The sequence below is a fragment of the Pongo pygmaeus genome, chromosome 22 (assembly GCF_028885625.2).
Source record: "Pongo pygmaeus isolate AG05252 chromosome 22, NHGRI_mPonPyg2-v2.0_pri, whole genome shotgun sequence".
In the NCBI taxonomy this organism is placed as follows: Eukaryota; Metazoa; Chordata; class Mammalia; order Primates; family Hominidae; genus Pongo; species Pongo pygmaeus.
This window is the reverse complement of record NC_072395.2, coordinates 28,144,910-28,433,267: the sequence shown is the minus strand read 5'-3', so window position 1 is coordinate 28,433,267 and position 288,358 is coordinate 28,144,910. Positions and strand designations below refer to the sequence as shown.

Sequence of the window (288,358 nt, the reverse complement as noted above, 5' to 3'; positions counted from 1 at the left end):
CCTAATCACCCTTACCCTGCTCAATGCCAATATCCCATCCCACAGCAAGCTTTAAAAGGATTAAAGCCTGTTATCACTCGCCTGCTACAGCATGGCCTTTTAAAGCCTGTAAACTCCCTTTACAATTCCCCTATTTTACTGTTCTAAACCCAGACAAGGCTTACAGGTTAGTTCAGGATCTGTGCCTTATCAACCAAATTGTTTTGCCTATCCACCCCATGGTGCCAAACCCACATACTCTCCCATCCTCAATACCTCCCTCCACAACCCATTATTCTGTTCTGGATCTCAAACATGCTTTCTTTATTATTCCTCTGCACCCTTCATCCCAGCCTCTCTTTGCTTTCACTTGGACTGACCCTGACACCCATCAGGCTCAGCGAATTACCTGGGCTGTACGGCCACAAGGCTTCACAGACAGCTCCTATTACTTCAGTCAAGCCCAAATTTCTTCCTCATCTGTTACCTATCTCAGCATAATTCTCATAAAAACACATGTGCTCTCCCTGCTGATCGTGTCCCACTGATCTCTCAAACCCCAACACCTTCTACAAAACAACAACTCCTTTCCTTCCTAGGCATGGTTGGATACTTTCGACTTTAGATACCTGATTTTGCCATCCTAACAAAACCATTATATAAACTCACAAAAAGAAACCTAGCTGACCCCATAGATCCTAAATCCTTTCCCCACTTCTCTTTCCATTCCTTGAAGACAGCTTTAGAGACTGCCCCCACCCTAGCTCTCCCTGACTCATCCCAACCCTTTTCATTACACACAGCCAAAGTGCAGGGCTATGCAGTCGGAATTCTTACACAAGGACTGGGACCGTGCCCTGTAGGCTTTTTATCAAACAACTTGACCTTACTGTTTTAGCCTAGCCCTCAAGTCTGCGTGCAGCAGCCGCCACTGCCCTAATACTTTTAGAGTCCCTCAAAATCTCAAACTATGCTCAACTCACTCTCTACAGTTCTCATGACTTCCAAAATCTATTTTCTTCCTCACACCTGACGCATATACTTTCTGCTCCCCAGCTCCTTCAGCTGTACTCACTCTTTGTTGAGTCTCCCACAATTAACATTGCTCCTGGCCCAGACTTCAATCCGGCCTCCCACATTATTCCTGATACCACACCTGACCCCCATGACTGTATCTCTCTGATACATCTGACATTCACCCAATTTTCCCATATTTCCTTCTTTCCTGTTCCTCATCCTGATCACACTTGGTTTATTAATGGCAGTTCCACCAGGCCTAATCGCCACACACCAGCAAAGGCAGGCTATGCTATAGTACAAGCCACTAGCCCACCTCTTAAAGCCTCTCATTTCCTTCCCATTGTGGAAATCTATCCTCAAGGAAATAACTTCTCAGTGTTCTATCTGCTATTCTACTACTCTTCAGGGATTATTCAGGCCCCCTCCCTTCCCTACACATCAAGCTCGGGGATTTGCTCCTGCCCAGGACTGGCAAATTGGCTTTACTCAACATGCCTCGAGTCAGGAAACTAAAATACCTCTTGGTCTAGGTAGACACTTTCACTGGATAGGTAGAGGCCTTTCCTACAGGGTCTGAGAAGGCCACCACGGTCATTTCTTCCCTTCTGTCAGACATAATTCTTCAGTTTGGCCTTCCCACCTCTATACAGTCCGATAGCAGACAGGCCTTTATTAGTCAAATCACCCAAGCAGTTTCTCAGGCTCTTAGTATTCACTGAACTAATGGTCTTTTAAAAATACACCTCACCAAGCTCAGCCATCAACTTAAAAAGGTCTGGACAATACTTTTACCACTTGCCCTTCTCAGAATTCAGGCATGTCCTCAGAATGCTACAAGGTACAACCCATTTGAGCTCCTGTATAGATGCTCCTTTTTATTAGGCCCCAGTCTCATTCCAGATACCAGACCAACCTGGACTGAGCACCCCCCAAAAAAACCTTGTCATCCCTACTATCTTCTGTCGAGTCATACTCCTATTCACCTTTCTCAACTACTCATAAATGCCCTGCTCTTGTTTACGCTGCCAGTTTACACTGTTTCTCCAAGCCATCACAGCTGATATCTCCTGGTGCTATCCCCAAACCGCCACTCTTAACTCCCTCTTAAAGTAAATAAATAATCTTTGCTGGCAGTGCTGGCTGAACCTCCTTAGGCACTCTCTAATTGGATGTCCTAGGTCCTCCCAATTCTTAGTCCTTTAATACCTGTTTTTGTCATTGTCTTATTCCATTCTTTTTTCAATTCATACAAAACAATATCCAGGCCATCATCAATAATTCTATATGACAAATGTTTCTTCTAACAACCCCACAATATCACCCCTTACCACAAAATCTTCCTTCAGCTTAATCTCTCCCACTCTAGGTTCCCACGCCACCCCTAATCCCGCTCGAAGCAGCCCTGAGAAACATTGCCCATTATCTCTCCATACCACACCCAAAACTTTTCGCCACCCCAACACTTCAACACTATTTTGATTTTTCTTATTAATATAAGAAGACAGGAATGTCAGGCCTCTGATCCCAAGCTAAGCCATCATATCCCCTGTGACCTGCACGTATACATCCAGATGGCCTGAAGTAATTGAAGAATCACAAAAGAAGTGAAATTTAAATGGCCTGTTCCTGCCTTAACTGATGACATTCCACCACAAAACAAGTGAAAATGGCCGGTCCTTGCCTTAACTGATGACATTACCTTGTGAAATTCCTTCTTCTGGCTCATCCTGGCTCAAAAAGCTCCCCCACTGAGCACCTTGTGATCCCCACTCCTGCCCGCCAGAGAACAACCCCCCTTTGACTGTAATTTTCCTTTACCTACCCAAATCCTATAAAATGGCCCCACCCCTGTCTCCCTTCGCTGACTCTCTTTTCGGACTCAGCCCGCCTGCACCCAGGTGAAATAAACAGCCTTGTTGCTCACACAAAGCCTGTTTGGTGGTCTCTTCACATGGACGTGAGTGAAAAAAAAGAACTCTTTAAGAGATTAAAAGAACAACTCTCAACTTTTAGTCTGCTTCTTCACTAGGTAAGTCCCCATCCCCCTGCAACAATCCTGGAGCTTTTCCTCCTAACCTGTGAGCAGCCATGTTGGACAATAATAGTAGGGTAATGATTTTCATAATGTTTTCCCCTTAGACATCATAGAACATGAAATGTCAAAAAAAATGCTCATGGCACACAGCAATGGAATTTTAAGACCCATCTTGTATACTTTTGCTTTTAAGATTCAAGGTGATGTTACAAAATCTTAATGATGGGACACCAGTATGAGAATTAGATTAAACAATGGAATAAAATTATCAGTGCTTATCAAAGGACACAAGAGTTCTTATTATCCCAACTCGCAGACAATCCAAGAATTACATGTCTTTAAAGACTACTTTTAGTGTCGTTATTTTGAGCATGTCTATTATTCTGGAAATAATTCAAACTAAATATTGAAATTTTATCATGAAGCTTTGAAGATTGATTTTCTCCATTGTGTCCTATAACTGCCCTTTCGCCCCTTTCCAACTCACCTGGAGAACACCTCTCACACCGCCATTGTAATCAGGCCCCAATAATTTCTGCTAACTTGCTGACTCACAGCCCCCTTGCATATGCATAACAACTTTGCTTCAAAAGTATCTTTTTCACTATGCTAAACTTGAAAAAACATAGCCTGACTATTTCAATCAAACACATCATTAAGCCAGAATATGAATGAGATTTTTAATAGATAATGAAAAATGTGGGTGACCAATAAAAAGCCACAGACATCCAAATACACATAAGAATTACAAAAAGTTGTGCTCTGATGGAAGAGTAAGATGAATAGAAACCTCAATCACTAAAGTATTCCACATACTCTCAATTCTAGGAGGAGTATAGTTCAATGCAAATCTTTCTACAACCACTTCAAAGAGCCTCTAAATTTTTTCCTTGTGCTGGAATGCTCTAATGATGGCTAAAAAAACCAAGTCGCAGTGTACTTAATCACCTCCGTGGTCAAAAAGGGAATAAAATAAAGCAGACCTCAAATGTCCCCAGGGCTTCTTTTGGCACCTTTTGTTCAATTTGGGCAAGTTTCTTCAAGAATAGGCCAAATGTAGAATTAATCATCATTTTCTTAGTCTGTGAAATACATTGTTCATGCTAATCTATCTTGTAACTAGGGCTGGGTGCATGGCTTTCCTTCCTTCTGCTCTAAGCTCCCAGTCGTTTATCTGTCTGTCCTCACTCAGGTGTCACGGTAAAGTGCTTCCTTCAGTCCTTGCTAAGCCAGGCACCCCGTGTTCTGTTGTTGTGGGGAGAGATCACTAATAGAGATATGGCCTGGACAAAAGCATTTTTGCCTTAATCAAGATAAATATTGTAATGAGAACATTAAAGCACACACATTGCTGGCAATCTGCTAGAGCTGGGAGACTGTAGTGGATTTTATTGTTGTTGTAATGGTTTCTACCATAATGAAACTTAATACATTACCAGGAAAAAGCCTTGCCCTGTGGTAGGGAGCTGCTTATATTTCGAAACACGTTAGCGTGAAGCTACAGCCAGATCTAATAATAGAAATGAACTTACCTAAAGATGTATTGATTTTTATATTAGGTCATGTTGAGAATTTACAAAGAACATCTAGTCCATGAAACAAAAATCCTCCTGAGAACAGCATTGATTACAAGAAGTGTAATATTAGAAAAGTGGAAATCCTCTCCTCCTGGAATGGTGCACATTCATATAATGGATTAAGTGTACTACGTAGTTTAGAAAAGGTCATCTTTCAGATAAATGATAAATTTGATAAAATTCAACAGATTTAATCATCCTTTGAGACTTGATCAAAACAACAATGAAGAAATGAATGTAAGAAAATATCCATCTCACTCATATAATTTGCTTATTGAAAGTAGGGTTAATTTATTCTAACTTCTAAACTTACAAACATTATTTCTATTATCATGTACCTGTTCAATAAAATTTCTCACAAAATAAATTCCTATCTGTTTAGTACATACTCCAATTATTAGATGGCTTCAAAAATCAGCAAATTCTCTCTTAGACAAAATACCTGATAAAAGAAGAGACAGAGAATTAAGACAGTATCTCATTATATGCTTTATAAAACCCAGAGATCCTCTTTTAGATACAAAAGCATAAAGAGGGAGGGTTCATTTTTTAGGCTCACATTTGACAATGGAAATCAGCATTCATTCAATAAACTTATTTTATATATGCGTGCATGTACACAAAAGAACTTTGCAAACATTTCTTCAGAGTAGTGTATTTTAGTACATTTCTGTGTTTTCATTATTCTAATGTGTGTTGGTCACACACTTTTTATCATATTCTTAATGTATTTTGTTTTCAAATATTAGGTTACAGTGTTTATTTCTTTGAGAGTATGTCTCTCAAGTATTTTTTAATCTATAAGGATTTCTGGTACTCCTTATTCTTTTTTTCCGAATGTTAAATTGGTGTAAGATCTGACTCACCTTTTTCTATTGCTCTGTTTTAAGTAAAACAAGTTTTCACGTCCTTTTAGAAAAGAGTGATGAGCCCTTTCAGCATTTCCAACTTTGTGGCTCTAAAGCGCCCTCTGTGGAGTCCTACTTTCTGAGACCTGCTTCCTCTGCTTCCCTTTTTCATTTCTACAGAGTTCAAGCAAACTACAACCTGTGGACTAAATATGAACTTTGGGCCTGTTTTGCATTGCTCACAAGCTAAGAATATTTTTTAGGCTTTTCAAGAGTTGAAAATAAAAAAGAAGGAAAGAAGACAGAGAGGGAAAAAAGAGATACAGGAGACCACATGTGGACCCCAATAGAGCTTGCAAATTTACTTTATGGACCTTTACTGAAAAGGTTTGCCAACTCCTGACTCCTGGACCAACATTTTCCTTTGAGCTTGCTGTCACTATCCCAGTCAGTTTGAATTCTAGTCCTAAAAGTGTCTCCTATTTCAAAGCTTTGACCTGAAAGACAGCGTCTGTTTTATAGTATAAGAGTTTCTGTTTTACAGTATGAGAGTTCTTAGGATCCATATCTTACTGTGGTCTCCACGAACCAACCAGCAAATTAGATCATGAGAGAGCCCTTCCAGCTTTGAGTGCTATTCTCAGAACACTGCCATACTTTCTAGTTGGTTTTCTTCCTCTGTATTTGCATAATAGAAACACTTAGGAAGAATCAAAATGTAAGCTACTGCCTCCATCGTCCCAAAATGTCAACTTGATGTCTTTCTTTTAAACTGAAGGATGAAGAAGACTTGGAAAGATGGAGAACATTTCTGCATTCTCATTATATAAACTAGAATGTAGTTTTTTTAAAGGAGCAAGTCTATGTTCAATAAATGCTTAGTAGCTTGATTTATTGCTTCTTTCTCTCTCATCTGCAAATATTCAATTACTTTTTAAATATGTTAATAAAACTGAGCAAATAATTACATTTCAATTTATATACCAATCTACAGTACAAAGAAATTCCCCTCAGAGAAAGTAGAGTACTTCTAATGGGTTAATTCTATGTCTCCTTTGATTAATAAAGCAGCCCATAGAGAATTTAAGGCATTTTACTTTCTTTGTTTCAGAATTACTTCTCATGTATGAAGCATAATGAGAACCTCCATAATTAAATATATTCTATGAGAATTGATCCACAAATAACTCTTCAAAATTTCAAGTAAAATATACAAAATAACTCTGAGGAGACCCCTGAGAACAATCAAGATCAGAAAGAAACTACTGGAAAGCATTTAACTCTTTCTTGAAAGAACCAGGGAATTATGATGGTTCAGAGAAGAGACCATTACTTCCAGGGTGATTGTCTAGAGAGAGTGGCATTTTAGGCAGCTTTTGAAAATGAAAAGCTTTGACTTTTGATTATTTGACATGTTTGTATAGGACATTCTAATACATAAGGCCATGTTAATAAATGTTCACAAATCAGATAAAAGAACAGCTTGCAAGTTCAGACACTCTATTTTATACAATTATTCTTTGGCCAAGGCTTCTGCAATTTGATTTTATGTAAGTTAAAAACAATGAATTTTATATTCAGTCACAACTAAACCTCAATATATTAACATTATTAAAACCAAAGAATCAAGTCTTAATCACCAGCATATCCAAGAAATTCCTCCTGATTTACTATTTAGACATAAAAAAGAAACAAAAGCATACAAAGACATGAAACTTACCCAGGCTACAATTCATGCACCACTTCTCCAGGGACAAGAAACTGAACTGTTATTGAGCATCTTCCATTTTATCAAGCTTATGAGAAAATAATTAATGTGAATCATTGTTTCATGTATATGTCTACTCCATGCAAAAAACTATTCTAGATACTGTAGAAAATGTTTCCCTTCTTAAAGAAGTTTGCATAGTAGTAAGGGAAACACACGTTAGCTCAGGGAGGCATGAATGAGATCTCTGCATTTATCAGTCCAATGTCATAAATACCCCTGGCTATTCAGAAAGACAAAACATTTTCTCTTCCCCCTGTCCGACTTGCATTCCTTTCTTCAGAATTCCCATAGTAGTACTGTTCATCTATTACAGCACTTCTTAAACTATATTATAATTATATATTTGACTTGCTTTGATAACATAGCAATATATTACAGGCAAAGAATCGGCCATCACCATGTTTTGCCTCTCAGAACTTTGGAAGTACATGAATTCCATCATTCAATAAATTATTTAATTATTTAATTATTTAATTATTTATTTATTTATTTATTTATTCATTTATTTATTTTTATTTTCTTTTTTTTGAGACGGAGGAGACAGAATCTCACTCTGTCACCCAGGCTGGAGTGCAGTGGCGCGATCTCAGCTCACTGCAACCTCTGTCTCCTGAGTTCAAGCGATTCTGCCTCAGCCTCCTGAGTAGCTGGGATTACAGGGGTGCACCACCGCACCCAGCTAATTTTTGTTTTTTTAGTGTAGACAGGGTTTCACCATGTTGGCCAGGCTGGTCTCAAACTCCTGACCTCGTGATCCACCCACCTCGGCCTCCCAAAGTGCTGGGATTACAGGTGTGAGCCACTGTGCCCGGCCAATAAATACTTTATTAAAGAAGGAATAATGAAATGAATGCTAACTTTAAAATAAATAATTTTCACACTTTAAAAAGAAGACAAAAATTTAAAGCAACCTTGGTAAATAATCTTAAAATATGACATTTGATTAGTTGTCATAGTAGGTGGAGGGAAGTAAGAGGAAGCAGTTGACTAGTACCAACAGGCAAATAAATAAATAAATACAAACAGATAAAATCAATAGTTTTTATAAGTCCTTATTTAACAAAAGAGAACCATCATAACCATAGAAATTACAGAGCTATAGAGTAGAATGGCACCCTAAAAGATCAATTCTTTTATCTTCTCAATCTGACCTTAACGGTCCTCTTTTAAGGCATTTTAAACATCGAAATTATTTTTAAACATATATACTGCCAAAGGTGACCTATAGTTTATTTTGGTATTATACTTTAAAGTTCAATTACATATTTGTTTTTTTTTTTCATAGTCTCGCCATTTCCCCATTAGAGAAATAAGAATCTTTCATATATGGGAATTTTTTTTAATAAAGGTCCCATGTCCTCCTTAAAATTAAAAATAATCATAACAAAGTTTATGAATTTTTCCCACTTCTTCTATTTGATCATTTCTATAGCGCAAAGATAGGTGGATGCAGAAGCTATAGTCAAATATGCCAATTCTAAATCCTGTGTTCTTCCATCCACTTTTCAACAAATCCACTTCTCTCAAAGCAATCCCAGCTACAACAGATGAGGCCCGTGGGCCCATTCTGTACAAAGTTCATTCAGCGGTGATTAATGCCCTACTTATTTTATTAAAAACTCTCCTGAAAGACCCACATAGTTTACTCTTTCAATCTTAGCCAAATTTTAGTGAATAAAAATAATTCATATTCAATTGTTGTAAAGACTCACCACCTCTTGGAAAGAGATTTCTGTATTCAGCCTGTGCTTTCCTTCAAAACTGCACTACCTGTTAATAGTATTATCATTAAATGAGGAGTCAGTCAGCTCAGTTCCTGCATTTGTAAGAGGGGCTTTCGAACTAAATGATTTGTTAGTTTGTTTCCAGCAATAGAAATTCTTGATCACATTATTTTTTCTCCATAGAATCAGAATCTCTCAGAAAAATATTTATTAATTTAAAATTTTAAATATATTAAAGAAATATTGTTCTATTCCAGAAGTAACAGCTCCTAAGATTTAGCTTATAAGATAAAAGTACATGGAAACATTTTAGCAATGTGTTGAATAACACTGAATTCTTATTAATCTAACCTATTATTGTCTAGATAATAGTTGTAGTTATGTAAGTGATTATGATAGCTTTTATAATGCTGATTATTAAGGATAATTATGTTATTGTTGTTAAAACAAACCGATGCCAATATATTAACGAAGGGTTAAATAAGAATATTATATAGGCGGGCAGATCGCGAGGTCAGGATATCGAGATCATCCTGGCTAACACGGTGAAACCCCGTCTCTACTAAAAATACAAAAAATTAGCCGGGTGTGGTGGCGGGCGCCTGTAGTCCCAGCTACTCGGGTGGCTGAGGCAGGAGAATGGCATGAACCTGGGAGGCAGAGCTTGCAGTGAGCCAAGATTGTGCCACTGCACTCCAGCCTGGGCAACAGAGCGAGACTCCATCTCAAAAAAAAAAAAATTATATCAATGGATGGTATTTACATGTTTGTAGAAAGGGTAAGAGTACCACAGGAATCTGCAAAAAGATAAAAAGATGAGATGTCTGATGGGAGATGTTTATTAGTATTTCTCATCAAGTAACAGGCCTCCAGAGATAGAGTGACCTGCTCAGATCCCAGCCTCTGCAGAATCAGATAAGGAACCTTGAACACACCGGAAAGTGACTCTCCATCTAGGTTGTTATAAGACATCTAAATGGACAGTGTGTCTTCTAAAACAGCACATAGTATATATGACGGGTTCACAGCATTTCCACATATGACAGACTTGTACATGCCTCCTATATTATAAAAAGACAGTACTTAAAATCTACAATGTCCAAGGGAGCATCCTATTGGCACCTACCTGAGGTGACTTTACTATTTTATCCAGACTGCAGAGTCTACTTTGTTAAACTAACTCAAAACTAAATGAGACACCATGTGGACGGTGCTGCTGGCAGGGGTTGGGCAGGCGGATAATCTGGAATTTGGAGATAAATAATTCTCTTTACATTGCAATTTTTTGTCCTGAGGTGATTTCCTCAAACTTTTCTCTTTGAGGTTGCATGCTGTAAAAAACAAAAAAGAAAACAATAATAAAGTTTTATTTTCTTTAATTTGGCACACTCCATGTACCATTAAAGATGTTGGCTTTTCAAGATGCTTGTATTTAGTAAAATTGGATGCTATCTGTAGTATTATTATGTTTCTATCTGAGTAAAATATAATAATAACTAAAAATTTTACAGGTAAAATATGCAATGAAAAATTACATTCAATTATATTTCTAAATGTAAAAATGAAGATGGAACCCCCTAAAAATATCTATTTTCAAAGAATGATCTTCCATTTTTTGAATTGAAATGATCAAGTGAGGAAACTGGTTTCATACAAACTAGTTTTTGGCCTGTTAAGATGATGATATAGCAGCTCATAGTTTTCTAGGTAGTAAGACTTCACATATCCATGTAGAACTCAGAAATCTGGCACTATGAAATTCCAGAATCACAGCAATCCCAGGAGACAAAAAACAGAAATGCAGGCACTGCATATACTTTTAAAAAGAAACCTGACTTCTCACATTCTTTACAGAGAAGGTCTTAAACTTTTGCAGGATGATGATTTACACCTCCTTTAATATGAAGCTAGTGAGGTTGATTAGGTGATTGAAGCAATTACTCCTGCTAAAATAATAACATGCTGAATGCTGATAAAATGTCAAAGGACACTGACCAAAACAGTGACTATCATAATTTTCTGATTCTAAAAAAGCAGGCTTAATAAAGTTTGTTTCATCCTTTGCTTCAGTTAACTGTATCTATTGCTCACAGATCACGAAGTTAAATATTCTGTCATTTACTGATGAAAAGAGGAAGTTCAACTAAGTTCAAATGAGGAATTTATTCAAGAAGGAAGTTCAGGGTCAGAGTAGATTCAGCTAAATGCCTCATATTTTTATATCTAAAACAAAGTATAATAACTGATTACAAATATTAGCATAAAAATAAAAGTGACATTGTTTTCATGAACATACATAGAAAGAAAGAAATATAAAACATGGGGGAAAAAAGTTACCTACTTTCTAAAAGAAATCAAAATGATGCTGTGTTAGTCAAGGTTTTCTTAGAGGGACAGAACTAATAGGATAGATACATAGATAGATAGACAGATAAGACACATTAGATAGATAGATAAGGGAGTTTATTAAGTATTAAGGATCATAAACACACAATAGGCTGTCTACAAGCTGAGAAGCAAAAAGAGCCAGTCTGAGTCCCAAAACTGAAGAATTTGGAGTCCGATGTTCGAGGACAGGAAGCATCCAGCACAGGAGAAAGGGGTAGGCTGGGAGACTAGGCCCATCTCTCCTTTCCACGTTTTTCTGCCTGTTTTATATTCGCTGGCAGCTGATTAGATTGTGCCCAACAGATTAAGGGTGGGTCTGCCTTCCCCAGCCCACTGACTCAAATGTTAATCTCTTTTGGCAACACCCTCACAGACACACCCAGGATCAATACTTTGTATCCTTCAATCTAATCGAATTGACACTCAGTATTAACCATCACAGATGGTTTCCAGTATTACCTGGGGAATACTAGAATCTTTTAGAGCTGGAATATAAGCTTACTTATCAAATCCTCTCTTGAAATTTTAATTATTTATTACATTTCGTGTTTCAAATGAACATCAAGAAGTTATTTTAAGTAAATGTGAATCCCAAAGTGAATTAAAATATAAATTCCAAAGTGAATAAAAATAAACTCCTATAGCACAGTAACCTATTTTTCTAAATTAAGAACTCTCAAAAGCAGAATTTTAAATCATTTGCCCCAATATCTTCAAACATAGAAAAATACTATATTAAAACATCCTTCTTTCAAACTGTTTTCTGTCAAGTTATGATATAATCCATGTCATCATTTACTTGCCAATGTTGGGCAAATATTTAACACTAAAATTATTTTGTAGCATGCCATTTTCATCCCAAATATAATTCTTATTCCTGAGGACTTTATCATATAATAGAAGACAACCTTCTTCAGCAACATATACTTTTGACACAAACCTACTCCCTCACATCTGGCATATCCTATCTCTGCCTTTCCAGATATTATAGATGCATTCTCTTGCAATTATGCTTCCTTGCCTTTTTCATCTAAAATAAAACCCTCCTGCATGTTGAAGTACTTGGCATAAACTCTCTTTTTACCTTAGTTGAATGTTGGCTCTCCCCTGAATACACCATTTTCTCTACAAAAAGTTCTATAGGTATAAAAGCTTCTATAGTCAAGTAATCTAGGTTCTGTTCTATCCCTACACAAGAAGTATATATAGACTTGGAAAGGAAAAAGTAAAGGGAATTGATCATGCCATTATTCAAACTGTAGGCACACTCCTCACCACTTGTAATTCACAATGTGGTGGATGATGATGATGATGATGATGATGATGATGATGATGATAACTGAACAAAGAGAAAAGGAGATACTTTTCTTCTACATGACCTTAATATTGCTTCAACCATCATTCCCCCCCAAAAAGAATACATAGTAGTTCCCAATGATAGATGAAGCTGTTCTTCATTGAAATCTGTACAGAGTCCAAGTGTGAGAGTCCGATTAGCAAAAACAACCTGAGCCAGATAACTGACTATCATGTACCACACACTCTCCAGGAATCCCAATCATGTCCTGAGACAATGATGATATCCCACTTCCCCTTCAGTGTCTTATAAATCATTGCCTTTTTCCTGTTGTTTGTGTTCTATTTCAAATACCTGCTACACTAATCATAGCCATTGTGTTTGTCTTAGCAAAAACATCGATAATCTGTAGCAAAATGCACAGCATTTTATATCTGCATGATGATCTAAAAGATTAGTTCATACCAATTAAAGCATTTATTTTCCCTTTTCATGGAACAAATATATAGATTCAAATACAGATGGTTATGTAACTTGCAAAGACTATCAGTGAATGAATAAAGGGAAGAATTTCTCATCTTTCTGACACTTAACTCACATGTAGCCCACTCATGTCATAACTAAAGCAATCTTTGGGATAGTGAACTGGCTGGAGAAGAACCAGACTTGAAATATAACAAACTCAGGAGAGGAAACCCAAGACAGGAAGCTGGAGGCAGTGTGGTGTCAGCTAATGCCATAGTCAATCATCTGCTAGGTTCAGTTTTAGCCAGGTCAGCTACATGGAGGAAAAATGTGAAGCAGAAACTTGCTTATTATAGAGGTGCAAGTTGACTAAAACCAGAGTAATGCTACTCAATAATTACTACATTTTCCCCCAACTTCTCCCCAACCAGACACACATGCACTCACATCTAATAGCAAATGGCTATCTGGCATGAAGGTCTTTGGCCACAAGACAAAAGGGAGAGTCCAACAAATGTAGCCTGGGAAAGAGCTCTAAAAACACTCTGAAAATCTTCACTTTGCTTCCCTAGGTCTCAATGATGTCTTCCCCAAAGGATTAATTAAGGTTCTCCTTTCAGATCCAAGAACCCTTCTAGGTTACCAAGAAATATTCTCTTTTTCTCTGACCAAAAACAAATCTTTTAAAGTATTTAAAACTAGGAAAAGGGAAAAAAGGTTATTTTCAATCTTTGTAAATGTCTATTTGCATTCACATTTTGTTTCTCTTCTCTAAAGTTCTTTGTAACATGTGCTAAAAGTAAACCAACTGCAAAAAATATATATATATTTAATCTATAGAACAAAAGAAAAGCCGATTGAGGAATGTTGCCCGCTTCCACCTCTGAAACACTAGTAAGCTACTGACTCTTGTTATATATTTTCAGCTATGTCACTGCATTTACAAGAGGAGAAATGGGACATGTTCTAAAGGCAGAAGGATTTAGACTAGACATTTGTATTTATACAGCACTATTGATAAACCATTAGGCTTCTTTATAAAAATGACTTACATTAAGTCAGTGCCAGAAATTGTCGTCATCAAGGATTGCATGCAGCTACCTCTTGTCCCTAAATTGCCCCTGTTACACATTTGCTTTCTTTGTCTTTTTGTTTTATTTTAACAAGTTAGTTTTGACTTGTCCTCTGCCTAAGTTAGTTTTGACTTGTCCTCTGCCTAAAACTCCATGATCACCCCATCGTCTTTCACCACCTGAAGACCGAAGCCCTGCCCTGAACCCACCCAGCAAAGGAGACCTACACCTACAGACAAATCAATTCTATGAATGATAATCACTGTCCACTTGGCTCTCTGTATCCCCTGCTTTCTGGTTTACTCACTATGGACTTAACTGGAAATGACTTTTTTCTGCCTTGTAAATTAGACTGTAACAGTCCTCAAAAATTGAGCCCCCCAATTCACCACCCCCTTACCGTCAACTGCAACTTAGTCATGTCTCCTATGTCGGTTCTTCCCCAGAGAGTAGGTTCTGTGCTACCACCTAGCTCCCTTCTACTGTATCCTGCTTTAGAAAAAAAAAAAAAAAAAATCATTATTTGAGCATGAGTCATCCCAAGACATGGCATTGTGGTAGGCAAAAATTCTAAAGATGTCTCCCACAAGATCCCCATCCTCTAGTTATTCAAAATGAATCTAGGCACTGTTAGCAGATACAATGAAGGTTACTGTAAGAATACAGAAATCTGAAGTGTTTTTCCTATTATCATTCACTCATTCAATACTTCTGACACCAATGCGCGGGGGCAAGGGGCAGGGGGCCTTCCCACATACACCAAGCAATTCCACAGATGAATCTCCAGCATACACTAGCTGGGTGTCCTCTAAATCAATTCTGACACTATCTACCTGGAAGCAACATGAGATCCCACAGGTTGAGGGCTCAGTCCCATAAGACTGCCGCTACCTTTCATACCAATCACAAGCCTCAGGTTGTTTTACCTTTGCTTCTGATGAACTAGCTTCCCACAACTGCTTTCTTGAATTCTATTAATATACTACAGCAACTGACAGTACTCTGGGACACACATACACTGGCTTATTGTAAATAACATTTCAAATAATATTGTAATATTATAATATGCTATTGCAATATTATATAATATAAAATTACAATAATATCAAATAGAATATGACAAAGAATACAGATGAACAGCCAGATGGAAGGGATGCATAAGGTGAGGCATTTGGGAAGAGGCACGGAGCTTCCATGCCCTCCGTGGGTGCACCACCCTCCCAAATCCTCCAAATGCGCAGCTATCCCCAAGCCATCAGAACTCAGTCCTTTGGAGTTTTTAATGGAAGTTTCATTACGTAGGTGCGATTGATTAAACCACTGACCATTAGTGATCAATTTTTCCTTTATCTTCTCTTCCAACCTGGAGGTTGGGGATGAGATTAAAGTTCCAACCCCATAGTCATGGCTTGGTCTTTCTTATGACCAGCCCCAGTCATGAGGCAATCTAGATCGCCCCAGCCACCTGGCAACTCATTAGCATAAAAAGGACACTCTTACCACTCTGGAGATTCTAAGGATTTTAGGAGCTGTATGCCAGGAAATAGGACAAAGACCAAATATATATTTCACAACATCACAGTTACTAATCACCTTAAATAGGGAGCTTATCCTGGATTGTCTGGGTAGGCTCAATGAAATTCTATGGTCCTTTAAAATCAGAAAAGAAAGGCAGAGAATCAGTTTTAAGAGACAGAGCAATGGGGAAAGAGGAAGAAAAGAGAAAGTCAGAACAAATCTAATCCCAAGAAGGATTTGATTTCACGTTGTTGCTGGCTCTGAGATACAGGAGCCCTCATGCAAGGGCCTGAGAAGGGCCTCTAGGAGATAAAAGCAAGCCCCAGCTGACAACCAGCCAGGAAATGGAGACCTTAGTCCTAAAACCAGGGAACTAGACTCTGTCAACAAACTGAAAGAACCTAGAAGCCAGTTCTTCCCCAGATAACAGCACAGACCACTGACACCTTGATCCCAGCCTTGTGAGAGCTGGAACAAAGAAATCTGTTAAGCAATCCTGGCCATGTGGCCTACAGAACTGTGAGATCATCAATTTGTGTTGTCACTAATGTGGTAATTTGTTATGGCGGCAATAGGAAACTATTACAGATAAAATCTACTCGTATAATTTTTTTGTGAAAAAGAACTATTTCTTATAATTCTTGCCACTATTATACTACTAGAAGCTTTTTTAAAATCAAGCATGTTTTAATTCATTAGACATTTATTGAGAATCTCCTATATCCAAAGGTCTTCAGCAGATAGAGTACCCTGTCTATGAATCTATCCTGTGTGAAAGATAAACTGGCCTCTATAGGATAAAGTGTAAACAACTTAACAGAGCATACACAGTGTTCAATCATCTGGCTTCTGCCTATCCTTCTCCACTTGCCCTCTAAGACCCAGCTAGACATAAAACCAGCTGCTTTTTAAGCCCTTGATTTTTAAGCCACTGAAACTTGGGACTTGCAGTTTCATACCTCAAGTATGGTTTTTTCCTCTGTCTAAAACACAGCATCCCTAGATATCCAGATGACTCTCTCATTCCCCTCTTCTAGTCTTTGCCATATTTTGCTCTGTAAAAGACCCCTACTCTTGAGCACTCTATTGAACATTGAGAACTACCATCATTTTTGCATTCTTAATCACCCTTGTTTCTGCACAATTTCTGTTCCGTAACATTTAGCAACTTCTAATGTTGCTAAATTCTAATGTTGCAACTTCTATATTTTTTATTTACTATACTTGATGAATGTATTATATTTGTTAGGTGTTATCATTCTATTTCCCTATTAAACATAATCTTCACAAGAAAGTGAGTTTTACTGATTTTGTTCACAGTCAATGAAAGTGAGTTTCATTGATTTTGTCTGAATCCCCAGCACTCAGAACAGTGCCTGGCTCAGAGTAAATAGATACATTATCAATATCAGTAAAGCATTGAACGAATCTTATCAAGACCACATATTTTTTCAAAAGTTATTCATAAGATAGAGTCTGATAGAACACAGTAGGTGTCTCTGTAAAGTGGAGGCCTAAAAAGTCCACAATTTACCTTGCTCAGCTCAGGAAGTGGGCCTAGGATTTTGAAATTATCAAGTGTCTCTTATATCCAATCTTCTTCTTGGACTGGTCTGGAAATACAGAAAGTATTGCTCAATAGGTATTGGTGAAATGAGGTCAATCTTGTATTTATAAAATCTTACCAAAAATCAACACTTTTCAAATTCCTAAAAGAAAATAGGACAGTTTATAAGCCTCACTCATAAATTCCTTTCCCCAACTCTCCCTTTATGTTTTGAAAAGTCATAAAAATTATGCTTAATTGAATGAAATATTTATTACTTTTCTACTGCCATTCCATTGGCTACCACTTCCTTTCTGAAAAAACTTTCAATTCATGACTTAACATTTTTTGTCTTTTTTTCTGAAACAATTTTTACCTTGGTGTTCATACACCAGAAATGCAGAGATGAAAAGTAGTAAAAATTAGAGAAAACCTTCTCATTGTTACAAATACAAGTTGTTCACTTTGAGATTATTATTTAACATTTTCTAATTGCTGACTGATTATTCTAAGTTGCACCAAGAAGAAAACAGTTTGCAAATAGCTGTTAAGCACTTACAAAGCCACACGTTGCTCCTCTAACATGTGCCAAGGCCACAAATTGATATTTATAAAACTTCAAAAGTGTAAGGACTTTTTCTGGAATATGTGGCTGAAAAGTACTAACACTGTCTGCGACAAGGAGCTAGTGTGCTTACCGGTAAAGAAATTCTAGGTCATGCTGGCATTGAACAACATGCTTAAACTTGTCCATTTAGTAGTCTACAGTTTGCCAACTTTATAAAGGAAAGGTTTATTAAGGAAAAAATTTCAGCTGCTCCTTCTTTAGCCTTCTGTATCTTGTCCAAAGCAGTTTTGCCAAAGCCAAAAGTTTAAGGGCTGGGCTCAATTTCTCCATTTTAAATAGAGACCACAAATAAAACTGTCAACCAGTAAGAATAAATGTAGTGAGCTTTTTGCTCAAACTGGTAAACTTCACTTGGTTAGCAATGCCAGAGCAAATACGTCCATAGGGCCCATTCAATGACTGACAAATTTTGACTTGATCCCAACAACAGCAAGTGGAAAAAAATCAGTCCTCAAATCACCTCATTGTGGTTTTGCATGTTTTAAGTTATGCCTGCTGCTGCAACCTAAATAACAGCTATTTCAGACATGTTTTCATCCTAAAAATCCTAAAATGAATCTAATCACATAATTTCCCATCTAACAGCACAATAAGCAAACATAACCAATTTTCCTATAAAAAGCTGGAAGCACAGCAGATAAGCAAAGATAGTTTGAAATCCAACATATTTAGGCATGAGGAAAGAAAAACAGCAATTTATTTCAAAAATGCATGAAAAATCATTTAAAAAAGCTTCAAATTCACCCAACAAATTTCATTTCTAAAGGTAATCTTGACAGTCTGAAAAATGAATATTAGATACTTCAAAGGATACTCATAGTAGAACAATTGCTGTGATTACAAAGGCATCTGATTTTTTGCCTAAGATAGTAGTTGTCAACCCTGAGCATGAGAATTATCTCTGCCACATAGGCCCTAAAACAGACCAATTAAACTAGCGTTTCTGGGAGTGAGTTCCAGATGGTTCTAAAGTCCAGAGCTGTAAATTGAGGTCTACAAGAAAAGGGAAGGTAATGAGAATTGTGAGACAATGTTTTCTACACTTGCCTGATAATAATCAGTGTCTCTCAGAATGCTTCCTAACACATGCCTGATCTACTGATGCATCAATCTCAGAGAAAAGCCATAGAAATGTATTGTTAAACCGAAAATTTTAAAATAACTGTAATGGATTATTTACAACACAAAAGATAAATGCTTGAGGTGATGGATACATCATTTACTCTGATGTGATTATTACACATTGTATGCGTGTATCAAAACATCCCATATACCCCATAAATATATATACCTACTATGTGCCTACAAAAATTATTTTAAAGAAAAGAAACTCAATAACACTTATCATCAGGAACCTGATCTGGGAGGATAATGTCACTATATAAAGGCTTTAGCAAAGATCTGTGGAAAACACCTGGGGAAAAAAAAATGCCATTTAACATGAACTTCAAGGTTTAAGGTCTGCATTAACCAAGGTAAATTGTAGGACAATCTGAAGTCTCTCCTAAAATTCTCAATGCATCAGTAGAAATCCAAAAAAGGTCAAGAAGACAAGCGAGTGGTCAGAGACACAGGGGCTACTCAATGTTGGAGGATGGGGCAGAGATTTTTTTTTTTTTTTTTTTTTTTTTTGAGACAGTTTCGCTCTTGTTGCCCAGGCTGGAGTGCAATGGTGTGATCTCAGCTCACTGCAACCTCCTGCCTCCTGGATTCAAGCAATTCTCCTGCCTCAGCCTCCAGAGTAGCTAGGATTACAGGCACCCGCCACCACGCCCAGCTAATTTTTGTATTTTTAGTAAAGATGGGATTTCACCATATTGACCAGGCTAGTCTCAAACTCCCGACCTCAGGTGATCCACCCACCTCGGCCTCTCAAAGTGCTGAGGTTACAGGTGTGAGCCACTGCAACTGGCCAGGGCAGAGATTTTATGGGAAGAACTAGTTTGGAGCAACTTTTCTTGTGTCTTCTTCTCTTCTTCCTTTACAGTCACTCTCTTCACATCAAATGGCGATTTCTGTTCACTGTCTTTCGTTGTGTTGACCAGGGCCTGAAGCATCTCTTCAATAGCAGTTACCTCCGATCTCACAAAGCCTGATGATACACATGGTTTGTCTGGTTAATATTATATAAAACATAGTCCTTCTAAGTATCACTTTAAACGGCTTCATTTTATTCAATGCGTTTCCTCTGGACTGTTTTACTATTTCCTTTTTGTAACTTTGGGTATAAAAGTATTCTTTTAGCATTCTTCTAACATACCATAACACAAAGAGGGCAAAGGCAGGCTTTTCCACTGTGCCATTAAATGGCCTGCATAATTTGCCCCGTGAGTTCCCAGGACATTAGTGGTAATGCCCAGTGGAGCAACGAAGCCTGGTGGGCACAGCAACATTCCATCACAATCTGGTGGGATATGGTAGCACCAGTAGGATATGGTGACACCAAGGACTACGTGGCAGGGAACACAAAAGAACGTACTGGGAACTAATGAAGTAACAACTAGACTAGTCTCAGACATAACTCTGTTACCATTTGAACAGGACTTGAAGTTCTATCCAGAAGGTGAAGGCAAAAGCCGGAAAAATCAGAGAGGTTACCACACTCACATCTGCAGCCACAAGTAAACGAGGTTTGAAGATACCTGAATTTAATGAAAGTTTGATTTTTGATTTCTAAGAAGGATAAAAAATAACACATACACTACAATTCCAGTTTTGTCAGAGGAGCTTAGGTGCCGATCTTTAAACTTTAATAATATAGAAGACATGGTTGATAGTGGTTGTCTCTAGGTAATAGGATTATAAGTGATTTTTAGGGATTTTTATTTTGCCTAATTTCATTGTCTAAATATTCTACAATGAATATTTATTTTTACAATAAGACACAATATTAAAGTTAGAAAAAGTTTGTGATTGTTCAAAATTAATTACTAGGTATTTGTGGTTTCATAAAGCCTCATCATCTAAGGTAATTTTCTGGTTTAAGCCTTTCTCATAGAAACAGCTTGTTAAGGAAATAAGCATGCATTTATGGGACTCAAGTTATACCCCCACCTAATATGATAGAGCAATAACTAAGTATTCGTGATCAGAATACAAGAAAAAGGGTAGCTTTTTCATTGTTATTGTTAAGTAGAAACATTTTTCTATAATAATTATCCACTATATGGGTTAGTATTTTTTCACAGTAAATTTATTTTATTAATCTAGCCTGTTTTATGATGTATGCTATTGTCAACATCATTTACTGTGAATAAACACAAGATTCAAGCTCATTAGTTTTGGGATCCAAATCTTAGTCCCACCTCAACTGGCCAACACATTCACCATCATAGGGAAGGGAAGGGAATATGTCGAGAACATTTGTTTTAGTTGAAAATCATACCTTTTAAAAGCAGAGTAAAAAATCCATGGTTCTATTCAATATTTCTTTTTCAAAAACAAAAGAAAACAAAATTTCATAAGATGTTCCACCACAATCAATCTTCGCATATTAAATATAATGGATTACCCTTTCGAGTTTAGTTAAAAACAGCTCATGTATTTCAATGAATAATTATTAACAAGAGTTCAAAATACTCAACAACTTGTTACATGTAAGAGTCACATGCAGCCGGGCGCGGTGGCTCACGCCTGTAATCCCAGCACTTTGGGAGGCCGAGGCGGGTGGATCACGAGGTCAGGAGATCGAGACCATCCTGGCTCACACGGTTGAAACCCCGTCTCTACTAAAAATACAAAAAAATTAGCCGGGCAAGGTGGCGGGCGCCTGTAGTTCCAGCTACTCTGGAGGCTGAGTCAGGAGAATGATGTGAACCCAGGAGGCGGAGCTTGCAGTGAGCCGAGATGGCGCCACTGCACTCCAGCCTGGACAACAGAGCGAGATTCCGTCTCAAAAAAAAAAAAAAAGAATCACATGTAAGAAATGCCATATCTTGGAAATTTTCATTATAATATATATTTTCTCTTCATCAAGCAAACACTGAAGTTTTTATAGTATTCACAACCCAAAGTGATTTAAGGGAGAAAAATAAGGTGCCTGAATCACAGTACCATCAACAGAAACTATCTGTCATGACGCTCAAACCCTAAGTCAGGTGTTGGGTGGCAGAATGATGAGGTAGAGAATTTACCTGCATAGCATCATAAATTAATAATTATAATTTTTTTCTTCTTTCTTTCTGATAGGGTAAACTCTGAAAGGGTGTGCCTTCATTTCAGAGCCAGTAGGATAGCAGTGTTCACTGACTTTATTGCCTGGCAAAAATTTAATGTAGCTAATTTTATTATATAGAGACATATATAAAGACACAAATAAAATGTTACCATTCAAAGCAATAAACCTAAAATATATAGCATACATTTCATTATTCTGGTGATGAATGTCTATTTTATATATACATTAGCAGAATATTTTTCTGGCCTCATTAATTCCGAAGAGGAGTTTTCAAGATGGCAGTCAAGATTATCCCCACTCTCTGACAGCAAAAACTATCTTCATCATCATTGTCACATTCCTTATCATCATGATAATATTCACTATCATGATCATCCTAGATACAGCAAATAATCTATAACCAGGAGCCACCATTTGGAATCTTGCCATCGGCTTAAGCCACAGCCATGGCACTCTCCTGCCATGTAAAGTTAGCATTTTAAGGACTAATCTCCAAAATTAAACATAAAATTAAAGTGGAAATCAGCTAAGATGTTTAAATTATTTTATGAATTTATCTTAAATCATAAGACTACAATAAAAGACATATATTTTACATATGTGCTTTTTTTATTGCTTATTGAGAAGAAAAATCAGTCTGCAGCTCCTTCTGAGTATCTGTGAATATTGTCATTATTGGTCTACTATTACTAAGTAGCTGCTCATCTGAAAACAACTTAAAACTATGGAGTTGGACATATAAAATGTTGGCAGTAAGATAAGTATCACATCTAGCATTGAGAATAAAAATGGGTAAGTATAACAACAGAGAAAAAAATGTGAAGCGATTTGCTGGAACTCAGTCACAAGCAATACAAAATAGGTGGAAAATAACTGTTGCCAACAGAACTGAATGTTCTGTAGCTATAAGAAATTTTATTGAGCTGTAATTTTAAGCAAAGCCTGTGGCAAAATATGTGCCCAGGAGGCATGTTCCAAAAGAGATGGGCACTTGAATAGTGACTATAGTGACAGGTATTTGGAGAAGAAGTACAGCTGAAATCCAAAACATAACACTCATCTATGAAAATCAGCCTTTATAACCTGATCTTAACATACACATTATACTTACCTCTCAAACCATGCTCATCACTAAAAAAATAGAATATATGTGTGTGTGTGTGTGTGTGTGTGTGTGTGTGTGTGTGTGTATCAGGATATATTTAAGGGGCTAGGCTACAGCTGTGTTGAACATTGCTTAAACACTAATATTAAACTGATCTTTGTTATAAGAACTCACGGGGAAGAGTCAACCAAGAACATACAGACAGAGGATCAATTGAATTATAGTAAATGACTAAAACACAAAATAGTGAGATAATTAAACAACAGTCAATAAAAAGGAACTAGACTTCCTTTTGATTCAGGGATACTAAATGAAAACCCAGAATCCATAAGCGAAAACAGATAAAGAACAGAATACTCCCCACGTGCTAGCAAAGTTCAGGAGGTAAAACAGAGAGAGAGAGAGAGACAGAGACATCCAAAAGGAAGATCTGCTTACTGATATCAGCAAATAAACAGCTTACTTGAAATTCCTATAAATTGTAAGCTATTGTTCTGTAATATTTCGTTTCTTTACTGTTTTGAGGCTTAATTTTATTAAATTTATATAGATGTGCGATTATCACCACAAACCAGTTTTGGAACCATTCTATTAACCCAAAATTGTCCCTCATACCAGAATACAATTAATCCATGCTCTTGCCTTAGCTCCAGGCAGCAACCGATCTGATTCTGTCTCTATAGTTTTGCTTTTTCTGGAATTTCAGAAAAATGAAATTACACAGTATGTAGTCTTTTGTGCTCGGCTTCTTTCACTAAGCATATTGTTTTTGAGGTTGTTGTATGTATCAGTAATTCATTCGTTTTTATTGGCAAATAATGAAATACCACTGTATTGATATATTACATTTTATTTATCCATACAATAGTTGTTGGACACTTGGATTTTTTTATTTGAGGGATAGTATGAATAAATGCTGCTATAATATTGAAGGAAGCTAGAATATGAAAAATAGTTGAGCTGAAGACAAGATGCAGGGGGATCTCTTAGCCTTCCCTCTGTTAGCCTAAATGTTGGGCAGAAAGTTACAATGATAAAAGGTCTTTCTATTCTCTCCCCCTTTCCTACCTAAGGACAGAATGTAAATTTTCCTTTACTGCAGACAATGCTTATAGGCTCAGAGAGGGGCACCAGAGGAATCTGCAAACAGACTTTACTTCATTAGTTTCCCCATAAATCCATTTACCCCCACTTTCCAATCTTTGGAAGCCTGGGACTGCTTTTCTTTCCTTACTTAATGTTTTCATATCTTCTTTGGTAAAATATCTACTCAAATATTATTGGGTGTTTCATTATATTATTGAGCTGTAAAAGTTCAGATATAATTTTTCCAAAACTGTCACTTTTCTTATTCCTTCCTTAATGGTATAATTTAAAGATCAAAAGTTTTTAATTTTGTTCAAGACCAAGCTATCAAATTTTTTATTATGAATTATATTCTTGATGTTATATCTAGGAAGTCTTTGGTTAACTCAAGGTCATGAAGATTTTCTCCTGTGTTTTATTCTAAAGGTAGAATAGTTTTAGCTATGGTATTTAAGTCTGTGGTACAACACCATATATTAAAAAGACCAGACTTTCCCAGTTTAATTGTCTTGGCATATTTGTCAAAAATCAATTGATACACATAATACTGTTAAGATGGAAATGCTCTAAAAGTTCATCTACAGATTCAACACAATCCCTATCAATATCCCAGCTATTTTTCTTTTTATAATTTGACAAGCTGATAATAAAATTCATGTGGAACTGCATGGAATCCAGAATATACAAAATAATCTTGAAAAAGAACAGAGTTGGAAAAAATCACATTTTCTAATTTTAAAACTTTCTACAAAGCTACCCTAATCATAACACTACAGTACTGGCTTCAAGATTCACATATAAGTCAATGGAATTAAATTGAGAATAAAGAAATCAACTCTTACATTTATGGTCAGTTGATTCCAACAAGGATGTCAATAACATTCAATAGAGAAAGGAAAGTATTTTCAACAAATGGTGCTGGGACACCTGGATATCCACATGCAAGATAAATAGAGTTGAAATTTTTTTACACCATACATAAAAAATAACTTAAAACAGACCATAGACCTAGGTTTAAAAATAAAAACTATAAAACTCTTAGAAGAAGGCATAGGATGCATCATGATTTTGGATTAGTCAAAACCTAATTGGAGATACAATGCCAAAAGCCCAAGAGATAGAGGACAAATCAGATAAACTGGACTTTATAACAATTAAAACCTTTTGTGCTGCACACTACATCATTAAGAAAGTAAAAAGACAACCTACAGAATGAAATATTTGCAAATCATATATATGATAAGAGAATTAAGTTCAACATATATAAAGAAGTTTTATAACTCAATAATAAAAAGACAAATACCCCAAGCAAAAAATGGGCAAAGGATTAAACAGATAATTTTCCAAAGAAGATACGCTAATGACCAATAAGCACATGAAAAAATGCTAAACATAATAAGCCATTAGATATATGCAAATCAAAAGCATAATGAGATACATTTCACACTAACTAGAATAGCTATTAATATAATAAAAAAGATAATAATATTTATTAAGATGTGGAGAAACAGGAACACTCAGAAACTGCTAGTTGGAATGTAAAATGGTACAGCCAATTGTGTGGAAGTTCCTTGAAATGTAAAATATAGAGTTCCCATATGACCCAGTAATTTTACTCATGGTATATATCCAAGAGAAATAAAAACATGTCCACACAAATGTTCACAGCAGAATTATTTGTAAGAGCCAAAATACAGAAACAACTCAATGTCTGTCAACTTACAAATGGATAAAAAGATATGGTTTATCCATGATGTATTAGTCAGGGTTCTTTAGAGGAACAGAACTAATAGGACATATATATATATGTCCTATTATATATATATATTATATATATATATGAGTTTATTAAGTATTAACTCACATGATCATAACGTCCCACAATAGGCCATCTGCAAGCTGAGGAGCAAGGAGATCCAGTTCAAGTCCCAAAACTGAAGAACTTGGAGTCCTACATTCAAGGGCAGGAAGCATCCAGCACAGGAGAAAGATGTAGGCTGGCAGACTAGGCCAGTCTAGTCTTTTCAAGTTTTTCTACCTGTTTTATATTCTAGCCACATTGGCAGCTGATTAGATGGTGCCCACCCAGATTAAGGGTGGGTCTGCCTTTTTCCCAGCTCACTGACACAAATGTTAATCTCCTTTGGCAACACTCTCACAGACATACCCAGGATCAATACTTTGCATCCTTCAATCCAATCAAGTTGACACTCAGTATTAACCACCACACATGCAATGGAATATTATTCAGTCATTAAAATGGGAAATATTGTAAAACATGGATGAACCTTGAAAACATTATGCTAAGTTAAAGCAGCTAGTGACAAGGACTGCATATTGTTTGATTCTGTTCATATTACATTTCCAAAACAGACAAACTAGAGAAAGATAGTATGTGAGTGGTTACCTAGGTCTGAGGGGATTGGGGGTAGGGAATGGGAAATGACTACTGGTCAGTTCAGGGTTTCTTTGGGGGACAATAAAAATGTTCTAAAATTGACTGTGATGATGGTGAACAACTCTATGACTATACAAAAATATATGTAATTGTACACTTTAAAGGGGTAAATTTTATATTATATGAATTATATCTCCTTGAAACTGTTCTTTAAAAAGTAAAAAAAAATCAGTGGGCTCAAGTTGATCCATAGGTTAAGGTAATTTCTATCAAAATCTCAGTAATGTCTTTTGTAGACATTGACAAGCTTATTCTAAAATTTGTATGGGGCCAGGCATGGCAGCTCACACCTGTAATTCCAAGGCTTTGGGAGGCTGAGGCAGTCGAATCACCTGAGGTCAGGAGTTCAAGATCAGGCTGGCCAACATGGCAAAACCTGGTCTCTACTAAAAATACAAGTATTAGCCAGGCATGGTGGTGGGCACATGTAATTCTAGCTACTCAGAAGGCTGAGACAGAAGAATCACTTAAACCCAGGAGGTGGAGGTTGCAGTGAACCAAGATTACTCCATGGCACTCCAACCAGTGTGAAGCAAGACTCCATCTCAAAAAATATATATATATATATCGAAAGGCACATGCAGCCTAGAATAGCTAAAACAACAATAAGAAAGGAATAAAATATGATGATGAAGTCTACCTGATATTAATGCCTACTGTATAGCTATAGTAATCAAGAGAGTGTATGATATTGGTTGAGAGATAAAGAGGAATACAAAGGAGAATCCACAAATAGACTCACACAAATATGCCCAACTGACTTTATGAAAAGATGCAAAAACAATTCAATGGAGGAAGCATTTTTGACAACGGTGCTAGAACATTGGGCAGCCATAGGAAAAAAAATTAAACCTTATCTTTAATCTCACACCTTATACAAAAATTAAGTCAAAATGGATCAGGAACTTAAATGTAACATTATAAAACTTTCATAAAATAAAAGAAAATCTTTAGGATCCAGAATTAGACAAAGAGTTCTTAGACTTGATACCAAAAGAATGATCCATAAATAGAAAAATTAAGAAATTGGGGTGGCTGACTAGAAGCAGCTAATGTGTACAGCTCTCATGGAGAGGAACAGAAGGGGCAAGTAAGTAAAATACAGAATCTTGAACCGAAACATTCAGGTACTCACATTGGGACTAATCAAGGAAACAACTACACCTACAGAGAGTGGAGAAAAGCAAGGCAGGACAATGGTCCACCTGAGAGTGACACAAAGCCAAGGGGACCTCCCCCACCCAGGGAGGTGGTGGGTGAATGTGTATCCCCAGGAACCCATGTTTCTCCAATGGATCTTTGCAACTGTCAGGTCTGGAGAGCCCCTCATGAACCCAAGCCTTCAGTCAGACACACAGAGCTACATGGAGTCTCAGCAGAGCAGCCACTCAGGCATGTGAAGAGACCCAGGAGCTTTAGATACTCTGGTTTTCCATGCTTCCCAACTAAACTGGTGGCAACTTCACCAAAGCAGGATAGTAGACCCCCATACACACTCCCAAGATAGAGGCTGAATCCAGGGGGCTGAGCAGCAACAGCCTGCAGGGCCCACTTCCATGGGACCTCACAGGGTAAGACCCATTGGCTTGGAATTCCAGCCAGGCACCAGAATCATTCCCAAGACACATAATCATCAGATTCTCTCCAAGGTCAAAATGGAAGAAAAAATGTTAAAGGCAGCTAGAGAGAAAGTACACGTCACCTACAAAGGGAAGTCCATCAGACTAACACTGGACCTCTCAGCTGAAACCCTACAAGCCAGAAGAGACGGGGGGCCAATATTCAACATTCTTAAAATAAATTCCAACCCAGAATTTTATATCCAGCCAAACTAAGCTTCATAAGCAAATGAGAAGTAAGATCATTTTCAGGCAAGCAAATGCTGAGGGACCTTGTTACCACCAGACCCACCTTATGAGAACTCCTGAAGGAAGCACTAAATACAGAAAGGGAAGACCATTACCAGCCACTACAAAAACACACTGAAGTACACTGACCAGTGACACTATAAAGAAACCACATAAACAAGTCTCCAAAATAAAGAGCTAATATCATGATGACAGGATCAAATCCACACATATCAATAGTTACCTTAAATGTAAATGGGCTAAATGCCCCCAGTTAAAAGACACAGAGTGGCAAGTTGGAGAAAGAACCAAGACCCATTGATATGCTGTCTTCAAGAGACCTATCTCATATGCCGTGACACACATAGGCTCAAAATTTAAAAAATGGAGAAAAATCTACCAAGCGAATGGAAAATTTAAAAAGCAGGGGTTGAAATCCTAGTTTCTGTGAAAACAGACTTTAAACCAACAAAATAAGAAAAGATAAAGAAGGGCATTACATAATGGTAAAGAGTTCAATTTAACAACAAAATAAATCTAACTACTCTAAATATATATTCACCCAAAATGGGAGCACCCAGATTCACAAAGCAAGGTCATAGAGAACTTCAAAGAAATATAGATTCCCACACAATAATAGTGGGAGACATGAACATATGCAGAAGATTGAAACTGGACCCCTTATTTACACCATATACAAAAATAAACTCAAGATGGTTTAAAAGACATAAAGGTAAATCCCAAAGCTATAAAAACCCTGCCAGATAACCTTGGCAATACCATTCTGCATAGGAATCAGCAATGATTTCATGACGAATACACAAAAAGAAATTGCCACAACAGAAAAAATTGACAAATGAGATCTAATTAAATTACAGAGCTTCTTCAGAGCAAAGAAAACTCTCAAGAGAGTGGACAGACAACATACAGAATGGGAAAAAGTTTTTGCAAACTGCATCTGACAAAGGTCTAATACCCGGCCTCTATTGGAAACTTAAACAAATTTACAAGAAAAAACAAACAAACAACCCCATTAAAAAGTGGACAAAGGACATGAACAGACACTTTTCAAAAGAAGACAAAATGTGCAATCAGCAATCATATGAAAAAAAGCTCAGCTTCACTGATCATTAGAGAAATGCACAGCAAAACCACAATGAGATACTATCTCACATCAGTCAGAATGACTATTTTTAATAAAGCAAGTTCTTAGAAACCTACAAAGAGGCTTAGACTCCCACACAACAATAGTGGGAGACTTTAACACCCCACTGTCAATATTAGATCAAGGAGACAGAAAATTGACAAGGTTATTCAGGACTTGAACACAGCTTTGAACCAAGTGGACCTAATAGACATCTACAGAACTCTCCACCCCAAATCAACAGAATATACATTCTTTTCAGCACCACATCGCACTTATTCTAAAACTGACCACATAATTGAAAGTAAAACACTCCTCAGCAAATATAAAAGAACAGAAAACAAACATCATCTCAAACCACAGTGAGATCAAATTGGAACTCAGGATTAAGAAACTCAAAACTGCACAAATACATGGAAACCGAACAAGCTGCTCTTGAATGGCTACCGGGTAAATAATGAAATTAAGGCAGAAATAAATAAGTTCTTTGAAACCAATGAGAAAAAAGACATAATGTGCCAGAATCTCTGGTACACAGCTAAAGCAGTGTTCAGGAGGAAATTTATAGTACTAAATGCCCACAGGAGAAAGCAGGAAAGATCTAAAATTGACCCCCTAACATCACAACTAAAAGAACTAGAGAAGAAATAACTAGAGAAGGAAGAGCAAACACATTCAAAAGCTGGCAGAAGACAAGAAAAAACCAAGATCAGAGCAGAACTGAAAGAGATAGAGACACAAAAAACCCTTCAAAAAAAATCAATGAAGCCAGGAGCTGGTTTTTTGAAAAGATCAACAAAATAGATAGACCCCTAGCCAGACTAACAAAGAAGAAAAGAGAGAAGAATCAAATAGACACAATAAGAAATGCTGAAGGGGACATAACCACTGACCTCACAGAAACACAAACCACCATCAGAGAATACTATAAACACCTCTATGAAAATAAACTAGAAAATCTAGAAGAAATGGATAAATTCCTGGACACATACACCATCCCAAGACTAAACAAGGAAGAAATTGAATCCCTGAATAGACAAATAACAAGTTCTGAAATTGAGGCAGTAATTAATAGCCTACCAACGAAAAAATGCCCAGGGCCAGATTGATTCACAGCCAAATTCTACCAGAGGTACAAAGAGGAACTGGTACCATTCCTTCTGAAACTATTCCAAACAATAGAAAAAGAGAGACTCCTCTCTAACTCATTTTATGAGGCCAGCATCATCCTGATACCCAACTGGGCAGAGACACAACAAAAAAAGAAAATTTCAAGCCAATATCTCTGATGAACATAGATGCAAAAATTCTCAATAAAATACTGGCAAACCAAACCCAGCAGCACATCAAAAAGCTTATCCACCACTATCAAGTTGGCTTCATCCCTGCGATGCAAGGGTGGTTTGACATATGCAAATCCCTGGGATGCAAGGCTGGTTCAACATATGCAAATTGAAACTGGACCCCTTAGAGACCTAAACAGAACCAATGACAAAAACCTTATGATTATCTCAATAGATGCAAAAAAGGCCTTCGAGAAAATTCAAGACCCCTTCATGCTAAAAACACTCAATAAACTAGGTATTCATGGAACATATCTCAAAATAATAAGAGCTATCTATGACAAACTCACAGCCAATATCATACTGAATGGGCAAAAGTTGGAAGGATTCCCTTTGAAAAGCAGCACAAGACAAGGATGCCCTCTCTCACCACTCCCATTCAACATAGTAATGGAAGTTCTGGCCAGGGCAATCAGGCAAGAGAAAGAAGTGAAGGTATTCAAATAGGAGGAGAGGGAGTCAAATTATCTCTGTTTGCAGATGACATGATTGTATAGTTAAAAAACCCCATTGTCTCAGCCCAAAAACTCATTAAGCTGATAATCAATTTCAGCAAAGTCTCAGAATATAAAATCAATGTGCAAAAATCACAAGAATTCCTATACGCCAATAATAGACAAACAGAGCCAAATCATGAGTGAACTCCCATTGACAATCGCTACAAAGAGAATAAAATACCTAGGAATCCAACTTACAAGGGATGTGAAGGACCTCTTCAAGGAGAACTACAAACCACTGCTAAAGGAAATAAGAGGGGACACAAGCAAATGGAAAAACATTCCATGCTCAAGGATAGGAAGAATCAATATCATGAAAATGGCCATACTGCCCAAAGTAATTTATAGATTCAATGCTATCCCCATTAAGCTACCATTGACTTTCTTCACAGAATTAGAAAAACTACTTTAAATTTCATATGGAGCCAAAAAATAGCCCATATAGCCAAGACAATTCTAAGCAAAAAGAACAAAGCAGGAGGCAACACACTACCTGACTTCAAACTATACTACAAAGCTACAGTAACCAAAACAGCACGGTACTGGTACCAAAACAGATATATAGACCAATGGAACAGAACAGAGGCCTCAGAAATAATGCCACACATCTACAACCATTTGATCTTTGACAAACCTGACAAAAACAAGCAATGGGGAAAGGATTCCCTATTTAATAAATGGTTTGCGGAAAACTGGCTAGCCATATTCAGAAAGCTGAAACTGGACCCCTTTCTTACACCTTATACAAAAACTAACTCAAGATGGATTAAAGCCTTAAATGTAAGATGTAAAACCATAAAAACTCTAGAAGAAAACCTAGGCAATACCATTCAGGACATAGGCATGGGCAAAGACTTCATTACTAAAACACCAAAAGCAATGGCAACAAAAGACAAATGAGATCTAATTAAACTAAAGAGCTTCTGCACAGCAAAAATACTGTCACTAGAGTGAACAGGCAACCTACAGAATGGGAGAACATTTTTGCAGTAGAAAAATGTGATACATGTACACTATGGAATATTATGCAGGCACAAAAGAGAACAGTCATTTCTTTTGCAGAAACATGGTTGGAGCTGGAGGCCATTGTCCTTAGCAAACTAACACAGGAACAGAAAACCAAATACTGAATGTTTTAACTTATAAGTGGGAGCTAAATGATGAGAACGCATGGATGCATAGTGGAGAACAACACACAGTGGCGTCTATTGGAGGGTGAAGGGTGAAAGGAGGAAGAAGATCACGAGAAATAACTAACGTGTACTGGGCTTAATACCTGGGTGATGAAATAAACTGTGCAACAAATCGCCATGACACAACTTTACCTATGTAACAAACTTGCACATGTATCCCTGAACTTAAAAATGAAAGATAAAAACAAAATTAGACCAAATTGTAATTAAAAACATGTTCTATGTTAAGAAACTTTGTTAGAACGAAAAGACAAGCTACAGATTGGGCAAACGTATTTGCAAACTGCTTATCCAATAAAGGTTTAGTATCTAGGATATATAAACAACTCTCAAACTCAACAGTAACAAAACAATCCAATTAGAAAACAGATAACAGATATGAATATATAGATACATATGTATATCCCATGTAGAGAAAGCAAATAAGTATAGGAAAACATCATTAGCAATTAGGGAAATAAAAATTAAAACCAAAGTGAAATATCAGTACACATCTCTCAGAATGACTAAAATAAAAAATGGTGACATCAAATGTTAACAAGCATGCAAAGAAGCAGGATCACTCATACATTGCTGATGGGAATGTAAAAAACATACAAACACTGTTTAAAACAGTTTGGCAGTTGTTAATGGAACTAAACCTGTAACCAACATAGGATCCAGGAATTGTACTTTTGGGCATTTATCTGAGTAAAGGATAGTACAAAAAGCTGACTTAGAGGAATAATGATAATGGGACAGAGGCTGCCTTTGTCAACCAAACCCATTCTTCCTTTATTCTTTAACTTTAGTTCAGTCTAAATAGTTTTCATTTCAATGATTTAGACAAAAATAGATGGATACAAGAGTGGGGAAGAAGAGGAGTGAAGTTTATCTTAAATTGTAAAGTGAATTTCAGAAAATGTCTGCTTTGCACAGCACTTAAATTCTGATAGTTCAGCAAATAAAATATTACATATGGAAAAAAATTGAATTGCAATGCCATGAATGTGTATAAAGATGTTATTGTTTATAAAATCAATACTTTCTGCTAGAATTTTCTTTGAAAACATGCATGAGTTTACAGTTATAGGACTTCAATTGCCTAAGATATTTATTGCGCATGAGTCTTTAGTTACTGAAATTTGCTAGTATCCATATAAAATATGACTTTATTAGTTACTACAATTATCTGGTATATTCTAATCTTATTAGCAGGGATTCTACTAGGAAGACATATTTTAATGATATTTTTCTGGAAAGGAAATCTTTTGGGACACAGTGCTGCTTTCTAAATTGCTACCCACACATGAGAGACCCCTAGTTTTAAAATCCAATAGGCAACGTTATGGTAAGTGACTCATATTTGGTTGAGATAACATTTCTTTCTTTGATGTTTCTTCATTTATGTTGTTCCTGAGCTTTAGTTTCAGAACAACACACATTTCCTTTGCATGTTTTTGTAGTATTCATTCTAAATAGGTTAGTTCTGTAAACAAGTTCTAGTGCCTTTACTGGTTTTATAAAAATATTTTTCTAACAATACAGTTTGAGGGTTGAAAATAATTGTGGAGAAATTTTAATGTGCTCTTCCATTTATTTATGAAAAGAACCTTTTTTTAATAATTGAGACAAAAGAAAACGGGGTAACCACTAATCACCCCCTTATCCATTTGTTATCTCCTTTATCTGCATAGATATTTATTAATTACTTGTGATTACATGTTTTCTTTTTCACCACATTCTGAATGCCATAAGAGACACATTAACACACACTCTTTTCTCTTACACACCCTTTTCTCTTTGCAAACTGATCATGTAAAGCTGATGACTCTTTATGTTTAGTAAACGCCACAAGATTTGCTCATCTTTGAACACTTGGAGTGGAAGGAGTTACTTTCAAGTGTGTTTTCAAAGGCAGCAGGGCTGAAAGGGCTGACCAGCAGCCTGGTGAGGAAAGCACTAAGTATCCCACTGTCATCTTGACCCTGATGACCCCTTCATTTCACTTCCCTAAGCTGCAAAAACACAGAGAGCTGTGTTACCCTTGCTTACCCGGCGACATGAAAAGGAAATTTTGCAACAAAAACAAGTTGGAGGTCAGACGTGGCAGTGAAGTCTTGTGGAAAGAGGTGATTTGAGAATCGGAGGACCCGTTTTCCACTAATCAGGACTATGTAACTACAAACAAGTCACACTTTCATTTCTTTATTACAAAATAGCCATAATGACTATAAAAAGTGTGCATGTTTTAAAAAAGGAATACTTCTAAGAGTCCTCTAAAATCTAAATAAAGACTGAATTAATTTAATGTATTACTATAATTACCAAATAACAGAATAAAAAGGACTGACTTCAAAACTTGTTTTTTAAAATTTGAATAAAAGCTAAATAATCTTTTATTTATTGTCAAGGCAAGTTTCTTTTAGTCAAAGAAGTTTTTAGGTTTTGCTAAAACAAACAAATAAAACACACACACACACAGAAACAGATTACCAAAAACACAAATAAAGAACTTCTTAAAGTACATTTGATCTTAGACATCGAATACGTTTTTAAAAAAAGATTGTGATAACACATTGAAGGAATAAAAACCCAGTGGATTTAATTCTGTCAAATGGTTTTAAAAAGAGAGAAAATGTTTACTCAGATATGACTGGAACTTCACAAAAGACAAACATAGAACATGATATCAAGCCAAATGATATCAAGTTATACCCTATGAATTAAGTTTTGTGAAAAGAGAGAAGGGCCTTGGGAAAATTTGTTTATCATGGAAATAAAGACATGCAAACTGTTTTGTTCATGCTGAGTTCCTGCCATGAGTATTTAAAGTTTGCAGTAAAGTGTTGAAACTGTGAGATTTAAATAAGAGATGAAACCTTTTAAATATGCCACTAAAGAAAATGTAACACTTATTTTTAACTCTAAAATATTTATTAAGTAGTATTAAACTCCTTTGTTATTTTCAAACTCATATTTTTGATGGCTCTTTAACAAATTAGCTATTTAAAACATATAGCCTCATATGTGCTGACAGTTCCAACAGATAACACATAAATTCCAGCAGATAAGGTTAGAAATATAGCACAAACACTTTCAAATTACCTTCCTCTTTTCTTGATCAAAGACTATAAATTGTCATATACTTACTGACCATTCCTTCTCAATATTGATAATATAATCAGAACTAGTTTCTTGTTTTATTTTCATAAATACTTAAGGAAGACATTGAGGCTTTAACATTTTTAATTTGGATGATATTTACATCGTACAAGTATATGACACAAAAGCGTTTTCAGGTAGAGTTTAAGTAACTTGAAATCAAAGCTGAGCTGAAAGGGAAGTGGCTCTCAGTTTCGCCCACACTATCTAAAGCCTGATATTATTCTCTTTTCCTAGCTGAACTCTTTACTCTTTCATAGAAAATGGAACTATGCAGAAATTGCATTTAAAATTGTGTATTGCAACTTTATAAAGGGAGGATAGGACAGAAAACCACTATGGAAAGAAAAAACTATAGCAGAGAATCGGAATGCAAAAACCCAGAAAAAAAACTCAGTACTTAAACATTATAATACATCTTTTACCACAGTAATTATATAAACTAAAATTGGAATCTAATTTTTGCCTAGTTATACCTTATAATATAAGACACAATCATAATTGAATTTATGCCATGGTTAAGTGCTTTCTACCTTACACTACATCATCTACACTATTGCAAAGCACTTCTTCCCAATGTTAACTGTATGTGAAAGGAATAAAAGTCTTCAGCAATCTAGGCATGCAGTTTTCTCAATTGAGTGAGTTAAATGGTACCTGGAAAAGGGTTTGATAAGGTGCCAAACTGTGAGATATAAAAAGATGGCTTCTATCTGTGAGGTTTTTTTATGCCATTGAATTAATAAAGACTTTAAAGAATGAATCAGACTTTAAAACCCATCTATTCATGGATCTGTAGAGACAAAAGTCATGGTTATTTCTAACCAAAAATAGCTAAAGCATTATTTCTATTACTTTTCTATTACACTTACTGGTGTCAAGAAAGGAAGGAAACTCATATTTCTGACATCTGCCAGATTACAAGGACTTTCAAATGTTTCTCACTGAGTCCTTTAAACAATCTTATGAACAAGGTTTTGTTATTTTTATTTTACAAATGAAGAAACAGATACATAAGCAATTTTCCTAAGTAAATCACAGGGCAGTTATTCAAATTCATTTAGTTTAAGAAAATTTTATGGCAAAAATCCTGAGAAAGTGTGATGGAATTAAAATTATAAAATTTTTATGTAATTTTTTCAAAATCTGTGAGTCATTTTCAGAATATAAACCACACTGCCTAAATAAGGGTCAATAGTTGATTTACTCTTCATAATCAATACATGTAACAAAGGACTAATATCCAGAATCTACAACAAACTCAAACAAATCAATAAGAATAAAACAATCCCATCAAAAAGTGGGATAAGGACATGAATAGACAATTCTCAAAAGAAGATAAACTAATGGTCAACAAACATTTGAAAAAATGTTCAGCTTCACTAATGATCAGGGAGATGCACACCAAAACCACAATGTGATACCACTGTACTCCTGCAAAAAACAGCCATAATCAAAAAATTATTGTACTCCTGCAAGAATGGCCATAATAAAAAAATAGAAAAATAGGAGATGTTGGTGTGGGTGCAGTGATCAGGGAACACTTCTACACTGCTGGTGGGATTGTAAGCTAGTATAGCCACCACAGAAAACAGTGTGGAGATTTCTTAAAGAACTAAAAATAAAACTACCATTTGATCCAGCAATCCCACTACTGGGTATCTACCCAGAGGAAAAGAAACCATTATTTGAAAAATATACTTGCACACTCATGTTTATAGCAACACAATTCACAAATGCAAAATCGTGGAACCAACCCAAGTGCCCATTGATCAAGGAGTGGGTAAAGAAACTGTGGAATACTACTCAGCCATAAAAAGGAATGAATTAATAACATTTGCAATGACCTGGATGAGATTGGAGACTATTATTCTGAGTGAAGTAACTCAAGAATGGAAAACCAAAGATCATATGTTCTCAATGATATGTGGGAGGTAAGCTATGAGGACACAAAGGCATAAAAATGATATAATGGACTTCGGGAACTTGGGGGGAAGAGTGGAAGGGGGACAAGGGATAAAAGACAACAAATATGATGCAGTGTATACTGCCTGGATGATGGGTGCACCAGAATCTCATAAATCTCCACTGAAGAACTTACTCATGTAACCAAATACTCCCGTACCCCAATAACTTATGGAAAATAAAATAGTTGATTTACCAAGCAATCGGTCTATTTCAGAGTCACCTCAATACAAGGAAAAACTGACCATCAAATATGGATAACTACCTTTTGAAATGATGGTCTATGTTGTTCTATGTATAATTGACACTAATGCAATCTACGTGAGTTTTTCATCAGAGGCTCTGTGTGCCCTGAATATTGTTTTTAGATTGTTAACTGTTTTATTATCATATTGATTGTGATCTAAAAATCATCAGTTGCATAAGCACCAATACTACTTTCTGGTCTGTATTTCTTTATATGGAAGCTCTAATGATACCACCTTACTTGTGTAAGCTCATGAGAAAACAGATACTCATATAATACTTAACTGATGCATTCACACAAAGTAAAAGCCAAATTATATCAAGTTATACCATATGAATTAAGTTTTCTGAAAAGAGAGAAGGGCCTTGGGAGAATCTGTTTATCATGGAAATGAAGACATGTTAAATATTTTTTAATATACTGTAGGAGTTAGAATTATACTCTCATAACAAGCAACATTTTAGTTTCAGAAAAAGAAATCATCTGTCACTTTTAAGTTAATTTTATATGAATATCATCGGCTTTGTCATATTGTTTCCATTTAATTTCCAGCTAAATTTTGGATTTTATAATTATAGAAGAACTGTAAGAATGTATGCCTCCCTTGATTACTGTACATAAATAGCATCATGAAAACAACATTATAAATCATAAATCAATTCTCAGAGATTGTGAATGTATTTCTTTCTTTAAAGAGATGTAACTATTTTTAAAGAAAGATTAGTCACATTGATCTAAACTATATTCTTCCAGGACTGTGAACCTGGTAATTGGCTGCATTTTAATCAAAAGAAACTTCTTTGGTAAATATTTTTGCCTAGAGATCACCTATTATTGTACAACCTGGGAGCTAAGAATGGCATTTCCATTAAATGGTTTTACATTAAGACTATTAGACTTTTGGTGAGAACATTTGCTCAAAGAGTGAAGAACACTGAGAGCAATATCAATTCTGAGTTTAAAAACAATGTAAATGATTTTGAGTGACTTTGGCTCTTGATGAATGGGCAAAGATTACGAACACTGTCCAGTCCTTGTTCACTGAATGAGTCATGCTGACTTTGAGGTGACTAAAGAATAGCCTCTACAAATAGTCTACGTGGAACAAACACTGGCAATAATACTTTCAAATAATTTGAGAAAACATTAACTTGGTACAAACTGAAGTGGAATCTGCAAATTTTACCCACTAACATTGGTAAAAATATATGTGGAGAAAGAAAATTTTACAAAGCTTGTGAAAATGTATAGTACTTAAAGACTCTGGATGTGTACTGTGTTAGTCAACAGCTAGTAATCTGCAGAAGATATTGAAGTCAGTCCTATGTTATTGACTAGTAGTTTCAATTGTGAACTTCATTTGCTTTCATAGCCCTCATCGGTTCTGTGAATTTTTGTCACAAACAGGAACCGAATATCCCGATTTCCTTACCACACCTCAGTTTGATAATTTCATATTGGTAAAGTTTTATTGTGAATTTTTGAGGTGAGGATTGAGATTGAAATATTTCTAAATGAGGAGGACCACCCATAACCACCATTAGCAAACACTGGATGCTTTGGAGAGTAGCTTTTGCTGCAGACTTCATAGTGTGTCTTAATGAATTCAATCTAAAATTACAGTGTTTATATGAAACACTTATAGTGTGGTACAATTATTTTAATAACGACTAACTTTGTTTGAATCACGAATAATGTCCAGCTGTTTTTTACATTTACCAAAAGCAAAAAAAAAAAAAAAAAATGAGACCTCCATGCACACAAAAATTTGCAACATGTATAACTTCCAAACTGAATCTACATTTCCAGGAGTGTTTTTCTGACCTTAAATATCTGTGCAAAGGGAATTTCCATACTTCCAACTCCAGTTGTACAATTGAGGAATTTCCATATCATCTTCAATTAGAAGTAATTATAATGACATGCTAAAAGGTAAATATTAAGAGAAGAATCTAATAGAATTTTTTGAATGCATTCCAAATGATGAATATGCTCAATTAAAATAATATGTTTGTGGATTGACATCTGTATTTGGTAGTAACTATCTGTGTGAAAGATCTTTCCAAAGATGAAATACATAAAATGTCATTACATATCTGCATTAACAGATGAACATTTGCAATCAATTTTCAAGACAGAAACACTAACATCAAAACTCAGTTAGGTGAAGTGGTGACTCTCCTAACAAAAAAACTCAATTCCTCCCATTAGTAAACCTACATTACAAAATTGTTTGCTAAATCATTATTATATTTTAAATTTCATCAATGAAATAATTTATAAATATTTTCATTTAGTGTTATATAAGTGCTTTTATAATATCCTAGATTTTTTCCCTTGGCCTATAAGTCTAAAATATTTATGATCTGGCCTTTTACAGAAAGTTTGGTGACCACTGTTTTTGTCTCTTTGTGTTGTTTTTCTGGCCTGTATTATATCCATATTGAAAACTTTAGAAATATGTGATTAATATTATTCCATTTTTATTCTCAAGCAAATTGTCATAGCATGATATTCATCTTTCAAAATAGAGTCTGGTGACCCATAGACCTATCTAAACTTATTTCAGAGCTGAAGAAGAAGGATCATGGATTGAGCTGCTCGAAACCAAATAAGTGAAAGACTTACTATGGATTTTGTTTGTTTCAGAAAGAGTGGTAGGAAAAAAAAAGAACTGGGAAAAGTGAATAAAAGTAGTCTAATGATATTATGAATTTAAAGAAATTTGCCTGGGTGCATGAAGGAAAGGATAAACGTTTAAAAAGAAACGGTACGATAGTAAAGGGATTTAAATCAAATTGTTAACAATAAGGAAGTTAGAATACTGACAGTATGACTTTGAAAGGCTTTAGAGCTTACATAGTTTGAAAATAAAATCTATAATAACAAATATTCTAGAATTTGTTTTAAACCTGTTTAACCACTGACTGAAACCTCACTTTAATGATCAGTCCTTCGTAATCAGCACAAAACAAGCTGCTAATGTTAAAGATAACTTACTCCTGCCTCTGTCATCAGTATATCCCAAAACAAACCCTTCAAAAATCTCTGTCTAAGCTCAACAATTTACTTTCTTCATCAAAATTATTATTGAGCATTATGGTTCTCCTTTAATTAAGCAATAATTATAGCTGATTATTTTTGGATAGTAATATTAAGTGACAATCTTATTTGACAGTCTTGAAGGTATCACTGGATTTTTTGGAAAGTGTTACCTTCTTTATTCCTACTGCTAAAATCAAAATGTGAGAGGAGAAAGATAATCTAAAGAAAACAATGTTAAACAAAAAAGATCCTGGAATTGCTGCATATGAATATCCAGAGGACAAATGATGATAAAATGAAGAAAAGGCTTCCAGGTAAAGACCAAAGCTAGGACACCCTCAATAAAATATGGTCAGAAGACAAGGCCAAAGTATACCTGCAAAATTCTTTATTAAGACCTTAGGAAGACTAAGGATTATGACTTGAAGAACCATTCAGTCAGATAACAGGGAGTCTAAAAATCTTAAGGGCATTGTCCTTCAGCAATCTCACCAGAAGCTCAAGGTAGAGAATGGCCTAATTCAAAGAGATTTTTGGATGTGGCTTTTATCTAATGAACAAAGTATTTAAGATGTTTATTGACAGAAACACTGCTTATGTGGACTGAAAGACACAGAAACAGTACAAAGCGAATAGAGGCTTTTGGACTCCCAGACTTCTACAAGCAGAAAGCAGGCAGAAAAAACTACTCTGCTGCAAATATGAGAAACCTTTTATTGCATAGGAAGGATGATTCTGAAGGCCAACCAAGAGCCAAGAATGTGGATCTAAGAGCTATGGCATATTATTCGCAGGCCTCGAGTCTTAAGTAGCAGTCAACTACTGCCATGCTGGATTTTAGAAATTCTATACCTAGTAACCCCTATATGCCTCCAATTTCACCCTTTTTTGAACAGGAGGATCAATAGCAAATATTCTGTGCCTTTCCAGCCATAGAATGTTTGGTACGTTTGGCTCACATAACTTCTCTTTAGTTCAGATAAAGAGGAACTGTACGAGAGGAGCTGTCCTTAAGGACTAACATCTTAAGGGACACATCCACACTTAGATCTGATTTACATAATGAGATTCTGGACTTTGAGCTAATGTTGCAATGGATGAAACATTTGAGAGGCTTTAGCAGGGCACAACTGTACTTTGCGTATGGTGAGGATGTGGCTCTTTGGGAACCAAAAGATAGTTGTTTGTAGCCAACCTCCAATATGACTTCTAAAGGTCTCATTCTCTGGTACTTACATTCTTATGTAGGACTCGTCCACATTTTATAGAGCTAAACAGAGAAACAAAATAGCCGCTGATATTTCATTCTAAGAAGAAAATAAAAACACATCAACCTAGAATTCTCTATACAAAAGTATATTTCAAAAATAAATACAAAAAATAAATACCCAATGGGTAAAGGGTAATTACCCTTCAATTACCAATTGAAACCCCTTACCATTGGGTTTCAAATGCTGGGGTGGGTGAGACGAGCAGGGCCTCTGGCCCCCGTGTCATAATCTGTACTTGCATCTCCTGCGATCTGCTGAGAAATCCACCATTCATTTTGGTCTGTAGATTTCTGTCCAAACAGGTCACTGCTAAGTCATTAGTCCCCCATTCACAAGGTTTCTTCAGGTACACTCTGTCTGTGCTGACTCCCATGAGATCATCCTCCCGTTCCTCATCACACAGCCAGAAACTTACAAGACGAGGCTATCTATAATCTCTTGCTGTTTCCTTACTCCTCTTAGTTTCAGGGCATATTTGTACTTCTCAGGTATCATGCTGGGATGTGAGGAAAGTGTGTTATCTTAAGTTTGGCAGAGATCGTTGTCCAAATCGTTTAGCAGAGATAGTTGTCCATCTAAATCTATTTTGTCTTTTTCCTGGACAAAGATATCACATTTCCTTGTTGGGAGGTGTAGACAGGTAACTGAGTTTTAGCCAATGAGATATGAGCAGAAATAATTGGTACCACTTCCAGACCTGGCCCCCACACCTCCACCCACACTACTCTGTGTTATTTCCCCTTCTGTTGTCATGACACACACAAGAAAAGCCCTCGAGGTTGCAGAGAAACAAGCTGTACAAGCTGGAAAGGACCTTGCTTCCTGAATGATTTAGAAAGCCATCTTCTGGAACACCCAATAGGACTGATGCTGATCAAGAAATAAACTTCTCTTTTTTGTCTAACCATTACTAGATTGGGTCTGTTATTATGGGCTAGTATACAGTACAAGTAATATACAGACCCATCTGATTAAGTATGTTAAACAATGGTTTCTATTCTGTAAGACTGATGCCTGCATGGGCTGTACACAGGCAAGGAGGTAAGGCACTCCTTCTGTTACAATCCCCTAAACCTATCTGGAGTGTCCGAATGATCCCTCATGCAGGAGAGGCGAAGTTTCCCTTCTCTAAGGGACTCCCATTATTTATTCACTTGTTGCTTCACCATCTTACTCATCTCTTTTCTTCAGCTCCAGGAAACTTTTTTACTTTGATAGACAGGCAGAAAGTTTTGTGTTACTCATAAAATACTCCTTAAAAAAAAACATGTGGAAGAGACTAAAATGCCAGTAATTTAATGTTTGGGAAATAAGTAAGGACATAAGTAATACTGTAGTTGATTAATTGGGTGAAAAGCAAAGAGTACAAAGAAAAGCAATGATGAGGGAATCTCTCTCATCTTTTAATATTTCATAATATTACCCCATGACATTTACAGTTGTTTGTCAACTGGACCAAATATCCAAGAACTGTGTTATCTCTTAGGGTCTCAGTAAGCAGCTTGAGTCCTATCTAGTATTTTAGGGACTGTGATACTTGAAAATGACCATTATTTTTTATAATGAGGCATTTAGTCAATGCACAAATGCTACTGAATACCTATGTGTGAGTCACTGATACAGGTGTTAAAATGTAATGAGATACCAGTTATCTCTATTTTCTTCCAAAATGCAAATACTCAATGGAGTTAACCCTCGTCCTTCAAGCATGACCCATACTGAGATGGTAAAACTAGACAGAGACCATTGCAAGGTTCTGAAATTGTTCACAAATGTTCTCATGAAGTTACTGATGTGCCCCTACTCATATGTGAAAAGATAAGTGTAGTTCTCCTTGCATTGCTACTAGAAATAAATTAATATCATGAGGCTTTCAAGTCCAGATCTTGACTTAAGACACTTTCCCTCATCTCAGCACACCTTGCAGAGAGTATTCACAAGGTTTTGTGATATAGGACACAGATAGTGAATGAAATTGCCTCGAACTCTTTCAGGGCCTGCCTCACTTTTTAAAGTGGAGCAAAAAAGCACATATTGAAACTATAGACTTGGCACATGGTTGAATAAACTATAGTTTCCTGATTGAATACGCAGAGTAAATTCCAACACTGATCCAGGGTAGTATGTTGGGTGTTAAGTTTTGTAAAATAAGTATTTACTGGTTTCTCTGTCATGATTTTATCTTGTTTTTAAACATCAATCTTATTTCCCAAAGTTTCACTCCAGCTGGGTAAATTGAGAGAGCACGAAATGAATATCAGGTATGATTCTAATGTAACAAATATGGGAGTTGTGACTTCGATGCCAGAACATTGGACAGTTAAAGGATAGGGGATTTTTAGATTTCTTGAAAATGTCCTTCTAAAAACAACTTAATTTTCACGGATTGGAATTTTTTTTTTTTTTCTTTTTTTGGAGATAGAGTCTTGCTCTGATGCTCAGGCTGGAGTTCAATGGCATGATCTCAGCTCACTGCAACCTCCGCCTCCCAGGCTCAAGCAATTCTCCTGCCTCAGCCTTCGGAGTAGCTGGGATTACAGGTGTGCACCACTATGCCTGGGTAATTTTTGTATTTTTAGTAGAGACAAGGTTTTGCCATGTTGGCCAGGCTGGTCTCAAACTCCTGACCCCAGGTGATCCTCCCACCTCAGCCTCCCAAAGTGCTGGGATTAAAGGCATAAGCCACCACACCTGGCTGGATTGGGATATTTTGAGGTTACAAGCAGTGGGCTAACACAAAATCTCAGAGCTCGGCCGGGCGCGGTGGCTCACGCCTGTAATCCCAGCACTTTGGAAGGCTGAGGTGGGTGGATCATGAGGTCAGGAGATCAAGACCGTCCTGACTAACACGGTGAAACCCCATCTCTACTAAAAATACAAAAAAAAAGGTAGCCAGGCGAGGTGGCGCGCTCCTGTAGTCCCAGCTACTCAGGAGGCTGAGAAAGGAGAATCACTTGATCCTGGGAGGCGGAGGTTGCAGTGAGCCAAGATCACGCCACTGTGCTCTAGCCTGGGTGACACAGTGAGACTCCGTCTCAAAAAAAAAAAAAAAAAAATCTCAGAGCTCACAAGTCTGGTCAAACCACAAAATTCTGCCTTGAATGAAATTTCTGGTGACACCAAGCTTTACATTGCTTTTGCCTGAAACCATAATGAGAGAAGCCAAGTTTGCGCATGGGTAGAGAAAAAAGAAAATAAACAAATGAAGTTTGTTTATCACACAACCATAAAAGCAGGCAGTCACACTGCGTGCCAGATCCACCCAGGACTTATGCAAAAATCCTGGAGAAAGATTCGGTGAGCCACAATCAATCGTTCAGCCAGTTTGTCCCCAAAGATTTGGGCATTCATGTCCTATCATCCTGTTCCCGGACCAAGCTGAGGGTCGGGCTGCTGTTTCTCAGGGCCCAATAACAAGATGCAGATGAACTGGGGAGGAAGAGTTTTTATTTCTGTAACCAGTTACAGGGAGAAGGCCTGGAAATGATTGCCAGACCAACTCAAAATTACAAAGCTTTTCAGAGCTTACATACCTTCTAAGCTATATGTCTATGTGTAAGTGTGCATTCATCTAAAGATGTAAGTGATTAACTTCTTTTCATCTATAACTAAGGTCTGAGGCCTGAAGACCTGCTTCTAGAGCCTCAGTAAATTTGATCTAAATGGGTCCAGGTGCTGGGGTGATTACCTTTATCTTGTCTCCTGCTAAATCACGGAGGTTTGGGGAGTTTCTTCAGACCCCCAGTAAAACTTGTTTAAACCTAAATGGGTACTGTTAGGAATTCCTTCATTATTTTGTCACACTTTAAGGCCCAGAAAAGGCCTGGGAAAAACTCTTAATGGGCTTTTGTTACATTCCAGCCTTTGTATAAGGGCACTGGCTTTTTTAGCTTTTAATATTTAACTTAACCACTCAGTCAGTGCTGAAACAGTTGTCACGGAGACCTGCGTTGGTGAAACCTGGCCTGCCACAATCCTGGGGAAAGCATGGGGTAAGTCTGCATATTTGAGGACAGTGTGGCCATGGTTGGAAAATACTGTTGTGGGAACATGCTGTTATCATTGCCAAAGTGCAGCTTCACCAGATTCAGTCAAATCTATGGCCATCCCCCTCCCCCTTTTTTGTTTTGTTTTTGCCTTTTTTGGTACCTTTTTTCCATCCTATTCCCATATAGATAAAGCTTTATTTTCTTTTATTATTTCTACTATGGATCACTGAAAACTCTTTCTCAGTTTAGAAATATGGAGAGGCACTTTTCCTTATTTCTCCCCCTAAGTAAAGCTAAATATCTTTAACACCATATATAAATCAAAATAAGAAGGCTCTCAAAGGCAGAGAGAGGACAGACTAGCTAAGGACTATGGACCCAAAGAATGGTGCTATGGTGAGACACCTGAATCTCATATATTATATAGATCTGCCTCATATTTTCCAGATTGGAAACTGAAGATGCCAGCAATCAGGAAATGCTAATGGTCACAAACAGTAGAGCTCTACGAAAGCCTGTTTTTCTCCACCAAAAGGATAAGAAAAAAGGAAACTAAAAAATAACAGCTCACATCCAAACAAACAGGCCAGAAAAAACGGTGGTCTCACACCCTCTCAGATCAACAAAGGTGGAGTAGGAAGACTAGATTTCCACTCTGACCCAGCTGCTCAGGCACCCTGCACACTCCACTCCTGCTGGGTGGTCAGAGAAGGCTGAGTGGGAATTTGGGAAGTTCATCTAAATCAAACATAAGAAATCCCACCCCACTCTGCAGGTGTCAGCAAAGAGCACATGGGGAGCCTGGACTTACACTCTCATGCTGTGGCACTAAAGCACCTTCCCCCTCCACCCTTTAGTGGCATCAGAGGAGGCCTAGTGGAGAGTCCAAACTCTCCCTGCTGCCCACCGAAGGGTGAGGCCACTTCTACTCCTGCCTTGTGGTGTCAGTGGAAGCTGTGAAGAAAGCAGTAAGAAGGCATTCCAGCCAGGCAGGTGTCAGCAAAGGTTGAATAGGAAGCCTAAATTCTCACCCCTACTCAGAAGTAATGAGGTACCCCCTCCCTGCCACCTCCCTCCAGCATGGTGTCTACAGAGGCCTAGTGGGGAACCTGGATTTGGTTTTCACGTGGCAGTGATAAAGAGATCCTGCCACATTCCCTGCCAGCCTCAGAGGAGCCTGTGGAACAGAGTTATATAAGATCCAGTCTCACAACGTACCACACAAAATGTCCAGGATACAGTCACAAATGAATCCTTTTACCAAGAACCAGAAAAATCTCAACTTGAATGATATAAAAAACAATCAATAGATGCCAAGAACAAACTGGCACAGATGGAGTTATCTGACAAAGAATTTAATAGTCGTTATTATGTATCAGATTTACTATAAACGTTGGTGAAGTGGGACAGCTCAATATAGCTAATGAATTATAATTCCCATTTAATGAAATGTATTTATGCAAATGGTCACCCAGCACCAACCACTAAGAAGTTAATGACAGCAGGCCAGATGCAGTGGCTCACACCTGTAATCCCAGCACTTTGGGAGGCCGAGTTAGGTGAATCACTTGGGATCAGGAGTTAGAAGACTAGCCTGGCCAACATAGTGAAACCCTGTCTCCACTATAAATACAAAAATTAGCCAAGCATGGTGGTGCACGCTCGTAATCCCAGCTACTCGGGCAGCTGAAGTGGGAGAATCATTTGAACCTGTGAGGCGGAAGTTGCAGGGAGCCAAGATAGCACCAATGCACTCCAGCCTGGGCAACAGAGTGAGACTACATCTCAAAAAAACAAAAAAGTTAATGACAGCAATTAATAATGGCTTTTTACAACATGAGACTGGAATATAGGTTAAAAACTTAAGAATTAGGGTCAAAAATGTATGTGTTCTACTTCATGTATACGAATTATTGTCAACTGTGTTATGGATTGGGGTTCATTTGTCCACATTCATTTGCATATTTTCTTTCACCATCCCTTACAATCCCTGTACATACATCCCATAATCATTTACAAGTGCCTATATACCTAATTGCTTGTAAATCAGGATTATTCAAATATTGTCGAACATAATTATGAATATTATTTGTGAGAATGGGACCCTTAAAGACAAGTGCCCATTAAACTTTAAGTTAAATAGTTAATTAATTTTCTAGTTGCTCTGAACTACCTTTCTTCCTTAATGAGTTCTTAGTATCTAGTTCCTTGAAAAACAAGCCCAAAAAGGTTTTATTGAAATTGATCGTCTTTAATATACCATCTCACTTTAAATACCGTTTCTTTTCTCTCTCTTTTTTAGTCAATTTTTATTGAGTCTTTATTTATGAGATAATGGCATGATTCAAAAGCAATACAAGCCTTTTTATAAAATATTTTTCCCTGCGAGATAAGACTATAAAAGTTCTTGTAAACCTTTCTCTCTTAAAAGCAAGAATTGAAAGACTCCACTGAGATTTTGAAACCATTGAATATCTGAAATTGCGTGGCCATTTGCCTTAACATGATTTTTTCATCTGGTTTTTATTTTCAAGAGAAAAAAAATTGTGGATGACTAACTTTTCCATTAAATCAAATGTAAAAGGATAAATGTGTCACTTTCCACCTTTATTGGTTTTATTTGAAGGTATCTGAATCTCAGGGATGAATGTTGTTAGGCAAAAAGGATTTTCTAATTTTAATATTTAAATAAAGGAAGACAGGAAGCTTTTTTCTCTTAAATGGCAGTTCTAACATTCTTGTATTTGTAAGAAATTATTGTCTTATAAAGCAATTAAAACTGACTATGTTATGAATAAGAGTTCTTGAAAATTAACCAAAACACAGAAAATGAAACTTTTCTACCCTGGACTCTGTAGTATTACCGAGTTATATGAGGTAGAGTACACAAATTATAATTCTTTCCAAATTAGTAAACCTCAAAAACGTAGGAAGCAGAAAATTACTTGCAAGCAAAATGAAACCAGTATTTACAGTAATTAAGAGATGAGGAATTTGGGAGGGGACTAATTTTTAGAGGGGGTTCTATATTACTTAATTAAATAATAACTCTACTCCAGAAAACTTAAAAAGTAGTTTCTACAATACAGTTATAGAGTGGCCCATGCTCTACCCTGTGGTATCTGAAATATCCACTCTTTCAGCTACACAGTTTAGGCAGGTATATCAGATGCAAACACTTCAGCCTTACTCATGCTCTATTTTCTTTTCTGCTTAAATTACAAATTGGTTGTGCATGATTGGAAAACATTGTAATGATATTTGGAAACTCCCAAGCCTTTTAAAATTAAATTCGGGATATGCTGGAACCTTATGTTAGAAGGTAAACTCTAGAAATCTTAGCACAAAAATAAACTCAATTTTATAAAACATTCATTCTGATGATAGGATTTCATCATATTTCTGTGGAATACACACTGGGAAATAGCAAGCCATTACTTCAATTTAATTCCTCTTTGATTGGTTCTACAGCCACTGCAAAACAAACTCTGGACAATAAAGATTCAGAACATTACAAGTGTAGTATGAAATGACGGGATTTCTGCAGAAATGCCTAAGGGGTGACAGCTATCTGAAGTTCTAATAACATTCAGGCCCACTTGGGAAAGAGTTAGTTTTCCTCTAGATGACATCTAGAAGCTGTTATTTTATAGTAAACTCCTATAGTCACAGAGAGTTATGAATAGTATTTTGAATTAGTCTCTCTGATGAGCTCTGTGATATCACTTCAACAGCTTTTAAGAATGATTTTACAAAGAGAATTTTTTAAATGTTATAAAAGTTAAATAACATTAGAAAAAGTAGAGTCAAAACAGAAATACTTCTAGAGTAGATTTACATAGCACTTTACAATTTACAATGTATTGTAGATGCAACCTCAACACATGGTATGTTTATTTCTATCCAATCAGGTTAAATGGAATACAACTCCGTGTCTTAGATGATTCAGCAATACACCAAAATCAGCTTGGCTTGAGCCATGCAAATACTATCCCAACTCAATTTTTAAGAAACCACAGACATTCCCCCTAGGGAATGAACTGTTTATGACCAGGCAGTATCTTTTATTTAAAAAAAAAAATTCTCCAATAGAGCATATTCACAGGCTAAAACTGAGAATTCTGACACTTTCACTGCATAAATGCACTTAAATATTTCAAAGGAATATTCCAAAAACTAAACATTAACTAGATTCTTGTTTATGAAGTTTAAACAACTATATGAAGCCATATGTAAAATTTTCCTGTTTTCCCTTGTTGGATAAATCTGTGAATTCCAAGTCTTGCAAGACCCCTTGTTTTCACTTAGGAAAAAGAAAAAGCAATTCTACTTACTTTGTTCAGTTACCAGTTTATTGCCTTGCAGCTCCAAATCTATCCTCCATTGCTCTGCCTGTGATACTGGAGCTAAACCTTATAAATATTTCTCTTCTGTCAGATGCCCAATGTTCGTGCTGTCAGCAGATGGCTCTAGGAAACACTGAAGGAAAACAGGGCTTGTTTCCAGTGTTTTTCTCTGCTTGCTCCTGTGGTACACAGCATCTAGCAGGGCACAGAAAATGCAGTAGGGCCACCCTCCAGTGAGCTCTGCTGCATGGCACCTTTTCACGGGCAGCTTCCCCTGGCATTTCAGAGGGCAGCTTCCCTTCAAGCAGCTTACTAGCAAATTCCATGAAGCAACTGTCCCTTGTGGATAGTTTCCCAAGCACCCCAGAAGACAACTTCTTAGCAATTTCTGTTGGCAATATTCCTCAGAGAACTTTTCCACTAACCAATGGGCCATGGCCGTGACCCCAGCCTCTCAAATGGCAGAGAAGGGTTCTTACTCCAGATTTGTTTCTTCCTTTGACGCTCTTGCCTTAGGCCCACAGGTAATGGCTGTTTCCTATATCTACAATTCCACTATTGCTTAGAGTTCTTTTTTCACTTGGTTGGTAACATAGGTAGGTTACAGTTATTAATTTTTATATTAAACTTTCTCTGTTAAAATTACAATGTGGGTCTTGTATCCTAATTGATCCCAGAATGATATACATCTTCAAGCAGTTTTAAATTCAATAATAATTAATGGTACACATATAAATTTGTTTCAAAATAATGACATAAAAATGTAGGAAATTCAAAATATTACCTTAACAAAATAAGGTCCTACAATCTTTCTTTAAGTAGACATTATTTTTAAAGTATCCATTTATGGCCATATAAATATACCATCTTATACAATACATGTATCTAATCTCTACTGTTTGGAAGGAAATTTCGTGTACTGAAAATACTGTGAAATATCCACATAGGTATTGATAAATTAAAATGCCAAGTGAAAATGAGATCAATTTGTGTACTTTTAAATAGAAGTAGATTTGAATACATGTTAGATTACATAATTCAAAGCCAAATGAATTTACCAGAATGAAAAGCCATTCCTTATCATCAATATGGACATTTTAAAAAGCACATAGGTCAAAAGAACTAGACAATTTTCAGAGATATTAAGGTATTTCCATTACCTAAATAAATATGTAGGTCAACACTTCTTTTTATAAATTATCCATTGAACTGTGCTATTCCTTCCTCTCCTCCAAGTGGAAAATTCCCTCAAGATATCAGAACTTACTTTCATCACTTCCTGTAGATTTAAGATTATTTAGTTGCAAACAACAGACATTTATGATGTCTGTATTAGTCAGTTTTCACATTGCTATAAATGACTACCTGACACTGGGTAATTTATAAAGAAAAGAGGTTTAATTTACTCAGTTCCATAGGCTGTGCAGGAAGCACGGCTGGGGAGGCCTCAGGAAACTTACAATCATGGCATGGAGGAAGGGCAAAGGGGAAGCAAGCACGACTTCACATGGTGGCAGGACAGAGAGAGAAGGGAAAGTGCTACACACTTTTAAATAACCAGATCTCATGAGAACTCACTCACTATCACAGGAAGAGCAAGAGGGAAATCAACTCCCATGATACAATTGCCTCCCACCATGCCTCCTGTCCAACACTGAAGATCACAATTCAACATGAGATTTGGGTGGTGATATGGTTTGGCTGTGTCCCAACCCAAATCTCATCTTGAATTCCCACGTGTTGTGGGAACAACCTGGTGAGGTAATTGAATCATGAAGGCAGGTCTTTGCCATGCTGTTCTCGTGAGAGTGACTAAGTCTCATGAGATCTGATGGTTTTAAAAATGGAAGTTTCCCCGCACAAGCTCTTTTTTTTGCCTTCTGCCATCCACATAAGATGTGACTTGCTCCTCCTTGCCTTCCAACATGATTGTGAGGCCTCCCCAACCATGTGGAACTGCAAGTCTAATAAACCTCTTTCTTTTGTAAATTGCCCAGTCTCAGGTATGTTTTTATCAGCAGCATGAAACTGGATTAGTACAGTAAATTGGTACCAGTAGAGTGGGGTATTGCTGAAAAGGTACTTAAAAATGTGGAAGCAACTTTGGACCTGGGTAACAGGCAGAGGTTGGAACAATTTGGAGGGCTCAGAAGTAGACAGGAAAACATGGGAAAGTTTGAACTCCCTAGAGACTTGTTGAATGGCTTTGACCAAAATGTTGATAATGATACGGACAATGAAATATAGGCTGAGGTGGTCTCAGATGGAAATGAGGAACTTACTGGGAACCGGAGCAAAGGTGACTGTTGTTATGATTTAGCGAAGAGACTGGTGGCATTTTGCCCTTGCCCTAGAAATTTGTGGAACTTTGAACTTGAGAGAGATGATTTAGGGTATCTAGCAGAAGAAATGTCTAAGCAGCAAAGCATTCAAGATGTACCTTGGGTGCTTTTAAAGGCATTAACTTTTATAATAGAAGCAGAGCATAAAAGTTTGAAAAATTTGCAGCCTGACAATATGATAGAAAAGAAAATCTCATTTTCTGAGGAGAAATTCAAGCCATCTGCAGAAATTTGCATACGTGACAAGGAGCTGAATATTAATCCCCAAGACGATAAGGAAAATGTCTCCACAGCACATCAGAAGTCTCCATGGCAGCCCTTCCCATCACAGGCCCAGAGACCCAGGAGGAAAATAAGGTTTGAAAGGCCAGGCCCAGGGTCCCCATGTTGTGTGTAGTTTAGGGACTTGGTGCCCTGAATCCCAGCAGCTCTAGCCATGACTAAAAGGGGCCAAGTTACAGCTTGGGCCATGGCATCAGAGATTGGAAGCCCCAAGCCTTGGCAGCTTCCATGTGGTGTTGAGACTATGGGTGCACAGAAGTCAAGAATTGAGTTTGAGAACCTCCACCTAGAATTTAAAAGATGTATGGAAATGCCTGGATGCCCAGGCAGAAGTTTGCTGCAGGGGCGGGGCCCTCATGGAGAACTTCTGTTAGGGCAGTGCAGAAGGGAAATGTGGGATCAGAACCCCTACACAGAGTCCCTACTTGGGCACTACCTAGTGGAGCTGTGAGAAAAGGGCCACCATCCTCCAGACCCCAGAATGGTAGATCCACTGACAGCTTGCACTGTGCACCTGGAAAAGCCACAGACACTCAATGCCAGCCCGTGAAAGCAGCCAGGAAGGGGTGTATACCCTGCAAAGCCACAGGGGCAGAGCTGCCCAATTCCATGGGAGCCCACCTCTTGCATCAGCGTGACCTGGATGTGAGACATGGAGTCAAAGGATATCATTTTGGAGTTTTAAGATTTTACTGTCCTGCTGAATTTTGGACTTGCATGTGGCCTGCAGCCCTTTTGTTTTGGCTATTTTCTCCCATTTGGAATGGCTGTATTTACCCAATGCCTGTACCCTCATAATATCTAGGAAGTAACTAACTTGCTTTTGATTTTACAACCTCATAGGTGGAAGGGACTTTCTTCGTCTTGGATGAGACATTGGACTGTGGACTTTTGAGTTAATGCTGAAATGAGTTAAGACTTTGGGAAACAGTTGGGAAGGCATGATTGGTTTTGAAACGTGAGGACATGAGATTTGGGAGGGGCTGGGGCAGAATGATATGGTTTGGCTCTGTGTCCCCACCCAAATCTCATCTCGAATTCCCATGTGTTGTGGGAGGGACCTGGTAGGAGGTAATTAAATCATGGGGGCAGGTCTTTCCCATGCTGTTCTTTTGATAGTGAATAAGTCTTATGAGATCTGATGGTTTTAGAAATGGGAGTGTCCCTGAGCAAGCTTTCTTTTTTTTTGCCTGCTGTCATGCATGCAAGATGTGACTTGCTCCTCCTTGCCTTCTGCCATGATTCTGAGGCCTCCCCAGCCACGTGGAACTGTGAATCCAATTAAGCCTCTTCCTTTTGTAAATTGCCCAGTCTCAGGTGTGACTTTATCAGCAGCATGGAAATGGACTAATACAGGTGGAGACACAGAGCCAAACCATATCAATGTCCAACCTAAGCAAGTATAAAATTTGTTTTATTCATAGGTTCTGATGATTGGGGGAAACTTTTTAAGTAACATTTTTAAAGAAAAAAACTAGAAAAAAATTTATTTTGATGCCATTGGGCAGCTTACACGATTGGCAGGAAGCCTAGAGAACTTCAGGAAAAATCTGGATCAAGAGTTGTTCTAGAGTTCCAGGCAGCAGGCACAACTTGATCATCCTGCAAAAGATAACTGCAGAAAGTAATGAGATCCAAACACTCTCTGTCTTTATCCCTTCTCTGCTTGAAAGTCAAAGTCCTTGGAAGGTAAGCCCAATATCTGAAGCTTAGGTCATATGCCTATTCCTTGCTTAGAGAAGACAAGAGCACTGTAGTTTTAATCTAAAAAATTGGGAGAGTTAACTAACCCAATAGAAATCAGGATGATATTAGGTGGAGTGGGGTGAAAAGATACAGGGTGATCGAAAAATCTTGTCACCACGAAAATATTTTAGGTCAAGCCTCATTCCTTAAGCACCACTGATAACAGGTAAGGCACACAGAAGGAATACACACACAGTAATTGATTGTAATGGGTGAAAGTCTGATAAACATAGTCTCTTGTGTATCTATGTTAAAAGAGGACTGTGGAAACACCGAAGAAGATTCTGAAGAGGCAGACAGTCTTTGTATGTTCTCCAGTGCTTTTCTCACAGTGAACTAATATCAATCTTTATCTCATCAGACCAAAAGTATCAGAGATGATAATGTGGCATCCACTGCTAAAAAGTCCTTTTCCCTTTCCAAGAAGGAAAAAGAAGATCTACTGATTGCTTAACTGTCCTTAGGACCACTCAAAAACACGCTCAAATGATCATGAAGAGTCACTGTCAGTCAGTCATTTCCTATGGCTCTGTAACAAATGATCACAAACTTGTTGACTCCAAATAACAAAAATGTTTTCTCTCATAGTCTGGAGTCAGAAGTTCAACATCAGTTTCCTTGGCTGAAATCAAGGTGTTGGCAAGGCTGTGTTCCCTCCAGAGGCTCTGGAAGACCATTCCTTACCTTATCCAGTTTGGGTGGTAAATGGCATACTTTTGCTGCATCCAAATCCTGTAATCTCTGCATCCATCTTCACATGGCCTTCTCCTTTTCTGTCTTCTCTTCTGTCTCAAATTTCTTTCTGCCTTTCACTTTTAAGGGTACTTGTGATTGCATCTAAAGTTCACTCAGCTAATCCAGGCTAATCTCCAATGTCAAGATCCTTAATCACATCTGTAGAGTTGCTTTTTACTTATGGGGTAACATTTATAGGTCCCAGGAATTAGGACGTCATATCATTGGGTGACCATTATTCAGCCTACTACACTGAACATCATCCAGAGAGCTTGGACTGTTTTTCTGGATATAAGAAGGGAATGAGAATTTGCATTATTTTCCTTGAGTAGAGGGTAAATGTGTTCTATGGCTGAAAATAAAAGGATTGACTATGGAGCAGCTGCCCAACCAGGTTGTACACTTCCCTAGCCCCATTAGCTCCCAGAGGTAGCCATGTGACTAGTGTTTGTGTAATGAAAGGTGAGTGAAAATGATTGGTGTATGTCACATTGGGCCAAATAATTTAAGAGGCTAGTGTGCCTTCCCAACAGTCTCTTTTCCCTTCTGCTGGTTGGATTAATAATATGAAAAGGAAATCACAGAGACACAACAAAATGGATGAAACTGTCAACCCAAATAACAACCAGAAATAAAGACTTTCTTTAAAAAATAATATTTGGGAAAAGGCATCGCAACAGAAATAAGGGTCCCATGATAAACTATGTGTACATTCAAGGAAGTGAAAACTATGGATGACAGAGACTTAGAATAGCCATAGTTAAAAATCTGATGAAAGTTAAGCAGTAGACAAGGAAATTTGGTTATTTTGTGGCATTCAATATAATAACCAGAATTATGACTAATGACATACTAGATTTTTAAGAATATTATATAATTTTATGATCTTCATATCAATAACATACCTATAAATGTAATTGAAAGATCTAACATCACTTATCATTTGACTTTCTCTTACAATTACTAAATAAACCTTATCACTTAATATCTGTACAAGATGAGAGCTATGTCCGTTGATCCTCTCTAGGGGCCTAACTGAAATATTCCAAAGTAATTTTAAGGCAGAAAGACTTAATTTAGTTATTTTAATACATAGAAACCCTGTCAAAGATTACAAAAGGTTTAAAACACCCCATCAAGAGAATATAACAGGTATCTGTAAAATTATAGCCATTTTTTTTACCCAGAGTGATAATGAAATACTTTAAAAGCAATACAGAAAGTTATACAGATGTTTAAAAAAAAGACTTAAACTTTTTAAAGCTCAGTTTTCTTAACTAATCAAAAAACCCAACAAAGAGAACATGAAACATAGGAAATTATCTGATAAAACTGCAAAGTCTTTGTTTTTTAGGCCATTTACCACAAAGATTAAAAAAAGTTTCTCCAGTGTTATTGTTTCCCTTCCTGGGAAGCTAATTTAAATAAGTTAGAAGTCAAAGCTGATTAAAAGGTACTTGAATTTCATCACACAGGAAAAGCACGCATTCAAGATTATGAGTGTATACCATATTATATGGGAAAAAACAAGTAACACCTTAAGCAGAGAAAGTCGTTGTTCTTAGTAAAATAAGAGGAAATTTCCTGGTTACATAGAATGACCCAGAATTTCATATCCAGCCAAACTAAGCTTCATAAGTGAAGGAGAAATAAAATCCTTTACAGACAAGCAAACGCTGAGAGATTTTATCACCACCAGGCCTGCCTTACAAGAGCTCCTGAAGGAAGCACTAAACATGGAAAGTAACAACTGGTACCAGCCACTACAAAAACATGCCAAATTGTAAAGACCATCGATGCTATGAAGAAACTGCATCAACTAACTGGCAAAATAACCAGCTAATATCATAATGACAGGATCAAATTCACACATAACAATATTAACCTTAAATGTAAATGGGCTAAATGCCCCAATTAAAAGACCCAGACTGACAAATTGGATAAACAGTCAAGACCCATCAGTGTGTTGTATTCAGGAGACCCATCTCACGTGCAGAGACACATATAGGCTCAAGATAAAGGGATGGAGGAACATCTACCAAGCAAATGGAAAGAAAAAAAAAAAACAAGGGTTGCAATCCTAGTCTCTGATAAAACAGACTTTAAACCCACAAAGATCAAAAGAGATAAAGAAGACCATTACATAATGGTAAAGGGATCAATTCAACAAGAAGAGCTAACTATCCTAAATACATATGCACCAAATACAGGAGCCTACAGATTCATAAAGCAAGTCCTTAGAGACCTACAAAGAGGCTTAGACTCCCACACAATAATAATGTGAGACCTTAACACCTCACTGTCAATATTACACAGACCAATGAAACAGAAAGTTAACAAGGATATCCAGGATTTGAACTCAGCTCTGCACCAAGCAGATCTAATAGACATCTACAGAACTCTCCACCCCAAATCAACAGAATATACATTCTTCTCAGCACCACACTGCACTTATTCTAAAATTGACCACATAATTGGAAGTAAAACACTCTTCAGCAAATGTAAAAGAACAGAAATCACAACAAACTGTCTCTCAGACCACAGTGCAATCGAATTAGAACTCAGGATTCAGAAATTCACTCAAAACCTCACAACTACATGGAAACTGAACAACCTGCTCCTGAATGACTACTGGGTAAATAATAAAATGAAAGCAGAAATAAATAAGTTATTTGAAACAAATGAGAACAAAGACACAACGTACTAGAATCTCTGGGACACATTTAAAACAAAGTGTAGAGGGAAATTTATAGCACTGAATGCCCACAAGAGAAAGCAAAAAAGATCTAAAATCCACACCCTAACATCACAATTAAAAGAACTAGAGAAGCAAGAGCAAACAAATTCAAAAGCTAGCAGAAGGCAAAAAATAACCAAGATCAGAGCAGAACTGAAGGAGATAGAGACACAAAAAAAAACCTTCAAAAAAAATCAACGAATCCAGGAGCTGGTTTTTTGAAAAGATCAACAAAATAGACCACTAGCAAGACTAATAAAGAAGAAAAGAGAGAAGAATCAAATAGGCATAATAAAAAATGATAAAGGGGATATCACCACCGATACAGACATACAAACTACCATCAGAGAATACTATAAACACCTCTATGAAAGAAACTAGAAAATCTAGAAAAAAATGGATAAATTCCTGGACACATACATCCTCCCAAGACTAAATCAGGAAGAAGTTGAAACTCTGAATAGACCAATAACAGGTTCTGAAATTGAGGCAATAATTAATAGCTTACCAATCAAAAAAAGTCCAGGACCAGACGGATTCACAGCCAAATTCTACAAGAGGCACAAAGAGGAGCTGGTACCATTCCTTCTGAAACTATTCCAATCAATAGAAAAAGAGAGAACCCTCTCTAACTCATTTTATGAGGCCAGCATCATCCCGATACCAAAGCCTGGCAGAGAAACAACAACAAAAAAGAATTTTAGACCAATATCCCTGATGAACATTGATGTGAAAATCCTCAGTAAAATACTGGCAAGCAGAATCCAGCAGCATATCAAAAAGCTTATCCACTATGATCAAGTTGGCTTCATCTCTGGAATGCAAGTCTTGTTTAACATAAGCAAATCAATAAATGTAATCCATTGCATAAACAGAACCAATGACAAAAACCACATGATTATCTCAATAGATGCAGAAAAGACCTTCGACAAAATTCAACAGCTCTTCATACTAAAAACTCTCAATAAACTAGGTATTGATGGAATGTATCTCAAAATAATAAGAGCTATTTATGAGAGACCCACAGCCAATATCATACTGAATGGGCAAAACTGGAAGCACTCCCTTTGAAAACCGGCACAAGACAAGGATGCCCTCTCTCACCACTCCTATTCAACGTATTAATGGAAGCTCTGGCCAGGGCAATCAGGCAAGAGAAAGAAATGAAGCATATTCAGGTAGGAAAAGAAGAAGTCAAATTGTCCCTGTTTGCAGATGACATGATTGTATATTTAGAAAACCCCATCGTCTCAGCCCCAAATCTCCTTAAGCTGATAAGCAACTTCAGCAAAGTCTCAGAATACAAAACCAATGTGCAAAAATCACAAGCATTCCTATACGCCAATAACAGACAAACAGAGAACCAAATTATGAGTGAACTCCCATTCACAACTGCTACAAAGAGAATAAAATACCTAGGAATCCAACTTAAAAGGGATGTGAAGGACATCTTCAAGGAGAACTACAAACCACTGCTCAATGAAATAAAAGAGGACACAAACAAATGGAAGAACATTCCATGCTCATGGATAGGAAGCCTCAATATCATGAAAATGGCCATACTGCCCAAGGCAATTTATAGATTCAATGCCATCCCCATCAAGCTACCAATGACTTTCTTCACAGAATTGGAAAAAACTACTCTAAAATGCATATGGAACCAAAAAAGAGGCTGCATTGCCAAGACAATCCTAAGCAAAAAGAACAAAGCTGGAGGCATCATGCTACCTGACTTCAAACTATACTACAAGGCTACAGTAAAAAAAAAAACAGCATGGTACTGGTACCAAAACAGATATATGGACCAATGGAACAGAACAGAGGCCTCAGAAATAACACCACATATCTACAACCATCTGATCTTTGACAAACCTGACAAAAACAAGCAGGGGGGAAAGGATTCCTTATTTAATAAATGGTGTTGGGAAAACAGGCTAGCCATATGTAGAAAGCTGAAACTGGATCCCTTCCTTATACCTTATAGAAAAATTAATTCAAGATAAATTAAAGACTTAAATGCAAGACCTAAATCCATAAAAACCCTAGAAGAAAACCTAAGCAATACCATTCAGGACATAGGCATGGTCAAAGACTTCATGACTAAAACACCAAAAGCAATGGCAACAAAAGCCAAAATAGACAAGTAAAATCTAATTAAACTAAAGACCTTCTGCACAGCAAAAGAAACTATCATCACAGTGAACAGGCAACCTAGAGAATGGGAGAAAATTTTTGCAGTCTACCCACTTGGCAAAGGGCTAATATCCAGAATCCACAAAGAACTTAAACAAATTTACAAGAAAAAAATCAAACAACCCCATCAAAAAGTGGGCAAATGATATGAACAGACACTTCTCAAAAGAAGACATTTATGCAGCCAACAGACACATGAAAAAATGCTCATCATCACAGGTCATCAGAAAAATGCAAATCAAAACCACGAGACACCATCTCACACCAGTTAGAATGGTGATCATTAAAAAGTCAGGTAACAACAGATGCTGGAGAGGATATGGAGAAATAGGAACTCTTTTACACTGTTGATGGGAGTGTAAATTAGTTCAACCATTGTGGAAGACAGTGTGGCGATTCCTCAAGGATCTAGAACTAGAAATACCATTTGACCCAGCCATCCCATTACTGGGTATATACCCAAAGGATTACAAATCATTTTACTATAAAGACACATGCACATGTATGTTTATTGCAGACTATTCACAATAGCAAAGACGACTTGGAACCAACCCAAATATCCATCAGTGATAGGCTGGATTGAGAAAATGTGGCACATATACACCATGGAATACTATGCAGCCATAAAGAAGGATGAGTTCATGTCCTTTGCAGGGACGCAGATGAAGCTGGAAACCATCATTCTCAGCAAACTATCACAAGGACAGAAAACCAAATACCACACGTTCTCAATCATAGGTGGGAATTGAACAATGAGAACACATGGATACAGGGCGGGGAATATCACACACCTGGGCCTGTCGGAGGGATGGAGGGCTGGCAGAGGGATGGCATTAGGAGAAATACCTAATGTAAATGATGAGTTGATGGGTGCAGCAAGCCAACATTGCACATGTATACCTATGTAACAAACCTGCACGTTGTGCACATGTACCCTAGAACTTAAAGTATAATAAAAAAATAAAAGCACAAAAAAAAAAGAATGATTCAGACAAGAAAAGTTAAATATGCAGAATTAAGTTTTACTTGGGGAAAACATTTCTCTAAATTGTAAAGCTGCCATGCAGGGGATGGTTGAAAATTTAAAAAAACAGGCCTGGCACGGTCACTTATGCCTGTAATCCCAACACTTTGGGAGGCCAAGGCAGATCACTGGAGGTCAGGAGTTTGACACCAGCCTGACCAACATGGTGAAACTCCATCTCTACTAAAAATACCAAAATTATCTGGGCTTGGTGGCACACGCCTGTAATCCCAGCTACTTGGGAGGCTGAGGCAGAAGAATCACTTCAACCTGGGAGGCAAAGGTCGCAGTGAGCTGAGATCATGCCATTGCACTCCAGCCTTGGTGGCAAAAGCAAAACTCCATCTCAAAAAAAAAAAAAAAAGAAAATTTAAAGAAACAGATCTCAAATCAAATCAAAACCTTTCGTAAATTTTATTACAAGCAAATAAATATTTTATGAAATCTTTGTTGTTCTAACTTAGAGACCAAATGTTTAGTTTTAAATCAGCATGTACATTTACCAAAGCTTAATCTTTAAAAAGACAAATAATTTTTTAAATTATAGTCAGATTGATCACATGCAAAATTTTGTTTGCAAATTTATTTTTCACAAACTTTTTTATTACTTAGACACTTCACAGCATGCTTAGACCTTTTGTTGTGTCCTGTATTTTATTTTTCTTAAAATAACCAGTCATTTTAGTTAGGGACAAAAATTTATCATAGAAGATTTTTTTCATGCAAAAATTTTCAACCTTTTTTATTCTTTATCAAAAACAAATCTTTTTACGTATAGCTATTTAAACATCTCTCTCACTTATTTACTGTTTTTTTATTGTTTTTATTTTTTCCTAATTCCATAGTTTGCAACAAGCTTTAGGGACTGCTGAATTTAAATACAATTATTTTTCAATAAAAAACATATATTTGTCTTTTTATAATTTTTTAAACAAAAACATTTTAGTTTTTGTTACATTTTGTATACAGAATTATATATTAATTATAATTTTTAATTCTCAGTAATTCTAATTTTAGTAAAAACATAAGAACAAAGAAATTTGAATTGCTTATTACATGTCAATAATTTATATATCAGAACCACTTTATAACTTTAGAAACATGTTTATTATAACATACTTTTCATGTTAATTGACCCAAATATAGCCTTTTATAACATTTAAGAAGCCAAGGACATAGTTATATTTATGTTCAGTAATTTATATTTTAACATTTTATTGATTTGAAAATGACCCAGACATTTAATGAGTATCTAACATTTAATTTAACATAAATTTAAGATATTTAATTACATAAAAAGTTATTTATAAATGTTTAACCAATTTAATATCTAATTTTTTATTTTTATTAACTATACCTAGATTACTTATAAAAACTGAGATATTAAACAAAATTAGTCATAATTTTAAGCACTTTGACAGCCTGTGAATATCAAGTGTTTACCTTAAATATATGGCTATTTTGTCAACTCAGAAGACACAGTTGTTTTAACTAAACCAACAATATTAATATTATTTCACAAAGTTTATTCTGTTTTTAGGCTAGGTTTATAGTTAAACCAGTTAAATCATTTATATCTAACAGAGACAAATATAAAACTGTCTGGCCATAAAAACCAGGCAAAAACATATGCTGCCAATTTTGAAGACATTTCTATTTTTATTTTATTATCAAATTTAAAACCACATTATTATCAAAGATTTATTAAGTCGCAGGAACTAAAAGTCATTCTGGTTAACAACTACTTATTTCGTGAGTACTTATTTATCTGGGCCAATGTGAATAAAATTTCTTAAAGGATTTCTAACCAACTTTGCTAGATTTTGCCTTGTAGACACAACTTAAAACGTGCATAAACACATACATAAATACACACACAAATAAAGATAGCTTTCATTATAGAATTTTAGTCATGAGACAGTATAACCTGGTAATACAACTTCACTAGTTTATAAAAGGACACTTGGATCCAAGTTAAATTTCTGACAAAATGAGACTTGTTCACATGACAAAATCTTATTTGTTCCAATAGCTAATCTGATGAAAGCTGTGGGCCAAAATTTTGAATAAAGTATAGCAGTTTGAAATAAGCTTCTTTTACCCCTTTTTCCATTTTTAGTTTTTAAAAAGTTTAGAGTTAAATATTCAAATATTTACATTTTAGCTAAGATTGGCTGAATTGTAGAATAAAAAGAAATTGCAAATAGCCTTGAATTTTTTAGTAACAAATTGCTATTTTGTTTGCAAGTCTGGTTTGCTTGACTAGTCAAAGCAGGTGGGGAAGCATTTTAGAGATACCTTATATTACTGCTCAAGATATTGGGCTGAATATTTTGACTTGTCTTTTGTGATAGTCCTTGTTAGGCATTTGTGCGTAAGAACACTCACTCCATGGCCTGCCCTGGCTCTATTTCTCAGAGTTTTTAACACCAGAGACTTCATTTGAGTCTAACAATTTTATAAAACAGTCCATCAATAATTACATGGAGAAAAGGTATCTGTAAATATATCCAAACAGGACAAACACAAAGAAACACATATCTAGAAACATTTTGGTGAAAATGGAAACATTGAAGAAGTATAATAGTTTTCCCTTATCCAGAGCTTTACTTTCCACAGTTTCAGTTACCCACAGCCAAAAACAGTCTGAAAATATTAAATAGAGAATTCCAGAAATAATTCATAAGATTCCAACTGTGTACTCTTCTGAGTAGCATGATGAAATTCATATCATCTGTGTCTCACTCAGAACATGAATCACCCCTTTGTCCAGGGTAACTATACTGCATCACCCACCTACTAGTCAACTAGCAGCCATCTTGCTTATCAGACTGACTGTCGTTTTATCGCAGTGCTTGTGTTCAAGTAACCTTACTTGGCTCAACCTTATTTGGCAAGATTAGTGACGCTGGGCCGGGCGCGGTGGCTCAGGCCTGTAATCCCAGCACTTTGGGAGGCCGAGGCGGGCGAATCACGAAGTCAGGAGATCGAGACCACGGTGAAACCCCATCTCTACTAAAAATACAAAAAATTAGCCAGGCGTGGTGGCGGGCGCCTGTAGTCCCAGCTACTCGGGAGGCTGAGGCAGGAGAATGGCGTGAACCCGGGAGGCAGAGATTGAGTGAGCCGAGATCGCGCCACTGCACTCCAGCCTGGGCGACAGAGCAAGACTCCATCTCAAAAAAAAAAAAAAAAAAAAAGATTAATGATACTGGCATTTTAGATATGAAAAGAGAAGCTGTAAGTGCTTCCTTCAAGTGAAAAGTGAAAGTTCTTAACGTAAAGGAAAAAAATTGTATGTTGAGGGCTCTAACATGTCTGGTTAAGAAAGAATCTTTTATCTGTGGATTGTGAAGAAAGAAAAGTCATACTATTTTTGCTCTCACATCTCAGACAAAAAACTACAACCACACTGCATGATAAGTGTTTAGTTATGGAAAAAGGAATTAAATTTGTAGGTGGAAGAAAAGATGAACAGAAGTGTGTTCTGATGGACAGCAACTGAGTGCTGTACTGTCTGCAGTTTAAGGCATTCACTTAGGGTCTTGGAACATATCCCCACCATGGATAACAAGGAACTACTGTAAAGAGGATCTTAAAATCATTACAAAAGACAGACCATCTACAAAGGCATAATAGGTAATTAATGATGGATTGATGATTGACAGATGACAGAATTTAGCCAAGTATGGTGGTGGACCTACTATGTCCCAGCTACTTGCGAGGCTGAGGCGGGAGAATCACTGAACACCAGAAGCAGAGGTTGCAGTAAGCCAAGATCACACCATTGGCGACACCCTGACTCAAAAAAAAAAAAGGAATTTCAAGAGTAACAAAGGAAGCAAGAGGAGAGTGGAAAGCTCTTAAAGTGTTGAGAGAAAATACGTATCCCAAGAATTGTGTATATAGCCAAACTCTATTTCTAGAACAAGAGTGAAGTAAAGGCATTTTCAGAAACCAAACCTTTGAAAGTTTATCATCTCAACTAAATGAACTTCAGAGGTACATCAGAAAAGAAAATTGATTACAGGAAGACAGCTGGGACATAAGAAATACTGAACAAATAAAATAACAAATGGGCCAGGCACTGTGACTCACACCTGTAATCCCAGCACTTTGGGAGGCCAAGGCAGGGAGATCACTTCAGCCCAGGAGTTTTCAGACCAGCCTGGGCAACATGGCAAAATCCAATCTTTACAAAAAAGCACTTTAAAAATTAGCCAGGCATGGTGGCGTGTGCCTATAGTCCCAGCTACTACGGAGGCTGAGGTGGGAGGGTCACCTGAGCCAAAGGAAATCAAGGCTGCAGTGAGCCGTGAACATACCAGTGAACATACCAGTTCACTCCAGCCTGAGTGACAGAGTGGGACCCTGTCTCAGGTAAAATAAAATACATATATAAATATAAAACAAGTTGCTTGTATAAGTTAATAACAGTAATATCTAATTTTGGATGTTAAAAAAATAAGGGAACTAAAATACTGCATGGCTAGAGTACATGTGTTGCAATACTGTTGTCTTTGAGGCAACTGCCAGTTATTAAAGGTAAGCATAGATTTTTAAGTTAGATTCTACCTCGGGCTACAATTAAGACTTGGTTGAGGATGTCAATTAAATGAGATGACCAAGAACACAGTCTTTTGTTATAAAATATATTTATTTTCATTCAACAAGCTAAGTAATCAATCAATCAAGCAAACAAGCTATGATAGCTGATAGGGATGGGATGTCCTACCTTATGCTATTATTTGGCCATTCTGTTTCCTTAGGTTGTTGTTTATTCTCAGCTGACCCTTTGTTCACAAGCATTCTCTATCCCATCCTGTGTTAGGCGGTCACAGTAACTTCACTTAACTATTTCCAGCAAGATCAGTGTACTCCAGAAAGAGGCAGAGACTATAATGTTGTTCTTGTCCAGAGAATGGCAGGCTAGGCATTACATGCCAACTAGAGATGGGAGCATATTTGATATGTCTTACATTCAATTTTTTTACTGTTGTTTTTGAGAGACTAGTTCTCACTATGTTGTCCAGGCTGGTCTTGAACTGTTGGCCTCAAGTGATTCTCCCACTTTGGCCTTCCAAAGTTTTGGGATTATAGGCACAGACCACTGCACTGCACCCAGTCTATCTTACATTCTATTGGTTCATATTTACATCAAACTTATTATTGCCTTTAGATTTAAAGTAAATATTTGTAGAACAGATGTTACATGTTTAGAAATTAAGTTTCTAACAGGTATTTATCAGGATCAACTTTTTTCGCAACTCTAGAGATTAACCAGTCAGAAAGATTCTACTAATGATGGAGGAAGATCCTATCAGAGCACTCACTTATCACGAAGCAACTGTAAAATTTAGACATAATACCAAAAGGCACTGAAGAAGGAATGAAAGCAGACAGGCTCAGATGAGGATACACCCTCCAGGCAGGGTAGTGGAGTGGTATACATTAAGCATCTCTATTTCCATGACTTTTTAGCCTAGGGTTAATTAGTCTTTGAGGCCACCCAGCAATGTGGGAAGTAATTGTGAAAAATCCCACTGTGTTTCTGCCTGGAGGAACCAGAAAACTGGTTCGAGAAAAATAATACCACTGAAGTGGGAAAAAAAAAAAAAAAAAAAAACCTGAAAGGGAAGAAGCCAGAGAAAAAACTCCATATCTACATCTCTAACTCCTCAACACATGATAAATGGCTCCCTCCTCTCGAGTTTTCTTCAGCACAATCTCCGGCCCTTCAGCTTCTGTGCTCTAATCTCTGTCTTCTCAACCTAACAAGGCCGCCACACTCTGCTTGTGTTCCTTTCTGTGAGTAAGGGCTTAGGTCTGTCCTGGTCGTGCCACAGACATACCCACGTCTATGGTCTTGTAGATCCCCCGGTATATATCAGAGGTTTTGATAAGCCCCATATGGAAATCTCATTCTCCAATTAGGTAGTTTTCTAATGCCTTCAAATTGATAAATGCACTTTATTTTGTACATCTGTGTCTTTGTTGTTGTTTTTCAGAGTATTACTCTGAAATAACTGATTATACCATTTCCAGAAATAAAAACTCCACTCAAAATTTTCCTTCGATGTTTTCTGGCCAGTCTCTTATTTGCCCTAACTAGTATTGCCAGCTCAGTCGGCTAGGTGTTAAATAACTGCTGCTGTTTTTGTTTTGTTTTGTTTTTTGTTTGTTGGTTTTCACAAATGCCCTGGACATAGTGTTAGCAGTGGAAGTTATCCGGGTTACCAGTGGCGAATACGTATGAGTCTGCAGCAACCTCAATTCTTGTCTTCTCAGAACAAAGATTTGACTGAGGGGCATAAGGCAGAAAAAGGACACCAAGGCAAGTTTTAGAGCAGGAGAGGAAGTTTATCAAAAAGCTTTAGGGCAGGAATGAAAAAAAAAGGACACTTGGAAGAGGTCCAGACAGGCATCTTGGAGGTCAAGTGCCCTGTTTGACCTTGAACCTAAGATTTTATACGGTGGCCTACTTCCGGTGTCTTTCACCGGCTTTCCCTTGATTTTTCCGTTAGGGTAAGCTGCCTGTGTGCACGGTTCCAGGCTTGCGCTTGGGAGGCGAGCATGCGCAGTGTGTCCTACTGCAACAGGACCTTTCCCACTGAACATGATCTGAATCAGTTCAATAAAGATAAACACTGTGAATTGGACTTTCCTTGTGAACTGACAGACAAGTCAAAAAGTAACAATTATCTGGAGATGAAGCTTTTGGGGAAGCACCAAATCCATTTTGACTCCATCAGTGGTTGCTAGACTGAAAGGATCTTTATCTCCATGGTTTTCAGAGCTACCATATAGTTGGGAGAGGGGACTGCAAATAAGGCAAATTAAAATCCCACAAAGCTTGCTCTTCTTACTTAGATTCAGTAATTTTTCTTGAATAAACATTCATCAGATTTTCACGAGCCTTTGGTTAATTTCCAGAGTTCTGAAGAAGTTGATTTTGATAATTTTTCCAGTGTTTTATGAAAAAAAAGATTTTCAGAGGTCCTTACGCTATCATTCCAGAAATGTTTCTTCTCCCATAGACTTTTTATTTTGCCCTTCATTCTTCCTTGCACCTCTGTCATTTAAGATCACTTTCCTGCACCCTGAAGATTAATATCCTTTAATACTTCCTTTGGTGTGAATCTTCTGATGACAAAATCTTTTTTCAGATATTTTTGTCTAAACTTGGCTTTCATTTCACTACCTTTTCAAATAATATATTTTCTTTATATTAAATTACGTACTTAATTTTTTTTCAGCAGTCTGAATATATCATTTCTGTCTTCTAGAGTTTATTGTGAGAAAGCAGCTACCTGTCTTATTTGGCTTCTGAGATACTCTGCCTTTTGTTCTCTGATTGCTTTTAAGATTTTCTCACGTTTGTTGTTCACTTTAGTTTATGTTGTACCGGGACGTGATTTTCTTTCTATATATGCTTAGTGTTTGTAGTGCCTTTCAAATCTGTCTTTATCTCTGTCATTAGTTTTAAAATGAATTTTTTGTTTGTTTGTTTGTTTTTTTGTTTTTTTGTTTTTTTGAGACGGACCCTCTCTCTCTGTCGCCCAGGCTGGAGTGCAGTAGCGCGATCTCGGCTCACTGCAAACCCCACCTCCCGGGTTCACGCCGTTCTCCTGCCTCAGCCTCCCAAGTAGTTGGGACTACAGGCGCCCGCCACCACGCCCGGCTAATTTTTTTGTATCTTCAGTAGAGACAGGGTTTCACCGTGTTAGCCAGGATGGTCTCAATCTCCTGACATCGTGATCCACCTACCTCGGCCTCCCAAAGTGCTGGGATTACAGGCGTGAGCCACCGCGCCCGGCCAAAAGATTCTTAACAATTACTTCTTCGAGTATTGTTTTTCATTTACTCTCACCTCTCTTCCTCTTTTGGTATTCCAATTAAATGTATGTTTGCCTTTTTTATTAAATCCCATGCTTTTTATAACCTTTCCTGTATTTTAAAAAAACTTATTGTGTCTGTTTTTGTTTCAATCAGAACATTTATTCTCAATTGTCTTGTAATCCACTATTGCTCACTGCAGCTGTGTCTACTCTACAATGAAATCCATTCACTATGGTTTTAGTAACTGTAATTTTTAGTTCCTCAAGGTCCATTTGATTCTTTATTTTACAGTGATCTGATAAAGTTTTTCTCTGGCCATTTAGTTCTTTGAACCTATTTATCACATTTATTTTAAAGTCGGCTTTTGATCTGGATCTCCAATGCATCTTTTTATAAATGACTGTCATTTTTAATTCAAAGTCATCCCTTCTCTTACACTAGTGTTTGTTGTCTGTTTTGCTTGAATGTGTAGGGTTTGAAAAGACCATACTGGGGTCTGGATGATGTATCTTTGCCCACGAGGATATAGTTTTATTTATATTTTTTAAATTTTAATTTTTGTGGCTACATAGTAGGTGTATATGTTTATGGGTTACATGAGATCTTTTGACACATGCATGCAACGTATAATAATGACATCAGGGTAAATGGGTTATCCACCACCTCAAGCATTTATCCTTTGTGTTACAAACAATCCAGTTATACACTTTTAATTATTTTAAAATATACAATTACATTATTTTTGACTATAGTCACCCCGTTGGGCTAGCAAATACTAGTTCTTATTTATTCTATTTTTTTTGTACACATTGACCCTCCCCACTTCACCAACCCCACCTTCCTTAATCCCCTTCCCAACATCTGGTAACCATCCTTCTACTCTTATCTCCATGAGTTCAATTTTCTTTTTATTTTTATCTCCCACAAATAAGTGAGAACATGTGAAGTTTTTCTTTCTGTGACTGGTTTATTTCATTTAGCATAATGACCTCCAGTTCCATCCATGTTGTTGCAAATGACAGGATCTCATTCTTTTTAAGTGGCCAAATAATACTCCATTATGTATATGTACCATATTTTCTTTATCCATTCATCTGTTGATGAGCATTTAGGTTGATTCCAAATCTTGGCTATTGTGAATAATACTGCCATAAATATGAGAGTGCAGATACCACATCCTCGCCAACTTTTGTTATTGTCTGATTTTTTGATACAAGCCATTTTAACTGAGGTGAGAAGACATCTCTCATTGCAGTTTTGATTTGCACTTTAGCTGATGATCAATGATGTTGAGCACATTTTTATATTTATTATTTCCATGTCTTCTTTTGAGCGATGTCTATTCAAATCTTTTGCCCATTTTTTGATTGGATTTTTAGACTTTTTTTCCTAAAGAGTTGTTTGAGCTTCTTATGGATTCTGGCTATTAATCCCTTTTCAGAAGGGTAGTTTGCAAGTATTTTCTTACATTCTGTAGGTTGTCTCTTCACTGTTGATTGCATCTTTCGCTGTGCAGAAGATTTTTAACTTGTGATCGTATTTGTATATTTTTGCTGTGGTTGCCTGTGCTTATGGGGTATTTCTCAAGAAGTTTTGCCCAAACCAATGTTCTGGAGAGTTTCCCTCATGTTTTCTTACAGTAATTACATAGTTTGAGATCTTAGATTTAAGTCTTTAATCCATTTTGATATTTATACATGGTGACAGATAGAGGTCTAGTTTCATTCTTCTTCATACAGATACCCAGTTTTTTCAGCACCATTTATTGAAGAGACTTTCCTTTCCCCAATGAATGTTCTTAGCACCTTTATCAAAAAAGATTTCACTGTAGATGTATAGATTTATCTCTGGGTTCTCTCTTATGTTCCATTGGTTTATGTGTCTGTTTTTATGCCAGTTCCATGCTGTTTGGTTACTATAGCTCTGTAATATAATTTAAGTCAGGTAATGTGATTCCTCCAGTTTTGTTCTTTTTGCTCAGGATAGCTTGGGCTATTCTGGGTCTTTCATGGCTCCATATAAATATTATGATTTTTTTCTTCTATTTCTTTGAATAACATCACTGGTATTTTGATAGGGATTGCTTTAAATCTGTAGATTCCTTTGGGTAATATGAACATTTAACAATATTGATTCTTCCAATCCATCAACATGGAGTATCTTTCCTTTTTTTGCGTCCTCTTCAATTTCTTGCATAATGTTTTATAGTTTTCATTGTAGAAATCTTTCACTACTTTGGTTAATTCCCAGGTATTTTATTTTAGTTGTAGCTATTGTAAATGAGATTATTTTCTTGAATTTTTTTTCAGATTGTTTGCTGCTGGCATATAGAAAAGCCACTGATTTTTGTATGGTGATTTTGTATCCTGCAACTTTACTGAATTTATCAGTTCTAATAGTTTTTTGGTGGAGTCTTCAGGATTTCCTAAATATAAGATCATATTATTTTCAAACAAGAATAGTTTGACTTCTTCCTTTCCAATTTTGATGTGCTTTAATTCATTCCCTTGTCTGATTGTTCTAGCTAGGACTTCCAGTACTATGTGTAATAACAGTGGTGAAAGTGGGCATCCTCATCTTGTTCCCAATCTTAGAGGATAGGTTTTTCAGTTTCAACCCATTCAATATAATAGCTATGAGTCTGTCATATATGCCTTTTATTATGCTGAGGTATGTTCCTTCTACAGCCAGTTGTTTGAGAGTTTTTTTAAATCATGAAGAGATGTTGAAGTTTATCAAATGCTTTTTCCACATCAATTGAAATGACCATATAGTTTTTGTTTTCTATTCTGTTGATATGATGTATCACATTAATTGATTTGCACGTGTTGAGCCATTCTTGCATCCCTTGGATAAATCCAATCTGGACATAATGAATTATCTATTTAATATGTTGTTAAATTTGGTTTGCTAGTATTTTACTGAGGATTTTTGCATCAATATTTATCAGTGATATTGGCCTATAGTTGTCTTTTTTGATGTTATTGTCTGGTTTTGGTATCAGGGTTATTACTGACCTTGTAGAATAAGTTTGGAAGTATTCCCTCCTCCTGTATTTTTTTGGAATAGCTTGAGTAGGATTGATTGTTCTTTAAATGTTTTGAAGGATTCAGCAGGGAAGCCACTGAATCCCACGCTTTTCTTTGCTGGGAGACTTTTTATTATGGCTTTTGTTTTTACTTGTTATTCGTCTCTTTAGATTTTGGATTTTCTTATGGTTCAATCTTGGTAGGTTGTATGTGTCTAGGAATTTGTCCATTTATTTTATATTTTCCAATTTATTGGCATAAGTTACTCATAGTAGCCGCTAATGATCCTTTAAATTTCTGTGTTATCAGTTGTAATGTCTCCTTGTATATCTCTGATTTTATTTATTTGAATCTGTTTTTCTTAGTCTAGCTAAAGGTTTGCCAATTTTGTTTACCTTTTTTAAAGCTTTTTTGTTTAATTCATCCTTTGTGTTTTTTTTTATTTCAAATTTATTTCTGCTCTGATCTTTATTATTTTTCTTCTACTCATTTTGGATTTGGTTTGCTGTTGCTTTTCTAGTTCTTCAAGATGGATCATTAAGTTGTTTATTTCAAGTTTCTCTTCTTTTTTGATGTAGGCACATATGTTTCCTTCTTAATTTCTTCAATTTCCTTCTTAATTTTTTCATTGACCCACTGATCATTCAGAAGCATATTGCTTAATTTCCACGTATTTGTGTAGTTTCCAAAATTTCTGTTGTTATTAATTTCTAATTCTATCCCATCATGGTCAGAGAAGATACTTGATGTTATTTCTTTTTTTAATGCTTTCAGACTTGTTTTGTCTAAATTATAAGAATTTATGAACACAAAGAAGAAAACAATAGACTCTGGGGTCTACTTGAGAGGGGAGGGTGGAAGGAGGGAGAGGAACAGAAAAGAGAACTATTGGATCCTGAGCTTAATACCTGGGTGATGTAATAATATGTACAACCCCCATGACACATGTTTATCGATGTAACAAACCTTCACATGTACCTCCAAACCCAAAATACAAATTTTTTGAAAAAGATTTGTTTTGTGACCTAATATATGGTCTATCCTTGAGAATAATATATGTGCCAAGGAGAAGAATGTGTGTTCTGCAGCCATTGGATAAAATATTCTGTAAATATCTATTAGGTCCATTTGGCCTACAGTACAGATTAAATCTGATGCATTTTTGCTGATTTTCTGTTTGGATTCTCTGTTCAGTGTTGACAGTGGAGTGTTGAAGTCTCCAGCTATTACTGTATTGGAGTCTATTGCTCTCTTTACCTCTACTCGCTTAATGTATCTGGGTGCTCCAGCATTAGGTACATATATATTTAAAATTGGGATATCCTCTTGCTGAATTGACCCATTTTTCATTATATAGTGACAGTCTTTGTCTCTCCTTATCACTTTTGTCTTGAAATCTAATTGTCTGAGAGAAGTATAGTGACTCCTGCTCTTTTTTGGTTTGCATTGTCATGGAATATCTTTTTCCATTCCTTTATTTTCAGTATATGTGTATCTTTAGAGGTGAAGTTTCTTGTAGGCAGTGGATCATGGGATCTTTTTTAAAAAAAATACATTTAGCCACTTTTGATTGGAAATTATTTATATTGAATGTTATTATTGATAAGTAAGGACTTACTCCTTCCATGTTGTTATTTGTTTTCTTGTTGCTTTGTGGTCTTCCCTTCCTTTTCTTCCTTCCTGTCTTCCTTTTAGTGAAGGTGATTTTCTCTAGTAGTATAATTTAATTTCTTGTTTGTGTGTGTGTGTGTGTGTGTATCCATTATGTGTTTTTTGATTTGAGATAAACATGAAGCTTGCAAATATTAATACTATTTTATAACCTATTATCTTAAGCTGGTAACAACTTAACACTGTTAAGTTTATGTTATGTAACAACGTAAACAAACAAGAAAAAGGAAAATAACTCTACAACTGAATTTCGTCTCCCCACTTTTAAACTTTTTGTTGTTTCTAATTATATCTTATTGTACTATGTTTTGGAAATTGTTGTAGTTATTATTTTTGATTGATTCATCTTTTGGTCTTTCTACTTAAGAGTGGTTTACACACCACAGTTACAGTGTTATAATATTCTGTGTTTTTCTGTGTACTTGCTGTTACCAGTGAATTTTGTACTTTCACATGATTTCTTGTTGCTCATTAATGTCTTTTTCTTTCTGAAGTACTCCCTTTAGCATTTCTTGTAGGCTAGGTCTAGTGTGGATGAAATCCCTCAGCTTTTGTTTGTCTGTGAAAGTCTTTATTTCTCCTGCATATTTACAGGATATTTTTGCTGGATATATTACTCTAAGGTAAGAGAATTTTTCCTTCAGCACTTTACAAATATCATGCTACTCTCTCCTGAAAAGTCTTCTGGCAGATGTACTGAAGCTCCTTTGAATCTTATTTGTTTCTTTTCTCTTGCTGCTTTTAGGATGCTTTCTTTTTCCCTGATCTTTCGAAGTCTGATTATTAAATTCCTTGAAGTAGTCTTCTTTGGGTTAAATCAGCTTGATTTTCTATAACTTTCTTGTACTTGGATATTGATATATTCCTCTAGGTTTGAAAAGCTCTCTACTATCCCTTTGAAAAAACTTTCTACCCTTATCTCTTTCTCTATCACCTCTTTAAGGCCAATAACTCTTAGATTTGCCCTTTTGAGGCTATTTCTAGATCCTGTAGGTGTGCTTCGTTGTTTTTCTTTTTTCTTTTGCTTCCTCTGTGTATTTTCAAATAGCTTCTCTTCAAGCTCACTTTATTCTGCTTAATCAATTCTGCTATTACAAGACTTTAATGCTTCTTCAGTATGCCAATTACATTTCTCAACTCCAGTATTTCTGCTTGATTCCTTTTAATTATTTCAATCTCTGTTGAATTTGATAGAATTCTGAATTCCTTCTCTGTGTGATCTTGAATTTCTTTGAGCTTCCTCAACACAGCTATTTTGAATTATCTGTCCAAAAAGTCACATATCTGTTTCTCCAGAATTGATCCGCGGTGCCTGGTTTAGTTCATCTGGCAAGGTTATGTTTTCCTGGACAGTCTTTATGGTTATGGATGCTCATCTGTGTCTGAGCATTGAAGAGTTAGGTATTTTGGGCTTGTTGTTTACCCATTTTTCTTGTGAAGGCTTTCCAGACATTCAAAAGGACTTGGGTGTTGTGACCTAATTCATATCTGCATTAGGGGGCACCCCAAGCCCAGTAATGCTGTGGTTCTTGCAGACTTGTAGATGTAGCACTTTGGTGGTCTTGGAAAAGATCTGGTAGAATTCTCTGAATTACTAGACAGCAACTCTTGTTCTCTTATTTTCTCACAAAGAGTCTTTCTCCATTCTGAGCCACCTGGAGGTAAGGTGACACAAGTGACAAGTGACAAGTGACCCCTGTGGCCACTACTATTGGGACTGCACTGGGTTAGACCTGAAGGCAGCACAGCACTGTGTCTCATGCAAGGTCCACTGTAACCACGACCTGGCTACCGCCTATGTTCACTCAAGTCCCTGGGGCTCTACAAATCAGGTGATGGCAAAGCCAGCCAGGCATGTGTCCTTCCCTTTAGGGCAGTGAGCTCCCCTAGGCCTCAGGCATGTTCAGAGGTGCCATCCAGAAGCCAGGGACTGGAGTCAAAAATCTGAGACATCTACCTGGAATTCTATTTTACTGCAGCTGAGCTGGCACTCAAATGATGAGATGCAGTTCTCACTCTTCCCTATCTTTTCACGGGCAGGTCCAAACATTCTGTCCAAAAGCCAAGGCCTAAATCAGAGATCTCCAAGAACCCATTTGGTGCACTACTCCCTTGTGGCCAAGCTGGTACCTGAAGCCACCAAGTCTCAGAGTCTCACCCAAGGCCCACAGCATACTACGTGGGTATTACTGCTGGTTATTCAGGGCCCAAGCATTCTTCAGTTAGTAGGTGATGAATCCTGCCAAGACTGGGCTCTTCCCGTCAAGGCAACAGACTCCCTTCTGATCTGTGTCTGGAAATGCCACCCAGGAGCTAGGGCCTGGAAATGAGGGTTGATGACTCTAACTAGTGCCCTATCCTATTGTGGCTGAGCTGGTAACCAAGATGCAGGAGAAAGCTCTCCTTACTACAGCCCCACATCCTTCTCCTCAAGTGGAAGGAAGGGGATTTTGGAGCCACAAGCTGTGCTGCCTGGGGTTTGGGGGGTGGTGGCACAAGCTCTCCCTTAGCCATCCTGGCTGGTGTCTCAGTAAGTTACATGTCCCCCTCCACCACCAAGTCCAGTGGTTCTGAGCCCAGTTCAGCACCTGGATTCGCCTAGACTGGACTGCCTTTCAAGTTAATTTAGGGCACCAGAGCACTTTAGCCTGTGGCAGCGAGTCTTGCCAGAACTCAAGTTCTGACCACCAGATGGGCAATTTCTCTCTGTCTAGGGCTGGTTTAAATATTTCCAACATGGGCGGGCATCAGCCAAGTTCAGCCTGGTTTCACTTTCTACTATGACAGGGTAGCACTGAGTTTAATGCAATGTCTCACAATTGCTGTGTGCTTCCTCTCCCAAATGCATAGATTCTCTCTCCATATCACAAGGCTGCTCATGGGGGATGGGAGAGTAGTGGCGTCAGTGATTAAAGACTGTCTTTCCTACCTTTCTTTCAGTGATATGAAGTTAAAACTAGGTAAAACTAGGTACTGTGAAGTGCTCACCTTATTCAGTGATATGAAGTTAAAACTATGTACTGTGAGTGCTCACCTTATTTTTGGTTCTTATGAAAGTGATTTTTTTGTGTGTGTAGTGATTAAATTTGGTGTTCCTGTAGGTGGGGGGACAACTGGTAGAGCCTTCTATTTGGCCATCTTGCTCTGCCTATCAGGATTTAGTTGGCATGCAACTCTACTAGGGGCAGTAACAAACCCAGCTCATATTAATCTGGCAGTCATATTAATACTGGCAGTCATTGAAATGAGTCAAATCTAAGCTTTAGTCCTTTTGAGGGCTGGCCTATTTTTGTTTACCTGTAGTTTTACAGCATAACCCTTCATGGTGCCAGCAAAATGTGTTTTCCAAGGCCTCTCATCATGAATGGGTACTAAATTCCAATTTTTGTTCTCTCCCAGTCCCCTGGCTGCATGAGTCGGTGGAAAGCATTGCTCAGCTTCCCCACCTCTGAACTGCCTCTTTAGAAATTAGTAAATGCATTCAAAAGAAAAGCAGTACCTGGTTACCTATCTGAGCTTCCATTCTTTTCTACATTCTAGCCCCGCAAATCCTTAATCTTCATTACTTAGGTAGTTTTCCAATGCCTTCAAATAGTTATTTGCACTTTCTTTTGTACATTTGCTAGTTTTTTGTTTGTTTTACAGGGAGTATTGCTCTAAAGCAACTGATTGTACCATTTCCAGAAATAAAAACTCCACTAAAAATTTTAGTTCTTGACTCGGTTTTTCAATCTAAATTGTAGGATACTCCCCAAGGAAGTCACTTCACACCAGAGGATACAATTGAAATTTTTATGGAATTCAAAGAAGAGAATGCCATGTCATAATGTTGGTTTTCTGATGCCACTACAGACAACCTTGATTAGAATCAACTGGGGTGCTTGCTAGAGATGTAGAATTTTAGGCTCTGACTTGGACCTATTGACATAATCTCTGTTAGTAATGCCCCCACAACTACATTCTACAAAGCTTCTCTTTCATTTTTAGGCAAAGAAAAAAGATTGAGGTCATTTGCACTAAGGGAAGAAACTAGAAAGAAGATATATTAGTTTTCTAGGGCTGTTACAGTGAAGTACCACAGTCTGGGTGGCATATATTTATTTTCTCACAATTTTGGAGGCTATAAGTCAAGATCATGGTGTCAGTGGGGTTGGTTTCTTCCAAGGTCTCTCTTCTTGGCTTGTAGGTTGGCTGTCTTCTCCTTGTGTTTTCACATGGTCTACTATCTCTGTGTCTCTGTGTAAATTTTCTCCCCTTATAATATGCCCATATTGTTTGTATAAGGGCTTATCCTAATGACCTCATTTTAACTTAATTATCTCTTTAAAGCTCTATCTCTGCATGTAGTCATATTGTAGTTACTGTACTAGCGGTTAAGACTTCAAACAATGAAAGGTTTTTCTTTGGCGGAGGGAGGACAATTCAGTTCATAATACCTGAGGTAATGAACCTTGACTCCCAGGAAGAAGTATCATTTTTTCCATACATGGAAGGCCATTAGAATTTAGAATTAAATTCAGTAGCTCCCAGTGAGCTTTCAGAAAATGGCCCTTCAAGCCACTGCACTCTACACTCAGTAATAAAGTGAAGAAAAACTTTCCTAAAGAATGTCAGCCTTATTGCTAGAGTCCCTGATATTGCCATATTTCCTGCGCTTTCAAAGGTCTAGGTGTTCAACATTTCCTTGAATTTAATGAGATGCCTCAGAATTCTAAAAAAACTTTTGAAAACTTATTACCTTAATTTTTTAACTTTTGGAAAAAAATAGAAAGAAAAAATGCTTTAAATTCTCTATCAGACTTTAAAAAATGAGTGAAATATTTATAATTTTTTCAAAACAATTTACATCATTCCATTAAAAATCAACCCATGGAGAGTATAGATCTTCAGATTCTTGACTACTGAAGTATCACAAGCATTAAATTAGCAAAATAATAGATTTCACACTGAAGTCACCTAATCTCTGGAGTTCAGGGAGAGTCAAGGAGAATTATTTAAACTTACATAGCATCACATTTATTCAATATGTATTTACCAAACACCACTATATATAGGCATTTCGGTGATTACAAAACAAAAAAGAAAAGAACCTACTAATTTGCGGGCCACACACTCAAAAGGCTTATGACCCGGCTGGGAAGACATTAAAAACATGGAATATTTCATGGAATGTTGAGAGTCATCCTTGTATAAAGGCCACACTACTATCTGAGTTGTAACTATCTGAGCACATATTGTATTGTGAAAGTAAACATAAAGATTACTAAAATGTAAGGTAGAAAAATTAGAACTACTTACAACTCAACTAGAAATAGCCAAAATTCCAAAAAGGTGAATTATTTATGATGTAGAGAGTTTTTGAAAAGGGTAGCCAAAAATGGAAAATATTTTGAGTGTAAATAAGGTTACAATAATTATAATGACAGATCCTGGTTTGACTTCCAAGACAAGTAGAGTTTTTTTTTCATATGTCTAAGATATGAGAGTAAAAAAAGATCATGAGAAAATATTTCTGTAAACATTTTGGCCATCTTGTTCTTTTGACTAGGTAGTATTGTATCATTCTAGAGAATAAAAGAATAAAATTGTCAGCACATATTTTCTAGTAAAAATGTGAATTGAAGAAACATATAAGGAATTAAGTTGTTTATAACAGTGTCATCTCATAATAAAACCAAAACACTTTTAAAATGAAAGTACATATACTTAAGTAAACACATTTGCACTTTCTTTTTCCACTTTATTAAATAAATTTTAAAAAATTCCCTAAATACAGTATTATGACACCACCTACTGGGAATTTAGAAGACAGCAATCAAGTTATCTAAGTATAACTATCCTTTTTTCAACTGCAAGCAAAAAATATCAATAAAGTGATCAAAAGAATGGCCAATATATACACACTGGTGACAGCATAGAGACATTTAACAAAATTATTAGTCAATTTTCATGTTAGGGAAGCCTCTAGGCTTAACCATTTATCTTTGCTATTTTGAGTACTATTAGGTGAACTAGTTTGGATTAATAAAATTAATAGACGTGTTTATTAAACAAAACACTCATTTACTAACCTATAATGAGAGACAGTTGCTTGCAAGATGAATTTCGTTCTGTTTTTGCATCGGTATACCTAAGAAACCTAATCACAGTAAATTGTTTGGGTAAGTGTATGGAAGAGGTTGGTCCTCCACAAGCCGAGATTAGATCAATCAGCATCTGTGGACAGAATCAGGAAAGTTAGGATTGGGTAGAGAGAGAAGTACAACTATGATGATCAATGGCACGGTCAACCCAGTGAAGGACTCTAGGGCATATGTGGCCCTGCATTGGGCCAAAGTGGCTTGACCACTTATTCATGCATCCATGGGCCCAAAGATGTGGGAGACCGCAGGAAAAGCATGCCCTCTAGTGACCCTCTGCAGCTGAGGTAGACCCTGAAGGACGTGCCAGCAGGACATGCTCCCTTGAAAGGGGATCTGGGAGATTTCTCTCCCAAACCAACTCAACATGAAATTGGAGAGAGGCTCTAAAGATAATTTAGGCCCCATTTTTGGGATGATTAATTTGATAAACATGATTATATTTATCATGCTATTTCTCTCAATTCTTTTAAAATTTTCTTCCTTCCCTATGCAAAACTGCCATCAAAATTGAGGCAGATACTTTTACACCATCCACACCTGAAATAATTTTTTTTGGTAAATTTCTACAAATGTTTATATTTACCTTTTGGTCACAGCTTATATATATCAAATAAAATAAAATACTATGTTCCTCAAAGCCAACACTTAACAATTAAACTCACAAAGAATTTAATTTTGTTACTGCCAGGTTCCTGGGATCACTACAAACCTGGAGCCATTGGAAAGTACTCATTTTGAGATGTTTCAGATTATCTATGCAATGTCAACTCTAGCCTCAAACCCACATAACCAAACACTCAGCTTGTATGAATTGCTCCCTTCATCCAGAGTAAATTATAAAAAAACGCAAGTTGTTTTCTTGTCTTTTTTGGGGCAGAAAGTTTTCTCCCTTTTTCCTGATAATTTTGCCTTTTGCATAGGCCCTCGGCTCTATGTTTTTTCCCCTGCTTACTCACCAGAATTATGTTTCATGGCCTAACGATCCAATTTATAGTGGGAGGACAAGTTGTTAAATTTTAAAATGTAAAATTGTGAAGAAAGTTATTTAGGATGAAATTAAAATTACAAAAATATGACAAATACCAACAAATATCATTAAATCCAGTAGTCTCTAATTTTATTCATTTTGGGCCACACCCCTTCATATATTAATAATTTTGTAAAATTTCCTATGGGGAGACTGGAAAAGTAATTTATTCCTCCTTTTAGATCAGTTGGTCAAAATGATTTCAGGTTTCCTTGATTCTTGGCCATTAAGAATATTGTTTCCTTCCTTCTTAGTCTAAGGAATGCATGAAACCTGTTTCAATATTAGTATTTTTTTCAATCCTGTGTCTTGTTAATGGGAGTGTTTTCCAGCTGTATGATGCATGCTTCTGGGAAAAGAAGTCCCCACTGAACTCTTGAAGCCACTCTGACAAGCCTTGGTCCCCACCATTCGGAAATAACCCTTGTCAAGATTGCCTACTCATCTATCCTCATTTTACTCTGAAGCACTTCACATAGGTGCCTACTTCTTACGTTTGGACGAATTCTCCTGAGAGACACAGACTTTCCTACTTCATTCAATATTAGTCTCTATTTCCTTTGCAGATTTTCCCTCCAACATAGAACCTTTCAGTGCTCCTCAGAACTCGTCGTAGGCCCTTCTCTTTGTTATCATTTCATTACATGGTATCATGAATTTCCTTGGCTATAAACGCATCTCAGAGCTGATGATTTATATTTGTATTTAACTTTATATCTCCAAGGGAGAATCCTACTCTACATCCGAAGTGTATAACTTCAATTGCAAACTTACAGATTACAAAATCGAATATTAGAAGCAAGTATAGCCACTCCCGAATGTCCCTTTCAAACCATACATCTTTCCTCCCTCCTACAAGTAATGATTAATCTAACTTACATGGCAATCCTTCTGTCTTTTTCATTTTACTATCCATGAGTGCATTCTTGTATGTTTTGGGTTTACCTAAGGTTTCTTGGAACATTAAATAAATTATACTATATGTGTTTTTGTCTTATTTCACTCAATACTATTTCACTCCTGTTGATACATGCACTGTGGTTTGCTCTTTATTGCAGTACAGTATTCCATTATATGAATATAGTGCAATATGTGCTTACTGTTGATGGATATTTGTTTCCAGTTTTTGCTAATATAAACTATGCTTCCAGGAACATTTTGTACATGTAAAATGATACGCATGTATCTAGATATCTTTAGAAAAAATACTTAGGAATTGCTGAATATACTCATAACTTCAGATTTTTAAAGTAATCCAAAGTGGTTGGACTGACACACACACCAGTATAATGAGTGTTCCCACTACTACAGATACATCTTCACCAACATTTGCTAGTGAGAATGGCTAAATGTTTTTTTCAATTTTACATGTGTTTGGTATTATCTCCTTGTGGCCTTAACTTGCACTTTCCTGGCTGCTAATAATACTGAACACCATTCCACGTTTATTAGTGTTTTTTGTTGTTGTTTTTTTTTTTTTTTGGTAAAGTGCTTGTTCAAGCCTTTTTTAATTATCACACGTTTGTATTGATTTAAATGTATGTGGTAGGTTTGTTTTTTTTTTTTTTTATCTGCTTTGTGGCTCCTCACATCTTCGAAACCTGCCAAACTCTTTCAAAAGTATTGTATTTAGCTGCATCCACTTGTATTTTATGGGTTATGAACATGCCTTGTCATCAATTCTTTTGAACATGATGTCTATGGGTTTTTCTTTAGCCTATTTGCTCCATTTTTTATGAAACTATCTGGGGACACTTCAGAAAGCATGTCATAATTACTTTTCCCAAGCCCCAAGTCCATTGTTTATGAAATTTTGTTATTAGTGCATTGTCATCTTGCCTTGCATGCTGCAAATATCTTCTCCCACTAACCTGCCATCTTTCCACCAACTTTAGGGAATCTTAATGGACAGAATATTTAATGTGGTTAAATTTGTCAAAAATTTCCACCATGTTTAATTGTGTGTGTGTGTGTGTGTGTGAAGAGACCCATTGTTATTCCAAGATTTAAAGATACTCTCCTATGGTATCTTCTATGAGAATTATAGATTTCTGAGATTTAATCATCATGGAACAGTCGGTATCTGAATAACTTTCCTGCCATTAATAATCAAAGTTGGATAAAAATATATGAAGCAACTCTTTTCAGTGTCTGGACAATGGATAGCACAAGGCTGCAATACTTGAGAGCAGTAAAGCACACCCGGTAAACTTTCTTCCTGGAGACATTTTCAAACTATGCGGCAAGGGAAGTACAACCCATGCATAAAGCAGTTGTCTTAGAGGGTGGTATTTCCAGACTAACGGAGATGCCTACCTTCCACACTGTCACCTTTAGTTTTAATTTTCCTGAGAAATTATCTAATTGCCAAGAAATCATATGACTACCATGAAAAATGATTTCCATCTATTTTTAAGATGATCAATAATTTAGTCTTTGCTAGTCCAAATTTCAAGTTATTCTATGTGTTATTCTTGAAGTGTGAGTACAGGGACAGATATAATCAGTATTTTATTTCCCTACAAGCCTCCAGAAGAAGGGCTAGACAAAAAATTTAGCCATTTTTCACTTAAAATATTTATGCTAACATAAATGTTACAGACATGTCACTTTTCAATTACGTTTTTAATTTCTGAACTGGTAAATATTAGCAGACATACCTGCCAACATAAAAGTTCTTTGAGGCCCTTACTAAATTGCGTGAAGAGGTTCTGAGATTTAAAAAATGAAAATATTCAATTAGAAAACATTTTTGTAAAGGGGGAGAAAAAAGGAGCACATTCATAAATACAAGAACATTAAAACACATTAAGATACCTGTCTAAAGAAAAATAAAAATAATCTAAAAACTCTACTGAGGGACATATGAACCTAATAGGACAAACAATATTCTTTATCAATATTAATATTGAAAAGGTGCCACAATTTCTCTATGTGAACTATGCAATGTCGTATGTATCTATGTATCCTGTATTATAATCAGAATACCAATAGAATCTGTATTTGAAGGAAGATTAAATAATTCTACAGTTTATCTGTAAAAGAGTATGGAATTAAGGGTGTATGTGTTGGGAAGTAATACTTGACCTATTAGGTATGAAACCTTGTATTAGTCATAAAACAAATATTTTAAATATATATTCAAACAAGAAGCAACAATAATTAAATCAGTGAAAGTAGCTGAAAAGACAAAATAGAACTGAATAGTATTTGTAAATATATCAAACATAAAAATGATTATCTAGTGGAAGTTACATTTTACATCAATGAGGAAGAGCGGGAATTATTTTATAAATGGTATTATGACAACCAGAAATGTTGACTCTTTATTTCACTACTTTAATGTAACTGTCAACTGCATTAAAGACTGATCTGTAAATGAAATCGTAAAAATATCAGGAGAAACATGAGTATTTTTATAACCCTGACCAGAGAAAATTCTAAACATTATACCTAAGGCAGAAATAGTAGAGCACCACTACGTAAGAATGGTTATAATGCAATAATAAAGAAATTAATTGTAATAATATTTGCAACGTGTGTAATAATGATTCCTAATATGAGCTACTGCCAAGTTATAGACATAAACACCCAAAAGAAAAAGTGTAAAGGATGTAAACAGGTACTTAACAAGAAATACAAATAGCCAATTAACATATTGGAATATGCTCTCACTAAAAAGTTTGAAATGCGAAGAATACACTTTTGGCTATCAATACAACAAATTAAAGGTCAGTAATATTCTGTTATTGAATGTATGAAAGAAGAGTCTCATGTACTATTGGTGGCAGTGTAAACTGTAACAGCTTTGGTGAAGGGCAGTTTGAAAAATGTAGCTCAAAATTTTCAATCTACATATTCAGTGACCCACACAAATTATACATTGAGAAATTTTAGTGGAAAGACAAAGTGCATAAAGTATATAGATAGAGACATATGTAGCAGCCTATACTCTATGTCCACAGATAAATAGTAATGGAGCATTCTCCTTATAATCAAATACTATACAGCAGAAGAGAAGTAGATGAACACACACTTTCTTGGAAACATCTGCATTTATAAACTTTTTATGATATTGTGATAGTTATGTGTGTACATGCATATGCACAGAAAGATGTCCACAGGCATGAACACAAAAATGTTAACAGTCCCTAACTCTGGATTTATAGATGAATTTGGGTGAATTATTACTTTTGTCTTATTATCTAAGTTTTATTTTATATACATACCACCTGACAAACTGTGTGGCATGTGGTAGGCACTCAACAAATGAATGGATGGACATGAACACCTGATTATAATATGCAGATTCATCCACTGTCAATTTTAAAAGTTAAGCACTATATAGCAGCACTACAGTCTCATTTAATAGAAAAGAGTAACAAGATTTCAATTCGATCTAGTACACTTATTCTTGAGGGCCCAGAGTGTCTCTACAAATTCCTGAGTATCTGGCGTTTTAGGGACGAATACCTTTAGATAAAAATGAGTCTTTGAAGGAAACCAGTGTGCTGGTTCTTCATCTATTGTTTCTCAGCTCCAATTCCACCCTTCTGTTCTCTGCTCTGTGTGCTGGGGCCGGGACTCTGTAAACTACACTTCCCTGACCCCTGTGACTGCTGCTTATTAGGTTCTGCCAGTAGGAAGTACTACAGGGAACTTGGAAGGAAGATGAAACAAGATCTAGTTCATCTCTGATGGCTAGTCCTATCAGCTTTGTAATAACGGCAGCAAATGCCAGCCTTCAACTACTTCGAAACTTCTAGAACTGTCGTTACTTTACCCCTCAGAATTACCATGAGCAGGTAGGTGGTGAGCCTCCTCAGGGGTCTGAGCACTAATGCCATGATGACCCTTTTTGGAGTTTTAAGGCTCTGGCAACCCCAATTTTTTCCCATTTGTTTTCTTACCCTTAGGACTAGTAGCTGCATCCTACAGTTGTGATCCCCAGGTTACTCTCTAATGCCTCTGTACTCACATCTCCTCTGTTGAAATATGTAGTGTTTTCTGCATCTATTCAGATAATCATGTGGTTTTTGTCTTTGGTTCTGTTTATATGCTGGATTACATTTATTGATTTGCGTATATTGAACCACCCTTGCATCCCAGGGCCTTTGACAAAATTCAACAACCCTTCATGCTAAAAACTCTCAATAAATTAGGTATTGATGGGACGTATCTCAAAATAATAAGAGCTATCTATGACAAACCTACAGCCAATATCATACTGAATGGGCAAAAACTGGAAGCATTCCCTTTGAAAACTGGCACAAGACAGGGATGCCCTCTCTCACCACTCCTATTCAACGTAGTGTTGGAAGTTCTGGCCAGAGCAATTAGGCAGGAGAAGCAAATAAAGGGTATTCAATTAGGAAAAGAGCAAGTCAAATTGTCCCTGTTTGCAGATGACATGATTGTATATCTAGAAAACCCCATTGTCTCAGCCCAAAATCTCCTTAAGCTGATAAGCAACTTCAGCAAAGTCTCAGGATACAAAATCAATGTACAAAAATCACAAGCATTCTTATACACCAATAACAGACAAACAGAGAGCCAAATCATGAATGAACTCCCATTCACAGTTGCTTCAAAGAGAATAAAATACTTAGGAATCCAACTTACAAGGGACGTGAAGGACCTCTTCAAGGAGAACTACAAACCACTGCTCAAGGAAATAAGAGGATACAAACAAATGGAAGAACATTCCATGCTCATGGGTAGGAAGAATCAATATCGTGAAAATGGCCATACTGCCCAAGGTAATTCATAGATTCAATGCCATCCCCATCAAGCTACCAATGACTTTCTTCACAGAATTGGAAAAAAGTACCTTAAAGTTCATATGGAACCAAAAAAGAGCCCGCATCGCCAAGTCAATCCTAAGCCAAAAGAACAAAGCTGGAGGCATCAGGCTACCTGACTTCAAACTATACTACAAGGCTACAGTAACCAAAACAGCATGGTACTGGTACCAAAACAGAGATAAAGATCAATGGAACAGAACAGAGCCCTCAGAAATAACGCCGCATATCTACAACTATCTGATCTTTGACAAACCTGAGAAAAACAAGCAATGGGGAAAGGATTCCCTATTTAATAAATGGTGCTGGGAAAACTGGCTAGCCATATGTAGAAAGCTGAAACTGGATCCCTTCCTTACACCTTATACAAAAATTAATTCAAGATGGATTAAAGACTTAAACGTTAGACCTAAAACCATAAAAACCCTAGAAGAAAACCTAGGCATTACCATTCAGGACATAGGCATGGGCAAGGACTTCATGTCTAAAACACCGAAAGCAATGGCAACAAAAGCCAAAATTGACAAATGGGATCTAATTAAACTCAAGAGCTTCTGCACAGCAAAGGAAACTACCATCAGAGTGAACAGGCAACCTACAAAATGGGAGAAAATTTTCACAACCTACTCATCTGACAAAGGGCTAATATCCAGAATCTACAATGAACTCAAACAAATTTGCAAGAAAAAAACAAACAACCCCATCAAAAAGTGGGTGAAGGATATGAACAGACACTTCTCAAAAGACGACATTTATGCAGCCAAAAGACACATGAAAAAATGCTCATCATCACTGGCCATCAGAGAAATGCAAATCAAAACCACGATGAGATACCATCTCACACCAGTTAGAATGGTGATCATTAAAAAGTCAGGAAACAACAGGTGCTGAAGAGGATGTGGAGAAATAGGAACACTTTTACACTGTTGGTGGGACTGTAAACTAGTTCAACCATTGTGGAAGTCAGTGTGGCCATTCCTCAGGGATCTAGAACTAGAAATACCATTTGACCCAGCCATCCCATTACTGGGTATATACCCAAAGCACTATAAATCATGCTGCTATGAAGACACATGCACATGTATGTTTATTGCGGCACTATTCACAATAGCAAAGACTTGGAACCAACCCAAATGTCCAACAATGATAGACTGGATTAAGAAAATGTGGCACATATACACCATGGAATACTATGCAGCCATAAAAAATGATGAGTTCATGTCCTTTGTAGGGACATGGATGAAACTGAAAATCATCATTCTCAGTAAACTATCGCAAGGACAAAAAACCAAACACCGCATGTTCTCACTCATAGATGGGAATTGAACAATGAGAACACATGGACACAGGAAGGGGAACATCACACTCTGGGGACTGTTGTGGGGTGGGGGGAGGGGGGAGGGATAGCATTAGGAGATATACCTAATGCTAAATGGCGAGTTAATGGGTGCAGCACACCAGCATGGCACATGTATACATATGTAACTAACCTGCACATTGTGCACACGTACCCTAAAACTTAAAGTATAATTAAAAAAAAAAAAAAAGAAAGAAATATGTAGTGTTGGCTTTCCTGATTGGACACATGCTGGTAGTGGTGCTCTCTGCAGAGTAGACATAGTAAAGTCATCAACTGCAGGATCATCAAGATAGACAGACATAAATGCTGAAGGCCAAGCTATTAAGGTTAGCATTTGGGAGGTGTCTGAATGTTAAAAGGATGTTAATACAGAAAAACATCCGCATCAGCAAAGGTCTGCTGGGGCAGCTCTGTTCAATGAAACTTCCTATGATAATCGAAATGTTCTAAAATGTTGTCCAATATAGTAGTCAACAGTCACATGTGGCTATGAGAATTTGAAATATAGCTAGTATTACTAATTAACAGACTGTTTAATTTTACTTAAATTTAAATGGCTAACGAAAACTGTACCAGTGCAGGTCTAGGGTGACTGGAGGGTCAGAGAACCCGCAAGACTGCACCTCAAAGTTGCTAGTTATTTTAACAGGTGCAAGGATTACAAATACAAGAGATACAATCTCCTGTAAGAGCTCAGTCCAGCAGTGGAAGACAGACGTGTAAAACAAACCACTTTAAAAGATTATTCTGTCAACAGTGTGAAGATGAATTTCAGGGGCAAGATCAAAGACAGTGCTACTCAGGGACAAACCTAACAGTCAAACTAAGAGATGATGGACCTCATCAGCCATAGTACTAAGGAGTATTAAAAAATCTGATGTGTTGACACTTGGTAATCAATGGGAGGTAAAAGTAGAATTGAGAATAATTCATTTTGGGATTACTACATCATTTCATCAAGGGAGTATGAGACAATCAGATTTGGGAAAAAGTGATGAATTCAGATGTGCCAAGTCGAAAGTGTCTGTGAAACATCCAGGTATATGTGCTGAAAAGACAACTGCAAGTATGTATTGGTTTAGAACTCACATGGGTATGATTAGAAAACAATGACTTGTGAATCACGGAGGCAGAAGAAGAAGACAAACTAGTAGACACAACCGGAAAAAGTGAAAAGCATGAGGAAGGGGCCAAGTACCAAACCTTGAGCACAACTTTAAGAAGTAGGAAGAAAAAAAAAACAAAACACTAGGAATGCAGGTAGAGGATGGAAGCCAAAGATCCTCAAAACCAGAACAGGAGTAAACAATACTGACAAACTATAAAAAGGGCTGACAATTATTGAATACTTACTGTGGCAGATAGATTCTAAACGTTTTATATCTGGAACCCATTTAATCTTTTAAAACATCCTCTAAGGTGCGTTATGTCATAATGCCCATTTTATAGATGAAGAATCTGAGGCATGGAAAAGTTAAATCACTCATTCAAGGTCAACACACAGCGAATAAACAGCAGAGCCAGAATCTGAATCCAGGCAGTTTGGTTCCAGAACCTGCACTGTTAACCATTCATGAGAAAAATCCAGTAGGGACTGAAAAATATTTTCATGCAGCTTTGGCTAGAGCACACGTCACAAGTGGGCATGGTCTATGGCTGAGGGATCATCAGCAATCTGAAGACCCCTGCCCTTTCATGTGACATACAGTACTGTAAAAAGCAAATTCCTCCGCCCTACTTTAGCTAGGCTCAATCACAGTCTCATAGTAGGGCCACAGGCAAATCTTAAATTAAAATTGGAAAAGCAACTATCTAAACTCCAGTTCTCACATTTAAAGCCCTGTAATATACATGAGAGATAACATCTGGACACTTCAAAGAAAAAAAAGTTCCTCATATGCTTTTGACGAACTAGGTTAGGAATATGGGTCTAGGTCAGGTGCAGTAGCTTGCACCTGTAATCGCAGGGGTATAGGAGGCAGAGGTGGGAGGATCACTTGAGTCCAGAAGTTTGAGACTAGCTTGAACAATATAGTGAGACCTCATCTCTACAAAAAATTAAAAAATTAGCCAAGCACAGTGGCTTGCACATGTAGTCCCAGCTACTTCAGAGGCTGAAGTGGGAGGATTGTCTGAGCCAGAGAGTTGGAGGTTGCAATGAGAGGAGACTGCACCACTGCACTCCAGCCTGGGCAACAGAGTGAGACCCTATCTCAAAAAACTAAAAATACACACAAAAACTCCACAAAATAAAAACAACAAAAGAATACTGGTCTAGCTCTACATTACTGAAAAAATAAGAGAGCTGTTTGCTACAGGGCAAACATGTTGTATGAGATAGTCTAGGGGGAAAAAGTGAGTTTTCCGGATTACTTCTGGAGAAGAACAAACACACTCCCAAAACAGTGGACACATGTTGAAATTTGTAAGCTCATTTTATAGTACATTCTGATTCTATTTATATTTTCTAAATAATATTGGGTTATCAGTATTTATCCCTTTATTACAAGCTGGTTAACAATTAATTAACTAAATTTATAGATAGGAGGCACAAAAGTTGAAAGGAGGATCATACCTAACATCTCCAGTTTTCTTGGTTAGGCAAAGAAAAGATCATCCAGCGTTACAGAAGCTGGCACTGAATAGGAGAGGCTGAGGATGGCAGTGAAGGTCTGAAATACCCACTGAGAACTGTACATGGAAGGAATAAGGATATCTGAAATTTTGGTGTGCATGTGTGCAGTTTCTCCAATCACGCCTCATTTATTTTTATTCTATTATTATCACTGCTATGTTATTTCATTTTATTATATTTTAAGTCACTCCTACAAAGCTAATTAGAAAAAGAAGAAACTGAAGGTTGGAAAGTACAAGGGGAAGACAGGGGAAAGGATGTGTAAAATAGATGAAATTTAATTTTTGTAAAAACAATGACCCTCTCCCCCCTTCCACCACCACCCCCTAAAAAAACCACCACCCTTTAGGTGTATATGCTGCATAAGGTTATCCAAACATGGAAAAGTATGTGGCTACAGTGGTTAGTGGTCATTAACTCTAGGCTGGGAGTGGTACGGAAGATGAAAAAGGGACATGTGATCAGTAAGAATAAAAACACTAGCAAAACAGAAACATATTCATGGTACAATGTCAGATGAAACTGATGAAATAAACAGGAGTAAACATGGAAATAGAAGTTTGTTCAGTAAGAACACTGAGCTGATTAGATGAATGCATTATAAGCAATTTCTAACTGGGATTGCTATACTTTCAATATAGTTTTTAGAAAAAGTAAAATAAAGCTTATGTAATAACGGAACTACAGATATTTGAGCTTTATCTTGAGGCTAAAGAGAAGACGTTAACAACCATACTCTTGTTTCTGGAAAGGAGGTATATAAACTGGGCTGTCACATACTATTTTTTACTAAATTATCCCCCGGATTCATAAATTGAAGCCCTAACCCCCTAACATGACTGTGTTTGGAGACAGGGCCCTTAAAGAGGTAATTAAGGTTAAGTGACTTCATAAGGATGGGGCTCAAATCCAATGTGACTGGGGTCCTTATAAGAACTGGAAGAGAGGCCAGGGATGCAGCACACAGAAAAGGCTAGGTGAGGACACAGAGAGAAGGTGCTGGTCTGCAGGCCAAGGAGAGAGGCCTTAGGGGAAATCAAATCCACCAACAGCTTGATCTTAGACTTCCAGTTTCCAGAACTAGAAGAAAAATTTCTGTTGTTTAAAGCACCAAGCCTGTGTTATTTTGTTACGGCATATCTTAGCAGACTAATATATATATATTTGATGAAGTTATATTTTGGATGGGGACAACAAATGGTATTTAATGTTATTTACAATGTAAATTTTTAAAAATTCAAACAAGAGTATTCCCATTCACCATCCACCTCCACTTCCCCAAGCATCCACATCTTTATTCGCTGGGAGAATGACAGGACCCAGAGGCATAACTCGACAAGTTTAAATCATAAAATAAAGATGCTGAACTTTTGGAGAATCAGATACCTACCTTATTCTCAATTAAATGTAAAACTAAGCAAAAAAAAAAAAAAAAAAAAAAAATTAGATACTTCCTTGAAATCCCAAGCGAAGGAAACACAAAAAAGCTTCCAACAAACAACAGAGCACAAGTGAATGAATAAACAGCATCAATTTACAGTGCACAAATGCTACCAATAGTTTCATTTAGTGCAGTGGCTCTGAAACTTAAACATCAAAATTATCTGAAGGACTTGTTACAACACAGGTTACGTGAAGAGTTTCTGAACTGGCAGCTCTGAGGTGGGACTCAAAAGTTTTCAATTCTAACATGTTCCCAAGCTGCTCAAGCTGCCTACTGATCTGGAGAACACACACTGAGAACTACTAAAGTGTATGGTCATTGTTGTATCGTAATGGATGTGAAACTATTAGAGAGGTCCCTACATGTTCATTCATGCGTACTGGTCTCCTGAGATGTCTGAAGTTCTATCTATATGAATTCTACCCTGAATTATTTCAAAACGTAACATTTTTGGGGTAGGAAGGAATAACATAGTAACCAAAATGAGAGTCATTTAAATCAAAGTGAAATCTGCTATGGACTACAGTTCTACGAGGTTCCAATTCTGAAGTTATTAGCTATAAGTTATATTTAACATGGTAAATTATATAAAGAAATTTCAAATACAACATACCAGCATCTCTGGGACACAGCTAAAGCAGTGTTAAGAGGGAAATTTATAGCACTAAATGACCATATCAAAAAGCTGGAAAGATCTCAACAACCTAACATCCCAACTAAAATAACTAGAAAACCAAGGGCAAACAAACCTCAAAGCTAGCAGAAGACAAAAAATAACCAATATCAGAGCTGAACTGAAGATAGAGACCCCCCCAAAAAAAAACCCTTCAAAAAAAAATCAAAATCAAACAATCCAGGAGCTAATCTTTTTTTTTTTTTTTGAGACGGAGTCTCGCTTTGTCACCCAGGCTGGAGTGCAGTGGCACGATCTTGGCTCACTGCAAGCTCTGCCTCCCGAGTTCATGCCATTCTCCCGCCTCAGCCTCCCGAGTAGCTGGGAATACAGGCACCCACCACCACGCCTGGCTAATTTTTTTTTTTTTTTTTTGCATTTTTAGTAGACACAGGGCTTCACTGTGTTATCCAGGATGGTCTCAATCTCCTGACCTCGTGATCTACCCGCCTTGGCCTCCCAAAGTGCTGGGATTACAGGCGTGAGCCATCGCGCCCAGACAGAAGCTGATTTTTTGAAAAAAATTAGTAAAATTGGAGACCACTAGACTAATGAAGAAAAGAGAGAAGATTCAAATAAACACAATCAGAAATAAGTGGGATCTTACCACTGACCCCACAGGAAGACAAACCAGATAATATTATGAACACCTCTATTCACATAAACTAGAAAATCTAGAAGAAATCATACATTCCTGGACATATACACCCTCCCAAGGATGAAACAGGAAGAAATTGAATCCCTGAACAGACCAATAATGAGTTCTGAAACTAAGGCAGTCATAACAGCCTACCAACCAAGGAAAGTCCAAGACCAGGCAGATTCACAGATGAATTCCACCAGAGGTACAAAGAAGAGTCAGTTGCTATCATTGCTCCTGAAACGATTTCAAAAAGCTGAAAAGGAGGGACTCCTCCCTAACTCATTCTATGGGGGCAGCATCAGCCTGATACCAAAACCTAGCAGACATACAACAACAACAACAACAACAAAAACTTCAGGCCTATATCCCTGATGAACATCGATGCAAAAATCCTAAACAAAATACTGGCAAACTGAATACAGCAGCACATCAAAAAGCTTATCCACCATGATCAAGTAGGCTTCATTCCTGGGATACAAGGTTGGTTCAACATACAAAAATCAATAAATGAGATTCATCACATAAACAGAACTAAAGACGAAAACCACATGATTACCTCAATAGATGTGGAAAAGACCTCTGATAAAATTCAACACCACTTCATCTTAAAAATTCTCAATAAACTAGGTATTAAATGAACACACTGCAAAATAATAAGAGCCACCTATGACAAACCCTCAGCCAGCATCACACTGAATGGGCAAAAGCTGAAAGCACTTCCCTTGAAAACCTGTAAAAGACAAGGCTGTCCTCTCTCACCACTCCTATTCACCATAGTACTGGAAGTTCTGACCAGAGCAATCAGGCAAGAGAAATAAATAAAGGTATTCAAATAGGAAGATGGAAATCAAACTATCTTTGTTTGCAGATGACATGATCCTGTAGCTAGAAAATCCCATCATCTCAGCCCAAAAGCTTCTTAAGCTGATAAGCAACTTCAGCAAAATCTCAGGATACAAAATCAATGTGCAATAAGTGCTAGCATTCCCATACACCAAAAACAGGCAAGCCAAGAGCCAAATCACAAGTGAACTCCCATTCGCAACTGCCACAAAAAGAATACAATACCTAGGAATACAGCTAATAAGGGACGTGAAGGAGCTCTTCAAGAACTATAAACCACTGCTCAAGGAAATCAGAGAGGACACAAACAAATGGAAAAAAAAATTCATGCTCATGGATAGGAAGAATCAATATCGTAGAAATGTCCATACTGCCCAAAGCAATTTATAGATTCAGTGCTATTCCCATTAAACTACCATTAACATTATTCACAGAATTAGAAAAAACTTTAAAAATTCATATGGAACCAAACCAAACAAAACGAAACAAAAAACCAAACCTGAGCAGCCAAGGCAATCCTAAGCAAAATGAACAAAGCTGGAGGCATCACACTACCCAAATTCAAACTACAGTACAAGGCAACAGTAACCAAAACAGCATGGTGCTGTTAAAAGAACAGTCACATAGAGACCAATGGAACAGAATAGAGAACTCAGAAATAAGACCACACACCTACCTACAGCCATCTGATCTTCTACAAACCTGACAAAAACAAATAATGGGAAAAATATTCCTTATTTAATAAATGGTGCTAGGAGAACTGACTAGCCATATGCAGAAAACTGAAACTGGACACCTTCCTTATACCATATACAAAAATCAACTCAAGATGGATTAAAGACTTAAATTTAAAACTCAAAACTATAAAAACACTAGAAGAAAACCTAGGCAATACCATTCAGGACATAGGAATGGGCAAAGATTGCATGACAAAGATGTCAAAAGCAATTGCAACAAAAGCAAAAACTGACACACGGGATGTGATTAAACTAAAGAACTTCTGCACGGCAAAACAAACTATCAACAGAGTAAAAAGACAACCTACAGAATGGGAGACAATTTTTACAATCTGTGCATATGACAAAGGTCTCATATCCAGCATCTATAAAGAACTTATGATATTGACAAGAAAAAAGAAAACCCATTAAAAAGTGGGCAAAGGACATGAACAGACACTTCTCAAAAGAAGACACACATGAGGCCAACAAGTATATGAAAAAAAGCTCAATATCACTGATCATTAGAGAAATGCAAATCAAAACCACAATGAGACACCACCTCACACCAGTCAGAATGGCTATTATTAAAAGTCATAAAAACAATAGATGGTAGCGAGGTTATGGAGAAAAAGGAACACTTTTACACTGTTGGTGGAAGTGTAAATTAGTTCGACCACTGTGAAAGACTGTGATGGTTCCTCAAAGAACTAAAGAGAGAAATACCATTTGAGCCAGCAAACCCATAACTGGATATATGCTCAAAGGAATGTAAATTGTTCTCTTATAAAAACACGCATGTGTATGTTCACTGCAGCACTATTCACAATAGCAAAGGCATGGAATCTAACCTAAATGCCCGTCAGTGATAGACTGGATAAAGAAAACGTACATATACGCCATGGAATACTATGCAGTCATAAAAAGAAATGAGATCATGTCCTTTGCAGGGACACAGATGAAGCTGGAGGTCATTATCCTGAGCAAACTAACATAGGAACAGAAAACCAACTACTGCATGTTCTCATAAGTGGGAGCTAAATGATAAGAACATATTGGACTCAGTGGTGGAAGGAACAACACACACTGGTGTCTGGCAGAGGGTGGGGGCTGGGAGGAGGAAGAGGACCAGTTAGAATAGCTAGTGGATGCTGGGGTTAATACCTGGGTGATGGGATGATCTGTACAGAAAACCACCATGACACACATGTACCTCTGTAAGAAACCTGCATGTCCTGCACATGGACCCCTGAACTTAAAAGTTGGAAATTAAAAAAGAAAAAAAAAAAGAAATTTCAATGATCTAAACCTTACAATTAGATTAAAAACCAATATTAAAATAAGTTGTTTCTGTAGGTCTTGAAAAAGGTCACTTCTTTAACTAAGTTATTTCAAATTCATTACTAGGAATAAATAATCTGGTTTTTAAGTATATAGTAAATACAATTATAATACTTACCTTCAGCACAAGAGTGACATGACTCTCTGGATGTGCCTTTGAAGGAATAATTTCCATATAGTGTTTGAGCACTTTGTGTCTCAGCAGTCAATTATACACAAACACAAACAACTTTACCACTGTGGTAGAATGTCGTAAAATATTAAGGATACTTTCTTTACAAAAGCTGTGATGACACATACGAAGTTTCTAAACTTTTAACAGGACTGGAAAACCAATGCAGAAATCTGCTCAGTAGACAACTTAAAATCTAAACCCAAACATATTTTGATAGATACAATATGCAAAATCTAACTTTACAACAGGAATAGTACTAATTCCTTGTCATTAACACCTTACTAGTACATTGATACCTTTACAAACAGCATCATATAATAGCATAACATTTCATCTTACTCCTCCATCCAGGATCTTTTGTGAGAGGCACTTATAAAGAACACTAGTTTTGGCGACGCTGTATGAAACATACACATAGTATAATGGTCTATTTTACTATGCTCACAAAACATCATTTATAAAGAAATTTTTATGAATTCAAAAATAGGTTGTTAGTAACATGATTACCTTTAAAGTATGGGTTTCGATTTTCATTCACAATATTAATTCATTAATCTTAAACAGTAGTTTCATCTACAAAATGTTCTACATCTTTTTCCTTTTTGAAAAGGAATAAAGGCAGTTAAGATACTCATAACTTCTAGTTAAACAACATCAATTTTGTTTCACAGTATTAATTAGTAGAGAACATTTTCAATTAAAGTGATATACAATTTACAAAAATAGAATGATTTATATATTGCAAAACATTGTCCTCCATTATGAAGAATATATATATACATGTGTGTATGTGTATATATGTGTATATATAAATATTTCTTTTAAGTTTTACAATAGCCCTTATTCAAGTACTTTGGGATTCTCTTGAAGTAATCAACTTGCTATATATTTTAAATACATTTAAAAAGTAAGATTAATCTAAGAAAAGGATAAAAGTTTCAGTGTAGTTTGACTTAAAAAAAATCAACCACTTACTTGAGTAAAAACCTGACTGAATTCAAAACAGGTTCAGGTGCCATACTAAGTTCAAGAACTTTGTTAAAAATATAGATTAAATTTAAGTGTCAAAGACTTAAACATTTTCCAATTTGCTAGCATTAGAGCAGAATTAAAAGACTGTATTAATCTATTAACTATCCAATCTTAACCCCCAGACAAAATTCATTTATATATTATTACTAATACACTAATATACAATATACCTGCTTACAAACACATAGGTAGCCATAAATAAAACTTTATTCTTTATTTCATTTACAAGCTACCAAATATTATGTATCGTACACAGTGCTGAACACTTAAATGGCTGTAGTCATGGAGGGATCCAGACTGAATGGAAAGCTTTTGAGAAAGAAAAGATAAAAGCAAAGTAATACTGTAACAGGAAGGTGGCAAAAGCATAGTTTTGCCATAATAAAATCAATTAGATTTGTGATTATACATCAGTTCCGGTTAAAACAATGTCTGAGCGCCATGCGATTTTCAGCTTTACTGTCTGCAGTCTGACTAAAGTCTGTATAGTCATTTTGTCTTTTGCAGTTATTAAAATAAAAAAACGTTAAAAACTATAGCAGCAACAAGCAAACCCTGTGACAGAAAGGCAAGGGTTAAGAACTAAAAAGAGTTTATACAGTGTGTTCAGGGAAAGTGTGCAGTTTATCTTCCATCAGCAGGAGTTCGACTGAGGGACAACATGATTCGGGCAAATCGCTCACAGAGTTCATGCGTGGAATATGAAGGTAACTTCGGTGGCTCATGGAAACTTTTAATCTCCATAGAACAATCAAGCAGTTTTGGCAAAAAATCTGTCAGCTTTTCTTGGAGGTGTGCTGCAAATACAAACAATTAAATCTAACTAAAGATAGAAATTATCACATGATCATTGTCAACATGATTTACTAATATTAACTTGCTCTAATAGGTAAGATAATTGCCATTTTGAGGAGACAAAAACATAAATGGCAACTGCAATGCACACAGCTTAGCTCAACAATATGGAAAAAGAGTAATCATGTGAATGTGAAAATATTAATACTTAATATTGTATTTAATATAAAAAATGGCAAGAATAAATAACATCTAATTCTAACTGCATTTAGTCCGGACATCTCAGGTGCCTACTACCATTGTTTAAACTTACGTTCCATTTCTTGACCAAGGTAGGAACACCATCGATTTCTCATATCTTCTACAGCTAGTATATCTTTTTCTTCCATTTCATCCACCAGTAATAATGGCAAAAATGGGACAATAAACTCATTCATGATAATCAGACCATTGTTTACTTCTCGATCCTCTCCAGATTCGAAGAGTTCTGCAGCTTGTTCATTTAATTTCTTAATGCAATGCAGAAAAAAAAAAGAATAGGTTTTTGTTTCCTTTTTAAATTAAGTATCTGTAAGTATTAATAAGGAAGACAACATAAATATGTTCACAAGCAGTATTAGAACAAACGGTATTCAGAGAAAACAATCTCAACCTATCTAGAACTGAAAATCTCTCTTTAGAAAAAGCTATGCGCATGGCAACGACAGAAACAAAAGCAATAGCAGTGGAAAAAACATTATTGTGTTTTTCAGTCATGTTTGGCTTATGTCGATCATCAACACAGGGGCCATTTTTTCTTCTCTATAGATAAACTTCCCCCAATTATAAAATTGTATAAGCACTCAAAATAGTTTTAAAAATAAAGAAATTCAGAATCCATATTAATTTTTGAAAAACTCATCTCCATAAATGGCAACTGAATATATACTATTGTATTCCTTGATACAGAAATATAAAGGTAATCAATTCACTTATCCCTTCAAAAACTTCCTACAGAGTCAACACCATGTGCCAGAAATTTTTGCAGATGCAGGGGCACTCAAGTGATTAATACAGAAAACTCTCATGGAGCTTACAATTTGGTACAAGGATTGGCAAATTTTTTCTGTGAAGGGCCAGACAAGGACTATTTTAGGCTTTGAAGGCCATAAAGTTTCTGTTGCAACTATTCAACTCTGCCATTGTAGTACAAAGACAATAATATCCAATATATAAATGAATGTGCATGGCTATGTTTCAATAAAACTTATCTATAAAAACAAGTGGTAGGTGGAGCACAAGCCATAGTGTGCTGATCACTGATCTAGTAGAACAGAGAAATCCATGTAATAAGAAACATAAGAGATAAATACAGGTATAAGACCTATAATATTTAAGGGTTCTTATTTAAAATCTTATGTTTACAGCATGATAAACGTGACTTTTAACCTGAACTTCAAATAAAAAAAGTTACATATTTAGATTTACACCACATAATTCTTATGCAATTTATTTTGATTTTGGAAAGAAGGTTGTGCTGTAAGTCCAACTTGGCCATGAATCAATTACCCAATTGATATGGTTAGGCTTTGTGTCTCCGCCCAAATCTTATCTTGAATTGTAATCCCCAGGTGTTGAGGAAGACCTGGTGGGAGGTGGTCAGATCACAGGGGCAGTTTCCCCAGTGCTGTTCTTGTGACAGGGAGTGAGTCTCATGAGATCTGATGGTTTCATAAGCATCCGGCATTTCCCCTGCTTGCACTTCTCTCTCCTGCCACCATGTGATGAAGGTCCTTGCTTCCCCTTCACCTTCCACCATCATTTTAAGTTTCCTGAGGCCTCCCCAACCATGTGGAACTGTTGAGTCAGTTAAACCTCTTTCCTTTATAAATTACCTAGTCTTGTGCAGTATCTTTATAGCAGTGTGAGAACGGACTAATACACCAATCGTGAACAGATTAGCTACATCTGTTAGCTTCACTTTCTTTACATTAATAATAGGGTATTATTATCTTCCAACCATAGGGGTTAAGAGAATAAAATGAGATAAATCTTCAAGTATTTACTACAATTATTGGAAGTATGCATTAAATGAGATATAAAATTTAATGACAAGTTTAATGTTAAGTTCACTGAATCAAAGAATGTCCTGGAAATCTCTTAAATATAACATGTTCAAAGCCAACCTTGTTCCTCCTATTAGACTCCCTAATATTAAACGAAAACTAGTAAGTTTGGTAGCTTTCTACTGTACTACATGAGTTGAGGCCCTCACTCTCCGTCCCTTGACTTTCCCCTCTAAGGTTCTTGACTTCAATCTACTTTCCTGTTCATCCTCTAGTATGCTATTATTATTACCAGAATTATTTTCCGAAAACAAACCTCATCATGCCAAACCTAATCAAACTTATACTGGTGCAAACTCATTTGAATGTCATATAAATTTCTTCATCATCTGACATCGACAAGTATTGTCAGCTTCATCACTTCTACCTTACCCCACTTCCTCATAACCTGGATAGCCACAGTGAATTTATCTTGATTTTCTGTTGTGTACTGGAATATTCTCCCTTCTCTATCATGAATAAAACTCCTATTTATCCATCAAGATCCAGATGAGGTTTACCTTATCTCTTAAGGTTCTTCCCAAATATTTCAGGCATATCATTGTGCATATTTCTCATAATGGCACTTATTCCAGAACAAACAATTATTTCTGTATGTCTCCTACCAGACTGAGTTTTCTGAGGACAGGAAGTACATCTTACTCATGTTTGTATCCCTCAGAACCTGACACTTTGTAAATATACAACATGAAAAAATCTGAAAGGAACACTAAAGTAATCTTGATGAGGTTTCATTTCAATTCCTACGTAAAACAAATAACCAAATGTGGCTGGGTTACTACAAAAAATGATGAGAAACATTATACCATTTTTTGAATGTTTCAGAGGAACCATCAGGTTTTGGTTGTATTTATGTTTAAAATCAGCTATATACTATTCTTGTACCTGAAAATTCAATTTTTTAAGTTAAACAAATTACTCTAATACATTCTATGCATATTCTTGTTTTTTTGTTTTTTTGAGATGGAGTCTTGCTCTGTCACCAGGTCGCCAGGATGGAGTGCAGTGGCACGATCTTGGCTCAATGCAACCTCCACTTCCCAGGTTCAAGCGATTCCCCTGCCTCAGCCTCCTGAGTAGTTGAGACTACAGGCGCACACCACCACATCCAGCTAATTCTTGTGTTTGTGTATTTTAGTCGAGATGGGGTTTCACCACGTTGGCCAGGATGGTCTCGATCTCCTAACTTTGTAATCCACCAGCCTCAGCCTCCCAAAGTGCTAGGATTACAGGCATGAGCTGCTGCGCCAGCCTGCATATTCTTATAGACTTACATAAAACATTTTTTAAGGCTTATCTATGCATCCCTTCCTCTCCCACCAAAAAAAAGGAGTGGTAGTGTGATGACAAAATCTAAATATAGAAATGTAAACAAACTGATGCTATTTTAAGAACATTTCTCATTTATCACCTATAGTAATTCGGATTCATAAAGAGAAAAGAATAAAATACTGAGTGTACTTTGCCATCTGTGCCATCTGAAGGGACTAGAACCAGTTTATAGACATCATCATGTTCTTATCCCATCAGAGTTTATGGAGTCAATCACTTATGTATGAGTCTGGAAAACTTGCCCAATGTCAGACAAAATGCTAAGATCATACTATATGCATTCAACTTACTAGTAAACATTCTCTCCTATAATGTGATATCAATTCTTCATCATGTCCTCTGTATAAGCCTTTAGACAAGAGTTCTTTGTTATTCTGATAAGCACAGATGAGGAACAGCAAGGAATCTATATAACTTGAAAATTAAAAAGAAACATATAACATTAGTATTTCACCTTTGTAGAAACAAAGTCAGCTATAACTATAAAACATTTTAAGTGTATGCTTAAGTTTTGATAATCTACATGATAAGAAAAATATCATCTGATGCAGTGTATGCTTGAGAACACCTTTTTAGCAACACCAATATCTGAAACCCAGACATAGTTATCTTAAAAGTAAAAAAATAGGAGCTATAAATTGAGAAAACATCTGGGAAAAGAGGCAATAACTGATAAAGTCAGATAGTTCTGTCTTCCTTGGTATTTATTTTCCTGATGTCTTCCATTTAAACTCAAAATTGAAGCTAATGTGAAAGCCAACAATCTACTTGTTTAACGCAATGTCACATTTGTATGAAGTAAATGATCACAAACATCATTTGGTTTGTTCAACGACAACTTAGACAAGTTCTTTTCTATGTGCAGACAGTTTTAGTTACTGAGAAAAATGTAAAAAAAAAAAATAGAAATAAGAATATCTAAAGGAAATAGAGGAAGTGGACAATGAAAGATTTCTTCTAAATCTGGGAAATCTAGTGGAATAAAGCAAAAACAAAAAGCCTCCAAACACAAAAAAGCTGATAGAGGCCGGGTGTGGCGGCTCACACCTGTAATCCCAGCACTTTGGGAGGCCAAGGCAGGCGGATCACCTGAGGTAGGGAGTTCGAGACCAGCCTGACCAACATGGAGAAAGCCCGCCTCTACTAAAAATATAAAATTAGCCGGGCATGGTGACACATGCCTGTAGTCCCAGCTACTCGACAGGCTGAGGCAGGAGAATACCGGGAGGTGGAGGGTGAGGTGAGGTGAGCTGAGATCACGCCATTGCACTCCAGCCTGGGCAACAAGAGCAAAACTCTATCTCAAAAAAAAAAAAAAAAAGTGATAGAATTAGGCATATGTGTTATATTAATAAAAGTCTAGATAGTATGAAATTCAAATTAGGTTTTAAAAAGGGAAGAAAAGGGGCCAGGCACAGTGGCTCATGCCTGTAATCCCAATACTCTGGAAGGTGGTGGTGAGAGGATCAGTTGAGGCCAGGAGTTCAAGACCTGCCTGGCCAACATAGTGAGACCCCCATCTCTACAAAAACATTAAAAAAAAATTAGCTGGACATCGTGGTACATGCCTGTAGTACCAGCTACTCAGGAGGCTGAGGAGGAAGGACTTCTTGACCTGAGAAGGTAAGAGGTTGTAGTGAGCCATGATCATACCACTGCATTCCAGCCTGGGCAACAGAGCAAGACCCCAACTCAAAAATACAAAACAAAACAAAAATGGAAGAAAAAAATATTTAATAAAGAATTACTTTTACCTCCAAACTATCCTTCTAACATGTCAAAAGAAAAACTATATCTAGCCAAGTATTTGTATAACTGAAATAAAAAATATTATTTTAAAATATTTCCTTTGTGTCCGTTTTTCAATAATTAACATATTTTTTCACAGATTAATATGGAAAAATATAATATTTAAAAAATGAAATATTGTAAAGAAACACAATTTTAAACTCTAGATTCTCCTGCCAATAATTACTGTTTATTACTTAATTCATGTACTTAGATACAAAATAAATCCATTGTACATCCCAAATGTTAAATGTAAAATTATTTAAAAATTAATGTATACATTCACAGCAAATCAAATTACACACCTGAAGGTGTCATGATAAATAAGTCTATTTTAAACATTTTTTGAAAATGGCTTTCTAGGAATTTGTTTTTGAGATTAAGTATAACATTTTATTTTGAAATGATATTAGGTTAATAAACATATTCTCAGCTAAAGATTTATGAAAAACGAAGGAAGTGATAATATTAAAAGTTGTTTTACAACATTAAGTTGTAGTAGTTCGTTAATTAATAAGTAACTAGCACATCTATCTTTTCCTTTATAGCTACTGAGTTTCCTGTTAAGATCTCTCCTGAATGACATTGACATCTGGCTTTCTAGACCTGAGTCACCTCTTTGAGAATTGCTCTGAAACCATGACCTTATTCCAATTCTCTACTGAGGTACGCAAAATGTTCCATATGTTATCAAATTTTAAAGTGCTTACGAATGTATATTCAAATAAATTTAGAATAAGATTTAGCAGTCCAATTACCATATTCTTATCTAAGATAAAATAGATCATGTAGCCTGGTACACTCTATAAAATTATGGTTCTTGCAACCATGATTTCACTTCACTGTTCTCAGGACTCACAAGGGTCCATCAGTAAGTATTTCATTCAAGGCTTTAAATGTTTACATTTTCATTAAAAACAATTTTGACAGAACCTTTTGGCAATATTTTACAAACAGCTAGCTACAATAACTGCTATATTTAAAGATTTAAAGTAAAAAAAAAAAGAAACAGAATGTCTTTCTTTTTTTTTTGAGACAGTGTCTCGCTCTGTCGCCCAGGCTGGAGTGCAGTGACACGATCTTGGCTCACCGTAACCTCCGCCTCCCGGGTTCAAGTGATTCTCCTGCCTCAGCCTCCTGAGTAGCTGGGATCACAGTCGCACACACACCAATATTTCTTCAAAAGATATTCCATAAGTAATATATGTCACCATTATTGATTTTCTAGTTAATCCTTCTTATTTGATAAGTATTTACTATACTAGAATATTAACTTTCTGAATAAGTATGTATTTGAAAACTGACAAGCAAATTATAATATTTAAACGTATTTCCAAGTTTTTTCTCAAATTCCTTTAATGTATGTTAACTGGGAACAACTAATACAGAAGCTATCCAGATAGATACAAAGTGACAGTTTCATCTTTTTAATTCTTATTGAGATAAATGAATACATTTTGTACTTACATGATTTCATCAAATTACACAAGAATACGAGGTCTCTATTTTAATTTTTCTTTTCCTAGTTAGCTGTGTGACCTTGACAAAGTTACTACATCTCTGTGAAGTCTGATTTCTTTATCTGTAACACTGAAATGCCTTTTTATATCTCCCTCTATTGAATTATATAATCATATTATTTTTCTCAAATCAGCACAAATATAAATTCTAATAGTACATTTGAATATTCCTATTAAAGAAATAAAATCTTGATTGACATAACTCATAAATTGGAGGTATCGATCAAAGTAAGTTTTCTACATCAATGACTAAAGTGAAATTATCTTATAAATAGCACAATGACTAGGACTTTAAATAATTTGTACTTAAGTACTTAAGATAAATTGTTAAGTAAAACATTAATTTTTCCTTTTGTGTGATAACTTTAAAAATTTTGATAACTATTAATATAAAAATGAAAGTACTGTCCTCTAGAATAGTACTGTCCAATAGAAATTTCTGTGATTATGGAAATGTTCTGTGCTGGCTAAAAATAGAGGCCACTAACCACATAAGCTACTGAACTACTGAAACGTGGCCGGTGTAACCGATGAACTGAACTTTGGTTTTAAAAGTTTTAGTTATTTAAGTTTTGTCAGGTGGCCACTATGTTGGACAGTATAGCTCCAGAATTAAACACTGATCTTCGTTTCTTTTTTTGAAAAAGAAGCGTCATTACCTAAGTGGGAGCTTCTTAAATTTCATAAAACAAAAAAGAAAGGAAAAATTCAATATCCCTTTTACTTGGCTGCAATATACACTGCATTGCAAATAAAGCATTTTCTCAAAAAACAATCACTAGTCAAGTTAATGTTAAACAACACGCATTAAGAAATATGTGGAGAAATACATGCAAGCTAGTAAATAATCTAAAATGTAAGTAAAGCAAAATGTATCCTTTCTTCTTAATAACAATTAAAATAATAGTATAATTAAATAAGTAGATATTCCTTTAAGACCATCTTTAATTTAAATGAAAATTAATCCAAAATTTGTTTAAAGTCACAGTACTCAAAAATTTTCTACAGCTACACTTTTTACAGAACCTGAAAGTTCACAAAGACAGACTGCAAAACACTACCTCTGACTTGATATCAAGATCAGACTCAGCTTCAAGGGTAGTGTTTGAGAGCTGATAAACACAGACACTAATGCCAACCTTACAGAGTTTTAAATGGAAAATGTATTTTATGTGGGGTATATGGGAAGTCTCTATATGAACTTTGCAATTTTTCTGTTAAATTTAAAACTGATCTAAAATAAAACATTTATTAAAAATACAGAGTGAATAAAATCTTTTCCATGGATGAGATCAAACCTGAATAGAATTAAGTGCAAAAATTATGCTCTTTTCACATTTGTCCACTTTGCCTTACCTTTCTCTTTGAAAATTTTCTAGCCCAATTATGAGATACATAGTTGTTTCCCTGAATTTCCTATAATCCTGATGCCACTCCTGTAGGTGAAAGAAAATATTAAAAATGTTCAGAGTAAGATTTAAAAAGTAGTATGAAACTGTACAAAAAATAATGCACTGTTTTGCTACTATTTGAATTAATAGAAATAAAGAGTTCAAAATGAAGATACATCAGAACTAAAACAAGACTTTCTGGCACACAAGACTATTTATTAATACAACATTAAATCTAAAAATTATTAGGCATGGATATGAAATTAAACAAAGATTTTACTAGCAGATAACAGAAATATAAAGGCAGGATAATCAATCAGGTCATCTCAAAAATTCATCAGTATAAAATCATATTACTGAACTATTATATCTACATCAACTGATGGAAGAAAATGAAATTATTACGCTGAGTATGAATGAAAGCTTGGACACCTGATACATAATTTTAAGAAACTAAAAAAAAGTTAGATTTATTTAACCTTTTAACTTCGCAAATGTGTGGTAAATTTGACTTTAAGTGTGTAGGCGAATAGTTTATTTACATGAGATATGGTAAAAGAATAGCTGCAGTTCACATTTCAATGCCCCTCCCCACCCCCAAAACAACTATAGGGCATGTAATAGGACTAAATAATTCTAAGGTGATACCAAAGTCAAGATTTTCTTAGCTTACTTTATAATAATTGACTCAAGAAAAATAACTGAAATTCAATGCAGGATAAATTGGAAAGAGAATACTGATAACAAAAGTGTTAAGGCTTTTATATAAACATTATAAACAAAAATAAGAAACACAGTCAAGTTATTAGCCAACAATATTCTCCTTGAATATAAACTTTTTTTTTTTTTTTTTTTTTTTTGGAGACAGGGTCTCAGTCAGTTGCCCAGTCTGCAGTGCAGTGGCACGATCACGGCCAACTGCAGACTTGACCTTCTGGGCTCCAGCAATCCTCCTACCTCTGTCTCCCAAGTAGCTTGAATTACAGGTGCATGTTCCCAGTTCCAGTTAATTATTTAATCTGTTTTGTATAGACAGGGTCTTGCTGTGTTGGTCAGGCAGGTCTCAAACTCCTGGCCTCAAACAACTCCCTGTGCCTTGATTTCCAAAAGTGCTGGGATTATAAGCATGAGCCACCACATCCAGTTTTAATTTTAATTTTCAAGACATAATTTTCATGCTATTAGTAGATCTTAATAACAAATAAAGGTAAAATTTGTCCTCCAAGTATGAAGTTAGCTTTTCTGGGGAAGGTATTCAAACTGTCATTCCTTGTTGTCATTAGAATAGCCTTAGAAGTTGTGAGTAGGCAAACTTTTTCTGTAAAAGGCCAGATAATGTTTTAGACTTTGCAAGCCTCATCTTCTTCAGTTACTCAACTCTGTAACTGCAGTGTGAACGCATCCACAGACAATATGTATACAAATGGCCATGTTCCAATAAAAGTTTATTTACAAAAACAGGTGGTAAGCTGGTCTGCAGGCTATGGTTTACTGAACCCTGAACTTAGAGCAAGACAAAGATATGAGGAATATGCAGAATCTAAAAACAAGTCATTTAAATACTTGTATGATTTAATGGCCCTGCAGTTAGAGTATGAGATTTATGAATAAAAACATAATGAGTCCAATCTGTTGAAGCAAACTGAAGGAAGCATTGCAGAATCAAGTCACAGTTAAAAATCAAGTCCCATGAACATGAATCTTGGGGACAAGGGAAGAGCTCTCAATCAATCTGAAGAGCACAGATTTGGAGTCATTATTAGCTAAAAGATGACTTGACTTGCTCCTCAGGGTCAAGAGAAAACAAATTTTGAATTTCTCTGGCTCTAGATTACATATCCTCGTCAAAAATATCTGGTCAGTGAGTGCCTCTTATGGATAAACGAATGTCTTTGGGCTTCTACCTATGTTGACTTCTAAACAGCTTTACATAGAAGTCTTTCACAATTGAAATGAATTTTTGCATATGGAATAAAGAAGAAATCAAATTTTATTTATTTCCCAGAACCATTTATTAAAAAGTCTCTCTACTGTTCAATAACTTGCTTGTCAGAGATGGGAGGTGGACTGGGATCTTTGCATTTCCATAACATTTTTCAGTTGGCTTATCAAGCTCCATAAAACATCTTGCTGGAATTTTCTTATGGCCTGCACTGAATTTATAAAGCATTTGGGGAAAAGTGATATCTATATATTAATAATATCAAGTTTTCCAAATACCATATGTATGCCTACTTATTTAGGTCTTTGTTAATGTCTCCCAATAAGTTTTCTAATTTTCCCCACAGAAGTCACATGCACCTTTTGTTAAATTTATTTCTATATACTCCATAGTTTCAGATACTATTGTAAATGGTCTCACTTTTATACTTTCTAATACTTTTACTGGCAAAAGGGAATAAAATTGATGTCTGACACAAGTTTGTATGCTGCAAAGCTATCTTACTAGTTCTAATAAATCAGTTGTAGATTTTATTTGAATTTCAAGGTAAAAAAACTACAAATAATGATGTCTTTGTTTCTTCTTTTCCAATATTTTACTTTTCGCTTGTTTTCGTTGCCTTGTTTTTGACAACAAAAATTTTAAGCTTTCAATGCTCACAATTCTATATATTTGCTGCAGTTTTATTATTTATTTTTGTTTTAGAGATACTCTTCAGTGATTTAAGGTAGTTACCTTATATGCCAAACTAGCTAAGGTTTTCATCAATAATGAGTGTTTTCTCTCTCTTTCCTCTTCCCTGTTTGTGCAGTGAATTACACTAATTGTTTAGGGAATCTAAAGTACTGTAATTAAGTTTGTAAATGGAACTAAATATTAAGCAAAGGCACCCAAAAAAAAACTTAAAATTTACTAGACTTATAAATTTAAAAAAAGACAATGCATAAGATTAAATTTAAAAATGTGAAGAAATACTAGGTGTATGAACTCATCAATTAAAATAAAGAATATTTTAAAGCCAAAGTTGAAAAAAAGAATTTTGTGCACAAAAAAATCCCACAAGCATATGTACAAGTACCTATGTAAGTGCTCTCTCACACACAACACTGTCTCATAATGACAAATATATATGGCATATAGAGACTAAAACAAATCTCTAACTGCCCCAAAATATATCTGATGAATCCAAGTGAAGGAAAAAATATAGCCCACAGGGTACGGTTGCACAGTGCAGTGCAACAGTTAAGAATGTAGGTTCTATTAGCCAAGCTGTAAACTTGTGCCTGTGAAAACCTTAGGCAGGTTACTTCACTGCTCTATGCCTTATTTTCTCGTGTGTCAAATGGGAATAAGAACACTACCTATCTCGCAGTGTTACTGTCTGAATTAAATCAGTTAATATATGTAAAAGGCTTAGACAAATGCCTGGCATATAGTAGGGTCTTGATAAATATTACTTGTTGATATTATGTAACAGTAATTTCTAAGTTGATTTCAAAATTAACAATGCATTTGTTACTCTGTTTTTAAGCTAGAAAAGTTCATTTAAAAAGTACTTGAGAATTAGTATTGAAATAGAAAATCAAAAATCTTCCTTTTTTGATTTTAAACTTTTTGGTCTACATGCTATCTTATTATGCTAATCCTAAAATCATATATAAAATTATTAATTACTTGAGCATTGACTTGGAAACTTAATTTTTTACTCATCATTCGTAACAAATTCAACTTCAGTTGGGCTGAAATGAAAGGAATATCAGTGAATTACAGAATCCCTAAATCTGTAGTTTAACCTCTAAGAAAGCACATTACCTCATATTCCTCCAAGTTTACTTCTTCAGGTTTTATCATTTCCAGTTTGCTTTGAGCAACTTTCATTATGTTGTGACACCTTAAAAAAAAAACACATACATATGCGCGTGTGTGTATGTGTGTGTATATATATATATATTTGTAAATCAAAAGCAAAATCCATAAACACTGAGCAAAAACAGCAGTACTTTTGTACAGAAACAACTCCTAAATAACCTTAAGTGAAAAACATTTTTGGGACCAATGTTGGGGAATTACAAAGAAGACAGGAGCAAATAATTATAATTCAAATTTACTGTGTTGTATTGATATATGGCTTTTAAATTACATTCTAATTAACACAGTTCGCATAGGAAAAAAATGAAACTTTTTAAAAATAATGTGCATCTATTAAGCAAGCTCAAGAGACACTGCATCTTCTTTTCCCCCCACATGGTATTATTTATTCTTAAATACTAAAAAGAAAGAGTCTAAAACATGCCTATCATCTCAGGTAAAAATTGAAACATTCCAGTGGATTTTATGATCAGAATCAGTGATAAAGAAATCCTCATGAAATATATTTATTCACATGTGCATAACTCTGTCTTTCAAGCACAAGTCAGGTTATCAAAACAGATTAACTAGTTATAGTCAGATAACTGCAAAAGACTGAAAAGTCAATGTGATTACTCCATTAATATCTTCTCCAAATTAAACAGCATAGATCCAATAGAACTCAGTACACTGATAGCACAGATAACGAGGGTCAAAACAACCCTGTTTCTGAACTCTCTGCAGTCATATGTATCAAAATGAATGATGTCCACACTGCTACTAATACAAATAGTAGTGGCCAACATTCATTGAGCATTCAACCACCTATCGGATATTGTTCACAACTATTTATTTGTATTATGCACAGAATCCTACATTTCACAGCACATATCTAATAAGGTAGGACTGATCCAGATGCTTTGCTTCCCCTCATATTCTTTGCTACACTTTTAACTCAGTATTTTTGAGACACTCACAAAAGGATAATCATTTCAGAATTAAATTTACAATGAACTGCAACAGCATAAATGTTTTTAAATATAAAAATAACTTTCAATACTCTAAAATTTCACATGGGCCCTAAAATTATTTTCTAGTGGCATTCATTCTAATTAAATTGTGATTTTTAACATTAGTAGTTTAATAGGACTTTCTGAATAATTCTTTATAAAACTACTAATATAATCTAGAGAAAACATTCTCTGGAAATATTCTATAGAAATTCTACAGAAATTTCTATAGAATATTTTCTCTTTCCAGAGAAAATATTTCTGCGTGAATCTAATTTAACCCTTCTAAGCCTCCTCTTTATGTCAAAGAATGTTTAATTATTTTATCGGCAAGACTAAAAACTTTTCTCCAGTGATTCTCTAATAACGGTGACTTTGCTCCCCAGGAGTTACTTGGCAATACCTGGAGATATTTTGGTATACCACAACTTGGGAGCTGCTACTGTCATGTAACAAAGAGATGAGGGATATTATTAAATATCCTACAATCATAGGACAGCCCCAACAACAAAGATTTATCTAATTTAAACTGCCTATATAGTACAGAGGTTGAGAAGCCCATTTTTGTTTCTAAAATATTGAGTGTAATAAGTGTAGTGATTACTTGATTCACAATTAAAATTTATTAAAATCACCTAAGTTATTTTCAGTTCAAACTTCAAAAGGCCACAGACTGCAGCAACTAGTCACATTGAGTTCAAATTTTGTTATGTATTTACTAAAATATGTGCCCATGCATATATAAAATAAATACTCAAAAAATTATCCTGGGAATCTGCAGGAAAAAAAAAAAGAACAATTTGAGAATAAGAATTTTATACTTTCAAATTACCTTTCATCAAAACTCAAATTTCTATCTCCAAATTGTTCTAGCAATGTTTTCTCAATAATTTTCTTTGGTGCCTGGTTCTGGATAAAGTAGACCACTACATGATGTAACCGATAATCGGTTTCTGGTGGGGTGTCTTCTTGGGCCAACTTAACCAACCTTGCATATTCCAACTTAATTGCCTGGAAAATGCAATGAAAATGACAATTTTGGTTAATTATTTAAACACCTAAAAATCCTTCAATATTACAAGTTTAATTCTTCTTGCATTTAAATCTTTTCTCTTTTTTTTTGGCTTTTAAAGTATCACAAACAAGGCAGTACATCTAAGAACACAGTCCCATGTTCCATAGTCTCAAATAATTTTCTGAATAACTGACCACAAAGCCCCTTCTTTAAAAAAAAAAAAAATGAAGTCTCCCACTCTCCCCCAGGATGGATTGCAGTGGCGTGATCTCGGCTCACTGCAACCTCCACCTCTCAGGTTCAAGCGATTCTCCTGCCTCAGCCTCCCAAGTAGCTGGGATTACAGGCGTCCACCACCACGCCCAGCTAAAATTTTTGTATTTTTAGTAGAGATGGGGTTTCACTATGTTGGCCAGGCTGGTCTCAAACTCCTGACCTCATCATCCGCCCGCCTCGGCCTCCCAAAGTGCTGGGATTACAGGCGTGAGTCACCCGCGTGGCCACAAAGGCCCTTCTTTATCCCTTCACTATATAAACGTTCTTTTTGCTTCCACACATGAAAGTGGTAAAATAATATGTCTAAACTTACAATGTGAGTAATTCTGTAAAAGTTATCAGAGCCTAGTCAAAGTCTGTTCACAGACATCATAAGATGGAGATGGTAAGTTTTCCCATTCTGTTTTACCTTTCTAAGCATCAGTTTGAACACCAGAATTCTAGAGTTGATATATAGCTCCCAACAATACTCAAATCTGAAAGAAAATTGTTCTTAAATGCATAGTCGTATTATTGCAATTAACTTTTAGCTGAATAGCCCACAAATAAGGAATGCAACATCAAGCCCCAGGGTTATAATTATCACAAAAATAAGTACTTATTGCTTCAACAGTACGTAAATTTTGTTAATGTAAGAATAATAATGATTATATATTATCACTATTATTACCTTGAGGTTTAAACTTAGTTTTTCTTTATAAACAAAAGTATCTTATAATATACAAATAATAATGGGAAATAACAAATACTAACGCATGTTTTAATACACAAGCAAAATCTAGAAAATATCTGACCATATAGAAATATGTATAGATTTACACATATTGTACATATTGCTATGTACAAGAGGACCATATGATTAAGATAAAGCTTTTTATATTCATTTATATTACACTTATATGTAAATTCTAGCTCTAATAAGCATAAACATTTTGGGCTTCAGGCAAGATTACAAAAAATCCATTCAATTAAAAAGTTTTTTTAATTTAAAAATGCATGCCTTTCTTAAGTAATTATTTGACATCTAGATGTTATGATCTATATGGTTGTATTTTACAGATGGGAGAAAAAATAACCGATAAACATTAAATGAAATATTCTAGTTATGTAATATCATACTCATTAAAAGGAAGGCTAATATGTTCTTTCTATGCAGCATAAGATTATAAATAGAATAAGAGAACAAATTATTCTAAAATACTTTTCCCTTGAAAAAACTGACATTTTTTTTTGAAGATGTATATGTCATTCCAAAGTCTTATGTGAATAAATAACAGCCATAAATATCAACCGTATTTTAATATTTAAGATTATCAACGCTTACTGTGTGCCTAGTTAGCACACATAAGCTTCTCTTAGAACTCATTAAATATCTTCCTATTATCCAAATTTGGAAAAAAAAAAAAAAAACGGGGGGGACGGGGGAGAACATACATAATAAAGTATGCTGAATTTGAGAATAAATCTAAAACATTAACAATTCAATTACTGTTCTTGTTGATATGAACCTTAGACAATGATTGTCACAGGCTACAGGTTGAGTATCCCTAATCTGAAATATCTGGGACCAGAAGTGTTTCCAATTTTAGATTTTTTTCAGATTTTGGAATGTCTGCATTATGCTGGTTGAGCATTCCGAATCCGAAAATCCAAAATCCACGATACTCCAGCGAACATTTCCTTTGAGTATCATGTTGGCACTCAAAATGTTTTGGATTTTGCAATATTTCAGATTTTGAATTCTGGATTTGGGATGCTCAACCTGTAATAGACTTTTAGAATATTCAAATATTTCATATATCATACTTTAGTACAAAATAGCATGACCAAAATAAAACAAATTTGTAGTGAGTCTCTTAAAATAATATTGTAGGTTTACATGCACGGAGTGATTCCATTAAATGGTCATCATTCCCCTACCTACTTTCAAAATAGAAGCTGTTTTAATAAATAGCAGATTTCTATTATAGAATTGAAATATATAACCTCTTATACTCTAAGATTATATGCTCACCTCTTGATTTTGCTGAATTTAAGACTCTCCTAATTTTCACAAGCAAATTGCCAAAGTCACAGTATTTTTCAATATATAGGTGTTTAAACCAGCAGAGGTAGAAAGACACTTCTAAATTTCTAGGAGCTGTTTTTCAATCACACAAGAAATGCATTTTTACCACCATAAATGCATTTCTTAACTATTTTTTATACACTTCCTTCTTAAGAAATTACCTTCTAAATTTCTAGAAGCTGTTTTTCAAACATACAAAAAAAATTTTTACTAGCATAAATGCATTCCTTAACTATTTTTTTATACACTTCCTTAAGAAATTTTTGGCTTTTAAAATATACTGGAATCATATTTATTCAAATTCTCAACAGATGTTCCATGCTAGTGTATTTAGCAGAGTTCTACACAATCTGCCATTATGAGTAAATTAACATTATGTTATATTTGTCTCATACCACCTCCTCAGAATCCTGTTCTAGAATTATATTTGCCCATATTTTTTGGCGGTCTATGCTAATTATTTTAAGTTAATTATCACAGACACTGCAATGAAATCACCACACATTTGCAAAATGAAATGTGATACTAGTCATTAGATGCCAGAACTGCTATTCAATTTTTTTTATTTTTTTAACTTTTTCACTAGACCTTTAATCAGGCTTAATGCCATTTATTCAATCTTATTTCCTATCACCCTGCAACAAGGATCTCCCTTCTATCTAGGTTAGGCTTGTCTCCTCACAAATGCACACATGCCTTTGTTTCTTAAGTTCTCCACATATGTGATATCCTTTCTTGTTCATTCCCCATCCACCTACAAATGACCCATTGTAAAATTAGTTTAAGTCATGCTTTTGAGAAATTGTTCAGTTCTAAAGATGCAAATAATTTCTATCTAGACTTTTTTCTACTTTTCTAAATAATAATATAAAACCATATTCTAAATTTATAACTTCTTATGGACTTAATTTTTATGTAAACTCTCTCTCTCTCTATATATATATATATGAGGATACCAAATATATATATATGTATGTGTATATATTTATATGAGGTATATATATGAGGATACCAAAAATATAAACATTTATATTCTGGAAGCAGTTAAATCTAATGGGAAACTGATGAGATTAAAATTCAAAAAGCTAGATACGTCATTTATAATTAATTGTGACATAGAATAAGGCACATAATCTTCTAAGTCTGATTGCTCTTATCTCTAAAATAAAGTTGGTTAAGAGAGTTTATGTGTATTTTAAAATGCTTATGGGCTATTTTTTAAAAACTGACAGTGCCAAGAAATGAAGAAAACTTACTTCAAATTCCAGAGGACTGAAATAATATTGGCCATATTCTTTGACCACACTGTAATACAAATAGGAATTATAAATAGACATATCTTCCAAGCTAAACACTTAGAAAATTTAAAATATGGCTCTAAATTATTCTTGAGCCAAAGAAATAAAAAACTATACTAATATGGGAATATCAGATATCAAAACCTATTGGGCTGTTAGTCAAAAAAATTTCCAGGCCAGGCACAGTGGCTCACACCTGTAATCCCAGCACTTTGGGAGGCCAAGGTGGGCAGATCACCTGAAGTCAGGAGTTCGAGACCAGCCTGGCCAACACGGTGAAACCCTGTCTCTACTAAAAAACAGGAAAAATTAGCCAGGCGTGGTGATGGGCACCTGTAATCCCAGCTACTCGGGAGGCTGAGGCAGGACAATTGCTTGAACCCAGGAGGCAGAGGTTGTGGTGAGCCGAGATTATGCCATTGCACTCCAGCCTGGACAACAGTGTGAGACTCCGTCTCAAACAAACAAACAAAATTAGCTGGGTATGGTGGGCGGGAGCCTGTAATCCCAGCTACTTGAAGGCTGAGGCAGGAGAATCACTTGAACCCAGGAGGCAAAGGTTGCAGTGAGCCGATACTATGCCACTGCATTCTAGCCTAGGCGACAGAGCAAGACGCCATCCAAAAAAAAAAAAAAAAAAGATATAGATATATATATGTATATATATACATATATACATCCAATTTAAATATAGAAAACATTTCAAGAATTTAGAAAAATAAAATATAAAGTAGGATAAATAGAATATAATGTTAACAATTTGATAATCAAAGGCTTTTTCTTTCCAAAAAGTTGGATGGAAGCCCAAAAAGGGGAAGAAAACTCATCGGTAGAAACAGGAAAGGTGATAATACAGAAAAAAATGTTTTAAAATTTCTTGAAGAATAACACATATAACTTTGTCAATAAACTACAGTATCCCAACAGATAATAATCTAGAAAAATATAAACTACCAGAACTGCTTTCAGAGGCAGAAAAACTGAACAGACTCTGTAAAACTTAAAAGTTTGCCCTAGAAATCTAGTAACACGAAAGACATCAAGCCCACGATGTTTTAGAGCTGGGCTGTTATGTCAAATCTTCAAGGACCAGATAATTTCTGTGATATCTAAATTGCCACAGAACCAGAAAAACAAGAGAAAGCGGCCGGGCGCAGTGGTTCACGCCTGTAATCCCAGCACTTTGGGAGGCCGAGATGGGCAGATCACGAGGTCAGAAGATTGAGACCATCATGGCTAACACGGTGAAACCCCATCTCTACTAAAAATACAAAAAAACTTAGCCAGGCGTGGTGGCGGGAGCCTGTAGTCCCAGCTACTCAGGAGGCTGAGGCAGGAGAATGGCGTGAACCTGGGAGGCAGAGCTTGCAGGGAGCCGAGATCGCGCCACTGCACTCCAGCCTGGGCAACAGAGCGAGACTCCATCTCAAAAACAAAAAACAAAAACAAAAAAAACAAAAAAACAAAACAAAACAAAACAAAAAAAAAAAGAGAAAGCCTCTTTAATGGTTACAAAAGGCTGTATAATATAGATATATTTTATATATATATATAATTTGTATATCCAAAATTGACAAATATAAAGAAAGAAACTATAGATCAATTTTGTCTATGTACCCAGATGCAAACACCCACACCCACTTTTGGTAAACAAACAGTGTGGTGTACAAAAAATATATATGATAACAAAAAGTGTTTACAGTAATTTTTTTAAATGTAGATCAAAGTTAACACCTTTACAAGCATTAAGAATTAAGGGTTTACAAGTATTATAAGAAGGAGAAATCTATTCAGCATCTCAATAGGTATATTATAAAATTTCTAAATTTCAATACTAATCAGTTTAGTTGGAAACCCTTATCTACTAATTTGAGAGTATTTTAAAATTCATAAAGCGGAACCAAAACTACACATTATACATAATAATAAAACACTGAAGACATACTCATTAAAATCAGAAACTAGACAAAGGCGCCTACTACCATTATTTCAATATTGAGAATATGTTATAAAAATTTCTGATCACCGCAATAAAACCAGAAATGAAATAAGAAATAAAGATATAGAAAATAATTTTTGGGAGACAGTTTACTGAAATAATCAAGAAAATAAAATGAAAAACCATTAGAAAACAGTTCAATAAAGTTAACTAAATACAACATAAACATGTTAAATTAATTAATTATCCCATTACCTACCCTTTCAATAACCTGGTTAAAAAAAAAAAGTGGAAGTAAATGACCCTAATTCATAAAGGCAAAAAAAATTATCTAGGAATAAATTAAACAAAAGGACATAAGACTACCATGAAATAAAATTATAAAACCTTACTAAAGAATACAACAGAAGACAATAAAAGTGAAAAGGCGTATCATGTTCCTTTTGGGCAAGACTCAAAATACTAAAAAAAAATTATCTGCTTCATGTTAAATTAACACATAAATATAATTCTAAAAGGATTTGGAAAGGAAGTAGCAATTGATTTCAAAAATCATCAGAAGAAAAACGAGGCTTGCCAAACTTCCTGTTTATAAAAGAACAAAAATTACTAAGTGTTCTTCTAACAAAATGTGAAAGTGTATTGCAAACGATCTACAGTAAGATCATTTGTATTCAGTGTATTGTCCAAAAACAGAAAACTAGATCAGTGGAATACAGAGACCCAGTTAGAGCTACTTATAAGTAGGGATTTAGTATATGATTAAGTATAAATCCCTGATAAGGGATTTAGTATAGGTATGATTTAGTATATATGTCAAGTCAGAGTGAAAAAGAGGCATTAGTCAGTATTTTATGTTTAGACTATCTGGATATTTTACTATTCAGAGAAAACTAAAATCTTCTATCTTGTAATCAAAACAAAAAGTATTATAAAACCATGAAAGCAGCAGAATTAAAATTTTGCATAATTTTATAAGTGATCACAGGACCAAATCTACAAAAAAAGTTGCTGTATTTTATAAGATCTAAAAAATTATGTATAGTTAGACACAAAAAATAAATTTAAAAGACAAATTATAAACCACAAAATATAATTTGCAAATTATAGATGAATCAATTGTCTCAGAAGATCAAATGTTCATTTAACTAAAAAAAACTCAGTGTAATAAACGTATAAAGAAGATGAACGACAGTCAACATAAATACCAATTGCCAAAATATTTATGAAAAAAACTGACCCTCACAAAGATCAAAGAAATACATTTTGAAATATGAGATTACATTTTTAATGTCTTTTTTTTAGACACATAGCAATAGTAGAATAAATCAATATAACTACATGTAGGCAATTTGATAATACTAGTATTTAAAATTTGCAAGCACTTTGACTTGTCAACTCTGCTATGTTCACATAAGTGTTCAATAATATATGCACAAAAATGTTCACGATATTGAGAATAACTCAAATATTCAGCAACAACAATGCTGATAAATTTAATAAGAATAGGTAACAACTTAGGTGTTCTTTATGTGACAGACACTGCCTGACGAGTTTCACGTGAATTATCTCATATAATTCTCAAGATAACTCCTCATATAAGTGAATAAACTGGTTCTGATAATTTAATAAATTGCCTGAGGTCACAATTATTAAATGATAATGCTAGGATTTAAACCTAGGACTATGGAGACCTTGCTGGTAACAGCTAGTTGGAGAGAGTTTCCTAAATTAGAGTAGGAGTAAGTTATCAGTGTGCTGACATATTGCTCCCATCAGCCTCTATGGTGGGTGCAAATGTATTAACTTTCTTCAGATTTGTTGTAACATGAATACCCTATTCTAGGAGAATATTTAAATAAATTTTGATAAACTCTAGGAAACAAAGGAAAAACACCGAGATAAATCTACAAATCCTGATATGAATAATTACATATACATGAAAAATAAGAAAAAGAAGCAAATAGAAAGAGTATACTTCTACTTTTATTTAAATTATAAATACAGGACGAATGCCTGAATGTAAGCCAGTCTCAACTATCTCTCTAGGATATACAAGAAACAATGAATAGATGCTCACTGTGGAGTGAGAATTAGGAAGTGAGAGAAAAACACTTACATTCTACATTTTGGATTATGTATTACTAGTTTACACATCACTTTTTCTAAGAAGCCCTCTAGGTACTAGCTCTGTTTTCTCATTTTATGTTCTTTTTCCACATTAAACTGGTTCTTTATCATACTAATAACTCTAATTAATGTTTCTTTCCCTAGCAGAAAATGAGGTTCATTAAGGTAGGAACTCAGTCCATCATTATCCCAGCTACATCCCTGGATTTAGGACAATGCCCTGCATATAAACAGGCAATACCTTTTTAGTATGTCCATCAACAGAAGGATAGAAAAAAATTATAGTCATACAATAGAATACCATGAGAGGGAAGAAATGACAACTGCATAACATGGATGAAGCTCCAAACACACTGCTGAGTAAAAGCAGTCAGACAAAAAAGGACCTAGAGTAAAAGATGCCAAGCGTATAAAGGCCAACAAGAAAACTAACGTATGTTGTTAGAAGTCCAGATAATGGCTACTTTTGGGTATGGACAGACTGTAGTGATGGGAAGGTGGAAAAAAGGTACTTCTGGAGTATTCCTGATGTTCTACCTCTTGGCCTAGCTGGTGGTCACATGGGTAAACACACACTGTGATAACCCAGAGTTGGAAGTACAAGTCTGAGAGCCTAAAGGCAGGATGTGTAACTGACTTGAAAGATGTGGCACTTAAAACTCAGGCTACAAATGTACACAACCAAGAGGAAAAGAGTCTTCTTTGGCTAAGCATGGAAATGTTGGACCGCTGACTTGAATTTAACAAGATGCATGGAGAAGTATATTTTTTGCATTAATGATTTAGGCCTGCGTATACCTTTAGGGAACAAGATTTCATTAATACCATGTCGATAAATATTTCTTCCCCTTCACATTCCTTAAAAGGCCATGTAAATAAGGAAAGTATCACTCAAAAAAAAAAAATTCACTGAGTTGTACTTTTCAGCATGTTTTATATTCTAATAAACATTTTTGTATCTATTGAATAAACAAAGTGATTAAGAGACATTTCAGAAGCAAAAAAGGGTGATAAAGTTACATCAAGTAGGGACACCATTATTATGAAGCAATGAAACAACTACTAAGAAAAAATTTTTATAATACAAAAGTATTACTTCAATAAAACCCTAAGGGTACTTTGATACCGACAAAATATTTACAAAAAAAGAAATTTTAATGTCTTTTAAAATAAATGAAAAAACTTACACTAATCCCATAATTATAATTATAATATGACCCTCCCACCTCTACACATACATACAAGCAACGAGTACTTTGAAAATATTTTGTTTTTATCTTCTGGCTTTTATTTTTGCTTATCATAGTAACTTTGTATTGCTTTCCTCTGAATTTCATTTTTACACAACAGAATCTTCTCTCTGTAAGCCACTGTTATTTGGGTATTTTCTATAGTAGAAACTAGTCTTAACCATTAAAGTCAGTTTGAAGAAGGACTCAAGTTAGTGTAGTGTAGCCCAGTCTCATCCTCTTGCATTTTTTTTCCAGATCAACTTTGCGTATTAACTTTTTCATACTGCATTCTTACAGGGTAGACGTTCATGTGGGATGATGGCCTGTGGTTGAAAGAGTTCCTATGACTGGGTTGGTAACTTCCTAATTCAGAGGTTAAACTTTAGCAAGTCCACTTACTCAGACCTAAGTTTCTTATAACAAGGCTGATAGTGGCATCACTATTCTTATCTCTAGCAAACATTTAGAGTATTAAAAAGTTGGTCTAATCATAATACATAAGGAAATTCATATTCAGAAGTACCTAAACAGCCACAGAGTTAAAAAGCTTTCTTTCATAGCCAAAAAGCTAATGTAAAATAGACCCGACCAAGATTTTTTCAGGACATGGCAGGACAGAAGAGGTATTAAAAAAAAACAAAAACACGGCCAGGTGTGGTGGCTCACACCTGTAATCCCAGTATTTTGGGAGGCCAAGGAGGGCAGATCACAAGGTCAGGAGTTTGAGGCCAGCCTGGCCAATATGGTGAAACCTTGTCTCTACTAAAAATACAAAAATTAGCTGGGCGTGGTGGCAGGCCCCTGTAGTCTCAGCTACTCAGGAAACTGAGGCAGGAGAATTGCCTGAACCTGGGAGGCGGAGGTTGCAGTGAGCCAAGATCGCGCCACTGCACTCCAGCCTGGGCGACAGAGTGAGACTTTGCCTCAAACAAAACAAAACAAAACAAACAACTTTTCCCTCAATTTATAATACACTAAGCACAAAAAAGAACAAAAATTTAAAAATACTATATCTAATTGAGGGGAAACAGAAAGAAGCAGCAACCATATGTTAGATTCTATGGTGTGTACATATTTTATGAATTAATACTGAATGTTGATGATGATTAGAATCAATCAAAAAAAGGTAGCATATTTAAACATGCCAATAACCACGGAATGAACCAAAAAAAAAGTGTTCAAAGATCTACCCCGCAAGAAGGCGCTAGGCTCGTATGATCTTACGAGTGAGTTCTAACTAACAGAACAGATCATTCCAACGCTAACACGGTGAAGTATTATAAAAACAGGAAAGCTCTCAAACTCATTTACCAAAGCTAACATAACCCTAATTGCAAACTTGATGAAGACAGCACAAAAAAGAAAAACACCAAATTCATTTAACACAGAATGCAGAAAGCCCAAATAAAATGCTAATGAGTTAAACAGTAAGCATTTGAGTTTACAAAATAAAAATTTACTAAGAAAAGTATTTTAAGTAAATAGTGGGAAAATTTATATAACTTTGGGTAAGAGTAGATCTTTTAATATGGCAAAAAAATCCATAAAGTAGGAAAATGAACATACTATTTTAAAACCTGTTTAAGAAAAAAGGTACTCTAATTCAAATAGAAACGGTAGACTGGGAGAAAATATAGGACACATGTCCATAAAGAGGGTAAGATACAAGAAATGAGAATACATCTATAGCATGGAATACTGTGTGTGTGTACACGTGTGCACGTGTGTGTACATGTGTGTGCATGTGTACACATGTGTGCATGTACGTGTGTGTACATGAGTGTGTATGTGTGTGTACACACACGTGTACACATGTGTATGTGTGTACGCAGACAGCTAGTAAAGATAATGTGACATTGTCTAAACTTTAAGCCCACAATAGATTTCTGAGTGATATAAGTTACAAAATATTATGAACAGTAAAATCTACATTAAAAAAATTTTAAGTCTCTGTATATGTGCATTGTTATAAACAAAAAGAAAAAAACAAGATACACAGTGCTAAGAATGGTTACAATAGGGCCATGGCAGTGGCAGAGACTGTCATTGTTAGTTTTATTTTAGACACCTCTATATTACTGAATACAACTGCATTTTGTATATATTACTTTCATTTTTTATACGAAAAAATTTTTAAGGCGACATATTATCAGCTAGAGTTGTCCAAATGCTTCTACCTTTACCAAAAACATGCATTAATTAGAAACAACTTGATGTATGTTTACATAGAGGGGTTACACTCATATATTACTCAATCACAGATGGGTGAAAATGTACACAAACTTCAGAAATTTTATAAACATATACACACACTAAAGACATAAAAAGGTAGAAAGAGGGTTTTATGATAGTAATTATTAGGTTAAGCCAAATGAAACTGTTAATTTTGTTACTCCAAAATGGTACTGACAATTTCTAACAAATGAGTTAAAAAATTATATTAGCAAATAAAGGTCCTTGACACAGATATGGCACATTCATTTTTCTCATTTTTCATCTCCGACTATATGTGGACCAGAACTGGACACATAAGATAAGCTTTGTGATAATACTAACAACAATAACAGCTAAATTCTGAGCATTTACTATCAACCAGATACTAGTTTAAAAGCATAACATTGATAGAATTTATTTAAAGCTCACAATGACTCAATAAAATAAATAGTTATTTAACACCTCGGGAAACTGAGATACAAAGATTGAATAATTTGCCCAAAACCAAAGCTACAAAGCAGTCGGCCCAGGCAGTCTGGCTGCTAATATCAACATATAAACTACTTCCTTCCTAATGTACATTCCCGCTATTCTTGTGTTTTTCCAGCAGAAAAAAAAAGCAAGAAAGGGAGTATGATGACAGTAAGGAGAATGGTTAGTGAAACAGAAATTCTGTAGTAATTATTTTTAACATCTGACAAAGAGCACAATTTCCTTACGCTATGAGTAAAACGTCAAACTCGACTCAAAAATCTCCAAAGCAACTTGAAAACTTTTACCTCAGATTCACTGAAGTTTATTAACCACAGTATTTATTTAGATTATGCGCTGAGAGTTGCAATATAACATAACTTATTTAAGAAAATGCTCTGTCCCTCTTCCACAAACTTGATTCTTGCCCATGCTTTCTTGCTGTACTATCAAAATCACAGAGCAAACCAATAAAGAAAAATATATGAAATACAGAAAATACACAAAGGAAAGGATGCAAAGGGAATCACCAGAATGATGGTGAAAGGAGATATCAAGTTACTAGTTATGGATCAGGAGAAAAGAAAAACCAATACAGATTGGGGCAGGTCATAAAGCTCCAGAACAGATGTCCCAAGAAGATAAAACTGGTAAAGGCAGAATGAGAGGAGATTTAAACAAGCAGTGGACAGCTTTGAACTAAATCAGTAATACACATAAACTAAGCAAACCAAAAAACAAAACAACTAAGTTTAAGGAAAACAAAAGTTAAGGGAAAAACAGAAAGTAGTAATATTTATAATATAACTCAATCACATATAGCATACATAGTAATATTACAAATGCAGAATTCTGATATAATCAAAATTACAAGATTTTACGTGTGTGTGTGTGTGTGTGTGTATGGGGGATGGGAGCTGTGTCTCTCAGTGTATGTATGCGAAGCAGGAAAAGAAAGAGAGCTCATCATTCATATTCCATAGAAGCAAATTCAACAGGTAATGTGTAAACTGTGAATAAAAAACCCAAATATTCTATTTAAAGATATGAATTAATGCCAAACAGATTAAATAACTGAAAGTCATTATCCACTGGGGGCTTACTAACTGTTGTAATATATACAATTAGGTGATTCTTTATATGCAGATATTAACTTAATAAAAATGAGATTTGCAATTCAACATAAAAAGACCCAACCTGGCCAGAAATGACAACGGCACTGTAAATCATAAATAACTTTTCCACAAGAAATAAATACTTTAGAGGACATATATTCAGTGCTTTTTTAAGAAAAGAAAATGTAGACTATCTGGGCATAAGAAGGAATTTCTAATTGTAAAAATTAGGAAGCCAGTTAGAAAACTAGAAACTATAAAAAATGTATTAAAATAGGAAACTATAAAAAATACGTTTTTCTTCTTTTTTTAGAAGTAGATTTAAAGCCTTTCTTATGGGATCATAATAGGGTGATCAACTTGTCCTGGAACCAGTTTGCTTAGAACTTTCCCAGTTTAGTACTTTAAATCCTGTAGTCCAGGAAATCCCTCAGTCCTGGGCATCATCAGGAGAGTTAGTCACCCTAATCTTAGCAAACTCAAAAATGCTTATTGATAGGTCTACTACTATGTACAAGCCTTTTGTTTTGTACTGTATACTGAAAGAAACAGTGAAAAAAGAACCAGTTTTTGAAAGACCAAGTCGGATAATGGCAAAATAGAGAAAATGAAAAATGTTGGATTTTTAATGTCAAAAAGAAAGAAATACATAGTTCACTGTAGCAAACCAGACCTCAAAAAAGCTGCTTTTTAAAACCACTAAGAAGAGTTTGAAAAGAGCGAAAAAAAAACACTTGAAGATTTTCGATTAATGTAAATAAAATGACAAAACATACATGGTATTTTCATCTTTCAAATCTGTAAAAGGAAAAAATTGTAATCAAAACATTGTAAAGCTCTGATATTAGAGGGAAAAAGACATGGGTAAATCATCGAATAGTGTTCAGCTTGATGTTCTCACATGTCTTGAACTGACTAGGTTATCAAAAATTAATTATGGGGAAACATAACAAAAATAATATAATAAATAAATCACTTTATAAACAAAAAAGCAATTTAGTACCTAATGATAATAAAATTAAAGAATATTATGATATTGACCAATAATATGAACAATGAAGATAAAATAAACTATTATCAGAGGCAATTTACTCAGTTCTTATTATTGTTCATCAATGTCCTCATTCCCTTCAAATAAAAAATACAATTCAAATTTCTGCTGACAAATCAAAAGCACACTATTAGAGTGACTCAAACTCAAATAAAAAGATTTTTTTCTTGAATTACCTGGATTAAGAGAAAAACAATCAGTATTAGGTTAATACATAAAATAAAACCCTAGGATATCTGGTGGCCATAACTAAGATACGAAAAGAGAAATTATACAGAAACCCAAACTGAATTCAAAGAAATAAAATATTTTAAGAAGTTTAATTTTGACGAAGAAAAGACACGAAAATGAAAATGTTCATTGTACCTTAAAGAACCCTGCTTCAGGGCCACACCTGTCATATACACTCCTGGATTTACCTATCGCCATGATAATACCTTGCATGTTCGGTGTCATCATGATCTGCCACAGAAGATAGTTAACATTAAAAAAAGGTTTTTAATCTAAAATAACTTATTTACATGCAAGCTGAAACTCCTTTGTTTTCCATATTTATAAATCAAATGTTGCATTTTTAATACCAAATTTAATCCAATATGCATGTAAGCACCTTTTAAGATCATCCATACAGGGCACAGCTGGCTTATACGGAGCCTTTGTGCAAACTGCAAAAAGGCATCCTCTCTGAATTGGAGAATTTGAAAAAGGCACCCTCCTTCTAGACAAATTAGAAAAATGTGCTATCCTCTAAGTGAACTATTTAGAAAAAGCAACATCCCTTTTTACCAATTAAAAAAGGTACCTCTTCCTCAAGCCTCAGAGAGCTCAGCATGAACTCAATTTGCTTCCCATTTCTGCCCCTTGTCTAGTCATTCTTGCAGGACTGTACAACCTGCACATCCCTGAACAGCAGCCTTGTATCCATAACAACTCATTTTTTAAAGTTCCAATGCACATGCACTGTTAAACTGTCACTGCAATAAATTTTAAAAAACGACAAAACACACAACTCTGTCAATAGCATAAGCACTTGCACAAAAGATAGTGTTAAATGATTAATCACAATTCAACTTTTTTAAATGAGGGCACATCCTAAAGTACTTAACTGCTTAATCAATAAATGGATAGGTTTATTAAAAACATGCCAGATTCCATAATTTTCAAGAGCCAGCATGTTTATAAAATAGTTAACTAGAACAATGTAGAGCCATTAAGTACTAAATACTTAAGCATTTTTTTGTTTTCATAACAGCTTATTATTTTTATTTGTTTACATTTTAAAATATCTGCAAAGTGAAATTACTGAAGGCCCTATGAAGCTATCTTATAGTAATCAAGAGATTGCATCCGTCACCTCTGATTCACTGAACCTATTACTCATTGTATTTACTTTGGATTATACGCTGAGAATTGCAATATATCTAACATCTGCTTGAGAACACTCTCTGACCAGTTTATCTCACAAATCTGTTTATTCTCTTTATGGCGTGTGATTTCTTACACTGGTACAGTGATATGTCTTTATGACATTTCTGACTTTGGTGATTAACGCTAGCATGATAGTAACATTGGAGTAAGTCAGAAAAAAAGTTACGTGAAAAAAACTAACATAAATGCAATTCTCATCCAAACCCATAAAAACTAGAATCCAACAAGCGTTTTTCCAAATCACCCCCTCCCCCACTTCCCAATAGTTATGGCCTTCTCTGTGTTCCTGTTCAAAAACATCTTTACTGGCCGTTTCTCAAAAAGAGTAATATTAAGCGTCTCAAGAGAAAAGTGGAAAAGGGGAGAAAATAATCTGATAGAATAAGACAATAGATCATTTTCATCTGGATTCCAAAGAACTAAATCATGAAAAACAAAAATGCCTCCATACTGTTGGAAAACTAAGTAAATGAGAATTAACAGTGAAGAGATAAGAATAAAGATAGAGGTCCTATTAACAGTAGGCACTCAGTAATGTTGATGACTTACTCCACTCACAGTCACATGGAGAGGCTGTAGAAGCAAAAATATCAATTATCCACCCTGCAATCATGCTGTGGGATTTTCTGGCAGGAGATAGCGGGAGAAGTATTATAAGTAATTCCAGTAAAACAGGAATGGAATATAAAAAATTATTTTTAAATGCAAAAAATTTTTGTACTAATTAAACAACTCTTATTGTAATCTGTCAACCTGAAAGTAAACTGGTACTATTTCTGCATAAAAGAATTAACTCCAGAAACAGAAAATTCTTTTGACAAATTCCATAAGTTTTCTACTTAAATTTTCATTTGAAATTCAAAGTTCTGTTAATAATTGGTAAAGTAATTTTGGACTATGAGGGGGCAAAGCTGTATGTTATGTGGCAATAGACATTAAGTATGAGGGTGCAGGCATGCCCAAAGTATTTGTATTAAATAGCAAAAGTTAAGTAGCAATGGTGCAGAGGGCTGTAAAAGGTACCTCGTCATCATACCCCCCCTCCTTTGATTCAATCATAAATTTCCCTACATGAGGGATCGCCACCTCTACAACTCGCTGATTAGAAAGTGGTTGGCTTGTAGTATTTTCAGGTTTCTGCAGAAGGAAATCATTAATATAAACATTAGAAAAGAGAACAGTGGAGAACAATGGCATCCTTGCACAACTGTATAACCTGCACATCCCTAAGCAGCAGCCCTGTATCCATACCACTTATTTTTAAAAGTTCCAATGCACATGCACTATTAAACTGTTTAAGCACATACTCTTATATCTTTTAAAAATACCTGCATTGACTTGGTATCAAATGAAACCACTTAAAACTGAACATCAGAAGCAGATGCATTCATCAAGTAGTAATACAAAATCTGCAGTTTTCCCTTTACGTCCTCGAACTGGGTATTACCAATATCATTACATTTTTCCCTGAAAGTATTTAGAACTTTAAGTACTTAAGATAAAATATAGTGGAGCTGTATTTTCTATTATTGTTTGTATAGCTGACAATTTTTTAAAAAGTCCAATAGCTCCCAAAAACCTTTCTTGATATCTCAACCAAAATAAGATATGACCTCCTCTAAACTCATCAGAATTTGTGGGGTTTTTTTCCTTATAATTTTATCCTTCTATTCTTTTTGGTAATCAATTGTGTATCCAGTTAATATCCATATTCTATTTTGTTTAACTTATTATATGCAGCCTATGAGGCTCCAGTATATTTATATCTTAAGTGTTCAACAAACACCTGCTGAAAATAAGAAAAAGCTGTTGGAAGCTGATACCCATTTTTAACAACTCAATCAGATTTATTCCTTTTTTTTTCTTTTTATTGTTAACAAAGTCTATGTATTTCAGTAATCTACACTAATACAGAAGTCAGTGTAAAATTCAGAAAATTTCATTCAAAACTTTATGACACTAACATGATTCATTCAAAATACCATACAGATTTTTACATACTTATTTATCTTATTCAACATATTTATAACTAGCATATCCACTATTTACCTATTAAAAAAGCCAAAAGTACTGAAGGTGCTTGAAAGCAACTTAAGTAACTGAATTGCATAAGTTTTCATAAACAAAGATAAACTTTTGTTTTGATATTACAAAAAACATTTTTATAACAGCAATTAAAGAGGTTTTATTTCCATTAGAAATATGGGTAAATTTTAGCAATGTGAACATTTCCTGGCTTCCTGGAAGCATATATAGAAAAAGAGTTTAACTGTACAATAAAACAAAACCAATAGCTGCAACTGGTACTGCCCCTTTTAAAATAAACGCTATTTCTGGCATGGCGTGGTAGCTTAGACCTATAATCCCAGCAGTTTGGGAGGTCAAGATGGGCGTATCAGTTGAGGTCAGTAGCTGGAGACCAGCCTAGCCAACATGGCGAAATCCGTTGCTACTAAATATACAAAGATTAGCCAGGCATGGTGGCACATGCCTGTAATCCCAGCTACTTGGGAAGCTGAGGCATGAGAATTGCTTGAACGTGGGAGGTGGAGGTTGCAGAGAGCTGAGACTGCATCACTGCACTCCAGCCTGGGTTACAGAGTAAGACTGTGTCTCAAAAAAAAAAAAAAATATATATATATAATATATATACATATATATGTACACATATATATACACACATATATACATATATATGTACACATATATATACACACATATATACATATATATGTACACATATATATATATACACACACATATATCAAAATCCACAACTTACCCTTAATTTATCAAAATCCACAACTTTTCAACGGGAAATGATCAGCCTGAACAGGTATCATGATCATGAGAAATAATATGCAGCTAAGCCAACACCTGATATGTAACAGCTGTTCTATAAAATGACAGCTATGAGTCATTATACTACTTTGTTGAGCTACTTTAAATGGTTTACATTTGAATAATTTTAACCTAATACTACTATCACACACATTCTACAAAGCTGTGCTTGGTCCATGACATTTAATTAAGGATTTTTAATCTTTCTAGCATATAAGAGAAGAACTGTGGTAGGTCTCTGTACACAAGAGTGAAATATAAACAGGTAAATTCAGAAATCTGTTTGGAGTTTGTGGTGATGATTTCTCACTAGCAAACCAATCCAAAACAATTCTATCTTAGGAAAAGAAAATATAAATTTAAAGCAAATGGTTATTACTTAGAATATCAATCCTTACAAAACAGATTCCCTCTGGGGGAAAAAAATTGCACTTACGGAACATAAATGTTTTATAAACCTTTTCAGTTACTATTGAAGAGTTTCAACAGCATAATGCTGATTAAATACATGGGTAAAAGCTGAAAAGGGGAAGAAACTTTGCTACATATAATAATTCTGTAGTATCATTCACCAAATTTAGATATCCCAACGTACCATAAAAATTTTCCATGTAAAGAATTTAAGGGCTCACTAGAGTAAAATATATGTTTATTTATCTTTTTCTATTGTTTTCAGGTCTTATATGAACACATTAACAAAGGCCAAACTTGAAAAGAGTTAAAAATAAGTTTCTCAGTTAATATGCTGCAAAAATAATTAAAATACAAAGATTTTTATGACTTACCTGAAATCCATTAATTATGACTTTTTAAAAAGTGGTCTCATAAGAAGGGTGACAAAAAAGCTATCTAAGTCCACGGCCACATTAATGTGCCTTTACCTTTTAACCTAGTAATTCAACCATGGGAAATCTATTCTAAGGAAATAACCTGAAATATGAAAAAAGTTTTCATTTCTAGCAGCCTATTTATAATGTAGAAGTAGAAACAAATATACAATGGGGTAGGAGATACATAAACAAGAAGTTAATTATTTAATGGAATAATACTCAGCCACTAAATGTTTTCACTGAGTTTATAACATGGGGAAATGGTTATAAAAGGTAAGTGATTAAAAGAAGGCAAGACAAAATTTTGTATGCAACTCAACTATAAAAATAAATCCCAAATCTACATATTAAAATAAGAGTGAAAAAAATAACAACATATTTACAATAATTAACTTTGAGTAGTGAGCGGGACTATGCATGACTTTTTCTCAGGGTCTACTCTTCTATATTGAAAATATCCTAAGTATTCCATTTAAAATTAAAGACATTTTTCTAAAAAGCAGGATGCCTTAACACTTGAAGACTTTCTCTAATTTCCATGATTCTACGCTTTCCAGGAAATTTTTCTTATACTGAAGTTGATTTTAATATATTGCATATTTGAAAAGCGGTTAGGACTGATGTAACAGAAGGAAACCAACAGTTACTCAGTGCCTATTACATGCCATGCCAGGCACTTACAAATAATGCTCTTGACTAATCCTACAAGTACCTTCACTTTATGGAAAAGAAGACTGAGGTCTATCTGGAGAAATTAAGCAATTTATTCAAGGTTGCATTCATAATAAATAAAACTAATATTCCAAAATCCAGAATGTTTAATCCCAAAGTCTGAAGATACTTTTCACCTGTGCAATTTAGCTTCTAGTGTACGCTAAGTTTAAATGAAAAAAACTGCTATGAAGTAGTTACTATGATGCTAAGCAACTGACTGTAAGATCAAGCCACGGTTAACGAATTCTTAGACTTGCTTCCGGATTTACATGTGCAATGGGGCTAACTGTTGATGCCACTCCGGAAAACAATTAAATGAACAGACAAATAGTGTATCTGTCTATCATATAGTCTCCCTGCCATCCTCCTTTCTGAAGTAAAGATGAGGTAGTAGGTTGCTACCTTATAAGACGATATCCATATTATGAAGCTGAGCAATCAAAATTTAGCTGACTTCTGCAAATTTAAATTCCATATGATTTTCCAAACTTAAAATCAGGATTCTACATTAAGCTAAGTAATGCTTTTGGTTTTCTAATACCAGCTTAAAAAGTGACACTCATTAATCATAATTCAGGCCTTTAACAAGTAAAAGTTCTAATTAGCAGAGGCCTTGCAAATGCAGTTTTTGTCAGACAAAACTATTTCCCCTTGTACCTACTCCTCTGTTCTTTCTCCTTCCCTAGGTTTTCCTCTTACCATCACCCAAGAAGCAGACATCCCAGATCCACTAAACAAAGCATTTTCCAGGAAAAGCTTTAGAGTTAGTGATGTTCATATCAAATTCATTTAAAGCTTCTAAGGCATTCGCAAAATTTGGAATCATCAAATATCTCTTTAAATTAACACATTTTAATAAGATGATATATTAATACATTTTCAAAATTGTTCAAACAAAAAATAATTTGTATTGTTATTTAGTTCATCAAAACAAAATTAACAGAGTACCATATCTCTTGAACGTTTTGGCTAAAGGAAGTCTTATTATATATTTAAGGCCTCATTGCAATTAGCAGGTTATTGCTGGCACTGAATTCACTTACTAAGCAGAAAATTACGTGTTGTAAAATTATGATATGTCGTACTCTTTTTAGTTGTCAAGGGGAATCTTCAAATATTAAAAGGAGCTACCATAAAATCTGCATTAGAGCTGTTTATGCTCACTAATAAAAGATAAATGATTACAGGAACTAAAAGGTTTAGTAGTAACAAATTCTTGAAATAGCTTCTCTCAGAATGTCATATTCACTGATAACACAGTATAACACCAACATGCTCAATTTACTGTTATAAAAAGATGTATTTGCAAACTACCATAGAGTAGCCTAATGACGTTTTTGCATAGGACGTTCTTAAAATATTCATAAACAGTTTTGCAACGTCATACTTATCCTTCTAATAATACTCTAATCTACAGTATCTAGTAGTTTTAAATAATACTGTAATCTACAGTATCTAGTAGTTTTATTGTTAAACACATTTCATGAAATTATGACAATTACATCTTAAATTCTCAACTATTCCAGTGTAATCAGATTACAGATGGAGGAATGGGTGAGAGACAGGAGAAATACTGCTAAATTTTACACTTCTCTAAGTTCCAAATCAAATGGTCAATTTAATCTATGATTATGATTCATTAGAATTCTCTAGCAGAAAGACAGAAACTTAACAGAAAAGTGTCTTTAAAATCACAGCTGAGGAAATCACAACCTGGGCATGAGATGACTTGCCCATGGTCACTGATCATGCCCATGGCAGAGCCATTACTGAGCCCCGTCTCTCCTGACATCCCGACAGGTCCCTCTCCACTATACTGGAGGAAATGTCGTGACCATGGCTATGTTCAGAGAGCCAAAAGAAAAGTTCTTACCGACTGCAAAACTGTTTCAGGACTTTTATCTTCATGCTCATGTGATGCCTTGGTAATTATTCGAATAGTTTCTTCTTTCAAGTGCTTTGAGAAATCACTTCTTGATGGCTGCTCTAGATATTCTGGGTCTCCTGCTGCTTGTGCTTCATGAGAAAAGAATCAATTGTATATCTAATATAAACCACAGAGTCTATACTAAGATAAATCTTTTATTCATTTCTATATCTGAAGTTATGTAAGAACCAATTTTAGTCTTCCATTCAAAGTAAAATATATCTTTCCACGTATAGCACTTCTTCCCAGAATTTATTAAAAAACAAAAACCCAGAACTAAGAGTACTCCAATAATTATGAAAGAAAGCTCTCATTATAGTTTATGGTAAGGAATTCACAGTAAATTTTTCTGCCATGAGAAATAACAAAAGCTCATTTTGGAAAATTGCCAGCATTTTACCAAAAGAATTTAGTTTGAACAGCAATCTTGGGCTGACTTTGCATAGAGTGCACAGGAGCTATTTTTCTCTGGCCACAGGATCCTCCTTCACACTTCCTGGAAAAATCTTAACCCTGAATGAACCTAACCTTCCATCTTTTCTATACTTGCCCCTGGTAGCTGAGTGTTGTCAGAAGAAAGGCAAACTGGTACCAATAAAAATTCACGGTATCTCCTACCCATCTTTTGAGTTCCAGACTCATATATCCAACAATGTACAATGAACATCCACTGGGTGTTCCTTAGACGAGACAAGCCCAAAATCCTTACATGACCTAAAGGGTTTATCTCAGTGAGTCTCTGACAAAGCAGCCAGTCTCTGTCTCCATGAAGCTTACAGTCATCTGTGGAGAACACCACTAACCAAATAATCATATATATAAATTTTGACAATATTATAACACTTTCTACGGGAACAATGGCAGTGAAGTGACGTGAGCAATTTGGATTGTGACCTAAAGTGACCTGTTAAGCTGAATAATGAATGAGCTGTTTTTCCAGGTGGAAGAATGAAGAGTCCATGCAGTAAGCATGGACTACATTCGAAAAAAAGAATATGACTGGACTACAGTATGAGAGTGGAGAAATGGCAAGAGATGATGCAGGTATATAATATAATACGTAATATAATGGCAACATAGCAAGTTTTTAAAAAATTATTCTGGAGATGTTGTGAAGAACGAATTAGAGAGGAAAGTAAAACTAGAGATTGGTGAAGGTTATAGAAGGCAGTAGAGCAACATGAAAAAGAAATAAATGTGCTTTCTGATTAACAGAGCAACAGAGGGACATAAAATTGGCTAGAATCAAGACATATTTTGAACAAAGGTGTAGAGACTGCACATGAACATACCAAGTTTTTGACATGAGTTAACTAAGATCATGGAGGTAAAACTATGTGATAAGGAAAACCAGAGGTGAGGATGCTTACAATGTGTACAAAAAGGAAGGAGAGAAGTTAAAAGAAGTTTAATGTCCTCATTAAATCATTTCCTGACTTTGGACTGCAATAGCCTTTCAATGCCCATGAGTAACAGATAAAGAAAATCTTTGGCTACCATCAGCTTAGCAATACTTCTGCTTCTGGAAGACTTCATGATAGGTGGCTCATGCCAGCTGCTTTAGGGCTGGGAGAGAAACTCCTCGTTAATAAAACTTTTCCTTGTGTTTGGCACTCTTCCTCTCTTCACCATAGTAGATAATGTCAACAGTTAATAATTGGATGTGAACTTAAAGCAATAAATCCATCTGGTCTGACATTGTTCTAATGACCCACTGAAACCTAGAATCTTTGTAAAATTGGTTCTTAGGACCAAGAGTAATGTTATCTAATCAACACAAGTTAAATCCACCCTAGGTCACCAGGGCCAAGGTTTCCTTCCATAAAGGAGTTTGAGTACAAAAACGTTATGAGTAACACTGAATGCTTCTGGCTAAATGTCATACAGAACAATTTTCTCTAGGGTTTGCCCTATGTATATACCTCCTAGGGAACTTACGTGAGTGGATTTGTTGTCACGGGAGTTGAACCTACAGTATTTGACACCCTGGGAGATTGGAAACAAAAAATTCAAATTGCATTCCCAACATGTTTATTGAACCTGTGCCATTTTCAGTACTATATTAGGTATTAAAAATATAAAAAACAAAAAAGATTACATACTTCACTAATTTTAACGAACTCTGAGTAAAATCTGATAAATATACATTCTATTATAATACAATTTGCTAAATTCAATAAAAGTTACACACAAGGTTTTATAAAAGCACTGTGGATCCAATACACATACTTGAGATAATGCTGCCTGTTAAGAAACACTTTCTAGAAGAGGTGCTAACTTAGGTGAGTCTTGAAGGATTTGTAGAGGATTATCTTGGAGAAAAGAATAGAAAAGATTCCAGGCAGAAGGAATAGCACATTGTAAGGTCTGATCAAAGATTCATAAAATCCCTGCTATATATGAGACTCTACACTGGAAGGCAAGCCAAAATATAAGTACAATAGAGAAGAACATAATACAGTTGGTAGTAAGAAAAGGTTGGAATTTCAAGAGGAAAAAGATAATAGCTGCTACAGAAGTGCTCTCAGAGAAATTCACAAAGACTCTGGGATATGAGGAAGATCTTAAAGAATATGCAACAATTCATGAATACTAATGATAAAAGAACATTTTTAAGATGAAGGATACTTCATGAACATGCCATAATGACAGGAAAATTTCCTACATGCAATAGAAACGATGAGTAATCTGGTGTAGATGAAGCACAGGCTACTCACAGGGAAGTGGTCTTGGAAGAATTACAAGGGAATCAGATTATACAACAAAGTCCGTATAAAAAACTGTCAAAGAAGACAAAAAAAGAGGTTTTGTCTTCAATTTATCAAACCAAAGAATAAAAATATGTTTACTAGAACAAACAAGAAAAATGTGGAAAATTTAAAACTCTTTGCATTACTCAGAGATAAGCACTATTAATATTTCTGATACATTATTTCCAGATTGTACCTACCTACTCATATTTTTAAACAAAAAGAATTACTCTCTATTCAACGTAACATGTACCAGTTATATTGTGTTGTTCTGTATGGAAGGCTCACGCAACTAATACCCTACCATACACTTTAGTAATTTCTATTTCTATGTTAGGAACAACAGCAGAACAAGTTCGGCTTTTACCATATAATACAATTGTTGTTCATCCTCTAACCCTATTAAATACCTCATCACTAGTGGCCCACAGCTATAAATTCCCTAAATGCCATACAGAACAATTTTCTCTAGGGTTTTCCCTGTGTATATACCTCCCAGGGAACTTAGATGAGTGATGTTGTAGTCACAGTAGGTAAACCCACAATGGTTTGAAACCCTGGGAGACTGGAAACAAACAAACAAAAAATTTAAATGCACTCATTTCACCATGAATGACCAGTTCTCTATGGAGGTAAATAATATCCTTATTCCTAAAGTCTCTCTCCAATCACTCATCTGTTCTATGGGTATTTCTCTAGGATTTTCAAATGACTGGCTCCACAGAGTGATTTTCCGGCCATGCTTCTCTAGCTGTTATAGAAGACAACTCAACATTCTGAGGGAACTCTGAGCCTGCTCCTTTTATCCATCTTCATGTTGAAATAGGCTACTGAGGAGGTTTGGGGGTGCTTTACTTATGCATATTTCCTGGTTATGGTCTTCAATATTTTAAGAAGGTCAACTTTACCACCAATTGGCTTTCTATTAAAGAGTAAGGATCTGCTCTTAACTATAAAAATAAGACCAACATCTCTGATATCTTTCAGAAGTCTTTATTTTGTTGACTTACTAGTAAGCCAATACTTATTACATTCACATTGAAGAAGATTTAAAGGGGACTGCCTGAGAGATATACAGTCCATCCATTTCTAGAAATGTATTTAAAAGTCCACGATACCCTGTAAGAGCCTACAAAGAGCCACGCTTAGGTGGTTGCATAGAATCACTGGTGGAATTTTTGAAACTTCAGATTCCTGGGCCCCATTCCAAAGAAAATCTGAGGGGTGTGGGGGAGAGAGGTTTAGAAACCAGAGTCAAACCATAAATTTATCCAGAACAAAGAGCTACATCCTCACCACATGTATTTGGCCTGCCTCCTTATTGTGTCTATTTTGTTTCTACTTTAAAACTGTATGTTCTCCTACACTGAGGATCACCCCTAGGAAATTCATTATTGGAAATCTCCATAGGGAATGAACTTATTAACAGAATACTTTCAAGGAACATCTACCACATGTCGTTTATTATACTAGATGCTGGAGATATAAATAAGAACACCAGCAGGCCTGGCGTGGTGGCTTATGCCTGTAATCCTAGCACTTTGGGAGGCTGAGGTGGGAGGACTGCCTGAGCTCAGGAATTTGAGTTCGAGGCCACACACTGGTCAACATGGTGAAGCCTTGTCTCTACTAAAATACAAAAAAAATCAGCCCAGTGTGGTGGTATATGCCTGTAGTCTCAGCTACTCAGGAGGCTGAGGCACAAGAATTGCTTGAACCCAGGAGGCAGTGAGCTAAGATCATGCCACTGCACTTCAGCCTGGGCAACAAAGTGAAACTGTCTCAAAAAAAAAAAAAGAATATCACCTAGTTCCTGCTTTCAAGGAACCTGAGAACATTGGCGATATTGTTTATTCTACCAGGTCTTACTCTCAGGATCTAACTGTACTCTCCTGGAACATCAGCTTATTTTTAACTTGTAGACAGTGTTTGTAGAGAAGTTCCAGAGCCAACTCTGCCTGCTGCCTCTAGACAAATTTATAAAACCTTACGCAATACACTTCATTCCAATCTTCACTAGTGTTTCCTTATTTTTTAAAGAAATCTGGGTGTGCTATATTGTAAGGACTTCAGATAGTTCTTGGATAAGACAAGAGTAACATAAGTAAAATAGTAACTCAGACAACGCTCTTCTCTCCAGAATAATTTCTGTTTTATAAATACAGACTAGAGCTGTGCTGCTTAACCTCAGAATTATCTGAAGATCTCTTTAAGATAGCACTGTATCAGATCCTTTCTCCAGAGATTCTGACTCCAGTATCTCTTAAGTGGTCTTAGGTAGGGTGTGCTGTTCATACTCAGAAAAAAAATCCCCCTACTCATTCTGATACATACATTGATAGCAAAGAATGGTTGGCTAAAAATCTAAACAAAAGTATTCAGGTAAGTTTGCCTTTGCAGTAAGCAGATCTAGGTAAGCAGCATGAAATGAAGCAAAAAATACTTTCCCATCATTTATTATCTCAGTAGGGAAAGAATGGTGCTGGAGAACTGATACGCATGAATTTCTCGATCACATTTTAGCAGAAGAGGAACAAATACTAATTTGATTAATATAATATGAATTAGTACTCTTATTTGGAATATCACTCAGTAGAAATTGAATTTTATGAGGTCTTATGTTTCAGCTTTAATGAGAAGATTTTGCAGGGAGGAAAAAAATCATTCTGTTGGAGTTTATGAACAAGATTTCCTTTTATTATTTCCACTAGTCACTCGTAATACTAGTGAACACCTGAGAGATTAAAATACAGATTTGCTTTGAGATCCTGGAAGTATTACACCAAATTAAATTACTTACTTTGAAAACTATGAGAAGAATCAGAAGAGTATGGCATGGACATTAAAATAAAATTTCCCTATTAATAATAGGGAATAAATGGTTCTAATGAGACACTAGCCTTATTCAATTATGATATGTGAAACTATCCTGCAACAGAGAACAAATTTCTTAATATAATCTCAAAGATAACAGTAATAGAAACCAATCTTTTAAACAACAATCTCACTTTGTAAATTTATGGACTTGGCATGTTCTACTTCTACTAATTCAAACCAAGTGCATATTTCCGTCAAGTCTATAGAGGATACAATGTTTCCTACAGAAGTAGTATTACCACTGCTTTCTAAATAACCCACGCTGAAAGGTAACTATAAAAGTTATCTAGGAATAGGAATTGACCATTTCCATCTCTTTATCTTTTATTCTGGTTCCTACCAGAAATACATCAACATTCTCTTCAAGTTTATTTTGCATGGTAAAAAGAGACATGAAAATATACGTCCAATACCTAGTACTACATTTTTTAAAAATTACAAAACACCATGTAAAGTGTATGGTCAGATGTATTGATCATGAAAATGGATACAGTTATACATACATGGTCTTTTCACAGAGAAAGAAAAAAAGATGATAAATGTAAAATGAGGATGGGGCAAGGCTAGTCCTTATCAGACAGGAATATTAGTTGGAAATATGTATTAGTTTGACTAAGCAGGAATAAAATATGTTAACTCTGTAAATTTGGAGAGACAAGAAACAGACAAGATGAAGAGGAGAATATATAGAACTTAATATTTTGGTATCACAAAATATAGGTGAGCCAAGAATAAAACTGGAGCTTAACCAATGAATGGAGGATTCACCTGTGTCTGGGAGCTTAGGTACCACAACTGCTTATAGTACATTATGCAGCCCCTTCCTCCCACTAATAACAAGAATAGGCACATGTGAATGGAATAAGTAAATGTTAAGGGAACAATAACACAGTAGCTCCATCTTGGGGCAGGTTCTGAGGAGTGATTTGGAAAGAATATGTACAAAATGCAAAGCATGAAATCACAAAGGGACAGAAATGTTTTAAAAATGAAAGGAACTACAATATAGTTACTACACTGTGATTTGAGCTTAGATACCTCTTGACATCTACTAAAAACTACATTGTTGTGGACCCACATATCTTCACCTGCTCTACACAGTAGCCTTGTACATGTGGGGGAAAAGTGCAGTCCTACATAATGGTAGAGTTCACCAGCCACTATAATGGTGCTATTCTCCATAGCACTGAAGTATCCAAATGTTGCTGTAATACCATTATCTTTTTAAAAAATGCTGAATTATCTGCCTCTCAGGATCAAAATCAATGACAATTATTTGATCTACATGAAAATAAGTATTTGGACAGATTTGTGCATGCCTGGGACAGTCACAATACTACATTGTAGCACTGTAAAACAATCTTCTATTGAAGTAATAATTCCTTCTAAAGTTCAAATGATAATGCTGAAGCCCAACCAGGTAATGCTGCAAGGAAACCTCTGTCTGCAAAGATGAAATTAAACAAACAAAAGCTGGAACTACTTCCTTAAAAAACAAAACACACAGATCTTGCAAAAAAAAAAAAAAGTTATTCAATAACATCCACTAGCAGTTATAAAAAGAGACAAATGAGTTTGAGGAAAATATATGGGCTTAATTTACAGCTTCTCATTTCCTCAATTCGTACCGAGAAATAGTATTTTCTATACCGAAAACATGTTGCGCCCTAAAACATATTTGCAACTCAGTGAAGAGTAATCTTTTAAGAAAATCAAAAGACAATATATTTTCAATTTTACTAGAAACTATTTTCTCAATTTCTATACAGTGTTTACTTTGACTTATTGATTTCATCAGCTAATAGTTCATTTAAGAATAATGTTTTTAAATATTTATATGTTTATGCATTTATATCTTTGGTTTACAGGTCTATACACTTTTTACCTGTGATATACTAAATAGTTTTGGTCAATTTTCTCTTAAGAATTCTGAAAAACATCAAATAGTTATTAATGGTAGTATTTTACTATTGCACAAAGTATATATGAATATACCGGTAGTATTATTTTGGCCAAATTTAAAATTACTACTCTTGATAGCTTTATTGAATTGATACTCTTGATAGCTTTAGTGAATTGGTTTGGGTTTCTTGCTGATTTCACAGCTTTCTCTGCTACTTGCCAAGAAAATTCAAGCCCACCCAACACAGGCAGAGTAGGTAGAGGGAAAGTCAACAGAATTATCTCATTTATCTTGAAAAACATATAAATATATACAGTGGTGTCTGGCAAAAAGGTAAGCTAAATTGTTAATTGTGATAATCTGAGTGATGGAATTTGAAATGATTTCTACTGATTTCCTCATACTTTAAGATAGCTAAACCTTTTTAATAATGAGCATATTTTACATTATAAAAATAATATTGATAATCAAACACAACTTAATAAAAATGGACAAACCTGTTGTCACAGAAGTCTCTGACTCTCTCAATTTCTGAGACGCTAAAAGCTTTTCCTGCAAAGCTTTCTGGGCAAGTTGTGCATCCCATTCTTCTAGTTCTTTTTCAAATCGTTGGTTGTCTTCCTCAACAAAATCTCTCAAATCCGGTGGTAATGTTTCTATACCAACAAGGGGCTGCCCAGTTTCTTTATTAAACTCCTCTGCAAATCATATTTCAAAAACTAGTATAAAATTAAGAATTAAAGGGAAAATGCAAAGCTCAAAATAGATTGCATTTCAAACAGAATTTAAACTGTGAATTATTACCACTCAGCCAATCAATATTACTTAAGAATTACTATTGTTTAGCAAATAATTATTATCTAAAAAACTTTTTAAAACTCAAACAAATGCTCAGAAAAACAATGATAAAAATATTTGATAATCCATCATAGGTAATGGTCTCAGATTTTTTTTATCTTAAGCGTAGAAGTGAGAGAAAATACAAAGTCAAAGCCAAGTTTTTTGTTACTGTTGTTGTTTGATTTTTTGAGACGGAGTCTCACTCTGTCACTCAGGCTGGAGTGCAGTGACACAATCTCAGTTCACTGCAACCTCCGCCTTCTGGGTTCAAACGATTCTCCCGCCTCAGCCTCCCGGGTAGCTAAGACTACAGGTGCCCGCCACCAAGCCCGGCTAATTTTTTTGTATTTTTAGTAGAGATGGGGTTTCACTGTGTTAGCCAGGATGGTCTCGATCTCCCGACCTCATGATCTGCCCACCTTGGCCTCCCAAAGTGCTGGGATTACAGGCATAAGCCACCGCGCCCGGCCATTTTTTTTTCTTTGCTACTCTAACAGTGACGTAATACTACTTCTGCCATTACTGGAAAATACCAGATGTTTGATTACTTAAAAAGTAAAACTTTTCACAAAATGTAAACAACTCATAACCATGTTAACCTTATTAGCTCAAAATAAAACTAAAATTGTTTGTCATATGAAGAAATTAAGTAGACTTAAATATGCAATTATGAAAATTAATCAATACAGCAAGATCTTAAAAACAATACATAGAGTATTCAGAAGAATTACTCAACTTCTACTACACACACAGAAAAATAACTTCATTTTTTCAGTCAGAAGTGGACTGCCTAGCTGATTCTGAATGACTAAATATAAAAAGATTATTTTTATCAGTTTCAATAAACCTTTATTGTTTTCTATATGCAAAGCATATATCAGAATATCAGAAATAAAAAGATTCAGACATAGTATGACATGGTCTCTGGCTCCGAGCAGATGAGAGAGAAATGTGCAAGACAAGTCATCACACAATTCCAATACACAACAGTAAATGCCCAGTAGACAGATGCCAGGACAGCATAAGGAGAGATACTTTTTGGCAGATCAAGAAATAGTTTGCAGGGGAAATGACACCTGAATTGAATCTTGACAGATGAACAAGAATTAGGCAAAAGAATTACTAGCAAAAAATAAAACATATAAGAACATGCAAACATAAATGTGTGAAATGGTTTGATATGAGCAGATACAGCAAGAAGGATATAAATTCAAAAGGAACACTGGTGATCAATGAAGGTGGGGAGATAATCAGAGGCCAAGAACAGAGGCCATATATGTTAGGTTAAGTAATTAAATATTAAATGTGAGTCAGTTTGTGGAATAGTCCCTAAAGCATTTTTAGCAAGGACAAAAAAGGTCATATTTACCTTCAATAGTTGACTTGGAATACAAAATATATACGAATTCTTAGCCCTGCTGACATTACTTTTCAATTCAGTCTTGTCAAAACCCAGTAGCATTTCCTAATCACATCCTTCATCGTCTGAGTGAATTACACGTAACTAATCACACCACATACCAGAGCCACTTTTATGACTATTTAAAAACATACACCACCCTATATATTCTTACCTTGTATTAGGAACTGTGCCTTATCATTTATGTACATTAAACAGTATGCACTGGCATTTCTATAACCACCAAAAGAGTCCCTCACTAGCTCTTCCCATGATGATTTTGTCACAGCAATATCATTGTACTTCATCCACCTGCTTTCACGATGATCAAAAATATACGCCCAGTAGTGCCCAGCATTAGCTTGGCCTTCATGAACTAAAACGGCATGTAATCGATAAGGAACCTAAATGTGAAAAAAAGAAGAGTTAAACTGCAATTATGTAGTCTACTATACCACATTCCATGAAACCCACAAACAACCTGTTTGGAGAAAACCATAAGTGCATTTTTTTTTTTTTTTAAATGAGAGAGAACTGGCTGGGATTAAAAGTTTGAAAAAACTAAACTATAAAACTTTAAAAAGACGGAATCTGAATAAGTTAAAGATATGTAAAGTTGATAGATTAAAAAGATGATTTTTGAAAAACCAAAAATGTATTTATTGTGTACGTACTCATTGGCCTAATTGTTTCTTTTGAATAAAAAGCTTATAGTGGGCAGTTTTATCTATAGCAAATGTGTCTAAATCTTCAGAATTCTAAATTGACGGTTAACAAAATAGATTATATAATATACGCCAGAAGTTAAAATGTAATGGAGTCCTTAAGTTTCTTCCCAAATCTTAATATCCTTTAACAACCATAGATTTTCTCCCATAAGACTTTTTAAAGATGCTATAGCCTTTTGAAAAACTTTGGTAGATTTTACTGTAAAATAATAAGGGTACACAACACATATGGTGTGAAAATACAACTGAATGGGGAAAACTTGTCATGAATTTTGTTATAAATTTGTTATAAAATTTTCCCCATTCAGATGAACTGTCACATTGTACATATTGCAATGCAAGTCCTTATTATTTTACAATAAGATTTACCGAAATTTTAAAACAAAACATGTAAAGAAAAATTAGATTAAGATAATATAAAGATAAAATATATGTAAATAATTTTGACAATGATTACTAGCTCAAAATTTCACTTACTTGTATCATAGATTTGTCAGAGTACATTAATTCAATTGTTCGATGGATTCTGGATATGCTTTCCTGCAAATCTAAGGATATAAGGTGTCATTTAATGATTAACAGCAAGTGTGTTTCTACTTATAAGATAAGGATTAATGGTTTTCCTACAAACATGTCAAAGGAATAGGAAAATTTTCCTAAAACTTTTCTTAAAAAACATTACTATTTGAAATCTGTAGAAAATGAATTATAGTTATTCTTAATAAAAGACACAGTACAAATGCATACTTTAAAACAACACAAATATGATTTATCTAGAAAATGTTCAGAGCCAATAAAAGTGAATTTTGTTCAAATCTATACAGGAGAGTTTCAATGAAAATGAAAGCTAAGCTTCCTTACATATTGCTATAACACAAGTAAACTTAAGAGCAAAGTAAATAATGTTCACCACATATCTTGTACACACACATAACTGAATAAAAATCGACTATAATCACCAGTGAAAATAAAATTATGGCACTCCCATGACAATTATTTCTACTTCTAGTAGAAAATAATCCTACAAAATTGTTCAGATAGGATATTGTCCACAATAATTTTTAAAAAAGAGATAACCTAAATATCTGTCAATAAGGAAACGGTTAGCTTGTAACCACATCATATTGTGAAACTGCTGAACCAATCAGGAAGAAACCTTGAAAAACTATAAAAGAAACTGGCTAACTTTAGAGTGGGGAAAGACCTGTCTAAGCCTGTCAGAAAACCAGTAACCTTATAGGAAAAGATAAGATCCTCCCTGCCCAACACTTTAAAAAATCTACATTATAAAAAGAAAACAAAACCAACATAAAGAAAATCAAATGGAAAAACTGGGAAAATAATATCTGCAGCATATGTGATATTATAGGTAAAGGGTTAATATCCACAATACATTAAATTTTCTATTAAGCAATAAGAAAAAGACAAATAGCTCAATATTTAAAAAATGGGCAAATGTCACAAACAAGAAATTTACAGAACAATATAAATATCCAACTTCACTCGAAGCTAAGGGAATGCAAATCAAAACACTAAAATACCAGTTTTTCAATTATAAAAAACTACTAAAAAGTGTCCAGGGCTAGGGAGGATACTGGGAGACAGGCTCTTTCACACGGTGGGAATGCAAACTGGTTTAATGTTTTGGAGTGACAATTTTAAAACAGTCGTCAAAATTTAAAATATACACACTCTGAACCAGAAATGGTGGACATAAGGAAACAACAGACATTGGGGCCTACATTAGGGTGGAGGGTGGGAGCAGGGTGAGGATGGAAAAATCACCTATCAGGTACTGTGCTTATTACCTGCGTGATGAAATAATCTTACACCAAACCCCCAAGACATGTAATTTACCTTTATAGCAAAACTGCACATGTACCCCTGAACATAAAAAAGAACATATCCTACTTACAGAAGTGTATAAATATGTATATCGAAGACCAGCACTATTTAGTGAATATCAATATGGGAATTAAATGAATTACATCATACCCGTGTGTTGGAATATTACACAATAGTTTACAAAATAATGCTAACTGCTAACGTCAATATGGATGAAAGAAAGAAAAAAAATATCCTGAGGAAAACCTTCTTTCCTGATCCATAGTATTACATATAAAAACCTTAACAGCCAGGCATGGTGGCTCACACCTGTAATCCCAGCACTTTGGGAGGCTGAGGTGGGTGAATAACAAGGTCAAGAGATCGAGATCACCCTGGCCAACATGGTGAAACCCCATCTCTACTAAAAATACAAAAATTAGTTGGATGTGGTGGCACACAACTGTAGTCCCAACTACTTGGGAGGCTGAGGCAGGAGAATCGCTTGAACCTGGGACGTGGAGGCTATAGTGAGCCCGAGTTCATGCCACTGCACTCCAGCCTGGTGACAGAGGGAGACTCCATCTCAAAAAAGCTCTTCAAACTTAAAATGGCCAAAAGAGAACTCATCATATTTCTCTTTCCTCCCCTGAGTGGGAACCTCTTTGCCCACTGCTTTACCTTTTTTCCAAAATACATTCTATTTGGTTATTCATACCATTATGAACTGAGAGAATTATTTGATTCGTCCCTCTCTCTTACCTCTAGCCAATGACCCACATCTGTCAGTTGTCTCCAAAGAGTATTTTAAGTACATTCACTTCTTCCCTCCCTCAATGCCACTACTTAGGTGTTAAAAGCTTCCTAGCTTCCACCCCTCTGAATGTAATCTTAAAAACAACCCGCCATGAGGAGTAGAAAATTACCCAACACCTAATATAGTGTTTCATCAACACTACTTGCTTGATTAATGTTTGTTAATGAGTTCAAATATTTTTTAAAATTCTCTCTTATTTGAAAAATACTAAAGAAAATCTTGACAGCTACTAAGCTGTCACCATCATACCTTATGTACTTCTTACTAAATTAGGGCCATTCTTTTTCAAATATCGTCTATAAAGAGTTAAGTTGGTCATAACATATCCAACAATCAATATTGTTCAATATAATTCCAACCACGTCACATAGTTCATTTTTTTCATAAACCAATAAATCAGCATAAAATTGGGAAATGATAATAGGGAATTATATTTTCACATTTAAGGAAAAAAATGTAATAAAATCTACCATAATCCATTTTTTTAAGTACACTTTAACAGCAGCAAAGTAGGAAAGAGAAAAGTTCAGAATAACTTATTCTGAAAAAAAAAGAAAAAATAGAATAGAAAAGAATAAAAGAGAGTTCCTTCCAAGAAAGGACAGATGGCAACTTGACACACACACACACATGCACGCACACACACACGCACACTCACACACACACAAAGGCACACAAGCACACACACCCCACCCAGAGCACTGTCCTTATTTTTCTTATTTTGCTGCATGCCAGTAAAAACTCTGTTACAGACTAGTAATGGGATCATAGATATTCATAAATCTGTTAGAGCTATTAAAAATTAAAATTCACATTTCTAATTCTTAAGCCTAAAGAAAATTTTTTATCACCGGAACTCCCTGTGCAAACTTAGATTTAGTACCTAATTGATATGTACAAACATTGATGTTGTATGACATTTCTCCAATGGAGTAACTGTGAATACCAGTTTGATATAAATTTAGAGCAGTAAACTAGAAAATCAGGCCATCTGCTATGTCATTAATCAGCTAAGCAATCCAGGGAAAATCTTTTGGTCCCTGTGAACATGATATTGAGATTATAAAAATCGGAAGACAGACTAGTTTATCTTAAAACCCTTTCTGGAAAAGAAAAATGACTATAATATTTAAATATAAAATCCAGACGTGATTTCTCTTCTCAATATTAACATTATACATATCCATCTGAGGTGACAGTAACCATGCTATGAGACACTTCTTACCTCTGGTGTCATTTTCTATTTCTGTCCTCCAGCGATGTAAACAACTTTCCAGCACAGAAAGTTCTTCCTCCGTTATGTGCCTTGGTGCCGGATGCATGGGCAAATCTGGAGGTATCCGGGACTGAGTAAATGGTTTGTGTATTACTGATCTCGATGAAATGGCAGCAACTGATGAAGGTGATGTGCTTGGCAGTTCTGAAGATGGGGCACCCTGTTGTTCTGTTGTGCTGTATTAAAGCATAGAGTATTTGTTATTAACCTTTCAAGCTGAAACTCTCGACAAAGATCATGCCAAACCCACAGTATTAAATTGGCTTCTAATTCAAAAGAAAAAATCTTAACAAAGAAATATGTGGATTGATCTAATATCCAAATGAGATTTTTAATACATAAGAACTAAATTATTATAAGATGAAGTTGTAGCTTTAGAGTTAAAACAGCTTAATCGTATTTATTTTTAAAAAACAAGAAAATCTTATGCATGATGATATTATTTTCCTGGCTTATCAGCTTACGTTACAGAAACAAATTCTAATTTGATAGTACTATTTTTATGGATCATAAAATGCTGAGTCTTATATATGTACATACCAAAACATGCTAAAGTATAATTCTGAACTGAAAAAAATGTGATTAAAATTTTAATCAATAACCATAAAATCTACTGAAATAATAAAAAAACTCCCAGAGGACATACAGTCTTCTAAGTGAATCTACTCTTAGTTCACTGAAGTAAATCAAAGCATACATTTTATAGAAACTGTCTTTAAAGGCAGCAGTTACATTATTATGTAATAAAGGTAACAACTGTCTCTTGCACCAGGATTACTTTTTACCTTGGTAATGTCTGTGATGGTATGGAACCACTAGGTGGGGAACTAGCATCAATATCGTCAACAGGAGAAGTGCAAACAGGTTTACTTGAGGCAAATTCCAATGCATACTGAAGAACATCTACCAAGGGGAATCGTTTGGGACCGGAACCATAGCTTAAATATCTGTTAATCATAAAATGTACAAATGCTTTTATTTCTATATACAGCATATTTGGGCCTTTATTATTATTATAAAACATGATACGATACTTCAATAAAACTTCCTCAGCAATAAAATTCATTTGCTTTAAAATGAAGATGGTAAAACTGAATATACATTTAAGAAAAACATTAAATGTTCCCCAAAGACAGGAAACCAAGGCCGATTGGGACTGAATCTGAGTATATACTGTTACAATCTGTAAATGCTGTTCTAAATTGTAACTCAATAGGAAGATGAAAACTGACATCTCCTGAGACTGTTTTTATTTTTAGATCTGGCATCTGGTCTCATGATCAGACAGTGATGTGTACTATCCTCCTTTTATCACTAAATCATGTTTCAATATGACTATTCATACTTTTTAAGAATAAAAATCATTAAAATACGATATACTATTTGATGTAAGAAGTTTTAGACTACTAATTTGAAAATTCCTAAAATAGGGGAATACAGAGCAGATTGGGGTTTGCAAACTGAAATGACTTGTGACATTTCAGCCTTTAGATTTCTGTCTGGCCTGTAGAACATTTCTCAGTCCAGATTCTGACGTCTTTTAGAAATGATCCAAATCAATAGACAACAGTGAGGCCATACTCATACATGGTACCATCCACTGGTATGGAATGGCATTCATTCCCTGTACACACAGATTGCTCTCTAGGCTCCCGGCACATACCATCTTACACCTGACACAATTTCCTCCTTTACGAAGCTGCTGAGAAGACTTGGTAGGCAGCTGAGTTTGTATCCTGTTTTAAGGAGAAAAACTCAGATACCATTCATTTTTATGAAAATCTCAAGAGTAATCTTCAGTTTCATGCAAAAGAAAGGTCAAAACTATATTCATTTAACTTTGTATCTATTTTCAGCAGTAGGAACATTACCTGTTGACAATGAGATATTTAATTTTAAACACTAGAATAATTTTTTAAAGTCTACTATAGATTTTTAGTTTCAAGCAAAACTCAAAACTATTCACACAATATTAACTAATCCTAAAATTATAAATCACTCAAAGCAAATTTGAAATTAAAAATCTAGTCACCAAATACATGGTTTCTGATAATTATCTCCTAATTTCATAAAAGTTAAAATACCTTTCTAGCCTTTGTTGTAATACTGTGAGGTAATCTTTCAGTCTCTTGATCTCTTCCCTCTTAATTCTCGTTATTTCTCTGTTTCTGTGCATGTATCTATCAGAAAAAGGCAATCATTAGCATTTCCGAATATCACGAAAGTAGATGCAATATGGCCAGATGCCAGCGTGCCCGGCCTACCACTTTGGGACGCCAAGGCGGGAGGATCACCTGAGGTCAGGAGTTCAAGACCAGCCTGGCCAACATGGTGAAACCTCGTCTCTACTAAAATACAAAAATTAGCCAGCCATGATGGTGGGTGTCTGTAATCCCAGCTACTCGGGAAGCTGAGACAGGAGAATCATTTGAACCCAGGAGATGGTGTTTGCAGTGAGCCAAGATCGCACCACTGCACTCCAGCCTGGGCGACAGAGCAAGACTCCGTCTCAAAACAAAAAAGAAGGAAAGACAGAAAGATAGACAGAAAGACAGACAGAAAAAAAACAAAAGAAAGAAAGGAAAACAGGAAGACAGAAAGACAGGAAGACAGAAAGAAAGAAAGACAGAAAGATGGATAAATACAATATTAAGTATAGACATCACCACAAAGCATCAATTCATTCAAAATTGTGTAAGATGTAAGGTAGATAATACAAAATGGTATTTTTTTAAAATTCTGAATTTTAAGATTACAAAATTAATTTTTTAAATTTCCTTATAACATTATTCCCAAAAACTATACTTTTCTAACACAAAGTGAACTTCATTTACCTTAACAAATGGTATTAGGTATATTATGCAAAAGTAGAAATTAATTCTAAGAAAATTATGCAGAATTTTCCTCTAAACAATGTTTTCTCCCTTACTAAACTGTTTCAAACTAAGTCATGCAGTATATCAAACCATACCTGTCCAAATATAAAACTTGGGGAAATTCTAATTTGTTGTGAATTTTTTCTGGTCTTCCCAATGCCTGATTAAATTCAAATCTTGACAATTCAAATGTTAACACAGGTGGTAATTCAGTAAACCAATGCTGAAAGGAAATAAAACAATAACAAAAACTTTAATACCACCTTTGTTTTCTTCATTGCAATCTTAGGCACAGGATGTGGGCACTGTAATTGTTATATGTATCACCACAATGCTGACCTGACAAGTAATTGGGTACACAGTTTAGTTAAAACTCAACCTCTTTCTAAAAGTTTTCCACACCTCTTGAAAATTCCAAGAGTGGGTATAATACATGATCAGGAAAAAAGAAATCTCACAACTATCCTTCGAAAATAATTCTTTACATTAGAATTTCTAGCCCAAAGAAAAAGACACTGGTTAAAACCATGACTTAGTAGCTCAAGTCTTCTCTGTCTTCTTCAATATGATGTTGAATGGTACTTATACTTAACCAAAGCATCAAAATCCTGTGACAAAATAACTTGTGAGAGGGAGTACTCAAAAAAAAAATTTATATCATAAATCGTCACAACTCTCATACTAAAAATGAAAAAATGGTGTTTTCCTGTTTTAGCTTTAGCTCCTCTGCTGGATTTCATACTAATTTATGAAAAAGACATATCACTAACAAAAAGTTAATACTTAGAGTAATTTACTTAAAATCTTTTAAAATAACTAGTGTTTAAAGAATTGAATGTCTCATTGCTATGAGCCAAATTATGATAATGAATATAGCTATAATTTCCTTCCCCTACCCCCAGCCCCTAATCCCCACACATCCTTTGGTAACTGTTCGATTAAGCATGAAATTCAACATTTTTAAAAGAAAATTATTTTCATATACAACCTCTAGTTATACATAAGCATATGTATTTAAAGAGAAAGAAAAGGTAACAAACTTGTAAATCAACAAATAACAGAAGTATAAAATAAATATTTCTGAAGTGCTTATTATAAACTGCAATATGCGAAACTGCTGCATAATCTATTGTGTGTGATAATTTCAAGTGTCACAAAATGCCACCACACATCTGTCAATAAGTTAAGAATATACTAAATTTAAATGTGAACATCCAAAAAAAAGCATGAATGGCACACACCTGGCAAATTGAATCTGAGGAGGATCTGGAAAGTTGCTACTTTTCTCTACAGCAAATAAAAGCAAATGGTATTCAATACTATTTCTCTTTCAAAATGCTATAATTACTTGAACTGAGATTTCCTGAGCTGGATGGTTATCTTTTACTGAAAGCTAAGGTTTAAGGAATTTGTTTTATATGGATAATACCTGAAACGGATTAAATAAAATTATGAAAAATATCAGAAACATCTCAAGTTTTAAAATTTGATTAGCAAAGTTTGCTTACTCATTTTGATCTCACATGGAACTGGCAAGAATTTTTGAGTTAGTTCTAATCCACATATAAAATTATTATTAAGAATTAAAACATTACCCCAGACATATCACAAAGAACACTTTTGATTCTTTAGGATAATATTCTCTGCTCCATTTTATGATACTCAAACAAGAAAGTAGATTCCAAGAACTATCACTTTCATATTTTATTGCAATACTTTAAATGTCACCATTAAAATTAAATAGTTACATATTTTAATTCATGGAAATCTACAATGGCCACAAGAAATGAAATGACCCAAACTGGGGTATACTTTTCTGTAGACCATGAAAAGTCCAGGAAATATAAATAGCTTCCATACCTTACAAAAGGATGTTCAAAAATGTTATGTAATATGTCTCTGTTATGAATGCATTTTCCTCTATCAGCGATGGCAGGTTTTTCCTACTACAAGAGTGGAAGGATTTCACTTTCTCATTCTAAAGCTGATGGGGACAAGATGAGATAACCAGACATTCTGTAAATTCATGTTTTAAAATATTAATGGTATGTCTAGCTCTGCAATATTTGGATTGTAGTATAGCAGTACATAATTTGAATTTCAAATAATACAAAACATGAGAAATTTTTCTTTCAAAAAAATATTTCCATTCAACAAAAAACTATATCTACTTCTCTATAATCTAACTAGTATGCCATGCTTGTGAGACAGAGGTCATTCTCCATATCTCTAAACATATTATTTTACTAGATAATGAAACTATAGGAGGAATAGATTTCTGCAGTTAGTGAATAAAGAACTTACATAATCAGTATTGGCAGCACAAGTGCTTCTAAATTCATCACAATTCTAGAAATCTCACCTGTTAACAAAAATAGTTCCTAAAGAGTATGTCATTTTTATGAGTTTTAATAGCTGGTTTTTCTATTAAAGTGTATAAGATACCTTGCTTTTATGAGAGGATTATACAAATGTGGAGGAAAAAAAACAACAACAGAAAAAACACACCTATCACTTCAAATTTCCCACGGAATATCAAATCAAGCCAGGATGTAAACTATGCACAAGAAGCAAAAACTTTTTATTCCAGTTAAAAAATTAGCTCCAGTCATTTAATTGCCTTGACTGATTTATTTGCCCTTTGATTTTAAAAGTTAAGTTCCCCATATAACCTCTACAGATGTCTAATATGGTACATGTCGATATTGTTTCTCTAATTTTGTTTTTAAAGCTTTGTAAAAACTCCTTCTAGCACTTTATTATAACTTGGTACAACTTTGTGAAGGGAAACTTGGCAGTACCAACACATCTAAATGAGTATGCCCTGTGACCCAAAGATTCTACTTCTAACTATTCTTCATTCCTAAGTGTGCAAGGGTATTTATACAAAGACATTCTTCAAAATAATTCTTTTTCTAGTTACTGCCTTACAGGATAATTAAATCAATTTAATTTTATAAATACAGACTATGTGACACTATGTAGATTTTAAAAACACTGACGTAAAGCTGTACACTAACTTAGAAGCATGCTCATGACATACTGCTGAGTGAAAAACGCACTTTCGGGGCAGTGTGGATAGATGCAAATACTTATATGTGCATAGCAATAGTCTAAAAGAACACACAGCACACACTGGTAGTAGTGAATACTCACACTACAAGTGAAGTATTTACTATCTGAAATTTTTTTCCTCCAACAGACAATCAAAAAATACCTCCATGTTTCCTGGAGAGTCTGACTCGTCTACAAATTGCATACCATTTAAAAGTTAAAATGTATCATTTAAAAAATATTTAAGTAGTTATTTTGGATATAATCATGTTTAACTTATTCAATTGTCTCTTAGTATATCATTCACAAAATTTAAACTCTTATAGCCAATTGGATGCTTTAGCTTGGAAGACTGGAGGTCTTCCTATATATTAGTTGGCCACAGCTATTTCAGCAAATAAGATGTTCTCTGGGCCAAAATAAAATCAACAATTTTTAATAGATTGCGGAAAAAGCTATTGTTATCAAGGATTATGCCAATTTAGAAATAGCCTATAATGTTACTTACTGGCTTTTAGAGATTCAAGAATAGTTTTTCTAAAGGATATAATAAGACTATAATTTAAATATGTTATTTTTAAAAAACTGATATTATACTTTAGTCAGTGACAGTCTCTTAAATCAAGCTGAATTATTATTGAAACTATAGCCTCCAGCAAATCTAGAAAAATGGTAACAGGAATCAGGCAATCAAATTTGCCACAGTAGTGGAGATTAGAAACTGCTAAATATAGAGAACATCATAAATCATTATATTCCCTAGGCTAGATGAAAAAACCTAGGCAGAACATTTATATTGCAACGTAGGGGCATTGAGAGTATAAAACCAATAAGAAGATGGAGGACAAATCTAAGATATTTTAAGTAAAACAATAAAATTTCAATTCTGTGCACAATAAAAATTTTTAAAAGCTGGGAATATATGAGAAAGATTACCAATAAACCATAGTGTATTTCAGCTACTCTGATAATATAAAAAAGTACCATCCCTGCCCTACTACCCCAATCATCCTTTTATTTAACAGCAAACAGATCAGATTTTAGGAGTCTGCTTTCTTATTCCATTGTGGGATACTGGTAAAGTCCCAGTCTTTAGAGATCTGTTTCCCAATCAATAACATAAGCTGAATTTAAACATTCTTATTTAGAGGTTTTTATCAGAATTAGTCGTGCAGCTCTTGTGTCCATATACCACATCCCTATCCTAGACCCTGCTTTGATAACTTTGAAGTCTGGCTATTCTCTACGGAGAATCACTGAAATAGATGATCTATGATGTAGAGAGAAAGACTATTTCAAATACATCTCTTCCTCTTAACAGGAAAAGCATATTTTTGTTTATGTATGTGGGGGGAAGAGGAAAAAAATGAGTATGCACCTGAAACAGGAAAGGGTTAACTGCATCTTTAAGAAAAAAAAAAATTAAAATTTAGATAAAAACAATTTGTTCTCAAAAACACAAGAACAAAGTCTCCTTTTAGATAAACACAGAGACATCGTATCACTTAATATTTATTAAGCACCTATTCAGTATAAAGATCTCAGAAACTTGTTTGATAAGCACCAAGACATTTCATTCATTCACTCAATAAACGTTGTGTATGCAGTTACCATATCACCACTAGGGATACAGTAGTGAATGACACAGATAAAGACCTCTAGCCACATTCATGGAGCTTAACAGCTAGACAACTATCAGCAATTGCTTAACAATGACTGATTGGGGAAGCACATATGTCCTTTGCTTACTATTACAGTGCCAAAACTCCCCGACAGATGAATGCATGGATGAATGGCTACACAGAGGCAGCTACAGAGATGGATAAAGAAACAGAGATGGGTGGAAAGAAAGAAACTAGTTGAGGTAGACATATAAGTTAACAATATTTTATAAAAATTATTTCTTCCTTGAGAAGGGAAGTTCTTCCATCTGACCTTATGCAATCACGTAGCAGTTTTACAAGAAAAGGAATCTGGGCATCATGGACAAATTCCAGTAACAGTTGATATAAGTAGCATATATCTGTTTTAAAATCCACTGTAATATCAGGATTTTTCTTCTTTATATCCAGGAACTGGCATGCTGCTAATGGCTGGTACCTTGATTGAAAGGTCTAAAAAGACTGAACAATGTCCTAAGATTTTAAAATTCTGAGATAAATTATTTAAGTGAGAATTTAACATAGATTATAGGCCATATTGACTGGGCAGGTCTCCTGAATGTCTAAATTACCAATTAAATCCAAACATACTCTCTGAGTATTCTCTCTCAATTATTAGGTAGCTATATAATTAGAACCTTACATTGTGCTATAGCATTGTAAAAAAGACCTAGGGAAGAAAGGGGACAATGAAAATGTTAAACTCACCTCTTGGCCTGATTTTCCTGAATTCTCTGAATGTAAAGACTCAATTTCTCCTTCAATCATTGCAGCTTCTAGGCACTCATGCAGATCTTTGAACCCATTGACCTGAAGTGGGTACTGACCAAACATTTCAGTGTTTTCAAATTTTTTACCTATAAGAAGGGAGAAAATTAATAATCCTCAATATGGCCTTCTGGCTACTAAAATTAAGAGTATGTAAGGATTCTCACCTGAACCTGAAAATTGTAACACTGACTGATTTCATTCCTGAGAAGTGTTAGTGTAATTTTCCTGTTGGTTTATACACATGTGCAAATGTACATTTATACCCAGCCATAGATATTACACATCCACATATATGTAATTATATACACACAGATGTATGTAGATTTTTTTCTCGCAAGAAGCACTTTCTAAGGGCAAGATACTGTACTGAACACTGGGAATATATACAGCAGTGAACAAGAGAGATATGGTCCCTGAGCTGAGAAAATTCTCAGCCTCATTTAAAAAACATTATACCCATTAACTTCACATATATTTATAAACAAATAATTACAAATAATTATTATTACAATTGTTATAAAAAGAAAGTTGTGATGAGACAGAATTATGTGACAGGTATAAAAATGGGAGCTTAGTCTTGGGGGTGGTGGGGAGAGCAGGGAAGACTTCCATGGCAAAGGACATTTAAGCTCAGACTTGAATAATGAGTGGGAGTTAGCCATGCCAGAGTGCTGGGGGACTATAGAGTATTCTTGGCCATGGAACAGCATGATGAAGACTTTAAAGCAGTAAAGAAGCTGATATGTTTAGGAACTAACAGGAGGTTAGTGTAGCTTGGGGAATCAAGGGAGAGATCACAATGAAAAGTCAGGCAGGGAGTTAAAATCTACAAGGTCTTGTGGTCCTATTAAGGATTTTTTTCCCCACCACATTCTGGGTATAATGCAAAGTCACTGATATGGTTTGGCTGTGTCCCCACTCAAATCTCATCTTAAATTGTAGCTCCCATAATTCTCCTGTATTGCGGGAGGGATTCAGCGGGAGATAATTCAATCATGGGGGCAGTTTCCCCCATACCGTTCTCGTGGTAGTGAATATGCCTCATGAGATGTGATGGTTTTATAAGGGGTTTCCCCTTTGGCTTGGCTCTCGTTCTCTTCTCTTGTCTGCCACCAAGTGAGACATGCCCTTCACCTTCTGCCATGATTGTTAGGCCTCCCCAGCCATGTAAAACTGTGAGTCCATTAAACCTCTTTCTTTTGCAAATTGCCCGGTCTCGATTATGTCTTTATCAGCAGCATGTAAATGGACTAATACAGTCACTGAATGGTTAAATCTAAGAGTAACAGGCTCAGGTTTATGTCTGTGAAACACCTTTAAAGTCCCTGTGTGAAGTAGGTGGTCATCTGTTAAAAGACTACTGCAGAATCCATCCAGAAATAAAGGTAGCATGGATGAAGGTTGTTAAAAGTAAAAATACACAAAAGAGATAAAATTATATACATATAACATTTATACATATATACAAGGAAGGGCACCAACAGGACTTGACTGAGCAGGATGAGAGGTAAGAAGGAAAATATCAAGAGTGACAGAATTCTGGCATGAACAACTAGATGATGATGATGATGATGATGATTACTATATTTTTTTTTTAACAACTAGATGATGATGATGATGATATTTTATTTTTTATTGAGACAGAGTCTCGCTCTGTCGCCCAGTCTGGAGCTCAGTGGTGTGATCTCGGCTCACTGCAAACTCCGCCTCCCGAGTTCCAGCAATTCTCTTGCCTCAGCGTCTCTAGTAGCTGGGATTACAGGCGCCCACCACCACACCTGACTTAATTTTTGTATTTTCAATAGAGGTGAGGGTTCACCATGTTGGCCAGGCTGGTCTCAAACTCCTGACCTCAAGTGATCCACCTGCCTCAGCCTCCCAAAGTGCTGGGATTACAGGCATGAACCAATATGCCTGGCAGATTATGGACTGAAAATGGCACCACTGAAGTAAGAACAGAGGATTTTTTTTTTAGTTTTGAGGTAGCAGTGGAAATCACTGGTTCATTATGACCCATGAGATTTCAATTTGAGAAGAGAGTTGAATATGAATCTGTAACTAAGCTTAACATTCTGGAATAAAGATAGAATTGCTGGCTTATTGACAGCAGGAAATTAAGGCACTGAATGAGATGCCTAGGGGATGGGACAGGAAGAAGAAATGGGCCTAAACAAAGTCCTAAGGTTCTGCTACCTTTATATGCAAAAAGAGACTATAAATACAACTTTTCTTAGAAGTACCCACAGAGGCAGGAAAAAAGCTGCAAGAATATGGTGTTACAAAAGCCAGAGAAATGTGTTTTTAAGGAAAGAATAGGAAAAAGGAGGAAGAAGAGGTTAAGAGACATCAGCATTAATAACTGGTAAGAATTCAATATGGAAAGTGTATTAGTCCATTATCACGCTGCTGATAAAGACATATCCCGGACTGGGAAGAAAAAGAGGATTAATTGGAACTACAGTTCCACATGGCTGGGAAGCCCTCAGAATCATGGCGGGAGGCGAAAGGCACTTCTTACATGGCAGAGGCAAGAGCAGATGAGGAAGAAGCAAAAGTGGAAACCCATGATAAACTCATTAGATCTCGTGAGATGTATTCAATATCATGAGAATAGCACAGGAAAGACTGCCCCACCATGATTCAGTTACCTCCCCCTGGGTCCCTTCCACAACATGTGGGAACTCTGGGAGACACAATTCAAGTTGAGATTTACATCAGGACACAGCCAAACCATATCATTCCAGCCCTAGCCCCTCTAAATCTCATGTCCTCACATTTCAAAACCAATCATGTCTTCCCAACAGTCCCCCAAAGTCTTAGCTCATTTTAGCATTAACCCAAAAGTCCACAGTCCAAAGTGTCATCTGAGACAAGGTTAAGTCCCTTCCGCCTATAAGCCTGTAATATCAAAAGCAAGCTAGTTACTCCCTATAAGAAGGGAGAAAATTAATGATCCTCAACATGGCCTTTTGGCTACTAAAATTAAGATTATGTAAGGATTCTCACCTGAACCTAAAAACTGTAACACTGATTTTTTTTCTGAGAAGAGTTACAATTGGAGTACAGGTACTGGGTAAATACAGCCATTCCAAATGGGAGAAACTGGCCAAAACAAAGGGGTTACAGGGCCCATCCAAGTCCAAAATCCAACAGGGCAGTCAAATTTTAAGGCTCTGAAATGCTCTCCTTTGATGCCAGGTCTCACATCCAGGTCACACTGATGCAAGAGGTGGTTCCCATGGTCCTGGGCAGCTCCGCCCCTGTGGCTTTGCAAAGTACAGCCTCCCTCCTGGCTGCTTTCATGGGTTGGTGTTGAGTGTCTGCAGCTTTTCCAGGTACACAATGCAAGCTATCAGTGGATCTAACATTCTGGGGTCTGGAGGACAGTGGCCTTCTTCTCACAGTTCCACTAGGTGGTGCCCCAGTAGGGACTCTCTGTGTGGGCTCCAACCCCACATTTCTCTTCTGTACTGCCCTAGCAGAGGTTGTCCATGAGGACCCCAACTCTGCAGCAAACTTTCGCCTGGACGTCCAGGCATTTCTATACATCTTCTGAAATCTAGGTGGAGGTTCCCAAACCTCACTTCTTGACTTCTGTGCACACGCAGGCTCAACACCATGTGGAAGATGTCAAGGTTTGGGGCTTGCACCCTCTGAAACAATGGGCTGAGCTATACCTTGGCCCCTTCTAGCAAAAGCTGGAGCAGCTGAGACATACGGCACCAAGTTCCTAGGCGGCACACAGCATGGGTACCACGGGCAGCCCACGAAGCCATTTTTTCCTCCTAGGCTTCTCTGGGTCTACGATGGGAGGGGCTGCCAGGAAGACCTATGACATATCCTGGAGACATTTTCCCCATTGTCTTGGGGATTAACATTTGGCTCCTTGTTACTTAACACAAATTTCTGCAGCCACAACTTGAATTTCTCCTCAAAAAATGGGTTTTTCTGCTCTACTGGATCTTCAGGCTGCAAATTTTCTGAACTTTTATGCTCTGTTTCCCTTTCAAAATGGAATGCTTTTAATAGCTCCCAAGTCATCTCTTGAATGCTTTGCTGCTTAGAAATTTCTTCCACTAATATCCTAAATCATCTCTCTCCAGTTCAAAGTTCCACAAATCTCTAGGGCAGGGGCAAAATGCCACCAGTCTCTTTGCTAAAACATAACAAGAGTCACTTTTGCTTCAGTTTCCAACAAGTTCCTCATCTCCATCTGAGACCACCTCAGCCTGGACCTTATTGTTCATATCACTATCAGCATTTTTGTCAAAGCCATTCAACAAATCTCTAGGAGGTTCCAAACTTTCCCACATTTTCCTGTCTTCTTCTGAGCCCTTCAAACTGTTCCAACCTCTGCCTGTTACCCATCTCCAAAGTCGCTTCCACATTTTCAGGTATCTTTTCACCAACGTCCTACTCTACTGGACCCAATTTACTGTATTAGTCCATTCTCAAGCTGCTAATAAAGACATAGGCAAGACTGGGAAGAAAAAGAGGTTTAATTGGACTTACAGTTCCACATGGCTGGGGAGGCCTCAGAATCATGGCAGGAGGCAAAAGGCACTTCTTCCATGGTGGCGGCAAGAGGAAATGAGGTAGAAGTGAAAGTGGAAACCCCAGATAAATCTCAAGGGTTTATCCTGGGTTTCCACTTTCACTTCTACCTCATTTTCTCTTGTCGCCACCATGGAAGAAGTGCCTTTAATAAATGATAAGTCTCAGGAGACTTATTCATTATCATAAGAATAGCACGGGAAAGACCAGCCCCCAGAATTCAATTACCTCCCCCTGGGTCCCTCCCACAACATACGGAATTCTGGGAGATACAATCAAGTTGAGATTTGGTTTGGGACACAACTAAACCATATCAGAAACTGAAAGGGATCTAATGGATTTAACCACACGTAGAAAACCAGTAACCTTAGCAAGATCCCTTTTAGACAAGTTCTGAAGACAGAAACTAAACTGGGGCTAGGCTGAACAAATGGGGAGTAATCAGTTGAAACTAACTCCTCTCTTTAAAGGGGCTTAACTCTGAATAAGAATCAAGAGAGGGTATTAACTGAAAAAGAGTATGGGAGGGGATAACGTTTTTAATTTTTAAGGTTTGAGATACCAGACAATGTGTAAATATTGATGAGAAAGAAAGTGGAGTGGGAGAAGCTCAAAAGCCAAGAAAAAACGAATGAAGTAAGGTCTGAGTGAAAGCATGAAGGGAGGGAATTCTGAGCACATATAAAGAATAGTCTTTTGATATAAAACTGGGTAATTCCTTTATTATATGTAGGAGCAGGTAAAAATATAGTAGAGGTAGCGATAGATCTAGGTTATGGAGCCCGAGGCTCATATATTTGGGGATGTTGTGTTTTTAGAATATGATACAAAACTACAAATGTAAAATTAGATTCAGGGACTGGGCAAAACCTGTGATTAAGTTTCATTAATGTGATAGTAAATCTATGAAATCTGAGGTAAAGATTTTCTCAGAGAATGAAGAGATAAGTTAGATTTGAAATGAGTGGAAAAGACGAAAATATTTATTGCAGTAAATGAGAGAAAGAATGGTGATTACACAGAACAAGTTGGGTTATAGGATTGGGAGCAGTGAAGCTCAGTATCACTCAAATTCATGATCCACTACAGTTAGCCCATTTCTGTGACTTTTTGCCAGCAATCTTCAGGTACTCAGTACAGACACAGAAAAGATGAACAGCTTAATGAAGGTTAGAGAACAGGGTGGGGGTGCCAGAAGAGAAGGGGGGAAAGAGAGTTTTAGGTTTTAGATGAACAAGGAAGGAGTGAAGTACACAGAAGGGCTGAGAGGGGACAATGAACCAGAAGTTCTCAAAAAGTTGAGGGACTTTTGTAGTGGGGGTACTTTGGCAAACAAACTAAAAATCATCCCTAATGGAGAACCACTGGTTTGAAAGAAAGTATTAGGAAGATCTATGTAAAAAGTGATAAGAAAGTACTCTGAAATAAATTACTTTTACTGAAGCAAACACATAGTTCAAGTGAAAACGTATTAAGGCCACATTTATATAACACAATCACTAAAGCAACTTACTAATACCAAGTACAAAGACTTCAACACTGGATTGATAAATTAATTTTTTTTTTTCTTTTCTGAGATGGAGTCTCGCTCTGTCTCCCAGGCTGGAGTGCAGTGGCCCAATATCAGCTCACCACAAGCTCCGCCTCCTGGGTTCATGTCATTCTCCTGCCTCAGCCTCCTGAGTAGCTGGGACTACAGGTGCCCGCCACCATGCCTGGCTAATTTTTTTTGTATTTTTAGTAGAGACAGGGTTTCACCATGTTAGCCAGGATGGTCTCGATCTCCTGACCTCATGATCCACCAGCCTCGGGCTCCCAAAGTGCTGGGATTACAGGCGCGAGCCACCGCACCCAGCCGACAAATTAAATATTTTAATAACAATCAATTTTAGGAATCAGTATAATACAGGTAGAAATGCTCATGCAGGGTATTATAAACAGTGCCTAGTCAAGACCTGATCAGACCTACTTGCTGCATCAGATAGTGTTCTACTTCAAATAAAATCAGAATGATTAAGATGAATGACCCAATGTAAATGTACTATGTAAAATATCCTACATATATATAAACATATATATTAACTCATATATATGTGCACATATATATAAAACAACTTATATATAAGTTGTTACCACTTGAAGCAAACAAAAATGTACGAATACTTCACTAAGACTTTTTAAAGGGCCAACATCTGAGTTAGTATTGCCTTTTTCTGAATCCCAAACCACCTATGTTCAAACAGAACTTCAGGGAATCCACTACTAAAGATCGTGAAGAAAAAACATTTTTTCAAATTTTACACTTTAGCTGATCTGGAAAAAGATAACTTTCAAAAGTTGATGCATTGGGTGATTTGAGAAAAACAATTTTTCAAAAGTTTATGCTTTGGGACCTAATATTATTACATGAAGTTACATTTAAAGAGTCTCCTCCATTGTTAGGGAACCCAAACAGAAACTACTTAGGCCAAATTTTAAGAAACAGGTATTTAGCTTAAATGGAGTAGTATCACTCTTCAGTGATTTGAATTTCAAAAGACAGAGTACAATCTTTTCCTGAAAACTAATATCTACATTTAAAATCACTCAAAAAGTGAGAACTCTATAATACCCTGACTATGCTAAGTTGCTAAATTCAGCTTTCAACATGAAAAAGAAAGTGAGCATCATACCAAGCCCAGTATTTAACTCCAATATTATATTCAAATGATCTACCAACCGTCCCATTAATCCCTGTATTCCAACATAATTGTATCATAGAAGCCCTCTCACTGGAAAAACATGATAAAATAAAGTATCAATTAGTATGTGATAAGGCACTCTGTACATTCCTTTTCCTTCATTCAATTCTGTGCTATATGTGAGTAACAGTAGCAATCCAACAAAAATTACTAGACAGAATATATCAAATTAAAAATAAAGTCCACTAAAAAAATAGTAACTATCGAGACAAATGAACGAATGAATAATAATCTCTCTTCACTTGTAATAAAAAGTAAATGTATAACTCTACCTTCAAGTACTCCCACAGCCAGGAATCTGCCATAGAACAACTCTACCATGGGGTTCTTTGGCTTCTCTTCATCCCTAAAGTGTGTTAAAAAATATAAATGTGATTACAATTTTTGGTCCTATAAATAGAGAAAATATTAAGGAACTATAATATATGACAAGACAAAAACACGTATGTGGCTATCACGCACTTGCATTTAGCTCTGTTATTTACAGTGCCATGTTGCACAAGGTACTTATTCTTCCATTTCTTCACCTGTCAGCTGAGGATAACTATGATAGCTGCACTCACAGGACTCTCACAGGAGTTAAAATGAGCTACTACATGTACGAACTTGGAAGAGAAATTGACACAGTCTGTGCACAAAGTGCCTGCTCTTTCTATCATCATTACACATTTCAATCTCATACTCTGTGTAGTGCATGTTTATTTGGACATGGGAAGGAAGAAAAGCCACTTTTAATCAGAATACATTTCTACAAAATTTTGATAGGTTATTTCCTGTATTTACACGGAAGAGTCCAAATAATCCAAAAACAACAACCCTCATCAGGGAGGGAACCAGGTACCAGTTTTTGACCCAAAGCAGCTGAACAGCTACTTCATTCTTTTGTGAAGTTTCACACTGCTGGTAGAATTAGTCATTTATAAATTTTCCAAGTCATTTAATACCAAAATTCATTTTTTTCTTTTCTGCTTGAAGCAAACAAAAGTTGAAAATTTTAAATTGTCTTTTTATGGTTTGTGTGACCTAAAAAGACAAAGTTTATCCTTGCCTTACTGTATAGAAATGCATTGTATCCACAATTGTGTACAGATTTTTCTGTATTAGTTTGTGTTTATATTAATTGATTTGTTAAGTATTGTTTAAAAAGGGAGACAGGGGATACCATCTCTCTTGATAAATGGGTCATCATTTAATCCTTAGAAGAATGTTGATAAGTACTTCTCTTAATTCTTACAAGAACCCCAGTAGGTAGTATAGTAGTCTTTAGTGCTACTGAAAAAAAATTCTGGCCCTTCAAGTTCAGGTGCATGGTAAGATACACTGTCCTACTCACTTCTTAAAACTGTGATAAAATGTACATAACCCTTTAACTGTACAGTTTGGTAATGTTAAGTATATTCACACTGTTGTGCAACCAATCTCAGAATTCGTTTCCTCTTGCAAAACTGAAACTCTATATGCATTAAACAACTCCCCATCTCCCCCTCCCCCCAGCCTCTGGCAACCACCATTCTACTTTCTGTTGCTACGAGTTTGATAACTCTCGATACCTCACATAAGTGATTTATAGTATTTGTCCTTTTGTGACTGGCTTCTTTCACTTGGCATAATATCTTCAAGGGGTCATGTTACACCATGTGTCAGAACTTCTGTGCTTTTCAGGATAAATAATATTCCACTGTATGTATATACAGCACATTTTGTTTATCCATTCACCTATCAATGGACATTCGGTTTGCTTCCACCTTTCGGCTATTGTGAATAATGTTGCTATGAACACAGGTGTACAAATATCTCTTTGAAACCCTGCTTTCTTTTGGATATACACCAAGAAGTAGAATTGCTGGATCATATGGTGATTATATTTTTAATCTTTTAAGAAACCCCCATACTGTTTTCCACAGTGGCTGTACCATTTCACATCCTCACCAACACTGCACAAGGGTTTCAATTTCTCCACATCCTTGCCAACCTTCATTATTTTCTTGGGGCAGTAGGGGTTGGGGGGTTGTTTTGTTTTTTTTCGTAGTCACCATCCTAATTAGTGTGAGATATTCCTACTCACTTTGAAGTTAGGCCACATAGCTCTGCCCAACAAAATGTCTGCAGAAGTGATGTGTGTCACTTCTGAGCAGAAACTTAGAGACACAGTATAATTTTCACTGCCAGCAAGATCCCAGAAACCTAGGTGACCTTGGGGCCCTGAGTGAACAGATAAACAGAGCCACTTGCTCACATGCACTGCTACTTCATATCCCTGTCTTCATGCTTCTACGTAAAAGGACTTTGTCAAAATTCACATTCCTGTCATCTTTCTCCACCGCAAATTCATTCCTCGTCATGAAAAGTGATTATTGAATCTAAGAAAAGGAACTGGGCATGTAAAACTAGCTCTTCCAGGGATCACTTTTTAGATTTTTTTTTGTTAGACTATTATTTGTGCCTGCAAATTCTAAACAGCTTGTCAATAATACAGAAAATACTGGGATTCCCATAAGTCTGTCTTGATTTCTTATTTCTCTGCTGACATTTAATACATGCTATCTAATGAATTCCTAAAACCCCATCGCTAAACTTCACGGTAACTTACGTCTCCTCTTCAGCTTTCATTTGGAAGGCATCTTCTAACCAATCTAATAATTTGTGTGTAAACTCACTCACATCTTGCTGTGAAAAGAAAAAAGCCTGTTGATATTTGAGCCTACTAAAAAAAAAATACTAGATGTTGTAACATCAAACCTAGAGCCAGTTGTTGAAATATATAATTACCAACTCCTTACAAAGATAACAAGTGAAATGTTTCACACGAAATGCAAGAAACTTTTATAATTTAACCAGGATATAAGATATTTGAAAAAACAAGCATTATATTGATAATCAATTATTGGGTTTCACTTTAAAATACACACACACACACACACACACACACACAATCAAAAACCAAACTTACAAATGAGATTTTTAAAAAATAATCATCACTCCCCACCCAAAGAGCTCTGTAATGAATCTTTATAAAATGAAGAAATCATCTTAGCAAACAGTTCTTCATTTTATAAAGAATTATGACTGGCTTCTCTCTTAGAAGGAAGACTAGTCTCTTTCCACAATTCATTTTCTTAACTCAACTTACACACACAACTTTTTAAGCCATATCTACCTTTACTATCATTCAGAACCAGCCCATTTATCACCTTTCACCATTCCTTTGGTCTTTGCTCTCCCAACACAGAAAAACAGGAATAGGCTGTGGCAGTTGTGTTATCAACTACCATAATTCTTTCAATAACGTGAGTTGGAACACAGAAAATAATAAATAGAACATAAGGGAAAAACAATAAATCAACTCTACTGAGGCTGCTTACAGACAGATGTATTAGTAGTAAGCAATTTGCCCTTACTTATCAAAATAGCCCCAAATACAAAACAAACTTACTATCATATATTTTTTCAGCCAGCAGTTTCTTAAAGAGCATGTAGGCCAACTTTATATTAACCTCAAAAAAATGTTGAAGCTAAAGTCTGGGAAGCTTAAGTAAATTGCTCCAAAGCTGTAGAGTTACATAGGACTAAACGCAACACAAAAATCCAGCTGTAAACATTCATAACATCTGTGGTGGGTTGAATAGTAGCCCGCAAAAATATATGTCCACCTAGATCCTCAAAATGTGACACTATTTAGAATAATGGTCTTTGTCAATATAATTAAGGTAAGGATCTTGAGATGAGATCAGCCTGGATTAGGGCTGGGGCTAAATCCAATGGTGAGTGTTCTTATAAGAAACAGAAAACCAGAAGACAGACACATGAGGGAAAGTCATATGACGAGGGAGACAGAGATTGGAGCTATGCTGCCTCAAGCCAAGGAACACCAACAGCCACCAGAGTACGGTGGAAGCAAAGGATTCTCCCCCAGAGCCAATGGAGGAAGTGTGGCCCTGCCAACACCTTTACTCTGAACCTCTGCCCTCTAGAACTGTTAGAGAATAATCTTTTGTTTTTAACCACTCCGTTTGTTGTAATTTGTTACGACTGTCCTTAGGAACTATTGTAACACCTTAAAACAACTTTTCATACTTTTGTATAACTTTAATTCACTTAAACGTTATATCTAACAAAAAATAAGGTTTCCTAGCTAACACAATATTTTTCAGAAGTTAATCCCTATCTTTCTTAGAAATCAATCTCAAATTTACAATTATAAAATAAAACAATTAAAGGTATGATTAAAATTGACAGTATCGATTGGGGCCAGGTGTGGTGGCTCATGTCTATAATCCTAGCACTTCAGGAGGCCAAACCAGGAGGACAGCTTGAGTCCATGAGTTCGAGACCAGGCTTGGCAACATAGGGAGATCCTGTCTCTATAAAAATAAAATAAAATTATTTGCCAGGCACAGTGGCATGTGCCTGTGGTCTCAGCTACTTGGGAGACTGAGGTATGGGGAAGGCTTGAGACCAGGAGGCTGATGCTGCAGTGAGCCATTGTCATACCACTGTACTCCAGCCTAGGTGACAAAACAAAACTGTGTCTCAAAAAAAACAAACATGGAAAAGAAAAAGAAAAAACTAACAGTATCACATACCAAAGGGTGTCTCAAAAGACTCTTGTGTACTCCAAAAGATGATATATTTGAAATATTTAGGAAGAAGATACAATGAAAATATAAATTCACTTTTAAAAAAATCATGAGGGTTACATTTCCAGATTCACTAAATTACTCCTGTAGACTTCAAATTCAAGTGTTTGGGGAACAGAAGAGAATCAAACTTATCAACCTTAATTGATGTACATCTACTTTAAAAGGCCTCTAAAGAAAAAGAATCACTAATTTAAAAAGTTAGTCTACACTGCTAATCTGAAGCAAAAGCATTTATATTGTGGCCTTAACAGCCAGTTGTATCCATTTCAACTCTAACTCAAACTGAAAAGCCCACCTATGTACATATATGGCTCCAGACGAAGTCTATGCTGCCTCATCTTTAAATGTGAAAAGATACCCCAAAATCACCATGAATCTCTAGAAAAGAAAGAAAGAAAAAAAGAAACCAGAAAAAACACAAGGAAAAAGCCATCCAGAAGGAAAGATAAGTCAGAGAACAGAAGTAATCTTTTAAAAAATTTAATTGTATACTCAGAATCACTGGAAAAGATACTATGCATAATAAAGAAGAAAAAAAAAAGTAAAACACATTTAGAACCAGAATGAATGCTGAATGCCCCAAAATGATGGTTTGGAATCAAATGTAAAATTATTTCTCTTTCTTTTGATTTGTGTTAGTGTTATCATGACAGAGCGAGTAAGAAACAAAGCTGAGTAGATACTAAGCCTAAAAGGCACTGGAGCATCATTAGAATTTTTTAAAAAATGCAACAACATATAAAAGAAACTCTGATGTAAGTGCCCTTTTTGTTCATTCACATTTGCCATACAAGGTAAATTTAAAGCAGAAAGAAAAAGCACAAGGAAGATGGTGAGAGAATCTCAGACCTTCCTCTTCCAAACGCCCTCTCCATACATGACAAAACAGAGACACATCCAAGTATGTACTTTAAAACACAACACTGCAAGCTTAGTGGCTTTTTGAAACTTCTGCCATTACACATTGCTGCTATCTTTTTGAATACTTACTATTCTTTGCCACTGTATTTTTTCCTGTTTTCCTTCTTTAATTTCTCTGATTTTTCCAATTATATGTGGAAATATTGGTTTGTTTACAGATATTTTGTATTTTTAATAAGAAAATTACCAATATTCTTTAAGGTAAAGGATAAAAATCTACCACAATACACTATATAAAGAATAAAAGACAAAAGCAACAATAACAAAGATAATGTCTTTCAAAAACCATTTCTGGGTAATTAAGGAAAAGTACTCCCTGCCAGCAAACACAGGAATATCAAAAGCATGTGTACTATAATGATCTGTTATCACACATTTGTGAAGATGTTTAATTATGTATTTATCTTAATTTTATCCATCGTTTTCATTTCAATCATAATATAAATTAAAACTTTATTTTAACACCTTCAAGATCACTTTTCTCTTAAAAGTCTCCCAAATGTTTTAAATGGTTCCAGGTTATTTTTAATAAAGCAGAACCATATATCTCAAATAGTCTCATATTCTTGGGAAAGCTGCTTAATATTGTTCAGATTAAATACAAATGGTTAATGAACAAGTAAGTGCAACAAAACTACCTGCTGTGAGTCATTTGATTTGAAAGCATCCTTAAGGATTTCAACTGCTCTTGATGGATCAACATACTTCCTTTTGGTACCAACAAGAAGTGCAAATAGATACCTCAGCTCACGCATAAAAGGCAAATTCCGATGTTCCTATTGAAGGAAAAAAACAAAAACAAAAACACCTTAACTGAAGATTAAGAAAATTTTTACTAGTAAATAGATATTCATTTTAACAGTAACCAAAAATTAAACTAGCCAATATAGTTTAGGGATGAATTAGCACTCTATCATAATTGAAGAAAGTACAGTGTTGGTGCCATCTAAGAGACTCAAAGAAGTCCAGCACAAAAAGGCAGAAGACCTAGGATAGGCTCACAATTTCAGCATGAATGCCACATACTCACAGCAAATCATGCCATTACTCAGCCAAGAATATCTTCCTCATTCAAGACTGCTTATCATAATACTTCCCATTCAGCAAGGCCCAGCTGCTGCTGCTGAGAGCAGTAATAACAGCCAACATTCAATGAGTGTTCACTACATGCCAGGCACTGTTCTAAGTGCTTGATCTCAATAAATCCATTTAAGCAAAAATCTCTACTCCTCCATGAAGCCTTTCCAGACTCCTCCAAGTCAACGATACCTTCAAATTCCACATCTACTGAAATGAATGCCTTTCACTGAGCAATGAATCACCGACTGTCACTGCGGTGTGACAATCTTAATTATTAGACTAATATTAGAACCTCACCCAATTATTATTAGAAATTTAATATTTGTTTTTATATTTAATAAAAATTACTTATAAAATTATTTTATACTCATTTATTTTATATCTAAAATTATCGAACATTATATTTAATATAATTCAATCACAATATTTAAATTTATTTAATTTTATTAATTTAATAATTAGAGCAGATCCTAATAGGAGACTAATATATCACCCTCCTAATATTCCTTTGAAATCTTACTTTTGTTTCTCAATAAGACTATAAGATTCTCAAAGACAAGAATTTCTATATCTTTTCCCCAACTTTTTACTACACAAAGCATTCAATTCTTACTGGCTCATTAAAGCAGTCTCCAGAAAAAAATTAAAACAACCCACATTACCAATCACTAACAATTTACTTTAAAACAAGAAGGAAACTTTAAAAAATAACATAATTCACATAACTTAGTGAAATGTGTCATGAAAACAAACCAGGCAAGCCATTCTTATAATATTTAGTTCTTATAATAACAATTTTAACAGATAAAATTTAGATATTAAACGTGAAAATTTTCTTCCAAATTTACATAGTTGGCATTCTCAACACTGTAAAATTCTAGGGGTCTGGGAGGGGGGTGTATCTTTACATAGTTGCTGCCCAGAATAATATAATCCACATAGAAAGAATTGCTTCCAGAATATATTCCAAAAAAGAGTCCTAAGAAATAGGTAAGAGGGAATAAAACTGGTTCCAAATATGCCCTACAGAAATAGGTTTTAAAAGTATATAAACTATGAGCTTTAATCCATAAAATTACTTCCAAAAGTACCCTTAATTTCCTAAGATCAATTTCTATATCACCGCACCCAAGTCAATGCAGTTTTTTGAGACATTCTCAGTAACAAAGTTAGAGGTGATAATTTTTGGAAATTAGGGGAATTCTGCTGAGAAGCATATTTGAAAAGTAAATTGCTTCCTAGTTTCTAGAAGATTTTACCATAAATGAGATTTTAGCTTTGGTCAAATCATTTTTCTTCATCCACAGAGACGATAATATGGTTTTTCTTCTTTAGTCTGTTGATATGGTGAATTATACTGATTTATTTTTGAAAGTTAAACCCACTTTTTATTCCTGGATAAGCCCCACTTCTCTATGAGGTATTATCCTTTATATATAATTGCAGGATTTAATTTTTCAAAAATTTGCTACAATTCTTTGCTTCCAAATTCATGAGAAATATTGGTGTGTGGTTTTCTTTTCTTGAAATGTGTTTTCCTACTTTTCATTTCAGGGTAATGCTTAGCTCACAAAATGATTTGGGAAGTTTTACTTCTTTAGTTATCTGTACAAATTTATAGGGAATTGTTATCATTTGTTCTTTAAATGCTTAATATAATTTACAAGTAAAACTATTTAGCTGCTGAATTTTTTGGTGGATGGGTTCCAGTTCCTTTAATATAATGTAGGGCTACCACAGGTTATCTATTTCTTCATTAGTGAGCTTTGATAGCTTGTGACTTTCAAGATACTTGTCTGCTGTTTATAATATTCCACTATTCTCCTTTTAGTGTCTATAGAATATGTAGTGATGTTTCCCTTTTTCACTCCTTACATTTGTAATATATGTCTTCCCTCTTCTTTCTTGCTTAGTCTATCTAGAAGTTCATCAATTTCACCAATCTTCTCAAGAAGCAGTTTTTGGTTCCATAATTTTCTGTATTGTTTTTCTGATATTTGGTTCACAGATTTCTGCTATTACCTTTATTATTTCCTTACTTCTGCTTTGAGATTAACATGCCCTTTATTCTCTAATGTCTTGATACGCAAGCTGCTATCATTAATTGAAAACCATTCTTCTTTTCTAATAAGATGTCTGGTAAGATGTCTCTTATAAGATATCTTCCACTAATCACCGTTTTAGCTTCATCCCTCAAATTTTGATATGTCATGTTTTAATTTTCATTCAGCTCACAATATTCTGAAATTACTCATTTGATTTGTTTTTTGTCCCTTGGGATATTTAGAGGTGAATTACTTCATTTCCAACTATCTGGGGATCTTCTGTATATCTTTCTGTTGTTGATTTCTACCTTGATTTCTACCATTTTCGTCAGAAAAGGTATTTTGTATGCTTTGAATCCTTTAAAATGTACTGAGACTTATAAATCCAGCTCCTGTTACTTCTTCATGACTAATGGCAGAAATATCACAATGCCTCTTTTATTTGTAAAATTCAAAATTCCTTCAGGTATTTGCTCCAGGAATACAGTATGGTACTCAACTAAACCCATTTCCTTCTGATGACATTCACTTTAAGTAGTGGAAAGTGAGAAATGTCTTTATTTTGAAATATTTGTCCTAAATCAAGACTTTAAATAATATAACCTTCCAATTAATAAGGCTTTAGCTATTTATATGATGATCTCCACTACATATTATACATGTGCATCTTTGTTTTCTCAACATTTAATATGCTTTGCCATCAGTCTGAAACATTTTAAGCCAAACGTATATATGTGTGAGGGGAGACGGGATGATTACACCAAGGATCATTATTGTATTTCCAAGGACCTCACAATTCTCCTAGACACTGAAATTACAAACAGTTCAAATACACACGAGTGTCTAAAATTAGTTTCAATTTCTACAAGCAATTGCCAAGTCTACTTAAAATACAAACTAATTTCAAATACTATATTTCTTTCAAATCTCACTCAATATGTATGTAATATTTGTGGCAAATTTTGCTAGCAAAAAATATCCTGTTTATTTGTATTTGCATACAAATAGCATCTCTGTGATGTGATCAAAGTAATCCCAAATGTATTCTGCAACTTAACACAAAGTGTTCTTCAAATTGAATGTAGCTGTAGACATGTCACGAGCTGGAGGTAAATTCATTATTAAATAAGTGACAAGTTACACTGACACCTTTTTTAAAAACCTGCTGTCACCATCTCAAGTGAATATAGGACCATTCAGTGGCTGAAAACTATCTATAAATCCCACATTTGCTTCAAAGATGTCAAGGTATAGTGTGTACTGCTGTCACTATACTCAATTAGAGTCACATTTGTGGAATAACCATATAAAATTGCACAGTATTCTAAGTAATTGTCTCAGAATGGAAGTGTGAAATTCTTTTATTTCCTTAAGCTAAAGGGACACCTGGAGAGGCTAACCCATTGCAAGAAACAAACTTCTCTAGAAAGGTGCTGAAGATTGGAATTACACATTTCTCTAGTATTCACAACTCGTTCTGATATATAATCATAAATATAGCAACTGGTTTTTAAATAAGAATACAAACTAACATGGCCTCATTCAACTCTGTGAAGAACAAAAGAAATTAAAGCTCTGTAAAACATTAAAATCCAGGACCATGAATGGTCAAGATACATATACATACATGTATACATAACTAGAAATAATTCTAAACAATTTCACACAAATTATACATATACTTTGAGATATGAGAAGAGAGAAGAACTGTGATATTAACAAATTGCAATGACGGAGGCAATAGTTCAAAAAGTTCCATGTAAAAACCATGATGATTGAAAGGGTTTTCCTTAATTTTTCTGGAGACATAAGAGTTTGTCAGGTGATCCTGACTCCCTTTTGAAAATGGGTTGTTTATCAGCCTGACACTCTACAGTCCAGAGATTATAATCTGAAAAGCTGGTTATAAATCAAGTTATCTTCCCACTAGCATGCATTATAAATGTTTCACGTGTTTACAGAAAAAGTCAGAAAAAGTGGTTTTAAAAATTAAACGCTAAAACGAAAACATAATTTAATAATTCATCACTCCTACTAACAATAGGTCAAAAAAGTTCAGCAGTTTACTGAAACCTAAAACTAACTTCCTTGCCTTGGCAACAAGTCCACTTTAGGACTACAGATTGTTTATGACAAGATCAACCACTAAAGCCCTACACGCAACTATATCATCTCCATAAGTAATTTTTTCCATTAGGTATAAATTCTGTGTGCAAATTGGTTCTTTTTAAAATAAGTCTTACTTTTTTTAAACTTTTTTTTATTGTTTAACTGACAATAGCTGACACCTAGTACTTACTATGTACCAAGCACTTTTAAGCCCCTTACATGTTTTACCTCATTTAACGCTCACAGCAACTCTATGAAATAATTACTATTATTATTTATGATTTACAGATAGTAAATGGAACAGGAAGAAATCAAGTAACCAGCTCTAGGTCCCTAGCTAGAACCCAGGCAATCTGGCCCTGGTGTGTGTGTTGTCACTTTATATTACCCATCTATGATAGTCACTTCCAAAATGAAAGATATGGATTTGTACTGCAAAGACATGAATGCAAAACTCATTTTTTAAAGGGCTCCACAAGACAATCAATTGAAAAGAAATTTCGATTTCCACAAAATTTTTTAGGAGACAATTGAGGAAAGACCTTAAATTGTAAACTATAGCCTATAAAGTTTACTGAAATTTGATAGTCCCCCCCAAAAAAATTACTAAAGCGACATCAAAAATTGGCATATTACTGTGACAGGTAAAGAAAAATAGTTGTATTTATAATATATTAACAAAGGATAGGAACTTACTATGGTAACTAAGATTAATGAATTGACATTCAAATTGACAGTTTCAGATTTGATGAGCCAAGTAAATGCCCAAAAATCAATCACATATAAAAGAACATATAAAGTATATATACTGCTTAAAAAAATCTTTTGCATTTTACCTTTTGGTTTCGGGGTAAATCTTGAGCATTTGATGGAGGCTTGTAATTCAGAACTAATCTTCTAAATTCCAAAAGATTAAATAATGACTGAAAAAGAACAACAATTTAACATAACCTGAGGGAAAATTCCATTAGCAGAATGTAAAAATGACTAGTCTTAGAGGTTTATTTTTTACAACTGTGTACTACTTATACTCAGAATCATTGCAACTGGCACAAGGAGGACATATTTCTGAGAAAAAGTCAAGTTTCTTATATTTGACATACCATTCTTGATACTTGATAGTGCACAAGATTATATTTGGACAACTTTTTAAATATACTACTCATTATTAATAGCTCCTTTTATATGCACTTAAGAGGTTTCCTCAAAATAAAGAGTATGCAAATGTCAAGTCCAAAACTTTTTAGACGTGCTGTTTACTATGAATTATCTAGATGTATCATTAATACTAGAAAAATGGAGTACAAATAAATTTACTCATCAGATCCTAGGTGATAGAGACACAAAGAAATTACATATTACCTCAATGCTCAAGGAAGTACACAATTTAGAAAGGAGACAAACATATAATAGACATGTCATGACTTCAAGATGCAGTGATAATAATTACACAAGAATATAACGGAGCATATGAAGGATGCCCATGGAAAGGCTTCCTGGAGTATGTTTTTTAAACTGTAGTATGCAACCATTTACTATCATCATACCGAACATTTCTTTAAAATGAGATAAAATACAATGGAAAATATCACAATGTATCATACTCAGTAAATACATCAGAGTATTTTCTTGCAAAATTTTCATTGTAGATATTTTACAAACTTGTGTATGTGTAAAATGTTTTACAATATACAGTATATTCCTTTCTTGGGTCACAGTTTATAAAGTTTGAAAATTACAGGAAGTGATAATGTTTCAAATCTTAGAAAAGGTGAGTCAGCCAACTTGACAGAAGATAAAGGTGGCACCACAAATCAATGAGGAAACAAGGTTTTGATCAACAGTTGGGTATTGAGAAAACTACATATAAAGAAATAGAGCCAGATTACATAGATCAATTAACAACTTAAATATGAAAGGTAAAACCATAAAGCTGGTAACAGAAACTGTAAAAAAATATTTTATCTTGTGATCTAGAAAGATTTATTCAACAATATAAGCACACAAAATAAATCATCTATTCATTCATTTAACAAATATTTATGGAGCATCTACTATATGCCAGACACTAAGAAGGTAGTCTCTGCCCTTGTGGGGATTACAGTCTTGTGACTGCTTTTTAAAACAATAAGAGTAAAAGTAATAAACCAGAAGGGGTATGAATACATTAACAGTTGGCCAAGATCAGAACCTTGGGGAGAAAGCACCATTTAAAAGTCACAGGAGAAAAAAAAAAAGAGTTTTGAGAAAGAGAAAGGAATACTAAGGGAAATCACAGAAGAAAAAGGAGTGGAGAAAACAAGGGCTTTCAAACATACTTGTGTATTCTAATAAATTGCAGAGCTTTAAAAAATAGCAGTGTCAGGGGACTCTCAACAAAGATACAAAGTTCCACAAAAGATTCTGCTATACATCAAAAAATAGCTGGCACATTTCAAGGAGGACAAAATTAGCAATATCATGAAAGGTTGCCACATTCTTCCAATAAATTAAGGACAGAGAAATAACCTTTGGATCTGGCAACTGGAAAGTCATGTTTGCAGTGGAGTGGTAGAGCAAGAACAGAGGCATTAAACAATGGGAAAATGGGGTACACAGTAACACCCTCTTATCCAAAAAGGATACATTCCAAACCCTCCTCTGAATACCGGAAACCGCAGATATTACTGAACCCCATATATATTATGATTTTTCCTTGCATACTTATGATAGTTAAATTTATAAATTGGGCACAGTGTGAGATTAGCAACAATAACGAATAATAAAATAGATCAATTGTAAAAAAAAAACGGTAATAAAAGTTATATGAATGTGTTGTCCCTCTCTCCCTCTCCTTCTCTCTCTCAGTACTGTAATATTTTCAGCCACAATTAACAGCAGGTAACTGAAACAGCAGAAAGTGAAACCAAAGATAAGGGGGACTACTGTAAGTAGGGGAGACAAACCATGGACTATTCTTTTGAGGAATTTAAAGAGGAAAAGAGAATCTTGGCAGGTTAGAAGAATTTCAATCCCACTTCTATTCTCTGAGCTCCCATTGTAGATAGAGAATTTTCCTTGTTCCTGGACACTTAGAACTTCCTTTGGTGTGGGTGTGCTGGTGAAGAATTATTTCAGCTAGTTTCTCTTCATTTTTAAAGACTTCTGCTAGGTATAAAATTCAAGATGGCCAGTTATTTATTTCTAGCACTTTAAAGACATTATTTCTGCTTATGTGTGACTTGATGTTTAAAGGTATCAAAGTCAGCTATTAGTCTTGTTTTTGCTCCTTTATATGTGTATCTTTTTCCACCTTGCAACTTTTAGGATTTCTCTTTGTCTATAGTTATTTGTTTTATTATGGTGTACTTTGGTGCAGTATTCTTCATGTTTATACTATTGGATTCCTATTGCTTCCTGAATCTATGGCTTGATCTTTCTAAAGTTTGGAATATTGTGAGTCATCTCTTCAAATATGCTTTTGCCCTATTTCCTTTTACTCTCCCTCTGGAACTACAAATACACTGTTAATACTACTCACCATATCCAAAGTATCTCTTTGATGCACCCATCTTTACGTCATAGCTTTAGTCTGAAAAATATTCTCCATATTAATTTACCAGTTGGCTAATTATCTCTTCAGTTGTGTCTAATAATGCTGCTAAATTTATCCACTGACTTCTTAGTTTCATTTATATTTTTCCATTCTGAAATTTACATTTTGTTCTTTATAGTTTTTAGTTTTCTTCAGACTCACAATCTTGCTTTTAATTCCTTGAACATATTAATTATTATTATGGCAGACAAATATTCCAGTTTCCCTGTGCTGTTTTCTATTGTCCATTTTTTTGTGTTAGTTTTCACACACATCTTATTTTCTGGTATGACTGACCTGAGTACTAGACATTGTGTATGAAAAATTGAGGAAAGGTTCCAGATAATATTATCTTCTAAGAGAGAATTTACAATTAGTCTGGCAGGGAGGGAGAATAGAGTCACAGTCTCAGGTGGCCTTAATCCAATAAATTCTGAGATAACTCGAAGCTGTATAATTCAGAAACCAGGAAGCCTGTCTTAACTTTCAGTTCTCAGTTAATCTTACATTCTAACCATTTAGAATTCCAACTCATAGTCTGAGATGTTTTACTAGGGCTCAAACTTTGTACAAAAATTTTCTTAGTTCCTCAGCTACTCAGCAGTCAGGTCTGGAGATGCCTAAAGGACAAAATCCATCAAAAATAACAAGCTCACTGTATGACTATCCTTCTTTACTCAAAATTCCTCACTGCTTTAGGACTCTGTGATGCCTTCAAAAAGTTGGTTTTATTTCTGTTTTGGAATCCAGCAAAACATCACGAGGCAGATGGTCTAAATCAACCTCATCTGCCATTACCCAGTGAAACTCATCATCATCGATTATCACAACATCATAAAAATTAAGTTTTTCAAGTCCCAAATACCCTATATCCTTCACCAAAGTCATATGAGGACTGTCCAATGTATTCCTTCAAAAGAGGTAAGAAAGGGTAACTTTTACTGCCTAAAGAGTGTTTTTGATTAATGCACCTGAAAATAAGCATCCTTTCATTCAGTCCAAAGCTAATATGTGAATTTTGAAAAGCACTTACGAAAATGAAGTTTGGTTAGATTCTTGCTAATAACGAAGACGTAATGGGGGTAAGAGTTCAAATAATTTGTGAAAAAGAAAGAAGTGATGGCAAGAGTGCAGAGGAAATGAAACATAAACTGCCTACAGTGGAGAACAGTGAGAAGCGTGATAAATTCTCCTTGGAGGATTAAAAAAAATTAGCATGGTATCACATAAGTTTCATGGTGAGGCAGGCATTGAAAAACAGATGGCATTATTGAAACCACAAGTCTATGTACAGAACAATTAAACCCCCATGTGCTTTCCAGACCCAGCACATTCAGACAATTGCCTCCCCTCTGTGGGGGTATAGGAAATTTAGTCTTTGGAGATCTTAAATGACTCAGGTTCAGAAAAATCAATCAAATTGTATGTCAGGGTAGAAAGGAGAGATAAGATTCAGAGCTACGAACAGCAACATTAAGTAAAAACATGTAAACTGATACCCACATCGACCAATCCCATTTCTCTAGACTTACTTTTAGAAAGCGAGTGATCATGCTTAAACCACAAAGAATCAGAATTCACCCCAAATTTGAAATAGAGAAATGGTCTGTGGGACAGAACTCCAAAAACAAACAAAAAAATGAAGCTACTATGTGTGGGCATACAGAATATATTATTAAGACCATAACAAAGATGTTGAAGCATTTAGAAAATATTTAAGTACATAGAAAAATAGGGGAAAAAGGTAGCAACTGACAACTCCAGGATAACAAAGTACTATAGACGGGAGGACCTAGTGAATCACTGTAATATTTACAAAGTTATAAAAAATGTAAATACTGACTACCTACTATTTTTAATTTGTATTATAACCATGTTGAGAGATGAAACAAAAGGCAATTCTAGGCAGGTGAACTGAAAGAGCGAACTCCTCATCTATCTCAGTGGGAAGGCATGTCATTTAGAAAAATGAAGATAGAGAAGAAACGGATTAGATTCAGGTCTCTTTCAAGGGGCAGGACTAGGAAGCAGACAGGTTTAAGCATTTTAGTGCCATATGATTTTTTCTTTGATGAAAATTAAAGAGAGAAGAGCAAGGAGTATGAATAAGCATTTTAAATTATATCCTTAAATGTTCTGACAATATGCATCATTTTTTAAAATATCCTCACGTAATACTTTAGATACTCCATACATGCTCCCTTTCGGTTCATTCATCCATTCATGCAATAATTACTTGATGGGCTATTCCAATGTGCCAGACACTGTATTATATATATACTAATATACAGTAACCTAAATGTGCTCTCTGCCCTCAGGGTGCCTGAATTTTAGTCAACCTGCAGTTATACGATTTATGAGTAAGGTAATCACATACTTTATCATTATACACAGCAAGGCTTTAGGACTAAGTGACAGGTGCCAACAGATCTACAATAGGAGTAAAAGGGACTATGACAAGCAAACTGAGAAGTATGAACACCTTACTTCTCGGCATCCAAATGGAAAGGTGCTAAGGAGCTAAGGGTCATCATGAGCACCCATACCACTTCAACAACATGTCCCAGAGCTACAGAGGAGAACATACACCTCCAAATAGCTAACTCATTCACTGACACCCTAGTGGGGAACAGCTGCAATCAGTACTTTCCACATAAAAGTACCAAGTGAATAGGACAAAAATAATCCTGACTAGCTGTGGGGTTGATGTCCAACCTAAAGACAGGCTAATGTTGCCAGCAACCAAAAGATTATTTAAGCCATTATCTGTACAATCTTCTCTTTGTTTATATTCCCTTTCTTACATTCTGTTCCCCCTTTCTACCAAAATATTGGTCTCAGTATCTAAAATAATAAGTATGCAAAGCTATCTGTAACTGTTTTAGCCTACCCCAGCTATATACTTTGAAGTTAAAGGGTGATATTACTAGCAAACTTCTATAACTGGTCAATATATTTACAAGAAAAAGAATTCCCGTTGTTTCAAATTAGTCCTACTAAGTAAATTCCATCCCTGAGAAAATTTTGTAATCAAAACTTTACAGTACATTTACATCACAATTTGAGTAAGTTCCAACTCACTCTGGAAAACAACAAAACCTCCAACACCATGGTAGATTTTTGGCCCAACTTTTCATTCATAAGTAAAAAGTCAATTTATGATGGCCAAGTATTACATCTCAGTTTATAGCTTAGAGTTAAGCAATAATGGTAGAAAATTTTTAAGAAGACTACCAAAGATAAAAGTTAAAAGCTACTTAAAATAGTTTGATAGACTTTAAAATTACCATAAAAAATAAAACTTCAGGTGATCTCTAGCCAAATTTTTCTGCCCACTCACCATTTTCTACAATCTGATGCTTAGTGTTTTCTACTCCCTCAAAAGTCATTATCTTATTAGACCATTATAACCTGAATTTTTAAGCTTATAGGTTACTTCTCCTAGATGTTTAGATTTCACCAAAAGAAAAAATAAATAACTCAAGCCCTCTTATACTTGCCTATGTTAGGAGTTAAGCAGCCACTAAACTTAGATAAAATTTTAAAACTAGTACAATTACTAGTTTTTAAATAAGCTAGGCTTTTTTTTTTTAAAGATAACTTTTTTCTAGCCCATTCCCTCCTTCTCAAAAAAAAAAAAAATCTAAACTAAAAAGAAAAGCTAAGATTAGCAAACTTAGGATAGAAACAGATTGTAACTGTATCAAGATTAAACTGAGCTGCTGAAAGAAGTTTATCCTACTAAAACAAAAGGTCATTATCCCTATATCAACATTTATCATTTCAAACAGAACTTCCCTACCACATATAGGATAGAGAAATAAAAAGCAACTATTCTAACAATATTATTTACAAATACTTTCTTTCTTCTTATACTTTTCTAAGAAAAGCTTCTAATCAATGACCCTCATGTATCTGCCATAATAGTGCTGAGATAGCATCTACTTGACCAAATACAGGCAGCAAAACATGTTCAGGAGCACTCAGTTCAGAGCCTTAAAACTATATTTAATATTTTAAAATTATGTCTAAATTATCATATGCACAAACCTTCTTAATAAATAGTGCAAGTAAAGTGAGATAGCCTATTAAGATGATCTAAGAAACTCTAAGGTATCAACATTTTAGATATTACTTTTTGGCATGTAAGTAAACAAATAATGTATAATCAAGGCTAGAAGCAAAGATACTACTATAGATTTATGTTAACCCAGGTATTCCTTAGCATCTTCATGTCCTGGGAAAGCCAATAACATAGCATATTACTTATTAGGATGCACCACAGCATATTAAAAAGTGAGGTAAATCCAGAAAAACAAAGGAAATCAAATTACATGGTATTATGCACCAGAAGCAAAAAGGGAAAAAACGGTGAAAATTTTAGCACTGAAGTATATAAAAAAAAAGTTAAAATTACAAGTTAGCAAAAACAATTAACTTGTAGAAAATGAACCAAATAACCTGTTAGTCGCCTTAATATCATATGAAAGTTTAAGCTGTCATACACACAGGTTTGGAAAGTTACAAAATGAAGATACATTTTGAATATAAAAAATAGCATGCATGTCCAAATGAAGTAAAAAGCATTCATCAGGAACATGAAATAATAAGCTATAATTCAACTGTCATACAAAAATAAACACAAAATATTAGTTAACTTTCTTAAGGAGTAATAAAAATTAAGGACATATTATTCATAAATTGTTTTAAAGTTTTGCAATCTGATGGATAACATTATCAATGTCAACTGAGAATGATAAAGAATTTTGATAACAGTTGTTAAACACGTAAAAGAAAACTGTTACAAATTGAAAAGAAGAGGGATATCTACACATACATATGTCTCTTATTTTAGAATAAGCAGATCAAGAAACGTATCATTAAGGGATTTCTTACTAAAAAAAGACAACATGTTATTCTTGATTTATCAATATTTATTCATCACATCATTTCACATGCAAACTCAGATTTATTTGCAAATCTATACCAACCTCAAACAAAATGCCTCTTCTTATTAAAAATATTAAGCGTCTATAATTCTATAAATAACACTGTCTAGTATATACAAATAAACCTGATCCGACACACAGAAAGCCAGTTCTAGTTTCAAACTTGGTTACAATGCTTCCATAAATTTGCAGGGAAATATATACAAAACTCTTTCCACCCCAACAATTCCTAAAAGCAGAAAGAAAGGATAAATTGATTCCACATAAGTGAAAGGCATAAGTAGTGATCTACTGTTAAAAAATACATACTAGAAATGAAAAACAAAGAGGGATGGGAGGATACTGCAATCCCCAAGCTAGTTTATTAGACAAAAGAGTATATTAAAAACTTCTCTGTACTTATCTTTAAAGTACACAACTTAAACACAACCAACTCACTTTCCATTGCTATCATACACATCAAATAAGAACTGAATAGGAGCCAAGATGGCCGAATAGGAACAGCTCCCGTCTACAGCTCCGGTCTACAGCTCCCAGCGCGAGCCACGCAGAAGACGGGTGATTTCTGCATTTCCATCTGAGGTACCGTGTTCATCTCACTAGGGAGTGCCAGACAGTGGGCACAGGTCAGTGGGTGAGCGCACCGTGCGCCAGCCGAAGCAGGGGCGAGGCATTGCCTCACTTGGGAAGCGCGAAGGGGTCAGGGAGTTCCCCTTCCAGGGGTGACAGACGGCACCTGGAAAATCGGGCCACTCCCACCCGAATACTGTGCTTTTCCGACTGGCTTAGGAAACGGTGCCCCAGGAGAGTATAGCCCGCACCTGGCTCAGAGGGTCCTACGCCCACGGAGTCTCGCTGATTGCTAGCACAGCAGTCTGAGATCAAACAGCAAGTCCGCAGCCAGGCTGGGGGAGGGGCGCCCGCCATTGCCCAGGCTCGCTTAGGTAAACAAAGCAGCCTGGAAGCTTGAACTGGGTGGAGCCCACCACAGCTCAAGGAGGCCTGCCTGCCTCTGTAGGCTCCACCTCTGGGGGCAGGGCACAGACAAACAAAAAGACAGCAGTAACCTCTGCAGACTTAAATGTCCCTGTCTGACAGCTGTGAGGAGAGCAGTGGTTCTCCCAGCACGCAGCTGGAGATCTGAGAACGGGCTGACTGCCTCCTCAAGTGGGTTCCTGACCCCTGACCCCCGAGCAGCCTAACTGGGAGGCACCCCCTAGCAGGGGCAGACTGACACCTCACACAGCCGGCCAGGTACTCCAACAGACCTGCAGCTGAGGGTTCTGTCTATTAGAAGGAAAACTAGCAGAAAGGACATCCACACCAAAAACCCATCTGTACATCACCATCATCAAAGACCAAAAGTAGATAAAACCACAAAGATGGGGAAAAAACAGAGCAGAAAAACTGGAAACTCTAAAAACCAGAGTACCTCTCCTCCTCCAAAGGAACGCAGTTCCTCACCAGCAACGGAACAAAGCTGGACGGAGAATGACTTTGACGAGCTGAGAGAAGAAGGCTTCAGACGATCAAATTACTCCGAGCTACGGGAGGATATTCAAACCAAAGGCAAAGAAGTTGAAAACTTTGAAAAAAATTTAGAAGAATGTATAACTAGAATAACCAATACAGAGAAGTGCTTAAAGGAGCTGATGGAGCTGAAAACCAAGGCTCGAGAACTACGTGAAGAATGCAGAAGCCTCAGGAGCCGATGCGATCAAATGGAAGAAAGGGTGTCAGCCCTGGAAGATGAAATGAATGAAATGAAGCGAGAAGGGAAGTTTAGAGAAAAAAGATTAAAAAGAAACGAGCAAAGCCTCCAAGAAATGTGGGACTATGTGAAAAGACCAAATCTACGTCTGATTGGTGTACCTGAAAGTGATGGGGAGAATGGAAACAAGTTGGAAAACACTCTGCAGGATATTATCCAGGAGAACTTCCCCAATCTAGCAAGGCAGGCCAACATTCAGATTCAGGAAATACAGAGAACGCCACAAAGATACTCCTCGAGAAGAGCAACTCCAAGACACATAATTGTCAGATTCACCAAAGTTGAAATGAAGGAAAAAATGTTAAGGGCAGCCAGAGAGAAAGGACGGGTTACCATCAAAGGGAAGCCCATCAGACTAACAGCGGATCTCTCGGCAGAAACCCTACAAGCCAGAAGAGAGTGGGGGCCAATATTCAACATTCTTAAAGAAAAGAATTTTCAACCCAGAATTTCATATCCTGCCAAACTAAGCTTCATAAGTGAAGGAGAAATAAAATACTTTACAGACAAGCAAATGCTGAGAGATTTTGTCACCACCAGGCCTGCCCTAAAAGAGCTCTTGAAGGAAGCGCTAAACATGGAAAGGCACAACCGGTACCAGCCACTGCAAAATCATACCGAAATGTAAAGACCATTGAGACTAGGAAGAGACTGCATCAACTAACGAGCAAAATATCCAGCTAACATCATAATGACAGGATCAAATTCACACATAACAATATTAACTTTAAATGTAAATGGACTAAATGCTCCAATTAAAAGACACAGACTGGCAAATTGGATAAAGACTCAAGACCCATCAGTGTGCTGTATTCAGGAAACCCATCTCACGTGCAGAGACACACATAGGCTCAAAATAAAAGGATGGAGGAAGATCTACCAAGCAAATGGAAAACAAAAAAAGGCAGGGGTTGCAATCCTTGTCTCTGATAAAACAGACTTTCAACCAACAAAGATCAAAAGAGACAAAGAAGGCCATTACATAATGGTAAAGGGATTAATTCAACAAGAAGAGCTAACTATCCTAAATATATATGCACCCAATACAGGAGCACCCAGATTCATAATACAAGTCCTGAGTGACCTACAAAGAGACTTAGACATTAATAATGGGAGACTTTAACACCCCACTGTCAACATTAGACAGATCAACGAGACAGAAAGTCAACAAGGATACCCAGGAATTGAACTCAGCTCTGCACCAAGCGGACCTAATAGACATCTACAGAACTCTCCACCCCAAATCAACAGAATATACATTTTTTTCAGCACCACACCACACCTATTCCAAAATTGACCATATCCTTGGAAGTATAGCTCTCCTCAATAAATGTAAAAGAACAGAAATTGTAACAAACTGTCTCTCAGATCACAGTGCAATCAAGCTAGAACTCAGGATTAAGAATCTCACTCAAAACCGCTCAACTACGTGGAAACTGAACAACCTGCTCCTGAATGACTACTGGGTACATAACAAAATGAAGGCAGAAATAAAGATGTTCTTTGAAACCAACGAGAACCAAGACACAACATACCAGAATCTCTGGGATGCATTCAAAGCAGTGTGTAGAGGGAAATTTACAGCACTAAATGCCCACAAGAGAAAGCAGGAAAGATCCAAAATTGACACCCTAACATCACAATTAAAAGAACTAGAAAAGCAAGAGCAAACACATTCAAAAGCTAGCAGAAGGCAAGAAATAACTAAAATCAGAGCAGAACTGAAGGAAATAGAGACACAAAAAACCCTTCAAAAAATAAATGAATCCAGGAGGTGGTTTTTTGAAAGGATCAACAAAATTGATAGACCGCTAGCAAGATTAATAAAGAAAAAAAGAGAGAAGAATCAAATAGATGCAATAAAAAATGATAAAGGGGATATCACCACCGATCCCACAGAAATACAAACTACCATCAGAGAATATTACAAACACCTCTATGCAAATAAACTAGAAAATCTAGAAGAAATGGATAAATTCCTCAACACATACACCCTCCCAAGACTAAACCAAGAAGAAGTTGAATCTCTGAATAGACCAATAACAGGAGCTGAAATTGTGGCAATAATCAATAGCTTACCAACCAAAAAAAGTCCAGGACCAGATGGGTTCACAGCCGAATTCTACCAGAGGTACAAGGAGGAGCTGGTACCATTTCTTCTGAAACTATTCCAATCAATAGAAAAAGAGGGAATCCTCCCTAACTCATTTTATGAGGCCAGCATCATCCTGATACCAAAGCCTGGCAGAGACACAACAAAAAAAGAGAATTTTAGACCAATATCCTTGATGAACATTGATGCAAAAATCCTCAATAAAATACTGGCAAACAGAATCCAGCAGCACATCAAAAAGCTTATCCACCATGATCAAGTGGGCTTCATCCCTGGGATGCAAGGCTGGTTCAATATACACAAATCAATAAATGTAATCCAGCATATAAACAGAACCAAAGACAAAAACCACATGATTATCTCAATAGATGCAGAAAAGGCCTTTGACAAAATTCAACAACCTTCATGCTAAAAACTCTTAATAAATTAGGAATTGATGGGACGTATCTCAAAATAATAAGAGCTATTTATGACAAACCCACAGCCAATATCATACTGAATGGGCAAAAACTGGAAGCATTCCCTTTGAAAACTGGCACAAGACAGGGATGCCCTCTCTCGCCACTTCTATTCAACATAGTGTTGGAAGTTCTGGCCAGGGCAATTAGGCAGGAGAAGGAAATCAAGGGTATTCAATTAGGAAAAGAGGAAGTCAAATTGTCCCTGTTTGCAGATGACATGATAGTATATCTAGAAAACCCCATTGTCTCAGCCCAAAATCTCCTTAAGGTGATAAGCAACTTCAGCAAAGTCTCAGGATACAAAATCAATGTGCAAAAATCACAAGCATTCTTATACATCAATAACAGACAAACAGAGAGCCAAATCATGAGTGAACTCCCATTCACAATTGCTTCAAAGAGAATAAAATACCTAGGAATCCAACTTACAAGGGATGTGAAAGACCTCTTCAAGGAGAACTACAAACCACTGCTCAAGGAAATAAAAGAGGATACAAACAAATGGAAGAACATTCCATGCTCATGGGTAGGAAGAATCAATATCATGAAAATGGCCATCCTTCCCAAGGTAATTTACAGATTCAATGCCATCCCCATCAAGCTACCAATGACTTTCTTCACAGAATTGGAAAAAACTACTTTAAAGTTCATATGGAACCAAAAAAGAGCCCGCATCGCCAAGTCAATCCTAAGCCAAAAGAACAAAGCTGGAGGCATCACGCTACCTGACTTCAAACTATACTACAAGGCTACAGTAACCAAAACAGCATGGTACTGGTACCAAAACAGAGATATAGATCAATGGAACAGAACAGAGCCCTCAGAAATAATGCCACATATCTACAACCATCAGATCTTTGACAAACCTGAGAAAAACAAGAAATGGGGAAAGGATTCCCTATTTAATAAATGGTGCTGGGAAAACTGGCTAGCCATATGTAGAAAGCTGAAACTGGATCCCTTCCTTACACCTTATACAAAAATCAATTCAAGATGGATTAAAGACTTAAATGTTAGACCTAAAACCATAAAAACCCTAGAAGAAAACCTAGGCAATACCATTCAGGACATAGGCATGGGCAAGGACTTCATGTCTAAAACACCAAAAGCAATGGCAACAAAAGCCAAAATTGACAAATGGGATCTAATTAAACTAAAGAGCTTCTGCACAGCAAAGGAAACTACCATCAGAGTGAACAGGCAACCTACAAAATGGGAGAAAATTTTCGCAACCTACTCATCTGACAAAGGGCTAATATCCAGAATCTACAATGAACTCCAACAAATTTACAAGAAAAAAACAAACAACCCCATCAAAAAGTGGGCGAAGGACATGAACAGACACTTCTCAAAAGAAGACATTTATGCAGCCAAAAAACACATGAAAAAATGCTCACCATCACTGGCCATCAGAGAAATGCAAATCAAAACCACAATGAGATACCATCTCACACCAGTTAGAATGGCAATCATTAAAAAGTCAGGAAACAACAGGTGCTGGAGAGGATGTGGACAAATAGGAACACTTTTACACTGTTGGTGGGACTGTAAACTAGTTCAACCCTTGTGGAAGTCAGTGTGGCGATTCCTCAGGGATCTAGAACTAGAAATTCCATTCGACCCAGCCATCCCATTACTGGGTATATACCCAAAGGACTATAAATCATGCTGCTATAAAGACACATGCACACGTATGTTTATTGCCGCATTATTCACAATAGCAAAGACTTGGAACCAATCCAAATGTCCAACAATGATAGACTGGATTAAGAAAATGTGGCACATATACACCATGGAATACTATGCAGCCATAAAAAATGATGAGTTCATGTCCTTTGTAGGGACATGGATGAAATTGGAAATCATCATTCTCAGTAAACTATCGCAAGAACAAAAAACCAAACACCGCATATTCTCACTCATAGGTGGGAATTGAACAATGAGAACAGATGGACACAGGAAGGGGAACATCACACTTCGGGGATTGTTGTGGGGTGGGGGGAGGGGGGAGGGATAGCATTGGGAGATATACCTAATGCTAGATGACGAGTTGGTGGGTGCAGCGCACCAGCATGGCACATGTCTACATATGTAACTTACCTGCACATTGGGCACATGTACCATAAAACCTAAAGTATAATAATAATAATAATAATAATAATAATAATAATAATAATAATGGAAAAAAAAAAAAAAGAACTGAATAAAGAAAAATCCTTACCTGAATAACAGCACTAAACCAACAAGTATTGCCAACATTCTTTAGCCCAACGGGAGCTTTGTCCTGTCTTTTTCTATCATAAGGGTTTCGAGAATCTCTCCAAACTTCTGCAGGTGTCCTCTTCAAACATGCTTTATTCTCTGCTATGCTGGCTTCAAGAACTCTTAATCAATGGTGGAAAAAAAGGCAGCATTATATAATGGTATATATCCCAGGCATATCACACATTCTAAAAGCATTTTCATTACATAAGATTTGAATAATGTATTTGAAGAAATAATATTTAATACTAACTTTACTCAAATACAGGTTTTAGCAGTGTCAATGCTAATACATAGGGAAGTGTCGTCTTTTTTCCTAAGAAAAATGAAATTTCAAACAAAATGGCAGTATTATATAATAGAAAGTACAATAAATCACATTTCAACAAATTAGATATTTAGTACCAGGAATATACCACCTAGATGAATTTTCTGAGAAATACCAACTAAAGTACATATTTACAATATAACATGATGACTACTTTTTATAACAATTACTCTGAATCAAGAAAACATTAAAAACTGAACAAGTTGCACTTTCACCACCGACCACTTAGTTCTTCTTCTACAAAAAAGTTAAGTGAGTTAAACTTTATGATTCCTTTTAATTCTTGAGATCTATGCCTCTATGACAGCCAAGTAAAGGAAAAGAAAACCTGTATGTTCACTGCCTTGCCCAAAAGTTTGCCTTTGGGAAAATTTAATGAAATAAATATTAGAATACATATTAGAATAACAAAAGATAGTTAACCTTTCCAAAATAAACTCACCTATGAATATCTTAAGTATATCTAAACATGGCAAAAGTAATGCTACTTTAATGATGTTTCTTGCTCCTGAGTATGCAACAACATAACTATAATCATAACTGGAAAACCCTGGTTCCTACATAGGATCTAACCAAGCATTTTGCCTGCTCAAGAAATGTGTTACTTGCTACTTGGCTTCAGCCAAAAAAGAGAAAAAAAAGAAACTTGTTACTTATTATTCTAAATCAGCATAAATAACATTCAGGTATCTTAACCACTTTGTGTTAATTACCAGAACCTGAGTAAAGATTAGTTTTTTTTCAACTTTTTGGTTTATCAAGAAAATCTCATTCATTTCACACCATTTTTATCCTAAAGATTTTATCCTATCAGATTAATGTCAAAATATTATCATTTTATCCTTAACAGCAATATTTACCACAAGACATTAGATACAATGAAATCTAAAATATCATTAAAATATCCCATGTGAATACAGAAGTCAGTCTTTGGGAATCAATAAAACACGCATTTTTGAAAAACTGGTAACAACATGATAAGTTAAAATGTAAACTCATGTAGTGAAAAGTAAACAGTTTCTACTTCTGTCACATTTAGGAGTGACCCAACTGGCCAGCACTACTCTCTGCCGAAAAACCAACTCCCACAGGCAACCTCAGACTCTAGGCTTGTTTCACGAAAAGACATAGAACTCCTTGAAAGACATTTAGTTAGATGAACTGGGGCAGAGGAAAACCAAAGAATATCTAGAACATTCTACTGTTACCAGAAAGCAAGTTTTCAAGAATACAAGGGAGAGACAGAAAGACAGTCAACTTGACTCTCCTATTGGAGACCCAGGAGGCCCTAAAGATCTTCTAACAGTTAAATTTTGCAGTTCAGCAGAATAATAATAACCCGAACAAACTGAATTTGTTCAAGACTGGTTTATGCTCAAAAAAGAAAGGTTAATGCACAGTATATAAAAAGTAACTGTAATACAAAAGACTGTCGTATATAGAGGGGATATTTAAGTTTTTATTGACTTTTATAAATGGCAGTATTCTCATTCGAAAATTTTGTTCCTTTTGTAATATATATGTATATTTAGACGCTGAGATACAGCAAACTTATTTATATCTTGGTAGTCAGAAATAAATAGACTAAAACATGGAATAAGTTCTGGGAAAGGTAGATAAAAACGATACCATAAAACAATTAGTACCAGTGATCCTATATAAGAGATAGAAGAGGTACCCAGCAATTGACTAGTACCAGTGCAGGTAGACAATAATTATGTAAAAAGAGAATTCTACAGCATATTCTAAAATATAAACTCCTCAAAAGTCTAAAAGAACCAGACGTAATCCTGAATCTATAGCATATGAACATCTGTCGTTATATTTAACTACTAATTATAACAAGAAACAAATCCTTCTTAATAATGTCAACAGAGCAGATCACACATATCATAATAAGCAGGAAATGGTTCATACATACATTAGTTACAGAAAACTTGAGGACATCTGATTTCTGCACAATACACCCTAAGTACATTTTTCATATTCCAGATCTGGGCTAAGATTACTAAACCCCAGGAAGGTCTTTTGAAATGTTTTAAGTATAGTCAATTCCTTTATGCCCCTCTTCTGCTCTACCAAAAAATATACACCACTTGATTTGTATGTTTACATACAAAATATTTAATGTAAACATCACATTGATATATTGAGATAATGTAAGCTTTTTAGTTCCTTTGCCTTTTCTCTCCCCACACAGGACTTGCAAGAATGTGTGGCCTCAAATGTACTTTCCAGGAGCAAGCAATGCCTGAACCATTTGTCACACCATTCCAAAAAGGAAGTTAGAAGGGCAAGAAAGTTAGGGATACGAACCAAGACAACATCTTCCCAGCACTCCTATATAACTTTCTTTACAGAGGTCAAATGAGGCACAAAGTGTAACAACTTTGATTAAAGTTCAAGAGATACATGTAATTGCTGATTGCTCCTCAAAGTCACCTAAGATTTAAAAATAATAGCCATTTCCCAAGTAGCTCAATTCAGTCATACGGTAGATAATGTCATCCATTCTTAACAAAAGTATGGGTTTTAAAGAAATGAGTTTATCACAATACACCTTAACCATACCACATGGTAGAATTGTGGTGCAAAAAAAAGAATGTAGGTGAAAGGGGAATGCCATGATTTCCTGACCCTCTTAATTTAAACATATTATATCACCAGAATTTTACAGCATGACTCAGTAGGTCTCCTCCTACCATCTCCTCTTGGTTCCTAAAGAACGTAATAAACACACTTAACACTGTGCCAAAAATATTAACCAGTGTCTCCAATCAGTGTCTGAAAAGCAGAAACAAGAATTTGCTTTACCTCTAGAGTGAACATTAAAAATGAGCGATAAACACGTTTTTAAAGTAAATGGATGATTAAGATATTAAATGCTGCTACTTCTTGGTTATTGATGGACTGATTGATTGCAAAAGCCAATCTCTAGCTCCAATACTGCTCTATTGCTCCGCCTGATCCCCTTCTATAATCTAGTACTGGCACCATAAATCCAAACTTTTTATAAAGCAAAATCCTGCATAAGGGTTCCTCCCCTGGCCTTTCCAATGATACTACCCAAGCTCTTAAGTATAAGACATGCAGTGGCTAAAATCCAGGTATTACCAGCTGGTAGAAGAGAAAAAAAAAAGATAGGCAAATTTCAGAGATAGCCTATAACAAAATGTTTGAAGGGTAAACTCGCAAGCCACAAACCAAAAACCAGTCTGACCTATCACCTTGCTTTATCTTCTCAAAATTGGTCATGACCTTGGTAGTAAGCAATATAAAAAGACAACAAAATGTTTTGCTGCGTCTTTTCCTTCCACACACTATGCTAAATGTTTAAAGCATTTACATATGGTAGATCTTCATGTTTCCATTAAATTTTATTACACGGTGGTTTTACTTGGGCAGGGGGGTGAGGGGGTGTTATTATTTTATTGTTTTTGTGTTGTTAAATTGCCTATAGCAGTAATACTGAAAATATCCCACCTTATAGCTCACCTAAGCCCCTTTTTGGGAAGTATCACACTAACTGAGAAACATGCATATACTTTAAGCTGTATAGATCAACCACAAAGAAAAAAAAAAGGGAGCGGTGGGGAATGAAACATCTCATTTATTTCCTAAAAAAGCAAAAACAAAACTAATGGTATTTTTAATTGGGATCAAACTAAACCCATAAATCAATTTAAAAAGAACTGACCAGTTTAACAATGGTCTTCCAATTCATGAAACAGTGTATGTTTCAAAATATTTATGTATTCTTTAATGTGTCTTAATGATGTTTAATCATTCTCATCCTGGAAGTTCTTGTACATTTCTTAGATTTACTCCAGTTAACAGTTTTTGTCAAAAATCAGTTGGCTGTAGGTGTGTCCATTTCTGGGCTCTCTATTCTGTTCCACTGGTTTATGTGTCTGTTTTTTACACCAATATCATTGTTTTGGTTACTATATTCTAGCAGTACATTTGGAAATCAGGTAGTGATGCCTCTACCTTTTGTTCCTTTTGTTCAGGCTTGTTTTGGCTATTTGGGCTCTCTTGTGGTTCCATATGAATTTTTGGGATTGTCTTTTCTAATTCTCTGAAGGGTCACTGGAATTTTTATATGGACTGCAGTTAAGTCTGGAGATGACTTCAGGTAATATGGCCATTTTAACAATATTAATTCTTCTAATCCATGAACATATGACGTATTTCCATTTGTTTGTGTCTTCTATTTCTTTCCTCAATGTTTTATAGTTTTCAGTGTAGAGATTTTTTATCTCTTTGGTTAAGTTTATTCTTAGGTATCTTGATTTTTTGTAGCTATTGTAAATGAAATTGTTTTCTTAATTTTTCAAATAACTCACCATTAGCATATAGAAGCACTGATTTTTGTGTGTTAATTTTGTGTCCTACACTTTTACTGAATTCACTTACGAGTTGTAGCAGTTTTTTGGTGAACTCTTTAGTGCTTTCTATATTTAAGATCATATCATCTGGAAACAGAGACAATTTTACTTTCTCCTTTCCAATTTTGATGTCTTTTATTTCTTTCTCCTGCCTAACTGCTCTAAGACTTCCAGTACTATGCTGAATAGGATTGGTGGAAGTGGGCATCTTTGTTAGGTTCTTGATCTTAGTGGAAAAGCTTTCATTTTCTTCCCCATTCAGTACACTACTAGCTGTGGGTTTCTCAACTATGGTCTTTATTGTGTTGAGGTACATACTTTCTGTATCTATTTTGAGAGCTTTTATCATGAAGGAATGTTAAACTTTGTAACGTGCTTTTTTCTGTATCTACTGAAATTATATGGTTTTCGTTCTCTTTGTTACTGCGATGTATCGCATTTATTGGTTTGTGTATGTTGAACCATCCCTGCATCTCTGGGATGAATCTTGATCATAGTGGATGATGTTTTTAATATGCTATTGAATCGGACTTCCTAGAATCTTGTTCAGAATTTCTGCATCTAGGTCGATCAGGGATATTGGCCTGTTTTCTTTTTGTTGTGTCCTTGTCTAGTTTCTGAATCAGGGTAATGTTGGCCTCATAAAATGAGATGGAAGCATTCCCTCCTAATTTTCTGGAATAGTTTGAGAATTAATATTAGTTGTTCTTTAAATGTTTGACACACTTCAGCAATGTAGCCATCAGAAACTGGGGATCTTTATGTCAGGCTTTAGCAGTTACTCAATTTTCTCACTCATTGTGGTCTGCTCATTTTTTCCATTTCTTCTCAATTTAACCTTGGTAGGTTGTGTGTGTTCAAGAATTTATCCATTTTTCCTATATTCTAGAATTTGTTGGTATACAGTTGTTCATAATAGTCTCTTGTGATCCTCCAATTCTGTGATACATTTGTAATGTTTCGTTTTTCATGTCTGGTTTTATTTATTCGAGTCTTTTTTTTTCTTTTTTCTTAGTCTAGCTAAAGGTTTGTTGATTCTGTTTATCTTCTCAAAAAAGTTTCACTGATCTTTCGAATTGCTTTTTTAGTCTCTATTTGTTTACTTCTGCTCTAAGCTTTATTATTTCCATCCTACCAATTTTGGGTTTAGTTTGTTCTTGCTTTTCAGGTTTCTTTGAGTTGCACAGTTAATCTGTTTATTAGAAATCTTTCTTCATTTCTGATGCAGGCATTTATTTCCATGAACTTCTAGAACAGGTTTCACTATGTCCCATGGGTTTTTGTATAATGTGTTTCCATGCTCCTTTGTCCCAGGGAACTTTCTAATTACGCTTTTAATTTCTTCACTGACCCATTGGTTATTAAGGTGCATATTAACTTCCATTTATTTGTTGGTTTCTAACGTTTTTCTTGTTGTTGATTTCTAGTTTTATATAGTTGTGATCTGGTAAAATACTTGATACCATCTCTAACATATGATCTTTACTGGAGAATATTCCATGCACAGTTGAAAAGAATGTGTATTCTGCAGCTGTTCATGTTCTGTAAATGTCCATGGTGTAGTTTAAGTCTCATGTTTCTAGATCATTTGTCTATTGTTAAAAGTGGGATGCTTAAGTCCCTACTATTGTTGTACTGGAGTCTATTTCCCCCTTTAAATCTAATAATATTTGCTTTATGTATTTGGATGTTCTGGTGTTCGGTGCTTATATATTTACAGTTTTGCTTCTTGGCGAATTGATCCTTTTATTATTACATAATGACTTTGTCTCTTTTTACAGTTTTTGACTTAAAGTCTATTGTATCTAGTACAAGTATGGCTACTTCTGCTCACTTTTGGTTTGAATTTGCATGGGATATCTTTGTCCATTCCTTCACTTTCAGTCTATGTTTATATTTAATGATGAGGTGTGTCTCTTGTAGGCAACATATAGTTGGGTCTTTTTTTTTTTTAATCCATCCAGCTGCTCTATATTTTTTAATTGGGGAATTTAATCCACTTACATTCAGGGTTACTATTGATAAGTAATAATTTACTCATGCTAGTTTGTTTTCTCAATATTATGAAGATCCTTCGTTTGATTCTTTCCCTCTTGTTTACTTCTGTGGTTTGGTGGTTTTCTATAATGCTAAGCTTTGTTTCCTTTCTTGTTTATCTACTATAATTTTTCTTGTGGTTACCGTGGAGCTAACATGAAGAGTCTTACAGTTACAACAGACTATTTTAACCTAGTAACAACTTAACTTTGGTCACACAAAAATAATCTAGACTTTTTCCCCTCACTCCCCTACCCCACCATGATTAGTGTTTTGATTGCTGTAATTTACATCTTTTTTTTTTTTTTTTTTGAAACAGAGTTTCGCTCTTGTTGCCCAGGCTGGAGTCCAATGGCATGATCTTGGCTCACCACAACCTCCACCTCCCAGGTTCAAGCAATTCTCCTGTCTCAGCCACCCAAGTAGCTTGGATTACAAGCATGCACCACCATGCTCAGCTAATTTTGTATTTTTAGTGGAGACGGGGTTTCTCCATGTTGATCAGGCTGGTCTCAAACTCCTGACCTCGGATGATCTGCCAGCCTCAGCCTCCGAAAGTGCTGGGATTACAGACGTGAGCCACCACACCCAGCCACATCTTTATCTTTCATGTATTCCTTAGCCACTAATTGTAGCTGTTGATGCTTCTGACATTTTTAACTTTAAACCTTCATATTAGAGGACCGAAGGAATTACACAGCACCATTACAGCACTGGGGCATTCTGAATATGATTATGGATTTACCTATATTGATGAGTTTTGTATTTTCACATATTTTCATGATATTAATCATTCTTTCGTTTCCTATTATTTCCTCTAAGTGTTTTTGTAGGACCAGTCCAGTGGTGATGAATTCCATCACCTTTGCTTGTCTGGGAACATCTCTATTTATTTTTCTTTTCTTTATTTTTTTTGAGATGGAGTCTCACTCTGTCGCCCAGGCTGGAGTGCAGTGGCGCGATCCCGGCTCACTGCAAGCTCCGCCTCCCGGGTTCACACCATTCTCCTGCCTCAGCCTCCCGAGTAGCCGGGACTACAGGCGCCCGCCACCATGCCCGGCTAATTTTTTGTATTTTTTTTTTTTTTTTTTTTTTTAGTACAGACGGGGTTTCACCATGTTAGCCAAGATGGTCTCGATCTCCTGACCTCATGATCTGCCCGTTTTGGCCTCTCAAAGTGCTGAGATTACAGGCATGAGCCACCGCGCCCGGCCCTTCTTTTTCATTTCTTAAGGATAGCACTGCCGGATATATTCTCTGCTGACAGTTTTTATTTTTATATTTTATTTTTATTTTTTCCCAGCACTGTGAATATGTCATCCCACTCTCTCCTGTCTTGTACAGTATCTGCTGAGAAATGTACTGATAGTCTAATGGGAATTCCCATATATATGATGTAATGTTTTTGTCTTACAACTTTTAGAATTGTGTACCTTTGAGAGGATTTTGAGGGGTTGAATTTTATTGGGGATCTTTTCATTCCTAGATGTCCATAACTTCCCAAGACTTTCTTCCAAGAAGTGCAGAAGGGCACAGACAATCTATTTAACCAAATGGGTGGTCTATGCCTCTCTTCACTTCTTCTTTCTCGGGCACTCCCATAATATGAATTATAGGTTTGCTTAATGGTGTCTGATAAGTCCTATGGGCTTTCTTCATTCTTTGTTATTCTTTTTTTTTTCTTCCTCTGAATGGGTTATTTCAAAAGATCCGTCTTCAAGTTCAGAAATGTATTATTCTGCATGTTCTAGTCTGTGACTGTGGCTCTCAATTGTATTTTTTTGAAATTTCATTCACTGAATTCCTCAAGCTCCAAGATTTCTGTTTTGTTCCTTTCCGTAATATCTATCTTTGTTCAATTTCTCACTCAGCTAATGAATTTATTAATTTCGTTAAATTGTTGTATTCTCTTACAACTCAAAAGTTTCTTTAATGTCATTATTTTGAATTATTTTTCATGCATTTCATGAATATTCTTTTCTTTGGATTCCGTTACTAAAGATGCATTGTGGTGCCAGGTTTGGGGGTGACACATTTCCTTGCTTTTTCACGAGTCTTCTGTCTCTATGCTGGTACCTGTGCATCTAATGGACAATTTCTTTTTCCAATTTTAACGAGCAGCTTTCATAGGAAGAGGTTTTTTCCTGTTGATGGGTCCTAGGGTGCTGACTGGAAATGGTGCGGTGGCTTTGGTTCAGGGTGGACTCAGTATTGTGGTGTCCAAACAGATTATTGAGCTGGAATCCTCACCTGCGATGTCCGTGATTATCTCAGTGACTTAGTATGCAGGAGCCCATGACTGTGGTGGCATGGTTTTTCTGGAATTGGGGGCACCAGGCTGGTTGCTGGTCAGGCACATGCTGATGCAGCAGGCCAGAAAGGTTGTACGATTGTCTCTCCTGAATGGCAGGGTTACTGCTGGGCTGGCTATCAGGCCAGGGGTGGATGCATGCAGGTCTGGAGGCTGTGCATGACTCTGGTGATGTAGGGTTGAGCTGTGGAAAGAGTGCCTCCAAACCAGCTATTGGACTAAAGGCAGGAAATTGTGGCCCGGCAGCTGTGCAGAATCCTCCAGTGGTACAGGCAGACAACCTTTGGGCCAGCTGTTCAAGCTGGGAGCAAGTTCACACAGGCCCACTGGCTGTACACTACTCTCTCCCTTGGGGTGGGGCCACCTCCAGGCCAACTAGAGCCAGGGACAGATGTACACTAGCCTGGTGGCTGCATGGGGCTGCCCTGCCATGCAGGCCCACCTGCTTCCCTGGGTAATAGGGAGCCTTGTGGGTTTAGGTATCAGGGCTCCAGTAGTGCCTTTGAGCCTAGGCTCCAAGTAGCCAAGGTATCAGTGCTAGAGGCACTTGTGTGAACTTTGTGGAATGAGGGCAATGCCTCTGGGATACAGGGTGGCTACTGGCCTCCAGGTCAAGAAGCACTCCAGATGTGGGCTTGGTTTCACAGATGTGTCATCCCTTAGCTGCTTGGGTTGCAGGGGTGCAGGGTGTCAAAGAGGTTCCTGCTGTGGGGGAACACAGCCACATGCACTTTCAGCAACTGTTCATGCTGGACTTGGGACCTGTGAGGACTGGGGAACTCTCTTGTAGCAGTGACTGCTGGCATCTGTGGTGGTGATGAGGACTGATGATTCTCAGCTTACCTTCTTCCTATAAGAAGAGGAATCCCCTGGCTTTGATTCAATCCTCGCAAGGGAGACAGTATGGCAGAGGCAGGATACTTTGGTCTCCTCCCTGTGGAGCTATTCTTGACTCCATGCTCCACAGGGACTTTGCTGTTCTCTTGGTACTCTCCAGTGCATTTCCTCCATCACTCCAGACAAAATAAACTTATTTGTTGTTTTGGTTCCTTTTTTGTGAGGGGAATGAGAGCCAAGCAACTCTAGTCGGCAATCTTGCTGACATCACTTCCCATCAGTCTTTTTAATTTTAGCCACTGTGATGGATGAGTGCTCTAATGTGTTCTTCAATGAGATGAACAGAATAGAGCTTTTGATCAAACTTGCACAACCCAGATCACCACCACTGCCACAATCATAATACCCAAAATGGAATCACATCCACTGTCATATACAGAGTACAAATTAAGGAACTCTATGTTTCTAACACAGAGGCTACCACTACTTGTCAGACATGTGACTCCTACCAAAAGCTGACCTGTGTATCTGGCCGTAGGAGAGCCCACACTGCATGCGGTGTGGCTCCTGCCACATGGACAACCTGACTACATCGACCAGTTGATCCCTCTTCCTGGGGATATCAGTGGTACCTCACTGTTGCTGATACTTTTTCAAGTTATACTGCTGCTGTTCATCAGTCACCTACAGCCACAACCTTGTAGCCCAGGAAACTAATCTGTGTCATATTTCTTACTTTTCCAGATCATCTATAATCTGACATAATGCACCTTAAATGGTTTGATGGTTATTCAATGGCCCTTCCATGCTCCTTAGCATCCACAAGTACCTGGAATTATTGAGCACTGAAATCCTCCTCAAAGATCAATTTTAAAAGATTTCTAACTCTGCCTCCCTCATCCACTCCTGTTTCACACACCATCTTTAGACAGTTCCCCTTCACAGCTGCTTCCTCAGTAATGATAAGGATAAAAAATGTAGGAGTTATACAGACCTATTTTAATAATTCAGAATTCCACCCTGACTATTCCTGGACATGATCCTTCTTTCTTTCCCCAATGGCAACTCCAAGCTGAAGATAACAAGAAATAACTAGTTGAAACACAGAAGTAATGAGGAAAAAAGAGAATCTGTAGTCTACTACTTCTTGAAACTGTTGAAGGTGCGCGCTCTTTGTAACAATTTTAGCTAGAAAACAGCACTATCTTCTAATGAGGCACTTCAAAGTTATTTCACAAGGCAAGCCATTTTCACAAGAAATATGCCATAGACACAAACCAGTCACAATGTAGTTTATTAACAAATTTCAACTGTCCATACTCCACTTGTGTCCTGGCAGTGATAATCAAGAGATAATAAATACATCCAATTCTGACACTAAAAAGTATATAAAGAAATACTTTAAAAATGTTCTACTTAAAAAATTTTAGCATGAAATGTATAAATGCCTAACCACAGGATTATAAGATGTAAAAAGACAGGCTTTATCTCATCAAATTACACACAATGTAGTATCCTAATGTGTAACTTCACATTAAATTATGTCTACTAAAATATAATAAGCAAATGATTCTGGAATTTTATTTGCAAAGGTTTTCCCTATATCAACTTCAGTAATGAAGAAGGAGTTAATTTACTTTTAAGCATAATATATAAATGTCTTCCTTTAAAATGCATCATTTTCTCTTTTGAATTTAGAGTTCCATACCTTAATAAACCCATAGGAGCAAATATATCTCTGATAATGTTTAGCTAGAACTCTCCACATCCTCTTTTTCTAATACAACATGATTTACACATAAGTTTATTAAATGCATATTTTGCATTGAACACCCATTTGTTCATTGCGGGTTACTGAATTTACACATAATTAATATGACTCTTTTACTTCTAGGGAGTATAGCTTTATGGCATGTTACATTATGCCAAATCTCTATGCCATCTACAATAATAATATCTACCAAATATTTACTATTTTTAAATTATATTAAAATGTAAAAGACCTAGAATGAAAAAAAAAAGCATTATCTGAAGAGATTTTCTTTTGCCATTTTGGATAAAAACAACTATCCAAAACAATAATATAACATATACATTGAACTGAATATCAAATTAGGAACAGCCTTCATCCCTTTTTATATTACCTTACTTTTATTATATAATTAGTACCTGTTGTTTTAATTAGAAAACACATAATAGAATGACTGATACTAATTGGGTATATGAGCTCACATACATTTTATATTCATATACTCATATAAATTCATATAAACAAAAATATAATTTTAAAAATAATATTTGTATCAAGTATACATTCTTTTTATAACCCTTTTCACATAAAATCATGCCCCTTACATATGAAATCCAACTCATGTGTTTTGTATTTAAAATATTTCTCAAAGTTTAAGTATTGTCGTTTTATAATTATTCAAGACAATTATGCATTGCAATACACGTTTTAAAAAGAAAAAGCCCAATTCATATAATTTCTCAAATGCTTCAGAAAATAAGCCTAACTACGTATTTTTTGGTTTTCATCTAAAGTTCCTGGCAATAAATATTAGCCACAACTAATGAGGGGGACAATAGAGTTTAATTAAGTCTTTACATAATATAATGTCTTACAAAGTAGTTTCCAAAGTAACATTTAAAGACGTTAAAAAGTCGCACTAAGATAAAAAATTATATGCCTTTGCTAAACATAGCATTTTGAAACATTTCCTACCATATAGTAATCTCTGATTATTTGGAAAGAAATATCCCATTGATATTGTGCCAAGAAAAATTACCTGAGAAATTTGGTACATTCTGTTACCAAAGGACTATGTTAAAGGAAAAGAATATTAAAGTCTTAAGATGCATCTGAGCTGTGTGCCTTTGGAAAAAGCACATTTAACCTCTTGCAAGCTAAATTTCTTCTTCAGTAACATAGAGTTACCACTGCCTTCAAATAGTTGTTTAGAGGATTACAGTTAGTTATAGCTTAATGGCTTATTAAATTATTATGTCTACATTTTTAGAGGTATTATGAAAACCAAATGTTTTTTTCAGTCCTTAGATGAATCAAACTGTTTCAAACTACAAAGTTTTGGTTATTAAATTAAAAACTGCATTCTAGCACACATCTTGGAGCCCTGCACATTTATTTGAACAATATATATAAACATATTACCATGCTATAGATCAGAGGTCGGCAAACCACAGCCGAGGGGACAAATCCAACAGGCTGCCTTTGTAAATCAAGATTTATTAGGATACAGCCAAGCTCATTATATTATGTATCAGCTATAGCTGCTTTTGCATTATGACACCAGAGCTGAATAGCTATAACAGAAACCCTATAGCCAACAAAGCCAAAAATATTTACTATTAGCCCTTTACAGAAAAAGGATGCTGACCCTTGCAATAAATTGTTGTAAATTGGACAGTGCGTCCAGAAAAGATTAGGGGAAGAAAAAAATGAAAGAAATATTAAAATATGCACCTAAATGTAATCCCTCATAACACCATCCCAAAATCTTAAAAATCTAAACCCAATTGCTATCAAAACTAAATATGAAGAGTTTGGTTACATAAAATTTAAAAATACACAAGCATATTACTAGTTTAGAGTAACAAAGTATATCTTATTACCTCTTAAAATTAATTTAACCCAATTAATGATTTCTATTTTTAAAAGTACTTATATCTGCTTTATACAAATTATGTTTTTACCTGCTAATGGCTTGTTCCTCATCAGTTATTCCAGTCTCCCTGAATGCCCTGTTTGATTCGGCCAAACTCAAGGCAATTGCTCTCTGAAGATCATCTTTATCATCTCCAGTGAGATCAATCACATCTGAAAAGCAAAACTATCTTTCTCAAAATTAAAAGTAAAACAAAATGAAAGGTAATTTTTATTATGGAGATTTTATATCCAATATACGCTTTAAACCAGTCAGTACCAACTAATTTTGTATTTCTAAAAGCCTATCTAAAAATAAATGCAAACATATTTTTAACTGGTCATACTCAGTAACTCAATGATTTTTTTGATAAAATATACCTAAAGCAGTAAGCAGAAATATATTTCACTGTAGAAGAATCTCTGTATTTACTATGAGGTCTCTTATTAAAAGCTAATAAGGAGAAAGACTGCTGAGAGTGGTTTATCAACAAAAATTGAAATCAATACAATTAAACATTTACATTTCTGCTTTCTGAAGTTAACCCAATTACATACGCATTATATTCTGTCCATACTACTACCATCTAGACATTATCAAATTACAATAATTAACAATGAACCCTTAAAAACTGATGTTTCAGAAACTAACCACAGATGTACATTTACATATACATTTTTTAAATTCTGAAAGAATGTGCCAAACTATTAACAGTGGTTAACTCTGAGGAAAGGAGTTATAGGAGGAAGAAGTATAAGAATCTTTCACTTTCTATTTAAATACTTCTATACAATCTGAATTGTTTAATAAATATGCAGTCCTTTTAATTTAAAACAAGATTCTCATTTCACAAAAATGAAATATACAAGTGAATGAAACAAGCCCTCTTCTAACAAAAAATAGCCTTGATGCTATTAAGTATTAATTCTTTTTCCAAAAAAGGTTACAACTAATACTGCCTTCAATAAAAATGACTTTTAATCCAATTTCCCAATATATATGGGTCAATTTCCTTAACCCAGATGATGCCAATGATAAATACGCCCATTATCATTTCAACAATGACAGAAACCATGGTATATTGCTAAGTAGGGAAGTGGTAACAGGTTACAAAACAATATGATCAGGAAGAGAAACTATCTGTTATTATCTTTGCATGGTTGGGATTATGCTTATTTGTATTTTGGACATGTTTTGCCTTCATTTTACTTATTTGCTTATTTTAAATTTTATTTTTTAGAGACAGGGTCTCACTGTGTCACGCAGGCTAGAGGGCAGTGGCATGATCACAGCTCACTGCAATCTCAAACTCCTGAGCTCCAGTGATCCTCCCACCCCAACCTCCAGAGTAGCTAGGACTACAGGCATGCACCACTTGGCTAATTTTCTTTTTAATTTTTTGTAGATATAAGGTTTTGCGCCTTGCCCAGGCTGGTGTATTTTAGACATGTTAAAAATGTTTTCTTTGTAATCATACAATTTTAGAAGAGGAAAAAAAACAAACAGGATAGAGGATGGGGAGGATAAGGTGGCTTTATTTTACCATATGGCTATAAGGTTTTACATAAATACTAGAAAAGCATATTATATATTTAATGAAAAAAAGTAATGTATATTGATGTTTTCCAGAGTCTCCTTCTATTTTTATCCACACGTTCTCCAAATAGTAGCTTGTAAGAAGATTTAAAATATTAGAAAGAATACCTGATCATGGAAGGAAGTGGTGGTGTTTTTTTTAATGTCTTTAGAGAGTATAATAAAACCTCACAAAAGTGTATTAAGTAGGGCCCCCCAAAAATGCAAGCAAGTAAAATGTGAAAGATTTACATAGCATAGTAATTGAAATGGTGAATCACTTTACAGACAACAGCAGGCCAAAGGTTTTACAAGTCTGGTTACAAAATCCAAGTCCACCCAGACCACAGCTGAAGATGAGTGTAACCCAGAACTGCACAGTTGAGCATAAATACTGATGAAGCAGCGAGTATTAAAAAGGTACGGAATGCCTCATAAAAATGAAAGCTATCTTGGTTATTAAAATGGCTAGAACTTAGGTCTAAGTAAAGAAAGGATAATGAAAAGTGGAAAAAATCTGAAAATCACAGAGAAGCAGAAAAACAGGGTTTAGGTATGTGATTAATTAGAGGTCAGATTCCATTATCTCGTTCTCCTAAGTTTACTTTCTTCAATTATAGAAACTAAACATAAAAAATAGAAAAAAATAAAAAAAACAGAAAAACTATCTTCCTTATTCACTGGCAGTTAGGGTTTTGGATGAAACTTAGGCCTCATCCATTAGAATGCACTAACATGAGATATGGAAGGCAGAGTGCAGCAGGGGCGGGGCGGGGTGGGCAGCCATTATCCTGTTGCCTTTGGCTGTTTTCTCTAGCGTAATTGAAAAGATTTAAGTTGTTCCACAGTATTCCAGGCTCCAATTTCCAGCTTTAAGAATGTCAAGAGATGGAATGTAAATGGCAACTAGACTTTGCATTCCAATTTCCAGGCATAGCTCAGTGGCAGTTACCTAATCCTGGCTTCCTGTTTCCTGGGCTGCAGCTATAGAAGTATGTTCTTGAACTCAGCAGTCCAACAGGCCGCTTTCCTAATTGTGACAGAAGTAGCTGCTTCCCTGACTGGTCAGTCCTGCAATGATGTAGGAGTCATTTCAGAAGGCTGAGCTAGAGCTTTCCTCCAGTCCTTCCAGTGATTTTTTAAAGAACCTAATCCCCTGTATTAAATTCCTTATTTGAAAATTTCTAGAATGTTTACTGTATCATGACTGACAAGTAAAACAAACGGGCTATAGCCAAAACTAATTAAAAAATAGCAACAACTCAGACTTACAGCTTTTCCTAATTTATCAATTGTAATTCAAGCAACAAAAAAGCAAAAAAACAAGATGGGTTTTTCCCCCAAATATATTTTATAAATGAAATCACTGAAATTCTGAGAAATGAAGCACATCATAAGAAGCGAGAATGGTGCACAGGCTTCAAAATTTAAGTCTTCTAACACTTAAATCCAGTGATCTTTCTGCCTTACTAGCAGTTCTTCAAATACGGTCCATTGATCCTTGGGGTCCCCAGGGACCCTTCGAAAAAAGGGAGGAAGGTCCTTAAATAAAAAAATGATAATACTCAGATATTATTTGCCTTTTGTACTGTAGCCACATTTGCACCAATGATGCAAAACAATATTGAATAAAACTGCTGCATCTTAGCACAAATCAAGGCAGCAGCACCAAGTTGCATAATTCATTGTATTAGTCACAAATATACACACTCACTGTTTTAAACAGAAGTCAAGCCAGTTTCTTTTAGAATTATGTTCTTGGCAAAAAGATTAAACCTAATTTTATTAAACCTCAAACCTCGATTTATGTTTAATTCTAACATAAGAAGTACACATAAAGTACTGCTGCGATATATCCAGAGTATGCTGTTGCTAACAACCAGTGTAAAATGAGTTACAAGCTAAACTGATTTTTCCCATGGAATGCAATTTTTATTTAAAAGAAAAACTAACAAACTACAAACTAGAATTATTCAGACTTCAGTATTTAGCAGATGTTGTCTGGAAAAAAAAAAGTAAGCCTGTTGCTTTAAGGAAAACAAATGTATCTGTTGACATGATTAATAAGGAATTTTCAAGCAAGAATCTAAACTTTGAAAAACTTGTTTCTACCACTGTGAGCTTGATATCTTCTCAATACTTAAAGGTTTGTATATGAGTGGTGATATTAACAAATTCAACTTTTTCTTATAGTAGACATTCTTCAAGCATTTAAACAGAAATCTTTTCAAATTACCAATGCACAGTGTTACAAAATCATGCATGGGTAAAAGATCCATCCAAAAAGCAAGAAACATTAATGGATTTTAATGCAACATAATATGAAAAGGTTGTTGATACCACCATAGAATAACTGATGCGATTTCGAATTCCACATTGCAACTAATCTTTAAGAAATTACCATCTGTTAAGTTTGGGTATAGCATTAAAAAGAATATCCATTATTATCTGATTATCAGTTAAAATACTCCTCCCTTTTCTAAATTATTATCTGTGTAAAGCCAGATTTTCTTCACAAACTTCAACCAAAACAACTTATTGCAACAGAATGCAAACCTTCAGAAGCACATTGGAGACTCTAGTTCTCCTCTAATATGGCAGACATTCAAGACTTGCAACAATGTCAAGCAATGTACTCTTCTCACCATTGTTTCAGCAAATGTGTTTTTCATAAAATATGTTATTCAAACATAATAGATTGACATTTTTATATGAACTAATAGCCTAAGCTTTTCTCAGTTTTAATTTCTAAAATAGTAAATTTTATGTACCCAAAAGCTCTGAGGTCCTCAATAATTTTTATGAGTGTAAAGGGGTCCTGACAGCAAAAATAACAAGAATTACCATCTACTCCATGTTCTTAGACATGTTTTTTATGAAACAAATCATAATTGAAAATGGTTTTCTTTGGTTTTTACAATGTGATTCAAAATTTTCTGAAATAACTGGCAAAAGATAAAGATTAGGAGACTGTATGTGTACAATAATAGGTATTTCTTCCCTCATGCTCTGGGAGGAAAAAAAAAACCAGAAGACCTGGTTACACGATTCCTGCATGGCAATAATCATTGTGACAAAGCCAGCATGTAGCAGAAGTAGCAGTAGCAGCTCTCTTTAGATAGAATATTCACTCTCCATTTTGCCCCCACCCCCAACGTGGCCAGCCACACACATTCACATTACCTTCCTTGCCCTTGCATCCTCGCATATCTTGTACCTTACATGTGTGTAAAAGGATAAAGCTGCTTGTGGCTAGAATGACCATACTAAATGGCTCCAGCCACTCCAGCCTCTCCTAGCATCTCCAATAGCGGAGGGTTCAGTATATAGGCACACCTGTACCCCAGCTGGGAATTTGAGCCTCCAATCCCTGGTATAGAGGAATAGTAGTCTTTAATGCTGGAAAAGTTGGTTGAGACCAGAGACTAACAATCCTTAACTGAAAAGCTGGGACTTTTTCCTTTAGGCAATAGAGGAGGTTTATTTATTATTTTAATTTCATTGTAATTGTAACAATTTTCTCCATGATCTTCCTATTACTCCATAAAGCTGCTTCTTTTCACAGGGTATTTTAGAACAATATGACAATCCTGAAAGACAGCTGAATCCTGAAAGATTCCTCACATATGGTCCTCACATACAATCCTGAAAGATGCCCCACATATCAAATGCAATCCTGAAAGACACCTCACATACCAAATTCGCATGATTTTAAGACCAGTAAAAGAAAGTAAAATGTTATTTCAACAGACTGGTTAAACCCAATTTACTCTTTTTCTGGACTTAGTGGAATAATGATTTGTGTAAAACATGTAATGAATTATCAATTTATAATAAAAACTAGCGCTCAGATATTCTCACATGCTTACAAAAGAAACAGAGAATAAGTTTGGCTGTAAACAACTTCTAACTGGTAAAAGTCAGTTATAAAAAATTAGCCTTTGTAAAACTTCGGAATACCATTTGAGTAAAACTTATACACCAACTATCAAACATTTCTCTGCTAACTCCAAAATATATGCTAGTCATCAACTTATCAACGAACTAGACTTCAAACAAAATATATGCATTGTGCATAACTCATAATTCACTTTCCCATGAAAATATATTAAATAGGAACATGAATTATGTAAGTGAATCTTACTTGAACCTCAGGTTTCTAAGTAAGTTTCACAAAAGCCTAGTTGGCCCATAATCTAGCTGAACTATTATATATGTAAATATTTTGAATTCAGAAGAAAAAAGAGTCTTCCATTGTTTTCCTTATCTACACAGGCTAAACCAAGAGGAAACACTTTAAAAAAAAACAAAAATAAGCCAAGTTTATGTTTACTGTCAGCAAAGATTTCTAAGTAAGGGAGTGCAAGAGCAGAAAAAAACTGGGTAGTGAAGAGTTTGAGAAGCGTTGCAATAAGAGTATGTAGCAGGGCAGGAGTAACTGAAGGCAAAAGTCTACATACAAAAACTCACAGATCTGCAAACCAAATGGTTGTTTTGGGAGACTGACAGAACAGCTATTAAAAGAAAAAAACAAAACAATACCCTGGACCACCAGAAGAATGGAAATACCCTTAAGAAAGAAAGGCAAATATGAACATCAGGATGTGCAGCAAGAGATCAGAAACGAGAATACTGCCATTCCTACCCTCGCTCATTCAGCTTCAACAAGGCTGTGTCCTCACTATTCATCTCGAGGGCCAACACACTGCTGCATCAGGCCCTGGCCTGGCATGAACAACTTTCAGAGAGCCAAAAGTTCATGCTCACACTTCGCTCAGGTATCTGTACAAATATGAGCTCTTCCACACTACCTAAAATCACATCCTATGCCCAGCCGACAAGCACACCCCCATCACTTGTTTGTCTATGTCCAGGTCTACTGTTCTTCAAATATGAGCTCTTCCACACTACCTAAAATCACATATTATCCTATGCCCAGCCCACAAGCACACCCCCATCACTTCTTTGTCCATGTCCAGGTCTACTGTTCTTCATGAACTACTTATTACTATCTGATACTGTTTGTTTACTGTGTACTGTCTTTCCTCTATGTAAACTAAGGCTCTGTATGTTTTCTTAATGGTCTATAAAAGTACTTGCTACATATTAGACAATAAATATTTGTTAAAGAAATACGGAATAGAGATAAAAACTGGTGAGTCATCTTCATAATGGCACTAATTAGAAGATGAGAACATATCTTTTATATGTTCAAAATTTTTTCAAGTGAAAGGGCAGACAGCATAGTAACGTAACATGTTGCAAGAATCTTAAAAGCCAGAAGACATAAACAATATAAATTGTTTCCCACTCCACTCTCCCATTCTCCCTTGCTCTCAGCTTCCTTCAGATGTTCCTACTTTTCCAATATTCTCACTGTTAAACTCAGATTCTCTAACACAGTGCTGTAAATTAGAACTTTCGGTGATGATGGAAATGTAGCATTATCTGCACTGATCTGGTAGCCAACAGAATTACACATTTAAAGTGCAGCTGAGAAACTGAATTTCAATATTATTTCATTTTAATTGCCATGTGTGACTAGTGGTAACTATATTGAACAGCTCAGCTTTAAATGGTCTAGTTCTGTTTTTAATAATAGCTGCTAAAATCACAGTGGTAGCAGTGGTAAGTAAGGAAAATGAGTAGTAAGGGAGTCATTCCAGAGTTTTGTCATTAATTCTACTATGTTTTTGAATTTTTATTGTGAAAAAAAGTAAAATTAATCTCCCATGTTAGTCAACAAAAGTACAAAGACCATGGCTATCATTCTAACGCAAAACTAAAGAAAATTCATCAAGTTATACAAGTCATTCTACAGTTCATATCTAATAAAATGCATCTAATCAATTTGAAGCACCTAATTGCACCTATCAGTTGGAACTAATTTTCACACCATTTAGCATCTCAGTTTTTAGGCTTCATCTTGACTTTCTGTGAGTCATCAAAAATCGTTTTACATATTAGAAATTCCTAGGGAAAAAGTGAAGTTACTTGGGCAATGGGAAAAGTATCAGTGTTCAATTAATAATATCCTAAACTGTTTAGCGTAAGTGAATTATCCTAAGAATAAAAGCACTAGAATTGGATCTATTTATCACAGTTTAAATCACTATTACCGTGGCCAAGCAAGATAGCCATAGCTAGAATTCTAGGATAGAACCTCAAGGGTTTTCTCCCTTTCTATGTCATCTTTTCAAATTCAAGGTGTTTTAGAAAAAAAAAAAAAAACACGGCTTATAAATTTTTGAAGAATCTTACCACCTAACACTCATTTCAAGTCTTATACCAATTTCTCTAAAACTTAAGTCAATATGTGGCATTACTTTCTGTGTTAAAATTATCTACCCGAATCCCTCTTATCTTTTGATCGCTCAATTGTAGCACACCTTGTTCTGGAGAGCATATACTGTTTTTCTCCTGTTTTAAAAATGTTCAAAAGAATTTAATGGTCACGAAATAAAAAGTATTACTATTAGATTTCAAACTGGGCAAAAGCCCTGTATGGTCATGTCTATGACAGAGTTTGCCATGACATAAAAACTTGGCAGAATCTCTCCTCTGACTATTAATCACACCTATAATGCTCAGTACCTGGCATTGTGTCCTGGTCTCATTTTCATTTGTGTTTTTGACAGCAAAACTCCAAAACAATTTTATTCTCAATTTATGCCAGGGACAAGAGGCACTCATTTGACAATCCATAATATTTGATCTGGACAGGAGGTCCAAATAATAAAAAAAGTTACCTAGAATGTTTGCTAATTATAGTACAAATGATTTGGGCTTTTTCTCAGAATTCAACAGAATTACAGTATGGAATGTAATCAAGTAAAGACATCAGGTGTAGGACTTCTGAACTCTTTTTTATGCAGAGCACAAGATTTCTTTGATATGTCTCCTTTTTCTCTCAAAAGTGAAAGGTAAAAAATACACCAAAAAGGCATATAATTGTCCTACTAACTATTGAAAATATACTTACTTCTTCAATATTAAAGGAAGGTCACAAATTGTTTTTCAAATCCAGTGACATAATACAGTTTAGCCTCTGACACACCAGGTATGCATAAACAAAAATTTCTCCGTATGCCCCAAATATAACTTCCATGTGATATTAGTTTAAAAACTATATTTTTCTAGTCAGCAAAAAAAAAAAGTTTATTCCTTCTAAAAGAAATAGTCCATTGTAAACAGTGATATTCCAGCTAACATCAACAAAGAGGTATATGTATCTGGTATTAGAGATTTTTATTTCAGAAGACAGACGTTTTGTCAGCACTGCAACCAAGTGTATCACTTAAAGTTAGCATGACTTTGTTTCTGCTTTAGCCCTGGTTTTAAGAGATTTTATACCTAAAAAAGAAGAATGGAAAAAAAACTGAAAATAAAAATCCCTGCCATATTTGAAAGAATTAAGTGAAACTGTGGTCAACCTTTAAATAACAATGTATTTCACACAAAATGGAGAAAGTGCTCAAAAAGGGTTTTTATATCTACAACAATCCCTTGAAAACTCACACTCTCATCTATTCTTCTACATTCCTACAGCAGTTAGGTAGATTTGTTTAAATAGAGGCCTGCATTTGAATATATATCCATTTGTAATTATTTTGTCTTTCCTTCCCACGTTTTACCACATCTTCCAAGAATTAAAAATACACGACTTCATTTCTTCTCAACAGTAACTGCACGGTCACTTAAAGAGTATTTTTTTAATACCTGATGAAATGCATGACATCTCCCCACTTTCTCAGTTTTAAACCATGTAACGCTGTATTATGACACTACTGGCAGGAATGTTTAAAGGAAAAGTATTACTGTTACTCCATCAGTTAATTTTTTTTCTGGTTTGATACTATCATAGTAAAATCACCACATTAAACTCCTACAACTGTTTGCTGTCAATAATCTCAAACCAACTTCATGGACACACTATCTCAATTGGCATCCTGATTAGAGGGAAAGCACTTGATACATATTATGTATTATGTGTTTTATGGATAAAGAAACCACAACAGCAAGCAATTTACTCAATATGACAATCAGTTGAGATGACATAAGAAACTTCATTTCTCTACATTATTTCAAGTGGAAAATAAAATTACTTCGTGAATATTTTTCAAGAGATCCACAATCACACAAAAAAAGTTTTAATTATTAGCAAATGAGACACATGCCTCCTGAAGTTAGGCTGCCTTCTCCCTAAGGGAACCTATTCAAATTTTTTTTTTGTCCTCCATAATATTTTCACTATTCCCTATCTAAAATCTTAAACAGGTGTAACCATTTGCCTTATGCAGTATTTTCTCACTTTGCACAACAAATATCTTCTTTTGTGCAGGACACATATAATCCTAATTTTCCCCTTTTCTATAAATATACTATGTCATGTCACCAAGTGCACCATCTATATTAAGAGTTCACAACTAACAACAATGATCTCTGTTTAGTCAATTTCCTGCTTGCTTCACTTAAACCAGGAACATTTTAGTCAAAATTATCCTTTTCCCTTTTATCACCCATCTAGTTTCTTTTTCCCCTCGAGTCTTGGAACTTTGAAATATCCAAAATATTATTAAGTACTCATTTTTCTGATCTTTATACCACTTCTCTATCAACTTTTTGCAACAAGCTTCTCAACTTCATTCCCTTTCATTGGTTTTGAAAGAGCTTTACTGCACATATTATCAAAAATAACTCAGTGAACATTTTTTGAGCACCAATAATGTTCAAGCAAATAATTTCAAAATAACAGAGTACTCATTAAGACAGAAGCATGCTCTGGATGCTGGAGAAGCACTTGGTCCTAGCTAGAGGCCAGGAAAAACATTCTCCAGCAAGCAGCTCTTTAGCTAAGTCTTTCAAGACCAGAACAAATTAGGCTAGGGAGGAAAAGGCCAGAGTGCATTCAAACAGAAGGAACAGCACATGTAAAGACAGAGAAATTAAATACCACTGAGTACATGAGAACTTCAAGCCATTCTGTATTATCACAGTGTTGAATGACAGGAGGAAAACAGTGGAAAATGAGGCTAGAAATGTGGATGGGGGCCAAGTCACAGTTTGCCTTGAACTTAAATGTTAAGTAAACAGGTCTATCTTATATATGCTACAAAAATTCTCCCATCACCTATTAACTAAGTGAGACAGGAGTATTCTAGTTTTCTCTGACATAAGATCATCTGTGTAGCAAAAATACTAAGATTATCCTGAAAACTAAAAATTAAAATATTTTATCAATAAACATTAACAAACATCTACATAAACGAACTCTTTTCTGGTTGCTTCCTAAATTTGAGAATGTCTATAAACAAAATAAGAAATTCTCTCCAAATATATGTTAATAATCAAACTTTGCAAATCCATAAGGCATAAAAGTAACTATTTTTATGTAGTACAATTATTAAACTGTAATGAGATATGAAGGTAACTGAACATAGTTTGAAAAACTGTGTGCTACATAAGTATAAAGTATTCATATTATGAAGAGAAACTTAAGTCCCACATAGAATCTTCCACATGTACGTATTTGTGTGTATCTCCAAAACACTTTTTCCAAGTTTTCTTTTCTTTTTTTCTTTTGGATGAAAGGCAATTTCATTACACAATAATAAACTTCTTTGCCAAAGCTTTATTTGGAAGCAGGGGGAAAGGGAAGGGAAATTTTATTAAATGGTAAACCTATCAGTAATTAGAAATAATACTTTAACCTCAAAAGAAATACTAAAGCCTCTACCAGTACTTAAAATCTACAAAATAACTGTGCCCATTAAAAATTCTAGTTCTTCCTTTTATGAATATATCTGCAGCTATTCCATATTTCAAAACAATAAATACTATATGAAATGCTCTATGAAAAACTACATAACTTACATAAAATCTTTTCCTTATAGTCTGAAAAAGATAATGTATGTTCCTTTCAACTACACTAAAAAGAACCAAGGTTAATAGAGTTCTCTTTTGGTTCTTTACCTCTGCTTAAGCAACATTAATATATTACACCAAGAAAAGTTTTTCAGTATGTTTCTATTAAAATAATAAGAAAAGAAAGAAAACTTACTTGTGTCTGCTTGGCTTCCCACACTGATGTATCTATCATTGCCAGGAAGTGCTGTTTGGTAGTAAGTTGTCTCCTCCTGCTGAGGGGTCTTAGCATTCTTCGCAGTAAGGAAAGCCACTGCTAATTCCAAGTTTCCATTACTATCCTTCAAATATCAAGAAAGGAGTATCAAGTGTTTTGAAATAATTTTATACATCAAAAAAGTTATACAATATTCTCCATAACTAATACTCTAGAACAGAATTGCTTTAAATTTGCAATTAATCTATATGTGATTCTAATTTTATAGTGTAAATGCATCATAAAGTATACTACATCAATAGTAATACCTTTTTTACTAATTAAAACTACTGATACAATGTAAAAATCCATCTCTAATTTCTTAGTCTTCATTACTTTGCTATCTGCTTAATAAAAGTGAATCACAAACTTATACTTTTGAACAAATAAACTAAAAAATGTCTTCTGGAACTTGCCATACGAAAGAGTACAAAATGGGTATTAAAATTAGTACTTCTACAAACAAGGACAATAAAAGATATTCCTTTTAATCTGGGTGCTGGATACGTACTTAGGGGCAAACTTAAGCAAAATGTCAAGGACTCATGGGAAGAAAATGGCAAAATGTACCGAAGGGCTTGATAATATGGAAATATGGAAAGACACATAGAACTCTAGACTGAAATACTCAATACTATCAAGATGACAATCCTGCTCAAATTAAATAGATACATTTCGCATAGTTCTCATCAAAAGCATAGCTGAATAAAATTATTCTAAAGTTCATTTAGAAGAAAGCAGATGCCAGAATAAGAATTTTTAAAACAGCAAAATGAGAAGAGACTTGCCCAGTTTCATCTTTATATTCTCTGCACAACTGACAACAAGTAAAACACTAGCTCTAAAACAGTTAACCGCAACAACGTAGGAAACCCAGATATTCATAACGAAGCTATCTTTGTAACAGAAAACCAAACATGAAAGGCTCTGTAGGTTCCCTAAGAACTTCGACATGCACATCGGTGTAATAAGAAGCCAGTGGAGTGTTTTGGAAAGGAATGACATAGTATGACTTACATTTTAAAAAGTTTACTCCATGTATTAAGAATAGACTACAGGAGAGAAAGGGCAGAAGACAGCATCCAATATTATTGCTATCTTATGAAATGTGGGACATGACAAAAGTAGGATCAGGATGATTCCAAAATTTAAGGACCGAGCAGCTGGCAGAATAAAGTCCCCAAGACCTACCCCAATTACAATTCTAACAGTCAGTGACGAAAGGAGTAAGGGTGCAGTTTCAAAAGCACCACCACTTTCAAAAATGCTATCTGTCATGATCATTAGACGATTCCTAAGTGACTCATCCAAAATGTAAGATACACTATTGTTAAATAAGTAATCTAACAATAAAATAAATCGCAATAATGATGGCTAACATTTATTGAGCACTTACTATATGCCAAGAAATGTGCTAAGTGTTTTTCATATATTACCTCATATAATAATTTAAAACAACACAGCAGGAATTTACACAAATTGAAGTTCATTTACTTTTTAGAGCTAAAAATATGTTCTCAAATTAAAAGTACTGAAATTAATCAATGACATTACAGTGCCCAAAAGTAGACTTCTCGTCAGTATTTACAATGGGCAACAATTAAGCTTTAAATACACTCTTTTCTCCTAGCTACTGGTAACTGAAACAAAAATTTTGGAAAATTAAAAATACCTATGCTCGCACAACCTATATCAAAGGAAATGTGGATAAGACTTCATTCGAGCTATGTATTTTCTAAGTTAAAAAAAAAAAAAAAGCGAATTCTCCAAATTTACCCTGGCAAGGTGACAGGCTATGGTCTCACACTCAGTAATACATAATGAAAAAGGCAGTTTCTGAAAACAAACATGGAATTTAGTAATGATATTTATCAGAATAAAAAGGGACTAGCAATTATCTAAAAGTCATAATCATAAAAATTGAGGTATAGCACTTCTGCTTCCTCTCCAAATACTTACAGTGGCTTCATATACCCCGCATTAATGCTCTAAACACTACTATTTCATGATTTTGCTGATGGGGGAATAAGGTGAAGCAAAGCTTCTAGTAAAAGAAGCATAAATTAAGTGTGGCACCTGGGATCAGGCTGCCTTGGTTTCTATTCCAAGCTTCTCCACATACAGGCTGTGTGATCTTGGGCAAGTTACTTTAACCTCTCTGTTGCTCATTTTTTCATAAGGGGGATGAAACTAATACTTATCTCATAGAGTTATTTATTATTAGGATGAGCTAGCCCACATAAAGTACTTAAAATACTGCCTGGTAGTACTAAATGTTTAATCAGTAGTACTTATAGTTATAATGACTTTTATTATAATCATCTAATAGATTATTTCTAAAAACAAAGAAAGAACTCTAGGCTTGAAATCAAGTTCCAAAGGATTGGAGCCGTGTATATGACTGCACTGGCAAAAATGCTATATTGTTTTTAGCCTATAGCAGTAATATGCAAATAAGCTTAAAATACTGTACAGTTCTGGTTCTTAAATAGCTTTCATTCACTCTTTTTCAATGTGAGTATCCATATGATATGACTCATTTGGATGTCAGTGTGAAAATTAAGGTCCAACTAAGATATGACCAAAATGATACATTTTAGTTGTTGCCTACACTGAAGAGTTTGAAATTGAATGTTTAACTTAGGGTGTAATTAGCTGAATGGGTGCAAATTTATATCTCTGCTTCTCAGGAGAAGAAAAATGTAAGTTTTCAGCCTTCTATTAATTTTCTACTTTTCCCTTCTCTTACACCTCATCCTCTAATACACCCCACCTTGAACCCTCATTTAAACTCTGAAATCACAGCTCGTAAGTAAAACCATCCATTAGAATTAGGATTCACATCCCACTATTTTGCACAAAAAGCATTTCATATATAGAAAGAGATTATCTATCACTCTAAGGTATCATGGACATCAGACTGCTGAAAGCTAACATCCTCAAAACTGCAGTGTGTAAACTGAGGATTTTACTTTACAAAGTCCATTCCTGTATCTCTAAAACTACCACATGGTATAACCAAAAAAAAATCAACTATCAAATATAATACACACTAGAGATGAGCGTATACCACAAACTGTGTATCATAAAACAAAGGCCATACCTTCAAGGCTTGCTGTAGTATCTGGGTGTCATTAATCCCCGTAATTTCTCTCAGTTGATTCAAAAACGTCTGCTGGTGCTAGAGGGAGGAAAAACCCAAAATCATTATATTCTCAACTCTGAAAATATACTAGGAAAAGAAAACAGATGACCTTTGGTTTTCCAAAACAAACAAAAAACAGAATAAAGTAAACTAGAGTAAAAAAGGAAAAAGAACTTGAGAAAGGCCAAACAACTTCATTTTTTTAGAAAGAATGAATCATGCTGTGGAGAACCCTTATTTCATTCTCATGTTTCGAAAAGGTAACTTCTCTACATTACTCCCCAATAAGTCTTACTGAATTAGCAGTTTCTGTCCTTTTCTTCACCCCCTCATTTATGCCACCTAACAAGAAAAGGAGCCTTATCCATGATGGTTAAGCACAAGGAGAGAACACCTTTGGAAAAGACATGCTTTCGGCAAGACATAACTCGGTGGGTAATTATACCACGGAGATCTTCAGATCTACTTTAAAAAGAAGATCATTTCACTGTCCAATCTGTCATAAAAGATTCTAAATTGAATAGATCATTTGCCCCCATTTGTTTCAGTTCTTTATATGCTATTGGCCTATAAAATTGATTGCATCGTACTGGAGGGGAAAAGAGGTAGAGAGAGAGGATTTCACTATCAAACTCTCCCCTGATGGCCCTTAAATAAAAACCAACTTCCTCCTTACATCTCTGTATTTCTTGAAGTTCCCAACACTATAGAACAGTACCATGAAATAAAAAATCACAATGGATATGATAGGAAAAGCAAACCTAGTCAACAGAATACAATCTATTGAAATCTTTTTTAAAAAGATGTTTCACATTTATCTCAGCAATTATTAAGTCAGAAATCTTCAATGGATGCTAAAACTACTGAATGAAAGTTTGATCAGGAACAGAATATTTACATCATTTTAAATTATCTTCCACAAATTATAAAGGGAGAAAGAATAACTTTATTGTGTTAACAGTGGTGAACCCGTACAGGCCTACAGCAAGCTCACTTCCTGCTTCCTCAGAAGAAAGAATTTGACCAAGGAGCATAAGGCAGAGAGAGACACCAAGGCAAGTTTTTAGAGCAGGAGTGAAAGTTTATTAAAAAGCTTTAGAGCAGGAATGAAAGGAAGTAAAGTACACTTGGAAGGGGGCCAAGCAGGCAACTTGAAAGATCAAGTGAACAGCTGACCTTTGACTTGGGGTTTTATACACTGGCATGCTTCCAGGGTTTGCATTTCTTCTCCCCTGATTCTTCCTATAGGGTGGCTGTCCACAGGTGCAGTGGCCTGCCAGCACTGGGGAGGGGCCGCACGCACAGTGTGTTTACTGAAATTGTGCACGTGCTCACTTAAGGCGTTTTTCCCTTACCAGTTGGGTGTTCCTAAACGAAGATCATATGTCAGTTAAACTCCACCGTTTTGCCTCTTAGTGCATATATGCTTGAGCCCATTCACTCAAATCCTGGGATCTTATCAGGCAGCTGCTGATCACCAGTTTCAGGTGTTTCTATCTAGTGGGAGACTGCCTTTCCCTGGCACCGGCTGTGACCAATTATTATTTCAGAGAGATGGTTAATAACAGCCTGACCACCGCCTCACGGTTGCCTGACATTCCTGGGGGGAGGCCCCCTTCTGCCCTGCTCATGTCTGACTAGCTACCTACTGCAACAACAGTGTAAACCCTGACAGTCACTGCCTTAACCAAGAGATCAAAGTTAGTATTAACAATAATGGGATAAAATGGCAGTGCGTGCCTCCTGACACGCTATAATCTGTGAGATAGCCCTGCCGAAAATGCACAACCTAAATCTAATCTTGAGAAAGCATCACACAAACCCAAACTGAAGGACGCTGTGAAAAATAATTATTCTATCATCTTCAAAAATGTCTATGCCATGAAAAACAGGTGAAGTCTCCACCCTAAAGGAGACTAAAGCAGCATGTGAGCCAAAGGGGGAGCTGACTGCATCCCATACCAAATGTTATGCAGGATATTGTTGAGACAACCGGAGAAATATAAATATGCACAGCTTAGTAATGACATTTCATTAATATTAAATTCTTGAATTTGATAACTCCAGTATAGTAAGAGAGTATCTTTTTTATTAGGAAATATATCCTGAAGAATTTAAGTGGTAAAGGGGCATGATGCCTGCAACTTACTATCAAATGGTTTGGGGAGAAAAAAAGTTATGGAAGTTCTGTGTACTAAGTCTTGCAACTTTAAATTTGAAATTTCAAAATAAAAAGTTTTAAAATGTTCTGCATTCAGCTTTGTTGACATCAAATTGTAAAATGTGCATTTCAAAACATGCTTGACAATTTATGTATAAAATATATATTTTCAGAAGTCTAAAAAGTCCTAAACAAATTACATGAAAGGTTTAAGAGATATTGCAACCCAAATATCTTTTACAGAAATCATATGTATTAGATAGAAACTATATTCAGCTACATGTAACAGATTCCCAACTAAACAGCAGCTTCAATACTCTGGAGTGTCTTTCTTTTCTAACTTAGAAGACACAATGGGCAGTCCAGACCTAGTAAGGACACCCAACATCAAGTTTTTATGTGGAACATGCATCAGAATGTCTGTCACTGCATGGTCTCCTCCTCCATCATCCTGTCCAAGTTCTAGGTAGGATAAAGAGAAGGGCAAAGGACAAAAGGTGTCTCTCAAATGAATGAGACTTCTTTAACAAGGCCCACCTACAAACTTCCACTTATAAAAGCCTCACAAAGCACAACACAGTTGCATGGCCACTCATAGCTGCAAAGGAGATAGGGAAATGAATTTTTTGGGTGGGCAAAGGCTGCTGTGAAAATGAAATCAGGGTTCTGCTATCAAAAAGAAAAGAATGTTCATTGGATAGGCATTGGCAGTGTCTGCCATGCCACCAAAGAATTTCACTTCCATAAAAATGTTTTTACAGAGCTGAGATAACCAAGCTATCTAACAATAAAATACATAATAAAGTACACAGTCATATAAAATGCCAGGAAGTATCAAAATGTATGAATAAAAAAGAACTGCCAAATTTACAGAGCCGAATTGAGAAAAATAAAATTATCTTTAAATCTATCAGTTTTTATACCATAAACCAAAAATAAAATCTGAAGCTTCAAGGCACTCTAAAATTTAACCTGAAAGACTGGTTCAGGCCATGACTGGAAGTGGGGGGGTAGACATGCCTCAGTATGCCTCTCCAGCATTAACATAAACACAGACCTTAAGTCTGGTAAGAAACATTATCAGTCTACTCTCTCTAAAGCCTGCAACTTGGAGGCTTCATTTGCATGATAAAACCTAGGTCTCCACAACCCCTTATCTTAACCCAGACATTCCTTTCTATTGATAATAACTCAACCAATTGCCAATCAGAATATGTTCAAATCTACGGTTGACCTGGAAGCCACCCTGTGACCAGACCTTGAGTTGTCCCTCCCTTCCAGATTGAACCAATGTGAATCTTACATGAATTGACTGATATATTACGTCTCCTTAAAATGTATAAAAGCAAGCTGTACCCCAACCACCTTGGACACATGTTGTCAGGACATCCTGAGGCTGTGTCACGGGCATGTACTTAACCCTGGCAAAATAAACTTTCTAAATTGATTGAGACTTGCCTTAAGATACTTTCTGGTTTATACTACTTTCATTTAGAAAATTACCAATAAATAGCAATGAAATCATGACTAAGCCATGCGATACCCAACATTATGAATTAAAGGCATAAAAGTTTTACAGAAATTATCTTTATTCAATTCAATGTCTTCATTTAGTTAATATAAAATCCTTTATAATTTTTATAAGTCTGTAATCTCACTGCTACCAGCACTCCAAATCTGATTTCATATATAAAGTATTATTTTCCTCAACTGAAAATTATTCAATCATGGCTCAGAGAAAAATTACTGAGCACCCAAGGAAATCAATCATTTGTACAAGTGTTGATGGCCATTAATTATAAAAATTAAAAAATGGCTGTGTCCCCACCCAAATTTCACATTGAGTTGTAGCTCCCATAATCCTCATGTGTCATGGGAGGGACCTGGTAGAAGGTAATTGAATCATGGGGGTGGGTTTTTCCCATGCTGTTCTTGTGATGGTGAGTAAGTGTTATGAGATCTGATGGTTTTGTAAAGGAAAGTTCCCCTGCACATGCTCTCTTGCCTGCCACCATGTAAGATGCACCATTGCTTCTCCTTTCCCTTCTGCCATGATTGTCAGGCTTCTGACAATGTGGAACTGTGAGTCTATTAAACATCTTTTTCTTTATAAATTACCCAGTCTCAGGTATGTCTTTATTAGCAGCATGAGAACAGACTAATACACTGGGTAATTCATAAAGGAAAGAAGTTTAACAGAATCATGGTTCCACATGGCTGGGAAGGCCTCACAATCATGGCTGAAGGTGAAGGAGGGGCAAAGGCATATCTTACATGGTGGCAGGCAAGAGAGCATCTTCAGGGGAACTGCTCTTTATAAAATCATCAGATCTTGTAACACTTATTCACTATCATGAGAACAGGATGGGGGAAACTGCCCCCATGATTCAATTATTTCCACCTGGCCCCTCCCACGACACATGGGGATTATGGGAACTACAATTCAAGATGAGATTTGGTTGGGGACACAAAGCCTAACCATATCACTCAGTCTCAGGTATGTCCTTATAGCAGCGTGAGAACAGACTAATACAAACGCATGTCCTTCCATTAAGAAAGTAGTTCTCAAACTTTAATGTACAGAAGGATGACTCCATGAGTTTGTTAATAATGAAGATGTCCAGGCCTCATCCCCAGAGATTGATTCCAGAGGGTCTGGGTTAAGGTCTAGGGATCTGCATTTTAATAAGCACTTCAAATGATTTTGATGCAGATCAACTTAGAAGCAGAGTCTCAGTTAAACATACAACTATTTATTTTTAAGTGAAAAATATATAATCTATACAGAAGTTTTCCTTACAAAATCATATTATGCTAAAGCAGAATACAAAATAGTACATACACAAATAACCACAAAGTAAAATACAAACACGAATATAAATCCCAGAAAAGATTACACTGCCTATGCTAGCCTCCCAATTCTCCCATCCCTGTATCTATACTCTGCCACTTTTACTTCCTCACACATGATGTATTTCCTTTTGTCACGGATGATGGGATTTGACCAATGGCATGTTAGCAGCCAGCATGCAAGCAGACATGAAACTACCTGCATCGCTAGACTTGTCCAGTTGAACTTCTGCAACCTGCTTAAGAAGAACATGACTTGGTAGCCCACTTGCCTAAGAAAAATGAGGTACATGTGAAAAAAGTCAACCCAGACAACCAGCAAATCTGTGAGTGTGAGTGACAATATTTTGGTATGCCACTGGGTTTTGAGCTGGTTTCTTATGGTGGTTTGATAAAGTGCAATAAGAATACTGTGAGTATATTATGGAGAACAGCAAGGTCTTTGAAACTGTTATTTTGCTGTTTTATTATAAATTCAAACAAATATCCTAGAAAAAAATCAGGTGTATCTCTAGCATAGTTCATGTTTTCACAAATCTTGACTGAAAATGAAACAATGAAAGGAACTGGTGATCAGGGAGAAGGCCAGGTGGAAAAGAAAAAAAAAATGGTGAAAGAATTTTCTTAGCTAAACCTAGGTAGAGAGAAATGGGAAGAGGTGAGCAATGAGAAAAATTCTAAGTTTAAGTTAGAGAAGCCAACTCATTTGCAAAGTTTTTTTCCCTTTGTTACTGGCATCTTCCAGTTGTGTTTTTCCTGTATTTGAAACCCTGAACCTTCATTTCCTGCAATTATGTGGGGGTTTTGTTGCCATTTCTGTTGTGATTAAGACCCTAGTCTGTTTTTCAAGGTTTGTACCTTCCCACTTATGAAACTTCTGATCTGTGATACGCCCTGATCCTCAACTGGAAATGTCCTAAATATGGTCGTCTCCTTGACCAGCAATTCCAAATCCAAGGTGGTTCCCATCCAATCCACTTCCATATCTAGAGCTCTTTTTCTGGGCTCTGAGATGCTCCTTGTATGGATTTTTTTTCTCTAGTTAAGTATAGGGAGGTGGGTTCAACCTCTTCCCACTGCTAAACCAAAAGGGCAAGATGCAATGTCCAAAGAGATTCAGTTACTTGCAAACACCACAAAAATTAATAAGCAAAGAAGTCAAGATTACCTACAAGTCTTCAGATTCCTTCCTGTTATTTTTACTGCACAATAACATCCTTAAGTGTCTACTATGTGCAAAATACAGTACTATGCACTTCAGGTATAAGGAAATATTGGTAATTTCAATATAAACTAAAAATCTGAGAGTTCCATAGAAATTCTTTCCCTTCTCAGGTGACCCCACTTAATGCTAGGTCTTTTTAAAATCTGTTTCAGTAAAGAGGGCATATTTAACATCAGTATAACTTTTTGAGGATGCAAAAAAAGGGATCACTGGCCCAAGACAAGGAAAGAAAATATGAATTTATTATACTCTTGCTGTGTATCAATGTTGAGGTTACGAAAACAATGCCCCAAAGTATGGCATTCTGGCTTGCTGAGTGCTCTGAACAAAAGCAATTGAAAGGACTCAGAAGCAAGGTCTCTCTCCAACATTCTCCTGCCTCCCCGTTTTCACTTCCGAAGCACAGGGAGAGATTTTCTCTGAAGTTCCCTTATCTGACTGAGGGATGTTCATCCAGAAGGAATGAAATTGTCTTGGATAATTCCCTGGAATCTATACAAACTAGAGAAGATTAACTCCTATAGCAGGAGAGAAAACTAAAAATTGCCATGCCCCTGGGCATACCATACCCAGACAGACTTTTCACCTATTCTTTTGACTATTCTTCTAAGGGCTATTTGTTACCTCAGAGACTTTATATAACAAAGACAACTTTTGTTTGCAGTACAGTTCTGCCCCTCACCTTCCCAAAATATTGCCACCATCTCTCCCAGAGCCCAGAAGAATTTTGTTCCAGGTCATCGTCTGCTCTTCAGGCACACTCATCTCCCCTTGAAATCATTTACTCTTCCTCTAAAATTGCCTGCATCCTCCACTCCTCCCTTTATGAAGAGGGGATTTAGGCTTCAATCATCTGGCCCTTTTTAGAGCCTCATTTTTTTTTGTAGCTCCCACCCATGCTTGCATGTCAATAAATTTGTATGCACTTTCTCTTGCTAATCTATTTACTGCCAGTTTATTTCAGCACTCAATTAATCAAACTTTCAGAGTGAAGGTTTAAACTTCCCTATACCAGACTGTTTCCAACGTTTCCAATATATACTCTCATTTAATACACACATACACACACACCCTCTAGAAAGTTACTCTCATTTTATAGCTAACAGAGACTTCAAGACATTAGTAAGTGCAGAGACAGGGTTGAAACTAGGTCTTTCAAATTCCATGTCCTTGCCATATTTTCTCAACTCTAGGATATCTAACAGTGGAGATTAAAGATTCAATAAAAAATGGAAACTCAGTGCAAAAATCCACTATTATGTTGATGTAAAATACTTATAAAATGGTAAAAGAAAACTAAAGCACCACTGACGACAAAGGAGAAAAAAAGTTTGTGTTAAGCAGTGGGTGACTCATTAAGTCAGTCCTTGGCTCCTTCAGCTAAATTTCCAAATATAAATGAAACTTGGTTCAGGAAAAGAAAGTCAAAGGTTTCCATCCTTCGGGATAGGTGTAAGGCAGGGGGAGCAACTCTTAGAATGACCTCTAAAAAAACCTTCCAAATTTTCTAAGAATAGAGGAAAAAAAAAAAAAAACCTGATAGAAACTCCAAAGGCATTCTTAAACTTCAGAATCACATGCACTGCTAAGCAAGGCATTTCAAAGTTACCTGTCGATGACAGGATTAATTCATTATACTGTCTTTAAAGTGAGTAATCACACACACATCTGATTTTGCAAAAAACCTCTGCATCTACCTGATAACACTACACTGCTCTAGCTCATGTTCTCTTACCATAAGAAACCTCTAATACTTACTGTCCAAGAATTTCAAGTACATAACACATCCTTCATGTTTGTGAGTCCAAACCAGTCTCTAAATAGCTAGAAAGCAAAGAAGAAAAAAACCTCGAGTCATGTTTTTCTTGTTAATCTGTAAGCCGGATCTTTCATTTCCCTCAAATGTAATATTCTATGACTTGTCTGAGGAATTTTCCCATAGTATAGTCCTTCTCACAGCTTAAAGGACCTCTGCATGCTAGAGTCCCTACCTCTGTCCCCAGCATTACCTTGCTTTGCTTTCCCCCTGGCATTCCTCTTCCCTCTCCTTCATTCAGGGTCTACAAAACACCATTCTCCTTCATAATGCAAAGGTCTCTGCACATGTAGGTGCCTTCTGTGAGACTCACCACAAATTATAATAATACACTATGGTTAATCACAAGGTAAATCCAAAGACGACAAGAACTCTTAAACCTCAGAAGCACGTGCACTAAAGCACTGCTAGGCACCAAATGATAATCATTTCAAAGTTATCAATGAGAGCATAATTCGTTCATCACTGTACTCCTGGTACATACATATAATGCCCGGCACATGGTAAGCAATCAACATTGACTGAATAAATGAATACAGCAGAGCCTGCAGATGTGAGCTGGAACAAGCCATATCACACAAGACAAGCTTATCCACAGAAAAGAGGCACTAACTCATTATTGGAGATGGGAATGCTGGGGCTCAGGACACACCACCCCCAAATAAGACTGCAGGAACTAGAATATGCCACCCAAAAATATACTTCTTTGGCATATTTTGAGGTAGTTATTTTGAGAAACTGCGGACACAAGAGTAACCTTGAAAAACTGTCCTTTTGTGAAAAAAAAATCCATTTTTAAAGGAAATCGACATTAGAAAAAGTATCTGTATCAGCAAGAGGGCTGCAACAACTTTTATTACTTGAGCGACTTTTTATCTACACAAGACACCCTTTATTCACCATAGATTTCCTCCCCACCCTCTCATAACTTGTGTTGCCACCCCTCCCAGAAGCCCCAAACCCCTATCACTTTTTGTAGCTCTGGATGCTACATAAGCTTCAATCATTGACCCTTCTTCAAGTCTCTTATTTTGTGGGACTCCTGTAAGTACCTATGTAATTCAAATGGGTTTTCTCCTGTTAATCTGCCTCTTGTCAATTTAATTTCTAGTCCAGTGAAAGAACCTAGAAAGGTAAAGAGAAGCCATTTTTTTTTCCTCTCATACAGGAACAAGAAGCATACATATATCAGGCCAACTAATAAGCAAATTTTCTAATTCTTCTAAATTGAAGAATTCTTCTAAATGACATAAGTCAGGCCCACTTACTAAGCGAACTTTCTACACTCCTACATTCCATCTAGAATTTCCTAGTTCTGGTCCTGTCAATCTCACTTGAAGGTTTGTATAAAATATATAATATTACTGAAATTCCCTATTGCAAATAATCTATATAACAGTCCCATGAATGTGTAAGCAGACAAGGAGGGTCCCCGGGGACTACAGGAATTTAATCAACTTGAGTAACTGGCCTGTTTACAACCTCCTACCTTGCCACCTGTTTTTTCCCAAACCCTGTGAGGAATGAGCTCACTTAGTTGGAGCCAGCTCCTGACAGACCCTGGCAACATGCAGATGAACCCAAGTGAACTTTCCTCATTATCATGCTAAAGTCAGCACCCTGGGGGGAACCATAGCTTCATTACCATAACACGTGACCTACCTGCTGGCATGGTGACTCACTGCATCTGCACCACTGGGACCCTTCCTCTACATGTGACGTCACACCCTCTCCCCTCTCCATCACCCCATAAAACCTCCCTGTCACTTTCCCTAGAGGCGACAATGCTCTAAAGAATACTCCGAGTATTCCCCTTATTTGTGACAAGTAGTAAAACTCCTACTGACCAAAACCTGCATTCTCTTGAAGAGTTGTTTATTACTCACCAGGCAACTAACCCTGGTTTTCAAGTTTTTGGGGGATAACAAATGGTTCAGGTATGCTGCATATCCTACTGTCACAGATTGAAGCTTTACTCAATCTTTTTGGATTAACAGCACTTTAGCATTAAAATAAATTATTCATATATCTCTATGGGCACATAAATCTGAAGGTATACCCTTTCCATTAAAGCTTAAAAATGCCAAGAATTCTAAATTTTAAGTCTCTTCCTACTTTTTATAGAATTCCAGAGCTAAAACATTACGCATTCATGTAATCCAGAAAAAGGAAATGAGATACTTTATGAGAAAAACTAGCAAAGAACAATGGATATAGTTAGTTCTAGATAAATGATGGTTTCCACCCTCCCTTGCCGCAGAGTCCTTTTTCCTACCTGTTACCCAACCTTTCAACCATATCTGCATCATGTTTATGACCCTTAAGAGTATTCCCCATCTGGGCCAGGCACAGTGGCTCACGCCTGTAATCCCAGCACTTTGGGAGGCCAAGATGGGTGGATCACAAGGTCAGGAGTTCGAGACCAGCCTGACCAATATGGGGAAACCCTGTCTCTACTAAAAATACAAAAATTAGCCAGGCATGGTGGCAGGCGCCTGTAGTCCCAGCTACTCAAGAGGCTAAGGCAGGAGAATCGCTTGAACCCGGGAGGTGGAGGTTGCAGTGAGTTGAGATCGCGCCACTGCACTCCAGCCTGGGCGACAGCAACTCCATTTCAAAAAAAAAAGGGTGCAGTGGCTCACGCCTGTAATCCCAACACTTTGTGAGGCCGAGGCAGGCAGATTACCTGAGGTCAGGAGTTCGAGACCATCCTGACCAACATGGTGAAACCCCATCTCTATCAAAAATACAAAATTAGCCACGCGTGGTGGCGCAGGCCTGTAATCTCTGTAATCGGGAGGCTGAGGCAGGAGAATAGCTTGAACCCAGAAGGCAGAGGTTGCAGTGAGCTGAGATTGCACCATTGTACTCCAACCTGCACAAGAGCAAATCTCAGTCTCAAAAAAAAATTTTTTTAATTAAAATGTAAAAGAGTATTCCCCATCCCTATTAATTAGTAGATAAATACATCATGAGTAGAAACTCTAAATGTATTTCTCCCAAAAAATATTGTTACTCAGCACCATAAGCTAAGTTCACACAGAGTTAAATACATTTCTAAATAAGAACACAACACCAGGAAACATGGTTTCTATGGGAACATGTATTTTCAGTTCCAAAAACCCAACTTGCAAAATCTTTTGGAACACAGTCTGTTTTTAAATTAGAGTGCCTACATTCTGGAAAACAAGTAGGTAAACAAAACTTTTATGAATCAAATCATATCCTTGAATCACTATGTCTGCAGTTTAAATAAAATATGTATTTAACTTGTTGTTGATGCTAATAATCAGATTCCTATTATAGCTCTCTTGTCCAATTAAATCTTTATGCATCTCTAGGTTCTGTACTTGTTTGCCTAATTAGCTTATAATCCAAAAATAAACTCCCTTATACTAATAAAACAAAATAAACATGCTCTAAGTAGAACTCTGAAACTGGAATACTATATAATTCCTAGCAGTTATATTTTTCACAATTCCTTAAAGCAAATACAGTTTTTGGTCACGCTAATTACTTATATAATATGTCCTGTGGTCTCTTGGAAACTCCATTCATCTAGATACAATAAAGCACATACTCTACACCACTTCAAAAGAGCTACTGACAGGAATGTCCCAAGCTACAGCACTTCTGCAAACTGCTCTGCCATCCAGTGGGCTCCATTCACAACCTCTCCAACAAGAAATGAATCTCTCAGAATCTTGGGGCTTCTAAAGGGCCTCTCCCAAATTCATTTCTTACTTTAGAGTTCTCTTTACCCTTTAGCAGCCAATCATCTGTTCCTAGTCAATACTTCTTTATACCAAATCTCCTTTGTTCTACTTTTTGTCCTTTCTTTGTCCTCACTGGACCCTGATACAAATTCCTTGAAAACAATTTTTGTATACTAACAGTGTATTAATAATATAATTCTATAGTTTTAAGAGAAAAAAAGGGCCAGGCGCAGTGGCCGATGCCTGTAATCCAAGCACTTTGGGAGGCAGAGGCGGAGGCAGGTGGATCACAAGGTCAGGAGATTGAGACCATCCTGGCTAACACGGTGAAACCCCATCTCTACTAAAAATACAAAAAATTAGCCAGATGTGGTGGCAGGCGCCTGTAGTCCCAGCTACTGGGGAGGCTGAGGTAGGAGAATGGTGTGAACCTGGGAGGTGGAGCTTGCAGTGAGTCGTGATCACGCCACGGCACTCCAGCCTGGAAGACAGAGCAAGACTCTATCTCAAAAAAAAAAAAAAAAAAAGAATTAGGGGAAAAAGTTAACCATATACGCTGAGCATTATCATAGAACTACTATTTACTGAACACTTATTAAAAGGATATAAGGGGCCGGGCACAATGGTTCATGCCTGTAATCCCAGCACTTTGGGAGCCTTACGCGGGTGGATCACCTGAGGTCAGGAGATCGAGACCAGCCTGATCAATATGGTGAAACCCCATCCCTACTAAAAATACAAAAATTAGCCGGGCGTGGTGGCATGCACCTGTAGTCCAGCCTACTCAGGAGGCTGACAAAAGAATTGCTTGAACCAGGGAGACGGAGGTTGCAGTGAGCCGAGATTGTGGCACTTCACTCCTACACTCCAGCCTGGGCAACAGAGTGAGACTCTGTCTCAAGGAAAAAAAAAAAAAAATACATATATACATACATACACACACACACACACACACACACACACACACACACACACAGAGCACTGGAGATTTCATTAAGGTATAATTGATTAAATCATTGGCCATGGGTGACTGAGCTCAATCTGCAGCCCCTCTTCCCTCCCCGGATGCTAGACTGGGGTTGAAAGTTCTCGCCCTCTAACTACAGTGGTAAAGAGTACCCACCCTGAAGCAGAAGCTACACAGCCTCTCCTCCCCCAACACCCAGACCCACGCCACTCATCTGATTAGCACTGACTAGAGAGTAAATTCCAAAGGCTTTAGGGGCTCCATGCCAGGAACAAGGGAAAAAGACCAAATATTTATTATTATATCACACTCAGCCAAATAAAACCATGTGTAGATAACAGAAGGCACTAAATCATTTAAGATCTGTCCTTGCTCATAGACTTCTCTTTACTTGGAATAACACTTCGACCTGCCTACAAATCTTCAACAGTTTATTTCAGCTATTACCTCCTTTATAAGATCTTTCCTAGTCTTCCTAGATCCTCTTAGTTCTACCTGCAAATATTTTAACTTTCAACATTATCTGTGCACCTCTGGCTCTAGCTACTACCAATTTAAAAGCTTTTTGTATGTTATTTCTCAATCTGCTTAAAACAAAGAATACACAAATGAACGGTCATGATACTGAGTGATGACTAAGCAGAAATGTACACATGCAATTGAAAACCTAAAACTGGAATTTATGTGAAGATGTAACATTACACTTATTTTCAATACACATACTTGATAGTAATGAACATATATGACTCGGAAAATATATAATCTCTCAAAGATAAAGCTTGCAAAGAAATCAGAAAATCAAAGACAAACCTTGGAAAATTCCCACAGATAAGCAGAAACACATACTAGCAATAAAGCAATACTCAGAATACAATTATTACTTCAGTATAAGAATACTATTTCACAATGTCTACAAAAGCAGTTATCACGCTGCATAGTATGTCACTCTCTTGATGGCCCAGGCACTAAAATATGTACACAAGGCAAAGTACTCACAAGTTCTGATAAATATTTATTTGGCACTAACTTAAAGGTAAACTATAATTGTTACCTCTTATTCACAGCAAGTGTATCTTACTCTACACTAAATCACACAACCTGTTCAGTTCAACATGGAAATATCGGCATTTACTGAGCCGATATTTAAGAAAAAAAAATTAAAAAAAAAAAAACCACTTAGGAGCATATCTGTTACAGTTTTACAATAAAAAGACAAAAATACCACTCACTCTACAATAATGGTTATTAATTAGGTATCAAGTCAGAAATGTAGTATGGTTGACAACAGAAATAAAATTTACTCCCAAAAGCTTAACATATTACAATATCCTGAAATACATATACTGATTTCCTTAGTTGAAGCCACAAATGCCAAATTAGCTTCTGCAAAACGCTGCCATCTGTCAAATTAAGCTAACCTTGTTATTCTGAATTTCTCCAGTTTTGTAGTTTTGTTTACCTTTAAGTTACTAGTTGGTTTTTTATCTTATTACGTAAGAGATACCCAACAGAACATTATAAATGTATGCCTAGTTTATATTTAAACAAGTTTCAGTAAAACCAAAATAAAAATATTTTAATTTTGCTGAGCACAGTGGCTCATGCCTGTAATGCCAATGCTTTGGAAGGCCAAAGTGAAAGGCTTGCGTAACACCAGGAATTCAAGACCAGCCTGGGAAACAGAGCGAGACCCCATCTCTACAAAAAAAAAAAAAAAAAAAACAACTAAAAAATAGCTGGGTGGATGATACACACCTGTAGTCCCAGCTACTTGGGAGGCTGAGGAGGGAGGATAGTGTGGGCCCCGGAGTTTGAGGCTGAAGCAAGCTATGACTATGCCACTGCACTCCAGCCTGGGCAACAAAGCAAGACTCTGTCTCAAAAATGTATTTTTTAATTCAAGGGCGAGAGTTCCTGACACCTGTTTTTCTTTAAAATGGTCCCAAATGAAGAATTCAAAAAGTATACATACTGTTGTCAGGTAGAGTATTAATGGGAAGGAGGAACTGTTCAATAAAGTCGCTGGTTCTCCAGAGGGGAAAAATAAATTCTGACATCTACTCAAACATGCAAAAATCAAACCCAAGTGGTATGAAACTTAAACCCTGAATGAAGACAAATTAAGAAAACACTTAGAGGGCAATAAATGAGACTATCTTTGTGAAACAGGACATGGAAGTTCAAATATTAAAGGAAGCTAATTATATATGAAACTAAATTAAAAATAAAAATGTCTATTCATGAAAGAACACAGAATAAAAAGACATCGTGAAAACAGAAAATATTTGCAAAACATATACAGTAGTTTCCCCTTATCTCTTGTTTCACTTTTTGAAGTTTCAGTTACCAATGGTCAAGTGTAGTCCAAAAATATGAAAAGTTCCGGAAACGATGTTTTAAATTGTGCACTATTCTGACTGAGTGCTGTGCATAATGAAATTTCACTCCATGCCACCCACATGAATCTTCCCTTTGTCCAACATATCCACACTGTGTATACTACCCACTTAGTAGTCAGCAGCCATCTCAGTTATCGGATATTTTGAAAAAGACTACATTCACACAACATTATATTATCATAGTTGTTCTATTTCATTACTAGTTATTGTTGTTAGTCTCTACTAATTTATAAATTACCTAATTTATAAATTAAACTTTATCACAGGTAGGTATATATAGGAAAAAAACTATATGTACTATATAGTTATATAGTGCCTAATTTATAAATTAAACTTTATCACAGGTATGTATAGATAAGAAAATACTATATTCTATATAGTATTTTCTTATCTATATAGTATTTTCTTAACTATATATTCTATATACTATATTCTATATAGTATTGAACCATACTATATACGGTATACTATTTCAAATATTTTGAAAACATATACAGTACGTTATATGAATGTAGTCTCTTTCAAAATATACTCTACATATGGTTCAATACTAGCCACAGTTTCAGGCATCCACCAGGGGTCTTGGAACACATTCCATGAGAGCAAAGGTGGACTACTATAAACAGAAAAACAAAAGTAGTCTCTAAACCATAAAGAACTACCTCAAATCATAAAGAAAAAGATAAATAGCCCAAAAGAAAAAACAGGCAAGAGAAACAAATGTCAATTTCACAGAAAAGAATCACAGTGGACCATAAATATATAAAAAGATATATAAACAAATAGTTTAACTGTAGAATGGTTAAGCTGTAGTATATCTAGAAGTATAAATGAACAATAACACAACATTTTTAACAAAATAAGAAGTGCAACAATTAAAATCATACTTAGTAGTAAAAGACTGCTTTCCATACAAAATCGGGAACAAGACAAAGATGTCTGTCATTACCACTTCTATTAAATATTTTAGAGAAGACCCCAAAAAGTACAATTTTTAAAATGAATAAAGGTGGTAAATAAAGTTTTTAGAATAAGTGAATTTTGCAGAGTCACAGATACAAGCTTCATACAGAAAAATCAACCACATTCCATATACCAGCAAAAAACAATTGGAATAAAAACTAAAAACTGCTAGCAGGGCGCACTGGCTCACAACTGTAATCCCAGCACTTTGGGAGGCCGAGACTGGAGGATCATGCTGTCCAGAGATCAAGACTATCCTGGCTATAACACAGTGAAACTCCATCTCTACTAAAAATACAAAAAATTAGCCGGGTGTGGTGGCACACACCTGTAGTCCCAGCTACTAGGGAGGCTGAGGCAGGGGAATCACTTGAACCTGGGAGGCGGAGGCTGCAGTGAAAGTGAGACTGCATCTCAAAAAAAATAAAAAAATAAAAATAAAAAATACCACTTACAATAGCATCAAAAAAGTCAACTCTAACAAAAGATATGCAAAGACTTTTAAACTGTTTAAAAATAAAACCTAAATAAATGGAGAAAAATATGTGTTCTTGGATTGAAAGGCTAAAATACTGTAAAGATGTCCAGTCAGAATGAATCTATACATCCAACACAATCCCACTCAAAAATCCCAGAAGGCTCTTTGTCCAACTGTTCAAAGTGCCTCAGAATTGTATTTGGAAATACAAAAAATTCTAGAATAGCCAAAACAAATTTCTAACAAAAACAAAGTTGAAGACTTTACATTTACCCACTTCAAGGCACATTTCAAAGCCACAGTAATCAAGAAAGTATGGCACAGCGTAAAGATAGAAAGGAACTGAGTTCAAAAATAAACCCATTCATACATGGTCAATTAATTTTCCATAAAGACACCAATATAATTCAATGATGAAAGGACAGCTTTTTCAAAAATAGGTGCTGGGACTAGATAATACACATGCAATAAATGAACCTTGACTTAGTGACACCTCAGAACACACATAGAAATGAATTCCAAATGGATCATAAACCTAAAATGACAAACTTCTAGAACAAAACACAGGGAGAAAAAATTTACAAACTGAGTTTCAAGAAAATGGTTAAAGTAGCCGGGCGTGGTGGCTCACGCCTGTAATCTCAGCACTTTGGGAGGCCGAGGCAGGTGGATCACCAGAGGTCGCTAGTTCGAGACCAGGCTGGCCAACATGGTGAAACCCTGTCTCTACTAAAAATACAAAAATTAGCTGGACGTGGTGGTGCATGCCTGTAATCCCAGCTACCCAGGAGGCTGAGGCAGGAGAATTGCTTGAACCTGGGAGGTGGAGGCTGCAGTGAGTGAGATCATGCCATTGCACTCCAGCCTGGGCAACAAGAGTGAAATTCCGTCACAAAAAAAAAAGGAAAATTTTAAAGTACTAACCATAAAAGTAAATTAAACGATCAATATTAAAATACTTCAACTTCAAAGAAACTGTTAAGAAAATGCAAATACAAGCCACACATTGGGAGAAAGTATTTGTAATTACATATACATGATAAAAGACAACCAAAATATAAAGAATTCCTACAACTCAACAGCAAGAAGATAACCCAACTAAAAAATTGGGAAATAATCTTAACATGTTAAAAAGAAGACATAAAAATGGTCAATAAGGAAAAGACAGAGGGCCTGGGTTACTAGTAGCTCTCCTGCAACATCCCCTGCCTGCCTCCCACATCTCCCTCTCCCCAACCATAAAAGACGCCCCTGCTTAGAAGCTTAAGGCAGAACAGCATCAGCACTCAGGAAAAGGAGGAGGGGGAAGGGAGGGGAGAATAGGAGAGAGGAGAAAGAGAGGGAGTAGTGTGGTGGTGGGGAAGGAGGCCGTGGCCCTAAAGTGGTTAGTCAGCCCTCTCGCTTTAGACAGCAAACCAAGAGAATTCTACCCACTCTTCTGCTCATGCAAGAAATGCTTGGAAGAGCATTTACTTTCATTCAAAAGCTGCAGACCCGGCCGGGTGCGGTGGCTCACGCCTGTAATCCCAGCACTTTAGGAGGCTGAGGCAGGTGGATCACCTGAGGTCAGGAGTTCAAGACTCGCCTGGACAACATGGCAAAACCCCATCTCTAGTAAAAATACAAAAATTAGACGGGTGTGGTGGCAGGTGCCTGTAGTCCCAGCTCCTCAGGAGGTTGGGGCAGGAGAATCACTTGAACCCGGGAGGCGGGGGCTGCCATGAGCTGAGATCACGCCACTGCACTCCAGCCTGGGCAACAAGAGCGAAGCTCTGCCTCAAAACAACAACAACAACAACAACAAAAAACTGCAGACCCTAGGAGGCCGAGGCAGCAAGATCACTTGAGATCAGGAGTTCGAGACCAGCCTGGCCAACATAGCAAAACCCCGTCATAAAAATTAGCCAGGCCTGGTGGCGTGCACCTGTAGTCCCAGCTACGAGGGAGGCTGAGGCACGACCATCACTTGAACCCAGGAGGCAGAGGTTGCAGTGAGTCAGATTGCACCACTGCACTCCAGCCTCGGTGACACAGTGAGACCTTTGTCTCAAAAACAACAACAACAACAACAACAACAACAACAACAACAAAAAACTGCAGACCCTAAGGTTTGCCTAAGCCAACACCAAGATGGACAAAAATAAAGTAATGGCAAACCCCACCAATGTTCACACAGCCCTAGGACCACACCTAGCACAGGACCCCATGACCTGAGGGAGCGGCTCTGATCTCTGTAACCCCAAAGGCCTGCAACTCCTACCCACTTCACACCATAGAAACCACAGAGCTGACCAGGGTCATCTTATATGCTGCTTTCAGCTACGCTGCTACAGTTCCACATGCTCAGGTACACTGGTGCTCTCCTCCTGGCGCCACCCAGCAAGAATGGAAACACTGTCAGTTCTGTAAGTTCCACTGTTCTAAGTGACTTCAATTCCTGCCTCACTTGGGAAGAAGCCTAGAAGCCAGTTCTGCGAATCTGCATGATGCTACCAAAATTGGTAAAGAGAGTGTCCACTGACCCCAGGAGGCCTGTGCAGAGCTGTTTCTGATAGCCACAGTAGACAAATTCCCAGGCAGGCAGGGACAGTAGACAAATTCCTAGGCAGGCGCCACAACAGACAAATTCCTAGGCAGGCGCCACAGTAGACCAATTCCTAGGCAGGCAGGGACAGGTCCCTGGTGAAACCCGACCTTCAAACCAAAGACAGTTTAAAGCCTACCAAGCTGCCAGTTCTAGATATAGATAGAGTCCACAGCTGGAGTGAAAACTTTTCTTTTTGCCTATTCTTTCCCAATTGGTTGTTTCTGAATAATGCTTTTAAACCAATTGAATGTTGCCTTTTCCAAGGCTACCTCCAGCCCACATCTCCTCATTCCAAACCTAAAAAAACCCTGGACTCAACTACAAAGATGGCTACCAGCTTTTGGGGCCCCTCTCACACAGACAGCTATCCACTTCACGTCCCCTCTCATTGTCAAGAGCTTTTATGTTGCTCAATGAAATTCTCCTCTGCCTTCCTCACTCTCTGGTGTCCACATACCTCATTATTCTTGGTCACTGGACAAAAACCCAGAACTCGCCAAACAGTGGGAACAAAAATGGCTGTAACACGCACCTGGCCGGCTCCTGGAGCTGCGGGCAGTGGGCAGGAAAAGAGCTGTTACACACTCCCATTTGCTGGACTATGGGAGTGACGAGCTGCGACCCCTCTGGGGGCCCAAACCTCAGGACCCCCCGAACTAGAACCGTAATACACCCCCATTCACGAAGCCGTGGGCAGCAGGAACAAACAAGCTCTAACACACCCCCATTCACGGAGCCGTGAGCAGCAGGAACAAGGGAGGGCTGTGGCATTCCCTGGTGGCTCAGACCTCGGGACTCCCCAGGCAGAAGCTATAACACCCCCTTGGGGCTCCACGGTTGCTGCCGTCTCCAAGTTTCTGGGTTCTACCACGTTCCCCTCATCTGAATGCTGGAGTCCAGCTGTGGAAGCCACATGCGGTATACCCGGTCCCGCCATGGGCTGAGCACGGAGCGGCAGTGGTCGTGGTATCTGGGCTGGGGATCAGCTGAGAGCAGCCTGCTGGGCCGAGCAGGCAGAGCGAGCCCAGTGAGTGCAAGCAAAGCCTGGGCAGAGGAGGCACTGCTGGCCTTAGAGGTTTCTTGCTGGTGAAGTGGCACCGATAAAATCTTATGTCAATTCTTCCCTCCAAAAATTGAGGATTTTAAACCTTAGGTAGTGGACCACTTGTTTCCTTTCTTCTGTGCTCATCCTCAGCTCTGCCCAGCTCCAAAGCCTTTCTCCAAAGCCCCATGGGAAAACTTCAGGGCATTCTTGATCAGACACCCAGACCCAGCCCAGAGGCCTCACACAAAGACAAAGAAAACCCCAGAACTTCAGCCCAGTGTTTCTGTAGCTCCCCCTTAACTGACACATTTGATTATGCATGTATTCTGGCATGAATTAAGACACAAAACTTTTGTATATGTGAATGCACAGTTGGTTTGCATATTGGTGTTACCATAACAAGCCCTGGCCACTAATGGTCCATCATTCCTGACTCCTCTCTGCAAACCCCTCCCCAATACATCTATCCCACTTCCGTGAGGAGGTAGCTCCCAGCTCTGCAGACAATTCTGCCCTGATGACCTAACGACCTCTCACCACACACCACCCATTTCCAGACTGAACAGCAACAACAAAAACCCAACAGATACAGTGGGGTTTTTCCAATGCAGATTCCTCTTCTTCCCTGTCTTCAGACAGATGAAAAACTGTAAAAAAAAAAAAAAAAAAAAAAAAAAAGGAAGTATCTTTCTGCCCAATTTCTGTCTAATTTACTTACCTCGCCACAGTTCATCCCACCCCTGCAACTGCACCATGTTCTTTTCAAACTTCCAACCCAATTAAAATGTGAAATTATTTTTGTACACTGTGTAATAAAATATGCATCATAAAGATTTCTCATGTATGTGTGCAATTAATTGTTAAAGAGATAAATTTAATATTTACTTTGAGGCATGATGAAGAAATGAGTTCCCATTTTTCAGCAATGTACCTTTTTATCAGGTGTTAGTTTAAACAAGCAAACAAAAAAAAACTGTGCAATCTCAATTTGTTTTGTGAACATATTAGCACTTGGTCCTGGAGTGTTTTACCTTTAGCTACATCTCTGACATTTTTGCCATTTTAAGACTTGGAAGAATGCAGCTATTGTCATTGCTATCATGTAGGAGTGTTAAAACTGGATAATGTATGAGTAGTAATGTTAAAAAAAAATCCTCAAACTGGCCAACAAGCACATGAAAGATGTCCAAAATCATTAGTCATTAGGGAAATACACAATTACTACCACAATGAGGTACACTACATATTCACCGAATGGCTAAAACATAAAAGATTAAAAATGCCAGGTGTTGGCAAAAATGTAGACCACCTGAAATTCTCCTATATTGCTAATGAGAATGTACAATGATACAATCAATTTGGATAACAATTTAGTATTATAACAATTCTACACCTATGTATTTGCCCAAGAGAAATAGAAATACCTCTCAAAGACCTGCTTACAAATGTACACATAACATTATATATGGGTCAAAAACTGGAAAAAAAAACCAAAAGTACATCAAAAGGTACATGAATACACAGATGTGAGAATACTTATATATTACACCACAGTAGAAAGAAACACATTGATACATGCAATAAAACATGGGTGAATCTCAAAAGCATTTTGCTGAGCAAAAGCAGTCAGATGCGAGAAAAAAAAAAATTTGGTATAAACAAATCTATTTATGCGAAGACCCAGAACAGCCAAAACTGATCTACAGTAATAAAAATCAGATCAACAGTTGCCTGAAATAATGAGGGTGTTGATAATAAATGAGAAAGGTGACACAGGACAAATTTTGTGGAGTGACAGAAATGTTCTGTATGGCCAAATTCATCAAATTACACACTTCCAGTGTAAATCATACCACGATAACATTAACCTGAAAAAAGTCAAGATAGCAGTAGTGTGGGGGCGGGGGGTGGTGTAGAAAAGAGGGACAGTATGAATGAGGAACAAAAGAAATTTCCAGGACAATAAGATATTCTATTTCATGTCTAAAATAGTACAAAGAATAGTAATCTTAATATATTTAAGTTGTACATAAGTTTTCATATGCTATGGGTTAGCCCCTCCAAAAAAATCCTATAGGAATTATTCATACACAAATACACACACACACACCAAAAAAAAAAAAAAAAAAAAAAAACAGCCAGAAAGAAACAGGAAGACTACAACTTTAGCATGTACAATCACTTTCCAACTCCTTAATGCATCGATTCAACTTATTTGCGCCCCCAGGAGTAAAAGGGGCAAGTATCCCACCTAGCCACCTGAAGCCTTGGGTTTCCATAGAGATGTTGGCCAGAAAAGCCTGAGGGAGGAGACAGCTCCTCTACAAGGAAACATGTTGCTGCACTGATGGAGAGAAATACCTGAAACAAAAAAAAAACAATGTCTGTTCAAAGACCCTGCTTCCATATTAAATTTGGTGTATTGTGATAATTCAATCCCTAAAGGACCCCTGCAGTCAATTTACACAGTGCTCAAGGCACTTTTATCTCTAAGAATACTAATTAACTTCTACCAGTGATCCTCAAACATTAAGTGCAGAAGAATAATCTGAGATTCTTATTAAGCATGCTTTAGCCCAACCCTCAACATCTTGAAACAATAGGTCTAAGGTGAGGCACAGAAGTCTGCACTTATAGCAAGCACTACAGATAATTAAGACAGTCCACAAAAACCATATTATAAGAAACTCTGATCTAAACCTATAGTAACAAGACTAAGGAAAATATTGCTGGGCATTTAAAATATCCAGCAGTTCAGAGAACCAAAAACTAAAAATAAAGCAGATGGTCTGTACTGAAGCAGAGTTAATCAAGGGGCAAAAAAGAGAAAAACTCAGAAATTACTTATTACATACATAAAACAAGATGTCATGACAAGGATGATGTCCTTGGAAATTAAAGTCTGCCAAAATAAATGCAAGGCCTCATCCTTCTATAAATTCAACTTTCACATCATCTACTTGCTCATATTATATAGTGACATTCCTAAACTCACTTTCACAAGCCAAATTTGGTCCTTCATACATAATAAAAATCAGTGAGTATATTGTAGGAAAAAGGCAGGCCACTGCTGCAGGTCAGTGCTTAAAGCAATTGTATGACATTAGAGAGTAAAATTATGCCAGTGTCAGGGAAAGAAAGACCCCGTACCACCTTACTCTAAGCACATCAGGGCAGAAATCAATGGTGGAGTGGCCCCTGGAGAAGGAAATTAGTGAGAGCCACTAATATGAAAAAAAAGTGCCCTGCCTGACTTCACAGTTCCTAGGACGATAGAGAAGAGACTGACAAACTACCAGCACCCCTCCACCACCACACCCAGGATACCTAGGGTGAAAGCTTAAACAAAGGTCACCAGTACCCAAAGAAAAAATACATGCAAGCATCACAATTGAAAATACTACAATATCTTTTAGTTAAACAGAACCTACTTTGTAAATCTGCACAACTAACACATGTAAATATTTCAGAAATGCATGAGGTACAAAAGTAGGTAACTGCCTTTTTAGATCAGCAACAACAACAACAAAATACTCATTGTTATCACTTCTAATCAATATTTATTGGAAGTATTTGCTAGTACAGGAAAAAAATGAAAGTACAGGCACAAAAACTGAAATTATACATAAAACTTTTTAATCATGATGTAGCAGGACGAGCCGCAGACAAAACTCCTCAGACACCGAGTTAAAGGAAGAAGGGGTTTATTCTGCCGGGGACATCAGCAAGACTCCTGCTTCAAGAGCCGAGCTCCTGGAGTGTGCAATTCCTGTCCCTTTTAAGGGCTCATAACTCTAAGAGGGTGCGTGTGAGAGGGTCATGATCAAATGAGCAAGCAGGGGGTATGTGACTGGGGGCTGCATGCACAGGTAATTAGATCAGAACAAAACAGTATAGGGACTTTCACAGTGTCTGTGCAATGTCTGTAATCTAGAGATAACATAACTGATTAGGTCAGGGGTCGATCTTTAACTACCAGGCCCAGGGTGTGGCCCCGGGCTGTCTGCTTGTGGATTTCATTTCTGCCTTTTAGTTTTTACTTTTTCTTTCTTTGGGGGCAGAAATTGGGCATAAGACAATATGAGGGGTGGTCTCCTCCCTTAATGATATGATCTTTTACACAGAAAGTACAAAATTGCCTCTGGAAAAGGTATTAGAAACATTTAGCAAGGTGGCTAGATATAAAATTAACATACAAAAGACCACTGCATTTGCATACACCAATAGCAAATTTTTAAAAGCACTGCCATATAACAGTTATCAGAAATTATCAACTACCTGAAACAAAAGATGTACAATAATTTTGTGTTAAATTATAAACCACACAAGAGATATTAAACATGACCTAATAAAAATAGAAGTATATCCTGCTCATCTTGTATCATAAAGATGTTAATAATCTCAAATTGATCTACAGATTCAATCAAATTAATCAAAAAGACAGAGGATTTGAGAGAACTTGGTATGATCATTCTAAAATTTCTAAGGAAAAGTCAAGTGTTACTTCTGAAAAAAAGGAACAAAGGCAAAGAACTTTCTTTTCCAGTATGAGAGATTATTCTAAAGCAACAACAATGAACACAGGAAGATATTCACAAAATGAATGATGAAAAAGAATGAGTCAAGGAAAGGGAAAAAAATTTTGCATTAAACTTTTGCATATATGACAAAGATGGCATATCAATTCCGTAGAAAACTGCATTAACTTTTCAATAAAGCAAAGATAACAAAAGAAATTTTTTAAATCATTTAAAGGTTGCACATCCCAAAACCCCAAGCCAGAAATAAGAAATGCTCCACAATTTGAAAACTCCATATTTTTTGAGAACCAACAAGATGTTGAAAGGAAATGCTCACTGGCTTATTTCAGATTTCAGATTTTCAAATTTAGGATATTTACCCAACCCAGGTAAGCAAAATACAAATATTCCAAAATCTGAAGGGAAAAAAAAAGTCCAAAATCCAAAACACTTCTGGTCCCAAGCACTTTGGATATGAGAGACTCAATTTGTATATGATGAAAATAAAACTATATCCCTACCTCGCACCATATACAAAACTCAAGCACAGATGAAAAAGGGTCTAAAATGTTGCAAATATAACTTTAAAACTCTTAGTTAAAAATACAGACGACTACCTTCTAGATATTGTTGCAGGGAAAAGTTCTTAAAATTTTTAAGTTAAAACAACTAACATTAAAAAAAAATACTTTCAGCCATTGATATAGATGCAACAAATTAACAGGAAGATGAACAGAGGATTCAAGATGATAATCTCAAATGAAAGTAAAGGGATAGGATAATGGATATAGATTATTATCGAAGTTCCAGCTTTTGTTTTAAATAGGGTGTTCATGTGTGTTTATTATTTAAAATAAGCAATTTAACAAATAAATGAAAACATATTTGCAGGAAGAGCTGATCATGAGACAATTGGTAAAATTAATTCAATTATGTGTACTTCAGAACCAAACTAAAAATATATATTATTAAAAACAAAACTCTTTGTAAACTATCTGACCACATATAAGGGTAGTAAATACAGAACTGGCATTACAAAAATAATAATCTAGATAATCAAACTAAAAAGTTACCATAGCATACAGGACAAAAAGGGAGAGAAGAAACATTTGAAGCCAGGAAGAAAGATAAGTGACATATAAAATCCAAATAATGTAGTTTTAAATGAAGACGAGGAAAAGAGTGGAAGAAAAATTCCTGAGAACACAGATTTCAGATGAAAAATCCTAGGCAGGATCATTAAAAAGACACATACATAAACACATGCAAGTGAAATTTCTGAACTCTTAAAAACAAAGAGTAAAATCTTACAAGGTAACACAGAGAGTTAACTTATCTGGAAAAAAAAAAAAAAAGCAGAGTGACATCAAACCATCAAAAAGCATTATACAACAGACCAAAAAACACAGTTAAAATTAAATAGTTAATTTAAAAAAACTAGCTACTAATAATGCATCTGCAACACTAAGAAAATTCATCACCTAGAATTACAATTCTATATTATCCCAACAAAACTAGGAATACCATAAGAAAAAACATGCTAAAATGTCTTACCTAATTTGGGGCAAATGGGTGGAGAAAAAAGTTAATTTTTTATATTATCAGAAAAAGCTATTAATGTTTTATATTATCAAAATTTTATATTATAAAAATATATTTGTTTACAATTAAAAGAGCCAAAATTCAAAAGAAAACGTTAAAGACAAGGGTGGGGGTGGTGATACAATGAAAATTTGGTCTATCCATCAAAACTGAATGGAGAAAACAAGACTAATAAATGGATAATCAGATGATTATCCATTAATTAATTTAATTAAAAAGATTAAATTTATCAGTTATCACCATATGTGCATGGTTAAATTCTAAAAGACAAAAACACAAGTTTGGATTGAATCCATTAGAAATACAAAGAGAAATTGCCCAGCACTTTGGGAGGCCAAGGCAGGCTGATCACTTGGGGTCAGGAGTTTAAGACCAGCCTGGCCAACAGGATGAAACCCTGTCTCTAGTAAAATTACAAAAAGTAGCTGGGCGTGGTGTTGTATATCTGTAGTCCCAGCTACTTGGAAGGCTGAGGCAGGAGAATTGCTTGAACCTGGGAGGCAGAAGTTGCAGTGAGCTGAGATTGCATCATTGCACTCCAGCCTGGGTGAGAGAGCAAAACCTCGTCTCAAAAAAAAAGCAGGAAATAAGATCAGCATCTGGCAAACACTACTGACAACAAAACAAGCAGGACAAAAAAAATGGCACGTCTATATATATATATATATATATATATATATATATGTACATACATACACACACACACACAGATTTAGGACAAAACTTTAGACCAATAAATACAGAAACCTAAATGAAATTTAGAATTTTCTAGAACTACAACAACTTTTAAAATTTGACCCTAGAAAACATAGAAAATTTGAAAGACAATAAGCAAAATTTGGAAACTTTACCTAAAATTTGCTCTAAATGAGCAGCTCAGCCCTGATAGTCATGTTCACCAAATCTTCAAAGTAACAAGTACCTCAGTTGAACCCTAATTTTTCAAATCAAAAAAGATCATACACCATCAATTTTGAATGACTCAACATAATCCTACACTAAACAATTCCAAAAGCACAGGAAAACACAGAAAGCCTTCTAATCATTTTATGAGCTAACCTTATCTTAATAGCCCTCATGGGCACACCAAACCTTGTAACCAATCTCATTGAAGAATCCAAGGAGAACTGGTTCCAGGACCCCCAAAGAGGCCAAAATCTGCGAATGTTCAAGTCCCTTATATAAAATGGTATAATACTTACACATCCACACATCCTCCAGCACACTTTAAATCATTTCTAGATTACTTATAATACCTAACACAATGTAAATGCTACATAAATAGTTGTTATACTGTATTGTTAGGGAATAATGACCAAAATGAGACTGTACATGTTCAGTACAGATGCAACAATGCTTTTTTTTTTTCCAGAATATTTTCAATCCACAGCTGGTTGAATCTATGGATTCAGAACCTGTGGATACAGAAGGCCAACTGTATACTAAATTCTAGGTTTAAATTTATTATATTAAATATAGAAATATATTAAAATAGTAAAGCAACATGACCAAATGGGGTTTTATCAGGAATTCAAGGACAGCCAAAACAATACAACATGGTGGTTAAGAGCAGGGGCTTGTGTATCACATGACTTTTGAGTTTATCCGACCCTTAATACATACTAGAGATGAAATGTTGCTTTAGTTCTCCAATACTGTTTCTTCAGCTTCAATAAGAAAGGAGAAAAATAGCACTGACTTCATAACGTGGTTGGAAAGATTAAATGAAAAAAGTTTGTAAGAAGACTCAGCACAGTGCCTTACACGGATTATATAGTAAATATTCATATATCTTACGCACAAATGGTTCTTATATTACTGACATATAAAATATCACTCACTGCAAAGAAAAAGACATGACAGTTAACATCTAAATCTAGTTTTGAAACATTTATAAAACTTAACGAATGTAAGAAAATTTCCATATTATAAGGAAACAATATATAATAGAAACTAACATAAATTGTAGTAGCATTCTGTAATCTTAAAGTAATAAGTGGTAAAAATAATGACAAGAAAGAGGTCAGAATATTAAGTATTTGTAAAGGATATGGACTGTATACATATAATATTGAAGAAAATCAACAGAATATTTATTAGAAATGATGTGAATTCATTTAAAAGTCTGGATACAATGTGAGTATACAAGTCAAAATTAGGTGGTGAAAAGGAAAGAATAAGAAAAGGAATAAACAGTTGGAAACCTATCTCTCTGCCCAATCAAGTCTTATACTATCAACTGATTCCTAATAAAGAATACCCCCTTTACATAACATTTAAAGTGATTTAAGTAATGTTAACTATCAAATGCTGCATGATATAGTTTGATAACCTTAGATAATCCTAAATTGGAAAATACACATTATTTTAAGTAAGAAATTTACCCTGAATCCAGTCTGCATTGTTTTTCAAGTTTTAACTCTTGAACTTGGTTAATCTATGACAACCTTCCCACCTAACCCTCACCTTTGGAGGAATTCAGTGAAAGTTGACTGTAGATCTGTTAGATTCCTCTGCCTCCATTCTATACTGTTTCTTTTTTATTCTCCCTATACAGAACACTTGCTTAGGACCATTAAACAATCTAATCTAAAGAAGTTGCTAAAGTTTAAAGCCTTAACATACTACTGTTAACATACTAATATTACGGCTTTAAAAGAACCTTCAGAAGCACTTAATGACTTGCCCAAGGTGACAAAAAGGTGGTTGAGATCTATCCCACATCCTGTCTTTCACTACCACTGCCTATTCTCCTAGCATGAGCACAGTTTTTCAAGCTTTCATTGTTTGTTTTGGTTTTTTGTTTTTTTGAGATGGACTCTTGCTCTGTCGCCCAGGCTGGAGTGCAGTGGCGCGATCTCTCTCACTGCAACCTCCGCCTCCTGAGTTCAAGCGATTCTCCTGCCTCAGCCTCCTGAGTAGCTGGGATTACAGGCATGTGCCACCACGCCTGGCTAATTTTTGTATTTTTAGTAGAGACTGGGTTTCACCATGTTGGTCAGGCTGGTCTTGAACTCCTGACCTCGTGATCTGCCCGCCTCACCTTCCCAAAGTACTGGGATTACAGGCGTGAGACACCGCGCCTGGCCATTTTGTTTTAAGAGACAGGGTGTCATTTTGTTGCCCAGGCTGGTTTTGAACTCCTGGCTTCAAGTGATCCTCCCACCTCAGCCTCCCAAAGTGCTGGGATTAAAGCGTGAGCCACCATGCCCAGCCTCATTGTTTCTCAATAATTTTTAAATTTCAAGATTCAGTTAGGAAACAAAGTACTATATTCCTTTTGGAAACCATTCACTTATTTCATTCATCACATATTTGCTGAGTCCTACTATGTGTAAAGAACTGTTCTAAGCCCTAGAGTGAAACAATATATTTTACTCAACTCAGAAGGATACATTTAATGTAAATAGTATCCTGTTCATTTCACTCTGTAAATTAATTTGGTCCCTGGGAGCAAACCTCCTCCCAATAATAACTGCCCTAAAGAATCCTAGCTTGGTTCATCTGGTTAGATAGATTGGGGGGGGCCGCCGTGGAGTATCCGCATTTGGAACTTGAATCTATGTATCAAATTTCTGAGATCTAAGGCCTACACTGTGGTAAATATGAAGCACAAAGGCTGAAGATACATGTCCAAAACCAAAATTATCACAGAATTTAACTCATCTGCTGCCAACTGCACCTCACCTGAAATATCTAAACCTCAGAAAAGCAGCTTTCTGCAGTTTTACTACATCTCATAAGTCCCTGGGTTGGCCAAACTCCAGCAATCAAGCAAAGAACACATCAAAAGGGAAAGGCAGCCCCCTTGCCTCATCATACTACATTGTGACAAAGCCTAATGAATTCTTTAGGCGAACCAAAAAATCATGAAAGTTTTGTGTAGTGTGGTACTGCAAACAACAAAAAAACTTAAATCCATCTGCAAAATAAAAGTTTAAAAAATCTTGAAAATAATATAGCTAAAAAGTAAATACTTAAATTTTAAATAGTAAATACTTAAAATTTAAAAACACATATGTATACACAATTTTTTAAGGTGAGAAGAAAACTGGCTAAAATGTTGGCTATGGAATATACACTACACACCTCTCCTTTTAGATAACCCATAAAGTGTCTGAGTAAAAACAGACTATCACTTTTTGTTTCTTCTAAGTGTGAAGTTCACTTCCTAGTTACCAGCTTTAAGTCCGCTTCCTGGTTACTAGCTTGACGGATTTAAATCTGTCAACTTATTGAGGTAGATGGTTTATTTATATCCATATAAATATTTTTAAATAGTTCTAATATGAGTAACAAAGTAATCGTGTATTAATATGGAAAGCAAACACATTTAAGTGTTTCTTTTGTAAAACAATCTAAATATTATGGAAGTATAAAAATTTCTCTAAAAAAAACCCCAATAACAATGAAATGATCTAAAACACACCCATACTAAAAATAGCATCATAATGAAAATTTTGAATTAACTACTACTCCCTTTGTGTGGGGAGGGGATTCATTAAAGTAGGAAATTGGACTCGACAGCCAAGATCACTTTCGTTAACTTGATTCTTGATTCTACAATTTTATGCATAACCTCTGAACCATGCAATGGAGCCTGCATAGTTATTTAATGCAGTTTAGTCAAAATCAAATGAAAAAAAAAAAATCCCAAACTTAGAAAGTTCTTCCCATTGTTCAAACTTAGGAGATGTGAAAAATTTGTATTTCTCACTTTGAAACAGACTTTAATATTCAACATTGAAGACAATTATAAACAAATCGTACCATACATATTAAATATTGCTTAGCATTCACATGACCATGTGCTCTTTCCTAAACCTTAAGTCTTTAAAAATTGAACTTGAAGGTATTCAAAATAGAATAGGGAGGATTAGGAAGTAAACTCTTTTAAATTCTCATTATTAAATCTTGAATTATTTCACTGTAAATAAAGTGCAGTGTGCAATATCCTTCTAACTTTACCAGTAATATCAACTAATATACAAGCCTCAAAAACAACTTTCCCAACGTGCCTAAAATAACAACGCACTACCCTTGCTTTCCAAACTTCTTGAGTATCTTCGATTACTTTAAAGCAGTATCATAAAATTCTAAAAATAATCTCAAAGCAAAAATTCAGCAGGCTGTATGTAGACAGCCCATTTTAGAACAGGTCTTATTCTAAAGTCAAGCACAGGTAGAATATTGCTACACCAAAACTACAACAGGGTGGGGCATTCATTACTCACCCAGACAAACCAAATATAACTCTGGTGGTTGATCACAGTAAACCCTAACTGTCCCCGTAATTCCAACACGACTAAGGCACGGTTTACTCTTTTGCCCAAAATGCTTTTCACGCAAATGAAAAATTTTAAAAAGAAATTAAATCATGGCCAACTACTCTTCAGAACATGGTGCAAGCCATGATAGTGCACTTAAGATTCTGAAAGCAAAATCTAAAATAGCAGAATGATGTCTATTCACCTTAAAGATATAAAGTTTCACAAACAGTTTTTTAATTGTTTTCTTCAGTGAGTGACCATTTGAATGTGTGACTGATGCAAGAGTAAAGGGTGAACGAAAGAACAAGGTCAAACTTAGGGGCAAAAGATTCCTGGAATAACATGGCCAGAAAGGTTTCCTCTCTTAGGGACAGTTTCTATATTGAAAAAAAAAAAAAAAAAAAAAAAAAGAAACAGAAAAGAAGAAGAAGAAAGGGAAACCTTAAAAGGAAAAGAAACCAAGCAAACCACCTACTTCTAGAGTGCACCTGGTCAACACGCCTGCCCCGCAAGGCAGGTAATTCGATTTTGGTAGAGACCGTTTTGCCAAACAGCAGGCCTGGTACACTACTACCTTTGAAAGACAAAATCGGTTCAGAAACGATGACAACTGGCTATTCTTTCTTATTTAAGGGGAGAGAATAAAGTTTCATCAAGAAGCCACACAGAGCACTGTAGGAATGTGAGGGTCGCTCTCAATACCTGGCACCGTCTGCTACGGGAAAACAATCGGCAGAAGGAAGTGGATTGAAGCCCGCAAACTACACTCTGCTTCCCACAGGCAGCTGGGCACTGGGCGCGACGCCCCCGAGGCGACAGGCAGGGGCCGGGGGTGACGGGGGAGGAAGCCGGGGAAGGCGGCGGCGGCGGCGGCGAGGCCGGGGCGCCCGGCCGCGGCGGAAGAGGACAGCCCGTCGGAAGGAGGAGTGGGGCCCGCCGGCTCGCGGGCTCGCCTCACCTTCTGTGCCGCGCTCTGCTGCAGCACGTTCTGCTCCACGGTCATGGCCCCCGCGGCGGCGGCGGCGGCGGCGCCCGGCTCCTCGCGCCTCCGCCGGCCCTGGCTGCCGCGCTCCGCCGAGCTCCAGGGAGCGGCGCGGACGGCCGGGGAGGACAGCGCCCCCGCCAGCCAGGCGCGAAGGCGATGGCGGCCGGCGTGCGCGGGCACCGCGGGCAGGCGGCGAAGCGCCGACTGTGAGGGCCACGGCGGCCGCCTCACGTCTCCACGCGGCCCGCCTCAGCGCCGCTCGTCCGCGGCGGCCCGGGCCATGAGCGGGCGGAGGACGCCGGGGCGCAGGAGAGCGCGAGCCAGTCGGGCGGCGTCACGCGTTCGCGCGCTCCTTCGCTGGCGGCTCGCGGGCTGCTTTGGGGAAGGGAGAGGGGACGGAGGGAGCCGCCGCCCGGAATGGCGTTGTCCTCCTCCCTCCGCGAGTCCTCCTCCCTCCCCTCCCCCACGCGCCGTCCCCGCCCCCGCCCCCGCCCGGCGGCTCCTCCCCCGCAGAGCCCCGCCCGCCGGCCGCCCTAACCCTACATTGTGACCCTCCGGGCGGCGGGGCGGGGCCGCCATGGAGCCCCGCCCCTCCCGGCGCGGGTCTGGCGTTCCAGGATGGGGCGAGGGTGCGCCTGGCTGCCTGGCCCGGGAGCCGCCCCTGCGGCAGGTTGCGCGACGCTGGCGCTGGGCCTCGGGAAGCGCGGCTGGAGGCCGGAGGGCAGCGTTCTTCCCTGCGCCCAGGGCTTGTCGGATCCCTAGCTTGCCCAAAGCCGCCAAAGCAAACATTTCCCTCCATGCCCATAACGTCCCAAAACTACGTAGGGTCCCGAACTCCGGCCGCTTTCTGTGTCATGCGTTCTCTCCCCTCGCCTTTCTAGGAATTTCACAAGCCTTGAACTTGCCTGAAGGGAAAAGTCACATAAGCAAAGGGTTGCCAGAAATCTTTATGCTGGGAAGTACTTTTCTCCTTAACTAATCATTACGTAAATGAATATAGACATTTTCTATCTACTTCGTTCATTCGAATATGTGTCAGTCACTGCTAGGCTCTGGAAAAATAGTTTATCCTCCCAAGACTTAATATAAATGAAATCGGATCTATCTAGCAAACAACCTTACAAAAATATCACTGCCTAATGATACATGATTCTAATATCCCAGTTGCCAAATTAAGCAAGCAATTAACTACCATGCGTGGAATGCTTGACTATATATGGAATTGTAAGGAAAATCTAACATTAAGAAAGCAATCTCTAGCCACAAAAATATCTCGAGTTCCAGGAGCTAATCTGGGAACGGAGGTGAGAGTGCAGCAGTGTGAGGAGAGAAATTATCAATGCATATTGTCACAAATAGAATACACTTGAAAATCCGGGTATAAATTTTAATCCAATGACAAGGAAAGCAAGCTTGGCAAATGCTAATTGAAATAGTATGTGGTGTTATTTAATAATCATGGATTATAGTAGCTCTTAAGGCTTTGTAACAGTTCTGTGCACTTTACAACCATCTTTGATCTGCAGCTCAGATGTCTTGAACCACCTGTTGTCACCTTTTCCTTGAAGCTTCATATTTGTTGACTCATTTGATATTTAACAAATTGCAAATCTTCTTATATTAATATCCTATGTCATTTCTAGAGGAAGTGAAAAGTCATGAAACGGTTGGAAACAGAAATTTAGGAATACTGTCACATCTCTTAATTCCACGTGTCAATTTTTTTATAACTCTGAAACCCAAGGAGGGTGACCTGTCAAAGACAGCTTATTAAAACCCATTTTTCTTCATTTATAGATCAAAGTTTCTTCTTTTCTTGTTTATATACTAACTTCATGTTTCTCCATATGAGGGTTTTGGTTTTTTTGTTTGTTTGTTTTTTAGAAATCAGGCTCATACATTTGAATTCAAGAAAATTAAATTTAACATAAAAATCTAGTAATCTAGTACCGTGGGGGGAAAAACATTGCCAGATACTAAAGTTTAATTTCAAGAATTTGGCAATACAACTTTTCTCTGAGTTAAATTTGTTACTTCCATACAGAAAAAAAAATTATCTTACAATAGATAATCATCAAATAGAGCTTTTATATGGTAAACCTGTTTGCCCACTGAGACCATTCATTTTCAGCTTACTTCTGCTGGTTTCCTACTTACTCAGCATTTCTTTAAATATTTTTAACTGTTGTACTGGAGAACATTGAGAAGAAAATTTCAAGTTTCCTCATAGGCATTCCTTTTTAGAAGGCTTACAATTGGGATGAATAATTAGAGAAATTTGAGAAACTGAGATAAATTAGCACACAAAACCCATCGCTGGGATTTCCTAACTCATTTTTTAAATTTGCCCCATGACAATTATGTTGTATGAGTCAGCTTTAATATGTATGTTTGTTGGAATTATATATCCTCAAGATATTATTTAATAACTTCTAAACTGCTGCATTACTCTATGTTGTTGACATTGAGGTAAAAATGTTAAGTGACATATTTCATATAATATGAAATATTTTGTGTGTAACAATGCTGTGGTTTGAATGTATCCCCCCAAAAACCGTGTGATGGAAATTTAATCCCCAATGCAATAGTGTGGAGGTGGGGCCTAATAAGAGGTGATTAGGTTATAAGAGCTCTGACCTCATGAATTAATTAATGGTGCTATCACAAATGTGCAGTCACTATCAAAAGGGCAGTTTCCTTATAAAAGGACTAGTTTGGCTCCGTCTTGCCTCTTTCTCTTTTCCTTTCCTTCCCTCTATCTCTTTCTCCCCTTCTCTTAGCTCTTCCACCATGCAATGATACAGGAGGAAGGCCTTCACCAATTGCCGGCTCATCCATCTTGACCTTCCCTGCCTCCAGAACTGTAAGCCAACAAATTTCTGATCATTATCAATTACCCATTCATAGGTATTATGTTGTAGCAGCATAAAATAGTCTAAGACAAACTCCAAGACTTTTTCTGTTTTGGGTCAAAATGTTATTTCTAGCAATATTCAGTGTTGTATTTTGTATGTCAACCAGGAAAATTGGTATTCTTCTGCCTTGGGTATCTTTAGAAAGGGTTTAAAAATCCATTTCTGGATACCAAAAGTTCACCATATTGCCAAAACACATTTGTAGGACTTTTCTTTGTTGCCCTCCTAGCTGGTGTTGAGCTCCTGGGCCCAATGAATCCTCTTGCCTCAGCCTCTGAAGTAGCTACCTGAGATTACAGGCATGTCAGCAAAGAACTGTTGAATCCATGGAGCAGATTTAGACAATTTCCATTACAAAAGAGTGGTTTTAAATCTACTACAATGAGGATCTGAATTATTTTCCTCCTTTAGGAGTGTTGGCATTCTGGGATAATTTTATTTCCACCAATAAGAAAACAATAAGCAGGCCGGGCATGGTGGCTCACCTCTGTAATCCCAACACTTTGGGAGGCCAAGGTGGGCAGATCACCTCAGGTCAGGGGTTCAAGACCAGCCTGGCCAACATGGCAAAACCCGGTCTGTACTAAAAAATACAAAAATTAGCCAGATGTGGTGGCAGGCGCCTGTAATCCCAGCTACTCGGAGCCTGAGGCAGGGAGAATTGCTTGAACCTAGGAGTCGGAGGTTGCAGTGAGCCGAGATGTGCCATTGCACTCCAGCCTGGTGACAGAGCAAGACTCCATGTAAAAAAGCAAAAAGAAAAGAAAACAATAAGCAAACATTTAAAGAGGAGGTTTCTATGATGTCATAATGGTACTATTCAGCAATCAGGTGTTCATAGATTGCAACCTGCAAGAATACTGCCTGCCTAATACATGCACAATAAAATGCTTATTGAATTAAGTGGGCAGCCATGAAGGAGAGAAAACAAATGTATTTGTGCTTTCATGGTGCACATCTAACTCAAACTTCTCATTCCAAGTGGATAGCTTTGTGGTCCTGGCAGCCCAGCCGTATTATTCTATATGACAAAGTGTGTCATTATTAGTTTCTCCAGCCCTCAATAGTGCCTCACATTCTGAGGGATTCTAGATGTTTCTTCTTTGGTATTGTATTAGTTGTCTGTGAGGCCATAACAAAATACCACAGATTGGGTGTCTTAAAAATACAGAAACGTATTTTTTCACAGCTCTGGACACTGGGAGTTCAAGATTAAGGTGCCAGCAGGGTTGATTTCTCCTGCAGCCTCTCTGTTTGCCTTGCAGATGGTCACCCTCTCACTGCCTCTTTCCATGGTCCGTGTGTGCCCACAGTATCTCTTCATCTTCTGCTGAGGACATAAATCATACTTGATTTCAGCCCCACCCAGATGGCATCATTTTAACTTAATAACCCCTTTAAAGACTTTGTTTTCAAATATAGTTACATTCTGAAGTGCTAGGGGTTAGGACTTCAACATGTGAATTTTAGAGGGACAAAATTCAGCCCATAACAGTCATATTCAATCTGTTTTACTTAATCCTATGCTTCATACTTTTGTGCCATCAAATATATTTTTTCATGCCCCATCCTGTAACTTCGTAGATTGGTAAGAGATGCATTAGCACATTAAAGGATAGTACCTGCACACATTTTCTGCCAGTATTGGCACTTCCAATTAGAATCATTTTGGGGAAAAAGAGTTTCGTGCATTGAAAAGCAATCTAGTCTAATGTGCTTTGCAAGGTCTACTTCGAAAGTAAGGACTATGGAGAAACAGCTACAATTTATCAACTGAGAGCCAGTGCAAAAGTGTATTATTTCTTGCCTGCATCACTTGCTTTCACCTACCTTGAACAGGCCCAAAGTTATACTTGCACACTGAAAATAGCTTGGAGGCCCCAGACCTTTTCTCATCACTTTTTAGTCCATTCACCTATACTCAAAAGACAAAGTCTCTCCCTCCATATTGGTAGGCACGTATTTCCCTGAAATTATCCTATGATATATATGGGCAGAGAAAACCACATGTCAGAATGTGACTAATGTCACTTTCCAAGACCTCTCTCCCATGTTCAGCGCACATGATCCCTGAAGAACAACCCAGAGACTTCTAGCTCTGTGATCTTGGGCAAGTTACTTAAGCCTTAGTTCCTATTTGCTACGAGATTGATTCCTTGAGTGTCTGTTGTTCTGCTATGAATCACAGAGAGGACTGTCCCTGCATGTTTCACGCTCGTAAGTCAGATGGGTTCGAAACAGATTTGGCTAACAGGCAAATGAAAGGTACTGGAGGGCAAGAGAAAGGGTATAGCCAGGCTATTTCTCTTTCTCCTCCCTCTCCTCTGATGGCATCTCTTTGGGCTGTACGTATCTCTTGGATGGTTTCCCCTCTCGCCAGACTGCCCTTGCCTGATTCCGGGTCTTCCCAGTGAGGTGAGGTAGGTCCCTGAGATTTAGAAACTGTGCATCCTCACATCTCTCTCCAAATTAAGGGTAGTAATGCCTTCTTGATGTTGCTAAACTCTGGCTTAACTCACTGCCCTTGTTCGGCTTTTCAGCTCTGCATTGCCTATATAACACATTCTTTGGACAAATATTCCTTGTTTTAACCACTGTAGGGGTAAAGGGAAACCTTCCCCTTCATCTTTTGAAGGTTGGCTGAAAATCAACTGACAAAAATCAAATTAATTTTAAAAAGGCGTACGAATTTGTATTACTACACACAGAGGAAAATCACAGCGATTACTTCCCAACCATATGAGGTCCAGAGGGTTATATACCCTTGTTCTTAGGGAAAAGGGAGTTGAGGAAGTATAGATATTTTTAAGGGGATAGAAAATGATTTTTAGAGGAAGTCAGTGGACTTAGAGCACATACAATGGCCAGTACAAAGCCTGTTGGGTCCACAAAGAAGACAATGGCTTGGGATACATGTCTGTTCAAATGTGTTGACAAACTTCAGCCTGTCTTTCTGTGATATGAATTCAGTTCATGAAAACTCAGAAAAGGGTTCATAGGGTTTTTTTTTTTCTTCTTATGTGGGTCCAGACTTTAGAGAGAGAAGGAAACTTCAGAGAACAATTTCATTCTGTGCTTTGGAAGACACAGAGAATGAGAGATGGGGGAAGGGACTAGTCAGAGAGACATTGAGGCTTCTTCTTTAGTTCAGCATGTTGGAGTGCCATATTTTGGGATATTAGTTTCTCGGCCCCAACACTACCTAGAGAGTATTCTGTTTTTCTGACATAACCCTTTCTAACCTACGTTCTCTGTGTCGGTTCCATCATCTACAAAATGAAAAGAATAATATACAGTTATTTTGATGACTAAATGATTTAGTACACGTAAAGTTCCTAGAATACTTTAAGGCACAAGGTACTAAATAAATGTTAGCACATACTTGCTATTTTATTAAGACTTCCTTGTGACCTGTAAGTTGAGAAATTAAAATCGTTAGATGAGCACCAAGAAAAATTAGCTGAGATTGAATGTTCTAAGTCTAGGAAGACAAGACAAGAAGCAGGGTTAAGCGAGGTCAGGTCAAAAATCTGCCAGTCTAAGAAGGGGACTATTCCAGTGATGTTTCTATACAATTTAAAATGTCAGATCATGTGCAAAAGAATTTGTTTAGTAATTCCTAGGTAGCTATTTTAGTTTCAGACTCTTGATACTTATTTGTATTCTCTCTTGAATAGTAGAAAAGACACAAAGCTCAGGTGTCAATGTCTTTAATTTTAAAAAACACATATCAGCGATATAGGAAATCAGAAATTTATTTCTAGGCAAACCATGCTATTAGCAAATAGAAAGAAAAGAAAAAAACTTAAATGTTAGGCAAAAATGCTATCATTTTTGGATTCTGCACAGTGACATTTAACAGCATGGGTGCTCACTAAGTATAATTGAAATAAATTTCAGTTTGAAATGAATAACTCATTTGCAATTTGAAATGAACTTTTAATTTGAATTAATTTGAAAAGAATTTATAATGTGAGATAATTTGAAATGAATAACTACTTTCTAGGCTTTAAGAAAACATTTTCAGTATGTTTAGTATATTTAATATCAGTTTATAAAATGAGATATGAATATAATAATCTATCACTGCCTTAGCTTATTAGTTTGGTCTGTTTGTCATCAAGAACAACTCATGAAATTTCTTTAATGTGAAGGTTCATTGGATAATTCTGTTCAAATCTACCATAGCTTTCAGGTTGGACTATGATACTATAAATACCATTAAATATATGGGAATGATGACTGAATAAATCCTGTATATATAAAAATAGAATAGCATATTTTAAAATCAGATCCCATGAGTTTTAACTTCAGAACCTTCTCTCTAAGGTTGGTCTTACTCTCAGGTAAGTTGAGGTGGCCTTCTATTCCAGGCCTTCTATTTTGAGGGAGATGTGGGAAAATATGATACATTTAGGGACAGACACTATTTTTTATATACTTGCTCTGTGCCAGTACCTGTGCTAGGCACTTTACACTTATCATTTAATTTTCATAATAATCCAATAAAGTTGGAATAATTACCCTCTTTTTACAGAAACAGAAGCTGTGGCTTATAGTTGAAGTAAATAGATCAAGGGCACACAACCCAAACCTGTTAAACCAGTTTGAACCAAGGTAGGAGTTCTGTCTGACTTCAAAGCTTTTGCACTTACACCCCCTACACTGCAAACCAGCTGGTATGGTTTGGATACGGTTTCTTTGGCCCTCACCAAGTCTCATGTTGAAATTTGATCCCCAATGTTGAAGGTAGGGCCTGGTGGGAGGTTTTTGGATCATGAGGGCAGATCCCTTATAAATGGCTTGGTGTCGTTCTCTTGGGAGTGAGTGAATTCTCACTCTTAGTTCCCATAAGAACTGGTTGTTATAAAGAGGCTGGCACCTCCCTCTTGCTTGTCTCTTGCCGTGTAATCTATACACGCTGACTCCCCTTCTCCTTCCACCATGATTGGCAGCTTCCTGAGGCCCTCACCAGAAGCAGATGCTGGTGCCATGCTTCCTATACAGCCTGCGAAAGTGTGAGCCAAATAAACCTCTTTTCTTTATGGATTATCCAATCTTGGGTATTCCTTTATAGCAATACAAATGGGCTAAGACAGAAAATTGGTACTGAGCAGAGACATATTTCTATAAAGATACTGGAAAATGTGGAAGTGGCTTTAGAACTGGGAAAAGAGCAGATAATGGAAGAGTTTGGAGAGCTCAGAAGAATCCAGGATGATGAGGAAAAGTTTAGAATTTCTTAGAAACTGGTTAAGTGGTTGTAACCAAAATGCTGATAGAGATATGAATAGTGAAGGCTAGGCTAACTAGGCCTCATATGGAAATGTGGAACTTATTGGGAACTAGATCAAAGGTCACCATTGTTACACAGTAGCAAAGAATTAGCCTGCATGGTGTCCCTTCCCTAGGGCTTTGTGGGAGGCTGAACTTAAGAATGATAACCTTAATGAATCTGGAAGAAGAAACTTCTAAGCAAAGCATTAAAGAAGTTGCATGGCTGATTTTAACAGCTTATGATAAGATATGAGAGAAAAGGAATGAACTAAAATTGGGATTTATGACTGAAAGAGAAGCAGAGCATAAAAATTTGGAAAATGCACAGCCTGGCCATGTGACAGAGAAGGAAAGATAATTTTCAGGAGAGAAATCCAAGATTGATGTGGAGTAATACCTTGCTAGAGAAATCAGGGTGTATAAAAGAGAGCCAGGTGCCAATAGTAAAGACAATGGGGAAAAGGCCCTGAAGGTGTTTCCAAAATCTTTGAGGTCATGCCTCCGATCACAGGCCCAGCAGGCCCACAGGCCTAGAAGAACAGAATGGTTTCTGGGGACAGGCCCAGGGTGATGCTACCCTATGCCACCCCAGCATGCTGTTCCTGGCATCCTGGCTGCTACAGCTTCAGTCAAGATTCAAGGGATCCCAGATACTGCTTGAGAAGCCACTCTGGAAGGCACAAGCCATAAGCCTTGGTGGCTTCGTGATAGTAAGTTAGCAGGCATGCAAAATGCAAGAATGGTGGAGGCTTTGCAGCTAGATTTCAGAGGATGTATTGGAAAGCCTGAATGCCAAGGCAGAAGTCTGCTGCAGAGGTGGAGCCACTGTAGAGAGCCTTTACTAAGGCAATGCCAAGCAAAAATGTGGGTTGGAGCCCCCACGGATAGCCTGTATTAGGGCAATGCCTAGTGGAGTGTGGGATTAGGGCCACCACCCTCCAGACCCAGAATTATAGTGTCCCCAGTGGCATACAACCTCATCCTGGAAAAGCCTCAGTCACTGGATTCCAACCCATTACAGAAACCACCAAGTCTTCATCCAAGGCCTTGGGAGCCCACCCCTCACACCAATGTGCCCAGGATGCAACACATGGAGTCGCAGATTATTTTGGAACTTTAAGATTTAATACTTGTCTTGCTGGGCTCCAGACTTAGCATCCAGGCCTGTTACCACTTTCTTTTGGCTGATTTCTCCCTTTTAGAATGGAATGCCTGTCCACCATTGTATGCTGGAAGTAAATGATGTGTCTTTGATTTTATAAGCTCATAGATATAAAGAATGCATCTTGAGTATTAGATGAGATTTGAATTTTGGAGTTGATGCTGCAACAAGTTAAGACTTTGGGGGTAGGATGATTATATATTGCAATGTAAATAAGACATGAGATTTGGGGTGCCAGAGGTGAATTACTATGGTTTGGATATGGTTTCTTTGGCCTCCACCAGATCTGTTAAAATTTGATTCCCAGTATTAAAGATGGAGGCTCACGGGAGGTGTTTGGGTCATGGCAGCAGATCCCTCATGAATGGCTTGGGGCCATTCTCTAGGAAGTGAGTGAATTCTCACTCTTAGTTCCCACAAGAGCTGATTGTTAAAAAGAGCCTGGTACCTCCTCCTCTCCCGTTTCCTTCCTCTCTCATATGTGACCTGTACATGTCAGCTCCCCTACCCCTTCTGCATGAGTGGAAGCAGATGTTGGCACCATGCTTCTTGTACAGCCTGCAGAACCATGAGCCAATTAACGTTTTTTCTTTATAAATTACCCAGCCTCAGGTATTATTTTATTTATGACTGAAAGAGAAGCAGAGCATAAAAATTTGGAAAATGCACAGCCTGGCCGTGTGATAGAGAAGGAAAGAGAATTTTCAGGAGAGAAATCCAAGATTGCTGTGGAGCAATAGCTTGCTAGAGAAATCAGCGTGTATAAAAGAGAGCCATGATTATATATTGCAATGTAAAATATGGACTCAGACAGCGGCCATTTTAAAATTTGGTTGATGGATTTGTGGAGGTAGTCAAAACATTTTCAGGGGCTTGGCAAGATACAACTGCTTCCAACCATATATCTGTGTGAGGCTAGATGTTTTTCATATACTTCACCTCAAACAATGTATGGTATCAGATTGACAGTGAAGGCAGATTAGATGATTTCATTGTCTTCTGTTGGACCAGACCTTAGTTTAACAGGTGTTTTAGATGCAAAAATCAAAAACAACACTGTCATGGTTCTCGCTATTTTTTGTTTTGGAAAATACGGTTATTTTAATAACATTATTATTTATATTAAAATATAATGGGTATCTTGTTATTTTTAATGAAATAATAAATACATCTTTAAAAATTCAATAAATGATAATAGATATAACCTACAGACATGAAATCTCATTGTGGTATTCAATAAATTTTAAGAGTGAAACAGCCTTAGGACCAAAGAAGTTGAGATCCACTGCTATAGATTTCTACTGTCATTGGGCATTTTGCAAGAACTAGAAATAAAACTGATCTGACAGCTCTTTATGTCTCTCACGTCTCATTTATCATTATAGTGAACCTTCAAGAAATTGGAGTAGAAATAAATTGGATCAAAATTTCATCTTTATCCAAGTACCATTCAAAAGCTACTTGAGCTCTAGGTTAGAAACAATTATGTAACTGTATAGAAAATATAATCCTAGAAATATGTGCATGAAGAAATAAAGCAAAGAATGTTGTTTCACTTTTTAATGTTGGAAAGATCAAAGATGAATTATTTGCAGGCAATCTGAAATGGTAAAGGACAATTCAAATGTATGACATTGCTATCAGTTATTACAGTGTTTTGGAAGTAATGAAATTGTGAAAGTTAGGAATTGGCTCCAATAGATAACCATAGTGCTTTTTAATAAATGTAATTTTATTGCACTAATATACTATAGTTGTCTTTGTCCGTTTATATTGCTATAAAGGAATAACTGAGGCTGGATAATTTATAAAGAAAAATGGTTTATTTGGCTCATGATTCTGCAGGCTGTATAAGAAGCATAATACCAGCATCTGCTTCTAGTGAGGGCTTTAGGCTGCTTCCACTAATGATGAAAGGAGAAAGAGAGCTGACTATGCAGAAATCACATGGTGGGAGAGGAAAACAAGGATAGAAGAGAGAGAGGTGCCACACTTCTTTAAAACCAATTTTCAGCCGGGTGCGGTGGCTCAAGCCTGTAATTTCAGCATTTTGGGAGGCCGAGGCGGGCGGATCATGAGGTCAGGAGATCGAGACCATCCTGGCTAACACGGTGAAACCCCCTCTCTACTAAAATACAAAAAATTAGCCAGGCGTGGTGGTGGGCACCCATAGTCCCAGCTACTCGGGAGGCTGACGCAGGAGAATGGTGTAAACCTGGGAGGCGGAGCTTGCAGTGAGCCGAGATCGTGCCCCTGCACTCCAGCCTGGGTGACAGAGCAAGACTCTGTCCCAAAAAAAAAAAAAAAAAAACCATTTTCAGGGGAACAAATTGAGGAAGTACTTACTCATTACCATGAGGATGGCATCAACACATGCATGAAGGATCCACCCGCATGACCCAAACACTTCCCACTAGGCCTTATCTCCAACATTGGGGATAAAATTTCAACATGGGGCTTGAAGGGTCAAATATTCAAAATAGAGCAATAACTATATTACATATTACGTTGGTGCAAAAGTAATTGCGGTTTTTGCCGTTAAAGGGAATGGCCATTATTTTTGCACTGATCTATTATTCGAATTTATTATAACTAATATAACTTTATTTAGTGCTTTACCTATACAAATCACTTCAACACACAGTGTGTCTCATTTGACTCTCACTAACCATGCCGTGGAACAAGGCAGGGCATACTCTCCATTCTCCAAATGCAGAAACCTAGCCTTAGAGTGGTTGAGTCATTTGCCAATATTACACAGCAAGTATTTGGTTGTGTTAAAACTTATGTCTATCACAACACCTCAGTAAATATTTATTGAATAAAAAAATGAAAAGAACCCAGGTCTTTTGACTCCTAGTCCATTGTCTTGTCTCTAGCATATGCTGCCTTAAATGATAGAAATGGATTTTGCAACAGTGTCTCCCTTGCCATCATTGTTTGAAGTGAATTGGAAAAGATACGTCATGGTATTTATTTATAAATATCACTCTCTTCTGCAGATCTTTGTCAGGAGAGTAATAATAGATCAGAATGACATGCATTCTTATATTAAGGGCTTGCATTCAATCTTTAAATTTATTTATTTTTCCATTTTTAAAGAGTAGGTGATGTAACACTCTTTTTCAAATGGTATGTTAGGATTAACTTTTTAAAATAAAATAGCTTGAGGCCAGGTGCAGTGGCTCACGCCTGTAATCTCAGCACTTTGGGAGGCTGAGGCAGGCAGATTACGAGGTCAGGAGATCAAGACCATCCTGGCTAACACGGTGAAACCCCGTCTCTACTAAAAATACAAAAAATTAGTCAGGTGTGGTGGCATGCACCTGTAGTCCCAGCTACTCCGGAGGCTGAGGCAGGAGAATTGCTTGAACCCAGGAGGCAGAGGTTTCAGTGGGCTGAGATCACACCACTGCACTCCAGCCTGGTCAACAGAGTGAGACTCTGTCTCAAAAATAAATACATAAACATAAATAAATAAAATAACACACAAGTTTCATTGGAACTCCAAAAATATAATAATTTTACCAAATAAAGGGGAATTTTGTTCACATCTTGTATAAGTCAAGCTCACTTAAGATAAACAAATGGTCTCTTCTCATTGGTTCTTTCAATTTTCAGTACCATGGACAAAGACAACAAACCTATTACATTTCATTTTTTATCTTTTGTTTTATGTTCACAGGGTACATGTGTAGGTTTGTTATATAGGTAAACTCATGTCACAAGGGTTGGTTGTACAGATTATTTTATCACCCAGGTGCTAACCCTAGTACTCAATAGTTATTTTTGCTTCTCCTCTCCCTCCTTCCAGCCTCCACCCTCAAGTAACAACACCCAGTGTCTGTCGTTTCCTTCTTTGTGTCCATGAATTCTAATAATTTAGCTCCCACTTTTAAGTGTGAACATGAGGTATTTGGTTTTCTGTTCCTGTGTTAGTTGGAGGAGGATAATGGCCTCCATCTCCATCCATGTTCCTGCAGAAGACATGGTCTTGGTCTTTTATATGGCTGCATAGTATTCCATGGGGTACGTGTACCACATTTTCTTTATTTAGTCTGTCATTGATGGACATTTAGATTGATTCCATGTCATTGCTATTGTGGATAGTGCTGCAATGAATATTTGTTTGCATACGTCTTTATGGTAGAATAATTTATGTCTTCTGGGAATATACCCGGTAATGGGAATGCTGGGTTGAATGGTAGTTCTGTTTTCAGCTCTTTGAGGAATCCCCACACTGCTTTCCACAATGGTTGAACTAACTTACACTCACACTAATTGTATATAAGTGTCCCCTTTTCTCCACAGCTTCACCAGCATTTATTATTTTCTTACTTTCTAATAATAGCCATTCTGACTGGTGTGAAATGGTATCTCATCGTGGTTAAAAAAAAAAAGAACTATTTCTATCCCCAGGAGCCTACAGACTTGTGGGAAATCAGCTAGAGAAACAATGTCATAATGGACAAGGTAATAAGGAAACTGGGAATAGAGAATGTCTAACTTTGCCTAAATAATATAGTCTTTCACACAGTTCATAATTTTCTGAGAGAATCAAGATATAGACAATGAAATATGAAACATTAATAAACAAAATTATTTTATAAAATTACTGAGATTCAAAGAGAGGAGAAATGGGCCCATTGTAGAAAAATAAGACATGGTTTCACAGAGAAGGTATTATCTGACAGAATCCTCTGGTAGATAAAGAATGAAGTAGAAGTAATTGTCAGCATGAGCCTCAGTTCCCAGCCTGCAGAAGGAAAGTACTAAAAATTTGACCTTCCCTTCACCTTTGCTTGCATTTAGTCCACAGAAATGTAGACTAAATGATCATGAGCCTGTTGTGTTATTTTGAATCAATTATGTACATGTGAGAGTCTCTGCAAAATCAAGCCAGGAAATAGGAGACATTGAAGAAAACCCCTTACAAATGACAATCGTACTTCTTGAACATTGCAGAATCAGCATTCCACTTAAACAGAATTATCTACAGCTGTGCATACATTTTGTTATTGCCTTCTTATGTAACCATTGCCAAAAGTGACCCTATACTTAGCCATTAAACAGTCTCATTCTGATGTTCTGGATATATCTGCCTTTATTTCAAGTCTTCCTAGAAACTAATATCTGCTGCATGTTTTCTTTCCACAATACCATCAAAATAAGCCTATTTCTGGAAGGTGCCTGCACTTTGTAGAGGCTGTATCAGGGGTTGTGTTTTTGGGTGGGGCAGCCCATTCTCTGAACCCCGTGTTTGGGCAATTGGCCATTATGTGACTCTTAGTGAGACATAGGGCTCCACCTACTACCAAAGAAATCCAAAATGCCAGATACTTGCTCTCTCAGATCCCTACAATGAACTCTCACAAAGCCCCCCAAGGCCCACTGAATCTTTATCTAGTGAGGCAAAGAAACACAGAGGGTTAGAATTCGTTCTGGTTGTTGGAACAGTGGTGAGGGGTGGTAGCATGGTGGTGGTGTTGAAGGCTTTATGAGTGGCATCCAGTGTCCAGACAAGAATGTAGCAACACACTGCTTTGGCTGCTAAAGGTCATCTCTTTGGCTGGGTTTTTTTTTTCCAAGCCAATTTCTCCATCCATTTTTTTAAATTCTATCAGCTGCCAGGTAGGTTTCCAATGCACTTCTTTCTTAAAGGCAGAATTGATTTTTGTCATTTATAACAATGAAGCGTGAGTGGCCTAGTTTTTCCTAAGTAACAGATTGTATCATGCAGTAGTGTTTTGTAGTACCTCTAACTGTATACATTCTATGAGAAATGAATGTTAAGAATATCTTAATTATTGCCAAATTACAGATGATATCACTGCAAAGAAAAAACGTCTTTATAATTAAACATGAATGAAGACACATTAATTTGAATAGCACACATGAACCTCCAAACCCAAGGGAGTGAACTTTCACCAGACTATGAAATGCTAAAACTTGTGAGTTACAACCCAAACATGGCTGGTTAACTGATACAAGTTGTTCACCACTTGGAATCAGTTAGAGGAAGGAATAAAATTAAAAGGTGGGAAGGACAGTTTGTTAGCAGAAGAACTGAACTTAAAAAGACCCAGGGCATCACAAAAAGGGATTCATCCATTAATTTATTCATTCAAAGAGCATTTTAGGAATGTGTATGTACTAAGTGAAGGGAGACACAAACAGAACCAAGAAGAGCCAGCTCAAGCTGTGTACAATATAGGTTAGCCATGAGGCTGGAAAGGGTCTGAATTACAGCACTGTGTCCAAAAGAAAATAGTGGGACACCAGATCTTCATCGATGTTCTGCAAAACCTGTGCTTGCTGGAGACACAATGATGGAAGAGAAGTCTAGGAACCACTGGGTTGCCCTACATCTATCATCCTAGAGATAGGGAACTTGTCTCCAATGTAATGTGACTTCTGTATCTGATAACCATACATCTGCAAGGACAAAACTTATTCTCTCATGTGGATATCCCTTAAAGGAAGGCAGTAAGTGCCAAATGGGAGTTACAGCTGCTACAAATACAAGCGCCTCAGCCGGATCCCAGAAATTCTGATTCAGTAGAACTAGGTCCCTGGTATCTGTGTAGATTTTCAAAGTAGATGATATATACATAAAGAGATAAATTGCAAAATTTCAAAAGGATATACAGATGACAATATTTCGTTCATCCAATTCCCTTGTTTTCTTCTCCACTGCCAATTATTCTTACAAGTTTCTTTTCTATCCTTGGAGACATAATCTGTGCATATACAAGCATATAAAAATCAGAGGGGGAAAAAAGCATTGAATACCCTCTACTCTTTACCTTGCTGTATTTTCATTTAATAACATATATTGGGGATTATTCCATGACCTTAAAACACTCTCAAAGTGTTTTGATAAATTAAAGACATTGGAAAAATCTTCCACATGTATTAGACTCTTCCAATATTCTTTTTTTTTTTTTTTTTTAGATGGAGTTTCGCTCTTGTTGCCCAGGCTGGAGTGCAGTGGCTCAGTCTCGGCTCACCGCAACCTCTACCTCCCAGGTTCAAGCGATTCTCCTGCCTCACCCTCCCTAGTAGCTGGGATTACAGGCATGTGACACCAACACCTGGCTAATTTTGTATTTTTAGTAGAGGCGGGGTTTCTCAGTGTTGGTCAGGCTGGTCTCAAACTCCTAACCTCAGGTGATCCGCCCTCCTTGGCCTCCCAGAGTGCTGGGATTACAGACGTGAGCCACCACGCCCAGCAAGACTCTTCCAATATTCTTTAGGGGTAGTTCCATGCTAGACTCAGACTGCTTTAAAAAGATTCCATCAAATCCAAATTCTTTTTGTCCTTACCTACCAACCCAAATTTACCTGCCATTCTAAGTTTACATTTCTTTTGGTCATTTAAACTACAGAGTTCTTATGGGACTGCTTAGTACATCAAGACATTTTTTCTAATCAACAAATCTTAAAGGCCTAGAAAATGACCATCCTTCATAAAACTTTAGCCTCCAAATTCCTTCTACTTTTGATGTTTGTCATGTTAAAAGAATAGTAAAGGGAGTTGTTTGCAAATATTTATACTTTAAAGATTCTAAACTGTATACTTCTTAAGGACAGGTATTAATCTATTGCCTAGATAAGCAAAAGAAAAAGCATATTTATATAACAACGGCTGTAAACTTGCATTTGGAAAAAATGCTGCTTTCCTTTTGAAAATTTTATTTTCTTCAGGAGCAGACAGTTAAAAGTTTAACAGCCATTAAATTTTTCAACCAGTTTAATTGCCTATTCAACTTGGAGGAAGATTAATTTGGAAATTACGTTGAATAGACTGAAAAAGATTAAACACACACACACACACACACACACACACACATACACACTCACGCATACCAAAAGCCTCTTAACCGAGCATCACCAACTTATGGTTATAAACCTGGGAAGAACAAACTAGTTTCCATTTGACTTTAGTTAGAATTTACCCGGCACAAGTACTTTGCTGTTTAAATATTAATTAATGTGTTTAAATATTAAATAGAAGCCTCTCTGATTCTAGACATGCACTAAAACAAATTGAAATCAGTTTCTGAGTTGCAATATTGCTATTCTCTTTGGAAACAAGTGAGAAAGAAAACTTAATGACAAAAAAAGTTACACTTAAGGATGTCCTCGAAGCCAGAAATAAAATATATACACTTGATATACACTTGATACTGATACCTAAAAGTCTAGCGAATTGTATATAATTTTATTTATGAACTCAACTAAGTACAAACTTAACAGTAACATTTCTCATTTTTTTACTAAATGATTGGGAAATACAAGTGAAACATACATAGGGAATATCTTCTCTTTTTGGAGATGAAAAATTTTTTTAGATTTTTTGGGTTTTGTTCTCTTCTGACTTAAAGTTTGCATTTCAAACTGTACATTCATTGGATTTCCAAAGTTTAGTAATTACTTTTCATACTTTGGATCAAATAGCATACTAATAGTTGCTCATTTGTCCACATCATTATTCTTTTTTTATTAATTCTATTCTTATGGTAATAAAAATTTTTTCTCTTTTCTATCTAAAATGTATATTCAGCCAGTGCCCCACATTTATTCATAACGTGAGTCAGAATGAATATGAATAAATCACAGGGCTAGAAATAGAATTCTCCTATTTCAGTACAATTCAAAAAGAACTTTAACCATTTCAAAGTTTTATTTCAAGTCTAGCTAATTTCACAGTATAAGTGGTCTGGTCTGCATTTATTTATTGCCCTAATCCTCAAAGTCTTCTTATTTTTAAAAGATAATGATGATTTTTCACAATATTCTTGTGCTGTGAGGCATTCCATCTTATTAACATACATTCAAACATAAATTTATGTTCTACTTTTTGGCATTGGAACTAATTTATAAATCTTTCTTATTGCCTGTGAAAATTTCCAAGGCATGCTATCTATATTTTTAAAGTTTACATTGATTTCCATTGCACAGGTGGAAATGTTTTGATGCTACATTAGAAATGATGACTAATGGCTGGGCGCATTGGCTCACACCATAATCCCAGCACTTTGGGAGGACGAGGCGGGCGGATCACCTAAGGTCAGGAGTTCAAGACCAGCCTGCCCAACATGGTGAAACCCCATCTCTACTAAAAATACAAAAAATTAGCTGGGCATGGTGGCAGGTGCCTGTAGTCCCAGCTACTCAGGAGGCTGAGGCAGGAGAATCGCTTGAACCCGGGAGGCAGAAGTTGCAGTGAGCTGAGATCATGCCACTGCACTCCAGCCTGGGTGACAGAGCGAGACTCTGTGTCAAAAAAAAAAAAAAAGAAAAGAAAAAAGAAGATGACTGATGACACTTCTAGATCTCAATTACCAGCTAAATATCATGTGTTACATGTACAACAATACTGTAGACAGTCTGAAAGTGGGGAAATAAGCTTATTTCCTTTAGAAGCAGAAACTGTAAATGGGGGTGTATGGAATTCTTTTTTTTTTTTTTTTTTTTTTTGCAACAAGCTCTCACTTTGTTGCCCAGACTGGAGTGCGGTGGTGAAATCATAGCTCACTGCATCTGCAACCTCCTAGGTTCAAGTGATCCTCCTGCCTCAGCCCCTCAAGTAGCTGAGACCACAGGTATGCGTGACCATGCCCAGCTAATTTTTTATTTCTTGTAGAGACAGGGTATCTCCTTGTTGCCCAGGCTGGTCTCAAACTTCTGGGCTCAAGCAATCCTCCTACTTCAGTCTCCCAAAGTGCTGCGATTACAGGCATGAGCCATTCTGCTTGGCTAGAGTTATTCTTAATTAGGAACAATTCTGTTGTTCAACAGAGCAGAGATTTTTAGGAATGAAAATGTTGAAAAATTAAGATTCATCTCAGACCTTATGAAGTAGTTGAAAATTGCACCTTTGTTTCTTTTTCTTTTTTTTAGAGACAAAGTCTTGCTGTTGCCCAAAGCTGGAATGCAATGGCATGATCGTAGTTCACTACAACCTCCAATTCCTGAGTTCAAGTAATCCCCCACCTCAGCCTCCTGAATAGTTGAGACTACAGGTGCCCACCACCATGCGTGGCTAATTTTTTATTTTTGTACAGACAGGTTCTCACTATGTTGCCCAGGCTGATCTCGAACTCCTGGCTTCACGTGATCCTCCCACCTTGTTCTCCCAAAGCACTGGTATTACAAGCATGAGCCACTGTGCCTGGCCAGAAATCACATCTTTGTCCCTTATTATTGTAAGACACAATCGTCACTAGTTATGACTAAACTATTAATGCCACATGCTTACCCAAGACACTTTAAAGATAGAATACAATAATTTTTTTTAAAAAACCCATGACATACTAACTCTTCTCAAACAGAGTGTGCCTTAATACAGATTACACATCTACATGAGTTTTCTTTTATTACAGCTTTTTGCCATTTTAGTTTGAAAATGACTATTCAAATGACTATCCTTTCAAAGATTCAAAGTATATTTACTTTCATCAGGCACAAGCTTAAGTTCTCGAGTAAGTGAATAGTACATTAAAAAAAAGAGTAAGTATTAATAAAACAGTCCTTGCTGTGAAAAAGCACACTGTTTACTAAAGATAAAACACACATGAATACTATTGATACAAGTGAGATTAGTATATGCAGGGTAACAAACACAGATGTGATCAATTTCAATGAAGATCAGTAAAATCTTTATAGCAGCAACAACACAAGTTGTTACAAGTTATTCAAACTGTGTTAAGTGAGTGCTCCCAAGGCCAATGAAGAGAACAGCACAAGCAAGGGCACAGAAGCTTGAAGTATCATGTGCCTCGAGGGAAACTTAAGAGTGCTGGTGGGATCACCAGGGAATGGCGGGAGTAAGGAAAGTGTAGTAGGAGCAAAGGCTAGGAAGGCTGGAAGAGGCCAGATGACCTGGAACCTTGCACCATGCAAAGAAGGTTGAGCTCGTAAGACTTTATGTTGTCTATTATTTGTTTTCAATATTTTGAAAACTACTTTTAAAATGGGAACTCCCTTTTCTAAGAAACATCATGTGGAAATTCAATATTTAAAAATATATGTAAGTTCTGTTTGATTTTTTTCTGATGATTAGTGATGTTGAGCATCACTTTTTCATATACTCATTGACCACTTATGTGTCTTCTTTAGAGAAACGTCTATACTCAGATCTTCTGCCTATTTTAAAATTGAATTATGTGGAGTCCTTTTTTTTGTTATTGAGTTGTTTGTGTTTCTCATACATTCTGGTTATTAATCCTTCATCAATTAAATTCTCACCAGAGTTAAAATATTTTTTACCAGGGACATGCAAATGAAAACCACAATGAGATATCATTTTACCCCAGTTAGAATGACTATTATTACAAAGAAAAAAAAGCACAGATATTGGTGATGTGGAGACAGGGGAATGCTCATACATTTTTTGTTGGAACATAAATTAGTGCAGTCACTATGGAAAACAGCATGGAGATTCCTCAAAAAAGTAAAATTAGAAGTACCATATGATCCAGCAACTCCATTGCTGAGCATATATCCAAAAGAAAGGAAATCAATATATCAAACAGTTATCTACACTCCCATGTTTATTCCAGCACTATTCACATTAGCTAAGATATGGAATCAACCTCTGTGTCCATCAACAAATGAATGGATAAAGAAAATGTGGTAGATACACACAATGAAATATTATTCAACCATAAAAAGAATGGAAATCCTGTCATTTGCAACAACATGGATGAAATTGGAGGGCATTATGCTAAGTGAAATAAGCCAGGCACAGAAAGACAAATATGGCAGGTTCTCACTCATACGTGGGGCTAAAATAAATTGATCTTATGGAAGTAGAGAGTAGAATGACACTCAGAAAGGTAGTGGGAAGGGGAGATAAAGAGAAGCTTGTTAATAGGAACAAAAATATAGTTAGTAGAAATAAGATCTAGTGTTCAGCAGCACAATGGGGAGACTGTGGTTAACAATAATTCTTAGTATATTTTAAAATAACTAGAGGAGTAGATATGGAATATTCCCAGCACAAAGACAAGATCAATGACTGAGGTAGTGGATCTCCCAATTACTCCAATTTGATCATTACACATTATATGTGTGTATCAAAATATGACATGTATCTCATAAATATATGCAACTTAAAGACCTGTTTCAAATACTTATCACATAAATAAATACATGCACTCATCCAAAGAGCAGGCACTTTGCTTTTTGAATGTTGAGGATAGCATGTCCATTCAGTCCTTAGCCACCAGAATAAAAGTTTTTATTCTTAGTTCTATAGAAAATATGAAGAAGTGCTGGCACCAGAGGAGAATGTAGCAGGATGAGGAAACTTATTAACAATGCATATCCCTATCCCCGCCTAGAAGAGACCTGCTTTTGTTTTACAGGATCCTGAGAATGAGGTTGGGTGGGTGTGACGGATAGTGAAACCTGCTAGGAGATTTATTACTGTTTTGAACTCTGCAGTTTATGCTTTGCTTACATTATTTAAGCTTAGCATTAAAGTTGATACTGGTAACAGTATTGCAGTTTGTTAGATACTGCCTGAAAAAAGAAAGGAGGAAAGAAAGAAAAAGGAAGAAAAGCTATTGAGATTGGGAGGACAGTGTTTGGGAAAGAAAAATATTAAGAATCCTTATGTCTAATGAGGATTTTGCCTAAATTTCTGCTGTGTGGTGTGTGGCATGGCATCTTCTCTTTCTCTCTGCAAAATCTTCAGTGAACCTTCCATTTCTTAATACTACTTGATGGAGTTTCACATGTTTTATGGGAGACCTCACAAAGTGCTGGAAACAACTTCCATGTGAGTGAGGAGTCAAGGTGGAGGCTTGTCCAGAAACCTCCAGAAGTGAGTCTCATAAGGATGAGCGGTTTATAGTTTATCCTGAAACCCACCTCTCTCCCACATTAACTTAGAAGATACGTATTACCTCAAGTCACTGTTAAGATTGTGATAGCTGATTGTGTTATCAATTAGGGTTGTAATGGTATCTGATCCTCAACATTCCCTACTATGTAGACAAAGCTGGTTTCATCCCTCCTCTAGCCTGTCTGGCTACTGGTATTAGACTAATATCAAGTGTTTGAGCCGGGGATGGTGGTGTGTGCCCGTAGTCCCAGCTACTCAGGAGGCTGTGGCAAAAGGATCACTTGAGGCTAGGGGTCCAAGGCTGCAGGGAGTTATGATCACATCTGTGAATAGACACTCCATTCCAGCCTGGGTAACATAGTGACTCTCTCTCTCCCCCCTCCCCTGTGTGTGTGTGTGTGTGTGGGTTTGTGTGTGTGTGTTTGGACAGCCATCACTGACCAGACATCATTTTGAACATCGGTACACTACTTCCTCTTCAGGACCTATAAAATTGACCTACATCAAGAATAATATCTCTTAGAGATATAGGTTCATATTTCTTTTAACCAGAAAAGTTCCAGATACTTAATGTATTAATGGACTAATGAGTTCCCAGCAGAGTCATGTGCTGATCTGATGTCATAAGAAGGTTTGAGGCTGGCACATTTCACATATTTGTGTGAACAGCCAATCGTCATGCTCATGAACTACGAAAGGATCAGGGACAAGGTTTGTTTTTTTTGCTTTCTTTTGTTTTGTTTTGTTTTTTGAGACAGAGTCTCGCTTTTTCACCCAGGCTGGAGTGCAGTGGTGCGATCTCGGCTCACTGCAAACTCTGCCTCCCGGATTCCAGCGATTCTCCTGCCTCAGCCTCCCGAGTAGTTGGGATTACAGGTGCCCACCACCACGCCCAGCTAATTTTTGTATTTTTAGTGGAGATGGAGTTTCGCCATGTTGGTCAGGCTGATCTCGAACGCCTGACCTCAGGTGATCAGCCCACTTCAGCCTCCCAAAGTGCTGGGATTACAGGCGTGAGCTACCGCACCTGGCAGGGGTAAGGTTTTAAGGTTTGTTACTTTTGTGTTTGACAGGTACATAAAAAGGAGAGCCAACTCACATGTCTGAAGAAGAAAAAACAAGTCAACTACTGTTATATTGGGTTGACATGTGGTTAAGAACCCAGACGTGAAGGCAAAGCTTTTCAAGCATGAAGGAAAGCACACATCACCTGGAAATCTTGTAAAAATTTACATAATGATTAAGTCTAGGGTAGAAGCACAGGGCCTGTATTTCTAATATTACCAGTGTTACCATACTGCTGGCCCATGAATTCTACTTTGAGTAGCAAAATTCTAGAGTCTGATTATCTGGGTTCATGTCCCGGTTCTGGACTTTACTGAGCTGGTGACCTTGAGTAATTTAACCTTGATTAATATGCCTCAGTTTCTTCATCTGTAAAATTAAAGTAATATCCATGGGTTTTTATAAGAATTAGTAGAATTAATATAGAGTAGCACTGAAAAGAGTGTCTGGCACATGGTGGATACTTGAAAAATATTTGCTGAATGAATTTCCTAGCAGCAAAATGAGTGGGGAAAAAAGGGTCTGTGCTTTTGAACTCAACTCTTTTATGTCTCGTCAAATAATTCACTCGTCTTTCAGCTTCTAACTTGGTACCATTGATTGTCTTTGAGTTAACTCTGTAGAGTCCTAATTAGGATTTAAAAGAACAAGATGAAAAGCTTCTGCAGAAGGTAATGAGGAGTCCTAATTTCCCCTCCACCTAAGAGAAGGGAATGATCAAATTTATATTTAAGAAAATCACTCATAGTAGAAGAGAGACAGAGAGAAGGAATTGGACAAGACTAGGGGTGGAAAGATAAGTTTACAGAATATTATAATAGGCCAGAGAACATATTTAAAACCACCTGAGATTAAGACAGTGGAGACAGTTGAAAAGTGGAAAACAATACAAGCACAATTAAGAAGGTTGATTTGGCAAGACATGGCATTAAATAGTGGGCACAGCTAATGTTCAGGGAGAAGTGTGAGGATGTTTCCCAGTTTTCTAGCTTTGGTAAGAAGATAAAACTGGGGGAACATTTGCAGAGATAGAGAATAAAAGAGCAGGAATATGTAAGAATAAAAGGGATGAATAAAATGAGAAGGGAATAAGATGGTAATAAGACTAATTTTGGACATGTTAAAAGTGGCTGTGGGATAAATACCCATAGGCAATTAGAAATGAAATATGGAGCTGAGGAGACTTTACATGTTGGCCATAAGAATTTGGGAGTCATCAGCATTTGTGTATTAAGGCCCTGGAAATGAATGAATCAGTCCAGGAGAGTATTAGCTGTAAGAAAAGTTGGATACAAATTGAAGACCATAAGGAAGACTTAGAGAGAACAATGAAAGAGGTAGGAACAAAGCCAAAAGAGAGGGATGGCAGAAGTCTAGGGAGGAGAGTGCTTCAGCAATGAGGGAATGGTCAGCAGGGCCAAATTCCACAACACATCTATACTCCTGGAAACCAGTTCTTCCACTGTGACTCACTGAATCTGTCAACACCACATCATTATTTTAATCCTTCGGGGACAAAGCCTAGTATCTTGGTTTGACTCATTCTGCTTCCTCATTCTCTATATTTAAGACACTAAAATTTCTTTTCCATTTTTTGATATCCATCCTTTTCTAAGCCCAGTTTTAAATGCTAGTCCAAATACTCCTAGATGACACAAAAACTTTCTGTACTGTATGTTTTAGCTAGACCCAACTTCCTGTAACACCTTTTTCATTATGCCATATTTATTCTCTTCAAAACTTCTCTCTCTCTCTGTATATATATATATATGTGTGTGTGTGTGTGTGTGTGTGTGTGTGTGTGCATATATGTGTATATATGCATGTGTGTATATATATATATATATACATATTTTTTCGAGGTGGAGTCTTGCTCTGTCACCCAGGTTGGAGTACAGTGGTGCAATCTTCGCCTCCCAGGTTCAAGTGATTCCTGTGCCTCAGCCTCCAGAGTAGCTGGGATTACAGGTGTGTGTCACCAAGCCCAGCTAATTTTTGTATTTTTAGTAAAGACAAGGTTTCACCATGTTGGCCAGGCTGGTCTCGAACTCCTGACCTCAAGTGAACTACCTACCTCAGCTTCGCAACATAGTGGGATTACAGGTGTGAGCCACCACACCCAGCCAAATATGTATATATTTTATAATTTCAACTTTTATTTTAGATTCAAGTGATACATGTCCAGGTTTGTTACATAGGTATATTGTGTGATGCTGAGGTTTGGGGTATGAATGATCCTATCACCCATATAGTAAGAAAAGTACACAATAGGTAGTTTTTCAGCCATTTCTCCCCATCACTCCCTCTTCTAGTAATCGCCAGTGCCTATTATTCACATCTTTATGTCCATGTGTACCCAGTGTTTAGCTCCTACTTATTATAGGTCAGAACATGTGGTATTTAGTTTTCCACTACTGTGTTAATTTGTTTAGGATAATGGCCTCCAACTGCGTTCATGTTGCTGCAAAGGACAAGATTTCACTCTTTTTTAATAGCTGCATAGTATTCTATAGTTTATATGTGCCACATTTTCTTTATCCAATCTGTCATTGATGGGCACCTAGGTTGATTCCATGTCTTTTCTATTAAACTTCACAATATATTTTTTAACTTAGAACATTTGTTTTGTTTTGGAACATAAGCATCTATGTATTATCTAAGTCATATCTATGCATTTGAGTATAAGAAATGCCTAAGAATAATAAACACCAAATATAGGATAATGATTATCTCTGCTAAGGGAGAAATTAGTTATGATTATGGAACAAAACATAGGAGATTTCAACTACATTAATAGTGTTTTATTCCTAAGCTGGGTGTATCAGTCTGTTCTCACGCTGCTGATAAAGACTACCTGAGACTTGGCAATTTGAAAAAAGAAAGAAGTTTATTGGACTTACAGTTCCACGTGGCTGGGGAGGCCTTACAATCATGGTGGAAGGCGAAAGGCACATCTCACATGGTGGCAGACAAAAGAAGAGAGCTTGTACAGGGAAACTCCCCTTTTTTAAAAACATCAGATCTTGTGAGACTTATTTACTTTCAAGAGAACAGCACAGGAAAGACCCGCCCCTGTTATTCAATCACCTCCCACTGGGTCCCTCCCACAACACCTGGGAATTCAAGATGAGATTTGGGTGGGGACACAGCCTAACCATATCACGGGGTAAGAGGACCATGGGTTTACGTTTCTGTACATTTAAATAATATGAAAAACTACAGTGTTTTAGAAACACTTTAAAATGACAGCACCCTAAAATGTAAGTTTGATGTCTTCTTAATCGGGGACCCTGCTCCCTGTCTCATCTTATTTTCTACAATTCCTTATAGTATTCTCTTCTGGGTTTTTCTTTTCAATGTTGTTCAAAAAGGTCTTTGTGAAGTGTATTGGTTTCTCTTCCTTCCATCACAGTTTCCCTCTGCCAGGAATGTGCCTCCACTCAGTCAGGTCTTCCTGTCCAAAACCTTTGCAGTCCTTTACGCTCATGAGCCTTTGTTGCTAACTTTTATTGGATATGATCTCTCAATCCTGTGAAATCTTGTGAAAGAGAGAGAGAGAGAAAGAGGGTGAGAGAGAGGGAGGGAGTGTGTGTGTGTGTGTGTGTGTGTGTGTTTGAGATATTCTTATCTATCACTTTTAAAGCTATTTATGTGAGATTTTTATTATTATAGAAAGTAGTTCAGCAGTTCTAACCCCGTTTGCACGTTACAATTATTGGGGGAGTGCTTTAAAAATATTAATGCCTAGGCCCCAACTCAAACAGGTCCCACCTCAAACAAGTTTGAATGATAGAATTTTTAAAAAGCTTCCAAGGTGAGGCTAATACCACAGGTACAGTCTGATTATTCTTAAAGGCCTGGGCCACCTCTTCCTGGCCCCCTCTATAACAACACAGAATCACATATATAAATGAGAGTAATGGGCATGGGGAATATATGAATATGAGCTTAAATGCCAATTATAGTCTGTGACTATAGGAAAAGTTAATAATCTTAAGAAACTGTCATAATATTCCTCTACTATTGCAATATACAAAAAAGTCCATTTAGCAGTAACTTGACCTCCAATAGTTCAGTGTCATGAGTATTTGGAAGCAAGTAACGTAAATACTCAAACATGAACAGCTGGACTGAAATTGACACTGACTGAAGTGAAGCTAAATACTGAGTTCAAGGAAGCAAGGCCATAAATAAGAGCTCTTAGTTACAATGTTTGACAGCTTATCCTTAGTCCCAGAAAGTATCAAGGCAGTAGTAGCTGAGTGTAAAGGGTACGGTGTGAAAAATATACAGCATTTAGTTAAAAAATGACCATACAGAGATGTTAAAAAATTGGCCAAGATATTATACAAATAGTGAGGAAAACATAGACTCTCTTTTTCATTTTTATAATTAAATTATAACTGTATATAACTGGTATGTTACATTGCTCAGTAATGGCCAAATGGTATTTGAATGGGTAAAGTTGTTTTATCTGTGATAGTCATGTTAAAATCACATGCTTGCAATAATCTTGAAAGTGAGAATTAGATGATTACTGACATAATTGGAATCCCATCAGGAAAGAGGATGTGTGTTTAAACCAGTTCTGAAATAAATAGATACAGTAGACAACTTTTAATGTCTCTTCTAATTTCTAGATACTTTAGTTATTTCTATTGACCTGTCTTCAAGCTCACTGATTCTTTCCATGGCCATGTCGGGTCTGCTGATGCGTGCATACCTCATTATTCATCATATCTGTTACAGTGTTTTTGATTTCTTGCATTTCCTTTTGATTCTTTCTTAGATTTTCTATCTCTCTGCTTGCATTAGTCATCTATTTTTGCACATTGTCTACTTTTTCCATTAGGACCTCTTAACATATTAATCATAATTATTTAAAATTCCCTATCTGATAATTCAAAAATCTGTGTCATATCTGGGTCTGGTTCTAAAGCTTGTTTTACCTCTTCAAACTGTGTTTTCTTGCTTTATCATCAGACCTTGTAATTTTGTATTGATAGGTGCAAATGACACATATAAGTTACAGGAATTGAGAAAAAACAGACCTTTAGCATGGAAATTTACGTTAACCATAAATGTTAAAGGGCTTAAATCTTCTAGTGCCCTTGTTTTTGTTTTCCCTCTCAGGCTCCCCTAAGTATGCCTCCTCAGAGAGAGTCTGCTTCTTGTGGCTCTTTCAGATGTAGGCCACTATAATACTTTACCTTTGTTGGTGTGTGTCTTAGTCTGTTTTGTGCTGCTTATAATAGAATACTTGAAACTGGGTTATTTATAAAGAAAATGAATTTATTTCTTATCATTATGCAGGCTGAGAAGTCTGAGGTCAAGGGGCTGCATCTGATGAAAACCTTCTTTCTGGTGGGGACTCTCTGCAGAATCCCAAGATGGCACAGGCCATCTCATGGCAAGGGGACTGACCAAGTGTGCTCCTTCAGATCTCTCTTTCTCTGTTTATAAAGCCACAGTCCCACTCCCATGATAACCCATTAATCCATTCATTCATTAATGAATTCATCCACTTATGAGGACAGAGCCCTCATGACCCAATCACATCTCGAAGGCCCCACATCTCAATACTGCCACACCGGGGATTAAATTTCATCAAGAGTTTTGGAGGAGACAAATATTTAAACAACAGCAGTGTGGTATGGTATGGCAGAGTGGGGAGCATTCTCTAATCTTTTGATTAAATTTCTGTGTATCAGTGGTCCTTTGTCCTTGGACTATGACCTTCACAGGTGCTTCTCTGGCAGTATAGCTTCTGCGACTCAGGCCTTCTCCTCCCTCTCCTGGCTGCAACCTGTTTCCTTGAAGCTCCTACTCCTGTTGACTGTGTCTCCCCCTCATACTCCCTCACCTTACCCACTCTTTAGTAAAACAGCAATCCTGGAGCGGGTGGAGTAGGAAGAATTCCCTCCCACCAGCTGGAATAAGGTTCTGGTGAAGTTGTTTTTCCAGGAGAATAGGCTTATTTTATAATGATGACTCTTCCTCTACCCCTGCCATAGCCACAGGAATCTTCGTTGGATCTTCATCGTGAGAACATGGTGGAGGTACTAGAAGCAAAGCCTATGAAATGTCCTTCAAGTCTCCAGCCCCCAGGAGTTTCTCACTGCTACTTTAGCCCATATTCAGCCTGAAGCCATTTACCAACATTATCATTTCAGTATTCCTTCCAGTTAAAACTCCCCTTGCTTTTGTTTCAGATAAGCAGGTCTCAGCCGTGTCTCCCGTCTCTTTAGATTTCGGACAACTTGCCCTGTGACCTCAGGTCTCTGATGGGTTCAAGAAAAGTTAATGTTCTATCTGACCAGTTTTTCCCTGTGAGGATAACAGTAATAAATTCTAAACTCTTTAATATCAGAGCAGAAACCAGAATTCTAACTAAATTACTTCTACTCATATATTTCTAAGCTTGTGGGCAAATGTAATAGTTAAATTCAAGATTTTAAAGTATTTTATTACAGTTGCATATCTTATCACTTAGCTATATTTTAAAACTTCAGTTTTTTTTAGAAAAGTTGTTTGTGATTAATATTAGTGGAAGTTTAATGTTTAAATTTTGGGCAATTTTTTATTGTTGACAGTTAACAGTTAAAATTGATTTTTGTTATTTAATTTATAGAGCAATTGCTTGTCAATTCATAAATATAGCAATCCCAATCTCTGTCATTCTGTAAAACCTTCCTTAGTTGTTACATTATTTGTATCCCCATTAATCAAGAGTAATGTTGGCTTTTATTTTATTCTATCAGTTTACTTTGGGCATTAGTATATTTCTTGAAATAACTCATGACATCTGAAAACTCTGATCAAGTTCAGCATTCTGAACATTTATTTTGGTTAACTGACCTAAAATATTTTGAAAATAACATTTAGTGTCACAATCCTAGGATTATTTTGATTATTGAAGCTGCCTTGGTTTAAAGGGAAAGTATTGTTACAAATAAAGATAATTCAATTGTCTTCTCTTTTTTGTTAGTACAAAGTGTCATTGATAGATGTAGTAACAGACCATTGACATGGTCCAAGTTTCAGTGATCCTTACTTTGGCATAGTATAATGAAGGCTTTCCTCATTTGAGCCGCTCTATAATAATTTGGTATCTTGTCTTATTTTCCAGGCCAATTGTGGGTCAGAGATGAGACCCTTCATCTAAGGCTATGGTTTCAATCAGCAAACACTAGGAAGAAAGATGCTTCTGTATGACTCAATAATCTTGATGGTTTCCTGAATTGTTCTATAAATTTAGGCTCAAATAGAAATAAATTGAAATGGAGTTGTATTCTTAGCTGGGGCAAACCCCGAAATTCTGTTGGACAATGAAATAGGTAAATTATTTATTTTAGTGCTTCCGAATGCAGTTAATGAAGGATGAAAACTAATTAGTATTTCTTGGTTTTTCTAATGAAATGAAACTCTACTGAAAGGCTCAAACTATTTTATCCATCCGAGAATCCCCTGGATAGGTATCTGACTTGCCTAAGAGTAGATTTTGTCAACTTTCCCTGAGATGGGTAAATCCTCCACTGTCTCACAACTATTTCACACATTCTCCTCTCTACAAAAGTCTCCAAAATCACCTCCCTACTCCTTATTCTTACCTGATGGCCTTGGTTCTTATTTCATGGAAAAATAAATAAAAATCTGCCAACTTGCACCTGTACTCATATACACTATATTCTTTCCTGTAGTTAAAACTGATAGACCGTCCTTGGTCCTAAGGCTAAATACTCCTCTTGTGCACTGCTTCTCATCACCCCTCACCTGCTCAAGGACTTCACTCCTGCAGTTGTGTCTTCTTTCTTCCATATAAAAAAAATTACAGCAAACTCACCTTGATTTCACATATCCTTCAGCACCATTTTCCATTTCTTTGCTACCCTTTACAGCTAAACTTCTGAAAAATCACTATCTCTGCTAATTGTCCGCAATTTCTACTTTACCATAGTCTCCCAAACCTACTCTGATCTGCCTCCTGTCTCTTTCTCTCTGCAGGAACTGATTGTTCAAGATCGCCAATGACCTGCATGAAGCCAAATGCAATAGCCAAATCTCAGTCCTATATTGCCTAACCTATAAACAGTTTTTGAACCTCTAAACATGTTTTGACACTAATGATCATCCCTTCCTTCTTGAAACACATTCTTTGCTCCAAGCCAGGATCTTCCTCACTCTTGATTCTCTTTCTATCTCATTGACTGCTCCTTATCAATCTCTTTTACAACCTCTGATTCTTCCTTATCTGCATAATTTCTAAACTGGTTTGCCTCAGAGGCTTATTTTTCTCTTTATTCACTTACTAGGTAATTTTATTTAGCCCCATGGCTTTCATGCTATCTCTATAAAAATTCTAAAATTAATATCTGCCTATGCAGCAACTCCGTATGGACATCTGATATGGTCTGGCTCTGTGTCCCCACCCAAATCTCATCTTGAATTATAATCCGAATTATAACTCCCACGTGTTGTGGGAGGGACCTGGTGGAGGTGATTAGATCATACAGGTGGTCCCCCATGCTGTTCTCGTGATAGTGAGTGAGTTCTCAGAGATCTGATGGTTTTATAAGGGGCTTTCCCCCACTTTGCTCTGCCCTTCTCTTTCCTGCCACCATGTGAAGGACGTGTTTGCTTCCCTTTCTGTCATGATTGTAAGTTTCCCGAGGCCTCCCCAGCTATGCTGAACTGTGAGTCAATTAAACTTCTTTCCTTTAGAAATTACCCAATCTCAGGTATGTCTTTTTTAGCAGCATGAGAATGGACTAATATATCTATAAGCACCTCAAACATACATAAATTTTCCAGAACTGAACTTTTGATCAAACTTATTCCTCCCTAAGCCTCTCCATTAGCACATTTGGATGTTACTATGGCCAGGTACTGATCATAAATGCTGAAAAGCAAAAGGGGATTAAAAAATAATAGTTAAAAATATTTTTTTTACCTGCTTTTTTATTATTATTATACTTTAAGTTTTAGGGTAGCATCATATAATTTTCTCAGTGTGAACTGTGTCTCTTTAATTTAACATTTATTTTATTTTAGGGTGCTGAGAATTCATACTAGTGGAAAACATAATGATTCTATTTAGTCATTTAAAAGATAGTTTGGGCAGGGTGTGGCAGTGGATCTAGGAGAGAAAAGCTCTTTTTTTTAAATTACACTTTAAGTTCTGGGATACATGTGCAGAACGTGCAGGTTTGTTACATAGGTATACATGTGCCATGGTGGTTTGCTGCACCCATCAACGTATCGTTTACATTAGGTATTTCTCCTAATGCTAACCCTCCCCTAGCCCCCCATCCCATGACAGGCCCCAGTGTGTGATGTTCCCCTCCCTGTGTCCACGTGTTCTCATTGTTCAACTCCCACTTTTGAGTGAAAACATGCAGTGATTGGTTTTCTGTTCCTGTGTTAGTTTGCTCAGAACGATGGTTTCCAGCTACATCCATGTCCCCGCAAAGACAGGAACTCATCCTTTTTTACGGCTGCATAGTACTCCATGGTGTATATGTGCCACATTTTCTTTATCCAGTCTATCATTGATGGGCATTTGGATTGGTTCCAAGTCTTTGCTATTGTGAACAGTGCTGCATTTGGATTGGTTCCAAGTCTTTGCTATTGTGAACAGTGCTGCAATATACATACGTGTGCATGCGTCTTTACAGTAGAATGATTTATAATCCTTTGGGTATATACCCAGTAATGGGATTGCTGGGTCAAATGGTATTTCTGGTTCTATATCCTTGAGGAATCACCCCACTGTCTTCCACAATGACACTGTCTTCCAAAGGTTGAACTAATTTACACTCCACTGTCTTTCAATGGTTGAACTAATTTACACTCCCACCAACAGTGTAAAAGAATTCCTATTTATCCACATGCTCTCCAGCATCTGTTGTTTCCTGACTTTTTAATGATTGCCTTCTAACTGGTATGAGAGGGTATCTCATTGTGGTTTTGATTTGCATTTCTCTAATGACCAGTGATGATGAGCTTTTTTTCATGTTTGTTGGCCACATAAATGTCTTCTTTGGAGAAGCATCTGTTCATATCCTTCACCCACTTTTTGATGGGGTTGTTTTTTTCTTGTAAATTTGCTTAAGTTCTTTGTAGATTCTGGATTCTAGCCCTTTGTCAGATGGATAGATGCAAAAATTTTCTCCCATTCTGTAGGTTTCCTGTTCACTCTGATGGTAGTTTCTTTTGCTGTGCAGAAGCTCTTTAGTTTAATTAAATCCCATTTGTCAATTCTGGCTTTTGTTGCCATTGCTTTTGGTGTTTTAGTCATGAAGTCTTTGTCCATGCCTATGTCCTGAATGGTATTGTCTATGTTTTCTTCTAGGGTTTTTATGGTTTTAGCTCTGACATTTAAGTCTTTAATCCATCTTGAGTTAATTTTTGTGTAAGGTGTAAGGAAGGGGGTCCAGTTTCAGTTTTCTGCATATGGCTAGCCAGTTCTCCCAACACCAATTAATAAATAGGGAATCCTTTCCCCATTGCTTGTTTTTGTCAGGTTTGTCAAAGATCAGATGGTTGTAGATATGTGGCATTATTTCTGAGGGCTCTGTTCTGTTCCATTGGTCTATATATCTGTTTTGGTACCAGTACCATGCTGTTTTGGTTACTGTAGCCTTGTTGTGTAGTTTGAAGTCAGGTAGAGTGATGTCTCCAGCTTTGTTCTGTTTGTTTAGGATTGCCTTGGCTATACAGGCTCTTTTTTGGTTCCATATGAAATTTAAAGTAGTTTTTTCTCATTTGGTGAAGAAAGTTAATGGTAGGTTGATGGGGATAGCATTGAATCTATAAATTACCTTGGGCAGCATGGCCATTTTCAAGATATTGATTCTTTCTTTCCATGAGCATGGAATATTTTTCCATTTGTTTATGTCCTCTCTTATTTCCTTGAGCAATGGTTTGTAGTTCTCCTTGAAGAGGTCCTTCACATCCTTATAAGTTGTATTCCTAGGTATTTTATTCTCTTTGAAGCAGTTGTGAATGGGAGCTCACTTATGATTTGGCTCTCTGTCTATTATTGGTGTATAGGAATGTTTGTGATTTTTGCACATTGATTTTGTATCCTCAGACTTGGCTGAAGTTGCTTATCAGCTTAAGGAGATTTTGCACTGAGACAATGGGGTTTTCTAATTATGCAATCATGTCATCTGCAAACAGAGAAAATTTGACTTCCTTAGCAGAGAAGAGCTTTCTAGAAGCCTGGACAATGTGCTGTGACATAGCGGTAGGGGGTGAGACAGGCAGGTTGGTTGATTCCCTATTTCAAGATGGTCTGGAGAAAAAGGGCAAAAGCCCTTCACTCCAGCTCTAGCTTATCTAAACTCACAGTCAATCAGTAATGAAAGACCCAAGAAACTATTAACCACAATCTTCCATCTCAGGGGATGAGGGACTTCCTGGAGCCTTGTATACTTGGTAAGACTTAAACTCCAACCTGAATTTATCTCTTCCTAATTTTAATGCTAAAATTCATACCAAGTGATAGAGATTTAAATTGTTAATGCTACATATAACATATGAAGAAGCATGTTGAGCCACTGTGAAACCACTAGGAAAACCCTCGCTATACCTGCCATGACGTAACTCTTCCCTATTGAAAGACCCTATAAAACTAACCCATACACTACCCTTGGGAGAAGCCCATTCCTCTTTCTTTCTTGGTGCTGGCTCCCTTGTGCACAAGCTGAAGTAAACTTTCCTTTGCTGTTATCTTTGGTGATCTCTCTTGAATTCTATCCTGGTAGACTGTAAGAACCCAAGGCAGATGTAACAGAAGTAGGAGTCTGGCTCTGGGGATACATATGTACTGTGGGCTATGGGCTCAGTTAGGGCCTGGGTTCCAAAATTCAGCTTAATGCAGGAGACTAGACCCTTTGGAGTTGGTTGTAGTTTTGTAGTAAAAGAAGTGAAAGTGAATAATGCATTTTAGGTAGTGGGACAAAAATAAGTTGCTTCAGACAAAACCCTAATGACGATACTTCTTTCAAAGAATATGATCTTAATTAGGAAAGCTTTGTGATGATTATGATGGTATCTCAAAGCAGTGGCAGCACCAGCCCCATCTACAACCAGTGACCAAATCCTGCCACTGCTGCTGCAGTTGTATCAACTGGAACAGCAGCTGTGGCTCAAGTCCCAGCCTCTGTCTTTGCTTTGCTTGCCACTTGTGTGGCTGTACCCATCACTCCAGCATCAAAGACGGTATTTTCTGGACCTGCACCTAGTAGTGCAGCTAAACAAGAGAAACTTGCAGAAAAGTCTGTGGGAATATCAGTGATTAGTAGCCCAATATCAACTGAGCGCTCATTAGAAGATTTTTCTCTGGAAAACATTTTGAAGATGCATCAAGAACATTAATGACAGATTGACATTATAAAAATAGGGTAATGAGATCACGTCAACATGTTTTGAACAGGAACAAATAATTACAGCTCTCAAAACTAGTTTCAACAACCCTGGCAGAGCAGTAAATTATCTTTTTTTTCTTTACGATGTATCTAAAAATTATTTCATCCCTAACAGACTTCAATTTTTAGAGATTTTTAGGTTTACAGAGTTATTGAGTGAGTACAGAGAGTTCCCATATACCTCTGCTCCCCACCACAGGAGTTTCCCCTATTATCAACATCTTGCATTTGTGTAGTATATCTGTTGCTATTTATGAAACAATATTAATATATCCATTATATTAACTAAAGTCTGTAGTTTAGTTTAGTGTTCACTTTTGGTGTTGTACAGTTCTGTGGGTTTTAACAAATGCATAATGTCATATAGTCACCATGATAATAACATACAGTTTACTTTTAATGCCCTAAAAGTCCTCTGTGCTCCATCTATTCATTCCTCCCTCAACTTCCTCCCTCTGACAAACACTCATCTTTTTACAGTTTCTGTAGTTTTGTCTTTTCCAGAATGTCATATAATTGGGATCATACAACATGTAGCCTTTCCAAATTGGCTTTTTGTTTTTTTCACTTAGCAATAGGCTTTTGAGGTTCTCCATGTGGCTTGATACCTTATTTCTTTTTATCACTGAATAATATTCCATTTTATCGACATATCAGTTTCTTCATCTCTTCATCTATTGAGGGACATCTTGATAGTTTGCAATTTTCATCAATTATGAAAAAAAGCTGCTATAAGTAATTATGTGCAAGTTTTTGTGTGAACATGAGTTTTCAATTTATTGGGCCGCATACTTAGGAGCACTATTGCTGAATTGCATGGTAAGACTAAAGTTTAGCTTTGTAAGAGACCACCAAATTGTCTTTCAAATTGCCATTTTGCATTCCCACAAGCAATGAAGGAGAGATCCTTGTGTACATTTGATCTTATCAGTGTTTTTGGATTTTTGCCATTCTAACAGGTGTGTGGTTGTATTTTGTTGTTTCAGTTTGCAATTCCTAATAACACATGATGTGGAACACCTTTTCATATCCTTATTTGCCAGCTGCACATCTTTGGTGAAAATTCTGTTCAAATTTTTAGCCTACTTTTTAATTGCATTTTCTATTTTTTTATTGCTGAGTTTTAAGAATTCTTTGTATATTATTAGTGCAAGTCCTTTATCACATGTGTAGTTTGCATATATCTTCTCCCGGGCTATGGCTTGTCTGCAAAATATCTTTTAATGGGA

The 288,358-nt window shown here is 36.3% G+C and overlaps 1 protein-coding gene, 1 long non-coding RNA gene and 1 other non-coding gene across 9 annotated transcripts; all 3 read right to left on the bottom strand.

The window, feature by feature from the left end:
• Positions 1-3,696: 3,696 nt before the first annotated feature.
• On the bottom strand, positions 3,697-50,971 carry LOC134738947 (uncharacterized). Of its 2 annotated transcripts, XR_010125243.1 has the most exons (6): positions 50,715-50,812; positions 19,733-19,961; positions 17,230-17,308; positions 10,081-10,285; positions 7,180-7,255; positions 3,697-5,053 (listed from the first exon to the last, which is right to left on the bottom strand). It is a non-coding gene; the product is annotated as an uncharacterized LOC134738947 (long non-coding RNA). The 2 variants fall into 2 exon arrangements; XR_010125244.1 differs by lacking the exons at positions 3,697-5,053; positions 7,180-7,255 and adding an exon at positions 7,759-9,000 and having other exon boundaries at positions 50,715-50,971.
• Positions 50,972-97,540: 46,569 nt separating this feature from the next.
• On the bottom strand, positions 97,541-251,329 carry USP25 (ubiquitin specific peptidase 25). Of its 6 annotated transcripts, XM_063659641.1 has the most exons (25): positions 251,141-251,329; positions 218,798-218,875; positions 215,635-215,779; positions 204,049-204,172; positions 190,393-190,555; positions 176,140-176,226; positions 170,708-170,845; positions 167,099-167,175; positions 164,781-164,854; positions 157,151-157,299; positions 151,823-151,950; positions 150,936-151,031; positions 149,637-149,798; positions 148,801-149,027; positions 145,412-145,482; positions 144,382-144,610; positions 142,465-142,665; positions 134,384-134,526; positions 127,064-127,159; positions 112,721-112,899; positions 110,843-110,921; positions 107,054-107,133; positions 102,680-102,803; positions 99,266-99,461; positions 97,541-98,954 (listed from the first exon to the last, which is right to left on the bottom strand). In XM_063659641.1, exons 7-25 carry the CDS (start codon positions 170,822-170,824, stop codon positions 98,782-98,784), a joined length of 2,601 nt encoding a protein of 866 aa, XP_063515711.1. In that variant the 5' UTR covers positions 170,825-170,845; positions 176,140-176,226; positions 190,393-190,555; positions 204,049-204,172; positions 215,635-215,779; positions 218,798-218,875; positions 251,141-251,329; the 3' UTR covers positions 97,541-98,781. The 6 variants fall into 6 exon arrangements, with proteins under 6 accessions (XP_063515711.1, XP_063515712.1, XP_063515713.1 ...); XM_063659642.1 differs by lacking the exon at positions 127,064-127,159; XM_063659643.1 differs by lacking the exons at positions 127,064-127,159; positions 251,141-251,329 and having other exon boundaries at positions 215,635-215,774; positions 218,798-218,867.
• Positions 251,330-274,225: 22,896 nt separating this feature from the next.
• LOC129022757 (small nucleolar RNA U13) lies at positions 274,226-274,334 on the bottom strand. The gene has a single exon (XR_008496553.1). It is a non-coding gene; the product is annotated as a small nucleolar RNA U13 (small nucleolar RNA).
• Positions 274,335-288,358: the final 14,024 nt, after the last annotated feature.

Coding starts and splice junctions, on each gene's coding strand:
- USP25 (XM_063659641.1), bottom strand. CDS start 170,824: ATGCGTGAGCTGAGGTATCTATTTGCACTTCTTGTTGGTACCAAAAGG. Junction 145,483..148,800: donor AATAGAAAATGACACCAGAG/GTAAGAAGTGTC, acceptor TTATATCCTTAG/ATTTGCAGGAAAGCATATCC. Junction 112,900..127,063: donor CTGAAGCAGGGTTCTTTAAG/GTACAATGAACA, acceptor TGCATTTTCCAG/GCAATTAAGTTGGAATATGC.